The 288,358-nt window shown below is 41.7% G+C and overlaps 1 protein-coding gene across 1 annotated transcript; it reads left to right on the plus strand.

Moving 5' to 3' along the window:
• Nucleotides 1–36,769: 36,769 nt before the first annotated feature.
• Nucleotides 36,770–234,212, plus strand: Itga8 (integrin subunit alpha 8). Its single transcript, XM_052156913.1, has 30 exons — nt 36,770–37,203; nt 37,772–37,905; nt 84,803–84,903; nt 87,883–88,006; nt 93,490–93,551; nt 94,782–94,827; nt 97,086–97,211; nt 98,124–98,168; nt 100,824–100,867; nt 102,243–102,299; nt 105,078–105,130; nt 114,902–115,107; nt 117,307–117,498; nt 143,812–143,857; nt 146,366–146,473; nt 152,135–152,190; nt 152,934–153,088; nt 154,558–154,695; nt 155,157–155,224; nt 156,743–156,890; nt 160,189–160,281; nt 165,177–165,256; nt 169,745–169,825; nt 178,519–178,624; nt 183,644–183,802; nt 199,447–199,575; nt 203,263–203,376; nt 219,179–219,280; nt 229,659–229,781; nt 231,614–234,212. The coding sequence occupies exons 1-30, from the start codon at nt 36,998–37,000 to the stop codon at nt 231,698–231,700; spliced, it is 3,189 nt and encodes a 1,062-aa protein (XP_052012873.1). The 5' UTR covers nt 36,770–36,997; the 3' UTR covers nt 231,701–234,212.
• Nucleotides 234,213–288,358: the final 54,146 nt, after the last annotated feature.

Here is a 288,358-nt window from a genome sequence, read left to right on the forward strand (position 1 = left end):
CGCTTGTATAAAGACAGACACCATGTGTTGGAGAGCCTCTAACAACAAACTTGGTGACTTTATCTAAGCTAAGGTCCAAGAGAGTGTCTAAAAACCAAGAGAGTATCCCAAGGACCTCTGGGATAAGGATGGGGAAAATTAACTTCTAGGAATTCCTGGAAAGCACTGAAAATTGAACCAATTAACAAGGGGAGAATATTCTTCAGCACTCACTACCTGCAGACCCAAGTTCACCCTCTGCCTCTGTGCTCTATACCCTTCACACATGGAGTTATTTATTTTTTAAATGAGGTTCCACCAAACACCATTGGAATGGATAAACTACAAACCCCCGACACCAGCAACTGCCACCAGGGGGTGGGGCACAGAAACCCATAGTTAATGCTTGTAGAACCTTACAACCATTTTGGAGGACAAAATAACTGTTGCTTTTCAAGCTAAATCTAGAATGACCATATGATTCAGCAATCACAGCTCTTAGCATTATTATATATCTTCAGAAAACCCACAGAGGATGGTTTTAAGCAGGTTCACACATGATTATCAAAACCTAGATACAATCATGATCCCTTCAAGAGACAAGTACATGAACTGATAGCAACCAATTAGTGGAATATTCTACTTTTTAAAAATCAATTAAGGGTGGTTTAGACTCTGGGAGCTTTGGGGCTGGGGATCTGGTAAGTTGATATTGTTGTTCTTCCTATGGGGTTGCAAACCCCTTCAGCTCCTTCAGTCTGTGTCCTAAACCACCAAAGAGTACACACGGATGGACCCCTGGCTCTAGCTGGATAGGTAGCAGAGGGTTGTCTTATCTGGCATCACTGGGAGGGGAGCCCCTTGGTCCTGTGGAGGCTCAATGACCCAGGGTAGGGGAATGCTAGGGAGCTGAAACAGGAGTGGGTGGGCGGGTGGGGGAGCACCCTCATAGAGGCAGGGGGAGGAGGGAAGGGGATAGGCGGTTTGTGGAGGGGAAACTAGGAAGGGGAATAACATTTGGAATGTAAATAAATAAAATAACCAATAAAAAATGAAAAAAAAAATCAATTAAGGAACTGGAGAAATGGCTCTGCAGTCAAGAGCTCTGGAATCATGAGGACCAGATCCCAGTGGCCATTTCACAAGCCAGGCATACCTGAAAAGGCCGGTAGCCTCAGTTCTTAGGGGCGGACACAGATGTGTTGCTAAGATTCGCAGGCCTCCAGCTGAGTAAGAGTGAATCCTCCCATACAGGGAGAGATCCAGGCTCACAGTAACAAACAGTCACAGAGCAGGACTTCCAGTGCCTTTTTCTCCATGTATGCATAGGTACATAATAACACCCCCACGCACACCCCACATACATACTCTACACACATAGGCACACATATATACATGCACACCAAAAAGAGACAAATAAAATGAAACCGCAATCAAGGCATGAAAGGTGGTGGAAACCTAAATGAATATCATCAAGAGAAAGAAGCCAGCCAATGTGATTCCCACCACATGACATTCTCAAAAAGACAAAACCTATGGAGACAGAGAAAAAAATCAGCGGTTGTTAGGGTTGGGAGACGGGAGCGCTGGATGAGTTTACAGGAGATCACCGAGACACGGTGAAGATTATTCTATAGGAGAGTACCTTGATACACAGGTATACATGCTCAAATGAAGTGTGCACTGCCACGAATGTGGGTCCAAATGTAACGTGTGGCCTCCGGGTGGTAAGCAGGCATCACACAGCCATAACGTATGTGCCATACTGTCCAGGAGTGTCTCGAGCTGGAGAGCCTGCTCTAATCTCACACTCCCCAGCAAACATCACTGTCTCAGAAACAAGCCAGTGGCCCCATCGTCACTGTCCCACCCCCATCTCCCCACTGTAGCTGTGGAAACCACCTTAGCCCCCGCTGAGTCCCTGGGGTTCATGCTTAATATAGAGGTTAATGATTCTATTCAAACATCCGTCGTGTCTCACTCGTAATCCTTACAAAGTTCTCTCCATCCATCTCGTTCAGGGTAGAAGAACTCCCTCACTTGGTCAAAATGACCCCGCATCATCACTCCTTGGCCCCTCTTGTCAGTTTTAGTCCTTGACTCTCACGGAAAGTAAAAAACAAAAACAAACAAGCAAACAAACAAAATATTGATTACTCACAATGGTTAAGCTATCACCTACAAAGTCCTTCACGGTATCCACACTGATTTACTGCTTAATGGCTGCCTCTCTGTTCTAGAAGCTAGGCCTCCTGAGACGGCATGTTACTGTGCGTCCTTCATACCTGTTATCTGTCACTGAAACATTTGAAATTTAGCCAATAGGTTACAAATGCGCTCAGAGAAGAAATCTCCTAACTGTGAAGGTGAGCGTGGAAAAGAAGCTGCTGCCAGTTCTCCTAGTCCCCTTTGGCACAAACCTTGATAACAAACAGCCCATGCCACCATCTTACTCACTGAGGAAGTCCCTGCCCCTTCTGATTCCTGTGCACTGTGTGACCAACCTGATGTGGACTCTGTATCATCGATGTAGATTCGACTTTTAAAGCTCACTTGCTTAATGCATTCTTCATGAACCAAATTCAGTTGCTAGCATGCATGGAGTTGATTATGAAGGCCAGCTAAGCCTGCATCTTGCTAGGGCTTTGTCTTTCAGTGGGCTATTTTGGGTGCCTTTGCTCGTTCACTGAGACCCAGCATCTGAAAGGAAAAACATAAACCCTGTGCCCTCCAGGACTCGATGGCAAAACCGTAGCCGTGTCTATCAAAGCTCAATGAACTCCGCAGATGACTATCACCAGTGTGCAGCCAAAGCAAACTGCAAACAGGCTTTTAGTAATGCATCACATTGCTACCACCAAGATGTCATCAGCAAAATGAGAGCCCATTTGTCTTTCCTCGTGGTGCTTTAATAAAAATAGGAAATGACTTAAGCTTCATTTACTTAGCAGATTAACCCACCTAAAGGCTTTTCTTTCTTTCTTTTTTTTTTGAAGTGACACTAAACAAATATAAGTGCTCTCACAGTAAAGTGGTACCACTGATATATTTTCATCTTTAACTACCAAAGCGGTACCACTGATATATTTTCATCTTTAACTACCAGACATATTTTCAAAAAAAAATCATGGAATATTCCATTATGTGGTGACAGCAGAATTCCAGACTTTACGATACCTTTCAAATGGCAGTGATCTCATTTCTACAATCTCAGGTCTTCCTTGAAACTTCAGACAACAGAAAGAACTCCTGGGGTGGGGGTGGAGGGCGTGCTCAGACCCTTCAGCATAAAAGAACAATGAACATTTGGCTTCTGTGTTGAGCTGTGTAGCCACAGACAGAAGGGCGAAGGCTGGAACAGTCTGTTACTGCTATTAAAAACTTCACAAGGTTGAATCCCATTGTAGTTTCACACTTGTTTCTATGGGAGCAGGAAAACAATAACACAGACATCTCTCCCTCCACACTGAAGCTAACCAGCCACGTGGAGGAAGTCACTTCTGCCTACATCAGTATCTATAGGACCATCTGTTGTGTCTGTATAAAGATAAAGAGAGAAGGAATGTTTTTTGGTGGAGGTGTGGTGTGGTAAGGTGTGGGGAAGGAGGTACCTCGGCAGACAGGCCCACGCTGAGGCATCCCTTCCCCCTGAGGGACCAGCCACAGGAATAGAGTTTATTCCGGGCATGGGAATGGGAGTTGAGAGGGTAGTAGAGGCAGAGAGAGAGAAAGAGACAGAGACAGAGAGACAGAGACAGAGAGACAGAGAGACAAAGAGAGACAGAGAGACAAAGAGAGACAGAGAGACAGAGAGACAAAGAGAGACAGAGAGACAGAGAGAAATGAGAAGTAGAGGCCAACCATGAGTACATAGAACAGATGGGGGAAGGGAATGGAGAGGGGGGAAGGGAGGACATGGGGGGAAGGGAGGAGATGGGGGAAGGGAATGGAGAGGGGGGGAAGGGAGGAGATGGGGGAAGGGAATGGAGAGGGGGAAGGGAATGGAGAGGGGGAAGGGAGGAGATGGGGGGAAGGGAGGAGATGGGGGAAGGGAGGAGATGGGGAAGGGAATGGAGAGAGGGGGAAGGGAGGAGATGGGGGGAAGGGAGGAGATGGGGGAAGGGAATGGAGAGAGGGGAAAGGAGGACATGGGGGGAAGGGAGGAGATGGGGGAAGGGAGGAGATGGGGGAAGGGAATGGAGAGAGGGGGAAGGGAGGAGATGGGGGAAGGGAGGAGATGGGGGAAGGGAATGGAGAGGGGGGAAGGGAGGAGATGGGGTAAGGGAATGGAGAGAGGGGGAAGGGAGGACATGGGGGGGAAGAGGAAGCCAAGAGCACAAGAGCAAGACGGGAGGGGACTTTTATAAAGAGTCAGGCACACTTGGATCTTGCAGAGCTTAGACAAAATGCTAACACCATCTTTGCTCTTCTATTGCCTAAATCCGTAATAAAATTAATTAGCGCTCCATTTCTCCATCCTGTTCACATCCTAAACCCCAGTGATTAGTGTTGTGTGGAACAGTTCCAGAAACAGAGAGCACGAGTGCAGAATGGGGTCTAGGAATGGGACCACACACAAGTTTATGCATGTGTATCCAGTTGTGTCTATTCACATGGACTCCACACCCAAAGTAGAGAAGGAGTTGTTTTTCCATTGTATCCACAAGAGGAAAATAGATCAATAGATCCCTGCCTTATGCCCTGTCCCAAAATGCATGCCAAACATACTGGACACAGTAAGGGTACTGATACAAGTTCTAAGTATGGCCTTTGGGTTGGGTGAATTTTCAAACATTCCACAAGGAGGGAAAGGATGGGACTGTTGTATAAAAACTTTCATAATTGATTTATAAAGAACATCACAAAAAATTAAAAGGAAATGACAAACTAGGAAAAAGTACATAACAGTGTTGTCTTAGGGTTTCGTTGCAGTGAAGAGACACCATGACCAGGGAAACCCTCATAAAGGACAGCATTTAATTGGAGCTGGCTCACAGGTTCAGAGGTTCCATCCAGTGTCCTCATTTTCATCATGGCAGGAGCATGGCACAGGCCGACATGGTGCTGGAGGAGCCAGAGAGTTCTATATCTTGACCCTAAACCAGCCAGAAAGATACTGTCTTCCAGGCAGCTAGCAGGAGGGTCCCAATGCCCAACTCAACAGAGACACACTTCCTCCAACAAGGCCACACCTACTTCAACAAGATCACACCTAAGATTGCCACTCCCTGGGCCTAGCCTCATCCAGGTACAGTTGCCTGTGCCTGTAACTCCAGCGTTGATAAACAGGCAGGTAGATCCTGAGACCTTGCCGGCCACCTAGCCAAAAGACTGGGGTTTCAGGTTCAAGGAGAGACCGTGACTCAAGGCAACCCAGTGGAGGGTGACAGAAGAGACAGCTGTCTTGTTCTTGTCTCCTTCTGTGCATGCACAGGGATGCACCCAGAAGCGACACATACAAAAACATAAAAACATAGGAGAAAGGAATGATTGGGGGTATTCCTATGTCGGTATGCATGAATCCATTTATGCAAAACCAATATTCAGTTCGCTCAGGATTATACAATGTGCATCTGAAGCTCACTATCCCAGGAAATGCCCTGACATGGGCAAGCTGGAGCTTCTGCTCAGTTTAAGGCACACATCCATGCATGCATGGATTTGCAGGCTGTGTACTGACTCCTTCACAGTAATGAGTTCTGGGAAAGAAGGGTCTAGAGTCCTATGGTTTTTTTCTTTACACTTGGTTGTACATTCTAGATATTCCACAAATAGACATTTCTTTTATGAGAACACATGCATTTATTCCACTTTGAATCCCTTAAATACATGAAGGTCTAGGATATTATTCTATGTGGAAGATTTTCCAAAATACAGACTGGGTCAAATAGTAGAAATTTGCATATTACAAGGAAATCTTAGTGTCTCTCAGACATAGTAGTAAAAGTTGTCAAATGTTTCAAAAGGCTGCCTGGGCCTGCTCTCTGTGATTTGACTATCAGTCTGGAAAATCCAAGTGGTTTAATCAAAGGGGCATTATAGAGTTATATTTTTCGTGTGAAATTTTTAGTGCTATCAAGAAAACATGAAGGTCCTCTGTGTTTCTGATTCACTTAATAACTACATTTACCGTGCCATGGTATCAAGCTGTGACTTAGGCATTCAGACCTTGCCAGCTGGATGCCAAGGCTGTGTGCTGAAGCTGGCAACAAAATGATAACTCTTGTAAATTTAGTGAACTAAGACTTTCTTTTTGCATGTGTTAAGGAAACTTTCAAGTTCCTTAACATCTATCCAATCATTTCAGCAGTGTGGAATTACTCCTTGATCATTTTTTTTCCCTAATGAAAATTTTAAAGTTTTAATTTTTGACAGTTTCATATTTGTATATAATGAATTTTGGTCATGGTCACTGAAGGGGGCTTAAAAAGAGAGAAGGGGGTTTAGGGGTGTGGCACGGTGGTGTGGGGGAAAGGGGTACCCAGGTGGACCCATGCCCAGGCACCTCTTCCCCTGAGGGACCACACACACACCGACATGGTATAGAATAAAGTTTATCAGGGTAGAGGTTGGGAGTTAGTGGTATAGTGGAAGTAGAGAAAGGCAGAGAGAGAGAGAGAGAGAGAGAGAGAGAGAGAGAGAGAGAGAGAGCAGCAGTAACCACATGGAGAGAGGGGGGAGGGGAGGAGAGCCCAAGAGGGTCAAAGAGGTGAGAGTAGGATGAGAGAGAGGGGGGGGGGAGGGGCAAGTAGCCCCTTTTATAGTGGGCGAGGTCTATGGAGCGGGGCATACCTGACTGTTGCCAGGTAAGTGTGGGGTGGAGCTTAGACAGAATACTAACAGTCACTCTCCAACAAATTTTAACTTTACTTACTATTTGAGTCCTAACTTAAACATATACATAGAAGTGTGTGGGTATGAAAGAAAGAGACAGAAAAACAGTCAGAAAGACACACACACACACATACACACACACACACACACACAGAGAGAGAGAGAGAGAGAGAGAGAGAGAGAGAGAGAGAGAGAGAGAGAGAGAGAGAGAATGTGTGTGTATAAAACCCTTGGTGAGAATGAAATGAATTATTTTATGGTTCTTTCAATACCCAAGTCTCCCAGGGGCTGCCAGCTGCCTGGACCACAGATGTGACAGAAGAGGGCAAATGCGAGGGCGGGCGGGCTTGTGACTAGGAAAAGCTTTTCCATCCACACAAAGGTCCTCCAGTGCCAGCCGGATCCTCCTGCCTCTGTTTTCTGTACAGGGAAGCTGTTAGCGGCTTCACTAAGGTCTTTCCCGTTATTGTATTTCTGAATGCTTCCACATGGACTGAGCTGTATAGAGGAAAACATATTTTTTTTTCAAATACCCAAAGATGACTGTGGCAGCTTCTCAAATCCTGCTTCTTAGAGCGCGCACTCTCTCTCTCTCTCCCTCTCTCCCTCTCCCGCTCTCTCTCTGTCTCTCTTTCTCTCATAAACACACACATAGGTCACTCACCCACAGAGAGAGGAGAGACAAGGGAGGAAGAGAGAGGGGAGAAAGAGGGAGAGGGGAGAGAGAGAGGAGAGAGAGAGAGAGAGAGAGAGAGAGAGAGAGAGAGAGAGAGAGAGAGCGCAACTGGCCAGGGCCCCTTGAGAACTCAGATGTTCAGTGCTACCCACAAATCCAGCCGTCCTGATTTAAAATCTCACCTGTATTGGAAGAATAAGACAGCCACGCAGCCACAGTTACAAAGGCATCCATCTGAATGTAGGATCCTGTTCTGACCTTTACACATTTATCACTGTTAGGGTACCATTAGGGAGCCCAAATCACACACCAGGGATTGTGTTACCACTATATAAACTCCTCCCTGCCTTTGCCGGAGACAAAGGGTTCCTTCAGCAATTGAGGCTAATCAAAAGCAAATTGAGCTTTGGCTTTTGCTGCTTTCAAAAACAAAACAAAAGCCCGCCGCCGCACCCCGAGGGAATACCCTCTCCCTTTTCCTCTGGTGAGTCTCTCAGGTTGCCTGCCCCCCCCCCACTACTTATTCAATGTCCCCATTCTTCCCTCCCCCCCCCCACACATCTGCAAACTAAAAGAGAATGGCATAGGTAGGTACACGCTTCAAAGAATTCAAGATAAGCTTTCCATCTGTTTGTCTGATTCTGAAATCGGGATGAAATGTTTCTTGCCATACAGAAGTTAGCCTCACAGCCCCAGTGCTGTATGAGAAAGAGCAGAGAACAACTCAGAGACAACACGATGGGTTTGGAGGGTAGAGGGGTGGAAGTCGGGGATGGGGAGTGAGAGCTGGGGGTGGAGCAGTCGGAGAGGAAATCACCGGACCACCTGCACCACAGTTAAGCTAACTTAGAAACCCACGGCTAGGTCACTCTTAAACCACTGAACACGGGCGCCTGCTGTTAAAAGGACATCATCACCACAGTTCATTAACTCAGAATTAGCTTCGACACGCCTAGATCTATCTCCCTGAGGGTCGAAGGTGGCACGGAAGGATATTCTTTGAGAGTTTCCAGTCTCCTCATCTCTCCTCCCTCCCTCCTTCCGGTTGGTTATGTAAGCCTAGGAATTTACTTTCCAAGTCTTGCGACTGTCAGACCTCAGGGCCTCCTGGCAGGAGCTCTTTCTTACCGTCCTGCTCTGCCACCCCTATGTCACTTTACTCTGATGTTATTCACACGGCCACACTCGGCCCTCACAGGCAATCACGGGCTCTAAAGTAAAATGCCTGTGTTTTCGTCAGGGCATCTTGTTTATTTAAGATCGGGTCTCATACATCCTAAGGTAGTTTGGAAAGCACTGTGTAGCTGAGGATAATCCTCAATTTCTAATCCCCCTGCCTCTACTTCCCGACCGATGGGATCACGGGATGCATGCACCACTGAACCCTGTTGATCTGCGGCTGGGGACTGAATGTGGGCTTCATGTGTGCTAGGCAAGTGCTTAACAAACAGAACTGTATCCCCAGTTCCAAAAGGAGGGCTCTGTGCCCAGAAGGACCTTCATTTCCAGCAACAAAAGCAGCGGAAAACGCGCCCCCTTCTGCCTGGCCCTCCCACTAACCTCGCCCTCCCTCAGGTCTGTCACTCACCTAGAAGTGGTGAGTATTGTCTGCTTTCTCTCTGCACTGTGTAGAGGGTCATGGCTGCACAAGTGGAGAGCTGCTTTCAACTCAAACTACAACAGGAAGTGATGGCTTCCACCAAACAACTGTGCAGAATTAGCAAGCTAAGAGATCCTTACTGTCCTACAGAAAATAAAACCTGCAAAGAACACTGAAACACAGCTAAAATGAACACTGATTCACAGCAGCTAACCATATTTCTTTCTGAGAGAAAGTCTTTGCTAGAAATATCCTGAAAAAGATTAATCTCTTAAAGAAAGGACTGGGGACAACTACATAAGCAAAGACGGAAGTGGATTTCTCTGCTGAGCTATTCAATCTTTAAAGGAGGGAAAGCCATTCAAAGGGATAGGCAGCCCAGATGAAGCAAAACGAAACCCAAAGCCTGGAAAATGAAGATTCTAGACAAGTGTCCCATCCACTCTGATTAAAAAGATTCTAAGAAAATAAAGTACATGCATGACAATTAACTTCTAGGTGAAGATATCATAAATTAAATAATGATAAAACAATTAAGAAATAATTCAGAGCAAGTGCTAATAGCTTGGCAGAACCAAAGGGATAAACCCCAGCAACAGTAATTATCATTCTGTAGATTCTTTTCATACATGACAAAAAACAAAAACAAACAAGAAAAAAAAAGCACCAAGTTTTGAATCAGGTCTTCTAACAGAATTTTCCTGAATATTTGGACCTAACCCTTTACCTGCATATTTGATGGGGACTTGGGTGTTTAGACCTGAGTTATGAAGCTCTACAAATGAAGTTCGGAAGTTATTCTGGGATGTTACTTGCTCACTAGAGACCCACAAATCATCACCACTAAGAGAAATTTCACTCGGATCCCTATAGAATGGCCAGTTAGAAATCCACTCAATATTCATGGATAGGATTGGAGGAAGTGTGTGTGGGTGGGAATGGACAGAAGATAGAGATTTTGAAAGGTCACTGGTCAAAAGAACCTCAAGAAATGAAAGGCTTAATAGGGGTTAGGCATAACCCTGGAACAGTCCCCCAGTCAGAGTAATTGCAGCAGATTATATTAGAAGAAATTTTACTCTTGCATTATAGGGGCATGGATTATAAAAGGGGCTCCCTGAACTCAGACGCCACCTCCTGCCAGGTCAGACTGTTTTCCCCAGGAATGGAAGGTTGGTAATTCCTAGGCTTATTCAGGCCAGATCCTAATATTCCCTAGAACATTTTTCTAACCACATACTTCCTAGTGGCTAATGTTAATGCCAGGGGGTTCTCAGAACCTTTTCCAAAACATACTCAGGGTGGAAAAGGAGGAGAAGGACTCTTGAGTCTCAGAAGGAGCATTAGTAAGATATTGGGCTGTGAAGACTTGGAAGGTAGCATCTCTGGGACCCTTGAAAAGTCTGAAGCTGTAACCTCCTGGCAGTTGGCAAGAGTGAACAGCACATTGGGTCTGGAGGCAAGCCCAGACTCACAATTGTATTCTATCCCAGACCATGTCTACACCCTACTAGGGTCCAGCACTAGTTACTGAACTCCTTATATGTATATGGTGACAACCTCTTTAATCCGAGCCAGCTGTTATGGTAACAGCGGTGCCAGGGATGGCAGAGGACCAGCAGAAACAGAACACTGATTAATAACAAAGGGGGCGTTCTAGCCAGGAATTGACGGTGAGTTCTGTTGAGTACATAGAGCATTTGCCCTGTCTTTTAGAAAGAACTGTCACTCTGAAAGTTACCATCTGAGCATGAACGGATGCAGTCCACATGGCTAATAGTGCATTCAGTAGGCAGGGAACATATGGGAACAGACTTGGAAGGTCAAGAGCTCTGACATCGATCATCTGTGGAGTCGGAGCTACCAACCACTGCTGCCTCCGGAGTCTGAGGAGCTAGAATACTCAGGGGGGGAGGGTTACCACACAAGAATTTTCAACATGCTGGAAAGTGATCCAGAAGCGTTGCCAACGATGTGAACCTTTGTTTTAGAATAGTTTTCCAACACTGTGATGCAAAATAAAGGTTGAATTCTAATACTCTATAGTTAGTTTCAGAATAGAAGTGTTGGGTGACGAATATGGGTATTTGAGAGCTAGGGCATCTGGAGGTAGGGTGTGTTTAATATTTAGGAAATCTGTGGAAGCAGAAGGCAGGGAAGCAGTTCCTTACAAGGGGAATCGGTGGGAAATGAATATACTGTCCCCATGATGCAAATATGCAAAGGCCTCCAATTGTGTTTGAGGGTCTATTCTTTAGGACGTGCATGGGAGGGCCGAGGAGATATGCTTGTTCTGAGAACACAAAGACTTGAGTCTGAATCTCCAACGCCCATGTAAAAAGCCAGGCATGTCTATACAGGACTATAATCCTTGACTTAGAGGATGGACAGCCAGCTTAGCCAAGCCCAGGGGCATCTCATTCTGTGAGAGAGCCAGTCTCAAGGCAACCAGCCAGGAGAAATCAAAAAAGATACCAACCACCACCCTCTGGCCTCTAAAGTCACAAATGGGTCCAATATCTACACCCTCACACTTACATACCACACAGACATATGCCACACACCTACCACCACCCCCAATACAAATGCAAATGTGAAATAAATAGATACAGAGGAGAAAGGGGCCAATTTAGTTTACAATCAAATATTTCCTGCAGATGTGGACTATCTCTTTGGGATGAGAATTCACAGAGTGAAATGTTTGCAGATGCATATTGAGTGCCATGCAAGACTGAATCCCTGACTTCTATCCCCAGAGCTCAAACGTTGTCCTCTGCCCTCTGCAAGCAAGGCTGAGGCATGTGCGTACCCATATGTTCACATGCAGCATAGATGCACATACAATAATACTATTAAATAAAATGTAAAATGTGTGGTGCATCAGTGATACCCTGATGAGGTCAGATTGACCAGGGACACGCCCATTCTGCAGCATCCTCATCCAAGCTCACGTTTGGATGAGCAGTGCTGCTCCTTTGAAGGCTCTGGGGGCTTTAGAAGGTGGGGCTTCTAAAAGCCAAGGAACAAGGCAAGGGTTGGTAGGACAGGACACCCGACATCCTCCTCTGGCCTCTGCACACATGTGAAAAAGCACGCACCCATGTATACATGTGCACTCATATGCTACACGCACCCACACACATAAAAGTCTCGTTTTGAAAAACTCACTCTGAGGCTCTATTTAGTTTGAAGTGGAAAGGCTTTTGCAATGGAAAGATTGCTATTTGTTTTCCCCCCAAAATAAGATGAAACAGCTTCTGGAAAAACCCTTAGTAAGAACATGGATTTCATCCACCTTTATGACTTTCACAGAGGTGGGCATGGAGGAGAGACAGTCCGCCTCGTGGGAGGATTTGGCAAAAGAGCTCATTGTGACTTAATCTGGTGTAGCTCAGGTTACAATTGCTGTAGAAAACTGACTCCACACAGCTAATAAGCCTGTGTTGCTTGCAAGGCACCATCATTGCTGCTGCTACTGAGTGGGGCCCTTTAAGAGGCCCTACCACACCCTGAAGGCTCTGAAGTCAGGAATTCCAAATTTCTTTCACTGAGCAGACCATCTTTTTTTACAGCACTTGTAAGACTTGAGTCAATTAGACCAGATGTAGGAGTAACCTTTAGACACCACACATGCTCCTGTTGGGTACCTTACAAGTCCTGGAGAGCAGAGGAATCCATCTTGTCCTCTGCTGGGTCCTCAGCACATTTCACTTACCCACCTAAACTCAGTAAACACTTCATGACCAACTAAATAAAAGCCAATGTACTCTTCCCACAAATATTCATACATCCTTATAGTGATTGAAAAAAATAGGACTGGGGGGGGGCATTTGTAGAAAACAAGAATATTGGCTTTATATGTGTGTGATCCACTGAATGTAACTGTGCCTGATTGCAAAGGCATACAAAGAGACCTCCAAAGAGGGAGGTTACCGAAAAGAAAAAATAATTATGAGCTGTAGAAGCAAAGAATACTGGATTAATTTTTGGAGTGAGTGTATTTATAAAACGGTCACCATCTTTGTAAGTCCTATTGTCTGGAGAAGGGTATAAATACCAGGCAGTCACACAAGGCAGGCAAATGCAGCAGAACACTCATTCCACCAGACCCATTGCTTCTTAGGCAAGTGGGAGAGGGTCTGGGAGGGGCCAAGGCCACAGGGCTACATCTTTAACTATTTGAGGATAAACATTGTGTTGCCATTACTTGATATCCACAGAGCATGCTCAGAGAATGTATGCAAATGCTTATGTTCTTCATTTATTGTGACTTGAATGTGATTTGTCCCTTATAGGCTTGCATACTCGAGCACTTGATCTTCAGGGATTAGCACTATTTAGAAAGGCTATGGAGCCTTTAGAGGTGTCTTAGGGTTTTCATTGCTGTGCACAGACACCATGACCAAGAACTCTTCTTATAAAGACAACATTTAATTGGGGCTGGCTTACAGGTTCAGAAGTTCAGTCCATTATCATCAAAGCAGGATCATAGCAGTATCCAATCAGGAATGGTGCAGGAGGAGCTGAGAGTTCTATATCTTCATCTGAAGGCTGCTAGCAGAATACTGGCTTCCAGAAAGCTAGGATGAGGGTCTTAAAGCCTATACCCACAGTGACACACCTACTCCAACAAGGTCTACTAGTGTCACTCCCTGGGCCAAGCCTATATAAACCATAACAAGGGGATAGAGCTTCACTGGACGAAAGGACTGGACAGACAAGGGACCTGCAGTTTTATATCTCAGCCTGAGTTCCTTTCCGCTGTCTTCGTGCTGACTGCAATGTAGTGGGACCAGGCAGCCTCCTGATCCTGCTACCACGCCTTCCCAGTCGTGTGTTCCCACCATGATGGACTGGACCAACCCTGTGGAACTATGATATGAGCCCAAACCAACCCCCTCTTAAATTTCTTTTGCAGCACATTTCATCACAACAGCACAACGTCACTACAACGCCATTCTCACAGGCTGAGTAAAGACATGGGGATAGGGAAGAACTGAAGGAGTTTTCTATAATGAGAACACAGTAAGATGGCAAGGATTACAGTGGTGTAGCAGAGAAATTAAGGGGGAATTCAAAAGAGTGACAAGGATACTGATAGCAACTGAAAAGAACCTAGAACAGCATTCTCAACCTGAGTCCCAACCCTTTGGGCTTGAATGACCCTTTCACTGGGGTCACCTAAGACCATCGGAAAATACAGACCTTACAATTCATTAACAGCAGCAAACTTACAGTTGTGGAGTAGCAAAGAGACCAAGTTCATGGTTTGGGTCACCACAACATGTTAAATATGTTAAAGCGTCTCAGTGATAGGAAGCTGAGAACCACTGCTCTTGAAGATCAAGTGGATGAAAGAAATGCAAGCACTGTACATGACACTAGAGCTAGAGGCATACCTGCAGTCAGGAAGCCTAAAGCAGGATGGGCTTGCCGTTCAGAGCAGCATGCACCGCATAGTAAGAACTTGTCTCAAGAAACAGGAGACACAGAAGACAACTAGACTAACACCATGTGTTTATCTCATCTGCATGTAACAGATTATGATATATATTATATATATCAATATTATATATATTGCATGTAACATGATTTATATATGGAGAGAGAGAAGGCTGGGCATGAGATTGGGTCTAAGAATATTATATTGTATATTATGTTATATGCTGTATATTATATATTAATTATATATCATATATAGTATATATCATATATAGTATATATTACAATATATGTATATGTACATGTATGTGTACATGTGCCTATATGTGTACATATATCTATATGCATAAGCATATGTATATGTGTATGATGTATTGTGTATGTACATATGTATGTTTTTTATTGAATATAATCTTCATTTAGATTTCAAATGGAAAACCCTTCCCAGTTCCCCGTCCCCCAAAACCCTCAGCCCATCCTCCTACCCCCCTCCAGCCCTCCACCCAACCCACTCCCATCTCCCCTCCCCCCCCCCTTGGTTTCCATTTGTTGGGGCATCTATTGAGCCTTCAGCTGACCAAGGACCACTCCTGCTGTTGCCCAACAAGGCCTTCCTCTGTCACATTTTTGGCTGGAACCATGTGTACCCCTTGATTGATGGTTTAGTCCCTGGGAACTGTAGGGCATCTAGGTGGCCGACATCGTTGTTCTTCCCATGGGGCTGTAAACCCCTTCAGCTCCTCTGGACCACCCTCCAACTCCTCCATTGGGGACCCCACGCCCAGGCTAATGGTTGGTTACTAGCTGCTTCTGTTTGTGTAAGGCTCTGGCAGGACCCCTCCGGAGACAACCATGGCATGCTCGTTTTGGTATGCACTTTTTGGTATCCATAATAGTGTCTGGGTTTGATGACTGTTTGTAGGATAAATCCCCAGGTAGAGCAGTCTCTGGGTGGCCTTTATTTCAGTCTCTGCTCCATACTTTGTCTCCTTTATTGCTCCTGTGAGTATTTTGTTCTTTTTCATAGAGGAACCAAAGCACCCCCACTTAAATCCTCCTTCTTCTTGAGCTTCCTGTGCTGGGCGAATTGTAACTTGTTTATTTTGAGCTTTTGGGCTAACATCCACTTATCAGTGAGTACATACCATGTGTGTTCTTTTGTGATTGGGTTACCTCCATCAGGATGACACTTTCTAGTTCCATCCATTTGCCTAAGAATTTCATGAATTCATTGTTTTTAATAGCTGAATAGCACTCCATTGTGTATATATACCACAGTTTTATTATCCATTCCTCTGTTGAAGGACATCTGGGTTCTTTCCATCTTCTGGCTATTATAAATAAGGCAGCTATGAGCATAGTGGAGCATGTGTCCTTATTACATATAGGAGCATCTTCTGGGTTTATTCCCAGGAGTGGTATAGCTGGGTCCTCAGGTAGTAGTAAGTCTAATCTTCTGAGGAATTGCCAAACTTTCCAAAATCACCAAATTTCCAGAGTGGTTTTACCAGCTTGCAATCCCACTAACAATGGAGAAGTGTTCCTCTTTCCCCACATCCGCTCCAGCATCTGCTGTCCCCTGAGTTTTTCATCTTAACCATCCTGACTGGTGTGGGGTGGAATCTCAGTGTTGTTTTGATTTGCATTTTCCTGATAACTAAGGATGCTGAACATTTCTTTATGTGCTTTATAGCCATTTGGGTTTCCTCAGTTGAGAATTCCCTATTTAGCTCTGCGCCCCATTTTTAATAGGGTTATTTGACTCTCTGGAGACTAACTTCTTGAGTTCTTTGTATACATTGGATGTTAGCCCTTTATTGGATGTAGGATTGGTAAAGATCTTTTCCCAATTTGTTGGTTGCCATTTTGTCCTATTGACAGTATCCTCTGCCCAGAAGCTGTGCAGTTTTATGAGGTTCCATTTGTCGATTCTTGTTCTTAGAGCATAGGCCATTGGTGTTCTATTCAGGAACTTGTCCCCTGTGTCCATGTGTTCAAGATTCTTCCCTACTTTCTCCTCTATAAGCTTCAGTGTGTCTGGTTTTATGTGTAGGACCTTGATCCACTTGGATTTGAGCTTTGTACAAGGAGATAAGAATGGGCCAATTTGCATTTTTCTACATGCTGACCTCCAGTTGATCCAGCACCATTTGTTAAAAATGTTGTCTTTTTTCCACTGGATGTTTTTAGCTCCTTTGTCAAATATCAAGTGACCGTACGTGTGTGAGTTCTTTTCTGGGTTTTCAATTCTACTCCATTGATCTTCCTGCCTGTCTCCATACCAATACCAAACAGTTTTTATCACTATTGCTTTATAGTAGAGCTTGAGGTCAGAGATGGTGACTCCCCCAGGAGATCTTTTGTTGTGGAGAATGGTTTTTGCTATCCTGGGTTTTTCGTTATTCCAGATGAATTTGAGAATTGCTCTTTCTAGATCTATGAAGAATTGATTTGGTATTTTGATGGGGATTGCATTGAATCTGTAGATTGCTTTTGGCAAGATGACCATTATACTATATTAATCCTGCCAATCCATGAGCATGGGAGATCTTTCCATCTTCTGAGATCTTCGATTTTTTTCTTCAGAGGCTTGAAGTACTTATCATACAGATCTTTCATTTGATGTGTTAGGGTCATACCAAGGTATGAAATATTTGGTACTATTGTGAGGGTGTCATTTCCTTAATTTCTTTCTCAGCTTGTTTATCTTTTGAGTAGAGCAAGGCTACTGATTTGTTTGAGTTAATTTTATATCCAGCCACATTTCTGAAGTTGTTTTTCAGCTTTAGGAGTTCTTTGGTGGAAGTTTTTGGGTCGTTTAAGTATACAATCATATCATCTGCAAATAGTGATATTTTGATGTCTTCCTTCCCAATTTGTATACCTTTGACCTCCTTTTGTTTTCTGATTGCTCTGGTAAGGACTTCAAGTACTATATTGAACAGATAGGGAGAGAGTGGGCAGCCTTGTCTGGTCCCCAATTTTAGTGGGATTGCTTCAAGTTTCTCTCCATTTAATTTGATGTTGGCTACCAGTTTGCAGTATATTGCTTTCGCTATGTTTAGGTATGGGCCTTGGATTCCCAATCTCTCCAAGACTTTTATCATGAAGTGATGCTGGATTTTGTTAAAAGCCTTTTCAGCATCTAATGAAATGACCATGTGTTTTTTTTCCTTGAGTTTGTTTATGTAGTGGATTACATTGATGGGTTTCCACATATCAAACCAGCCCTGGATCCCTGGGATGAAGCCTACCTGATTGTGATGAATTATAGAATTCTTGGATTCAGTTGGCCAGAACTTTGTTAGGTATTTTTGCATAGATATTCATGAGGGAGATTGGTTTGAAGTTCTCCTTCCTTGTTTGGCCTTTGTGTGGTTTAGGTGTAAGTGTTATTGTTGCTTCATAGAATGAGTTGAGTAGGGTTTCCTGAGTTTCTATTTCATGGAATAGTTTGAAGAGTATTGGTATTAGCTCTTCTTTGAAGATCTGATAGAATTTCTCATCTGGTCCTGGGCTTTTTTTTTTTTTTTTGATGGGAGACTATTAATATAATATATATATATATATACTATATATAATATAATATATATAATGATATATAATATAATAGAACCACTGCTTCTATTTCCTCAGGAGTTATGGGACTATTTAGATGGTTTATCTGATCCTGTTTTAACATTGGCACCTGGCATGTATCTAGAAAGTTGTCCATTTCATCCAGGTTTTCAAACTTTGTTGAGGCTAAGCACTTGTGGTAGAATCTGATGATTTTTGAATTTGTAGATATATGTGATGTATTGTGTATGTACATATGTATGGATTTTAGTGAAGCTATGCCATTGGGATCATAGACCCCAAGAGCCATAGACCATCTAATAAAGCTCCAGTGCCAGGCCTGGGAAACCTCCATTAAGGTTGCTGGTCAAGGGTGCTGAGGAGACTCCTCAAACAATTTAGATTTGCAGTTTTCTTTGGCTGCCTACTAGAATTTGAAGATAAGAACTAATTACTAAAGACACCAGAGACTCAGACAGAAGATTTAGGAGGAACCAGAATGGAACTGACCTGGAAGTTTCCTCTCTAGCTCTCATAGCAGACAGAGACACCATGCAATCAACAGTGCTACCCAGTTGTAAAGTCAGCAAACCTCATAAATGACTGGCTGGACAAGCTAGTCTCATGAATGCAATAGTGGCACTTAAGTCTTGGGAGTAACCACCTGCTCACTCACTTTAGTCAGAAAATCCATAAGCTATCCAGAAAGCTTTTAGATTTTTTTACTAGTATAGAGGGCTGTCTCAACTAGAGAGAGCTGTCTGGAGCAGAAAGCTAGCTGTCTCACCCAGAGAGGTCTTTTTAGAGTAGCAAGATAAAGCTATCTAGAACAGAGCAAAACACACACACACACACACACACACACACACACACACACACACACACACAGAGAGAGAGAGAGAGAGAGAGAGAGAGAGAGAGAGAGAGAGAGAAGAGAGAGAGTCTGAAAAGCTGTCTCAGCCAGACTATAGCTGTCTAGAGAGCCATCTCGAGCCAAACATAGGCTGCCATCTTGGACCTATGATTTGACCTGGAGTCATTTGTTTTAGCTGCTCTTAAACACCCCTTTCTCAGAACCCCTCTCCAAGCCAAGGCTGGTCCTTGGCAAGATCCGGATATCATTTGTTCCTAAGAAGACACTGTATGGCTTGTGCCAACCCACATTTCAAATGTCACAGACAGTGGTTAACGTTAGAAGAAGAAGTGGGCAACGAAGGCTTATGAATCTTTTGTTTCAACCACTGCCAATTCAATCTTGATTTTTAATTTTTTTCTAATAGCAGAGCAGAAAGCTGGCCTCTGAACTATGTTCTCAGAACTATCTTGGGTCCACAAAGTTATAGGAAAGCTGAAAACACAATATTCTAGATTAGATTAGAAAGCTGCTCCTGGTAAGACCATATGTTTCCAACTTGGTCAAACTTACACTTAGCGCGTGACACCCCAAATACTTCTTGATTTGTTGGCCTTCTGACCTACAGAGAACATTAGACAGAACTTGGAAAGAATGTCCTGGCTATGCACACAGCTGCTGAGGGTGACTTCCCACACATTTTTCAGTCCTAAACATATCACCATCATCTTCCCTCTGAGCTACTGGCCATCAGAAGTGAAGCTGTACTTTTAAAACCACAGAGCAAAGACACAATAAATTGAATGCATTCAGCCCAGGGTCTTCCCTCTCACATTATGATAATCTAATAATCTCACTCGGTCCTGCTCAAAGCACAAATCTCCACCACGGCGAACTGTCCACATTTGCCATGGCAAGCCTCCAAGGCATGGTTATTTAGCAAAAACAGGAGTGTTTTTAGCAACAAAATCCAAGACAATAGTGAGCTATGGTCTGAAACCAGCATAACGCAGGCCAATTAAGTGCACATCTGTTGTATCTGGCTCCCAGCTCCTCACCCACTTCTCGGCCTTCACATGGAGGCAGAGCACCACCAGACGCTACACTCACTTTTTTCTCTATAAATTAGAGGCACAAATTTGTTTGTGAATAACCTCTGGATATCTGATTTAAACATCTAGATTTTTAAAAAATAAATGTTCAGAGGACCCAGCTATGTATCTTTGGTTAGCCACAAGCTCCCAATTGTCCTGATTTAGCCCCCTGAATGCTGGGACCAAATGTGCATGCCACAGCAACTCAGTCGAAAATGCTTTTTAAACTTTCTTGTGAAATTTATTTTTAAAACTCTATTTAAACGCTTAGTGTTTACATGCCTAAAAATAACAAATTATTTGAAATAGACTTAAATGGAACTCCGATTCAAAGGGACTTATACAAGGTAGTATAACTCATATGTCAGAAACGTCTAGAAGGGAGTGAGGCAGACACTGGGTGCTCTCTATCCAGTGAAAACCCTGATGCCACCTCGATGTGGTGCCATCTCTCTGTGGTTTGCTCGTTTCTCCTCTCTGGTGACTGCTGCCAGAAGTTGGCCCAATAGCCTTCCTCTTTCCCAGCCGGGAAGAGGCAAAACTTCCCTTTCCACCATGGTTGGCTGAGCCTGGACCAATCAGGTGACTGATTGATTGTCAGGCATTGACTGGTTATGTCTGAGACTCACACTGCATTCTTGTGGATTGCTCTTCACCAAAGGGCGGCACAAACAGTTTGGCTTATGCCAGTCAGAGCCTGTCCATGGATTGGCTGGTGAGTCTACCCACTTGATACTAATGGAGGAACGAATGCGTGACAGGAGATAAGCCACAACTAGGAAAAACTGGTGAATGCAGATAGGCAAACAACCAGTAAATATCAGTAAATATCAACTGCGGCATCTCCCTTTACAAAGAGCTATCCCTCTTAGAGCTGTAAGGACCCATTATAGATGTCTGTAAAGCACCACATGGTTTCTAGAGGCCAACGACAAAGATAGTAACAAGATAGTATTTCTCCAAAGGAGCAATTCTTCTCCTGTGACAGTAACTAGAAGCTGGTATTGTGAGAGTGCTCTCTCTCCACCACTGAACATTTGTGAGGCCCTGGGTGTCAGAACAGGAAAAACACAAGTCTACATCATAAGGACTGTGTTGAATCATACAAGGAAATCAATAAGTACCCATCATTGTTACCCCACTAGTAGGATGAGACCTCTCCATGATGGACAGAGCCATCACCTGCTTTTTCTGTTTCTGAGACCTCAGTACCTAGCTAGCCTGTCCTTGTAGACAGATAGTTAGCACTTGTGAGGAGTGAGTGTATCCCCTTCCCTCTATCACTGACTCTGACTACCCAAACCAGGTTTAAGGAAAGGAAAGAGTTAAGTAGCCAGGGGCCAGCACAGCTGGAGCAGGGCCTTGGTCCAGAGCCCATGCTGAAGGTCTGGAGGAAAGGGGTTTTGGGCAATTACTCTTGAGTGCTACTGGAACAGTACAGCTGACAAGGACTGAGGAAAGAGAGGTAGAAGTGTTGCTTAAAGACCACAGCCGGGCTCTTGGCTTCCTTTGTTTTGCTTTGCTTTTTGTTTTGTTTTTGAGCCTGACAGGCAAAGGGCCAAGAGGGCTCATCTGGTTTGGTCCCATCATCCTAAAATGAAAAATCTGGGGATTTCTCTGTGGGAAAAGAGAGTAGAGAACTCAAAGGACAAAAGACAATAGAGGATTTAATCCAAAACATCTACAAGCAAATGTTTTCATGGATTTTTCAGATTCCCTATGAAGGGAGAAACTGACTGCTGAGGGAGAAAGCAGGTATCCCTTCCTGTAGACGATTGTACATGTGGATTAGGGTAGACCATAGACCTTCCTACTCCGGACAGAGGAGCAGGCCCTCCCAAAGGCTTCTGTGACTTTTAGGCTTCTGCCAGTGTATGGCAGAATACTGGTTGCAAGAAAGCATCCTGCTAGACGTGGGGGGAGGAGCAAAGCAAACCAACAATTAAAACCCAACCAACCAAAAGCCCAAACCTTGTTTCAGTGTAAGGTTATCAAAATTCTTTTTGGACTATGTGGAAAATGATGTAAAAAGAAATGGTAAGAAAGATGTTTTACATTTTGTTGTAAACATTTCTCATGAGTACAGCTTGAGATTTATAGAAAATTTCCAAAACACACACACACACACACACACACACACACACACACCCTCTGTATCTATCATTTCACTAAACCAAGGACAAAAAATATTCTGTTAGTTGTGGTGGCACACACCTGCAATGTGTCTTAACACTTGGAGAATTGAGGCAGGAAGCTTGAGAGTCAGATCTTAATGAGAAAAATTATTGAATGAATCAATAAATAAAATAAAATCTGTACCAAATGTGTACAGATGTTTGCTTGCAATTATTCTGTGAATAATAGAGTATAAGGCTTATGAGAGACAGTCACATTGTTTTTAGTTAATCATCATACTTAATCTACAGAGTATTTGAGGCATACAGGAATAGGTCATATGCAAATACAATGCAAATTTATGTGAGGAACTTAGCATCCACAGATTTGGGCAGCAGCAGTGGGATATTCGGCTACCAATCTGCCACAGATAATGAGCAACAGCTCTCTACATAATATGAACACATACTTTGCAGCCAGTATGACCTGTTAAGACCTTATACTACCATGCCAGGTGTTGGTGGTACACGCCTTTAATCCCAGCATTCAGGAGCCAATGGCAGGTGGATCTCTGAGTTCAAGACCAACCTGGTCTACAAAGTAAGTTCCAGGACAGCCAAGGCTACACAGGAAAAAACCTGTCTCTAAAACCAAACAAAGAATAACAAAAACCTTGCAGCAGTATGATGTACTTTTCATTGTTAATATTGGCTGATGTGTTGTGATTCCCAAGATCAATGTCTTCCTAACATGTCTTCCGTTTTGTGTGAGGATCCCATCTAGGTACTGAGAAACAGAGATGGCGTTCTCTCTCCTCTGCCTCTATCCGCAGTGGCAGCTTTAAGACTTCACCTCTTTCTGATGGTCAGGGGACTTCTGGAAAAAGCACTTTTCAGGATGTCTCTTCATTTGTGTCTCTGATGTTCTTTTCTATTAGACTAGGGTTATATGTTTGTGGAGGAAAACTACAGAGAGATGAAGGGTCCACTTTCATTATGTCACACCAAGGGACAATAACCACATCACCAATCACCGATGGCTCTAAACTTCATTGTAAACAAGCCTCACCCAGAATCACTAAGGGGTTCAGCCATTAAGACTCCTACAGCTACCTACGCTTGTCCTCTGACCAACACACAATACAATGGCACATGTATATCTCCAGTACACACACACACACAAGCAGCAAATAAAGTAAAGATAAGCTTTTAAAAGTCACTGGGATATCCTTTATTTGAAAGGTGAAGAGTTATACTCCACCTCCTCTGTGGGAACTGTTTGATGGTAGCATACTTACTGCGAAAGAGTGCAACACAGTAGCTCCACAATTTTAAAGAACCTTTTCTGTGTGGAAGTTAGTTTCATCTCTCTATTTACCTGTGTGTTCAATCATTCATCTGTTGACCGGGTGGTACTGGAATTGAGTCCAGTATCTCATACTTGCTAAGTAAGCACTCTTCCACTGAGCTACATCTTATGACTCAGTGACTCTGAGTCAAAGAGACTTATTTTATAGTTTGAGTTATAGTTCATTATTGCTTATAGAGTCTATATGAAAACTATCTAGTGGATTAACAAAACTAGGAAAATGACAGCAATCTGACTACAAATAAAAGAACCCATGAGAAACCTGTGTCTTGGAGACACAATAGAAAAAATTTTAGAACTCAGTGGTCCAATTCCATAGCAGGTTACTCACGCTTAAAGGGGTAATCAGTTGGCACATCAGGCAGAAGAAAATGTTGATCGAAGTCACACCTATTAAAAAGAAGGAATGGGCTTGTGTCAGCTTTTCAATGCTGTGACAAAATATCTGAGAAGAGAGAAGAAGTCCTTTGTGCTCATGGCTTCAGTCCATGTTTTATTGGCTCCATTGTGATTAGACTGTGGTGCAGCAGAAGCAATCACAGCCAAAAGCGTGTGGTGGCAGGAAGCTGCTCCCCTCACAGCAGCTGGGAGGCAGAGTGCCAGAAGGATCCAGAGACAAGAAGTCTCCCTCAGAGGCATGCCCAAATGACCCACTTCCCCCAGGAACTAGACGATTGCTGGCTGAGTCAGCCATGAACTCGGTGGATGAAATCAGTGCTGTTGTGATCCAGTTCCCTCCACAGCATTAACAGTTGGGAATCTTCTTCTTCTTCTTCTTCTTCTTCTTCTTCTTCTTCTTCTTCTTCTTCTTCTTCTTCTTCTTCTTCTTCTTCTTCTTCAAATAATTAAAAGCTGTTCTGTATGTCAGTGTGACATAAGGGCAGAAGCCAATGAAAAAGCTAGAAGGTGCTAGAGTGATCTTCAAATGAAAACATAGGTTAGATCAGGATAGTCAACCCTAAATTCAATGAAACTTAACTTCAAGTCAATAATAAAAATATCTTCCAAAAATAACAGTAAAGTAAGGTTGTTTTCATACAAGCCAAGCGCCAAGAGTATTCATAGTGAAAATGGTCACGATCCCGTCCTGATGAGTATTCTTCAGATAGAGTGGCAATAACTATAAAGAGATAAGCAGACATCTTGTAAAACATGAAGGTCAACAGAAGGGTAAGTAGTCAGTGATAGTAAGTATTGTTTGCGCAAGGAATAATAACAATGTCTATGGCTAACTTTTTTAGAAGATATGGTGAAGACATAAAAGTCAGAAGAGGAAAAATTGTATGCTACAAATAGGCTTTATAGTATTCTAAGGGCTCTAAAGCTTCCCGGTAAGGGGCAAAGCTATTAACTAATAGTAGAGGTTAATATGAAAATGGAGCATATCTAAATGAATTGTAATAAAGTATGAAATTATAATGAATGAATTATAAATAATGAATGAACATTAAATAAAAATACTGTATAAGTTTTAAGAAAGACAAGATATCAGAGCAAAAGGAATATGGAATGAGTAGGGAAAATATAAGAGTATCTTTAAACTTCAATCTATAACATTAAATGTGAATTTATTAAACTTTATCATTAAAAGATTCAGACTAAAAGACACAAAGCATCACGGTTCACCTGTGTGCTTGTTAGTGTACTCACACCCAAGTACACTAAAGCCTGAAAAGTAAGAGCCAACCAATAATATCCTGTGTTCTAGGGATCCCATACCTAGGAATGTGACCAACCAAATGCTTGCAGAAGAGTGCGAAAAGACATGGACATAAGCGATTATAAAAATGCTACTTATAAAAATCCAAATGTATCAATAAGGGAATGAATAAATAAACCATATCCTACTTATGGTTCAATGGAGTACCACTCACCAATGCAAAATACTGAATATATTTATACAAATAACAACAGAGATGGGCTACAAACGTGCTAGGCAAAATAAGCAGGTACAAACAATATCATAGCATATGAAGGCATTGCTATGCACTTTAAAACAATACAGTAATAAGTTATGCTTTTTAAAGGATTCGTTTGTTTTGATTGTACATTCATAGATAGCTATATCTATGTATAGATATAGATATAGATATAGATATTTATATGTATGCACCACATGCATGCGTGATGCCTGCAGAGACCAGCAAAGGGCATCAGATGTCCTGGAACTGGAGTTACAGGTGGTTGTGAGCCACCCATGGGGTGATTGGAAACAGGATCTGGGCCCTCTGTGGGAGCAGCTAGTGCTTTTAACTGCTGACCCACTTCTGCAGACCGCTAAGATATTCCTTTTAAATTTGGATCACAGTTTTGAGGGCAGTGATTGGAAGTGGCCAGAGGAGCTTTTGGGGGAGTTGGTCATATTTTCTTCACTTGGATGATAGGGAATGTTTTGCTTTGTGACTATAACACATTTTAATTGCATTTTATGATTTTTTTGTTATATTTTACTTTTCAGCTTTGGTAATTTCTAAATCTTTAGGTCAGGCATGCTGGTAAGAGCCTATAATCACAGCACTTGCGGAAGTGATGGCAGTTGGATCATTATTTGCAATAATGAGATTCTGCCTCAAAGTCAACGTTGGTGGTGTTGCCCAGTGGCAGAGTACTTGCCTAACACATGCAGGACTCCGACGTTTGTCCCCAGCACTGGGGGTAAATCCTCCTGGTCATCCTTCTCCATCTTCCCTAGCAGTTAGGCACACAGTTCTGCTGGCCTTTGCTTCATGTCTATCACGTCTCCTTATTCCTGGTTCACTTATTATTCTAACTCTGATGTTTTATTTTTCCCACAGAGACGAAGCTAAATATATATTAACTATCCCCCCCCCCACGGTACTTTGTTCACCTGTTAGATTAATATTCCTGAAACATCTTTTTGCCGCGTCCTTATCCTTGCATGGATCTAGGAACAGACCTGACAGGGACAGCAAGGGGATGAAGAAAAGACAAACATGTAGACACACAGAAAGGCTGAGGACACACAGAAAGGCTGAGGACACACAGAAAGGCTGAGGACACACAGAAAGACTGAGGACACACAGAAAAGCTGAGGACACACAGAAAGGCTGAGGACACACAGAAAGGCTGAGGATACACAGAAAGGCTGAGATCTGATGGGGTTTGTTCATCCTAATGGTGAATCCTCAGCACCCTAGGGTCTTAGTATTTTATTATGTGTGTTTGAACAGAGAGTTGAGATTATTGCATGTAGATGAATAAAGAGACAGGATTACTGCAAACAAATAAACCAAGAGGCAAGGTTATCTAATCTTGATAGCAGTCTTCTATAGGGAAGCAGTCTTTAGACCACACATATCCAGGGGGAGAAAGCTATCATAGACATTTTTTGTACACATTATCATTATCTGCACATGGACCAGATGGAGACTTTGCCATTCACCTGTGTGTCACCTTGGAGCGGGCGAGAAACTTTGCCATTTCCTATAGGTCTGAGGCTATGGTCCTTGTCATGGCCTTGCCCATGTCAAAAAACATATTCATCCAGGATTTCACTCACGCAGGGCTTCCTTCACCTTCCATCAAAATCTGAACATAATTCAGTAAGGACTCTGCACCCTGACATTTATTGCCTTTGTTGGAGAGTTTAACCAACGGGGCTCAACCAAGACAGCAGAACATGGTTTTGCTCAAGAATGGAACAGTTTCCAGGATAACTCTCACTAACAGTGAGCACTCAGAATTCTCAGTGACATATACGAGAATGGAACACAAAGTTAGTGTTGTTACATACACAATCCACAAATAGCTGGAGGTGTAAGAGACTAAGGAACGACATTGTTTTCCATGGCATTCAGATATACGTTTAGACGTCTGATTCATACTGCCTTCCCTAGTCTACGAGATTTACTGTTAATGTGGCCGTTTTGCAAGTGAGGAAATCAGAGTAAGGAAAAGCAATTGCTCAGGCTCCTACACAGCTGAGATGCTGTGGGAACTAGCTGGGAGAGCACAGTTCCACAGCGGTGAGAAGGGTGTTGAGCAGGACCCCGCTGGAACATGGTGCTGAGGCCTGACGGGGCAGGAGAGTTGGTGGGATCTTTTGTAATAATTCCCGCAACACCTACAGGTAGGGACATTGGACTGTAGATTCCAAAGTCTAGATCCAGAACTGTAGAGAAAATCTTTTGTACTGAGTGGAACCATCACCTGTCAATAAAAAGCCTATGGCCAATGAGCTGGGGCAGGATTAGAAGGTGGGGCATCCGGCAGAGCGAGTGATTGGATTCTAGAAAAATTTCAGGAATGAAAGATTTACCCAGAATGCTGAGGGAGAGATGCATGAGCCTGGGGAGAAGTAACTCATCACGTGACATGACTTAGACTAGTTTAAATAGGATAATCGAGTTATGACCACGTGGAAATGAGCCAAAGCTATTGGCCTAGACATTTTTTTTCATATATAAAATGCCTCAGAGCTATTGTGTCAGGGGACAAACAGGCCAGGTGGAAAAGCTTATGGTTACACAGAACCCACTCGATGTCCTACATTGCCTCTCCATCTGTGAGCATCACTGGTTTTAAACAGGATCATACCATGACTAGACATTCATTACATGTATTTGTGTATTGCAGGTGGGTTCATACACATGCCACGGTGTTCCTGTTAGAGAGCAGTGTATGAGATTCATCTCGCTCCTTCCTTCCACCACATGGGTCCCAGGGTCCCACGGGTCTGTCAGCCCTTCAGGCTCAGTAGCCAGGATCCTTACCCACTCACTGAGACACCTTTGCTGGCCTTGATATTTTAGGAGTCTATCGTTTCCCAAGAGTGTGAGGACAATGAGGGAGGACACGCAGCGGCTGAGTGCTAACCACATGACTGACAAAAAGAGCTATCCTTTAGAACTCCCAGGATTCCCTGGTCCCCTGGTTTGGCCTGAGAACAAGCAGAGGCAGATCAGTTTTCAGAGATCTGAAGGGGAGTCACTCCAACATCTACCCTGACCAAATCCCTCTTGCAAACCAGTTAAAAAGCAGGCCAACTTTAATCCACCTGACACATTTCTTTTACCTTCCAGGAATACCACCTGGCATCTTGATTCCTTTACGTCGGGATTTTAACTTTCATCTGCTGGTTTTAATTTAACTCGTATTTCTAGTGTTCTGTCCATGTGCCCAGAGGCCTTGGGGGGACACATAATTTTAAGTAAGTTAGAACAATAAAAACCAGAGAGATCATTTTAAGTCAATTAGTCTTATATTAGGTAATCCAAGCAGAAGGCAAGAAACTCACTTCCCACACTCAAGGCGTTCTTTCAAAGATTGCTAATGCTGGAAGCCTTGCCTTCCCCACATAAAGAACTGTATTCGTCTCAAGCCATGGACCACAATAAGTTTGTTCTTCCTGAAGTTGCTTTGCCAGGCATTTTATCACAGCAGTGGGAAGAGTAACTGGAACTGGTTGCCGGCTTCCCTAATGAAAAGTATCTCAGGAACGCTCTCCTCGCTGGAGGACAGCAGGGTCCTCCAGCCTGGTCATTTTCAGATACCACCCATCAGTTTTTCTCCCGGCATCCATCCATTTAATTATATTCTCCCCTGTTTCCTTCCTTCTCCATCTACATCTTAAATAGATCCCAAGTTCTGTAAGAACTGTCATCATCTCTCGGTATCTGTGGGTTAGGTCTGGAGCCCCTGTGTACACAAGAATCCAGGGATGCTCAAACCTCTTCTAAAAATGGCATAAGACTTATACATAATCCACGCTCCCCCTCCTGTGTACTCAAATCACTTCTAGATTATTTAGAATAATAACACTTAACAAAAAAAATAATAACACTTAACACGATGTCCGGCTAGTAAACAGCTGTTATAATACACGGTGTGGAGTATTATGGCCAAAGAAAAAAAATTCTGTGAATGCTTAGTGAAGTCCAGATATTTTCCTCCATGGTAGTTAAAGCCTTGAGAGCAAGATCTGTAGGCATGGCGGGATGGCTGTGTTTCTCCTCAGCTAGCTTTATCTCCACACTGACACAGTGCCTGAGATGCTGCTCATGTTTGTTGAAAAGAACAAACAAACAATCAAGAAAACTAAGGAGCTTAAGAAGGGCGTAGACACTGAATGCTTGGCAGAAAAATCCGATTTAAATTCTGAATTATTTAAAAAATACTGATTATTATTTTTATATCCACTTCCTTCCCGGACTTTCTTCCTGACCTCTACCTTCCTCTTTAACCCTAATGATGAACAAAGCGTAACAAGGAAGCAAAACTCCTAATATGTATAGGAGGGATCATCGCAATTATTTTTGAACTTTTAAAATTATAAACATCTTACATCTATTTTCAAGGGTTATCTGAAATGTGAGATTTCACAAGAGACTTACTGTTCATGGAAAAACCCACAGGCTTGAATGGGCTCATAGACACTAGAGGGCAGTCCTGGATACCCATGAGATCAAAACTACAGCATCCTGGCCTGGGAGTTCCAGCACAGTCAGAGCAGTCATATATCATATATCATATAATGTCATATGTCACATGTCACATATCATATGTCATATGTCACATATCATATATCATGTCATATGTCATGTGTCATATATCACATTTCACATATCACATGTCATATGTCATATGCCACATGTCATATGCCAAATGCCATATGCCACATGCCACATGTCACATGTCACATATCACATATCATATACTTCAGGCTTCAATCCACCTTTTGATTGGAAGGCTTCCTTGTCTATATGTAAGAGGTTTTCAGTGTCCTACTGAGTCATGTAACCTCCATCAGGAGCTGAAAGAAACAGTGAGCATCCAACCGCCATCCCAAGGGTGGGGCAGCATCTTGGTTACATCTATGCTTGTTGCGGTTGGCTATTCTGCCCTCAGGCTCCGTAGGCAAGGCCTCTAGTATGGACATAAGGCACTAAGCCTCATCTCAGTTGTATAGGTTGAGTCTGGTGACTGGAGAGCTTGATTCCGCTCCCCAGGGATCATATTTATGTCTGGTGCAAAGGGAAATTGCAGGAATATATTCAAAGGTTTCTCTAAAAGTCTCTCAATGGCCTCAATGTTCTAGGGTTTGTAATGGCACTTAGAATGAAAGGTCTGTTGTTCTCCCAAACCCTGCACACCAGGACTAGAAAGCAGATGCCCTAGCTGGGCCTGGTGGTACAGGCCTTAGTCACAGTGTGAGCATGTGTGCGTAAGAGTGTGTGAGCATGTGTGAGCTATTATTTTCCAAAATAAACTAATAAACTACACACACACACACACACACACACATTTTCATTTAGTTCATTGAACAGATAGCAAAACGCATATCCCACCCACCTACCAAACCTGTGGAGTTTATTCAGAATTCTGGAGCAAAAGGGGTTTTCTTTGAAATCTGTCGGTCACCACTCAAGACCCTGGTTGGAATCCCCCCAGGGGCTAGAATTTCAGGAAGACTTGCCCCAAGCTCAAAGCTCAAGGAATTACATCTTTTCCTCAACTCCTGAGCCAGTGGGAGAAGAATTGCTGTGGAAGTCTTTGTCCCTGAAGCCCAGCTGTTTGGAAAGGCACACTCTGAAAAGACCAAGTTGACCAGTGGAAATTTTCCTTCAGATGAACCAGCTCTGGGCTGTGCCTGGACTTCTGCCAGCGTGAGGCCATTGCTCCAGCACTTGTTACTTAGAGGTGACTAATAAAATCATGAAGGAAAGTCATAAAAGGGAATGACAAGCAAGGTCATCGAAAGGGGGAAATGGTTTGGCTAAGATGAAGCTCACCCTACAGAGACCAGAATAGAACATTTACAGACATACGTAAGCTGATGTCAGCCAGAGACATTAGGATTTAACTTAAGTAACTAAGCAGTTCCTACTAGTAATTTCCTTTACTATTGTGGGCAAACTGAAAAAATAAGTTGAACAAAGGTAAAGTCTGTAATTTATGTAACTGCCCAGGTTACAAGAAAAGATCAGAAAACTAAATTTATTCGATTTACTTTTAAAGTTGATCAAGGGCCTGGAGAGACATTTTAGGAGGCAAGGCACTTGCTGACAAGCCTTAACTCCTGAGTTCAGTCTCCAGAACCCACTAGGGGAAAGGAGAGTGCTAAGTCCCACAGGTTGTCCTTCGATTTACACACACACACACACACACACACGCACACACACACACACACACACACTAAATAAATTCAACATTTAAAAGCTAGAGGGAGCTGGGCAGTTGTGGCGCATGCCTGTAATCCCAGCACTCTGGGAGGCAGAGACAGGCAGATTTCTGAGTTCAAGGCCAGCCTGGTCTACAGAGTGAGTTCCAGGACAGCCAGGGCTACACAGAGAAACCCTGTCTTGAAAAAACCAAATCCAGAAAACCAAAAAAAAAAAAAAAAAAAAAAAAAGCTAGAGGGTCACTTTAAGAGCACAGTGTTTTCACGCTGACGTGTTTCATAAATGGCTTAATTGAACATTCTAGTGTCTGACATCTTGATGTTAAGGCTTGGCTACATTCCATCATACAAAGAAACAGATTTAAACACAATAAGACATCATAATTGATCCTTAAGTTACATACATATTTATATATTTGGCTATAAAGTTGGCACTCACTGGATAAATGTTACAGCATCTCTATTTTTAAGCATTTTATACAAGGCTGCAAATCCAAGGTCATTTTCCCTTCTGGGACTCTTGTTTATTTTTGGAACATTTGAGCCAAATCTGTTCCATCTTTGACCTTTTGGTTCTTTCCTTTTTAGGGAAACAACTATGTATACCTTTCTTGATATTAAACGTACACATATACTTGAATGCATGGTAAACAGTTCCCAGACTTGCTTTTCTGACAAATAATTCAGTGCCCCGAGAGCTTTAAAATGTCAAACTTCTCACTGAGCACAAGACCTGTCACTGTCCATGCGTGCCTTTGACAGGACCCAAGACCTTCCTGACTGGCATGGTTCCCAAGAGCTAGAAGACTAAAATGTATAACCCACCTCTTCAGGCCCGTGGCTCCCCTACAATCTTCAAAGTCCCTCCCTTTCTGGTTTCTTGTAAGATGTACCACTGTGTCAGGCTGTGGACCTCTCAGAAAGGTCAGAGAGCCCTCATTCCCCTCTGCTCCCAGATAACAAGGAACCGTCAAATTATACCCCAGGCTTGCCTGGAAAAGTGCAGCACTGTCTCATGCCACCCCACAAGCAGCTCTCAAAGCCTTGCTCAAAAGGTCAGCCCCAAATAGCCTGTGCCCGGAGGAAGGTAATTTCTTGTGCTTATCATAGCTTTAAGAGCATGTCGTTTTATTTTTTCTTTTAGTTCTGAGACAATTAACTGAGATAATTTCTGCCTCCAAACCCTTCCCTGTATCCCTCACCTGCTCTTTTTCAAGTTCATGACCTTCCTCCAGTAGTTGTTGCTACATGTATATGTGTACATATGCACCTATACATTTAGATTGGCATATTTTACATTTACACATACACCTACACACATACACCCATATATGTATATATTCCTAAATTTAACCTTTTCAGTTAATATAATGTTGCTTATAGGTATGTTTTCAGGGCTGATCCTCTGGTATCAGCTAACCAATCTCTGTGCTCTTCCCTGGGAAAGATTAATCCACTCTCAGCAGTGCTCGGTTGCCTGGAGCTTTCTGTGTAGACTTGGAGCCTCGTGGTCTTTCTCTCATCCACTTCAGAGTGTCTGCCAATGTCCTTGTACAGATCATGTTTAGGCAATCGGGTTGGTGAGTCTGTAAGGGTGTATGCAGCCTCGACCATGGCTCACAAACACAGTCTCACAGCTGGATCCTCTGATCTTATGCTCTTTCAGTCACCTCTTCTGAAATAATCCTTGAACCCTAGGCGTAGATGTTGTTTTGTAGATGTATCCGTCAGGACTGAGCTTCACAACTCTGCATTTTGATTGGTTGTGGTTTTCTGTGATGGTCTCCATCCGTTGTAGAGAGAAGTTGACTTCATAAGGGGTGAGGACTACATTTCTCTGGGATATAAGGACAAATTTAGAGTGTAGTTATAGATTATTCTGGTTTAGTAAAGAGGTGGTTCTCCTCTAAGGTCCATGACTTTTGCTAGCCCTGTGTCATTAGCTGTGTTCCAGTACCAGGCATATTCCCCTCTTACTGAGTTGATATCAAGTCTAAGTAGACTGCCAAGGTCTGGGTGCCACTACAGCATTTTAGGGCTATTGAGTCTTTGTTGTGGTTCACAAGCATTTTAGCTGGGTAGCACTGTTGGTTGGTCTACTCTTTTGTAAACTTGCATGGCATCTTCTTGTTCATGAAAGCTGGTTGTTAGGGAGGAGGTCCTCAGATCAGTTTCAGATCAGGGTTCTGTGAGTCCTGTATCTGAAGGACACAGTGTCTTCAGCAACAGAAACTCACTGTCAACCTCTAGAAGTCAACCAAGGGATGAGGAAGACTCTTAGATAACACTGACCAACAACTTTTCTTATATTGGGTATTGGGTTTTTTATCAGATAATCTTTGGCTCTTGGAAGGAATATTGTCAGTTCAAACAAGATTCAAAATAAAGTATTCCTTAGAAACCAAATAGGGTAAGGAATTCTTTGGACATTTGATAGACCTGAGCTCAAATCACACTACTCTCTTGCTTTGTGAGCATACAAGTATTTTGCTTTTAGGAACTTTAATCTGGGTTCTCAGCTGTAAAGTGGGGAATGATAATATTATGAATATGACTTATATAAGCAAGAGCAAGTCTATTTTAAAAGAGAGGAGTAAAACTTTATCTATGTATATGGCAACAGGAAATGACTAGGGAGATGGCTCAGTGGGCACAGTGCCAGCCATGGACACATGAGGACATGAGTTCAATTTCTTAGCACCCATGTAAAAACCTTGATGTGGCAAGACAAGCCTGTGATCCCAGCACCATGGAAGTAGAGACATGAATATCCCTGGGGTTTGCTGGCCATGCAGCTCAGCAGTGCTGAATTCATGAGCTTTTGTGATATCCTATCTGAAAATATAGGAAGATACCAACAGCCACATCTGGACACACACACACACACACAGAGAGAGAGAGAGAGAGAGAGAGAGAGAGAGAGAGAGAGAGAGAGAGAGAGAGAGAATGTGTTTTCATTACCTAGGTATGCTGAATAAGAGGAATAAACAGCTGATGGATATTCTGAGGACATAAACAAGTGGGTACATTAGAGATGTTCTGGAAGCGATACTCTACTTCTTTGCAGAAAGTCTGTCCATACCCAAGTACACACTTAGGACCATAATCTCACTTTCGACCCTCTTAGACAGTCAACATAAAACCAAGAGTTTCCTGCAGTATGACAGCTTTCAAAATTGCAGTACACTAGTGTCAAGAAATACCCAGGTTGTGGTTAATCCCCAGCCTCAGTGACCATGGTAGCTCTGAGGAATTCCATGTGTGTGCTGTGTGTGAATTGCTCATTCAAGCTCATGTGGGAGTCTGACTTTTATTCTTGGCAATATCTTAACCGAAGTAGCAAACTCTGGGTCCAACACAAATTGACTTTAGGATAGAGAAGGAAAAACAGCCAACTGGTCTACCGTGTCCTCGTCATTCCTTATGTCTCAGATTGGGCAACACAATTCAGAAATGATGATGTGATGATTTGACGGGGAGCCATGTGACAGCTTGCTTATTTTGACTTTTTAAATAGGGACGCGTAGAAACAACACTAAAAGTATTCTACAGAGTGGGATATGAAGGAAAACAGATGAGACATTTTCTTCCCCAGTAGGCTGGGATTTTTGTCCAGTCTACTTAAATTGTATCAGCCTACTGATGGCTCCTCCAGTTGTAGGGAGTGGTACTGATGTATCTTAGATGAATAAGATCTTATTCATCCACTCTCTGCATTCTTTTCTCCTAAGTAGATAACTTAAGACTCAGCCTGGACCCTTCCTGTCTTTTGTCCTTTCCCAATCTTGACCTTTCCCTTAACTTTTGTGGCTTTTCTCTCCTTCTGCTCTGTTAACCAGGTTGGGACTTCCTCATCCACCCCTGCTTTCTTTTCACTCAAATAACTTGCCACTGAACATTTGAATCCCGATGCCTATCATATTTCTGCTCTGGTTCCTTTTGCCTGTATCCCTGGTCTCAGGATCCCTCCAGCCCTATTTCAGACCACTTCCTAGACACTCCTTTTCATGACAACCTTGTACATGACTATCTAATACTAGGTGATTAGTGTCTTCACTGCTTCCTTCATCTAAGTCTCTTATTCAAAATCTTGCCTACATCTGCATTTGTTTCCAAGTCTCCTGAAATTACCCAGAAACTTCGCTCTCACTCTCCTTCTCTCCGCCTCCTCTTTCATATAACTGTATATATGAGATTGGTTTGGATGATATTTTGTTTGGTTTGTTCTAACACAGTCTTCTCAGACTGGCCTTGAATTTGTTAGGTTATCTCAGGCTGTCCTTGAACACAAGATCCTCTTACTATAGCTCCCCTTGCCCCCCCATCCCCCAATCAGTGTTGGAATTTCAGGTAAGTGTCACCACATCCCACACTTTCTCCCTACACTTAAATTGTGTGACCTCAGCTGTCATGTTTTCTTTATCACCAATCTATGTCCTGAAACTTTGTATTTATAAAAAGCCATTTAAACACATTTCTCCTCTGCTCCCTTCACCTTCAGGTCCCTCGAAAGACCAACCATTAGTACTCGCGGAGGAGAGTTTCTGTTGTTTCAAACTTTCACCCCCAAGCCCTGCTGGTGAAAACTGTGAACTGCAGCATTTCTGACTTTGTCTTTCTTCATCGTTCTTCACCACAACCTCACAGGACAGAGGTTTACTACCAAATCACACAATGGGCCGGAGATATCTTAGAGAAGGTCTGGAGAAAACCTACAGAGTTTCTTTATTAGTATGTCAGCGAAATAGGAGAGGAAGAGGGTTGTTACATTTCAATATCAAACCCCATTCACAGAGGCAGGAACTCATTGGCCCTAAAAATCCCTCAAGGGTAGAGGTGACACCCAGATGTTCACTCTTTTTTGGAGGTGAGATACTCTTTTGTATGCTTGTATCCGAGCAGCGCAATTGTGGAAAACCCTTAAATGCTTATCTCATATGGAACACTGCTTCTCCAAAACAACAGCTTGAGATGACGTTCATGAAATTTAGATGGTTCTTAAACTTGAGACTGCTGTAGAAATCCAGCAGGCTCAACAGGCGTCAGGCGCCTGCTGGGTCCTGGACCACAAGCTCCGGCCCGCAGCCTGAGAACTAGCCGCTAGAGGGCGCAAGAAGCGCGCCGGCCCGGGGAACAGGGCTGGAGAGGGTCGAGCGCGGGATCCGCTCCTGCAAGCCCAGAGCAGCGGGGTCGGCGGGCCGCACAGGACGAGAGGACTGTCACTGTGGACGCGCCAAGCTCACTGACTCAGGACACCGGCCTCTGGGGAGCGTCAGGCCTTCTCCTCTGGGCTCCACGGCTCCCGATCCCGGGTGAGCAGCGTTCGGGGCGGAGGGCGATGTCTGCGGGAACCCACCGCGGTCCCCCGGGGAACCGGGCACCTCCGTTCGCGCGTCTCTGTTGCGTCTCGGCCGCGCTGGGGATGCTGTGGTCCCCTGCGTCTCTGGCGTTCAACTTGGACGTGGACAAGCTCACTGTGTACAGTGGCCCCGAGGGCAGCTACTTTGGCTACTCCCTGGACTTCTACATACCTGATGCGCGCACGTAAGTCGCTGGATTGGGTTGGTGGCGCGCTCCCGGGTCCTGTCTCTGTCCCTCAGCGGTCCCCGCAGCCAGGAGGAAAGGATGTCTGAGATTTCAGCCAAGTGCCCTCTCTGGGTCGGATTCTGCTCTCTGCCGGCCATCAGCATCTTTTCTCTTGGCTCATGCTGGGATTGGAGATGCTCCACTGGTATATAAATTCGGATTTGAAGATATAGTCACATTATACAAAGGAGAGAATAGGGTGGGACAGACTCGGGCCAATTTTAAAATAAGAACCACAATGCAGTCTGTTCCTACAGAATCTTATAGCGCCTTAGGTGGCAGACAGTTGGGATCTGTCTTCCCCATCACTGTCTCCACCTACCTCCACCTAGACAGGCAGAACCATTAGCAGCCTCTTCCAAAACCAGGTTTCTGGTGCTCATAGGCTTCCAAAGAGGAAATCAAGTTTGGCAGTCTTTCCATAGTAAATCTGTTTGTGCCTGCCGCTCCTGTAGTAGTCCGGTGGGCATGCTGGGCGCACAGGTTAACGATCCCTGAGGAGTGTCTTTCTCCGATTTCTTTGCAGAGCCAGTGTCTTGGTGGGGGCGCCCAAAGCCAACACTAGCCAGCCGGATATCTTAGAAGGGGGAGCTGTCTACTACTGTCCCTGGCCCGCAGAGGGGTCCTCACAGTGCAAGCAGATACCGTTTGACACCACCAGTAAGTGATGCTATTCTGTAGTGTGGCCCTTGGTTAAAAAGAACCAGAGCCATTCCCCGGGCAACTCTGGGCTCTTTTTCCTCTCCTAATGTAAATCTGAGTGTGTGAGTGCATCTGGTAACTTCTGTTTCCCTACTGTTCAGAGGTGACCACTAGGGGGAGTGGGTGTTTAGGATCAGTAGAAAATCCTGTGGGGTCTGGGGGGCACGCTCTTTTAAGCCTCACACTTGGTTGGCAGAGGCAGGCTGGTCTCTGAGTTCAATGCTGGCCAAGTTACAGCATTACCTTCACTGTAGAGAATTGGGCTGTTCCTCAAATACAGACCTGGAAAAAGACTTGCTTCGGAGTATTTGTAATTCTCTAGTTCCCAAGTGCGGAGGTGAGACTTGCCCTGCAGTAGACCCAGACTGCAACCTGCGGTGCTCGCCATTCTGATTCTTTACAGAAAGACATTTCTTTCAAAATATTGGACATTAGATGCAACATACTACAGGCAGAGTGTGGACGGATTACATTCATTTCCAAAATCCCCAGACAGATGTTTCTTATTTAATTAAAGGGAAAATACATTTTAAACAATTCAATCTGGTTATGTTTCGTCTGCTGTTTTTTCCTTGGGTCCTAAGCAAATAATTTAAAAGTAGTGTTTTGAAAACACCATCAATTAGTGTTTGAGTTTGCACCACCCAAATGTTAGCATTCAAATAATATATATTATCAGAGAATAAATACCCGTTTTTTTCCAAAGATGCAAATATGTCAGGTCAAATGTCAGTGTGAGGGGCAGGAAATTAAAATACCTCGTACATGGCATAGCTACTTTATGATGTCATTGTTGTTTATCCTGTGGTCCTGTGGTTATCTAAATATTCTGCAAACTTATATAAATGTACATTTTCACAGAATTTTGAAAAAATTGACTGGGTTGTATGTACTCATGACTTTAATCTGTGTCATTTATGTTGAGTGGGGAATAATTTCAGGACTACCAATGTGGAAATCATTTTAAAGAAAAGATGCAATCTTTACCTTGAATTATGACCCAATTAGAAAGCTGTTTCATGAAAACATTTTTAAATTATATTTCCATGCCAATCTATGATCACAATATCTTGTTATTTCATTAAATAGTTCAGTTATTTGAAAACAGATTTATAAGGCTTTATTTTATTTACATTCAAATTTAGCAACTGGAAATTTTAAATGTTTGTGAACAAAACAGTGCAGTTTTAGTTCCTTACTGATCTCTAGTTTCAGAATAAACTCCTGGGGCTGGGGAGGTGGCTCAGTGTGCAAAGGGCTTGCTGCATAAACATGAAGGTCTGAATTGCAACCCACAGCTCTGTGTCAAAGCCAGGTGCACGTGTGTGTGTGTGTGTGTGTGTGTGTGTGTGTGTGTGTGCCTGTGACCTCAGCACAGCGTGCCTGGTAGACAGAGCATTTAAGGCACTTTCTAGTCAGCGGACCTTCGCTAAACCATAGCGAGCTTCAGGCTCCAGGCAGCCCTCACTTGAAACAGTAAGGCAAGAACGACCGGGAGAATATAACCGCAAACTCTGGCTTCCACAGATGCTACCTGGGCAAGCACCTCTGCCCCCGTGTGCACACATCCATGCACCATACACACAAGCACACACACACAAAGACTTCATCTAAGGTTTGATCATGTAAGCACGAGATCATTACCATGATAATTATCTGAGCCAAATAACTCTTGTAAGATTTATTTGTATTTATCTCTGTGTGCACCCGCTTGTGTTTGTTACAAGCGTGGGTTCCCATGGAGGCAAGAAGAATGTGCTGGATCGTATGATGTTGGTAGGGGCTGGGAACTGAACTCCCATCCTCTAGAAGGATAGCATGCTCTTCTAAGTTCTTAGCCATCACTCCAGCCACTAATCTATATTTTTAAAAGGCAACCCAGACCTCGAAACAGAAAGATACAATGTACTATACTATTCGAATTTACATTCAATAAAGGTAGCACTTAAATGATGAAATGGTTGGGGCTTTTCACCAAGTAGCATTGACTAGTTATACAAATGAATTTAATAACTTTCTAGCACATTCTAGAGTGCATGAAATCAGGATGTAGTTAGCATTTTCTTTTCATTTGCTAAAAGAAGAATTGATATGTGTCCAGATATTCACTGTTCTTGCCCAGATGAATGTGTGTGTGTTTTTTTTTTAATTTCAGTCGATGTCATGATTCAATAGATAAAAGCCATAGAATCCGGGCATCAAACTGAGTTTTAAACTGGACTTCTCCACCCAAAACTTTCCATTTAAATTACAGTAGTTAAATTACAGTAGTTAATATTTCTCAACATTGGCTCTAAAGCAATTGTTTGGGGCTTTGAGTTCACTTTTCTTTAGCAAATTAATGCTGAAAGATTGTGTTCAGATTTCCGGAATGGTCCACAGGAACACACTTAGCTCATACTGTAATGGAACTCATACCTGCAACAGAAGCAAAAGGTACAAACTAGGACAATTTTGGCAGTTACCTAAGGAGAAAACTACTATCAAGAAAAGGCCTTTTTTACTCAGATGGTACAGGGAACTGGTGTCTTTGTAGAAGAACACAGCAGGGTGTCTCGGCACTCAGGAAGTGGAGTTATGTTTTATAAATGTGCACAGGATTTCTGTGTGTGTGTGTGTGTGTGTGTCTGTGTGTGTGTGTGTCTGTGTGTCTGTGTGTAAGGGGTAGTAATCAAACCCTGCACTTTGTACATGGCTAGGCAAATGCTGTGCTACTGGTCTCCATCCCCAGCCTCTGGATATCTAGAATTTTCTCTTGATAGAGGCGCATCCAACTGGTTATCAGCCATAGCCTTAGTACTCTGAGAATTCATAAGTGGAACATCGTGAAGGGATGGATAAGAAAATGTAATGGATATTCCTGAAATAATTAAACAAGATTCTCCCTCCCTCTCTCCATCCCTCCATCCATCTATCTCTCGTCTTCTCTCTCAGTGTGTGTGTGTCTCCCCCACCCCAACCTTGTCTGTCAGTCTTTCCCTCTCTCCCTCTCTCAGTGTGTGTCTGTCTGTCTCTCCCTCTCTCGGTGTGTGTGTGTGTGTGTGTGTGTCTCCCCCACCCTTGTCTGTCTGTCTCTCCTTCTCTCTCTTGGTGTGTGTGTATCTCCTGCTGCCCTCCGACATCTGTTTATCTGTCTCTTCCTCTCTCTTAGTGTGTGTGTGTGTGTGTGTGTAGGTGCTCATGTCTTTGTCTAAGTCTGGAGACCAGAAGCTGACGCTGGGTAATTTCTTCCATCTCTCCCCACCTCATATATTGGTGTTCACATCTCTCTCTCACTGACCCCTGAGCCCCAAGTTTTGACCCTGCTCCTTGGGCAGGGAGCCTCGGGGAGGGGAGCCTTCTATCAGGCCTTCATAATTATGCGCCAAACACTTTCTTGACCAAGCCATCTAGAGAGCTCCAAGAACACTGTGATTGTTGTTTCAAAGGCAATGAGGTAGGAACGGCTGCACAGAGCTTCAGAGAAATGAAGGTTCAGACTACAGTTAATGCTTAAGCGGCCTGTGAGAGAAGCCATCTCACTGAGAAAGAAGATGGGAATCTCTGGGCGAGAAAATAGCCCTGTCAGCCAAGAGGGGGTACCGTGAGTCCAGAAACAAGGAGGCAGAAGCCAGAAACCCGGAGCTCAGGTGTGCGCTGCTGAGTCGTTTCTGCTGCTCCGCGCTTCATCTGTCCAGTTATTCTGTTCACGTAGCCCAGGAGAGGAGAATAGACAGTAGCTATAACTTGATGCAAGATGGGACCGCAGGAGCCGGCGGAGCCGCTCTTTACTTAAGCATAGGCTCGCGAACAGAAGGCAACGCTAGAATACGGGCTGAGTGCAGGCCCTGCGCATCACCAGCCCTCGGTCTCAGGGTCAGCACTGTAGATGCAGAAACATGGCCAATGCATGGTCGCTCCTTTAAATATGGCCAATGCATAGTCGCTCCTTCAAACGTGGCCAATACATGGTCGCTCCTTTAAACATGGCCGATGATGCATGGTCGCTCCTTTAAACGTGGCCAATGCATGGTCGCTCCTTTAAACATGGCCGATGCATGGTTGCTCCGTTTTGCTCGTGTTCTTCACTCCTAATCTCTCATGCAAAACAACTATGTAAACCACATTCCGTGAGTCAAGAACCCGACCCGAGGGCATGGCCAAGACTGTAGGATGCAGACACGGGCGGCTTTCTGAATTCCTCCCAGGAACGGGAGAAAGCTGGTCTTCTTGGAGCGCCAGTTCAGGACTCAGGATCTCACCCGGTCTGTGGCGCCCGCCGGAGAGCCAATGAGCACCTTCCCTCCCTCTCCTCTGCCCCACGTCATCTGCCCACCACAGAAGGATCTCCACATCCCAATGTCCAGAGGCTAAACTAAGAAACAATTTTGGGAAAAGGCTTGGAGAAACCAAAGGGTTAGAAGAGGCTTGTTCTTGGTGGAACTTATGGCTTGTAACGGCTCTGGTTTCTTAAGTCCCCACTGACTCTTTGCTTAGGGTCCCCAATGAGTTACCACCTGTGTTTTCCTGGAAAAAAGGGAGACAGTGACTTTTCTTGAGAAAATAGGGGCTGTGACTTAGGGACAGAAGCAAGGTGGCATTCATGGAACTGTGTATAAAGTGTCAGGAATAGGTGTATACTATGTCGCTATATACTTTCTGGTATAAAGTGGCAGGAATACATGTATACTATGTCACCATATACTTTCTGATATTCCCCTATAACACTACCTTCTATCCAAGTCTTTTACTCTGTTTTTCTCATTATATCTCAAGGCAAGATACCGAGAAAATCTGATTTTTTTTTCAAGTAAGTTGTTTCAACATGTCCCAGCCCTGGGATGTCTACTGTTCAGCGTTTTGCTGGTGTTCCCCACTAACTGTCCTCGGTTAGATATGAAGAACCCATGTAACTTAGTTCGAGAACCCACCTTAATTTATTTAAGATTAACTGCTCCCCTTTAAAAGTTACCTACTAACCTAATTTTTTTAACTGATCATCATTTTATTTTTTACTTTATCAATCGACTTGGATTTCATTTCTCACTATATAGTGTGATAAATGCAAAACTAGAGGAAGTTTCCAATAGCCCAGGACTTCAAACGCATGAATACCGACAAATTCTGGTCCTTTCAAGTCCAGAAAGTTTTAAAAGAAGCATATGGTGATGGGGGAGGTGCAAAGAGTAGATAATTTCCCTGCTCTGTACAAAATCAAGTCGTCCCAAAGAAGCACTCCTCTCTTCCCCCTCTGTCCTACCGCCTACTTCAATGGGAAGGAATCCCTCCTGTTTGCTGGATCGATCTCTCTCCCTTTGGTCTCTGCACTGTGCCTCTGTCGTACAAAGCTCAAAAGCTCACATCTGCTTCGTGCGTGCGAAGCTCTGAGGCTCATTTCTTCTTGTTCCTCCACTTTCCCCTGCGATGCGCAGGTGCCATCGGGAGCAGTAGAATCGAATCCTTCTGGTGGAGGATGGGTAAAAGACGTCGATGTTTTCAGCTATGGGTTGTGAGGTGGTGAATGGCGGAGATTTGCAACAAAGCACCATCCAGGGAACAGTTGACAATTCTTTGATTCCCAAGGGACAGACTTTGGGAGGAAAACTGATAGCACGCGCTGGTATAGATGGTCACTACAGCAGTTAAGAACAGAGGAAGTCACTGGGGTTGGAAGGTTGTGGGGTTGGGAGATTGGGGGGTGGGGAGTGGCGCACGCCTTTAATCCCAGCACTTGGGAGGCAGAGGCAGGCAGATTTCTGAGTTCGAGGCCAGCCTGGTCTACAGCAAGAGTTCCAGGACAGCCTGAACTACACAGAGAAACCCTGTCTGGGGGGTGGGTGGGCAGAAACAGAGGAAGTCGAATGGGGTCCACTCATAGTCAGAAACCCGTGTGAACACAGAACAGGAAGAGGTGGGAAGCGCTGCCGGGAGAGGCCAACTGAGAATGACTGCTAGAATTTGCCTTAATGTAGTATCTTTGTGGGAGAGAGAGAGAGAGAGAGTAAAAACAGAAAATGTTAGGTAATCTGTTTAGAGCCTTTCAAAATCCCAGAATGGAGAGATTTTTTGCTGGATTTTTGCTGGGATTGACTTGGAAAATGGAATCCCTTGTTTCTTGGGAGCTGTCTCCTTTCCTGTTGCCTCAGTCCACTGCAAGAGAAGTTCTCAGCATCTGGCTGCCGTACACCGGGGCTGGCTTATTTTGCGGGATTGTGTGGGCTGTGCCTGTTTCCTTATTCGAGAGGTGGGAACTTGTTGGTGACAGAGCCTTGCTTTTCCAGCCCCCCCTCCTTTCCTTCCTCCCTCCCTCCCTTCCCCCGCCTTTGGTGGTGCTGGGTAGATCACGCTTGGTTCAGGAGCAAAGAGAAAGAAAGATACAAATGGTCAGAGCTACTCAAGCAAATGTTGGAAGGAAGACCTTGGATGTGGCAGGATTCAGGGAGAACAGAAGGCTGTGCTCCCAGGAGCTCTGTTAAAAGGGGGAAGATGGAAGGAGCCGGCAATGACCTTCTTCTCTGAAGGGTCCACAATGGAGCCAAGGGTGCTACTGCCCTTGCGATCCCCACTTCCCGGAGGCCCAAGGTCAGAAGGTGGATGATTCAGGGCCTCTATGGGCTAGAGAGCAAGTCCAGTTCCCACCTGGACCACTGAGTGAGACCCAGCTTCAAAATGAACAAGACAGGGGAGGGGGAGATAGGACTTAGTGGCAGAATGCTCGCCCAGTGTGCAGGAAACCCTGGGATCAATCGCCAGTCCCTAGCTCAGCAGATGGATGAGGATAAGGATAAAGAGGATGGGGATAATGGGACTAGGGATATACATGATTGGCAGAGAGATTTCTTAACATGGACAAGGCCCTGAGTTTGATTTCCACCATCAAATGAACAAATGCGTGAGTGAATGAATGAATGAATGAAAGAATCAAGTTTTACCACTCATAAATATATACAGATGAATACATATATATATAGAGAGAGAAATACACACACACACATATGGAAAGCAATATGTCTATAAATGCACACGCAGAAGTGGTAGTAGCCATATGCTAATATTGTCTGACCAAGACTCATTCAGCTAACCCTCTACTTTTCCTATGAACGTTCCCCAATGCCTGGCTTCATAGAGACACCAGCCCTGCATTCCTAAAGGAATCTCCATTGGCCCCGACCTCCCCACAACAAAAACAACTGGGCCCTGATAGGAGAAGGGAGGAGGCCTTGGACCCCACAGCGCTTAGCAACCGAGGGAGAGGGAGGAAGCAATTAGAAAGAGGAAGCCCTTGAAACTCCAACTAGAAATAGGAAACAGATCTGCTCCACGGCTAGTTCAGTCGTCGGAACACTAGGCGCCTGATGCTTAATCTGCAAAATTCTTTCAAGGAGCTGCAAGTCTGTGTGAGGGAACAGTCTTCCAGGTTCTTGGCAAGAATACTCCAGGCAACAGATGCAGTGTTCTGTGAGAAATATTGGAAAGAGTCTTGAAATTATTCTGAGAGAAGAAAAGTGCACTTTGACATTTAAGCGGACCGGCTGAGGTGTGCACTTGTGACAGCCCCGTGTATCCAGTCCAGCGTTCGTGATGAGGCCAGGAACATGGCCAGCACAACAAACATGTTTAGTACCTTTAAGGGAAATGTCTAATTTTTCAAAATTCAATTTCAGCACACGCCTACCAAAAACATGTGTAGTTGCATACAAGGTGTATCTGCCTAAAATAGATCGGAAGGAATGTTAGCTGGAGGTCATGTTACACGGAGATGTGAGATAGCCAAGCGCACTGTAATTCACTGATAAGTGGTTTATATTCAAAACATTCTACCTCTTGCGCCAGTTCTGCACTGTTCCGAAATGCAGACGGGCAGAGCTCGGGGATGAGTGTCACCAGACAGTCTGGAGGGCTGGGGTGGGGGTGGGGGTGGGGGGAGAGGGTGCAGTTCAGGCTCAGCCGAGCGGAAAGGCCAGAACTGGGATCTCGGATGTTAAGTAGCAGCACCCCAGAGGTCTGTCAAGATGAGAAACATTTCTCATTGCCCAAACATTTCCCAAAGTGATCCTTTGCCCTTTGGATTATTTTTGTAAAGATAAGGTATCCGTTGCAAAACTGGGTCTCTCTCTCTCTTGAACTGCTCTTTGAGCATTCTAAATGGGAAGCGCCAAGCTTCACGGGACAAGAGGGGGTGATTGGGGCAACCTGGTGAGACTTTCTGTCTCCCCGTTATTATGGTGCATATTTGATTAAATGTCATTGCCCAAATCCATAGAAATACATAAAAATAAACTTTCCTGTGAGTACTGTAACAGCAAAATTTTTAAATGAAAATAAACAAAGCCTGTTTGGAGAATACAAGAAAGTTATATATTTAATATGATTCAATTTGTGTCTATAACTGTTGCGTTGGCCACATAGGCCTTAAAGATCTTTAGGCTACAACAACTTCTGATCTAATGAAACTGAAATCTGTGCGCACACGCAGTTTGGATGATGAGTGCAAGACATTTCTCCTGCGTGAGACTGACGATGGAGAGTCATCTTTAATGGTTAATTTAAAGAACCATTCCCGAGTAAGGCTGAGTAAGAATACATCTGTTCAACAAGATGCCCAGCCTGCAGCTGCAGGGCTTGTGGAACCTGAGTGTGGGACCCCCTGTCAGTAGTCACCAAGCTGAGCGCTCACTTCAAGCACAATGTCTTACATGTCACAACGTGTGCAACTGCACTGTAAGGCATTTACTCAGTAGCGTCAGGCTGGTTTTCCCCCATCTCTGGTATCTGGCATATGGGCACCGATTCTTATATGGCACTGTAAAAGGCTCTATCAATCTATAATGATTTCCAGAACACACCGAGACTAGAGAAGAGGGAACACAGCACTGCTACAGCGTCCATTTACTGAAGGAGCCTACAGAACCCATGCTGTATTCTCTGTCTGATGCCTGATCTAAAAAGGGAGGCTCCTAATGCCCAGGCTGTGGCCATCACTACCTCCCAAAGCTCAGCCAGATGGCGCCATTACAAGCCAGCCTCTTGCCACACTGCTAAATTAATATCTTCCCACTGCTGTTTGGTGCTGCTTCCTTCTCTTCACCCCCCCCCCACACTCCTGCTCACTTTGGGCTGTTTGGTAGCCTCTTTCTTAACCACCTAGAATAACTTGTTTTTCAGAAATGATTGTCATTGTTGTTGTTGTTGTTGGGTTTTTGTTTGTTTGATTGTTTTTGTTATTGTTGTTTTATTCTTTAATCCTTTTTTAAAAGTTCAGTCGTTATCCCCCTCCTGGTCTACCCTCTGACTGTTCCTCATCCCATGCCTCCTCTCCTGTCTTCCAAGAAGATGTCCCCAGCTCCCACCCCCACCCCACCAGACCTCCCCACTCCCTCAATTATCTCCAGGATTAAGTACCTCTTCTCACTGAGGCCAGACCAGGCAGTCCTCTGCTGTATATATATCGGGGCCTTGTACCAACTAGTATATGATGCCTGGTTGGTGGCTCAGTCTCCTGAGAGATTGGGACAGGGAGGGGAAAGGGAAACATTATCAAGTATGGGGGGGAGGACTGAAGCCCTGAGGGCTAGTAGGAAGAATGGAAACAGGAAACCTTGGTGGGTAGGGGATGGGGGACCCTCTAGAATGCAGCAGAGACCTGGGAGGTGAGAGACTCTCAGGACTCAAAGGGAGAGACCTTAGATGAAATGCCCTACATTGGGGAGAGGGAACTTATAGAGTCTACCTCCAGTAGAAAGACAGGACATCAAGTGTGACAGGGTTGCCATCCCATAGTCAAAGATCTGAGCCAGAATTGTTCCTGTTTGAAAAAAACTGCAGGGATAAAAATGGAGAAGAGACTGAGGGAAAGGAGGTTCAGTGACCAGCCCAAGTTGGGATCCATCTCCAGGGGAGGCCTCAAGGCCTGGCAGTTTTACTGATGCCATGGTGTGCTTACAGACAGGAGCCTAGCAATGGCTGCCCTCGCAAAAATGATTTTCTGATCAGAAAATGACTTCCTTCGTCTCCTTCTTATACTTCCCAATAGGATTTGTTTCTTGAATTCCAAGATCACCACACATGCTTTAATGGAAGATAGTAACAATGGCAACTGTAACAACAATAATTTCAACAGCCTATCTATGACAGTCAACCAAGGCAATGACATAAATCCCATAAATATGATCTAATCATAAAACTGAAGTCTAAAAGGACCAACATGAGTATGAGAAATTACTTTTGTTTTAATGTTAATTTAAAACATTCAACACCGTGTATATAACTTTTGAAGACTACTGGAAAGAGAGTGCAGTGAACTGAATGGCTGCCTGGAAAACATGGGTTCGGGGTTGAAGAGAGATCTCAGTTGGTAAATGCTTGCCCTGCTGCCTTGTGGACCCAAGTTTGGGCCCTGCAACCCATGGACTATACCCAATTCAGTGATGTAATAGTGCTAGGGCTGAGGAAGCCGGAAGTCAACACCAGGTGTTATTTCTCAGCGCCCCCACCCCTTTTCTGACACAGGGATTCTCCCTGGACTGTGTCTCATCCAGCCTGCTAGGAAGGCTGGCCAGTAAGCCCCAAGAACCCTCCTGTCTCTGTTTCACCAGTGCTGAGATTACAAGCTTGCCTGGCTTTTAAAAACATGGATTACCCGGGGTTAGAACTCAGGTTCTTGTGTCTAGTTCTTGTTTTCTACCATCTCCCCAACCTTATCACAATATCTCTTGTCCTTAAAAATCACCTTTTATTTTCGACAGATATTTACTTATTACAACATCATCTAAGGAAACAGTAGAGTTTTAAATACAGCTTAGTGACATTACACAGGCAGACCTTCTCAACCCTGGCATATGGTCACAAGGAGAGCCTTGGTCTTACCACCATAGGGAGACCAAGGAGAAGCAGGGGCATGTTGGGAGGCAGAGAAAAGTGTGTGGCTATGTGCACGAGCATTTATTTCAGACCGAGTTGATTGTCAGCTCTCCATTACTACCACAGAAGAGCGGTACGTAAGGTAGGGGTTTTAGACAACACACACACACACACACACACACACGGATTGCTATAGAGTTCTGAAAGTCCAAGTCTAAAATTGGTCTCCCTGAGCTAAAATCAAGCTCTTGGCAGAGCCATGTTCTTTCTGGAAGTGCTTGGGGAAAGCAGGTTCCTTGGCTTTCCCAGGCGGTGGCCCGCCCTGTGCCCTGGCTGGTGGCCCTGTCCATTTTTAAAGCTTGCAGCATTGGCCACATGTTTCTGCGTGGCTCTCCTCTGGGCTTCCCTTTCTGCTTTGCAGAGCTCATGTTATTACACTGGACCACGTTAATAAGCAGGAGACCCTGCCTGTCTTAAGTTCAGGTGACTAGAATCTGGTTCCTTCAGACACTGCTCTCCTTTATTATTATTTACTTATAACACATTTATAAGTTTTTAGATACGTGATGGTTATTATTTTTGCTTAACCCAATTGGCCAATAGGACTCAGTGAAGGGGGTGATACTTCAGAAAGGGAGGAAGACATATTTTAGAGTGTCGTCTGGGTTAAGATCTGGAGGTGAATGACTGTGGGCTTTAAAGAAAGCATTGTACCTTGAGAGTAGGGTAAGAGTAGAAAGTTAGACAAGAGAGGCTTTAAAGGCAAGATTGAGTCATGATCCTGAAGGCCCACAGTCTCTGATTACATAGATTTATATACATACATATGCACACACACACACACACACACAATTTTAAAAAAAGAAAATTATCTTTTTTTAAAGAAATGTACAAATGTGCCTCACACAGTTTGGTAATTGGGTACAACCAGCTTTCTAACTATGGCCATTGGAGATACTGTGATGGAAACGCCGAGATGAAACATTTCATGAGATTCATCAAAACTTCATGGGAAACGTGTTTTCCCAGAGTCCTCCACAACCTCTGCTTCATACCCTCCCTACTTCCTCTTCTACAGTGACTCCTGAGCCAACTGGACTCAGTGGGTCAAATAAACAGGATGTGGAATTGGGAGGAAGATTTAGTGGGCAGTAGATCTGGGAGGAGGTGGGTGGGAGGAGATGTGATCAAAGAACATCGTATACCTGTCTGAAATTAAATCCTCAAACTTAAAAACAATACCTCTAAGGAAAAACCACTGAGTACGCAGTTACCCAAAGAGCTGTGATCTGGAGACATTTTAGGTTTCACAAATACAAACGTACAAAGGACAACCCATCATCTCCTGAGGAAATGTGGATATTTTTAAGATCATGCGCAATGCACCTAAACTAAGTCAACATTGCACTAATGCAATTTCATGGAGTCAAATGAGCGAAAATACATGGAGTGGACCAGAGCCTTCTAACATCTTTCTGAAAGCCTGGGGCCATTTGGATACAGTACTCTCCCCTGGAAACACACTCAAAACAACGCCTTAGTATGCCTCCAGGTTTTTGTTCTGTCGTACATGATGCAGTCACGCTGTATGCAGCCAAACATTCTAGTGCCTTTCCTAGAACTTGACTTTCCTTCCCGCCTCTCCCCCTTCAGAGGGAATTGTGGTTTGCAGAGTTTGGGGATTTCAGCATTTGGCACTGTAATCTTTCAGGATTATGATTTCAGAGATTTTACGGATTTTGATCTTTCAGAATCTAAACATTTAATAATGTGACATGGTATTGTGCCTTTCAAGGTTCTGACCAGCACTAAATTATATGGTACTTTAATAGCCAGTGTTGAGATTTGGGGTTTTATACTAAAAGAAATGCACAGCCAATGAGGGAGTTTTGAGTAGGAAGTAAGATTTTTTGAATTATGTTTTTTTTTAAAGGATAAGTTGAGCTATCGGATAAAGAACATGCTATCCAGAACAGAACTGAATACAAGCCAAAACAGAAGCCAAGGGATAAATCAAGGGCAGCTTACCACTGTCCAAGGATAGAAATATAGCTTGACATGGATAGGAGCGATAGGGGTTGGGGGGAGGGGGTGAGAGATGGGTGGAACCAGATTTCACGTCTCAGTTAAAAGGATCTAGTTCTGGATCAGATGATCAGTGGGAAAAAGGAGGGAGAGTTTGACCTTAGCTCCCAGAGTAAGTGGACTGAGAGTGAGCACTGGGAAAGGAACATGCCTTGGAGGAAATAGCAAGAGTTGAGTCCAGATATGTGAAATTTGAGATGCTTATTAGACCTCCAAATGGATGTCAAATGGGCTGCTGGATAAATAGACCCAGCCTTGTGCAAGATGCCTGGGATTTAAAATTTGGAAGCGGTGTGTAGATGATATTTAAGACAATGGCTCACTTATGGGGCATGCATGGACCAAGCCTAGAGCGGCAAAGTGAGCATGTAGAAAAGGGGTGATCTCCGGGTTGAAACTGAGACCCAGAGCACCCCAACCTCTAGAGAAGAATGGGGCACAAAGCGGAGGGTGTAAGGCACAGAGAACCCTGTTAGATGAAAACCAAGGTGTCAGCAAAATGTGATGAGTAATGAAAAGATTTGTGTTGGTAACTGGAAGTTGTGTGTTCGGTTTTAAAAAAGTAGTTTAAAAGGAATGTGCCAGAACAGACTGGGAGCAGATGATGAGAGACACCAAATGTGCAAAGCTATATGTGGAACCTGGAAATTTTAATAATCCAGTAGCTACCATAGTGTGGTTGCAATATGATGGAAATTAACCAGAGGGAATGAAAGGAAACAATGTTGACAGAAAGAGAGAGTGACGCACAAAGTGGGGATGGATGGGGTCTTAAAATAAACAGAAGGTCTAGCCTTGAAGGATCATGAGGGGAAGACTGCTCATCCTTAGTCCTGGATGGAATTGTTGAAGAAACAAACAGTTGTGAGTGGCTGATGCATTATGGGATGCAGGAAGAAAGTGACCTTTCATTTCATTTTGTCTTCAGATTTTATCAGTGAAGCAAAAAACAAAGCCATCAGATGAGAATGGGGAGACAGAGAAGACTAGGAGGAGAGGAAAACATAGACACCAGGAACACAGAACATACTGAGTATTGAAGTAACAGGGTACCCAGGAAATAGATAAACAACCATTTCTGTGTGCATTTATCAAGGAAATGTCCCTTTGTCTCCACTCACCCCATAGCATGCACCCAGATGGGGTAGAACTTACGGAAAATCTCCCAGAGGACAACTCCATCTTGAAGGCTAATCTTCCAAAGTATAAACTGCAGTCAAAGAAGTCCTGGATTCTGTGGTGCCCATTTGAACAACATCAGAAAGAGTTTTTTTTTTTTAATTTATATGAGGTGGAGGTAGGTGCCTTCTGCACTAGCCTGGCAACCTAAGGTGAACCCCTGGGGGCCACAAATATGTGGAAGGAGAGAATCAACTCCAGTAAACTGTCCTCTGACCTCTACATGTACTGTGGCTTACACACATACCTCTGCACATAGATGTGCACAAGCACACACAAACAAAATCTATGTAAAAATGTAATTGCATGAACTGTTTTCTTAGATGAATGATTGGGGTCATTTTTACTTCATCGTCTTCTAACAAAGAAGGTAGACTTCTAAGGAATATTCAACCAAGCAACAGGATGGTAGTTAAAATATCTTCTCTACTGCTACCAAGAGAAGTTAGTTTATGCAGCCCTTATTCTGAAACCAAATTGGATACTGTATTTAAGGCATTCCTCTGAGGTCATATTGAAGTTGTTTTCATCAACTAGTGACCTTCCTAAGATTGCTTTTCATTAATTTATGCAAATAAATGATTAGGTACTAAATAGAAACATGTTGTGCCTTTGAGAAATAATATTGATACATAAGCCATATTGGAAGCTCTTAGGGTTTTAAATCTGGTCCTACACCCAAGGCATGTGATCAAGAATTCCTTGAGAGGAAGAGAATTCTAAGAGAAAGAGAACATCCAGAAGAGGGTCTTGAGGGAGAATGAATATTTAAAGATCCAAGGAGCTACACTAAAGTCACAGTGGTTAGGAAAGACAAGGAGGATCCTGTCAAGATGGCAGGCTCTTTATGGCTGCCTTTTCAGTGGAGAACCATCTCTGCCACTGGGGTAGAGAATGGATTTGAAGGTGGTAAGCTTGTGCGAGAGCAACCCTGTTAGCAACTGAGGCTAAGAAGCACGGGAAAAGATCTTCACCAACCCTACATCCAATAGAGGGCTAATATCCAATATATACAAAGAACACAAGAAGTTAGATCCCAGGGAACCAAATAACCCTATTAAAAAATGGGGTACATTGATCCGCCTGCCTGTCACTGTACCAATACCATGCAGTTTTAAACACTATTGCTCTGTAGTATTGCTTGAGGTCAGGGATACTGATGCCCCCAGAATTTCTTTTATTGTTGAGAATAGTTTTAGCTATCCTGGGGTTTTTGTTATTCCAGATGAATTTGAGGATTGTTCTTTCTAACTCTGTGAAGAATTGAGTTGGGATTTTGATGGGTATTGCGTTGAATCTGTATATTGCTTTTGGCAAAATGGCCATTTTAACTATATTAATCCTGCCGATCCATGAGCATGGGAGGTTTTTCCATTTTTTGAAGTCTTCTTCCATTTCCTTCTTCATAGTCTTGAAGTTCTTGTCATACAGATCTTTCACATATTTGGTAAGCGTCACCCCAAGGTACTTTATACTGTTTGTGGCTATTGTGAAGGGGGTCATTTCCCTAATTTCTTTCTCAGCCTGCTTATCCTTTGAGTATAGGAAGGCTACTGATTTGCTTGAGTTGATTTTATAACCTTCCACTTTGCTGAAGTTGTTTATCAGCTGTAGGAGTTCTCTAGTGGAGTTTTTTGGGGTCACTTAGGTAGACTATCATATCATCTGCAAATAATGATAGTTTGACTTCTTCCTTTCCAATTCGTATCCCTTTGACCTCCTTATGTTGTCTAATTGCCCGAGCTAGTACCTCCAGTACAATATTGAAAAGATAAGGAGAAAGGGGGCAGCCCTGTCTAGTCCCTGATTTTAGTGGGATTGCTTCAAGTTTCTCTCCATTTAGTTTGATCCTGGCTACCGGTTTGCTGTATATTGCTTTTGCTATGTTTAGGTATGGGCCTTGAATTCCTGTTCTTTCCAAGACTTTAAGCATGAAAGGATGCTGAATTTTGTCAAATGCTTTTTCAGCATCCAATGAAATGACTATGTGGTTTTTTTCTTTGAGTTTGTTTATGTAGTGGATTGCATTGATGGATTTCTGTATATTGAACCAACCCTGCATCCCTGGGATAAAGCCTACTTGATCATGGTGGATGATCGTTTTGATGTGTTCTTGGATTCAGTTGGCAAGAATTTTATTGAGTATTTTTGCATCGATGTTCATAAGGGAAATTGGTCTGAAGTTCTTTTTCTTTGTTGGATCTTTGTATGGTTTTGGAATCAGCGTAATTGTGGCTTCGTAGAAGGAATTGGGTAGTGTTCCTTCTGTTTCTATTTTGTGGAATAGTTTGAAGAGTATTGGTTTTAGGTCTTCTTTGAAGGTCTGATAGAATTATGCACTGAAACCATCTGGTCCTGTGCTTTTTTTGGTTGGAAGACTTTCTATGACCCCTTCTATTTCTTTAGGTGTTATGGGACTGTTTAGATGATCTATTTGGTCCTGATTTAATTTTGGTATTAGGTATCTGTCAAGGAAATTGTCCATTTCCTCCAGATTCTCCAGTTGTGTTGAATATAGGCTTTTGTAGTAGGATCTGATGATTTTTGGATTTCCTCAGTTTCTGTTGTTATATCCCCCTTTTCATTTCGAATTTTGTTAATTTGGATACTTTCTCTGTGCCCTTTGGTTATGGGACATCATAAAATTACAAAGTTTCTGTAAGGCAAAGGACACCATCAAAAGGACAAATCAGCAACCAACAAATTGGGAAAAGATCTTCATCAACCCTACATCAGATAGAGGGCTAATATCCAATATATATAAAGAACTCAAGAAGTTAGACTCCAGAAAACCAAATAACCCTATTAAAAAATGGAGTACAGAGTTAAACAAAGAATTTTCACCTGAAGAACTTCGGATGGCAGAGAAGCATCTTAAAAAAATGCTCAACTTCATTAGTCATTAGGGAAATGCAAATCAAAACAACCTGAGATTTCACCTTATACCAGTCAGAATGGCTAAGATTAAAAATTCAGGAGACAGCAGATGTTGGCGAGGATGTGGAGAAAGGACACTCCTCCACTGCTGGTGGGGTTGCAAATTGGTACAACCACTCTAGAAATCAGTCTGGTGGTTCCTCAGAAAACTGGGCACCTCACTTCCAGAAGATCCTGCTATACCACTCCTGGGCATATACCCAGAAGATTCCCCAGCATGTAATAAGGATACATGTTCCACTATGTTCATAGCAGCCCTATTTATAATTACCAGAAGCTCGAAAGAACCCAGGTATCCCTCAATAGAAGAGTGGATGCAAAAAATGTGGTATATCTATACAATGGAGTACTATTCAGCCATTAGAAACAATGAATTCATGAAATTCTTAGGCAAATGGATGGAGCTGGAGAACATCATACTAAGTGAGGTAACCCAGTCTCAAAAGATCAATCATGGTATGCACTCACTAATAAGTGGATATTAACCTAGAAAACTGGAATACCCAAAACATAATCCACACATCAAATGAGGTACAAGAAGAATGGAGGAGTGGCCCCTTGTTCTGGAAAGACTCAGTGAAGCAGTTTAGGGCAAAACCAGAACAGGGAAGTGGAAAGGGTTGGGTGGGAAAACAGGGGGAGGGGAAGGGGCTTATGGGACTTTCAGGGAGTGGGGGTCTAGAAAAGGGGAAATCATTTGAAATGTAAATAAAAAATATATCGAGTAAAAAAAAAAAAAAAGAAAAAAATGGGGTACAGACCTAAACAAAGAATTTTTGTCTGAAGAAATTTGGATGGCTGAGAAACACCTTAAGAAATGCTCAACATCATTAGCCATTAGGGAAATGCAAATCAAAACAGCCCTGAGATTTCACTTCACACCAGTCAGAATGGCTAAGGTTAAAACCTCAGGAGACAGCAGGTGTTGGCGAGGATGTGGAGAAAGAGGAACACTCCTGCACTGCTGGTGGGATTGTAAGATGGTACAACCACTCTGGAAGTCAGTCTGGCTGTTCCTAAGAAAACTGGACATGACACTTCCGGAGGACCCTGCTATACCTCTCCTGCGCATATACCCAGAGGATTCCCCCGCATGCAATAAGGACACATGCTCCACTATGTTCATAGCAGCCTTATTTATAATAGCCAGAAGCTGGAAAGAACCCAGCTATCCCTCAGTGGAGGAATGGATACAGAAAATGTGGTATATATACACAATGGAGTACTATTCAGCAATTAAAAACAAAGAATTCATGAATTTTTTAGGCAAATGGATGGAACTGGAAAATATCATCCTAAGCGAGGCAACGCAATCACAAAAGAATACACATGGAATGCAATCATTGATAAGTGGATATTAATTAGCTCTGAAGCTCTGAATACTGAAGATACAATTAGCATATGAAATGATTCCTATGAAGAAGGAAGAAGAGGGCCCTAATCCTGGAAAGGCTTGATCCAGCATTGTAGGGGAGTACCAGGACAGAGAAAAGGGAGGGGGAAAGATAGGAGAATGGATGGAGAGAAGAGGACTTATGGGACATATGGGGGGGGGGACTGGGAAAGGGGAAAGCTTTTGGAATATAAACAAAGAATATAGAAAATAAAAAAAATAAATAAATAAAAAGAAGCACAGTAGCTGCCACAAGGGATGATGTCTAAGAGGCAGAAGGAGATGCAGGAGATTAGGAAAACCAACCAGCAGAAAGTGATGAGGAATGGAATTGGACCATGGAGTTGATGCATTTCAAGGATCTAGTCCAGGCTCCTGACTTGGTTAATGGGGTTGCCTCGTATTACAGAAAACTAATGGGTAAAAGAGACGTGACAGTCTGTCCATGCAACATTTAAGTCCTACGTAAAGCCAGTGCATTGAAGTTTTATTTCAAGCTGTCCTAGTATCAGAAAACGAAAAAGAATTTAGGGATGCAGAAAGATTTCATATTTGATTGGAATATTTGACTGGCATTTTCTAAGTAAAGGAAGGCTTACATCAGAAGAAAGCATGTAGAGAGACATCTAAAAGCTGGTGTGTGCGTGTGTGTGTGTGTGTGTGTGTGTGTGTGTTTGTGTGACATGTGCATTGGTAAGAGAGAAAACTAACCCAGCCAATGTGACTATAGCAGAGTGATTTGTAGAAGCTGAGGTTAAATTGATGGTTTTTATCATTGCATACTAACCGCAGTCAAGTCTGCCTCTCAGCCTGTGCACCACACTTGGGAGTTGCTTTTGTCCTTGTTTCTAAGATGATCTACAGGTGACTTATGATTTCTCCTGGGGAGATCATAGGTTTGTTTCTTTATTTTTAATTTCTCACTTTTCTATCGGTACCTTATAAATCAGCAGAATTCCCATCCTCCAAAATTGCTCACACTGGCTCAACAAAAGTCCATATGTATTTGCAGAACAAACTTTACATAAAACTTTAAGTTACATATGAAAAACATTTCAAATATTATTATATGGTGTAGAAAACACATTCATTTTTTATTGCTAAACAAAACTCTAAATAGCACTCGTTAGCTACTATGGTTATTCAAAACGAGAAGCTGGGAATGTGTTCTCTATTCTTTGGGAGATGATTTCGATATGGAAATAATTATGTTCTCATCCAGGGCAGGAAAATATATAATAGGAATTATTGTAATATAATCTTTACAATTGCTTTCTCATACTCATACATATGAAACTTATTATTTAAACTCTAAGAGAACAAATTTGTCTCATTTAAGCATCTTAATATTGGGTTATGTATGGAGAAAAACATTGAAATTGTGGTTTTGACAAATGAACTTAAAAGTTTCACAATTTTCAGAATGGCATAATTTATTTTTTTCTGTTGTTATATTGTGAGTGGCTGAATGAGTTTACCATGATGAGCAGAAAATTCATCCGGGATACTGGAGTGTAATGCCCTTTCTGCTGCCATGTTATAGAACTCAACATTAAGTTACCTTTTTTTCAGCTTTTTTTAAGTTAACATTTTATTGATTATTTGTTAATTTCACGACATGCTCCTATTCAGCTTGTCTCCCCATCCCTTCATATCTACTCTCTACCCTTGCAACCTCTCCCCCCAAAGGGGAAAAAATCTCATTGTGGAAGCTGTAGTGTGTGACACTGTGTCCCACAATGCACCCTCTTGTCCTCACACCTTTATTTGCAAATGTTCATTGGAATGAGTCGTTGGTCTGGTTCGAGGCCTCTGGCTCCTGCTACCCCATCAGTACTGGATCCTCACTGTGACTCCCCTCAGATGTTCTGTTGCTGCCCTGAGTCAAGGAGTTCCTACAGCTTGTGATCTGTAGAACAGGCCCCGTCATGAATTCCAGCAGTTCATAGATAGGGTAGACGTTGGGGTGGACCAACTTAAAGCCCTGGATCTGGGCTTGGGTCGTAGCTGAGCTGGTCATGCTGCCAGCTCTCCCGTACCCACATCACCAGGGTGAAGCTCTCCAGCACTGCCCAGGCTAGTTCACCCAGTGAGGTACCCAGCAGGGGGCAGGGGCAGCTTCCCTGCTCTCAAGCCCTCCGGTGGCTCACCCAAGCCCACTCCAGCTGCTCCCAAGCACAGTACAGGACCCACTCTGCTGAGTGCTGCGGCTGGTGAGGGGCAGGGCCAGCTCTCCTGCTCTTGTGACCTCAAGGCCAGCTGTCCTGCCTGCTGTAGGAGGCAAGGAATGGATATGAAGTTATGAAATTATGAAGAAAGGAAGGAAGGAAGGAAGGAAGGAAGGAAGGAAGGAAGGAAAGAAGGAAGGAAGGCAGAGAAAGCAAAGAAAGGAAGGGAGAAAACAAACACATGGCCTATTCTTATCACAAAAGAATCAAGAAAGTATCTCTCCTGTCATTAATATAACTCTAAGATGACAAATTATCTTTTAACCAGGTATAAAGCATTCTCCCAGGTCTTTCACTCTCCCCAGAAGATACAATGATCCCATTGGCAAATAGCAGAGAAAATACTTCAAGCCTTTGTTTATAACAATGCTTAGTTCCCATCACTGAGATGCACAGAGAAGGAAGCTTCTTGCAAAACATTTCATTGTTTGAATTTTTTCTTTTTTAATTGAATATCATCTTCATTTACATTGCTAATGGTAAAACCTTTCCTGATTTCCCCCCTCCCCAAAGGCCCCTAACCCCTCCTCCCTCCCCCTACCTCCACATATATGCCTCTCCACCCAACACATTCCCTCCTCCCCCATCCCTCAGCTTCCCTTTGTCGGGGCCTCTGTTGAGCCTTTACCTGACCAAGGACCATTCCTCCCACTGATGCCCAACAAGGCCTTCCTCTGCCACATTTTTGGCTGGAACCATGTGTGCTCCTTGGTTGATGGTTCAGTCCCTGGGAGTCTTGAAGCTTCTAGGTGGCTGAAATCATTGTTCTTCCCATGGGGCCACAAACCCCTTCAGCTCCTCCAGACCACTCTCCAGCTCCTCCACTGGGGACCCCATGCCCTCATGCTAGGTTGCTAGCATCTATATTTGTAAGGATCTGGCAGGGCCCCTTCAGAGACAACCATGGCATGCTCCTTTGGGTATGCACTTCTTGTCGTCCATAGTAGTGTCCGGGTTTGGTGACTGTTTATAGGATGAATCCCAAGGTAGGGCAGTCTCTGGGTGGCCATTACTTCAGTCTCTGCTCCACACATTGTCTTCCTTATTGCTCCTGTGAGTATATTTTTCCCTTTCTTAGAGGAACCAAAGCACCCTCACTTAAATTTTTAAAATAACCTATAAATTAATCATTTGCAATGTAAATAAAAATAAATAAATAAATTTAAGAAAAAAGAGAATTTATAACCTTGTATATTCATTTGGTCTTGGCGTAGAACTTAGAGGCTTGTTCATACTACGAAAATCCTCTAATGATGAAAGCCATAACCAGCTCTTTTGTTGTTGGTTGTTTGGGGACAGGGTCTCACTAATTAGCCCAGGCTAACCCCAAACCTGTAATGCTCCTGCCTTTGTCACCCATGTGGGAGGATTGCAGGCATGAGCTGTCCTATCCTCTACTTACAAACAGGTTTTAAGAAAATTAGAGACGTTGTAAATAAAGTGTGTGTGTGTGTGTGTGTGTGTGTGTGTGTGTGTGTGTGTGAGAGAGAGAGAGAGAGAGAGAGAGAGAGAGAGAGAGAGAGAGAGTGTGTACCTCCTCAGTGGGGAATAGGAGAGAGTTACCAGACTAGAAAGGAAGCCTCACACCTGGAGATCAGACCAAGCCTATGTCCTCTGATGTGAAGAGCAGGGTATGCAGACTTAATCTGTTAGGCAAAGGTAAGCATTTCATTCATACTACATGTGTCCTTGCACATTCATGTATGTATCTACTGACATAGGGTATACATATATGAGGTAAGTCGCCAATTTCAGTTAGCAGATCATCAGGTCAGAATAAAACATCTCTGGAACATCCGAGGCAGAAATGAGTCAGTGAAATTTATTTAAACACTGGGTCCCTCAACAGCCAATAGTGGAGCCCTAGAACTTTCTTTATCATCTTTCAATGGGGGAGTGGAGAGTAATCCGTTTAGAACTTAAATTTTCTCTGACATAAAACCCGACACACACTCTCTTCTCGGGTTTGTTTCTTTTAGATAAGGGATCATCCGACACCATCATTTTATCTTGACCTTTATGTCTGAATCTTCTTTCTTCTCACAAGCATAGCTTCAACTTAAAGGCAACTTTTACAGCACATTTGATGATGATCAAGATTTAAACATTTAAAGATGTCTTTCCCCCTTTTCTTGATCAAAACTGTCTGGACAGTTCCTACCGCAGCTTGAAGAAAGTCCCTGAGGCGGCAGGCTTGGGAGTGATGGCTGAAAGCTAGAGCCAAGCTTACTGTTTTCCAGAATGAGGTTGGGAGTTTTATAAATAGTTCCCCAAAATTGTTCCGTCTGCCCCAGTGTTTGGCCACACCTGCGTGGTCTCAGCCATTCCGCCCCCTCCGCTGGTGATCTAGCCCCACTCCTCATTTCACTAAACAGATCAGAGACCTCTGCTGTTGCTCATGTTTGCACCACTTCTACAGCACTGCACCTACTCCTGCTCCGACACATGCATTCCCCCAAATAAAAAGACCTAAAGCTGGTGGCAGGGTTGCCACCCAGACTGCCCAGATATACCAGGTTAAGGGAGATTATTCACAGCCTAGAAAGTAGAACAGGCTGTTTGCTGACAGAAATCTGTATTTTTCAGACATATTTCTATGTCTTTTCAGGGCATCTTTAGGTTTGTCTACAGCCCTCCCCCCAGATTACAGAAATTAATTAAAAGGAAAAGCAAAGGGCAAATCTCTCTCTCTCTCTCTCTCTCTCTCTCTCTCTCTCTCTCTCTCTCTCTCCCTGTCTCTCTTCTTATCTCCATCTCTCTCCTCTTCCCTCCTTCCTTTCTCTCCTTCCTCTCCATCATGCACACACTTACTTTTTCAACAACAATAAAATTGAACTGAATAATTTATCCTCAGAAACTTGTTAATAAATGCATGAAAACTGGACCATTCATTCAATAAATACTTATGGACAACTTACAGGGTGCTGTGAATTATTCAAGGAGTAGAGACTGCAGAGGAGAGACAGGATATCTCTGTGCATGGAATTAATATATTTTATCAAGGGAAAGCAGATGCATATGAAGACTAACAAACTGTTATCTCAGACAGTGCTCAGTGCTATTAAAAAAAGGATGTCAAGAGAGTCACAGAGTCGGGTGACCTAAGAACTGCGTGTCTTGGGGAGGTGAGTGTTTTAACTTGTACCTGAACAATGAAGAGGAGAGCTCTCTCAGGGCCGAATAGCACAGTGGGTAGAACATTCCAGACAACAGGAAAAGCAAAGACAGTAAGGAAGTCTTAAAGGCTGGGTGTGTTCACAAGACAGGGTATCCCTGTGTCTTCCTCTTAAAAAAAAAAAAAACCCATAAACTGAGGTTGTTTGAGGTCACAGGGAGGCTATGTTCTCCCCTAGGATATGTAAGGACTGTTTTGTTTCTTTTTCTCCTCCTTCTTCATCTCCTCCTCCTCCACCTCATCCTCCACCTCCTCCTTCTCCTCCTCCACCTCCTCTACCTCCTCTTCCTCGTCCTTGTGATAAAATAGCCATTATTGAGCAAATAGAGATTAAATGTTCAATATGTGGTTGTCATGGTTTGAATGTGAAATGTGCCCCACAGACTCACGTGTCTAACACTCTAACCAGTAGAACACAGTTAAGAGAGCTTGTAGACGTTTTAGGAGATGGAGGTGACAGGCAGAGGTTGGGTGCTGGGAGGCGGGGGACTTTGAAAGTTGAAAGTATAGCCCAGCCCTAGCTCCAGTCTCACGCAGTCCTCTTCTTCACTGGTGCGATGGGAATAGCCTAGTGACCTGGCCTGGACGAGGCTCCTCCTGCTGGCATGGCCTCTTCACCAGACATTGAATGGAAATCGGTGTCTCTTCCCTTCAGTGGCGTCTGTCAGTTATTTGGTCACAATGGAAAGAAAAGCAAGTTATCCAATGTGTTGAGACACATGGCTGTATGTGTCAAACTAAGCACAGCAGCTCTACCACAGTGTGCAAGGATAAGTTCTGCATGGATAGTAAGCTCTGTAAAGTTAAAAGAAAAGAGAGAGAGAGAGAGAGAGAGAGAGAGAGAGAGAGAGAGAGAGAGAGAGAGAGAGAGAGAGAGAGGAGATATTTACATATAAAATGAAAGAAGTCAGTACTCCAATCATACGATCGAGTAAACAGTCAGTAGAGTCAACATGCAAAGAAGAAGATAAGCAGAGGATATAAATGAGAAATTAATAGGGAGGGATGAATGGCCTGCAAACATAAAAAGGTGATCAAAGATACTCATATTGAAGGAGCATAAGAACAAACAACAAGTCTGAGGCGCTGTCTTTTTTTTTTTTTATTCGATATAATTTATTTACATTTCAAATGATTTCCCTTTTCTAGCCCCCCCACTCCCCGAAAGTCCCGTAAGTCCCCTTCTCTTCCCCTGTCCTCCCACCCACCCCTTCCCACTTCCCCGTTCTGGTTTTGCCGAATACTGTTTCACTGAGTCTTTCCAGAACCAGGGGCCACTCCTCCTTTCTTCTTGTACCTCATTTGATGTGTGGATTATGTTTTGGGTATTCCAGTTTTCTAGGTTAATATCCACTTATTAGTGAGTGCATACCATGATTCACCTTTTGAGTCTGGGTTACCTCACTTAGTATGATATTCTCTAGCTCCATCCATTTGCCTAAGAATTTCATGAATTCATTGTTTCTAATGGCTGAATAGTGCTCCATTGTGTAGATATACCACATTTTTTGCATCCACTCTTCTGTTGAGGGATACCTGGGTTCTTTCCAGCATCTGGCAATTATAAATAGGGCTGCGATGAACATAGTAGAACATGTATCCTTATTACATGGTGGGGAGTCTTCTGGGTATATGCCCAGGAGTGGTATAGCAGGATCTTCTGGAAGTGAGGTGCCCAGTTTTCAGAGGAACCGCCAGACTGCTTTCCAGAGTGGTTGTACCAATTTGCAACCCCACCAGCAGTGGAGGAGTGTTCCTCTCCAACACCTGCTGTCTCCTGAATTTTTAATCTTAGCCATTCTGACTGGTGTAAGATGAAATCTTAGGGTTGTTTTGATTTGCATTTCCCTAATGACTAATGAAGTTGAGCATTTTTTTAAGATGCTTCTCCGCCATCCGAAGTTCTTCAGGTGAGAATTCTTTGTTTAACTCTGTACCCCATTTTTTAATAGGGTTGTTTGGTTTTCTGGAGTCTAACTTCTTGAGTTCTTTATATATATTGGATATTAGCCCTCTATCTGATGTAGGATTGGTGAAGATCTTTTCCCAATTTGTTGGTTGCCGATTTGTCCTCTTGATGGTGTCCTTTGCCTTACAGAAACTTTGTAATTTTATGAGGTCCCATTTGTCAATTCTTGCTCTTAGAGCATACGCTATTGGTGTTCTGTTCAGAAACTTTCTCCCTGTACCGATGTCCTCAAGGGTCTTCCCCAGTTTCTTTTCTATTAGCTTCAGAGTGTCTGGCTTTATGTGGAGGTCCTTGATCCATTTGGATTTGAGCTTAGTACAAGGAGAAAAGGATGGATCAATTCGCATTCTTCTGCATGCTGACCTCCAGTTGAACCAGCACCATTTGTTGAAAAGGCTATCTTTTTTCCATTGGATGTTTTCAGCCTCTTTGTCGAGGATCAAGTGGCCATAGGTGTGTGGGTTCATTTCTGGATCTTCAATCCTGTTCCATTGATCCTCCTGCCTGTCACTGTACCAATACCATGCAGTTTTTAACACTATTGCTCTGTAGTATTGCTTGAGGTCAGGGATACTGATTCCCCCAGATTTTCTTTTGTTGCTGAGAATAGTTTTAGCTTTCCTGGGTTTTTTGTTGTTCCAGATGAATTTGATAATTGCTCTTTCTAACTCTGTGAAGAATTAAGTTGGGATTTTGATGGGTATTGCATTGAATCTGTATAGTGCTTTAGGCAAAATGGCCATTTTAACTATATTGATTCTACCGATCCATGATCATGGGAGGTTTTCCCATTTTTTGAGGTCTTCTTCCATTTCCTTCTTCAGAGTCTTGAAGTTCTTGTCATACAGATCTTTCACATGTTTGGTAAGAGTCACCCCAAGATACTTTATACTGTTTGTGGGTATTGTGAAGGGGGTCATTTCCCTAATTTCTTTCTCAGCCTGCTTATCCTTTGAGTATAGGAAGGCCACTGATTTGCTTGAGTTGATTTTATAACCTGCCACTTTGCTGAAGTTGTTTATCAGCTGTAGGAGCTCTCTAGTGGAGTTCTTTGGGTCACTTAGGTAGACGATCATGTCGTCTGCAAATAATGATAGTTTGACTTCTTCCTTTCCAATTTGTATCCCTTTGACCTCCTTATGTTGTCGAATTGCCCGAGCTAGTACCTCAAGTACAATATTGAAAAGATAAGGAGAAAGGGGGCAGCCTTGTCTGGTCCCTGATTTCAGTGGGATTGCTTCAAGTTTCTCTCCATTTAGTTTGATGCTGGCTACCGGTTTGCTGTATATTGCTTTTACTATGTTTAGGTATGGGCCTTGAATTCCTGTTCTCTCCAAGACTTTAAGCATGAAAGGATGCTGAATTTTGTCAAATGCTTTTTCAGCATCCAATGAAATGACCATGTGGTTTTGTTCTTTGAGTTTGTTTATGTAGTGGATTGTATTGATGGATTTCCGTATATTGAACCAACCCTGCATTCCCGGGATAAAGCCTACTTGATCATGGTGGATGATCGTTTTGATGTGTTCTTGGATTTGGTTGGCAAGAATTTTATTGAGTATTTTTGCATCGATGTTCATAAGGGAAATTGGTCTGAAGTTCTCTTTCTTTGTTGGATCTTTTTGTGGCTTTGGTATCAGCGTAATTGTGGCTTCGTAGAAGGAATTGCGTAGTGTTCCTTCTGTTTCTATTTTGTGGAATAGTTTGAAGAGTATTGGTGTTAACTCTTCTTTGAAGGTCTGGTAGAATTCTGCACTGAAGCCATCTGGTCCTGTGCTTTTTTTGGTTGGAAGACTTTCTATGACTCCTTCTATTTCTTTAGGCATTATGGGACTGTTTAGATGGTCTAGTTGGTCCTGATTTAATTTTGGTATTTGGTATCTGTCAAGGAAATTGTCCATTTCCTCCAGATTCTCCAGTTGTGTTGAGTATAGGCTCTTGTAGTAGGATCTGATGATTTTTTGGATTTCCTCAGTTTCCGTTGTTATTATCTCCCTTTTCATTTCTAAGTTTGTTAATTTGGATACTTTCTCTGTGCCCTTTGGTCAGTCTGGCTAAGGGTTTATCTATCTTGTCAATTTTCTCAAAGAACCAGCTCCTGGTTTTGTTGATTTTTTGTATGGTTCTCTTTGTTTCTACTTGATTGATTTCGGCCCTGAGTTTGATGATTTCCTGCCTTCTACTCCTCCCGGGCGAAACAGCTTCTTTTTCTTCTAGGGCTTTCAGGTGTGTCATTAAGTTGGTAATGTATGCTCTCTCCATTTTCTTTTTGGAGGCACTCAGGGCTATGAGTTTTCCTCTTAGCACTGCTTTCATTGTGTCCCATAGATTTGGGTATTTTGTGTTTTCATTTTCATTGTGTTCTAAAAAGTCTTTAATTTCTTTCTTTATTTCTTCCTTGACCAAGGTATCATTGAGTAGAGTATTGTTCAGTTTCCACGTGTATGTGGGTTTTCTGTTGTTTCTGTTGCTATTGAAGACCGCTTTTACTCCATAGTGATCAGATAGGAGGCATGGGATTAGTTCGATCTTCTTATATTTGTTGAGGTCTGTCTTGTGACCAATTATATGGTCGATTTTGGAGAAGGTACCATGAGGTGCTGAGAAAAAGGTTTATTCTTTTGTTTTAGGATAGAATGTTCTATATATGTCTGTTAAATCTAATTGGTCCAAAGCTTCAATTAGTTTCATTGTGTCCCTGTTTAGTTTTTGTTTTCCTGATCGGTCCATTGAGGAAAGTGCAGTGTTGAAGTCACCCACAATTATTGTGTTAGGTGCAATGTGTGCTTTTAGTTTGAATAAAGTTTCTTTTACGAAAGAGGGTGCCCTTGCATTTGGGGCATAGATGTTCAGGATTGACAGTTCTTCTTTTTGTATTTTTCCTTTGACCAGCAAGAAGTGTCCCTCAGGGTCTCTTTTGATGACTTTGGGTTGAAAGTCAATTTTATCTGGTATTAAAATGGCTACTCCAGCTTGTTTCCTGAGACCATTTGCTTGTAAAATTGTCTTCCAGCCTTTTACTCTAAGGTAGTGTTTGTCTTTGACCCTGAGGTGTGTTTCCTGTAAGCTGCAAAATGTAGGGTCCTGTTTACGTATCCATTCAGTTAGTCTGTGTCTTTTTATTGGGACATTAAGTCCATTGATGTTAAGAGACATTAAAGAATAGTGATTGTTACTTCCTATCATTTTTGACGTTATTTTTTAAATTTGATTGCTTAACTTCTTTTGGGTTTGATGAAAGGTTACTATCTTGCTTTTTCCAGGGTGAAGTTTCCCTCCTTGTATTGGTGTTGTCCTCCTATTATCCTTTTTAGGGCTGGGTTTGTGGATAGATATTGGGTAAACTTGGTTTTGTCATGAAATATCTTAGTTTCTCCATCTATGGTGATTGAGAGTTTTGCTGGATATAGTAGTTTTGGTTGGCATTTGTGTTCTCTTAGAGTCTGCATGAGATCTGCCCAGGACCTTCTAGCCTTCATAGTCTCAGGTGAAAAGTCTGCTGTGATTCTGATAGGTCTTCCTTTATATGTTACTTGGCCTTTTTCTCTTACTGCCTTTAGTATTCTTTCTTTGTTTAGAACATTTGGTGTTTTGATTATTATGTGACGGGAAGTATTTCTGTTCTGGTCCAGTCTGTTTGGAGTTCTGTAGGCTTCTTGTATATTCATGGGCATCTCTCTCTTTAGGTTAGGGAAGTTTTCTTCCATAATTTTATTGAAGATATTTGCTGGCCCTTTAAGTTGTAAATCTTCACTCTCATCTATGCCTATAATCCTTAGGTTTGGTCTTCTCATTGTGTCCTGGATTTCCTGGATATTTTGGGTTACAAGCTTTTTGCATTTTGCATTTTCTTTAACTGTTGAGTCCATGGTTTCTATGGAATCTTCAGCATCTGAGATTCTTTCTTCTATCTCTTGTATTCTGTTGTTATTTGCATCTCTGTCCCCTGATTTCTTCCCAAGGCTTTCTATCTCCAAAGTTGTCTCCCTTTGAGTTTTCTTAGTTGTTTCTACTTCTGATTTTAGATCCTGGATGGTTTTGCTTAGCTCCTCCACTTGCTTGTTTGTGCTTTCCTGTAATTCTTTAAGAGATTTTTGTGTTTCGTCTTTCATGACCTCAGCCTGTTGACCAAAGTTCTCCTGTATTTCTTTAAGAGATTTTTGTGTTTCGTCTTTCATGACCTCAGCATGTTGACCAAAGTTCTCCTGTATTTCTTTAAGTGTTTTTTGCATTTCCTCCTTGTTGGCTTTTGTATTCTCCTGGATTTCTTTCAATGATTTTTGTGTTTCCCTTGCAAGGGCTTCTAACTTTTGATCCATTTTCTTCTGAATTTCTTTAAGTGTGTCCTTCATGTGTTCCTGTACCAGCATCATGACCAGTGATTTTAAATTCAGATCTTGTTTTACTGGTGTGATGGGGTATCCAGGACATGTTGGTAGAGGAGAATTGGGTTCAGATGTTGCCATATTGCCTTGATTTCTGTTAGTGACGTTCCTGCATTTGCCTTTTGCCATCTAGTTCTCACTGGTGTTAGTTTGTTTTGTCAGTGCTGGACTCACCAGTGCAAGCTACCCCTTCTGAGTTGGCCTCTGGTGCACAGCTTACCTCCTGCACTGCTTGTAGACAGGGTGCTGCTGCCCAGGCTGTTCAGATCCCAAAGCAGGCACCCGAAGGCTCCCGCTGGGGCCCGCTGGATTCACTGGAGCACACTGACTTCTCCCAGCTGGCCGCCCGGAAGCCCAGCTAGCCTCTTGCAGGACTTGGAGATGTGGTGCTGCCGCCCAGGCTGATCTGGATCCGGAAGCGGAGAGAGTAGAGCTGAGGGCTTCCGCCTGAGGCCTTGCCCCAGATTGTGTCTGTGGACCAGATGGAGCCTGTGTGCACCCCCAGGGAGTGCCGACGGTTTATGCTGCTGTGACCTCCCCTGTGTTCCACTCACTCCGCTGGGCAGCCGATCTGCCAACTGGGCTGGCGCACACAAGGTTAGCCTGGCCGCCCAGTCCCTGAGTCCAGGCAAAAGCCTGGGAGGCCAAGGTCCGAGCAAAGTTCCCCTAGGGCTATGACTGTTAATTGGGTCCACCAGGTGAGTAGGATGGTGGGCGTGCGCGCCCGTGCTCCCTGAAAGCACCGGGAGAGTCTGCTGTGCTAACAACCTCCTGGGCGGGTTGACTCACAGATGGCCCACCAAGCCGCCCAGTTCTTGGGGTCAGTCCTGTGCCTTTTGGGGCCTAGACCCCCGCTTTGTTAGCCTCAGGCTATGCCTGTTACAGGTCTGCCCGCCAGAGCTCTCTGTCGTCCTGCAGGCAAAATGGCGGCGCGCGCGCAGGCCTGGGCAAAAAACCTCCTGGCTGGGTTGGCACCCCGATGCCCCCCCCCCCACCAGCCCAGGGCCTGGGTGCAGGCCAACGCCCGTCGGGCTCAGACCACCGCGGTGTTGGCCTCGGATTATGTTTGTGTACCTCAGTCTGTCCGATCCCTGGAGTCCGGAACCAAGATGAATGCACCTCTCCTGACCGGTGGGAGGCCGAGTTCTGAAGTGGTGAGGCGCTGTCTTAACTGTCCGGAATAACAGATGCTCCACCCCACCCCTGGCTTTGCTGGTGGACCTGGGAATTACAGCTAATTTTAGTACCTAATGAAATGGATTTTATAAGAAAGCTCAGCACCCACGTGTTTAGTAATATCAAAACAAAAAGAAATAAGGACTTCTATCTGAGTGAGATGGATGCCTAAAATATATATGGTTGTTTAATGGGATATAATACTGTAAGAATTAATAGGAATGAATTAGATTTATCTGTTGGCCAATCTATACACTTGTCCACCAATGTACACATCTATATTTCTATATACCTGTGTATCTGTCTATACAGCTAGCCCTTTACGGCTGTCACTTAGAGACTTGTTAAGTGTGAAACACAATCACATTCAGCTACCTAAAGATCACAGAATGCTGTTTATCAATTTAAAAATATTCTATCAAATGTTGGCAAACTACAACAAGATTTTGAACTGTCTTTTCTTTCTACATTAGTATTAGTGTTAAGTATTACACAACCTGTAAGCTATGTGTACTTTTAAAGTTTTAACTGACTAACAATTTAAAGAATATTTTGTTACACATAAAATATCATATGGAATTTCAGTTTCTGTGGCCACACATAAAAATTCTTTGAGACTCAGCCAAGCCCAGTTTCCTGTGTCCTGTCTGTAGTTTGATTTCACTATGAGTGTGGGGGGTTATAACAGACTGTGGAAGATAGCAGAACCTGAACCGTTTGCTGTCTGGCCCTTGACAGATGCAGAGCCCGGATACATACGTTCACGAGATTATTTGTGTGCGTATGGGCCTGTATGTGTGAGTGCACACAGAGGCAGAGCTTGATGTCAGCTGTCTTCTTTGTTTGTTCTCTACCTTATGTTTCTGAGACAGGATCTCAACCCGAAGCTCACCGATGTGGCTAAACTAACCAGCCCAAGGGTGTTGTTCTTTCTCCCTCCTCAGTGCTGGGATTACACAGGCATGCCACCTTGTATGGCTTTTGTGTGGGTAATGGGGATCAAATTCAGTTCCTATGGCTGCAGGCTAGCATTTTATTGACTGAGCTCTGTTTTTAGCTCCAGAATTATTTACACACACACACACACACACACACACACACACACACACACACACACACATGCACACATGCATACACACACATACACACACGCACACGCACACATGCATGCACACACACATCCTTCATGATGCTGACACATGTAAAGGAGGAGGAAGTTAGGATGGGTAGAAAAGGAACTGTAATGTTTATGAAAGTGAGAAATCTGGGACATTTTCAATTCTGTCCTATGTAAAGACGAGTGTGTGCTATACTGTCTTTGTCCTTTTCCATACTAACTTTGTTCTTCTTTATAACTGAAAAATCCCACAAGGTACATTTACATTTCTACATTTTATCTGAATTCTTCTGTTGGTGGGCAGTTAGTTAGGTTAGTACTGTAACTTAGCTGTTACGAATCACGCCACAAAAATGTACAAGTATCATTGCGATGTGTTGGCCTGTAGTTCTTTTTGGAGTGGTACAAACTTGGCCAATACCAATTTACTAATGTGTTCTGTATAATACTGATGTATTCTCACTTCTTGGAGGGCCCACCCCCATACTGTTTTCCATTGTAACTGAATTTAGTTTATATTCCCATTAGCAATGTATAAGAATTTCTATTTGCATAGGGTTTCCTATTGAATTTCTGTCTTTTGTGTACTGATGCTGGTGTTCTGTATATATTAATTGCATTGTTGCTTCTCTTGAGAAAAAGCAGCCACATGGAATTTTACTTATTTATTAACCTTGTAAGTGGTCTCCTGACACTTGGGAAATGTTAAATTGCATACAGTGGCTTGAAAAGTGTTTCCTAATTTTGGACGTTGTCTCACCTGTAATTAAGATGGAGTGGTCTTTTTCATGTCTGTGCAGTGGATAAAGCTCTGGGTACCTGGGGTAACCTGGTACCCACTTCTGCTCTGGAGGATATGAAGTCTGCTCAAAATACTCTGCCTTATCATTAGTGCCACAGTTAGGGTTTGGGTTTGAATCTGGGTAGGAAAATAGAGTGACTGTGGTAAAGAGGAAGGATTTACTACAGCATTTGAGAGCCCGTGAGCCCTGGGAAGAAAGCTTCCATGGATCAAGGCAGCTAGGAGTGTGGGGATCAGAGACATGGCTGCCAGGAGTACATTTGGAGCTGCGAGACTGGACAACATCACATCAGCCACCACTGAATCGCACAAGTCTGCCTCCAGCGGCCACCAGACAGTAACAGCTTCTTCTGCTTCCCCCTAGCCAAATCTCCACTGATCTGCTTTCTCATCCTGAATCTTACTCATAAGAAAGTCCTAGAAATGTGTCTTCTCACTTGGTGTGCCGGTCTCCAGCTCCATCCATTTCCCTGCAAAGGACATGACTTCACTCTCCAAGTCAGTAAAAAAATCTCATTGTGTAAAGGAGACACCTTTTGTCTGTCCACTCACCTGCTGGTGGACACCCAGCCTTCCCTTGTCTTGGCTATTGTGGATAACACAGTTATGAACAACAGTGTCCAGGTATCTCTGTGAAATGCTGACTTAGGGTCCTTTGGGTAAATACTCAGGAGTGGTACCGTATCGCTGGATCGTGGGGTGGCTCATTTCCAGAGTGGGTGTGTCTTTTTACACTTCCGCCAAGACTGTAAGTGGGTTTCACTTCGCCTGGGTTCCTCCCTGCATTTGCATTTGTTCTTTCCATGGCTGCTGTTCTGGCTTGTGTGAAAGAAAATGATGTACAGTTTCTTTCCCCTCCCAGTTGAAGATGTAGAATCATTTTTTTTTTAAATGCTCCTTGGCCACCTTGTCTGTTGAAAGCCATCCGTTTATTGATCAAATTCATTGTTTTTCTTGCGAAACAGAATTTTTATTTGTCTGTCTTTATTTTATTTGCTTAATTGCATTATTATTGTACATGTGCATAATGGGGGGGTACAGGAGGGGGGAAGGAAGAGGACAACTTGATGCAGTAAGTTCTCTCATTCTTCCTCTGTGTGGATCCCAGGGCTTGAGCTATTGGGTTTATGTGACCTTATGTGACCGGTCCCCTTCCCTGAGACACCCCACCAGCCCCAAACAGAACGTTTAAAAATAAAATATAAAGCCGGGCGGTGGTGGCGCACACCTGTAATCCCAGCACTCTGGGAGGCAGAGGCAGGCGAATTTCTGAGTTCAAGGCCAGCCTGGTCTACAGAGTGAGCTCCAGGACAGCCAGGGCTATACAGAGAAACCCTGTCTCATAAAAACCAAATCCAAAAAACCAAAAAAATAAAAATAAAAATAAAAAATAAAATAAAATATAAAATATAAGATCAAATGAAAATCATCATATCAAAGTTGGTCAGGCTAAGGCAACAGAACAATACAAGAGCTCTTAAAGAGAAGCCAGGAGAAACAGAGACACCACCCCCTTGTTTACATATAAGTAAACAAGATTCGAGAATCCCATAGTCTAAACTAAAAAGCTGTACTGCCTATGTAGAGGCCTTGGTGCTGACCTGTGTAGACGCTGCGGTTACTGCTTTTATCTTTGTGAGTTCAATGAGCTTTGCTAGGTTGTTTCTGAGGGCCTTGTTCTCCGGGTGCTCTCTATCTCTTCTGCCTCCCCCACGCCTTCTGCCTCCTCTGCTGCAGGTTTTCCTGAGCTTTGGGGGGAGGGATTTGATACAGAAATCTCCATTAGAGCTGCGTGTTCTAAGTCAAGACATCTCTGCGTAATGCCTGCCCGTTAGGTCTCTGTACATGTTCCCCTTCTGCTGTAGAAAGAAGGAAACCTCTCTAATGATGGCTCAGTAGAGCAGTGATCTATGAGTATAGCACAATGTCATTAGGAATCATTCCATTGCTACTTCTTTTTTTTAAAAAAGACCAATAGCATCTGGTTTTACTCTAGGTTTTGGGCTATCTAGACTCTGGTTCTCGGTCACCCAAGCAGTGTCAGGCGTGGCTTACATCTCACAGAGCCGGCTTTAAGTCAAATCTGACCTCCACTGATTACTCTCACAAGGTTCATGCTTCCATTGCCCTTGCATATTTTGCAGGCTGGACAGATTGGAGAGCAAAGGCTTTGTGGTTGGGATGGTGTTATTTTTCTCTTCTGGCAGCCTGCAGAGTACCCGTCATAGACATTAGAACACAGGGATGAAGGTTCTATGTAGGCACCGGCTCAACCTCTCCATGTACAATGAGTTGTGTGGGTGTTGTCTTCTGTATTGGGACCTTACTGTCAGTTTGTAGGACTTTATAAAGGTGACTTGTGTACATTCAGAATCAATGCAAGAATAACACACCAGCACCCTAACAGATAAGGGGAACTGGGACTGGTACAGGAGGAATCTTCTCTATTACGATACTTAGGTTGGAAATGGGATCAACAAAACTCATCCATTGGCATTTTTCTACTAGAAAAAGATTCCAAATAATCATAATTTCCTCTCTTGGTAAGTTATTGTCCAGCTTAACCTGTAGTAGCAAAAAACCAAAATGAAACAAAACAACAACAACAAAAAAATCCCCAAATCCAAAAGACAAACAAAACCTCCCAAACAAACAAGCAAACAACCCCAACAGACTCAGGTCGTTCAGTCCCTCAGAACTGGAGTTATTTTCCTCACAACTTCCTTCCTTCCTTCCTTACAGAAGCCCATGTTTCTTAAGCCCTTTGAGAGTCTCTTTTAACTATGAATGTTTGAGTTGCAGACTCCTTTCCCTGACTTTTTACTAGTGAGAAGTTTCAAAGCCACTCCGGGACTTTCTCCCTGTGCTTAATCAAAGCCACATTGACAGCCTTGTGAGGTGTCACACACTTTATTCCAGAGCCCCACAAATCACTAATAATAGCCCTGTGTGTGTGTGTGTGTGTGTGTGTGTGTGTGTGTGTGTATGTGTGTGAGGTCCTTTCCATTTCTCAGATGTAGGTTGACTTTCTGAGTTTCTAACTAGATGCTTTGTTTAAGGATTATGGACATTTGGTCAGATTGCTAGAAGAATCTGTTTAACATGACTTCCAATTTATAAATATCTTGCATGCCAACTCTTTGGTATGACTGTGGTGACTTTTGACCACCTGAAAAGCAGCAGATAAGCCTCACATAGAAGGACTGAGGACTCACAAGGGTTGGGTGATTCAGCTAACATCCCTTAGCTTTGAGTTTTCGGTCACCCATGCTGCCTAGACATAAATGGTGTGTTTATAAATTTCATTCCAGCCTTTAAGCTACAAGATGATCTAATTCTTTGCCAGTTGTATGCATTTGGGGTGAAAACTTCCAGAACTTGTCTATTAAAGAACACTCCAGAAACATCAAAGCTAAGATTTTCGTAAAGGAAATTGATGATTGTCTACTAATATGTCACCATGTAAATTTTAAGTTCAGATTGAATATATTATTGTTTTTAAAAATATCTGTAGTAACAAGTAAACCCAGCTGAAATCTTAATTAGGTGTTTATTTTGGCCTTACCTAATAGGACTTAAAACTTCATTTTGTAATGTATTTGTTTGAGAGACAAGGGAGAAAAATGAGATCTGTGTGAGAGGAAACACATGCAGATACCACGGCTCAGGTCAAATGTTCTTAAGAATTCCTTAGTGTTTACTACAGAGCGCCTTGTTGGGGCGGGGCAGATGGAATCATGTGACAAGTTAGTTGACTGTGAACCGAGCGAGAGAAGGAATGATCTCTGCATTTGATTGGGACCTGAAGCGTGTGGTACACGTCAGCTAAGTTTCTCCTGATCTAGCCTCTACCTGGTGGAGATCTGTACAAGGGAGTGGAAAGTTGTCCTGGCAGGTTCTCTTCAGTTGCACTGTGGACACAGTTCAAAGCTAAGCTCTGAGCACCCAATCATGCTAGTTTCTGACTCATGCTGAGAAACGTGGTGCTTATCTGGCCAGAAAGAAGGTAGTTCTTCTTGAACTTTCAAATTAGCTGTATGTGATGTTTTTATTATGTGTGTTTGTTTCTCTGTGTGTATACATGCCTCCTGTGTGCATAAGGAGTCCTACAGACAACCTTGGATTCCCTGAAACTGAAGTTATAGGCAGTTGGTTATGAGCGGCCCAAGTGTGTGCTGGGAACCAGTGTCTTGTCCTCTGGATGGGCAACATTCTTCATGGCTGGGCAATCACTGTGGTCTTCAGGGACAATTGAGCATGTTTTACAATGGCAAATGACTAAATTTTCTTCAAAGCGGTGACAGTGATCTGATGATCAGGAATTGCTGATTTATTCAGGTTCTCAGAGGCCACAGTATATAGAAGGAGTTATCTCTGCAATACAAAATGTAAGGAAACATTTTCTTTAAGTTGTGAGATATCTTCTACTTATTTCCATATGTATAATGAAGGACACTCTCATGAAAAGCTAATTTTTTTTTGGAGCTGGAGATTATGCATGCTAGGCAAGTACTCTACAACTGAGCCATATTCCCTGCCTGAAATCTATCTTGTAGCTTAGACTTACAGAGATGTTCCCATAGTGTATTAAAATTAGCTTTCAAATATATTTAAATTGACAAGTAAAACCATATATATATATACATATATATGATACTTTGATATCATATATATATAATACAGCATATATATATTTACTTATATATATCAAAGCTATATATATGTATATGTATATATATATACATATATATATATATATATATATATGCTGTAGAGTATCTAAATCAAACTATTTAATGTACCTATTCCTGTATTAGTTTTTTGTTTGTTGCTGTGATAAAACACTATGCCCAGAAACAACTTTGAGGAGAAAATGTATTTTGGCTCATGCTTCCAGAAGAGCAGAGCCCATCATGATGGGGCCTGAATGACAGCAGAAGCTGTAGGTTGACAGGCTGGGTTTCCTCTACACATAGGGAGCAGCCCAGAAGAACTGGAAATAGGATGAAGCTAAACATCTTCAAAGCCTTCTCTCAGTGACTTTCCTTCTCTAGCAAGGCTATGCCTCCCACAGATCCTATAGCCTCCCTAAACAGCGCCACCAACTGAACTGAGCGCTCAAATACATGCACCTATGAGAGACATTTCCCATTCAAACCACAACAATCAACTACCATCATTAACATTTTCCTGTTGGAATAACATTCAAAGTCTATTCTCTTAGAATTTTCTGTATATAATAAATCATACATTTCTGTATGCAATAAATCATTCTGTATGTAATAAATCATTAAAAACCATTGGCAACATACTGTACGACAGATCTTCAGAATTCATCCATATTGTTGCAAATGATAAGATGTCCTTCTTTTATCAGGTCAAATAATCTATCATGTGTTTTGAGCCACATTTTTTTTAATTCGTTCCTCTGATGGATCACACCAAGGAAGACCCCATGTCTCAGCTATTGTGAGCAATGCTATATTGATAGGGTATGAAAATGGTCAACAGACTGACCCCATTTCCTTCTGTATAGACCCTGGAGAAGCACAGTTGGATCAGAGGGTAGTTCTATTTCCAACTTAAGAAAGAACTTCTATATTGTTTCCCATGGCATATGGAACAGTGTGTATCCATATCCAGCTTCTAGAAAGGTCCCTTTCTCACATTCCCACCAGAATTTGCTTTATTCATTTTAGTAATGTTTCCCTTCCCTGAGCTGGGTTGACATCTCACTGTGGTTTGAGTTTTCATTTCCCTGGTGATTAGTGTCTTGAACACATTTTCATTTACCGGTTTGTCACCTTTATGTATTTATTCATCTGAGGAATCCTTGTTCAAGTCTTTTGTTCAGTTTTTAGTTGGTGTTATTGCCGCCTTGGTGTTGGGTTGCTTGAGACATTACCTCATGAGATGTGTGGTTTGCAAACACTTTCTTTGACACCATAGATTGTCTCTTCACTCCATGTTGATACAAACCCACTGTCTATTTTTGCTGTTACTTGTGCTTTCAGGGATCATATCTAAAATATCCTTGCTGAGACCAATGGCATAAAGTTTTTCCTGAATACTCTTTAAGTAGTTTACAGTTATAATCCACTTTAAGTGGATTTTGTATGTGAGTTTGTGTGAGATAAGGGCCCAGTGCTGTTCTTCTGCATGTGGGGATCTAATTGTTCCAACCATTCATTGAAACACCATCTATTCTCTGTTGTATGGTCGTGACATTTCTGTTGAAGATCAGCTAGATAAACTGAAAATGTGTGAGTTTATCTCTGTGCTTTCAACCCTGGCCCATTGACCCACATTCCCATTTTTTTTAAATATTTTTATTCTCTATATTCTCTGTTTACATTCCAAATGAATTCCCCTTTCCCAGATCCTCCCTCCCCATATGTCCCATAAACCTCCTTCTCTCTACCCATTCTCCAATCACTTCCCCCATTTTCTCTGTCCTTATATTTCCCTCCAACACTAGATCAATCCTTTCCAGGATCAGGACCCTCTCCATACTTCTTCATGGGAGTCATTTCTTATGCGATTTGTGCCTTCGGTAATCAGAGCTTCTGGGCTAATTAATATCCACTTATCAGAGATTGCATTCCATGTGTATTCTTTTGTGATTGGGTTACCTCATTTAGGATGATATTTTTCACATCAAACCATTTGCCTAAAAATTTTATGAACTTATTGTTTCTAATTGCTGAGTAGTATTCCATTGTGTAAATATACCACATTTTCTGTATCCATTTCTCCTTTGAGGGACATCTGTGTTCTTCCAGCTTCTGGCTATTATGAATAAGGCTGCTATGAACATAATGGAGCATGTGTCTTTATTGCATGCCTGGGAATCCTTTGGGTATATGCCCAGGAGAGGTATAGCAGGGTCCTCCAGAAGTGTCATGTCCAGTTTTCTGAGGAACTACCAGATTGATTTCCACAGTGGTTGTACCATCTTACAGCCCCACCAGCAGTGGTGGAATGTTCCTCTTTCTCCACATCCTCGCCAACACCTGCTGTCTCCTGAGTTTTTGACCTTAGCCATTCTGAATGGTGTAAGGTGAAATCTCAGGGTTGTTTTGATTTGCATTCCCTAATGACTAATGATATTGAGCACTTCTTAAGGTGCCTCTCGGCCATCCGAATTTCTTCAGGTGAAAATTCTTTGTTTAGATCTGTACCCCATTTTTAATAGGGTTATTTGGTTCCCTGGGGTCTAACTTCTTGAGTTCTTTGTATATATTGGATATTAGCCCTCTATCAGATGTAGGGTTGGTGAATATACTTTCCCAATTCGTTGGTTGCAATTTTGTCCTTTTAACAGTGTCCTTTGCCTTAGACAAACTTTGTTAATTTTATGAGGTCCCATTTGTCAATTCTAGATCTTAGAGCATAAGCGATTGGTGTTCTGTTCAGGAACTTTTCACCTGTGCCCATGTCCTCAAGGGTTTTCCCCAGTTTCTTCTCTATTAGTTTCAGTGTGTCTGGTTTTACATGGAGGTCCTTGATCCACTTGGAGTGGAGTTTAGTACATGGAGATAAGAATGGATCAATTTGCATTCTTCTGGATGCTGACCTCCAATTGAACCAGCACCATTTGTTGAAAAGGCTATCTTTTTTCCACTGGATGTTTTCGGCTCCTTTGTCGAAGATCAAGTGACCATAGGTGTGTGGATTCATTTCTGGATCTTCAATTCTATTCCATTGGTCCACTTGTCTGTCACTGTGCCAATGCCATGCAGTTTTTAATACTATTGCTCTGTAGTATTGCTTGAAGTCAGGGATACTGATTCCCCCAGAATTTCTTTTGTTGTTGAGAATAGTTTTAGCTATCCTGGGTTTTTTGTTATTCCAGATGAATTTGAGAATTGCTTTTTCTAACTCTGTGAAGAACTGAGTTGGGATTTTGATCGGGATTGCGTTGAATCTGTAGATTGCTTTTGGCAAGATGGCCATTTTAACTATATTAATCCTGCCAATCCATGAGCATGGCAGATTTTTCCCTTTTCTGAGGTCTTCTTCGATTTCCTTCTTCAGAGACCTGAAGTTCTTGTCATATAGATCGTTCAGTTGTTTGATTACTTTATATTGTTTGTGGCTATTGTAAAGGGTGTCATTTCCCTAATTTCTTTCTCAGCCTGCTTATCCTTTGAGTATAGTATAGGAAGGCAACTGATTTGCTTGAGTTGATTTTATAACCAGCCACTTTGCTGAAGTTGTTTATCAACTGTAGGAGTTCTTTGGTGGAGGTTTTCAGGTCACTTAAGTAGACTATCGTGTCATCTGCAAATAGTGATAATTTGATTTCTTCCTTTCCAATTTGTATCCCCTTGACCTCCTTATGTTGTCTAATTGCTCTAGCTAGAACTTCAAGTACTATATTGAAAACATATGGAGAAGGAGGACAGCCTTGTCTAGTCCCTGATTTTAGTGGGATTGCTTCAAGTTTCTCTCCGTTTAGTTTGATGTTGGCTACCAGGTTGCTGTATATTGCTTTAACGATGTTTAGGTATGGGCCTTGAATTCCTGTTCTTTCCAAGACTTTTAGCATGAAAGGATGCTGAATTTTGTCAAATGCTTTTTCTGCATCTAATGAGATGGTCATATGGTTTTTTTCTTTGCGTTTGTTTATGTAGTGGATTGCATTGATGGATTTCCTTATATTGAACCATCCCTGCATCCCTGGGATGAAGCCTACTTGATCATGGTTGATGATCGTTTTGATGTGTTCTTGGATTTGGTTGGCAAGAATTTTATTAAGTATTTTTGCATCAATATTCATAAGGGAAATTGGCCTGAAGTTCTCTTTCTTTATTGGATCTTTGTGTGGTTTTGTTATCAGCGTAATTGTGGCTTCATAGAACAAGTTGGGTAGAGTTCCTTCTGTTTCTATTTTGTGGAATAGTTTGAAGAGTATTGGTGTTAGGTCTTCTATGAAGGTCGGATAGAATTCTGCACTGAAGCCGAGCTTTTTTTGGCTGGGAAACTTTCTATGACCCTTTTTATTTCTTCAGGTGTTATGGAACTGTTTAGATGATCTATTTGATCCTGATTTAGTTTTGGTGTCTGATATCTGTCTAGGAAACTGTCCATTTCCTCCAGATTCTCCAGTTGTGTTGAGTATAGACTTTTGTAGTAGGATCTAATGATCTTTTGAATTTCCTCAGTTTCTGTTGTTATATCTCCCTTTTTATTTCTAAGTTTGTTAATCTGTATACTGTCTCTTTGCCCTTTGGTTAGTCTGGCTAAGGGTTTATCTATCTTGTTGATTTTCTCAAAGAACCAGCTCCGGGTTTTGTTGATTCTTTGTATGGTTCTCTTTGTTTCTACTTGATTGATTTCGGCTCTGAGTTTGATGATTTCCTGCCTTCTACTCTTCCTGGGTGAAATAGCTTCTTTTTCTTCCAGGGCTTTCAGGTGTGTCATTAAGCTGTTAGTGTATACTCTCTCCATATTCTTTTTGGAGGCACTCAGGGCTATGAGTTTTCCTCTTAGCACTGCTTTCATTTTGCCCCATAGATTTGGGTATGATGTGTCTTCATTTTCATTAAATTCTAAAAAGTCTTTAATTTCTTTATTTCTTCCTTGACCAAGTTATCATTGAGTAGAATATTGTTCAGTTTCCACGTGTATGTGGGCTTTCTGTTGTTTTTGATGCTATTGAAGACCACTTTTACTCTATAGTGATCTAATAGGATGCATGGGATTATTTCCATCTTCTTATATTTGTTGAGGTCTGTCTTGTGACCAATTATATGAACAATTTGGGAGAAGGTACCATGAGGTGCTGAGAAAAAAGGTATATTCTTTTGCTTTAGGATAGAATGTTCTATATATATCTGTTAAATCTAATTGGCCCAAAGCTTCAATTAGTTTCACTGTGTCCCTGTTCAGTTTCTGTTTTCCTGATCAGTCCATTGATGAGAATGGAGCGTTGAAGTCACCCACAATTATTGTGTTAGGTGCAATGTGTGCTTTGAGCTTTAGTAAAGTATCTTTTGTGAATGAGGTTGACCTTGCGTTTGGAGCGTAGATGTTCAGGATTGAGAGTTCTTCTTGTTGTATTTTTTCTTTGACCAGCAAGAAGTGTCCCTCAGAGATTTTTTTGATGACTTTGGGTTGAAAGTCAATTTTATCTGATATTAGAATGGCTACTCCAGCTTGTTTCCTGAGACCATTTGCTTATAAAATTGTCTTCCAGCCTTTTACTCTAAGGTAGTGTTTGTCTTTGACACTGAGGTGGGTTTCCTGTATGCAACAAAATGTAGGGTCCTGCTTACGTATCCAGTAGGTTAGTCTATGTCTTTTTATTGGGGCATTGAGCCAATTGATGTTAAGAGATATTAAGGAATAGTGATTATTACTTCCTGTCATTTTTGATGTTATTTTTTGAATTTGATTGGTTATCTTCTTTTGGGTTTGATGAAAGAAGGCTACTATCTTGCTTTTTCCAAGGTGAAGTTTCCCTCCTTGTATTGGTGTTTTCCTCCTATTATCCTTTGTAGGGCTGGGTTTGTGGATAGATATTGGGTAAACTTGGTTTTGTCATGGAATATCTTAGTTTCTCCATCTATGGTGATTGGGAGTTTTGCTGGGTATAGTAGTTTTGGCTGGCATTTGTGTTCTCTTAGAGTCTGCATGAGATCTGCCCAGGATCTTCTAGCTTTCATAGTCTCAGGTGAGAAGTCTAGTGTGATTCTGATAGGTCTTCCTTTATATGTTACTTGGCCTTTTTCTCTTACTGCCTTTAATATTCTTTCTTTGTTTAGTACATTTTGGGTTTTGATTATGATGTGACAGGAGGTATTTCTGTTCTGATCCAGTCTGTTTGGAGTTCTGTAGGCTTCTTGTATATTCACAGGCATCTCTCTCTTTAGGTTAGGAAAGTTTTCTTCTATAATTTTATTGAAGATATTTGCTGGTCCTTTAAGTTGTAAATCTTCACTCTCATCTATGCCTATAATCCTTAGGTTTGGTCTTCTCATTGTGTCCTGGATTTCCTGGATGTTTTGGGTTACAAGCTTTTTGCATTTTGCATTTTCTTTAACTGTTGAGTCCATGGTTTCTATGGTATCTTCAGCATCTGAGATTCTTTCTTCTATCTCTTGTATTCTGTTGTTGATATTTGCATCTATGTCCCCTGATTTCTTCCCAAGGTTTTCTATCTCCAAAGTTTTCTCCCTTTGAGTTTTCTTAGCTGTTTCTACTTCTGATTTTAGATCCTAGATGGTTTTGCTTAGCTCCTTCACTTGCTTGTTTGTGCTTTCCTGTAATTCTTTAAGAGCTTTTTGTGTTTCCTCTTTCATAACCTCAGCCTGTTGACCAAATTTCTCCTGTATTTCTTTAAGTGATTTTTGTGTTTCCTCATTATTGGCTTTTGTATTCTCCTGAATTTCTTTCAATAATTTTTGTGTTTCTCTTGTAAGGGCTTCTAACTTTTGATGCATTTTCGCCTGAATTTCTTTAAGTATGTCCTTCATGTGTTCCTGTACCAGCATCATGACCAGTGATTTTAAATCCAAATCTTGTTTTTCTGGTGTGATGGGGTATCCAGGACATGCTGTTAAAGGAGAATTGGGTTCAGATGCTGCCACATTGCCTTGATTTCTGTTAGTGACGTTCCTGTGTTTGCCTTTTGCCATCTAGTTCTCACTGGTGTTAGTTGGTCTTGTTGTCAATGCTAGACTTACCAGTGCAAGCTGCCTCTTCACAGCTGGCCTCTGGTGCACAGCTGACCTCCTGCACTGCCTGGAGACAGGGTGCTGTGGCCCAGGCTGTTCAGATCCCGAAGAAGACACCTGAAGGCTCCTGCTCGTGGCCTGGTAGACTCACCAGAGCATACTGACTCCTCCCAGCCGGCCTCCTGGGTGCTCCTCTGGCCTCTTGCAGGGCCTGGAGATGTGGTGTTGTAGCCCAAGCTGTTCTGGATCCTGAAGCAGAGATCTGAAGGCTCCCACCAGAGGCCTCAGGACTGGAATCTAAGCTCTGTGGGGCCGGACCCACCGGAGTACCCACATTCCCATTTTTAAAGCCAGTGTAATGGTATTTTGACTTTTATACTTATCCCAGTGCATTGTTCTTTAAAGTCAAGTAGAACAATGTTTCCAGGTTTGTTCATTTTGTTTGTGGTTGTTTTGGTTATGTGGAGTCTTTGCAATTCAGATGATTTTTTCTTTCTGTGAAGATCATCATTTGGGTTTTTAAAGTTATTGTAATACATCTATAATCACATTAAGTATCATGGACACTTTAATGACAGGAATTCTTCCAACCCAGGAACATGGGCTATTTTCCCTCCTGATTTGTGTCTTTGTCAGTTTCTTTTATCAGTACTTTATGGTTTGATATATTAATGTACAAACAATTTGCTACAAATTTATTATAAAAGTTTTGATATTATGTTTAACTGTGTTCTTTAATTCATCTACAGATAGTTCATTGTTAGTATATAATAATAATACTGATATTTTTGTGAATACCAAAAGATTATCCCTATATAGTCTAAGCTATTTTTGAAAGTTATATGTAGCATAAGCTGCCTCAAATTCACAATCCTACTGCTTCAGCTGCTTCGAGGACTGGATGTGCCACTAAGTTAGTTCTGATTTCCCTCCTTCCTTCCTTCCTTTCTTCCTTCCTTCCTTCCTTCCTTTCTTCCTTTCTTCCTTTCTTCCTTCCTTCCTTCGTTCCTCCCTTCTCCCTTCCTTTCCTTTTTTCATGTGTGCATGTGTGTGTGTGTGTATGTGTATACATGTGTATGTTTTTAGTAATGTGTGTGTGTGAGTGTGTGTGTGTGTTTCTAGTATTATAGCCCAGGCCTTTACATATTTAGAACAAGCACTTTATTATTAAGCTATATCCCTAGCTCTCTGGTTTTTGTTTGCTAATTTTGTATCCCAAAATTTTATCAAAATTTTTATTTCTAATGTTTTGGGCTTGAGAATGTGTGTTTTGTTCTGGAACATTTAAGGTTTTTCACATATAGAAGCACATTATCTGTTTTCCTTTCTGATTTCAACGCCTATTCTTTCTTTTTCTTGTCTTATAACTCTACTCATTTCTAATTTTTGCTGCAAATATGTGGACAGGGTGGAGACTTTGGGGATGAACCAGCAGCTAAAAGCACTTGCTACTTTTGCAGAGGACCCAGGTTCAGTTTCCAGCACCCACATGGGAAGCTCACAACTGCCTGTAACTTCAGTTCCAGGGTCTTTGATACCCTTCCAGCCTCTGTGAACACTGTTCACATGTGTGCATACAGACAATCAGGCAGACACACACACACATAAATAAATGAAAGAAGAGGGTATCCTTTATCATTTCTGATCCTAGATATAAGGTTGTAACTTTTCACCAGGGAGTATGATATTGACTATAGGATTGTGATATATGGGCTCTGTATGTTCTTCCTGTCATCCTAACAGGGATTTTGCTCTATATTTTATTACTCTATATTTATTATACTTATTAATATATCTAGTCTATATATTTACTAATATGTATTTATTACTCTATATTTTAATTAGCTGCCATAATTCATAAGCCATTCTTAATTCATCATTCTTGTCAGACAACAGGAAAATCAGAGTTAATGGAACCAAAGAACCTATAGAATTTAAATCAAACCAATGGTTTGGAGCCACCGTGAGAGCTCACAAAGGAAAAGTCGTGGTGAGTATGAACGGGCCAGGGGACTGCTGGCCCTGTGCGTCACACAGTTTAATGCTTTCTTTACACAAATGCCTTTTGTATTTGTGTACATTGATCCACTTACAGGCAGCTCAAGGAAACACAGTATGTAAAACCAGACACTCAATGATGGAAATTAAAGACTATTTTTAAAAGGTGCTCAAAGCTATAGGAAATGAAGCCTTTCCCCTCCTACAATTTCATATATTTTCAAACACTTTAAAATCTCTAGGAAAGATATGAAATGAAAAGCTACCTCTTACAGGGGTAGATACTTTATTGCTTAAGACCAGTTTAAAAGGCTATTTAACATTGAGCCAGGGGAGAGTAAGTTGAGAGGAAACACTCTAGGGCTGTTTAAATGTTTGTGTATTGTGGTATCTTTTTTAGAACGGTAGAAAAGTTTCCCTTAATAATGCTTTAAAAACTACCAGCTGACCACTATTTCTGAGTTCATTCATGATTTTTAAAGTAAGTAATCTCACTGTTTTATTTGTTTTTGAGATAAGCTTTCTTTGTGAAGTCTCATCTGTCCTGGTACTAGCTCTGTACATGAGGCTATCCTTGAACTCACAAAGATCAGCCATTCTCTGTCTCTGCCTCAGTCTCTCAGCCTCACAGCCTCTCAGCCGCTCAGCCTCTCTGCCTCTCTGTCTTTCTGCCTGGCTCTCTGCCTCTGTCTCACTGTTGCTGCCTCTGCCTCTGCCTCTGCCTCTGCCTCTGCCTCTGCCTCTGCCTCTGCCTCTGCCTCTGCCTCTGCCTCTGCCTCTGCCTCTGCCTCTGCCTCTGCCTCTGCCTCTGCCTCTGCCTCTGCCTCTGCCTCACTGTTGCTGCCTCTGCCTCTGTCTCTGCCTCTGCCTCTGCCTCTGCCTCTGCCTCTGCCTCTGCCTCTGCCTCTGCCTCTGCTTCTGCCTCTGCCTCTGCCTCACTGTTGCTGCCTCCGCCTCCGCCTCCGCCTCCACCTCCGCCTCCGCCTCCGCCTCCGCCTGTGCCAGGAATAAAAGGCATGAACCACCACTGCTCAGCAAGCAATCCAACTTTCAAATTTGGATCACTCAGCTTGCAAATGCTCTAACTTTGCTTTCATTCACTTATTGTTGTAAATAATTATATGTGCCTAATCTATTGAGACATGGATGGTTTTAATAGAGCTGGAGGGTTTTGTTTGTTTTGTTTTGTTTGTTTTTGTTTTGTTTTGTTTTTAGTTGGTAGAAGGACTCAATGCAAGTATTACACATGACTCATGAAAGAGGATATGAATCTAATTCTTTTTCTAGTTCTAATTCTGCACAGGTTCTTCATGGTAGATAAGTATCTAAAAACACACTTAGTACTCAAAGTGTAAAACCCAATGTGAAGCTCCACAGATTCAGAATGGCTAACTGTTCACTGAGATGTAGATAGACTTTGGGTCTGATATATTTGTGTGTGTAGTGTTCATTTTATTTACAAAAATTTTTATAACCAAGTATATAAAACAGATCAATTAAAAGAAGAAGAAATCAGAGTGTGCTGTGAATGAAGCATACTTTTCTTATTATTGTTGAAATTAAACTTTGCTGGTAAAACTCCTGATATTCAGGAAGCTAATCTGAAGGAAGTTCTCTCATTTCACCCTAATTTATTTCTTGAAGTGGCATCATGAGGCATAATTGAACAAGTATGTTTTTGATTTCACCAGAGTCCTAAAATTAGAACATGTTTGCAAGTCATCAAGTAAGTGTCCGATATGACAAATTATGTTACATAAAATCCAAGATGCAAGAGGTCATTCATGATAACCTGACACACAGTTTTGTTTTAAGGTCTCTAGAGGCCATGCATTTATTTAGCATCCACTTATGTAGTAGTGAGATTTCTTAAGGAAAGCTTCATGTTTAGTGTGGCCAGCACTTGGATGGACTCTAAGCAAAGCCTTAAGGCAACCAAATGTTTGTGTAGTCTGCCCAGTTCTCAGAGTTACTGCTCTACAGTTTACCTGGAAATAATCACAGAATGTGTTTCACTTATGACCTTCAGGGTATTTTTTGGCAATTTAAAACTAAGCATGTATCTATGGAATGATTAGAATAGTAGTTCTCCATCTCCATCGTGAGGGTTATCTGTGGTCACTAGAGTTTTTCAGAATGAATTTCTCTAAAGCAAACAGAGTCAGAGGATTGGGCTGCTTCCCCATTGGGTCACAGTACCTTAGAAATGTATGTCCACCATTAGCCACTGCCCTTTGAATGCTTGCTGGTCTTCAACGCTTTTGGATTTCCAGGTTTGTTTGTTTATTTGTTTTTTAATGAACAAAAACTATTACATTCAAACTAGTAAAAATTATTATAATAATGAGGGAGCCTATCTACAAGCAGTCATTAGTTAAAAGTTCATCAGATATAACTTCAGTAATAAACTAAGGTAGTTCACAAAACAGATTTATAAGCCTGCATGAATCCATTGATTCAACAGCTATTTTTAAACATTAACAACCAGACAAAGGAAGAGGTGAGTTATTTTAAGACATAGCATTAATTCATCCACTGTTTGAATGCTATTTGCTATTATATAGTCCCCTGTTTAAAAAAAAAAAAGATTGAATAGAAAATGTGAGTTCTTAGCTTTTAAAAATAATTTTCTCTTGCCGGTTTACTCTTTATTTAATTAAAATTGCACCACGAGATTGAATAGTCTCTTATGTATAGTTTTTACAATGTTTTAAATGAATTAATATTAAAAGTCAGCTTTGGAAGTTTGTCTCTGTCTACCGTGATACTCACGAGCATGCTGACAGTCAAACTAGTTCACGTAGCAATTCAGCATAATTACCTATAGCTTTACGTGTACATGCTAACAATTCAGACGAGATTGGGAATATTCAGGGTGGTACAGCTAAAGACTGCCAGTCAACACTTCAAATCAAGTTCTTGTCTGAGAAACCCGAGTCAAAACTTTACTTCTTTCCTTTGGTATCCACAGGCTTGCGCCCCTTTATATCACTGGAGAACTCTGAAACCTAACCCAGCAAAGGACCCGGTTGGAACATGCTATGTAGCAATTCAGAATTTCAGTACTTATGCTGAGCACTCGCCTTGTCGGAACAGTAAGTTGTTTCTTTTCCTTGAAAGTTAAATTTAGCTTGAAAGCCTTCAAGCTTCAGAGCTGTGGTAGAAGATATCCAAGTTTCAGAATTCTTTTGATTATTTATTTATTTGTTACTTTTACAAGCAACTAAGATGCTATGACCAAAGCAACTTACAGAAGAAAAGAGTTTATTGGGGCTGATAGTTTCAGAGGATGAGTCCATGACCATCATGGTGGGGAGCATGGCAGCAGGCAGGAAGGCACGGTGCTGGCACAGTAGCTGAGAGCTTACAACTGATCCTCAAGTAGGAAGTAGAGAGAATGAGAGCTCTAACCGAGAATGCTTTAGTTTTGAAACCTCAAAGCCCAGCCCTATGACACACCTTTTCCAATAAGGCCACACCTCCTAATCCTTCCCAAACAGTTCCACCAACTGGGGACCAAGCACTCAATTATACAAGTCTGTGGAAGCCATTCGCATTCATACCACCACAATTTTTTTTTATTTAAAAGTTTTTATTTTGCATGTCGATGGACACATACATGCTGCAGCATATGTGCAGAAGTCAGACAATAAAGAGTCGGTTCTCTCTTTCCACCATATGAGTCATAGGGATGAAGCTTGGGCCATCAGCTGTGGCAACAAGTACCCAGATGTGAGCTAGGTTGTTGGCTCTTTGGTATATGAAAGTCAGTTTTTAGACAGCCTTGGGTAGAATTAATTGGATCCTTGAGTTTGGCTCTTGACTGATAGTTTCTATTGAAAATCTCACAATATGCTGTCTGGCCACCCTCTTTATTTATGGAAGCAGTAATATCAGTTAGGATGACTGGACTGAGCTCGCCTCTGACACCAACATCGCAGAGCCTTTAGTCTCTATTGCTGTTGCTTTGTTTGGCAGTGGTGTACTTGTTATCTGCAGGCTGCACTTTCTGATCAAAACGTTGACTCCCCTTTATTCTCAAATATCATCTAGCAGTCCTGCGTTCTCCCAGAACAGCCTCCTTTCTATGTCTCTTATGCCAGCTTTGAACTAGCTGTGGAGAACAAGCTGACTTTAAATTATTGGTCTTCCTACACCAGCCTCCAAATTGCTGACTGCAAGCATATTCCAGCACACCAGTACAAAGCAGCCTTTAAAGAAAATGAGTGCAGTCATATGAGCCCTGGTGTCCAATTTGGGAAGTTCAATTACTAATTAATTTTCTACTTGAAATTCTTTTATAAACATATCTATTGTTCTAAGTTTTTGGTAGATCTCTGGGGGTTGTGGTTAAGCAGAAAAAGAATTTGCCGTTCTTCTTCTTCTTCTAACTAATGTGAGTACATTGTAGAGAGATGTCACTACAGAGAAAATTCAAGTTTCTTATTTTAGATATTAACTTTAAAAAAAGACTCAGCCTAAAGCTATTATGCTCTAAAAACTGCAAATAAAATTTCCCTCTCCTGCATACTTATTTCTTTTTAGATTCTAGATCAATTTGGGGATGACACTAAGCAAATATCAGAATAAAACGGTGACAATAAAGAATGATCAGGGACATTAAATGGTTAATAAAGAAGCCACTGGGATGTATAGCTCTAAAGCAAACCTGAACTTTTTAAACCCAGGAGTTTTTCATGAGAATTTTGGCAGAAAACAGTGTGATTTCCTAGGTGTGTGCTGCACTAGAGAAAAAGTCTGAAGTTAAGGACTTCATTTTAAACAGCTTTAAAAATTAAGGATTTATGCTGAGAATGAGACTCATAAAGGGAAACATTTAATTGGTGTTGACTTACAATTTAGAGCTTCAGTCCATTATCATAAAGGGGGAAGCATGGCAGCATCCAGGCAGACATGGTGCAGGCAGAGCTGAGAGTCCTACATGTTCATCTGAAGGCTGCTAGTGGAAGACCGGCTTCCAGGCAGCTGTGACTAGGGTATTAAAGCCCACGCCCACAGTGACACACCTACTCCAGCAAGGCCACACCTACTCCAGATAGCACCACTTCCTGGGCCAAGCAAATACAAACCATCACAGAGGCCACTGAGAGAAACTCACCCAAGAACTGCTCTTGAGGTTCCTGTGGCAGCTTGCTGCTTCTGCAGCCTAGCCTCAGGCCGGTTGGTGAGCCTGGCAGTTTCTTCAGGATTGAATGCAGCTGTCTGGTTTCTGTTTGATGAAAGGACTGGACTGTAGCTGCCGGTTCGTGCGTGGTGTCTGCCTGCTGAGAGCTGCTCTGCAGCTGCTGAATCCTGTTTGGTGTTTGCTAGGGAACTGAACTGCTGCCCAAGAAGACTGGGCTCATTGAGCTCACCCCCGAGAACTATTGCTGAACTGGGCAACTCCCCCCGTATCCTGGCAACTTTTCCCTTCCGCTACCTCTGCTGGAGGGTGGGCAAGAGAGGTTTAAAAGTAGGATGCAAAAAAAAAATGTATGCCTACAACCACCTATTCTATAGGGAGTGAGTGTGTCAAGGAACTACAGAAAGCAAACTGTGTCTAAAGAATGGACATTCTAATGGGAGGAGGGAGCAAACCAAAACAAACTCACACTACAACATCAAGTAGTAAAATGTTCCATAAATAAATAATTGTGTATATATTTAATGGAGTGTCCCAGGTCTGGAGGCACAGAAAGAACAGAAACTCTTCAGAAAGGGTGAGAGAAAGGATTTTCTAGCAGATGACATTTGCAGTGGGGAAAGAAGTAATTTCCAACAGTAATGGCTGGGAAGAGTCCGTGATCCACACATACCCATTAACTCTGATACCTTAGACTCTTCTGGCTGTTGTGAAGTTCATTCATGAAACCTGTCACCACACCTTATTCTGCCCTTGTGCTTTATATCCTCGTGACCTGAGAGCCTCGGTAAGACACTGCTCACACAATCTCAACCTATGAGGTGCCTGTTTCGGCATGAGCGAGCTCAAACCATTTTTTTAAACATTATAAATTAAAGTGCCCAAGACTTTTGAGTTCTGTGGGCGCATTATCATGCCTGTTTCCTTTCTCATTTCCCAGACAGAAATAAGTGGAGCTTATGTGGAGCAGTGGAATAGCTCTGTAGGAGCTCTTTGGCTGTGGAACATACCCACACTTTTTATAAAATCAATCACACTTCCTCCTCTTCAAAACACCCAAAGAGCTGGCTTCCTGTCACCACTGAGAAGCTCACAGTCCACTAACACAAAGCCTGCTTGTTCACGAGCACCTGGTCAATACCACAGAGCAGGAATATCAGCAATATCTTTTTCAAAAGAGATCTGAAAGAAGTGTCTTGTATTACTTCTGCAGCACAGTCCTGGAAGCACCATGAACAATGTGGGCAGTACCCTGCTCATTCTTCTGAATGGCACACCTTCTGTTTTGGGGACCATTCATAATTCAGGTGAGGGCGATTCTCACAGCCCTACCATTTCCCATTAGCAGTTAACCATTGGCAATGAATGGAAATGGATGGTATACATCCCTAGGTCCCTGAGTTTATACTGGGATATAACGTTTAGAGAGACTGTGAAATTCCAGGAAGAAAAAACTCCTTGGGGACTCATAAATTATATTTCAACGAGAAAGGGGTAGTGGACTTGCAGAGCAAAGAACCCATATTCTTCTCTAATTGCCACTCAAAACAAACATTGGAAGTTGATTATTTTCAGTTAGAGGACTTTTTTTTTTTTAGTGTCCTGTTTTAAAGAGTGGTCAGGTTTCTTCTCTTCTGCATAATGTACGATATTAAAAATAAATAACCAATTTCCAAAGTGGATTTTTGAGAAGATTTGTGTGTTTATAAATCATTTCTTAAATATGATCAAATGCAATCCATATAGGTTCAAATAGACTGCATCATACATTCATGCATATATCTGAATGTGCATACATTTTACACCACTGGATTTCTAGAAAATTAGAACCCCATGAATTGAGGTTATATAGATGAGACTGGAAAAGATGAGCTTTTAGGCAACTTTTGTTGTAATCACAAGCCCTAACATACAGTTGTAAATGAAGGAACAAATTTGGTGGAAGACATTGTATGGGGTCAGTAAAGCATCTTAAACCTAAAAGGAGTAAGAGCAGGTGTAGTGATGTACACCTGTAATCCCAAGACTGGGGGGTGGAGGCAGGAGGATTGGGAGTTCATGGCCAACGTTTGCTACATGGTGGGCTCCAGGATGGCCTGGGCTGCACAGGATCCTCTCTCAGCAAACAAACAATCAAACACGAAACAAGCAAAAGGACAAAGGAATGCCTGCACAGAATTGATAAGGAGAAGCTAAAGCTATGAAGAAAGGGCGTGGAGAGTGTTTTGGAAAGCTAGAAGGACCAGATCCATTTTAGAGATATTCTGAAACAGAGACATGCCCAGCCTATCAGAATTTCCCGAGGCAATGTTTGCTTCTTTCCTGCCATTTCACTGTAGTTGCTTGAATGATATCCTCGGTGAGAAAAATGTAGTTGTCAACATGTTCTTATCTAACTACATAACGACTGAGATCCACCCCCCCCCCCAGCTTAACTACATTTTGACCATAATTCAAGTATGTTGGAAGTTGTAGGGCCTCTTCGAAAGTACAGGTTATAGTGAGTAAATGTGTGATCTTTGTGTCCTACAGATATCAATAACAATATCCTTGGAGCCTCTATGCTCACTATAAGCCTGCAGTTTATAAAAATGTGATACAAGACCTCACTGGGCTCTTCAGTTAGTAGCACAAACAGAATAAAAAATAAATCATTACTGGAGGGTTTCTCTTCTGCCAACATTAGCATTGCACTGCCCCTGTGAGATCACGAGAGTCAGAAATATAATTTTCAAATTAACCTAATTTAAAATTATGTTCCTATGAAAGAGCTGGAGATGTAGCTTAGTAGAGTACTTGCCTAGCAGTTATAAAACCCTGGGTTTGGTCCCAGAACTACAGCAACTGACTGGAGTAGTTGACATTTGTAATTCCAGCGCTCTGGAGGTAGAAGTAGGAAGTTCAGACCTGCAAGCTCATCTTCAGCTACATAGAGAGTTGGAGGGCAGCCTGGGCTACGTGAAAACTGAAAAGGAGATCGTTACCAGTATTCTCTGCAAAAAGCATACACCAAGTTGTTACTGTAGAAATGGCAGAGACATCAGGAATAGGCAAAGTAGACATTGCTGTCATGTGGGCATCTTGGGACACAGTCAGAAAATGGAGGTGTTATCTTGGGGGTGAATATGAGTGTACACCCCAATATAGACCCATCGTTTGATGTGTTCCCCTACTAGAGAATAGCTTGGGTGTCCTGTGTCAATAGACCTAGTATCATAACTCCCCCAAGCTCATCTCCCTGCAGGGTGACTGCGACATTCAGGATGTGAAAATACGTGAAACTGTACTCAATATTGCCTGGAATGCATTTTAAAAATAAAACATAGATTGTTCTCTTTAACTCAGTGGTATGTGGGGAAACAATGGAATAATCTGTATTGCTTAATAAATATTTCTCAGAAATGACGTAACAGGTATATGTATTGATCTTTCCAGGCAATGCTGACCCCGAAGGCCAGGGTTACTGCCAAGCAGGCTTTAGTCTAGACTTCTACAAGGTGAGTTTTTTGTCTCAGCATCTGCCTAACCTCTGTCCTTCATCCCGATCCCCAACCCCAACAATGATAACCAGAAAAGCTTTGGGATTGAACATGTCTGGTGACTTCTCCTTGAGATTTATTTTGTTTTGGTTTTCCTGTTCACTCTTTTTATTTAAATTTATGCACAGGATAATAACATGTAGAAACATGGGAGATTAAGAAATTTCCTACGCACCTAGCATTAACCATTCTTTAATACAAATCGCAAAAGCTCATTTATAAAGCTCACAAGAATCTATAACTGTCTCTCACTTTATCACTCAGCTGTAATTAGCTGCTTTGATGTAATATTGTAAATTTAATATGCATATTAAATTTTACATAGCCCCTCAGAAAACAAAGAACATTGATACGCACATGAAGGCAAAGGATTCTATGCCTTTGAAATTAGTGTGGGGAAATTTTATAAACACGTGCTCTGTTTTACTGTTGGTTTGCTGCGTTTCACTGTGATTGCTTTGGTATTTTTCCTGCAAGTTACAGACTGAAGCTGGAGAATGGGGCTTCTTGCATTTGCTACTCGAGAATTTTTGCTTTCTTTTTTGAAAGGGGGTAGTATTACAGTTTAAAAAATTACACTTTTTTATTTACTCATTGGAGAGAACTGCCTTTTATATTGTGGGGGAGCTCAGAATAGTTTTGGGAGCTCAGTTCTCTCCTACCTTGTGAATTGCAATATTCAAATTCACCTTGCCAGCCTTGATGGCAAACACCTTTAGCTACTGAGCCATTTTGCTGGCATAGATATATTTTTATAGGCAACATTACTGTTGCCTTGAAAAGAATTGAAGTAAATTTATTTTTTGTTGCCAAGATTTTTCAAAAGACCATGCCTGTTAAGCTGCAAACTTGGTGCCTTGCTCAGTTCCAGCATTCTGCCTACCCAGAATTTATGTGTTCTCAAGGGAGCCAGGTCACCCCCTACCCTGAATTGATATGGTCTCAAGGGAGCCAGGTCAAAGTGCTTGAGTCAAATTAAAATTATTTAACATAACACACTAAGTAACTAGAAGGAGAAAAAAAAATGGAAGAAAATGACGTTCAGGCCTCAGCTATAAGGACCTCTTTAAGGAAGTGTAGATTTACGAGAAACCAATTGTTGGAGCAAGGCTTGTTAGCAGTGACTCAGCAGCCTTTAAAACAACTGACTTCTTGTCCACATGTTCCCTTGATACTTCTGTTTTGCAGAATGGAGACCTTATAGTGGGAGGACCTGGAAGCTTTTACTGGCAAGGTATGTTCCGTATCCGAGGAAAAGCATGTTCGTTGTTACCAACACAGGCAAGCAGATGCAACATCAAATGCTGGCTTTTCCTAAGGCTACTAATCCCCAGCTCACACTTTCTTGACTGTAGAATTGTTGCGATTTGCACTTCGCTGTATAGACGGTGTTTCTAAAGCATTCTTTAGTCTTGTACTCATTCCTCTACCAAGAACTTATTGAGGTTACACCAGTTACTTCAATTTGTGTTAGATCCTGGAGACACTGTACTGAGAAAACAGACTTGTTGGGTCTGAGAACAGAGGCCTATTGAGGCTGTGCTAATACTCACTGACTTAGTCCCTTGAGTCGCCATCTTTCACTGAACTAGATCTAGCAGGTCACCTGAAATCCTGTCCCAGTCTCCATGCATGGGAAGAACATGCACACATGGATGTGTAGTATTCCCACCAAACACATACGTTTACATATTTTTAAAAGTTAAGCCATTGAGAAAAATCCAGAAAGATGGATATATGACTGATTTGTACATGAAATTACTATTAAACTTTATTGGCATATGTAACTAAAGACATTAAATAGTATTTCCTTCTCTTAAAATTATTTTGCAAACTGACAAAAATATGTCAATGCCAGAGATAAATGTAAACTGAACATTATTTTTAATGTGTATAAATATTTGCTTCTAATCTTGTAATTAATTCCTTCATTTAAAGCAGAGAATTAACTTTTGAATAAGTGGCTACTTAATTAGTCATGTAATTAATATATCATGTAATTAAAATATCCATTTAATTAATCATGTAATTAATTCCTTCCTTTAGAGTAGAAAAATATCTTAAGAAAATTAATAGTCATTTAAGCACAATGAAAAACTTACCTGAGATACAGAATTTAAAATCTTACAGAGGTTTAACATCTTCATAGACCTAGCTAATGAGAATGAGCGACAGTCAGGACAGGGGAAGGGCATGGGGACACTTAGCTAAAAGTCAGAGAAAACTGGAAAATTCTACAGACATTCTTCATGAATTCATGTGGAAACTCTCATTGTCTTGATATCAGAGCAGTCATTGGTACCCATCAGATAGAAATATTTTCAACCCAGTTTGACTAGGTTATATTCTTTTCTTGACGTCAACCCCAAAGGCTTGGAATTCCCAAAGAATAAGGTAGCTTTAACTTTGATATTAAGTAGCATGCTTTGTCTCAAAAAGCATGAGTTGACATTTTTGCCTAGTTTCTCTCTCTCTCTCTCTCTCTCTCTCTCTCTCTCTCTCTCTCTCTCTCTCTCTCTCTGTGTGTGTGTGTGTGTGTGTGTGTGTGTGTGTGTGTGTGTGTGAAATTTTAAATCTCATTGGACATAACTGCCTCCTACTCTCATAATTACATGGTTTCTCTATATAGTTTTTAAATAAATGTAAAAGGCTCAAGATTTACTAGATCTTTCCTTCAGCTGGGCTGAGAACTTTATAATCTGTCAAGTAAGCAAGTTGCACACATATCTGCAAAAAAACCAAAACCCCTTATTAGAATGCAAAGGAAACTTAGGCTGTCCAGCCACTAGTAAAACTATGTGACCTTTGAGAACACCATCAACTTCTTTAAGCATGAAAACAATTATATATTACTGTTTGATGTTACATTTCCTTCTGTCCAGAACATTACAGTTTTGTTTTGTTGTTGTCCTTCATCTGTTTGTCTGTTTGCCTGTTTGTTTGTTTGTTTGTTTGTTTGTTTTGGAGTCAGGGTCTCATGTAGCCCTGCCTGAGCTCACACTTACCGTGTAGCCCAGGATGATGAAGTTCTGATGCTGGCATCTCTACCTCTGAAGTGCTGGGATTAGAAGCCTGGGTTTCCTTACTCTCTGCTCACTTTTATGTTGAGCTGGGGATTGAACCCAGGGCTTCATGCTACGTAGGCAGCCTATGAAATGAAGTCCATCCCCAATATAGACTACAAATTTAAACATAAATTTCACTTGCAATTGTCTTTATTTCATCGTCATTTTATCACTTGAAGGCAGAGAGGGGATGTACATAAAAAGTACAGGAAAATGGATAAAGCATTGTCATTCTTCTCTGGGCTTCTACTAGAATGGACTGTTCTAGCCAGTTGTAACTAACCTCTGTCTGTCAGTTGGCGGGGGCAGGTAGGGACCAAGTCCTTGAGAGCATTCAAGAGTGTATGGTGGTGCGGTTCCAGGTTTTCTGAGCAAGAGCCTGACCCTTGCATCCACTCAGTTGATGTATTAATTTGTTCCATCGCAGGTCAGGTGATCACTGTCAGTATAGCAGACATCATTGCAAATTATTCATTCAAGGATATTCTACGAAAACTGGCTGCAGAGAAGCAGACAGACGTGGCTCCAGCTTCCTATGATGACAGCTACCTTGGTAAGAATCATTGCTCAGTTACTGCTAGTTTCTCAGAAGACACGAAAATTAATGTACACATGATTTTTTTTGTCCTGACTTATCTGGTATTATCTGACATCTTTTGAAAGCTGTCTTTCTTATTATTTTGAGGAGACCCTTACATTGTCTTTCTCACTTGGACTTGCTTTTTCATGCATAACATACATGATTCTAGCTCCTATTTTGTAGGCTCTTTGGCATTCTCCTATGGTGTATCACTGGTAGAAGACATATCAGGAGGGCTGCTGTTCATGCTACAGGGAACATGAGAGCAGACCTGTCTGGCTTCAACAGTAAAGAAGAATCTTTCTATATGCAAGATTGTTCTCAAATTTTATTGTATGCAAACCACACAATGCCATTTTAATATTAATGTTACCCATGTTTGGGTGTCCAAGTGATATTTGGATTGCTTTATGCATTGAAAAATTAAATTATGGTTATGTTTTGTCAATGTAGATGGAATTTTGCCTTTGAGCTCAGTGATGTTCCTGGGCCACTGTCATGAAAGGAATTAAGAGTAGCTCATCATGATGATCAGTAGCAAACACCGAACACAAAGAACATCTTGCTTTCAAAAAGCAACGGCTGCCACCTGCACCTACAGGGGCTATGAATTCATGTTCTGAAGGCTGATCTGAAAACATGACTGTTTTGGGCCATGTGTCTATTGAAGATCAGTCTGGAAGATCTTCTTTATAGCCGGGAATTTGTCTGAAAGTGTTTATATTGGTGTGATTTACTTTTCCTCTCAGAGAACCTTTAACTTTTAAAAATGCTAGTAGAGGTTTCTGAGCAACATAGTATCATGATAGCGCTTTTACATTTTCTAGATACAATTTACTCCTTATCAAATGCAATTCATTCTTTTTTTTTTTCTCTTTAATATAGGATATTCGGTCACTGCTGGAGAATTCACTGGGGACTCTCAGCAAGGTTAGAGACATCAATGAACTTAAGTCATTTTAAAAGTTTGGGGAATGCTAAGTCACATATAAGTCATATTGTAGATATTATTGATTCTTTCTACACAAAGATTTATGTAGATGAAATGTATATATCTATGTGATAATATTTTATAGAAAATATATACACATTCTCACAGCATTTTATTTCCAAAAATTCCATTAGAATAATTTTCACAGCCTGGTCTACAGAGTGAGTTCCTGGGTAGCCAAGGCTACACAGAAAAACCCTGCCTCAAAAAACACAAACAAACAAATAAACAGAATCAATTCCTATTCCTATAAAATCTAATTAAGTGATTGAAAATGAGGAAAGTTGCCTGGGATTATAAATGAAAACTATACAGATGATTAAATGACTTGGACAGTAGCCATACTTGCATAATAGGTCAAAGTGAAAAAAAGTAAAGATTTTTCATTCTAATTTATAGCATTGCACTTCCCAGGTGTCCTCCTCCACCTGATGTCACCCCAACATGCCAACACTGTTCCCCTTTCTCCATTAGACATGCCCAACCCCAAATAACATAATAAACTACTCCCTCTTCTCATAGACAGACTTCATTGTTTATCCTGTTTTCAAACTTCTAGTTCTGTGTCTGTCTGTCTTCCCACAGTATTTAACTTTTTTTTTTAAGATTTATTTATTTATTATATGTAAGTACATTGTGGCTGTCTTCAGACACCTTAGAAGAGGGCATCAAATCACATTATGGATGGTTGTGAGCCACCATGTGGTTGCTGGGATTTGAACTCAGGACCTCCGGAAGAGCAGTCAGTGCTCTTAACCACTGAGCCATCTCTCCAGCCCAGTATTTAACTTTTTAGGTCAGATGTCAAACACCATGTTCTCAATTCCTTATTTAGCATTGCCCTTCTGTAAGTTCCTGTGTCATCTCATTTTCCAGCTCTTCTAATGTGTTGGCCACCTATTCTTTTGTTACAGACTTTTCGTGTACCTACTATGTGCCAGGATCTGTTAAGTACTGAGAATGCAGAAGTAAACAGATTCTCCTTAATTTCAAATCGTGGATGGCCATAGATTCTCAATGGTCTAATGAACTGTTTGAGATACCTTTGACAGTGCCTTTATTTTACAAATCCTCAACACACAAAGTCTAAATGCATTTTCTAGATATTTCTGCAATCCAGTGAAAATTACTGATGTTTCTGCCTGCTGTCATGTTACCGATGGTGGTAATGTCACTGTCAAAATCATCTCAAACAGTTCATAGATCATTGAGAATCTATGGCCATCCACGCTCATTATCGATAGGAAAGTTGGGGAGCTGGATAAAAAAGAATTTGAGGGCCTAGAGAGATGACTCAATGAACAAAATATTGCTGCACAAGAGTAAAGACCTGAGTTCTGGTCCTTGGCAACCATGTAAAAAGCCTGGGGCAGCAGCAAGGACCTGAAGGCAGAGATAGGACTCCTTGAGGCTCAGTGACCAAAGTCTAAATTGAATAGTAAGCTCTAAGTTCAGTAAGAAATCCTGTCTCCACAAACTAAAGTGGAAAATGATAGAAGACTATATCAATCTTTGTCCTCCACAAATATACTCATGGGCACACACAAACCTCCTATACCCACATGCAAACACACACACACACACACAAACACATACACGCAAATGCATACACACATATAAATAAATAAATAAATAAATAAATAAATAAATAAATGATAACATGACAAAAAGAATGAGAAGAAAAATAAGTTTATGAACTCTAGATGTGGATTCTTAATATGGAATCCTTGGTCTGTGCTGATTGGTCCACAGATGGCCTTCATGATAATTGAAACTCCAACGAGACCTTTGTGGTGGTATAAAAGATGTCCTCAGAGCAGATGTCACCAAAGCCTCAGGGAAAGGCTTAACTTTAAATCACATGCATACCTGCAAAGACAGGAGGATGTTCTGAAGGGCAGAGATGCATGCTGTCTAGTATGCACATTGAAACAGCTCGAAGTGTGACTTTTGCTTGTTTGTTTTCTATCATCTGTAAAGAAACATCAGGCAGAATGCAACTGCAAACCCTGACTTCCAGCTTGTAACACTCTGCATTACCATTTACAAGGGCCATCTATACCCAGAGCATCAGCATTTACAAGGCACCATCTTTACCCTCTGCATTACCATTTATAAGGTGGCATCTTTACCCTCTACTTTATTTACTTACAAGGTACCACCATATTTAGCACCTGACTGCTAAGTAGCTTTAAATATACTGGAAGCTGAAGAGATGGCTCAGTTGGTAAGGTACAACTCATAGAAGCATAAGGACCTGAGTTCTAGCCTCAGGACCCATCTAAAATAGACACTGTGGTGGCTTATGCTTATAATTCTTGGGCTGGGAAGGCAGAAACAGGCAGATCTTTGTGGCTCACTGGCCAGCCAGAAGAGCTGAGATAATTTTATAAGCACTAAATCCCAGGAGAGACCCTGTCTCAAAAAATCCAAGGTGTATGTCTCCTGAGGAAAAAACACCCAAGGTTCTGCTCCAGCCTTTTTGACACCTGCATCCATGTGTACCCCATACACATGAACACACACACACACACACACACACACACACACACACACACATTTCCCCTCTAAGTGACTCTTCTTCTTATCTCTAGAATTGGTTGCTGGGATTCCAAGAGGAGCACAGAACTTTGGATATGTGAGTATCAAGATGTATTCCAGACACATTCTAGGTGCACTGAAGTGTTTTCCCCCATGTGACTTTAGGTCATTTTAAATGTCCTTACTAAATATTTCCTGCTACAGTAGTGGGCTGTTTTTCTACTCAACCCAAAGGGTAACAAATACAAGCATATTAATGGCATGGTTTCTAGGATCCCAGTGAAACCAAAATGTGCAAAGTCTTAATTATCAAAAACACACACAAAATTCCATCTATATGTGTATTTTCTCCTTTGCAAAGGCACATGCCACTGAATTTAGAGGATACCTAAAAAATGAGGTTATCTCTAGGCCCCTAACTCATTTCTCTAACAAAGGTACTTTAAAACAAGTTGTCATTCCAAAATGTCAGGTTTGAGGTGGATAATATTTAATCTTATCATAACTGGTTACTACAAAGTTAGAAAAAAGCCATTCACAAAGAGACGACACAAAAGGGCTATGGAGTGAGGGAGAACAGTCAGTCAGTTAAGAGTTTATTATGCAAGCACAAGAACGTATATTTGATTCTCAGACTTGGTGTGGAAAAAGTCAGACATGGGATTCCCAGCATTAGGAAGGGAGAGACAGGCTGACCCCTGGAACTTGCTGCCTAGCCTGCTTAGCTCAACTGGCAAGCCTCCAGCCAAAGAGACCCTGTCTTAAAGATACCAGTAGAGGCCTCCTGAGGAAGGCACTTGATGTTGAGCTCTGTTCCACATACACATGGACACATGTCCAACTGCGCCCACATGAGCATAGCCATGTGGCCACATGAGTATTGAACATGAGCATGATGCTAATACTCCCCTACCACTCAAGACGCTGATGAGCTCAGAAGAATCCAGCGTATGAAGGCAACCTAGGCTACACAGGAAGTACCAGGTCAGCTTCAGATGTATGAATCCCTATCTGAAAAAGTAAATTAAAATAAAATACAATCTAGACAATATACACATTTTTCCGGTTTGTATTTGACTAAAGAGAATTAAAGAAGACTTTTTTCTATGTGGATAGGACTTAAAAAGCTTATTTTCCAAAGAGCCATTTATCAGCTTCCTAATAGTTATAAACAAATCTGATCAGACAAAATAACAGGCCATATGCCAATTTTTGTCCATATCTTGGCATTCAATTATTTCTTCTTCTAGAATCATCAGCATGCTCTTTGTTTAAAAAGTTCAGTTGCCTTTTGCTAAGATCATGCTTGGAAGCTATTATACTATAACCAACTATTACACTTCATGCTAAGATCCTGCTTGGAGGCTAACCAACTATTATACTTCATAAGAATTTTAAATAATTTAAATTGCCATGATTGAACATTACCCGATTCTGTTGAATGATACGCTGTCTCACTTGTGTAATTTCAGGTCTCCATCATTAATTCCACAGATATGACCTTCATTCAAAATTTTACTGGTGAGCAGGTAAAGACTTTTTGGTTGTTGTTGTCTTGACGCATTTGTCTCAGTCAAACTCTCCTGGAACTCACTGTATAGTTTAGGTTAGCCTTGAACTCGTGATAGTCTTCCTGCTTCACCCTCCCTAGTTCTGAGATTACAGAATCACACCATTATACACAGCCTAAGGGCCAGACATTTAAATACAAAACAACCAGTGTTCATATCATGTATTCATTTATTCAGGAAGTAATGAACACTGGGTACAATGGCGTACCTAAGCAATCCCAGCCCTCAAACTGCTGTGTGTAGAAGAAGCAGAATGACACAGTTGATTCCACTTCAAGTGGAAATCAGTGATTTGAAGAAAATAAAACAGAATCATATTATGTGGTGGAGGTAGTGCAAAAGCTGACATCCTCCCAGCAGAAGTGCGTAACACAAAGCCAGCGGTAGAGAGTGTGCAGGAACCACAGGAGCCAGCTGGACAAATCAGAGGCTCCTGAGGACTGCCATGGCTATAAGCAAGCAAGAAATAAGTCAGAATTGAGGGTAAATCCGTGGTACCACCCATGAGTGTTAGTCTAGAACTCTCTGGTTTTAAGGGCTTTCTTTTTGCCACACACATGTGTAAAGTCAAGTGCACACCGTGAAGCTGACCCTAGCAAGCTGCATTAAGCTCCTTTATTTTCCATTTGTGGCACTAAGGATGAAGCACAGGCCCTTGCACACATTAGGTATGTGCTGTACCCTAAATTAACCCCTAGTCCTTATTTGTCTCACTATGGTAATTGTGACCTGGTGAAACATTTCACTTTTTGTTTCCAGCACTGAAGGTAACCCTGATCTCCAGGAAAACAATGTCCTGAGAATCAGTTAGCAAGGTTTTTGAATGATCAGAAAGAGCCTTTCATATCTTGTGCAAAAATTTGAGTTTGGGCCCAAGTACCTGTTGCTGTGAAATTTTTAACAATTTTTAAATTTTCATACCTCTTCTGGTACTTTGCTGGGTGGTAGGGATAAATGATAGTGAAGTGATAGTGAAGGCAGGTAGTTGGTTAGGTTTGAATCGCCCATCTGGAGGGATTTTGTGTCATAATGGAGTCTACCCTGATCCATACATTGCTCAGGAATTGTAGAAAGGAGAGTATAGCTTGCCTTAGCTATTTTGTGGGCTCTCCTTTTTCCCACCCTTTACACAACCCCTATATATATATTTATCACCCCCTATTACTAGATAGGTGAGAGAAAGAGAGAGAGAAATCTGGATCTATTTTGTTGTTGTTCTTTAATCGTAACTACTAACGAACTGTAACCAGCCTCCCCCCCACCCCCAGTAACCAGCAACCACTCAACCCACCTATGGGACTCTAGCGAGTACACACCCTCTGAAAAGTTCAAGAATTCCAAACATCAAGCAGTCACAGAAACTATCTGCAGCTGGTGAAACCACACCTCTGTTGGAGCACCAGGCAAATCATAATCAGCTGCTATGAGGCAGCTCCGTACCTCCACACATGGGGTTAAAATGAAAGCGTATTCTTACAATACATCTGTGTTTTCTAAAGAAACCAAAATTCCAAAAGTGTCACTACAGGAAAGAGCTCAAGGCAGGCTGAAGTCTGCCTTCCCAGAAACATAGTTTCTAGCGGACTATACTTTGATTGAATTAGTGGATGGATGATTAGAGGTTAAGTCAGCTGAAGGATCAGATTGCAGACTAAAGAAACAGAGGTGGGGGCTAGAGCCTTTGAGCAGGGGCTTGTGAAGCAAACTTGAGCACCTGATTTGCAGTACCTGTTGGGGGAGGGGCAGGTACAAAGGTAAATACCTGTAACCCCAATGCTTTGGAGCCAGAGCCAGAGAAAAGAAAATGTTGCAAAGAAATACTTCCGAATATATCCAGATTAGTAAACTCCAGATTCAGTAAGAGTCTCTGTCGCAAAAATTTATAGTAAGGAAAATCTGAGGAAGATGCTGATCTTTGGCCTCACACAGTTGTATTCACACATACACCTGTACATACCTGTGAAGATGGAGACACACACACACACACACACACACACAGAGAGAGAGAGAGAGAGAGAGAGAGAGAGAGAGAGAACAACATTAGTAAGGTGAAATGATGATCCAAACTGAAACAAATTATAAAACTATTTTGAAACAACTCTGAGGGAAAACTGTGGGAGATTACTGTATAGTATTTACACTCACTGAAAAGACTTGGAAGTCTTATTAAATATGATCTCACTGAAACTTGATGAGTTGTGGATTTCCCTAAAATTAAAATCATATTGTGATTTAATAACATAGAAACCAAACTAGATAGCGCAATTCCCACTTTACTTTTTTGTCACTGTGCTTATGAGTACCGTCTGTTCTTGGAGGATGCCATGTGGAATCTCAGAGCTCGACAGCGTAGCATCTGCAAGTGGCCTGGAAGTCCTCCACATGTGGTGAATCTGACTTGATTCTGTAGGGTTCAAAATGGCTGAATTAAGTATGCTAAAGACTAGATGTCATAGAAAGACTACAAGTAGCAGAGCGCCCCCTAATAGTCTTGTCCACCAACTGAATGGGCCTAATGTATCCAGAGAAGGTACCAGCAGATGTCAGGATTATTATGAAGGGAATTATTCATTAGGTCAGAGGTTAGACTAAATGACTTGAACATTTGGAACAAGGTCTGGGGGTCTATGAATTCAAATGCAAAAATGTACCACAGTGAGAGTCATTTCTCATGAATAATTAAGATGTGACTATAAACTTGGCTTCCTGAGCACAAAATCTATTATTGTATTGCAGATGGCATCTTATTTCGGATATACTGTTGTGGTATCAGATGTTAACAATGATGGGTAAGTTTATAAGTACTTCCTCCCTTGCTGTATATTATGTCCATCCATAAAAGATGTTATATATTTCCTTCATAGACCACATCCTTTTGTACTTCCTGAACAAGATAGAGGCTCTCTTGTTTTAACTTTTGGTTCAGGACAAGAGGATGCATGTAATAAAGAATTCTGTCATCTTATTTTATGTCTTGCTGAGAGTTTCCACATCTGCCACTTCTAAAAAGAGGACAGTTTTTATTTGGTTTTACTCTGATGTTATTCAAGAAATAGCCATTTGCCATTCAAACACCAAAGCCAGGGAGGAGCTTGCTTGTCTATTTCTCTTTGTGCCTAGAGGCTCTCCCTCTGTGTGATACAATTACAAAATGTTTTACACAACTATGAATTTTTTCCTTCTTATATTGCTTTGCCAACCCATCAGTACAATTCCAAAAGAACATGAAAAATTAAATTATTTCAAATCTTGGCAGGGAATTACAGTTGAGCTTGAACTAAACTCCACTACAGGATTGTGGTTGTATGGAAGTAATTGTATCCAAAGTAAATGATTATACACATCCTTTGTTTTATTCAGGCACTGGAGGGAGAGTTTGACAAAGTATTAAGAAAATGTTAGTCAAGTGCAGCAGTGAGAGCGTGTCTGGAACAAGCCTTTCTGAGATTAAAATGGGGCATCATGAGTTCAAGTCTACAGTAGAGTATATAGGGCAGAGCAGAGTGTATAGCAAGGGACGGAAAGGCCAAGGAAGGAAGAAGAGGGAGGAAAAAGAGGAGGAGTGGGAAGAGGAGGGAAAGAGGAGGGAGAGGAGGAGGAAGAAAAGTCTTTAAGTTGAGATGTACTGATCATCCATCTAACAAATGCCATTGGCGAATCTCCTATGGAAGGCATTATTCTCATGCACCCACATCACTGTATGAGGTGAATGAGGCAGTTAGACCTCTGCTCTCACGGAGATGACATCTTTTTGTGTATCTGAAGTATCCTTACTATATTGTATGATCAGAGCCAATCATCATACTATATTGATGACCAGATGGAACATCAATAGGTTATTTCTCTCTCATACTTAGAAAACTGAAGGTATATTTATTATCATGGTATGGCATATAAATGGAAAGATATGAGTACTTTCTTACATCCTGGAAAATGCTTTTACAATTCTCATTTTGTTGGAGAGGGAAAAAAAAGGATGTTCAACAAAAGGAGAATTGTAAAAGAGGAGAAAGAGGAAGAGAGCAAGAGGGAGGGGAAGGAGAGGGAGGAAGGGAGGAAGGGAATCTGGGAAATTCTGAAAAAGATATGTGCTATATATTCCAATGCCTATTTGGGAAAACAGAAAACTATGTGAATAGGGAAAACATCAGTGTTTACCCAAGATCCTGGGAGGGAGGGAGGAAGGACTAGGGCTCAGAGGATTTATCAGCCAACCGAACCATTGTGAGATACAGTCTTTGCGTATTTGCTGAATCTCATAAAACAGCAGGAGTGAGAGCCAGGTAAATGAGACACTTGGATAATTATTGCCGAATATTGGTTTACTGTTTAATAGATGCTCATCTATGACAGGAGACACGGTGGTAGGAAAAACTACCTGCCGGAGGGCAAAACAGACCTCTGTACCTTCTGTCCAAAGTTACTTTGAATCTAAGACTGATCTATAAAATGAACTCTGTTGACTAATTTGTAGAGAGACAGAGATGACATATTGGGAGGGATGCTATCTTGAAATGTGAAAGATAACAGCACGAGAAAAATAACAGCAAAATACGGCCAAAGCTGTAGGTAGAAGGGGGTCCCCACTCAGTGAGAGAACAAATTCCCAGAGGTGAGAGTTTCTCAAATATTCTAGAAACAGCAAAGGGGTTTGAAGAGGGATGATGGGCAGACCCCACTGCATTTAATAGACGTGGCCATACAACATTGCAGGGAGGATGGAAGGAATCTGCACCCCAGGCAGGCATGGACCTGTGCACTGCAGGAGATTCAAAAGGAGGCCATTCTCCCCGGTGCACTGTCTGTCAGGTTATTCCCCAGAGAAAGCAGGACAGTGGTCTGGAAGCTGAAGCACTTGTACACACTGGATAATAGTTTGAAAGACTTGCTGAGCGCTGATTTTATCCTGCAAGCTGTTAATTTTAAATTTTAAATGGAATAATAGCATTCATCTCCAATGCTCTTAGTTGCAAAGAGAAAGATAACATTAGGATCACCGGTGAAGATTCCCAACTTGATGGACTGTAATTATTACAAAACCCTCTTAGAACTTCAGGAAAAAACTAACTAAGCTAAAGAAAAACATGAAGCCCAAACATGGCATGGAATCCAGATTCAGGGACCCCACTCTGCAGTGAAATCAATTCCACAGAAAGTGGTCGGGTGTGTCTAGCCATATTTCTTTCTTGTACAGGCATCTGACCACATATGCTTTAGTACGGAGGAGCGGCACTCCATCAGGCCCACCCTATCCCCAAGAGCCTTCCTTCAGGCCACTCCCATTTATAGTCCTGTGACTTTTCCCAGAGTTCACAGCTTGCTCCGGAAGACTCCCTTTCCTGAAAACATCCTCATTTACATGACAGCAATATTTACAGTACACATTTTTACCATGCAAAAGAGAGATTGCTTCTTTGGTTTTTTGCTGATCCAAACAACTTGGTAACAACAAACTCAGGAACTGTTCAAGTGGAAGATCTGTCCTTCGCAGTGTTTTTCAAAATTGCTGTGCACACTACTTCTTTTTTAATTTAATGATTTTTTGAAATTAATAATCTTTTCTATTAAAGAATGGATTCATGAACCCCATACTTTCTTCCAGATAAAGGGCCCACAGATTTTCAGTGTGCTAATAACTTGCTGTTTTAAATCACTTAGGTATAGTGAGATTCAAGGGCCTATAATAAATAAAACATATTCTGGAAGCAAATGGAATTGACCAAAGACAGATCCATGATAGAGCTGGACAGCTCGAGCAAAATCAAGATCATGGTGGTAGTTTATAAGGTTTACTCGGATAGCTAAGAAATCACTTAGGTGATGGCTAATGTTTAGAAGGGCCACACCCATCTAAGACCGCACCCCCACATTGACAGTCTTTGTCTCTCTATATGTGTCTTTGTGTGTCTCTCTCTTTGTCTCTGTCTGTCTCTGTCTTCTCTCTGTCTCTCTCTCTCTGTGTTTCTCTGTCTCTGACTCTCTCTCTCTCTCTCTTTCTCTGTCTCTCTATCTCTGTCTCTGTCTCTCTCTCTCTCTCTTTTGTCAGAAACAGACTTCTTCCACACCAAAAGATTATTAAGTACCACGTGTGAGACTGCAAATGAAGATTGTTTGACAGCGTGCATGTTTATCTGCTGTGCAACAGAATCAAAGTCCTTACCCAAATTTAAACACCAGGAAAGAAAACATGGTGGTATTAAGCCAAATGATAAAGTAAGGCGATGGTTGGTGTTGATTTTACCATAAGCATATGTGTGTGTATTTATTTATATATGTATGAATGTATGTATGTATGTATGTATGTATGTAGGTATGTGTGTGTGTGTGTATTTTGAGACGGATTTTTGCCATGTAACCCCAGCTAGCCTTGAAATCATGGTCTTCCTGTCTCAGGCTTCCTATTCTGGGCTTACAAACATTCATCACTACATCTTAATACTTTTATTTAGAAAAAATTCTACTGGTATTATAAATGGATTCCAAACATTTAGACTATGCAGTTATGCACACACTAGCTGGTATGGAATATTATCAAGTCTGTCATGGTTTTGAAATCATGGTTTATACAGACTAAGAATAAAATAGAATTAACTTTAGTTTTGGTTTCTTCATGCAGTTTATATTATGAACTTATTTATCTATGTAAACTTTTTAGGGGTTTTGAAACAGCAAATAGAAATAGTAGTTTTTGTTATATTTCTATACAAAAGACTCTGTTTCAATTTTTCAGTATAGTCATTGATTATGCAGTTATTATTTATTCTATTTCAGAAACTGACAGAATTAAAATTGAAACCATGGACGTTTCCACACCCGTTGTTCATAACCTTGCATAGGACAAAAGAAAACACATTTCATCAGTCTTTAGCCATCAACAAAATCAAGAACACTTTGGGGAGAAGTTTTTTGAAAAAAGTAGCTTTTAGCACCTAAAATTTAAGTGAGATTCAGTCCAATTTTTTATTCACATAGGAGATGTTGTTATGAATAAATTAGAAAAATCACGAAAAATAAAACATAACATGGTTGTAAGTTAGATTCAGTTCACTAATGTGAAAGTGTAATTTAAGTGTGTAAGCTAAGTTACCTTTGGTACCTATCATAAACCAGTTAGGTTGCCTAGATATCAGCTCTGCAGTCCACTGTTCGGGATTCCTGTAGTAGTAAAACCATTAGCATGCACATTTTACTCCTGGAGAAAACGATATAGAGTTCCTATATTGAATTAACTTATTAATATCATTCATCTCCAGGAATCACGTTCTGGTTCTTCCTGTCTGATGTGATCATTGGTGGGTTCTCTCACTGTCACAAATAGTAACTGTTGTCCTGTTCCACATGTCCTGTGAAGGGTGAGGCACTGACCATTATATTAGGTCATCAGAGTGGATTTAGGCACAAATTGGAGAGAAAAGAAGCCTATATGTGTCAGAGAGATGCTTAGATCGCACTCAAACGTACGGCCTTCCAGATAAAATGAAGCTGATGCGTGTGTCCTACTCCACAAAATGCCTTTCCAGGGAAAGTTAAATCTCACCCATATCACCGACAAGGGAAATAGGTTTAGTGAAAATGCATCTTGAACATACTTTCTTCATAATTGCTGTATAAATAAAACCATTTGAACATATGTAAAAATATTAATATACATACATATATATGTGTGTATAAATTCTTCAGCCTATCATATGCCATTACTGATCAAGCAGTCAACAAAAGTTACCTATGCTAGTCACTATTTTAAAAATTTTCAACTTGAATTGGACACTCATACAAAAAAGGGATTTATGCAGCTATGGTGGCATACTCTTATAATTACAATTTTCTGGAGTCTGGGGCAGGAGGACCCTGAATCCAAGGTCAGTGCTGGCTATCTGGCAGACCTGATCTTTAAAAGCACACATAGTTTATTACCAATAGTCCTTAACACCAAAGGCTTTTGCCAGTTTGAGATGTATCCCAGGTCATAGAGGAAGATAGTGGGATGTTTTTAAAAATCATTTTTGACATGTATTTTCGAACATTTTAAGTTAGATGTGAGCCTGTAGTCCCAGCACTTGGGAGACTAAGCCAGAAGATTGCTGAATTTCAGGTCAACTTGGGCTACATAATTAGACCCTGCCTGAAAAGGAAGAATGAAAGAGATAAAGGAGAGAGATGGGAAGATGGAAGGAAGTTGAGAGGGAGAGAGAAAAAATGCATTTAGAAATCCTTCTTAGGTTTTGGAATTTTAAACAAAAGTAAAAGTCACAACCCTAAACTCCATCCCTTGGCCTCTGCCCCTCCCACACTGCGAGCAGCTGCAAGCATCTTCAGATGTTGTATCTACTACCGGGGTAGCCTGCTCTAAAAGTATTTCTAGGCTCTAACCATTCCTGAGTTACTTTCTACTTGTTTGTGGCTCTTGCGGAGCGAGAAAGAAGGAAACATAAACTTTGCTCTTTGGACACTAATTTTTTTCTATATTTACATCGGTATAATGTTAACATATTGGGTAGTCTCCTCCCCAGCCAGCCCAAGCAAGCGCTCTTTAACACTTCTACCATTTGTTAATTGCTGCTTACTGTACAGGGAGTGTCAACGCAGGCAAGAGGGGGCAGGGAGAGATGTTTCCAATGGCATTCAATGAAGTAGTCAATTACCGTCCGCGTGTTAAGAAATACAGCTCTTCCCCAGGCTATACCTGCTTATGGCAGTGATAGGTCTACATCGCTATTATTCCAAAATTACCATTTTCCTCATTCCATCTGGATTCGACTTACTTCTTCAAGGAAGTTTGTTTGTCAAAATAGTTTTAATCTATTTCCTGTTTAGGTTTACAGATGGATCAGGAAGTGCAACATTGCCAGTCTTCTTCCTCACTCCTCCTCCTCTTCCTCCTCCTCCTTCTCCTCCTCCTCATTCTCCTCCTCCTCATTCTCCTCTTCTTCCTCCTCCCCCTCCTCTTCCTCCTCCTCTTCCTCCTCCTCTTCCTCCTCCTCATTCTCCTCCTCCTCTTCCTCCTCCTCTTCCTCCTCCTCCTCTTCCTCCTCCTCATTCTCCTCCTCCTCTTCCTCCTCCTCCTTCTCCTCCTCCTCATTCTCCTCCTCCTCATTCTCCTCTTCTTCCTCCTCCCCCTCCTCTTCCTCCTCCTCTTCCTCCTCCTCTTCCTCCTCCTCCTCCTCTTTCTCTTCCTCCTCCTTCTTCTCCTCCTGCCCTTAACATCTTGCATCAGTGTAACATAGTTTTAACATAGGAGGAAGCTATTGACAGCAAGAATTCACTCTGTCCTATAAGGTTCTATATCTCTTGCCATGTGATGTCTACGTGTATCCATCGGCACAGTGTTACCCACAGATTTCATTATAGCACCTTACAAATCTCAGCTATCTTCCTCCTTCCGCCTTCCCCGTTCCCTATCCCTGAAATCACGGTTCTACCTGGTTTCCATGGGTTTGCCTTTTCCTGCATGTCACATAGTTGGAATTATGCAGCATATGCCTTTCCAGGTTGGCTTCTTTCAGTCAGTAATATGTGCCATTTCCTCCGTAGTATCTTCCTGTGCCTTTGTGCTAATTTCTATTCATGGCTGAGGAACATTCCACTAGAGGACACAACACAGTCTTTGAAGGCATCTTGGTGGCCTCCAAGTTTAGGCAGTTATGCTTCAAATGTCTGCACGCAGCTTTTCCTGTGGGCTGAAGTTCCAAGCTCACTCAGGACACTGAAGGGTGTGCATGTGTGAGTTCATGTGTGATGAGTGTTCAGGTGTGGTGAGCGTAGGTGCAGTTCTCTAAGGACCTGCCAGGCTGCTTCAGTGTCTGTGTTGATGTGCATGTCGCTTTACCCACACTAACGTAATGCCATTTGGTGTTTAGCTGTTCTAAGTGATTTACAGTAGGACCTCATTATTTAAATTTTCAGTTCCTAAAGACGTGTGATGTTGGATGTCTTCCAATATGCTTGCATCGTCTTTGAGAAGGTATCTAATTCAGATCTTGTACCCGATTTTAATAGGTTTTGGCTTAGCGTTCTTACTATATGTTATATAAATATAACAAGTATAAAATAACTTATAGTATTCTAAATATTACATATAATAACACTACAGTATATGACATTGATATATATGGTTACTGTTCAATTTTTGAATTACTAATACATTTTATCTTTCTAATTAACTGTGCTACAATGCTCAGATGCTGGAGCTCACTGGGCCATTCAGTGCTCTCTGAGTCTTCTCTTAGGTACCTGCCTTAGCTCACAACACGGTGAGCTTCCTTCTAGGTCCACCAGCACAGTCCCACATGTGATCAGTGCTGTCCCTGCATTCCTCCCAAGCTCCAGCCTTCCTCTGTCTCTAGTCTCAGCACTGATTTGGATCCTGATTTTATTTTTTTATGCTGCCTTGTTTCCAGCCACATGAGTGATAAGTTGAAAGTATATCATTTCCAAGTTTTGGCTTGACCTAGTATCCAAAACTGTATTCTTTAGATGACTGGCACAAGTCTTAAACCTAGCAGGTATATACAATATATTTTTCTTTTTATTATATCTTTATTATTTAAAACAATTTTAAATTTTAAATACATTTTGATCATATCTCTCCCCTCTGCCAAGTCCTTCCAGATCCTCTGCACTTCCCTACCTATTCAATTTTAAGTTCTTTCTTAGAGAAAACAAACCCCAATACAACAAAACTCTCCAAAACCAAAACAAAATAAAACCACACCAAAAATAAAGGAAAAAAACACACCAAACTTAACCAAAAAAAACCACACGCACGCACGCACGCACGCATGCACACGCACGCGCACACACACACACACACACACATACACACACACACACACACACACACACACAAAGAGAGAGAGCCATGGAGTTCATTATATGTTACTCAGCTATCTGAGGCCTGTTTTGGAGTGTTTATACCCAGGCTCACTCTGTTGGAGAAAACTGGTTTTTCCTCTTCCAGCAAGTATAAACAACAATTCTGTTGTTAACCTTTATCCTAATAACTAGCTTTTCATTTATTCAGTTGTTCATTCAAAAAATATAGCAAAAAATAAAATATAATAAGGTGCAACAAAAACTATCACATCGAAGTTGGACAAGACAAACCATCAGAAGAAAAGGAGCCTGGGTAGACTGTAGGTTAAGCTCTGAGTTCAGGGACAGGCCCGGCAATGGAATCAGTGTAGTGAATCATTCATACCACGTAGAGCTCCTGGAAACATCTTGGCTCTACAGCCGAGCATGGTGGCACACATCTGTGACTCCAACATTTGGGAGGCTGAGATCATGAGCTCAAGACCAGCTTGGGCTACGTAGGAGATCTTGTCCAAAAAGAAAAGAGAAAGAGAAAGAAGGAGAGGGAATGAGGTGGGGTGAGGAAGAGAGGGAAGAGAGGGAAATGGAATGGAGAAAAGAGCATGGAACAGTAAAGAAAAGGGAGGCGAGAGAAAGAATAAAGGGTCTGGTTCTCAGTAGCTTTCTACGCCATCCTTACTTTTAAAATTACATTATAAATATGTTGTATATGAATATATTTTCTCTATTAATAATAACATATCAAAGCTTTGATTTTATCACACAATTAATATACAGTATTAATATTCCTGCTGTATTGATAGTCTAGTGTTAATAGTAACCTCATAGCAATGTATCATTAAATTACATGAATGAAAGCATTCAGGGAATTAGATCACTTGGCAAGCCTCAGTATTAATGTGCGTAGAGTAAGGTCAAAGGTGAACTCAACTTTCCCACTACTGCATTTGCCAGGACGCTTATCTTCAGACATACTTGAGCACTGGTCTTTAGTAGAGGTCAAAGTATCTATTTTTGTTAGTAGGAATTTTCTTAAAACTTTTGAAAATAAAAACTAAATACTTTAGAAGTCTCCTGACAAAACAGAAAATTCTCCCATCCTGTCTGTCTACTCTGTGATATCTACCTCTGTGACAAAGATACTTCCAATGACTTTGGGGTTTTATCCTTATGGTAATAACGGCTCATCTCTAAATCTAAGTCTTAAAAATGTTATTAGATTCTTACTATGATGTACACAGAACGACTGCATACTTCATCAGGAATAAAAATTTGTTTTCCAGCCAGCATTAATTATTTCTCTGGTCTCTTTTATTTAACTGGAGGACAGACAGGACAAAAATTATTTGAAATCTTAGTATTATAATAAGTCAGGGTCAGCTCAATAAATTACACACAAACTCTTGTGTCCTCAAAGTACCAAAACATGCTCAGGTTTGATGTGTTTTCCACGTGTGACTCAAGTTTCTGGAAATGCATTAAAAAGCCAGAAAGGACAAAATGTCTGCGGCTTCTTGGACATTTCTAGCGTAGTTGGAAAGTTCAACGTGATAATTTAACAAGTTTTATTTTCTTCAGCATTCTGCTTTGTAGACATAACAAAGCTATGAAAGAAATCAGATGATTGTAAAATGACCCTCAGAAAAGGAAACATAGCAACAGAAACGTCCTCATCTGGTTGGTTACAGATACTCCAGAGAACCTTGTCTACCAGGGTGTTGACTGTTCCCTCTCTCCGTTCCCTACAGCATGGATGACATATTGGTCGGGGCACCTCTCTTTATGGAGCGAGAATTTGAAAGTAACCCTAGAGAAGTGGGACAGGTCTACCTGTACCTACAAGCGAGCGCCCTCCTCTTCCACGACCCACAGGTCCTCACAGGCACGGAGATGTTTGGGAGATTCGGTAGCTCTGTGGCCCACTTGGGGGACCTGAACCAAGATGGATACAATGGTAATTTAGAGCAATGGGTGGGACTGGCTTGTACCTCAGGCATGCTGCTGTTGCAAGAAGGAAGCTATGGCCATCTAAGAGATTCTTAATGGTGGCAGCCCAGTTATTATTGTTGACTCCATAAATTCTGAAAAAAATCTCCAAGCAAATTTAGGTTTGTATGTTTTGATTAATTTAGATATTGATTGGAGATTTTCTTGTGTGATTTCTCACTGGTGATTTGAGAGCTGTATTCGTTGTGATATGAATATAGTGGAGATAAATACATGTTGGTAGGTTATCAAGCATGTAGTTTTGCATGCTTATGCTGACCCATTCTTGGTCAGTAAATGTCATTTTAAAGTTCCTTCCCATGCTTGCTGTATTATGGTGTTAAATCCTTATTTGGGGCATGCAGTCCTTTAAGCAAGGAATCCATAGATGCTTCCTAGACACTGTCTCAGAGAATGCTGATGCTCACATCAAAATTTGCATATTTTCGGGACACGTGAGTGAAGAACTAAAGCACATTATGTTTGTCATTCAAAGAGGAAGCTATAAGAGGAATTTTCTAGATTAAACTAGCACAGGACAGATTCCCATCAGATGGATATTCACATGCACTAATACCAAGTGTTTCAGACTCAAAATATCTTTGAAAAAAGTCTCAGCAACTAGTCATTGTTAGAGTCCTGTAAACCATGCTTGGGTCAGGAATATAGGTCAGCAGTAGGCCATCTGCTTAGCATGAGGAAGGTTCTTGACTCAGGCCCTAGAATGGAAGAAGAAAACCAAGTTCCTATTAGAGGCCATGTTCTGGGAGGATGAAAAAGACATGATCCCCATTAAGTAACTTGACTTGTTGCTTTCTAAAATGATCGTCCTGGGGAATCCATGCTGCTGAGTTCTGCCAGCTACCTTTCTCATCCTAGTTTCTACTTGTCTTTCCCCTTGAACCGGTTCTGATGTTCTTTAAAGCTAAGAGAAGAATCTCTTAGACTCTGGACATTAGTGTTCTGGAATACAAAACAAGCAAAATAATGTCAAGCTATCTGGGCTTAAAGTTGGGACAGCTGGAAAGTTAAGGACTCGGAGTGGAGAAAGTGTTCCTTGCTACCAAACATATGACCGTGTTTCTATTTTCTACTAAGTTTATTGTCTTCAGAACTGCTAGACCATTTATCTTGGGCAGGCCAGTAGAAGTGAATCTATGATTTCCTCACTATAATATAATTCTCAAAGAGAATTGAGTCCTGATTCACTCAGTGTTATCCACATAGGAACATGCAGTGAGTCATTTCACCAACAAAAGAGACTCCCCCTTCATTTGGTTAAACTCATGTTACCATGTGGTAACTTCAAACTGCAAAAGTTTCTATTTAGTACTCAAGGAAATCCTGATAATCCACATGGCTGATGATAAATGTTATATTTGAGCAATAGTTGGCTGTCTCTGGGTTTCCTAGTACTCCTAATTATAAAATATGATTCTTCTAGTTGATTAGATCAGGGAATAATTAAATAAAGCAATCCATGGGAATTGAGCTTTTGATTTTATTTTTTGAAAGAAGGAACTCCCACAACAGTATCTTACCTGGCCCACCAGCCTCCTAATATATGGTAGGGCCTAGCTATGCCTCTCATCGTTGAGGTCCCACGTGTACAGTCCTCTGCTTTCTCTGGCTCTCAAATTGGCTATGCTCCTTCCACCTCTGGATCTTCCTAAGTTAGCTACTTCTCCTGAAAGGGTAGAAGAGCTCTTCCTTTAAAATGGCACAGGATTAATTCCTTTGTGACCTCAGATTTTAGTTTCAAGTGACAACTTGTCTGACTACATAGTATAAAATGATGCTCCATTTATACTAAAATGCCAGTGTTTAAAAAAAAAAATTTACGGCACCATTTTTCCTTTCAACATTTCCTTAATTGTGTCTCTATTCAAAGTCTCCCCAACAACAAACTTTCTAAACACCAGGGCCTCTGAGTGTCTCCCTGTCCTTGCCAGTGAGTACCTAGTACACGCTCAGTACACACTCACTGTGCAAGGGTAAGGCATGACATTCTTCCGTGTTGCTACAGTGCTCCAGAAACTCTGGGGAATAGAACGAGCCATTTGGTCTTTGTGGCATTGCTTTTGGAATGTACTTAATTTTTTTCTAAAATCTTCTTTCTTTCTTTTTTTCTTTCTTTCTTTTCAAATCTGATTTTGTGTCTCTGTAGACATCGCTATCGGTGTGCCCTTTGGAGGCAAGGATCAACAAGGTAAAGTCCTCATTTACAATGGAAACCCAAAAGGCTTACACAGCAAGCCTTCCCAAGTTCTGCAAGGAATATGGGGGTCCCAGACCATCCCTTCTGGATTTGGCTTTTCTCTAAGAGGAGACGCAGACATAGACAAGAATGATTACCCAGGTAAGGTTCTCTGTCTTTTCCCACATGAGTACTTGCTTCCTGGCAAGAACCCCGTCTCTGGAAAACACATTATGCGAAAGCGTTTCTCTCATTAAAAAAATGAAGGTCAAGTTTAACATGGCACAGGCTTTTCTGGTATGATTCCAGAGTGACTTTCATAAGCATTTAAGACAAAACAAACAGTTCCTTTATAGTCAAGAGACACTGTTAGAAAGGCAAGATGACTTTCAAAGCTGCCTTGGGCATAAAGCTTGTCAACTCTGCAACCCAAGTTTGCGTTGAAAACCCAAAGTCATGTGGTCTCCACTGACATTCCACTGGCTTCGGCCACCTCTCTAAAGTAATTCAGTTTAACCTGTTATTCCCTTTTAAGCTCAGGGTCACTCTTAATCAGAATATAACCTCCATATTTTTGTTGCAAGTTGCATGTTTTCAGAGTGTATTTTCCAACCATATTCCTGACCATTTCAAAGATGGTGTGACTATTTTAAAGTAGAAAAAGAAAGAAATGGTTCATGATAGGAAACATGAGCTCTTCTTGGTTGCCTTTTTCATAGTGAGGGTGTGTCGTGGTGACCTACACTTGCAGATGCCACGTAAACATATGGGTTTGTCCTAAAGGATTAGCTTGGTAATAAGAACATTTAGCAGAGAGCATTGGACTTCTTGGTTTTGTGGTTCATTGGTGACTTTTATGCTGGTTTTTAAAAGATTGTTTTAATAAATCTTAGAAACCATTTATAGTTGATGGACAGCTGTACTTATTAAAACCTGTCTCTTCTCACCATTCTTTTCTTAATTGGGAATTTTCCATCTGTACATGGGGCTTGGTTTGGGAAATGGTTCGGTAGGCTGATAGTACAAGAATACATTCTTAATTCCCATTGTCTGGCTTTCATTTTCTTCTCTGTAATTAGGCAAAACAAGGTAACACAATGTATTATAAATTTTCCAGAAACTTTCCACAGTAGGATTATGCTATGTGCTAATGCTACCTGTGGCAATACCAAAAAGCCTTAGTTAAATCTGTTCTCTTAAGCTATACAATGCTAATCAATAATGATCAATATTTTGATGGGGGAGAAGGGTCTACTACATAATATATTCTAGTTTTGATTAATTAGATTTTTTAGTTGTTACTATTCTAAGTGTGTCAAGGTGATTAATGAAATCCAACTCACATGCTGGGATTTCAGTTTATTTAGAGAATTATGGCTATTCATTATGTGTGTCATAAACATCCTTTCCCCACAGGTAGTAATAGGGAACTCAACGGGCAGAACGCCTGAGCTTTCTACAGGGCAAAGAAGAAGAGGATGCATCAATCAAACAGCCAGTGCACCACTTCCTGTGAAGGCTGAGCTAGGGCCAAATGAGGGTAACATGAGAAACAACTTTGCTATCAGATTGTGTTCCTTCCAATTGAGCAGAGCACGGAAGGAGGAGTAGAATGAGCCAGGGTCTTCCCTGTGTCTCTTCGCACATTCTCAAAGTGCAGTATGGTTGGTCTTCATGTCATACCTGGGAAGACTTGTAGGGTAATAGGATTTAGATTCAGGTTTTAAAACTTAACCAGGTATTCCAGGTCCTTACTGAGCCTGCCTGTAAAAGCTGAAGGGATGGCATCCCTTGGATACTTAGATTTGTCAATGCTGGAAGATGCTGAGGGATTTGGGTTTTGAGCCCAGAACTCTACTTTCCAAACCATGCTTCAGAGCCTTTGTTGGCAAGAACGTTTTTGTCTAAGCTCCCCTACTCCTTTCTCCTGACAAGGATATCAAGCTAAGCAGTGGCTCTTTTATTCCAGATCATTCTTGTGTTGTTGCTACCAATGTAAGGTATGAATGTACCACAGGCTACAGTCTCATCTGGAAGAACTGAGTGAGGAGGGCTCACTGGAAAATATTTCAGTTTTCAGTTGGTCTACAATTATTGGAAATTACCTGTGTAGTCAAAATGATATTCTACCAAGTTTCATTTCATTTAAAATATACTGTCACAGTATAAAGTTAAAGTGTATTTTAAAAATTTTAAATATTTAAAAGAGGTTAAAGGATTATCTCAAGTTGCCCTCTGACCCCTACATGTGTGCTATCCCTCTCACACATGCATGTGCAAACACATACACAAATACATACATACATAATTAATTTTAAAATGAAAGCTATCTCAAGACAATACAAAGGCAGGCGGAGCTCACCAGGCCCTGTCAGCCTCCTCCCTTTACTCTCCTCTGCTTCCTCCTCAGTCCCGCCCTCATTTCTCCTCCCCTCCCTTCTGTTCTCTCCTCTCCACTTTCTTCCTCTATCCCATGTCTTTCATCTCCCCTCCCCCAATGGCCTCTCTCCCTCCTCTCACTCTCCTAACTTCCCTCTTCTCTCATCCCCTTTCTTCACCTCCCTCCCCCTGCATTTTCTCCTCCCCTCTCTTCTCCACTCTCCACCCTTTTTTTGCATCTCACCCTCCTCTCTCTCTCCTCTTACTCTCTCTCCCTTCCCTTCTTCTTCCCTGTCTTCTCATCACCTCCCCTCTCCCACCCCATCCTCTCTCCCCTTTTCCTTGTTGCCCTGTCTCTCCAGACCAGAGCTCTCTGTACACAGGATGCACTGTTTCTCTCCCAGCTCCAGAGATGATGACATTCTTCACGTGAATGCACTTGAGGTCTGCAACTCATGTCAGTCTAGAGTCCTCTGGGAAGAACTTGGATAGACTGAAACAAAGGGTGACATTGTCCAAAACAGACAAGAGTCGACTTCTAGACTATGCAGGCATCCCCAGAAGCATCCAGTATGGCAAGCCTATCAAGCCAATAAAACAAAAATGACCACAGAGAACAATAATGACAGTAAGACACGAGAAACACAATCTAAGGGGAAAATATTGCTCGAGATGAAATACTGTTTGTCTCAGCCTTCTTTTCATGTTGGCTGTTTTAGTTTAGAGGCTTAGCAGAAAGATAAGTAAGATGCTTCATTCTGTCAAATAGTAATGTTCTGCTGTGCTATGGACTCCACACTGCAGACAAGTCACTGCCCTCCCAATCTTAGAATTATAGTCAAAGCTTACAGCAAAGGCCAGGGATGATGTAAGGGGTAAAGCAAAGCTCATTGCCACGTGGTGGCTGCTCCTCTCTATCCAAGCTGACCTCATATGAAGGCTGAGTACCAGACGACCATGCAGGGGAGGCAAGGAGGGAAACTATGTCGACAACACATGACTGCTTTGAACAGCTCAGAGGCATCCAGAGTCAGTGACCAACCACAGGGCAAGAGGCAGAGAGAAAAGATGGAGGCACACTGAGAAGCCATTTTGCATATCCTCCCCAGTGATGGGAAAAGGACACTCTATGTTTTACCCTAGCTTCGGCGTGGGGACTGGATAGGTGGGGAGCTGTATGCTGGGGTTCAGTGATGAGAGTGATCTTGATCTTGGTTGGGATGGGATGGTCATGAGGATGCAGGGAGATGAAGAGCATCTTTGTAGGTGAGTAACTGTTGTGTATGCACAGGGTAAGGAGAGGGTGGATTTTTTTTTTTAAATGGCTTCCACTTTGCAGACTTTGGCATCCAGCTACATGGTGGGACCATTTCAAATTCATTCAAAACAGCAAACAGTGCAGAGTTCCAGATCTGTGGCAGAGGTGATGATTTGGAAACATTGTAAACTTGGCCTTCCAGGGATCATATGGAGTAGGGGTGGGGTGTAGTGTATTTGGAGTGTGGGGCTTATCCAGGGTGCAGAGCCAGAGGACATGGGTACTGTGTGAGAGGCTGTGTGAGGTGCCAATCTGAGGACAAGGCAGACACAGTAAGATTCCACAACCCATGAATTACCATCCAGAGGCCCTGCTGAAGACAGTGAGACTCTTCTTAGCTAAGCAGCTATTGCTAAGGTCCACCAAAGAAATGACAGACAGCCTTCACGCTGGACAGATAATCCATTTTGTGTTTTGATTCTCTCTCTCTCTCTCTCTCTCTCTCTCTCTCTCTCTCTCTGTGTGTGTGTGTGTGTGTGTGTGTGTGTGTGTGTGTGTGTGTGTGTGTGTGTATGTCTCACTGTCGATCTCTCTTTCTCGCCTTTATATTGTGGCAATGGTAGTGGTAGATGTGTGTGTGTGTGTGTATGTGTGTGTGTGTTCCTGTGGAAGCCAGATAAGATATCAGAGACCTTCTTTATCACTCTCTGCCTTACTGCCTTGAGATAGGAACTTTCAGTGAACCAGAAGCTTCCTGCTTTCCCTAGGCTGGGAGCCCTCAGGATCCATCTGATCCACCCCACACTGCTGAAGTGCATACACAGACATGCCCAGGTTTTTTTTCTTCTGTTTCACATGGGTGTTGAGAATTTGAACTTGTAGCTTCATGCTGGCAAAGCAAGTGTTTCTACCCACTGAGCTGTCTCCCCAGATCCCTTATCTTGACTTTCTTTAGGAAAACCATCAAATGTAAAAGTTCCAAAATTCATGAAATACTTGTATCTTGAAAATTCTGGGGGGTTTTTTTGGTTTTTTTTATTGGCTATTTTATTTATTTACATTTCAAATGTTATCCCCTTTCCTGGTTTCCCCTCTGGAAACCTTCTATCCTATCTCCCCATCCCCTGCTTCTATGAGAGTGCTCACCAACCCACCCACTCATGCTTCTCTGCCATGGCATTTCCCTACACTGGGGCATCAAGACTTCACAGGACCAAGGGCCTCTCCCTCCCACTGCTGCCCTACAAGGCCATCCTCTGCTACATATATGGCTGAAGGACATGGATCCCTCCATGTGTATTCTTTGGTTGGTGGTTTAGTCCCTGGGAGCTCTGGAGGGTCTGTTTGGTTGATATTGTTATTCTTCCTATGGTTTGCAAACCCCTTCAGATTCTTCAGTCCTTTCTCCAACTCCTCCATTGAGGACCCCATGCTCAGCCCAATGGTTGGCTGTGAGCATCCGCCTCTGTATTTGTCAGGCTCTGGCAGAGCCTCTTAGGAGAAAAATACAGCTTTTTAAAATAGAATAGAATAGAATACACTCACAAAAAATTTTAAATGTTGTTGAATAATGCACTTATGAACTTGAAAAGTATATATTTTATGAGAGAAATAGCATTAGTCTTTAGACATTTTATAATCATTTGGTCTTAATTATGTCCTTTGCCAGAAGAAAATGCCCAGACTTTTCTGTAGTTTCATAAACAGGCACCTCCAGTTCCCTGATTACTTCCAGAGCATGAGCTGGTTCCAAAATCAAAACTGACCGACATGATACACATATAGGTTTCACCCCCATCAAGGAGGAAGTGAGGGCAGATTCATCTAACAGGGAATTCCTCCACTCGGGAAGCCCAGAGGCACACATGAGCATTCACACAGACACATTCTTCACGGTTCCACTCTAAGCCAGTCAAAAACAAGACCTAAAACCTTTACTTCCTCAACCTACTCATCTGCAGAATTTATGAAGAAAAATAATACAAAGACAGATTTAAAATTCCAGGTTTGGACCAGACCTACTTCTAGAAGTTGTTACCAGTTGAAAAACAAATAAAACTGGTGCTTACCAACAGTGGTGGCAAGTGAAATTACTGACCAGGTTACAATGAGTTTAATTTTCTAGGTATTGAAATGAACACTGCCTCTCATTGCAACACCAGTGGGCTTAGCACTCTAACACTGTTGTTTTCAATTGTCCTTACTGCCTGCTGCACAGCCTTTCTGAGCAGCCTATTATTACCCAGCCCCACCCCACCCCCGGGACATGTTGTATCAATTCATAAATAGCAGCAAGAATTCTAGTTTTCTTAATACAACCTGGCTTCTGTTGACAGAGAGAAATGGTAGGGCCAATTGTCCCAATAATTCAAGTTCAATATGTTATGTATTTGAGTAGGGACACTCTGTCTCTCTATCTTTGGGGGGAGAGATGCCAGCACTGAGCAAACATTGGGCCAATTGCAATAGTAACATTTTGCAAATATAAGCATAAGGGTGCACATATGCATGTGTCATGGGCAAGGGTGTGTGTAGGTGTGCATGTGTGTGCCAGTGCAAGTGACCATATATTCACGGAAGTCAGAGGAGGGCATTGAGGGACCTTCTCTATTACTCTCTGCCCTATTCCCTTGAGGCAGGGTCTTTCACTGAACCTAGAGTTAGACTGACAGCCAGCAAGAATCAGTAATCCTCCTGTCTCTCTACCCTTCCCACCTAGTGCTGAGATTACAAGGCCACATAGCCATTCCCATTTTGCAACCATAACTATTGATCATTAAGAGTCCCAAGCATGCTAGACATGCAAAGATAAATATAGACTATATCCATTTGAATATTATTCTTTAATTCTTCTAACAGAGCTACCTATGAAGGTCTATTTTTATATGCTTATGACTATGTAGAGCAGATGTTTGGTAAGACTAGATGACACTCCATTATTTTTTGAAAAAATGTCAACCAAATATTATCTTAGTAAAGTTGGATAAGCACATGTCAACAGTGATGATATTCAGGCCATCCTGTTCAGATGACCTTTGACAGCCTCACACTTTGACATTTGACTTCTTTGACAAGTGAGATTCTACTTCCTACGGGCGTTTGCAGTGTTGTGTGTATTTGGACTTCGAAGCTGGAAAAAGATTCTTACAAAATACTGTGGGTATCTTAAGATAGGAATGGAATCTTCTTGTTGTGGTGAGAGTCAAAACCTCCTTATCACAGTTATGCTTGGTGATAGAAGATTCTAAGAATTGGCGTTCTCCTAGGCTGAAGATGGAGTGGCCAGCTGTAAATGTGACTTCCCTAATTTATAGCTATGTAAGAGTGAGAAAAAAAGTCTTAACCTTAGTTTCCTCACCTGTAAAATTGGACAAGAATGTGTAGATGTAAAAATTAAATGTGGTGGGATGAGGAAGATGGTTTGGGGGCCAAGAGAACTCACTGTACAAGTGTGAGGATCTGAGTTCAAATCTTTCACATCAGAACTGGGAGGGTCCCCTCATACACGTGCACCCCTAGGGCTAGAGGGTAAAGAGAGAATGGGAGTCTTGCTAGCTGCCAGCCTTGCTAGGCTCAGTGAGCGACTGTGTCTCAAGGGTTTCAGTGACAGAATGATAAAGACACCCACTGCCCTTGTCTGGTCTGTCAGTGTTTGTTTCTTTGCATGTGCATCTAATATGCAAACAGCCAAGGCTGTGTGTAACAAACTCAGATCACATGAAATCAAACAGATCATATATACCACTTCAGGGATGGCGACTCCGAACTTTACTTTTCAAAGTATATATTTTTGAGGTCTACTTTTTCCTTTGCATGCTAAGGTATTGTTGCTGTTGTTGTTGTTGTTGTTGTTGTTGCTTGAATAAACAAACCTCCCTAATTTAACCTATGGGGATATGTTTGCCTCCTTCATCCCAAACAGGAGTATGAGTCAGGTTGTAGCTCCTGTGAGCTCTCCAGCTAGTAAGCCCTCAGCAGAAAGTTTCCCAATATCCTGTGGATTGCTATCCCCTGTGAATCCACTCCTTATGCCACCTCACTGCCACCCTTAGGTGGGAGATGAGGAGTCAGGGCCTTCCCTCAGGGCCTTCCCTCAGGGCTGTCTGTGCTTTGCTGGCCGGCAGTGAAGGGCAGTGCAGGTATTTCCCAGTCCCTCAGTCATTTGAATATGTAATTACAATCCAACTAGACCTCATCTTCAATGGGAGGACAATGCAAATTGAGAGAAATAAACTTCTAAATTGTGTAAATGAAAAGCAGACTGGTCGTGGGGGGTTTAAAGATAACTCAGATATCGGTACGGCATAGTGGAGAAAAGCCCAGACCACATGAGGGGAGAGTCAATTACAAAACTATAGATACTAATTGATAAAAATAACGTGAGATTTTTTTCACCGTCACTTATATGATATGCAAGTCACATTTCTTAGATATTGTGTGCTGTCATTGGCACATATAAATAGAAACCACAGATATTTTCATCTAACCAATGGAGATGTGTTGAACTTTCTCCATGGGTCCTCACTAGAAGCCAAAGGCTGCCCAGAGGATCCTGTGTACATTTATTGAGTGAAAACACGCCGGAGAAGAAACAGCTGTGAGAGTTGGGAATCCTAAAATCCAATGATCTCGTCTAATCCTGCTATCCAGGATTGCATAGCAACACAGCCTGCCAAACACATAGCCAGCCCAGGCATCGGAGGAGGGAGGCGGGATGGACAGGCTCTGCTGAGGAACACAAATCTCACAGGCACTAAAAACCAGAGAAAACATGGGCCGAGGGCCAAGACTATCATTGTCTTGTTCAGGCTTCTAATATATGGTGATTATATCATGAAGCCATTTCAGACAATTACACTCAATGAAATAAAATGACCCATCTGTTTTAGTGAGTGCTGGGGGAGGGAGGGAGGAAAAGAGAGGAAAGAGAGAGAGACAGAGACAGAGACAGAGGGAGGGGCGTAAGCTAGGCCAACCTCTACACGAGGGGAAATAAAGGGGAGATTTGAGCTAAAGGGAATAATGTATTTTCTTTATTTAACTTTAAGGACCTTGAAGCCATTGATGTGAAGTTTAATTGAACTGCATTCAAATCTTGTAGTGAAAGTTTATGTTCACGTCTCATAGTGCTTGTAAAGCATATAAGCCAAGCAAATCTGGCATTGTTACTGAGGCATACTGCTCATAAATTGATTGTAACACATTAGAAATTACAATATCGCTGTTCTTGTACGCATAGCCTATGAGTTTAACTGGAAGTGAATGAATTAAACTGGACAAGATCTTGAGTTTGAGTCAAGCCAAAACGAATGGAGAGGTAATGGGCTTCTGTTTCTAAGACATGTCACCCAGTGGGACTTAGTAGCTGGGCATCTCTGGGCCATGCTTTCACTGTCTGGAAGTAAAATGGGTGTGTGAGTTGCTACTCCAAAGGTCTGGCCAACAGCATCTGTGCTTATAACTCGGAGCTAGACACACTGCCTCCCAGGTGTTTCTATAATATATGCAGATCACTAAGGATCTGTCTTAATAATAAAAAATATATATTTGGTGAAATTATATATATAGATACAGAAACAGAGACAGATGCAGAATCAGATACAGAATCAGATACAGATACAGATAAAAACCTTTGTCTTAGTTAGTTTTGGGATACATTTATATTCCCAGAAAAGTTATAAAGATATTCACACCTCGCGATCCTTTTCCATGGGGTCCCCTACAGTCAGCATCCTGTATAACTGTAGTTCAACAGCCATCGGCTAATAGATCTGTTAGTGATTTAATGGCACTTAACTATTTTTGGTTCTTACATCCCTTTGTCCCACTCCACACCCAATCACGGATCCAGCCCTGACTTTTGTCAGGTTCTCTTACTTCAACTGCTGACACTCTCTGGGCCTTTTGTCTACTGTCACAACCTGGACACCCTGAAGACTGTTGACCAGGCATTTTGAAACTTAGTTTTGTCTCAGTGTTTAACTAGAATTAGACTGAGCTCCTGTATTTGACAAGAACAGCACCCAGTGGTCCTACACCCATCCCGGTGCCTCCTGTCCAGGGAGTGTGATGTCTGCTCTCTACTCAAACTGCTGTTCTTGCATCAGGGGCTGTCTTCCAAGTTTCCCAGCTAGAAAGTTGTTTGTTTTCTATTAGAGTGAGTCTTTATAAAAATACTGTTAGACTAGGGAAATTTCTGTCTATGCTTTTCACTAATCTTAGCATCCATAAATGAGCCTTGCCTGCAGATTATTACTGACAAACTGTGATGTATCTAAATTCAGTCTATATCTAAATTTGTTCGCTGTAACTCTAATATAGGAAATATACAACCATTTCTTTTTGTGTGTGTGTATATATATTATACTAATATGGAATCATAGTTATTTAATTTTTGTGTCATATTCCATTTCTATGTCTATTTATGTTGCTGAGTATGATTCACATTGAGTGACTGGGAAGACATTCTTATAGGTTTCACTGATGTTTTAATATTACCAATCTTTCTATAAGTATTTCTATACCCTAAAACATCTCACAATACTTCAGGATTCTGTGGGGTTTGGGTTTGCTTATTTGCTGGTTTTTGTTGTTGTAGTTGTTGTTTGTTTTATTTTTGCAGACCCCACAGTCAATCTTTCTTTAAGAAGCATGGTTTTTCCTCTCACCTTTCTCTAGGAGTGATATTTGGAAATCAAGATCTAAACACCAAGATAAACCTTGTAATGTACTGAGTTAATAGGCTGCCTTACCCCGTACCATCTGTCTGCTATGACCCCCTTCCCACATAATCTGTCTACTCCGAACCATCCATAGTAGTTCAAATCAGCAAATTTCATATTTTATCACATAGCTAAACTTGGTGAGTCAGAACTTCTTGACTTTATTCATTATTCACAGATACTCAGGCAATATAAACCCTGCCCAGCTAATTTATTGAACAGTCACTAATTTTCTTTATTCTTTAAAAACATGACAGAAGAATATTAATCATGTGACACTGAAGTGATCACATTTTAAGGAGCACAATTATTCACTTATTCGTCAAACATGTACAAAGTATACAAAGTACCTTCCACATGCCTAGTGCTATTCTGGATGATAAGGATACAGTACTGAATTAAGTGATGATTCAGGTCTTTGGGCCTCAGTTCCAATCCTGAGGGTGACAATAGTTGCAATGGGAAATTGACAAGTCACAGTACTCAGGAGCCTCAGTTTCTTCATTAGTAAAACTGACATAATACCTGATCTGGAGTTAAGTTAGATAATGTGCATTAAGTAGCTAGCATCTTTACTAATATTAGCCATAAATGAAATAGTGACAGTATATAAACATAATCTATGTCTCTAAGGAATACTGTAATCACAGAGACAAATCATCTAATAGTTGGCTTTGCTACAAGGTAGAATAGGAGACAACTTTTAAGAAGGTTGAAAATGGGAAGATTTCAGGGAGGTCATCTGGGGAGAAAGCTTAGTCACAAGAACTTGTTCTATAAGCCTAAGAACCTAAATTTGATTTTCTAAAACATTCAACAAAAGGGCCTGCATGGTGGCATTTGTCTGCAATCTCAGCCGTGGGGATGTGGAGAAACGTAGAAAAGTAGATGTCTGGGACGCCATGGCAACCAGCTTAGTCCAATTGGCAAGTCCCAAGCCAATGAGAGACAAACCAAGGTGGACAACTGCTAAAAGAAGACCTCTGAGGTTGCATACTCACCTGTGCACACATGTGTAAGTGCACACACACACACACACACACACACACACACACACCACAGTGCTACCAAGATAACCAAAGACTCTCTATGGGAGAATTAAGTTAAACATGGTTCCAAGAAGTAGGTGATCATAACAGTTAAATGAAAAAGCAACCCAAAGGAACCCCGCAGTGCATGTCAAGGGTGCTTACCACAAAAACAACAAAGATGACCCTCTGGTGTGGACAGATTGAAAGAGTGAATGGAAGGAGAAGGCCGAGGGTCATATGTCTTCAATATGTTATAACCATCGTGTGCAAAAATAATTTCCTACTTTTGAGAAGCCTTCATTATATCAAGGTTAGAGTGTGTGAACTAATTCTCTGACTGAGTAATACTTCAGTGAAGATGAAGAACTCACACATTTCTAGGTCTGAAACGCACAGACTTTTTTTTTTTTTTTGGAAAAAGGATCTTGGCATACATAGTGAATGTTAACTGTTTCATTTAACATAATAAAAATATTACTTAATTTATCATGTTAGCATACATAGAAAAAAATAAAGACACACCATTTTGTGTTGTTGAATCATGCTAGGAAAGAAACATGATGAAAAGAAAATGAAGTTCTCTCTCTCTCTCTCTCTCTCTCTCTCTCTCTCTCTCTCTCTTTCTCTCTCTCTCACTCACTCACTCACTTTTCGAGCAGTTTGACCCAAATTTCTAGGAGCATGAATGGAGGGAAGGAAAATTAAAAGAGTTGAGGATATATGCTTAAAGGCCTTGAGTAATATGTTAAATAACTGATAATGTCTTAGGACGGTAATAAGAAATATAAAGGGCTAAAAACTTGAAAATAGACCCAGTCTTAATAGTAAGCAGAATAAGATGTTTATGTATCTACTTTCCATAACTTCAAACTTCAAATATGCTCTTATATTTTTTGGTGTGTTTGCAAGTGTTTTACAACTATTTCCCAGAAGATAGATAGATAGATAGATAGATAGATAGATAGATAGATAGATAGATAGATAGGCCCATATTTGTAACACATACCAATTTCCACCCTGTAAATTTTTTCTACCATGATTGATTTTGAACTTTTGTGACTCTCAGGCGACAAGAATTATACAATTGTCCTAGATACAGATGAAATGAACCCAACATAACTTCCTTCTCCAGTCCAGCCACTTACAAATATTCTAATTTCCCATTTTAGTGACATCTTGTCAAGACTATCCCACCTTCCATTCTTCAGGAGATGGTGTAGAAGGCATTGTGCATAATTCTCAATAGATGTGACAGTTATGTTCTTGATGAGATATGCATATATCAGGTGAGCCTGGACTAGTGACTCGTCCAAAGAGTGTTTGCTCTGCAAGCAGGACGACCTGAGTTTGATTTCCCAGAACTCATGTAACACAAAAACAATCAAAAACCAGGCACAGTGGGACACAGCTGTAATCCCAGCACTGGGCAGGCAGACACAGGAGGACTCCTGGGACTTGTTGGTGAGTTCCAGGTTCTAGTGAGAAGCCTGTTCTCAACAAGCAAGAAGGATGGGTCCTGAGGAACAGGAACTGTGGCTGCATTTGTCTGCATGACCTCTTGTTTGCCCCTGAACCACGCTGACTGACGCAGGGTGCCTTCCATCCAAAGCTATCATCGCTAATCTTAGAACTAGCCCTAACGTCCTCACACCTGAGTCTGACGCTGAACTAAAAATACCACAGAGACTTGGTAAACAATTGACTCCAAATTACATTTTACAGCCTATTTAAATAACATCCAACTTGGTAGTAGTAAGACTGTGGCATTTCCCATGTCCAGTGAAAGAAATTAAATAGAATGGCTATTACATTACATAGCATGTATAAGGTGCTATCTAGTCATTTAAATTTTACCTAATTTCTTTCTAAGTATCATAGTGCATACTGGCTTTTTTTTCCCTGAAAGCCATGGAAACATTAGGTAAAATGGGATGTAATTTACACTTGATCTTGCTTGCAAAGACACAAGTTCCTGATGCCATGCAGAGGCTTTCTTGAAGCAGGTTAAGGGTAAGAGTGGCGTGTGGAAGAACTAGAAAACACCTAAGCATCGCCATGCTTGGGACTGCATGCTATTCCTTTCTCTTATCCTCTAAATCTTTCTATAAGTAATTTATAGTTATGGATATGCAAATGAACACTGCTTCATTGTCCTTATTTTTATTTGTCTCAAAGCCTTTGCATACCCTAGTTATTTTCCCATACTTTCAGTCTCCACTTAGAACTCCACTTAGAAACTCGGGTCAAAGGTCACTTCCTCAGGAAGCCATCCCTGACCGTCGAAATGCCCTGGAAGCACACATCTCAGATGAAAGCCTTACCAGCATGTTATTATTACATAAATGCCCTTCTTAAAACCAAGGGAGGAATATTGTTTTGGTTACTTTGGAGTCTTGGTGCTCTCAAACCATTGGCAGGCAGATACAAAAGAAAGCAGGCAGAGATTAGGTGAACATGTGACTCATTGTCTGGATGAAGTCTATGAATGCATGAATCGAGGCACCAACTACCTCACAGGCACAGGTCTCTGCCTATGAACCCTGGGCCCCATCGCTCTTTAACTCACCATTAGTTTCTGTCTCTACCGGAACTTAGTAAGTTTTATCTCTGCGTAGAATGAGCATGGAAGCCATTTTATCTTTGTGTGGAATGAGCATGGAAGGATACGTAGAGATGATGACGATGAACTCTGGGGGCTCTTCCCTGGGGGTTCCACTCCAAGCGGAAGCTCATTCTCACAGCTTCGTCCTTTCCTCTTAGCTTTAGCTCAGCCGGACACATGGGTGTCTGTTAGTTGTTCAAACTTCTGTAGCAGCTGCCTTAAGTTTTTAGCATCCATGATGAAATACAAAATAACGTCAGATATAATTGTTTGGCTCTCTCTCTTGGTACTGTTGGACCATCACAGTGGGCAAGATGGAAGAGTAGCTCACATCACACCAGAGCAGGCAGGAGGCAGAGCAGGAGAGCGAAAGGTAGGGTCATGGGAAGATGCAGCCCCCCCAAGGACGCTACTTGGGGTCCTTGGGATTTAAAGCCACCAGGGAACTACTACTCCAACCAGGCCCCGCCCTCCACAGGCAGAGCCCCGCCCTCCACAGGCAGAGCCCCGCCCTCCACAGGTGGAGCCCTGCCCTCCACAGAGCCATTTCCTCTCAATCTCTGTTGCAAGTTTGAATCCATTAGTGGATCAAGTATTGATAACATCAGAATCTAGTCATCTCTGGGGATGACCTCACAGACATACACGGAAGTGTGCTTTATAGGAAGCCAGCCACTTCTCATCCCATTCAAGGTCAAGGCTGAGCCATCACACCAGCGACGTGAAGAGTAGTAGCACACCTGAAGCCAGGAGCCCAAGTACCTCCTACTTCATCCAAGATACCCTCTTGGCGTATGCTAACCTCAGCTTCGCTAACCATAAAAAAAAAGGTTATCTAGACCAACCCTCACCATTCAAGATTGTTCTGGAGGTTGTTAGAAAACTCTAATAAGATTCTTGTGACCGGTCGTGTCTCAACTCTTCCAGTCAGGTGAAAGTGGCAAGACGGTGCTCAGCTTCCAGGCTGAGGTCTGAGCTCTCCACTTCAGATTCGGTCCTGTGTTCTAAAATGATGACTCAGATAATCACTGTATTATCACCAGAGGGTGTGTGTGTGTGTGTGTGTGTGTTCCTATGAGAATGTGTCTGAGTATATGTATATTTATGAGAATATGTGTGTATGTTTGTGTGAGAATATGTGTGTTTGTAAGTGTAAGTGTGTATGTATGGGACTGTGTGTGTGTGTAATGTATGTGAGTGTGTGAGTGTGTATGTGTTTGTATGAGAATGTGTGTGTGTTTATATGAGAATTATGTGTGTATATGTGTGTGTGAGTGTTTATGTGAGTGTGTATGTTTGTGAATGTGTGTGCTTATATGTAAGTGTGAGTGTGTGTGTATGAGTATGTATGTGTTTGTATGTAAGTATGTCTAAATGTGTGTTGGTAAGTGTGTGTGTGTTTATATGTAAGTGTATGTGAATGTGTGAGTGGTGTGTGTATGAATGTATGTGAGTGTGTATGTAAATGTGTGTGTATGAGTGTGTATGTGCTTGCATGTGAGTGTCTGCATGTGTGTGTGAGTATGAGTGTGTGGTGTGTTGTATAAATATGTAGAGACTAGAGTTTGACACTGGTGTCTTGTTTCATCATTCTCATTTGTTTCTGAGACCTGGCACTGCTCTGGGCTGCCCACTGCGCATTCCCACCTTGGGTTTTCACACTGCTGCTGGGGATGTGAACTCAGGCACTCAACATTGTGCGGCAAGCTCTCTGCCAAGCGCACCTACACTCTAAAATGGCCCATTTGAAAAAAAAATAGCTAGTAAAGTCTTCTTAAGCCCTTTCTATTTGCATTGCTAATGGAATATTTTTTTCCATGTGATATTTATTTTTTAGTGACATTTTCCTATGATGTTCGGGATCATTATCTGAATCTATTCATTAGCCCTAAGAGGGTTTTTACCAGACAGTGAATGAACAGAGGGGCTGGGACCTGGCCAGGCCTTAGATGGGATCGGGAAGTAGGTGGAGCTCTTTCGTGGATGCCTGGAGCCTCTGATCTCTGCGTGTTCTTCTTTCTATTCCCGAAAGCTGCAGAGTGCAGAGCTGCAGTTTGCCTTCCCTTAAACATGTGCTAAAGACGCCCTAATATCAGCGTCAACTTAGGAGTCATTCGGAGAGCCAAGATCCGTCTAGAAATTTCATCGCTACGGGCCCTGGTCTATGGGGTCCACTGTCTGTTTTGCGGGGATGGACGCTGTATATATGCTGAGTCAGCACTCCATCTCTTAGTACCTTGTCATCTCTCGACCTCAGTGTTTAACAAGCCCCTCGGCGAGCTGGACACCGGCCTTCTCCTGCCTGACTAGCAGACGCACCTGTGTTCTGTGAAGCAAGGCTTGCGCTCCATGCTCAGTAAGATGCTGAGGAACCAGATGCCTGGAACATGGAGCCTCTGGTATAAATGCCCGTCTCCCCGCTCCTCTCCAATCTGTAATTTGTATCTTTACAATGGCTGCCCCCAAATCCCAGAAAACAAACCAACAACAAAACAGAAACAAAAACCATGTATGTACTCCTACTCTTGTGAACAAGAATTCCCAAACCAAGATGGCTGTGGAGTTGGCTCCTTCCACAGGTCTAGCCTCGGCTTGTGCTGACCGTCAAGTGTTCTCAGGGTTGAGGGTGCATGTCCTGTGTCCTCTTAGAATACTAGGCCTATGGGATTAGAACCCTACATATAGACATGTAGACATACCCTATGGTGCTTCCTAAGGAAGATTTTTAACATCGTGAAATCTATTGAGTTTATATTTTTAATAAAAGATGTAGGTATATATAAAATATATTGCCATTATGTCCTCCCCCATTTCCCTTTCCTGCCACCCTCCTACTCCTTCTGAGCCCCTTCTTCTCCACCCAAAGCACCCCTCTTACTCTCATGTCTTTTAAAAAGTACACACTTCAGTGCACAATACTTAGAAGGCATATAAAACCCCATAATGTTTTAATCATAGGAATTTTCCCTCAGGCAGGATATGGGAGTATTGGGAGCTTGTGGCTTTTCTGGGGACTGTGAACTCATTTCCTATAAATTGACAAAGGACCCTGGTCCTGAAGAAGAAAACTTTTCTCCAGAATGTTTGGCCACTGCTGGACAGCGTGCACGTTCAGACACACACACACACACACTGTGCATTAGCATGGCCCCTGACCAGGATCAAGTGAGATGATTTGTACAGTGACACCACAGTGGAAGGTGGGGGAGGAGTGTCTTTGCAACCACAGGATGCTAATAATGTGTAGAAAACTATTTTCATAAGGCACACTCATTGTTTGATATTCTGCTCATTTTTTGTGGGATTTTTATAAAAAGGGAAAATAAACCCTTTGTAAATCACAATGTTGAAACCTAATACTGTGCTCAAGCTCATAAATGTTTTTCTTGGGAGTTCATTTGGAAGCATTTCAGACAGACTGTTAGCATTATTGCATTCTGGGATAAAACCGTGCTTTTTTTTTTTTTTCTCTCGAACATTTCTTCCTCAACCCATAACCTTCCTCTGTAATATTTTGCATGTTGTGATAAAATAGCAAGAGAGTCAGCCTCTGTCTATTTTTAGATTAACATAGTTGCCAAACTTTAGGAGACTCCTCTGATGCCGGCTTCCCACAACCATGAGCTGTTTTCTGCTCTCCCCCAAATGCCAATTTCTCTATTGCCAGACTTACATGCGGCCATTTTTAATACCAAAATTCTGTAACAGGTGTCAAGTCTTATAATGTCTCTTAGTATCCTCACTATGTAGAGGGAAAGATCATGTTGGGTCTTCAGGAATTAACTTTATTTGACTGCCTTTTTTTGGTCTTTACATACTTAGGAAAGAGACCTAGCAGATTTGGGACAGTAACGGGCAGTGCCCAGAAGAATGTCTATGTTTTATGAGGAAAAGCAATCTCAAAACAGGGATCAAGACTTGGTAGGTTGAGTCACAACATTCACATGTACAGGCTGGGAAAGCCATGCTGAAGCAAAAATACTTAGACACACACATAGACACACACACACATACATGCACATACATATACACACAGGCACACACATACATACATACACACACATACACACACTAGCATACACACATACACACATACACACATACACACATACATGCACACACACATACACACACATGCACACACACATACACACATACATGCACATACATATACACACAAGCACACACAGGCATACACACAGGCATACTCACATACACACATACACACATACATGCACACACACATGCACACACGCATACACACAGGCACACACACATACATACACACATATACACATACATGCACACACATACACAGACATGCACACACACATACCCCTCTGCAGGAGAAAGGCTACAGCTCAAGGTTAGGAGGCTTGGGTTAGATATGAGAACACATAAAATCACATCCATCCAACCCCACCAAATTCCACTCTTCAGGTTCCCTTCTTATTTCAGGACCTTCAAGCGTGCCACCAGCTATGAGTGAGTGGAGGTTTGCCCAGGGGTGTGGAGAAGTCACTGGCAAAGCAAAACAGGATTTGGAAGCCCTCGTTCTTCACCTTCCAAATCCAGCAATGTCCACCTGACAGACAACACTGCGTTTAAAACAGTGCTTCAGAGGTTTCAGAGGGAACTCAAGGAGTACAAATCAAAATTGCCCTGAATATAAATGATCAATCCTACACATATGTAACCACCTATATCTACCTGTTTACTGTGACTTTCCAGACAATCTAACTGTGGGCTGGGTGCTGTTAACTGGACATATATAAGGTGGTGCATACATATAATCCCAGCACGTGGGAGCTGGAGGCGGAAGGATCTGGAATTCAAGGTCATCCTTGGCTACATAGCATGTTCAAGGTTAGCCTGGGCTATATGAGAACCCATCTGGAAAACAAACAACAATAACCTTCCAAGAAAAAATAATATCAGTTTATGCTCTCATAAACCAGGCCCACAAACTCATGGCTCCCCACTAGTCCTGCTCCACGCCCCTCCCCACCCCTCCCATCCTTCTAAAATAAAAGGCAAAAAACCTGTCTCATCCTTTCCCTCATTTGCAGTCCTTTGATGACTAGTGAAGCTAAATATCTTCCCATGTATTTGCTGGCCATAAATATTTTATGTGAATTTTCCTCTTAAAGTTTTTTATGAGTATGTTCATGGTTTTATCAACCTGTATGGGGTTCTTTTTTTTTTTTTTTTTTTTTTTTTTTTTTACAGGTCAGGCATAAACAACCACTAGCAGTTCTTTTGTACTTGGTGTCAAACAGTCTGGTGGCCATTGAAATATGTTAACCTTTGATCAGGCCAGCACAGCAGCAATAGCTCCCTGCTCCTTCTGTTCTTCCAAGCATGTTCTGGTGTATTTGCTAAAATAATAATTGGAGGATTCCTGCATGGCCTCTTTATTTTCTCTAATTTTAAGGTGCCCCCTATTGAGCAGAGTTAATCTTTTCCAACAACAACTACCTTTGCATATATGTTATCTTAGGGCATTTATCTACTTTTTACATTTAATGACGTATGTGCCTATTCAGAGGCCAGCCTGGGACATTGGGATCCTCAGTTACTGCTCTCTGCCTTGTTGTCTTCAGACAGTGTTTCTCACTGACTCAGAAGCTCACTGCTTCTGCTTGCCTGGATGCCTATTTTTGCCCCCCAATGCTGGCTCTGAAGACACAAGCAGTCATAACTGGCTTCTTAGGTGGGTGCTGGGATTTGAACAGAAGTCCCCATGCTCTTATCCGCTGGTCTCCCTCTCTCCAGGTTTCTTTGGATGTTCTGATAACAACCCTCATTGTCCAGAACAATTCAAAATTAGTAAATCCTGTGCAGGTGTGTGTGTGTGTGTGTGTGTGTGTGTGTGTGTGTGTGTGTGCTGGACACATGCATGCACACATATGTTCACCTGTGTGTGCACATTGGCAGCCTGGGATGGACAGTGTGTATTTTCCTGTGTCACTATCCATCATAGTTTTAAGACAGTCTGTCACTGAACCTAGAGCACAGGCATGCAGCTAGGCCACCTGACCACCCACCCCCAGGAATGTTCTCTCCAGCCCTGACACAATACACACATCCCATGTGGACTCTCATGCTTACACAACAAGCAAGCCTACTGAGCCAGTCCCAGCCCAGAAAATCTTTTTGAGTTCCAAATTAAAAGGAGTTGTCAAAAGGCCTTTGCTGTAGTGCTCTTCAGATTAGTGGGCTTCTCAGGATGATGGGACAAGGAGAAGCTTCAAGAAGGGAGGTTGTTTACAGGTGAGAAAGACTGCCTGAGCATAGAGGGTATAGGTGTATGGGTGACAGAGGCTTCTCAAGGAAAAGGCCCTGAATGGAATGGGGGTTTTGTTGTTTTGTTTTGTTTGCCAATACCATGCAGTTTTTATTCTGATAGTTGCACAGTACAGCTTGAAATCAGAGATGATGCTACCTCTGTAAATGCTTAGTTTATTCATTCACTTTACATCCCAATCTATCATAGCCTCCCCTCCCTCCTCTCCTCCCAATCCCGCCCTTACAAATCCCTCCCCCTGTGATCCCCTCCTCTTCTCCTCAGAGAAGGGGAAGCCCCTTTTTGGTACCACTGCACCCTGGGACATCCCAGTGCAGCAGGACAGAGCACCGTGGTTGAAGGTTTAATGGAGCACTGTCACCCTCTGTCACTCATGAGTAGCTCTTCTTGGAAGTCCTCCCTCCTCCCTGCTCCTCCCCACCTGACCAAACCATGAGCACACCCTCCAAAGGAAGTCAGCCTTTGGAACAAACTTTCATCTCTAAGATTTCCTGTCTTAGGAAGTCCGACTCTGTAGTTCAAGCACTCCCTTGACAACTTGGGTGGTTCCCTTTCTCCTTATTTAAAAATAAACCAAAATATTATTTAAATTATTATAAAAATCATTTTAAAATTAAAAATAAAGGGAGCCAGATGGCTAATCTGTGAGGTTGAGATCGGTCTGGTCTACAGAGTGAGTTACAGGAGAGCTGGGCCTGCACAGAGAAACCCTGTCTTGAAAAATCACAAACAGTGATTAATGTCCATGATTCAGTTTAGTGAATTCAGATTTAGTACATACATTAAAACTGACAGTTTAGGAGACTACAGGGAAGAACATGGGCATGGCTCATCCCCAGTGACATCACCTTTTATTAGGGTTCCTTTTTTTGGACAACTGACCCTGCCTTTATGCTAATGTCTCCTTTCTGTTTCCTTAAGAAGATCCATCCTCCCTCCAAAGGAAAACAAATTCCATGTTTCAGGCCAGCGAGTCCTTGACAAAGACCTGAAGCATGTAGAGAGCATTCTCTGATTGAGTGGAAAGAACTGATTTTAGTTACCAGTTATTTCTTCCAGAAAAAACAAAACAAAACAAAAACAGCTAACGTGTGTGTATATGGAGAAGGGCAACATTTTTCATTTGTTTGTTTTTGGATTTGCCTTTAAAGCATTTCCTCTGAAATCATGAGGTGTAAGAGCCATTACCTATAAGGGAGTGGGGAGAAGGTTTATGTCGTCATGGAGCCACAGAGCAGCAGCTAAATTACTTTGTCTCCAGATTAGCATTCCAATGCCCACACAGAGTGGCTGGCAAGATGGTTCAGAGGGCAAAGGGGGGTTACAATCAAACTGGGGGGGAGGGAAATGAGTTAGACTCCTGAGGACAACATGGTGTTCTTCATTAACTCCCTCCTAATCCGAATAGTTTAACAAGATCTAAATCTAGATCTAGATCTAGGTCTAGGTCTAGGTAGAGGTAGAGGTAGAGGTAGAGGTAGAGGTAGAGGTAGAGGTAGAGGTAGAGGTAGAGGTAGAGATAGAGATAGAGATAGAGATAGAGATAGAGATAGAGATAGAGATAAAGATATCCAAGCATATATTTATGTGTATATAGGGGATATATAGATATGTAAGTGGTTACACACACACACACAAACATGCATCCTATATCTATACAACATGCTGTGAGAGGCAGAGGGAAAAAGAGAGAAGCTGTGTGGTATCCATCAAAACCAGTCCCATCTTTTAGAAAGACAGATTACGTAGAACTGAAACCAGGAAGCCAATTCTCTTCCCTCAGAAGGATCTAGTCAACTTGAGATCTTTTCCAGCAGGCATAATACCAAGGTGGGGTCTCAAAAGACAAGCATGCTTCTGTGGTATATAACTGTTGGCCTCTGAATAACTGGCCACATTCTTACAAAGAGAAAAAAATAGGCATGGCCTATTTCGCCTGTCAATTTTATTTTTCCAGAATTGGGAAATTCCCTCTCTGAAAAACAAGAATTACAGAGTTGAAAGGGAAGGCTCTCATCTTGCCATCAGTAGGCGTTTGTCTCTGGGATTATTAGCTCCAATGGCAATCCGATTGTGATGGGGCTTCTACATCCCTACCTAGACTATGGAGGGTGTGTGCACATGTGTGCACTTCTTCTGGTACCTCTAAGTCACAGGCAAATAAATGGCAGAACTCCACTCCGTTTGAACAAGCATGGCAGTTCTTCATGCTGATCACCCTTAGAATACAGTCACAGCCGTTTTTTACTCTTATTTAGCAGGAAGTTGTGGGCCTCAATTTTGTATCTGTCTCTGTGCCTGATACCACAGAAGCAAAGATTTATTTTCTTTTCCATTTATTTTAACCCATACGATCGCATGAAGTCAGTGTCTATGCAAACACAAAGATTTCTGGCCTGTGAAGGCTTATAATCTCATGTTTTTTCATTTTTTAAGAAAATAACACCTCCCCTTCTCTTTAGTGCGTGTGTGTGTGTGTGTGTGTGTGTGTGTGTGTGTGTGTGTTGCAATTCATACTCATACATGCTCATGCAAAGGTTAGAAAAGGACATTAGGTGACTTTTTCTGCTTGTCATAGAGTTTCTATTCCTGCACAAAACATCATGACCAAGAAGCAAGTTGGGGAGGAAAAGGTTTATCCAGCTTGTACTTCCACATTGCTCTTCATCACCAAAGGAAGTCAGGAGAGGAACTCACACAAGGTAGGAACCTGGAGGCAGGAGTTGATGCAGAGGCCATGGAGGGATGCTGCTTATTAGATTGCTTTCCCTGCCTTGCTCAGCTTGCTTTCTTTTGAACCCAGGACTACCAGCCCAGGGTTGACACCACCCACAATGGGCCCGCCCCACCCTTGATCACTAATTGAGAAAATGATTTATAGCTGGTTCTCATGAAGGCATTCCCTTAAAGGAGGCTCCTTTCTCTGTGATAACTCCAGCTTGTGTCAAGTTGACACACGAAACCAGCCAGCACACTGCTGCTCTCCACCTTATGGCCTTAGGAGAAGGTCCCACACCAAGCTTAAAGCTCATAGTTTGTGCTAGAGTAGCAGGCCACTGAGCTCTGGGTATCTATCTGTCTCGGTTCTCCAGGGCTGGGTTTACAGGTATGCACAGCAATGTGTGGCTTTTTACCTGGGTGTTGGGGGTTCAACCTCGGGTCTCCATATTTGCAAAGCAAGTGTGCTCTTACCCATTAAAACCCTTCAAGTGAACTTTAAAATCTAATCTCTTTTTAGCTAAAGGTACAATATTTGGATGCAAATGTTTTACTCAGTGCCATGAAAAAAGCCCGTGATCCTCCTGAGTCTGCTTGTGTAATAGAACTGTCCATCTCCCATCATGTCAACAGATACAGATTCAAGTGAGGCTGCCCTCATTACGCTCATCTCAGGTTTGGGGCCTGTGAGGACACCGAAGAGTTCATAATCTGGCGACAGTAAGAAATGAATGACTATTCCCAAGGACACATATATAACTAAGAATATACGTGAAAATAGAGAGACTAAAATTCTGAACAGAGTTTTTTTTTTTTATTCGATATATTCTTTATTTACATTTCAAGTGATTTTCCCTTTCCTGGATCCCCCCTCCCAGAAAGTCCCATAAGCCCTCTTCCCTCCTCCTGTTCTCCCATCCACCCTTTCCCACTTCCCTGTCCCGGTATTCCCCTACACTGCTGCACTGAGTCGTTCCAGGACCAGGGGCCACTCCTTCCTTTTTCTTGGGCATCATTTGATATGTGCATTGTGTCTTGGGTATTCCAAGCTTCTAGGCTAATATCCATTTATCAGTGAGTCCATACCATGAGTGTTCTTTTGAGACTGGGTTACCTCACTTAGGATGATATTCTCCAGTTCCATCCATTTGTCTAAGTTTTTCATGAATTCATTGTTTCTAATGACTGAATAGTACTCCATTGTGCATATATACCACATTTTCTGTATCCATTCCTCCGTTGAAGGACATCAGGGTTCTTTCCAGCTTCTGGCTATTATAAATAGAGCTGCTATGAACATAGTGGAGCATGTGTCCTTATTACATGCTGGGGAATCCTCTGGGTATATGCCTAGGAGTGGTATAGCAGGGTTCTCCAGAAGTATCATTCCCAGTTTTCTAAGGAACCACCAGACTGATTTCCAGAGTAGTAATACCAGCTTGCTACCCCACCAACAGTGGAGGAGTCTGAACAGAGTTTTTAAATTGCAAGATTTAGTAACTTAGGCATCTGGCTTCAAGGATTTAAGGCAGGACCTGGCTAAACTACAGTCCCCTTCTCTGTGGTTTCTTTAATTCCATAAGCACAGCTCTCTTTAGATGACTTGTGTTTGACTCAAACAATAGCATGCACAGTGCTTCCTCTGAGTAAAGCCCTGAGTTTCCTATTCCAGACTCCATATTTACAAAACAGAAGGGGTTTGCCTGAGGTTTTGATCTAAGAGATATTTAATCCCTTACATAAGAAAAAATATTTAATATTATTTTATCTTAGGTTGAGTGGTCCCCAAGCAGACATAAAGTCTGGGATTAGGAAATATCGTGTATTGGAAAAATTAGCCTGTGAAATATTGATGACTTAAAAATGAAGGGAGATGAAGAAAGAAGGGATGTGATGAGAATCACCACAAATCTGGACGCTACCATGGGCAGATGTGGCTTCTCCTGTGGGGACATCCAACGGGCTGGGAGGGACACCTCTCCAAGTGACCCAGCCTGGATGCAGAAATCGTATTCCTGTTGTCCTGTTCCAGCTCCCAGCCCTCTGTGGTTAAACCAGGGTAGAAAGATCCGACCAGACACCATGGTGCTGACTCATTTCGCTGTGACTCAGCAAATGGCTGAGCTCCCCCTTCTTCCTGTTTAAAAATGCTTCTCCTTCTCTTCCACTGGACTTAACCAGATATAGTTCAAAATGTATGCTTCATGCTAAAGCCTTTGCTCCTCCCAAGTCTGTGCCCTGCACATTGAAGATTTATCCTGTGTCATTTCTGATGTCCTGCATTTCCACCAAAAGTTACCACTGTAAATTAGAGACAAAAAGGCACGGGGGAAAATCACTAAGACAGTTGCTGCCCCTCAGAGTCCAGGGTTTCCCCGTGGCTGTCACTCAGACCCACCTCTGATTATGTGCAGTCTGTGAGTTTATAATCTAGTCGCCTTAATGTTCAGTTTCTCTGAATGTTGTATGGCTGATAAACTTTCAAATTTCCTCTTTGAAAGAAATCACTGGAAAGACCTTTTTGATAGGATACTGGGTTTGTTTGTGTGCTATCTATTATTCCTATTGTTACTGAAGAACACCAGGATAGTATTTCCATTATTTAAAAGGTTATGGACTACTTTACCAAATGGGAACACATTAAGCATACTCTCTGGAAAGAGGGAGGTTGCTGTCTAATTGATACTCAGAATGTCACACTTGCAGACAAAGATCCTTGCTTCTTGGGGTTGTCCTCAGTAAGAGAGGGATAAGACAGTGTATGCAATGGGCCAGACTCCGTCAGTCTTCAGCTTCTAATTTTTTCCCCTTTGCCTTTTCTTGGGTCATCTGTCTTGAATCTGGAGTCTGGGAAAACAGTGCCATGGTGAATTCTCCAGCATGTCTGACACACTGTCCTTTGGGCAGAAGGCATTTGGAAGCCACTCTTTCAGATGTCATACTGTCATTACACCGACATGCCACCGTCTTCCCAAGTATCCACAAGCAGTGTGAATCCCTCCTCTGTTTATATGGCTGTCGGGCTGCAGTTGGCTCTCCCGAACATTCCTTGTACTGCTTCAGGGTTTTTTTTAGCTATGTGCAGATAAAGCTGAGCCACGTCTATCAGAAATGCTCGGGACCAGAAGTGTTTGGGATTCTGCGTATATTCTCTTCTGGTTGTGGTCCATTTGCATACATAGTCAGAGATCTTAGAGATGGGGAACTGAGCATAAACGCAACATTCATTTACATTTTATACGTACCTTATGCACGAAGCCTGAAGGTAGTTTTATACAAATTTTTTTAATAATTCTGTGCATGAAACAAGGTTTTCTGGTATGGAATTTTCCACTTGTAGCCTAATGTCCTTGCTTAAAAGTTTCATATTGGGAGGGTATTTCTGATCTGGGCTTTCAGGTTGATTGATTACTCTATAAAACCATGGATTGATTTTGATTTGGTTTTTTTTTCCCCAGATTTACTTGTTGGGGCATTTGGAAAAGGGAAGGTGGCTGTTTACAGGTACGTGGTTGCTGGTATGTAAATGTTCCACTTTAGCTGCACTTCCCTTACATTACAAGTTTTGCCCTAAAGACATTAAAGACCCATTCCATGTGTTTATTCTGGAGACAGGGCCTGTGTCCCTTTGAAAGTCTGCGTGTATTTTCTCTTCTATTTTTAACATTTCTATATACTTCTATTCTCATACTTCATGAGTGAATCTCTAGCTCCTACCATTATAACTAACATTAAATAAGGCATTAAAATCACCGAACAGAAAGTGACTCATTTTTTAGGTGGCTCTAAAGTCGGACTCTCTATGGTCTGGGAATCGTGGATGGCCATACTTGTAGGACAGAGTGGTGGCAGCAGAATGTGACTCTTCACACTCACTTCTACCCCTGAGTGGACAAGAAGTCGAGGAATAGAGCATTCCAGGAGTCAGTCATCACCTCCCAAGCAAGACCTGCTGCAGCACCAATGCAACCACACCCATGCAGCCACCACAATAATGCAGCACCAATGCAGCAGACCTGGATCCAGAACCTGACATTTCCACACACTAACTGTTGTATGATTTTGGGGAAAACTCCTATAGCCTTCAGAGCCTCTGGTTCTCGGCTGTAAACTGAACTATCAAATCAGTGCTTACCTCATGAGATTACCTCTAAGGATTCAGTGAGACTTTGGATGCAAATCATACAAAGTAATAACTGGTTAGATAGCCAGGCTTTCTTAAAAAGTTTATTATGAATGCAAAAGACTAGGTTAGGATTTCATGGCAAGGTCATGCTTGAATGCATGGATGCAGACCTGCATGTGCAGGTGTCCTAGGCATGCGGTACTAATGTAGTTAATTTGCAGAGAGATCTTAAGGTTAAGCAAATCGGTAAGCATTTGCTCCTCAGTCCCTGTTTAAGAACGCATCATGAACAGATCTGGGCCAGCCATTCTCACTTGGGTTCTAGAGACTCGAGAGAGCAGAAACCCCTAGCAGCTGTCAAATATGAGGCTTAGGCTTCTAATAGCCATAAACTAACACCACCCAGAACCCTGGCTCTGCCTGCCAACCTTCCAATCCTGCACAGATCTGGGCCAGTCCCACACTTTCCATGATCTGCTCCAGCCTATTGCTGGCACAAGGACCTACGTGCCTGCCGATCCTTACAGAAATAGAAATCCTGTCACAGGCAGCTCTGCTCACGAACCCCAGAATGTATCCTCTACCTCTCTCTCTGCTTGAGAGGAGTATCACTCCCACTTCCCCCCACTCTCTCCCCTGTTTTCTCAAAGGTGATTGCCACAGCAAACCTCTAGCACGCCTAAAACCACTTAATCATCTTATGTTTACAGATAATAAAAATGTGAAAATGAAAAAATATAATACAGCACAGATAACATCAGGAGGCTTGTAAGAAATCCCAGTGGGCCCCGTGTTGTCACGAAACTGTGTGAAGTAGTGACTTGCACAGCATTTTGTCCCTAGACATACATGGCCCGCCCTTCTGTCTGTCAGAGGAAGCCTATTCACCATACCACCAATACATCCTAAACTCTGGAGACTTTGGCTCCTAGCAAGTATCTCTTCTACTTATGCTTCAAAAGCTGCTTCACTCTCCTGCTCTCGGATTTACTCTCTCGTCTTGTTACCCTCTCTTGGGTAGCTCCAATGGCATCCACAACCATTCCTCTGCTAGGATGTAATTTTTAGAATCATCTGGAGAGTGTTTAAGATTCCAGCACTGGCCCTTACCCCTGGAGGTTCGAGTTCCACTGACCCATGATATTGTCTGGGCATAGAGTTTGCTCGAAAGTTCCCTGGTAATTACACTGTGCATACAGGATTGAGAACCACTGCTCTGGGTGAAGGGTCTATAAACCTACTTTCAAGTGCTCAGCTAAATCAGCAAAGCTTAGCTATAAAACTACTGATCGATTTGAAAAATTATCAATGAGCCAACAATGGTCAAAGTCCTAAAGTACTTATTATGAGTCGATGTGTCTTGGGGCTGGAGAGAGGGCTCAGCAGTTAAGAGAGCTAACTGTCCTGGCAGAAGACCCAAGGTCGGGTTTCCATCTCCAACAGGTAAATCCTGCTCCAGAACATCTGAGGCTCTCTCTGGCTTCCCAAGTCTCCAGCATGTGTACACACGATACATATAAATAAAAGTAAAATAGATCTTTGAAGAAAATATATGTCTCTTCAAACGTGAACATAGGGCTCCAAGAAAACCATGGAACTGTAATATAGTCACACTATATTATCACAATGCAGTGAGTCCTCTTGATAGGAAACCAAGCCAATGGACATGATGTGTTTGACAGGCCCCCAGCATCCTTGGTTCAGACATCTGTCCCCTCCCGTTGTTTAGAGATCATTTAAGTGTGCTGCCCATTTATCCAAAACATGCGCAGAATTCGTTGTTCGAGGCTGGGCGTGTTGACAATGGCTTCTAGAAGAAGAGTTCCTGTCATCAGGAAAGGATCCCTCCGTGACTTGTGAGTTCTATTCATGCTCTCTCCCTACAGAGCAAGGCCCGTTGTAACTGTGGATGCCCAGCTTCTGCTGCACCCAATGATTATCAACCTTGAAAATAAAACTTGCCAGATTCCAGAATTCCCGACTCCTGTGGCCTGGTAAGTTAGCTCATTCCTACACTCATTCTAACATGGATTTAAGTTGCCTAGGATCTTATTTTTTTTAAAAAAAAAATACAGATTTGGGTGCAGAAAGTCTGAGGTAGGGCCCAAGGTCAGGTACAGGGTGAATCTAGAAAAATTCTTCAAGAGGATGTTGAGATTTCTGAACTATAGAACCAAGATTTCTCAACCAAGACTGAGTGGTAGAGAGTCAGTGTTACCAAAGGAACACTGTGTGGTGCTAAGCCCTGATTTACACAGGGCCAGCACTCTAACCTACAGGCTCGGAGATAAAAAGACCAAAACATTTGGGAAAAAAAAATCTTAAACAAACTTTTTCATGGCACACTGGATGTTATCTAAACCCAAAACACATCAAAATACCTTGACTCTTACTTTTGCATAGTCTAAATCTATTGAGTCTCTCTTTTTAAAAAATAAATAAACTAGTCAAGACTACTTAGTTTCATATGCTGAAAGTAGAAAGCAGTTTTGTAACTTGAAATGTACAACTAGATAGAAGTCCAATGGTCTAAAAGAGGGGATTTTTGTACCTGAGTTGTTCTTGTGGCCATGCCATCCAGCTTTTGATCCAGCTTGTCACTTGAAAAGACAGAACAGAACTTGGTTCCCCAGTCATCAGAAGGTGACTATGGATGGGACCAGGGCATTTCCACTGGAAAATCAACAAAGATTTTGAGATTTTTTTTTTCTTTTTCTTTTTGAGATTGACCGTCATTTGCCAGGGTGAATGTTGAGACAGTATCTTCAGTTATTGAAAATATTAGAATAAAAAAAAAAAACCAAAAGTGTCGACCCTGAAAGGCTATTTTCAGCCCATCCTAGAATGTTGCTAATGGCCTCTTGACAGGAGTTCCCACGGGAGTCCGAGCTGTGGGAGATGGAGGGTAGCGAGATCCAGGATCCTGAGGAATTCTTTGGAAACCATCCTGCTGTGGGAGCTCCTGGTGTGGGAAGGCTGGGCCTCTCCTTTAACTGCCTCTGAGAGTGGTTGGGAAATGCCCTGAGCATGTTTTTAAAGCAGTTTTAAACCATAAAGCAGTATAATGAAACCCGAACTGAGAAAATACAGGCGAAGGCCAAGGTTTCCCCAATGCCTGGCAGGATTCAGCAAACGCTAAGCGGTCTGTGAGGGCAACTTGGCTGGAGACCTCAGGACTCCAGCATTCTCATTCTCCAAGGAGCTTTGTTCACACCTTCAAAATCCAGTGCAATGCCTTCCACACTGAGGAATTGAGTGTTGCCACTTTTAAGACCAATGGCAACACTCCAAGATAGAATGTGTTTATTTTCAAGTAAATGACTTTTTCCCCTAAGAGTTTTAGTTTTATTGATTAAAAGAGAGATTGGAGTCTTTTTCAAAAGAGGTAGGACTATTTCCTTCTGTTCAGGGAAAAAAATACATTTAATTTCTTTTCAGTCATTGAAATTCACTGCATGTCTATAGACTGTATCTTGATCATCCCAACCCTCACTCCATCCCTAACCCCTTCCTCCCCACAGGACCCTCAGCACATCTCCCACACAATTCTCATACTTCTCTTAGCGTTATTTTTATTTCTTTAGCCCACCTAGTCCAGTTAGTGCTGTTGATATATACATGAACATGGATGGGGTCACCCAGTAGGGCACTGGGAATCCAGTGGTGTTCTGAGGAACAGCAGCCCTCATCTCCAGCTGTGGTCGACTGCCAACAGCCCCCGGGTAACGCCCCTTTTGGCAGCCATTTTCTTGTTCCCTAGAGTCACAAAATGTAACCTGTTCTGGGGACAAATTAAACTGCTGTTATTTAATTCTGTCGCATTACTTGTATTTAATTCAATTGTATCCTTTTCTGAAAGACAATTTCCAAGTGCAAGCCTTTCCCTGTGTTTCAGAGCAGTCAGATACAAAGTTAGGGGTGGAGGTTGTATCTCAGTGGTAGACTGACCTCAGAACCCCAAACCCACCAACCAACCAGACAGAAGCTAGGAAGCAAACAGCTGACTTGTGTAGAATGTTTTGAGGATGTAAAATGCTCTGTGGATAGTTTACCCAAAGTGTTTGAAAGGCATCTTTGCTGTGATTCTGGCCTGAGTGAACATCAGCTTGTACTGTAGATGAACTCTTTGGCAAACTCCAGTCACAAATCATTCCTCACTTCCTTCCTTGTGGATTTCTGTGTCATTCAGTCAGCTGTCTGGGTGTGGGGTTTTTTGTTGTTGTTGTTGTCATTGGGTGTTTTATCTTGTTTTGTTTTAATATCTGCTGTTGACATTACTCAGGAAAAAGGAAATGAAATTCAGCATAATAAATATTAAGCTAATTGGTTACTAATGAGAAAAACTATTTTTTCCATTTTGTAAACATAAAACAAACTAGCTATTTCTCCGATCTGAAAAAAAGGAGTTTTTTCAGATATGATTCACATCATGTAAAAATCGGATTTTTTCATCATTAAAGTAGATTTGGATTGATAATAATTGGTCCAGTGAGATGGTTCAACTTGTCACACGTGCCTTGAGACCTGTGTTCAGTCCCTAGAACCCTAGTAAAGGTGGAAGGGAAACCAGCTCTACAAAACTGTCCTCTGAACTCCACGTGATCTCCATGGCATGTGTGCTCAATCCCCAACACACATGTCAAGGACATATATGCAAGATAAGAAATAAATTAGAATTAGTGATATTTGCTTTGTGTTTCCATTGTTTTTGTTATATTAGATATATATGTGGCGTTTGTGTGGTGTCTGTATTGATATATGTGTGCACATGGGCATGTGGGTGTGTACACGCAGGTGTGTGGGGGCCACAAGTTGGGACCACCTTTCTTCTTTAATTTGTCTCCATCTTAGTTTTGGGACAGGGTTTCTTACTGAACCTCAGTCTCATGGACCAGGCTACCCTGGCTGGCCATAGACTCTAGAGCAGTGAGTGGTTCTCAACCTTCCTAATGTTGTGACCCTGTAATACTTCATATTATGACCCTAACCATAAAATTATTTTCATTGCCACTTTGTAACTTTAATTTTACTATTGTCTATAATCATAACGTAAATATCTAATATGAGGAACATCTGATGTGACCCCTGAGAAAGGGTCAGTCAACACCCAAGGTGTCTCCATTTACATGTTGAAATCCACTGCTCTAGAGTCTCCTGCCTATGCACCTCTCCCCCCTCTCCAACCCAGCACTGGGATGGCTACTGTTGGGCCTAGGGGTTCATTTGGATGCTGGTGATATAAATATGGACCCTTCTGCTTCTGATGCAAGCACTGGTCCAACGGGGGGGGGGGGAGTATCTCCCCCATCTGGCTTTGTATTTTGAAACCACATTTTACATTTATCTCATTTTTCTCGTGGTATATAACCACAGACTTCCACAACAATCTCATTATTCACTGGATCATGGCAGGCAAATAGTGTGGGGATCGTGTTGTGGACTTCCTTTCTTCCGTGTACAGCAGCCTGCCTGCCGATAGCTTTATCTAGATAAACTCAATAAGAATACTCAGTTGATTTCATGTAGTTTTTGTTGGGCTTCATGTTACTTTTTTTCAATTGAAAATAATTGAATTTAAACATAAGTCATAGCTTAAAATTACATTTTATGGTAAGTCATATGTCACAGCTTTGCCTGACACAATTCACAATTATATATGGACCTGATTCTTTGGGATGAAACTCATGACAAGTCTTTAGCTATAGATAAGAAATGTTTTTCTATGTTTAAAATGAATATGCTCATCCACTAATGTAGAACTTTGAAATTTTAGTGTAGAAAAGAATTATGGAAAAGCCGACACTAGGAAAAGATATTTCAGCTAAAACCGTCTTTGACCTTCTGTGTTCCGGTCTGAATGCTACTGTTAGTAATTCAGCAGCTACCCCAGTCACAGTAAATTTGAATAAAAAAAAGTTAAGGTCATCCAACTGTTAATGATGTTGACAGACAGGGAGGATGAAGAAAGAAATATAGATGTGCTCTGACATAATTCATGAACTGGGAATAAAACCTCCAGCTGACAGCATTTACCAAGCTCCTCCTTTCCAAGGCAACACCCATTTCCGTAGCTGTAACGTACTCCTTTCTGAAAGCGATATTGCTTCACATTGTATAAAGCAATTAGTGTCTCTAAACCCATTTTAATTTTATATATTGATAAGTTCATCATAAATGTGACTTTACCTTGGCAAAGCTTTGTCTATTTTAAGGAATAGTGAGTCAGATATTGGTCAGTGGACCAAGGTAACACACACCAAGTGCTTATGGAAAAGCTGAACATGGAAAAAAACTAATTTGAGAGGCCAGAACTGGCAGAAAATTTAAAGATGTGTTTACCTACGGACTTTGCTTGAATAATTCTAATCGAAGGAGAAGTTGGTTAAAGTTTGTGATTTCTCTGGGTAAGTGGTATAAACAGTTGTAATAGCACAAACATCTCAGGAAACTTTTGGCTAAATGGTGTGTGGCAAATTACTTACCCTGAAGGGAGACATTGACTGAGGTCACAGAGATAGATGAATCCCAGATGTGACACATTTCTGTTACGTTTGACACAGGAAGCTGACATCCAATTAAAGCATGATTGCTTTACTTTTTTTGAATTCCATAGAAATACCCGAATCATACTAGAATTTTTAGTTAAACTTTTAGGACTGCCATTAAATCATACTTCTCTTATGTGTTCACTTTCTTGAGGATGTGTAGGGGCCCTGTCTGCAGCCATGACTGTTAGACTAGGAGGAGGTGAGAATAATTGATAAATCCAGGCAGAGACAAAGGGATATTTCTCATTCAGTCTGTGGCCAGAGACCAGGGCAAGTCGGAGTCAAAGCACCACAAACATTTCTTGGGTGGCAGTTAGTGCATGCTCAAGGAGAAATTAAAAAGTGTCTTCCAGCCAGTAGTCACCATCTTGTCAACCATATCACTGTGCACAACTAGCTGGAGTCAGTTACTTTGACTTCCTCTCCCTTTCTCCTTTCCTCCCACCTCTATTACTACCTCACTTCTTGCAAGGTCCTGAGTGCTAGTCTCCTCCCATCAGAGGGATGGACTGACATTAAGACAACCATGCTGCTCCATGCTTATGATTAAATGCACACGTCCCACCATGACTTCAAAGTCCTGTTGTGTGTCATCAACCAAACCAGCTGACTTCCCACCTTTCTGGGAGCCCTGATGACATTGAAAATCTTCCAGGGCTCAAGTGGAGCCATGTTTCTGCTGTTCCCCAGGCTTTCCCATAGCATCTCCCGCACCACATGGCCCATTTCTTTACTCCATGGCACAAGGAATATGTTCATATGTAGTTTTTACATAAAGACAGTTGGGCTATTGATTAATCGATCGGTTAAATCTCTAGTAATATTTTCAAGTATTTGCCTTCCTAAGCAAAGATACCTGTGTTAATTGTATTAGTAATTGCATTGAGCTGGAGTGTGTGTGTGTGTGTGTGTGTGTGTGTGTGTGTGTGTGTGTGTTTGTGTGTGCATGCATATGTATGTACATGCATGCACATGTGTATGAATCTATAATTAAGAGTATAGAGGGAAGCCATCTGTTCATTTTATCTGAAAGGTGGAAGAGAAGATTCCTACTTCAAATTCAAAACATTACTAACCAATAAATTACTGACTACTGTTTTCCCACAGCTTTTCTGTAAGAGTCTGTGCATCTATAGCAGGCCAGAGCATTTCAAATACAATAGGTGAGAATATTTTCATTTTTATGCTATCCTATGGAAAGTAAACATGACGTACTTCTCTGCACAGACAATAGAAAACTAAAAAGCCCTTTATTGTATACTTAAAAACTGTCTAATTAATACTGCTTTAATCAATCATGGGCATCAGTGATCAAAAACCATAATTGTTGGGAAAGTGGTGTGCCCTATTTTTTGCATAAGTTAAAGAACACGGCCCGTGGAGACAGCTCAGTTGTGAATTCCTGCTGAGCACCTGAATTGAGGTCTTCAGTACTGTATAAAAGCTAAATGTGACAGATGCCTCTGTGATCCCAGTACTGAAGAGGTAGAGACAGGCTCTTCCCAGATCTCCCTGCCAGTTACCCTAGCCAAACTGGTAAGCTCCAGGCTCAATGAGAGACCCTGTCTCAAAAACTAAGTGGGTGGGGGAAATCAAGTAAGACACCCAGTGTCATCCTCTCTGGCTTCCACATACAAACATACTCTTAAACAATACACACACACATACACACACACATGAACAAGTACTCAAACATATGCCACACATGCATGCAAAGCTACAAACTAGTTAGATCCTGGGCATGATTTTTATTAATACATCAGAGTTTATGTGTGATCCGACTATAGGAAGACAAGGTTTTCCTCAATGGGCATCTTGAAATGAGTCCCTTGCCCTGACAGTGCAGCACCCGCCCCGTGATTTCCCCAGCATGATTTTGTTTACTGTCTGTCTGTCCGTCCTTTAGCCCTGGTGGCCGAGGTGCAGTTAGATTTCCTGAAGCAAAAAGGAGCCGTCAAGCGGACACTCTTCCTCCACAACCACCAGTCCCATGTCACCTTCCCCTTTGTGCTGGAGCAGCAGAAGTCCCTCCGCTGCCAGGATTTCATGGTTTACCTTCGAGTAAGTTTTCTGGAAATCCCCTCTGAGACTTATCACATTCAAATCCAAATTCTAACCGTTTCTATCTGGTTAACCATCACGCGTGCCTGGGACATGCACATCCGGCTATTCTCGCTTTCGTGGGAGGACGCTCTGGCTTAAGGTAGGAAACTTTCTTGCTGACCCTGGCTTCAAACAGCCCCGTGATTTGTTCCTCTTAATCTCTAAGGCCTCTTGTTTGTCTTGGACAAAATGTTGATAATAGCGTCTGACTCAGGTGGTCTTCATCCTTAACTGCCTTCCCTCCCTCATACATAAAAGTTCAACACAATTTATTTGATTTTTTTTAATCCTATGTGGGTATGTCCTGTTAGATTTTATCAGGATACATTTAGAGCTGGCTTGGGAAAACATTTAAACAACCAAACTTTTATTAAAAAAAAAAATTACGGGTAGTTGTGCTTGTAAAGCTGATATGGTTTTACAAATCCTCGTGAAATTTGAAATTCAAATTATCTAGAACCTGATTATCCACTGTTCTGCTGCCAGCTGTTAAACAGTGATCAATCGATCAACCATCCCATTTTTTCTCTTCCCATCAAGGCTTAGTTCACAGGGAGAATCCTAGTGAGGACTAAAGGTTCACAACTATACTTCAGAAGGAGAACCTAGGCACATGGTTGCCCTCACCCAACTTAGTAGGACTTTGGTTAGCATAACTGAAAGGCAGGGTACTCACCGCATGCTTAGTGCTTGGTGCTAAGTGCTTGGTGCTTGGTGCTAAGCACTTGCTTCTCTCTTCTCACCCTGGGAAGGCTCCTGTTTCTTCATCCAAAGCACATTCAAATGTGCTAAGGTATCTTGTTCATGAAATGACTTAAAGAAATAGCAAAGTGGGAAAGAGAAGTAAGCTATTTTCTTCCTTCTGAGCCAAAGAGAACCTTCTAGCAGCTTCATCAAAGCAAAAAATCCAGGGTTATGATGTTTCTCTGGCATGCATGGTATATAAGTGTAATGTTTTACTCGGTGACTTGACCGATTCTGTGTCAGGTGTTACAGGTCTGAACATCTCCTCCAGACCAGTGGTTCTCAACCTTTGATACAACAGTTCCTCAAGTAACCCAAATCATAAAATTACTTTGTTGCTACTTCATAACTATAATTTTACTATTGTTACGAACCATAATGTACATGTCTGATACGCAGGAGATATGCGACCCTCATGAAATGGTCATTCAACCCCCTAAAGGTGTTGTGACCCACACGTTAAGAACCGCTGCTCTGAAGTATCCCAGGGTAGCCATGGTTTAGGTGATTTCATCACTGGGCTTACGTATGATGGCTACTGCAGCCCACATCCTCCAGGGCTCAGTTCATCCTGTTGCAGTGAGCCTTGTCATTCACAGACAGGAGTCCAGGGTTGCCTGCTTGTCATAGACTCACATCTTGAAGTCATTTCACGGGCCTGAGCTGCGGATTATTTTTCCTAGGACGAAACTGAATTCCGAGATAAATTATCTCCAATCAACATCAGCCTGAACTACAGTTTGGATGACTCCACCTTTAAAGACGGCCTAGAAGTCAAACCAATCTTGAACTTCTACAGGGACAATGTAGTTACTGAGCAGGTTAGTCTTTGAGGCAAGAGTCTGACATGTCACTGACATTCTCTGGAGAGAGTTGTTCCTATGATCTGAAGAGGAAAGTCAGACCCTTCTATTTCCATCTGTATACAGAGGTCTATAGCATTCGGGACACGATCCTAACATGTTTCCTCATGGTACTCTTAGAAACCTTCTCCCCTTGTTCAATAAAGATTTAATTTGTTCAAATGTAGTAGTAATGGAAGCAATATAGCCAGTAATCCTCACAATAGTGATGGTTAGCATCATCTACAAACATTACAGAACAATCTGCAAATGGGCTAGAAAATAAGCTCTATCAACACGTCACTTTATGCCACAGCATGTATAGTTGTGTAGACTTCTATTAAGTGGTTTAGTTGACAGAATCCTTTCTGATCATCATGAGGAAGGATGTTAGTTGAGCATTCTCGGATTCTTTCTGATGCTTCCCTCCCTTACCACAGGCTCACATCCTGGTGGACTGTGGAGAAGACAATCTATGTGTTCCTGACTTGAAGCTGTCAGCTAGACCGTAAGTTTAAATAAATAAATGCGTGCACCACACCTGGTGGTCTCTGGGTGTTTACTTAAAGCTTCTTCTGAGAACGTATATGCTTCCAAGAAAAGGAGGCGGCAAAGTGATTCATGGAATTCCTTAGCGTGGCCACACTTCGGATTTGCCTCTGATCTGGTCAGTTCTCTGTCACTGGTGTCAAGTGACAGCCGAGATCTTGCCTGGGCCAGTTCATCTTTCAGCAAGCATCAGAGGGCTAAAAGTGTTTTTGTTGAAAGTAAACTCCTGTGTGCTGTTAGCTCCGGTTCTATTTACTTACCTCAGTCAAGTGAGAAAAGGTTCAGTCCACACCTTAACCAAACTTGTTTTTGTAGCACTCCATGACTCAAAGGCCTCCTTAAAACTGTCAAAACAAAATTAATTTTAATTTACTGGGAAGGGGTGGGGGAGAAACTTAAAAGACACACCAGGGGGTCAAGCAGAAGGTGTCAGAAAGTCAAATGAGAATAAAGGGCTGCAGCAGACACCAGTAAAGTCACAGCCTGGACTCTGGAGCAGTAATGGCACTACCGTGTGTAGAAAGAAGAACTAGTGGTTGGGACTGAGACATCACTGGGTGGAAAAGCAGGGCTGTGCTCCTCTCACCCAGGATCGCCTCTACTACCAGTGTTTGGAATCCGCTTGCTAATCTCTCAAGGGGAATTGCCCCAAAGTTCATAATTTAATAAGTGTCAAAAGCAATAGCTCTCAGGCGGGGTCAAAAGTGGAAGAGGCATTTCTGAACGTTGGTTTCACTCAGAGTTCAAAGTGAGCTAGAATTCCTAAAAATACTCCAAAAACCCTCCCTCCCTTCACCTCTTGAGACCCTGCTTCTCTCCTGTCTTTCCCTCTTCGCATCCTGGTTGCTGGGTAACCTCCCTCTGTCACTGCTAAAGGAGCTCTCTGTCTCTCCCTACAGCTCACTCTCCCACTAGTGTGTGTTCTCGGCGATATAGAGGAGCTGGGCACCCTTCCTTCTGGTTCCGAAGTCAAATGTTAAGTTTGCAGGAATTTCGACAGCAGCACACTCTGCATTGATGGCTTCAGATTGGTCACGGTGGGGAGGGGGCAGGGCACAACACTGGAATCCACAGAAGAGATGTATCAGTTTTGTTTTTCAAAACAAAATGTTAAATTAGTTGCTTGCACACCATGAAACATCATCCCAGCTTCCCCATTCAGAAATTGTTCTCTCAAAATCTCCCTACAGGCTTTTCAGAACATTTACCACTTTCTCTCTCTCTTCTTTTTTTCTGCTACATCATTGTTTTTCTTGGTTTGTTCCTGTCTTCGTTAGCGTGTTTGTTTTAAGACAGACTCCTGCTGTGTAGCTCAATAGTCCAGGATGGTCTCAAACTTCCAAGTCTCCCACCCCAATCTCCTGAGACCTTAGATTTCCAGGCACACATTATTTAAATTTCTTAAATAGAATATTCATGAAGCCGGCGGTGTAGAGTTTGCATAATCATTCTTTTTTAAACTGTATTTTTTTTAAAGAGATAAGCATCAGATCATTATTGGCGATGAGAATCACCTAATGCTCGTAATAAATGCAAGAAATGAAGGAGAAGGAGCCTACGAGGCTGAACTCTTCGCCATCATCCCGGAAGAAGCAGATTACGTCGGGATCGAGCGCAACAACAAGGTAAGGCTAGAATCCAAGCAAATATTAAGTCCGACAAACAAGGCTGAGTCTTTCCTCCCAAAAGAGATCAGAACGGTGCCTTCCTTTTGTCAGTTTATAATAGCCACATGGCAGGGAGAGGTGGCCCCTATGAGATATTAAATCTCTCTCTGCCACAGTCCAAAGATGAATTGGCCAAAGACCAGGAGCTGAAGAGAGGCAGAGAAAAGGCCAGCCGGAAAAGGCAGATGACTCTTTCTCTGGCTAGCCTGTCTCCTCATTGCCTTTGCAAACCCTGATTTGAGCCCCTCTGAGTTCCAAGCAGATCGAGGGAGGTCTGGCTTTTATTACCGGTGACAGAAGAAGAGCCAACCAGCCCTGCTGAGCACTGATAACAGCGGACAGGAACTGCGAAGGAAACAATTTCATTTGTCTTTCTTCTTAGTCTGCATTTTTGGGACTGAGACCAGAGAAGGTCCTGTTTCTTCCTGGTGTACCAATCTTCACTGTTGCTGTTTATTGAAAAGGGACCAGGGCTATTTGTGGCCTTCTGGATCATCACCAGAACGTGATTCTTCCCGCTTGGTGTGTCCTGGGAACTTGTGGTATTCTTAATCGGTTTGTCTGAAAAAAAAACATTCTAAATAGGTCAATAAACCTAGCAGCCAGGAGGCTCGGGCAAATGAATCCATGAGCTGAAGACCTGCCCAAGCTACAAATCAAACTCAGTAAAAAGTGAAGAAAAAAAAAAGCAACCAAGTAAAAACATCGTTGTAAATGCTTGACCGACTGACAGTCCCTCCATTTCAGAGTATTCAAGACATTCAATTAAGGGTAGAAACTAACATTCACATTCTTTCACAGGCATAAAAATAACATAGGCACTCAATGAACACTTGCTGGTGGATTTACTCAGCTAAAATTTATTATGTGTCTACGACTTTCTCAAGACCATATGCTATAAGGGACTTTCACAGTCTAATGACTGAACGACATCATGGAAAGTGGACTGTCTAATGTGACACAGTCACTGTAAGAGCCTTTAAAAATGTGTAGACAGAGCCTGGTGTGGAGATGTATCCCTACAATCCTAGCACTTAAGAGGGAGAGACAGAATGATCACGAGTTCAAGACCAGCCTGTACATAGAGGACCCTAGAGATGGGTGAGGAAGAAAGAGAGAGAAAAAAGACACGGAATGGATAAACAAAAGAAGGAAAGGAAAAAGAAAAAAGGAAAAAAGTTAAGGGTCAAAAATTCTCTATTTCCATATCTAGTCTCATGGATTCTTGTATTTGTTGAATTATTTTCTCACCAAAAAATACAAAAAAAAAAAAAAAAAAAAGATCCAAACAGCAATCAAGTGTCTCTGCCACTTAAAATCATTAAGCATTTCTATTGTAGAAAGTGATGTAAAGATATATATCCTCATCAGGCTGTATCCCAAACCTCTTCCTGCCAATAAGCGATTTAAAATGATCATGCAGAGAAACAATTAAACCCAGGATGACAATTAGAAGAAAAGTCTCTGCTCTTCCTCAGTTGCCCTGGCATTTCCGCTCCTCCACAGAAAGCCCTAATTAGCTTCTGTGGGTATTCTGATTTCTCCAAGGAATGACCTAAAATCCTCCATCTTCTCCTTCCTCCAGTTACAGTACTTCATACTTGTTCCTTTGTCAAAGTTATTTCACTATGTAGAAACCAGAGCATAATACAACACATCCATGGTAGACTTTTCAATTGAAAATGCCATCTCATAATAAAACTTCTGCAAGCAAGAGGAGTAAAAGAGAAGAAGGGCTGAAGAAATGGCTCAGATGCTAAGAGCACTAACTGCTCTTAAAGAAGACCCCATCAGATCCTACCAGCCCCACAAGCAGCTCACAGGAATGGTAACTCCAGCTCCTTGTGATCTGACAGCTCCTTCTGGCCTCCACACACATGTCTATCAACACACTAGAGCATAAGCTCACCTCCAAACACACACACACATGCTCACACACACTCACACACACACACACACACACACACACACACATGCTCACACACATGCTCACACACCTGCTTATACACACACACTCAGGTCTCAGCTGTTGGGAATCACCCATAAGCCCTGTCCGCATCAGCTCAGATGCTACCTTCTCCAGGATGTCCTCTCTGATTCCATAAATATGCATGCATAGCTTCCTTAAATCCTACTTTCTAATTTAAAAAAAGCCATCAAACTTCTGTAATTATGTTTCCATTGCTTGCTACAACTCACCTGTTAGAATTGTTACAATGATTGGAAATTCAGTAAGGACATGAGAGTTTTGTTTACCTGGTAAGTAGCAGGCCCAAGATAAATATTTTCAGGGAATGAATAAAGGAGTGAATAATATTCTAAAAGCTATAAATGGATTAGTACAAAAATGTCCCTGGAATCCCTGAGAAAAATAATCTAGAAATGTCTAGAAAAACACATGGTCTCTTTTTTTCATCAGAGAGAGGAAATAAAGACTAAACAAAGAAAAGAGGGTGGAGGTGATGTGGGAGGGAAAATGCTTCCATTGATATCAACTGCTTGTTGAAAGCATGCGTGTGGGGGCTGGCAGGATGGCTCAGCAGTTGAGAACATAGATTCCTCTTGCTGAGGACCTGGGTTCGGTTCAGATCACCGACATATTAGCTCAAAACTCTCCATAACCCCAGCGTGAGCACACACTCACACACACACACACACACACACACACACACACACTGCTCCAGACATTGAGATGGGACAGCTCCCAGGAGCCCTGCCAGCCTGAAGCTTACACACTCAAATGCATAGATCACAGAATTCTTCATGTAGAGACTAGAGGGTTTTGTTTTGTTCTGTTTTCCTTTGTTTGGGGGATGGTTTGTTGTGGGGGGACTGTGTCCCAAAGTAAAAAGAAACAGAGAAACATTTCTAAAGCTTTTACTTGAAAGCCTGATATTGTTTCCTTTTATGTAAAATCTCAGAAACAGTAGCAGATGAACAAAGTATCATTGCAGTAAAAGCTTAATCTACTTAGTCCCCAGAAATCCCCTAAAGTGTGTTCCATTATGAAAGCCATCCACGTGACCTTCGACCTTCGGATCTTAGGGGGCGAAGGTGGCAGCCCACACAACTTTTCCTAAAGTTTAACTTGTACTGGTGTTTGCTCTTGAGTCAATGGCGGCGGATGCACTTTGTGCGAGGTGACCCACACAGGTGTTTGACATCAAGGGGCGCTCTCCGGCCTCCCACTCCGCAGGCCACAGGCTGGAACTCATTCCGCCCTGAATGCCACAATGGTGTTCTTTTCTTTTTGCAGGCACTGAAGCCCCTGAGCTGTGAGTACAAGATGGAAAACGTGACCAGGATGGTGGTGTGTGACCTTGGGAACCCGATGGTGACAGGAACAAATGTAAGAGTGCCGACAGTCCTTACTGATCTCGGACTAATTGGATTTTACAGAGGAGTAGTGGAAAACTCACCAATTAGCACTCAGCAGACAGCAGCTACAGCAGATTGGGCAGGAAATTGCCGGCATGGAGGGATTTAGCATTTTAACCTACATGGGGTGATTATGGCGGGTCAGATACACAAACTGATCTTGGCTTTCACACACTTTCTCTGTAGCCTACACAATTACATCTAATGTTCACAGTAAGGCAACAGCAACATTTGCACCTGGGGATTTTTGACTTATATTCTTTTCTTTTAATTCTAGTAGATTTTTAAACTACAATGCTGTTTTAAGAGCTTTGAAATAAGCTACATAGGAGGGCTAAGGATGGAGCTCCCTTGGTAGAATGCCAACCTAGCACACACAAAGTCCTTGACCCCAGGACCGAGTAAGCCAACCCCAGGAGTGAGGCCTGGAAGGCCAGAACTCAAGAGCAGGCAGAAAGAGGAGAATTGATTCGAGATCTTCCTCCAAGCTACAGTGAGTTCAGGGCCAGCCTGTGCTGTATGACACTCGTCCAAAGTTGGGGAGGGGTAATTTTAAAATATATTAGCAAAGAAAACTCTTCCAGTATGCCTTCCATATGAACATGACAGTATTTTCATGTTTAAAATAGTCCTAGTCTGGTTTGTGAATGATCTTTACTAGGCAAGGTTTGAAAAGGAGCTAGAGAGAGGCCCCGGAAATAAGAGTGTTCAATGCTTTCTTCCCGGGGATTAGAGTTCAGTTTCCAGCACCCGTGTGGGGTAGCCCACAACCTACTGATAATTCTAGCTCCAGAGGGCCCAACCCCCCTCTTCTCGTCTCCATGGCCTTCTTTGTCATCTGCACACCTGGGACACACACACACACACACACACACACACACAAATCAACCAATCAATCACATTTTAAATAAATATATTTGAAAATTAATAAAAAGGATCGTAACAATGAAAGAAAAATCAGCCAGTTAATGATCTCAGAATAATTTGCAGGCAGAGAAGTTACTTTCTCCACCTACAGTTTGAGTATCAAAGAGCAACACCTCATAATAAATACAGCAGTAGCAGCAATTTCGAGGTCAGGGAACAGATTCTGAAATCTGAAAAAAAAAATCACACAATTAAACCACAATACAGAGAACTTAACACGATCCTCCACTTAAAATTAGGTGTTTCTGTCATCAGTGAAATTGCCTGTTTGCAAAGAATTTTGTGAGAATTTATGATGTGTGAGAACTCTTCCCTGGCCGTCTCTAAACAGTGATGCCCCCTGGCTATCCTTCAAAGGGAGCTCTGGGGTCACTGTAACTTATCCTGGGCTTCCCTGAGGGGGTCCAGAGTCTTACATTTCAAAGATGCTGATAAGTCTTCTGGCAAATAAATCTTTTATCCCAGTGTTTCACAAACGTAACTGAGTATTTGCAACATTTTCTTCAATACGTCTCCCCAACTTATACTTCAGGACAGTGAGTACATCAAATAATAGTGTTTCCTCTTTGCATTATTGCATTGCTGTGATCTTGAGTATTTAAAAAATGTAATTAGCTGCAATACTATAAACTTACTTCTTCTATAAAAAAATTAATTAATTAAAAAAATTTAATACAAGTCAAATTCCCGTAACAGATTCCCGGTTGTTCCCATGGATTGAATGTCTTCTGTGTTCCAAGCTCAGCACCAGAGAATAACTACTTTAATGTTATCTTACTGCATTTCACCTATTTTTCTAGACAAGGACACTTTGGCCTGGAAAAGTCAAACACATTGCCCGAAGTCACACAGATGATGAAAGGCAGAAACAGGATTCCAACCAGGCCTGACCACAAAGGCCGTGTTCTATCTGGTCTGCAATGCTGTGAGAAGAACTTGAGTAAAGCTAATGAGAAGCAGATGGGATGTTTACAAAGGAGATATGAAAGATAGGCTGAGCACCGCCCCCATTAGCATCCTCTTAGTTAGAAACTAGCAACCCCCCATTAGCATCCTCTTAGTTAGAAACTAGCAACCCCTCTTGCTGGTTTTCAACGAAATAAACCCAACCAGTTAATGAGAGATAAAAATATTTACCTAAAAGACAAGAAGAAACCAGTTTGGCATGAGGGTATCGACATCAGGATCCACAATCCACAGACGTGGTCACTGCTCAGTATTGAGAGTATTAAATCTAGACTGCAGATGGTCTAAAATCACCAATAACTACGACTAAAGGTGGACTAAAAGCTGCCGGCCAGTGCAGTGCTGAGAAAAGGGGTGTAAATAGCAGAACAGTCTGACCCATGGAAGTGTTTATGTGAGAGGCCATCAATCCGTTTCACCAGCAAATAATCTCGAGAAGGCAGGGAAGTAAACTGTTTAGGTTCATTTATCTCTGGGTCCCTAGTAGAAGAAACCTAAGAGGTTTCTTATCTTGCCCTTCAGTGCCCTCAAACACATCTAATTTTATTGCTTTCTGTTTTGTTATTAAACATGTTGATTCACTTGTGTCTTCCTTTTGTACTTTGAAAACATGCTCTGGCTATGGAGTGGAGCGAATCACAGATGGAAATGCAGGCCTGGTATTTAAAACAAAAGTACACATAAGTAAATCACCAGGAATATTTATCCCAGGCCTAATATTTTGAAAACATTTTCCAAAGGCAAAAAAAAAGTGTCTTTGACCTTAATTTAATCTTGTCAACTCAGTAATCAGAAGTCTGACTTAAAATTTTTAAAGGGAAAAGCTGGTCACATGTAGCTGTCATGGTGATACAAAATAGTTACTATATACTAATAAGGTTCATAACTTGTAAATTTCTCTAAAAAAAATAGCAAGACAGATGGGTTCAAAGCTTTTCAGTTAATATATGTGATTTCTAAAAATATTCTATTTTATTTGCGCACGTGTGTGTGTGTGTGTGTGTGTGTGTGTATAAGATTATATGCCCACATCTGTGGAACTGCCCACGGAGGCCAGAGGGGAAGGAGCAGCAAGGGTCCTGAAACATTGAGCTATGGTGGCTCAGCCCTGCTGTGACAATTACACACAGGGACTTGCCATGCCTTACTTTGTCATCACCTTATAAGGATTGTTCTGTCACCAGGACCAACTTCAGGTAGCCTTCATCAGGATATTGGGGACTTCCATGACTGCACGTGTAAACAAGGACTCTCATTCCTGCAACAATTTTTATCACACCGTTCTTGGTTACTTAGAGAATGTGCCTGGAGAGATAATATGAAAATACATCTATTCCTGTGCAGCAAGACGTTCGATATTAGCAACATTGTAAGGCTGTAGGAAAAGAAAATAGTTATGGAGACCGAGGATGAGGAAGGGAAATATACCTGTCTCAGGTCATTCATAACATCAGCTAATTTGTTACTCTTCTTACCCTGGGGAGTTTCTAGAAACTCTTCAAGTAGAAAAAGCAAGACAAAATAAAAACAAAAATTTTCCAAAGAAGAGAGAAGAACACATTCAGACGTGTTACAGAAAATCATTTGAAAAAGTAATTCTTGATGAGGCATAAACTATTAACATATGCCTTATAATCAAGACTCACTCAGCGAGGCACTTTGGGACAAGCCTGAAACCAAGTGCTAAGGAGACAGACAGGATGGTCCCTGGGGCTCTGGTTCTGTGAGAGTTCCTGTCACAGTAAAACAGAAAGATGCAGTGGAGAACAACAGAAAGACATCCAATATCAATCTCTGGGTTCCACATATACATGCACATCCATCTACACACACACACACACACACACACACACACACACACATACAAGATGCTAGTGCACATCAGGTAGAGACCCTGGGGAGGAGGATTTATAACAGATTGTTGTAGGTCATTGCTGCTGCTTCTCAGTAACTTTGCTTTGTTGCTGGCTTGACGCTCACCGTGCAGTTGCTGTGAGGACTGTTCCTGGAATCTGCCTCACAGGGACTGAAATCCCAGCTCTGTCATTTATGTGTTCTGTAGCAGGAGCAGAGTCTTCAGTCACTCTGATCCTCAGTTAGCTATTGGATTGGAGGATGTCAACATGACCATCCCTGCCTAACAGAGACTGTGATTTCCTGAGATAAGGCAAACAGGACTCAGAACAATCCTTGGGTGAGCAGGTAGCAGGTAGCGTCATCATATATACACACAGTATCCACTGTATATATGTTAGTTTCCTCAACCAGATTCCCCATGGGCTTTCTTCTCTCCATTTAAATGAGGAAGGAATTTAAATGAATCTATTTTCAGAATACAAATATACTAAGAGCAGTTTTTACAATTTGGACAATAAAGGAGAACAAAGAACCTCACACAACCATTACCCCAACCTGACTATAGAATATTCTCCTAGAATATTTTCTTATACTTGACTCCCACTGCTTTCAAACATGCAGTAATTTTGCTTATGTGGACTTCCCAAACTATAGCTAACATGCATGACACGCAGAACACTGTACACTTAATTCTTCCTAGAGCATCATTAGAAGCATCGCCCACTTTATTGCCTTGATGCCACAGGTGTGATCTCTACAACTACACCAGCAGCTATCAAGCATAAGCATTACAACTCGCTAAATCTTATATTTTGTATTGTTAGAATTTTTCATCAGGAAGGAAACAGAAGAGAGGTTAGGAGGGAGGAAGGGAGGGAAGGAGGGAGAGAGGGAGAGAGGGAGAGAGGGGGGTCTCAGGGCATACTTCTTCGTATCTCCCAGATATCCAGAATAGGAGATAAAGGCTATGGTGGTGGTGGTGGTGGTGGTGGTGGTGGTGGTGGTGGTGGTGGTGGTGATGGGAACAGGGGTTACTAAGGAGAAACTGCCACACTGTGTGTGGGGTCCTCCTGTGAATACCTTTGTGTCCTATGTGTGTTGTTTTTTTGTTTCTAGTTTTCTCTGGGCCTCCGATTTGCCGTTCCTCGTCTTGAGAGAACAAACACAAGCATTGGCTTCGATCTCCAAATCAGAAGGTTAGACTTCTACACTTGCTCTCTGTTGACATCACTCGCTCTCGGATGAAGAGATGCATGGTGGCCAAGGGCCTGCACATTAAAACTCCTCCTAAAATGAGAATCTACACTTTCCCAGACCCATTCTTATTCGCAATTCTCAATTATTTCAGCCTTTTATTTTTGGTATTGTGAATTTTTGAAAGAGATGAAATAATATCATAGGTCAGGGTGTCAAATCGCCCGCTTTTTGTCTTGATCAGCTCCCCAGTCCTGCTGACTCCCCTCCACTTCTCCTCCCTCCAGATACAGGGCCATTGTGCTGTGCTGTGCAGGGCTGTACTATCCTGTACTATATACAAGAAAGTACTGAACCCACTCTTACCATATGCAGTCAGCAGCCAGTCAACGGCTAATCCCTGGGGCAAAATCTGAACAACAACAAAAAGATACATCTTGCAAGTGAAATCTATAATTTCCTAAACGTCCAAAAGGGGCAGAGTCTAAGGATGGACTGAGTGGTTGTTCTGTGGTAGGCCAAGGTGACATAGCCCTGTTTGAGGACTGGGTCATTCTCTAGCAACCTTGAACCATGCAGACAGATGCTCATGGGTGGCCTATACAGATATCTGGCCACGACTCTGCCTTTCCTTGTCTAGTCTGTTATTTCATGGCTAGCGGTATTTGATGAACAGAAGGACCTAGAGAGAAATCAAGCAGCCAGGCTGGGATTTCCCAGATATGACTTTAGTGCAGTGCATGTAATGGTCCTAGACTCATTAAAAGAAAAGGAAATAGATACAATGTGACATAATTAATACATAAAATATATAATGTGGTATAATTGTCTTTTATGTGAGCCATTCGTGATTGAAAAATATAAATCTGACTAACAAGATGTTCTGTCAAAGGGACCTTTCTACTTTTTTTAGTCAAACATTTACAAAGCTTTAAAGACATTGCTATAGATGTCACATGGTACTTTCCATAATATTGTCCATCTTGCCTAGTATATGGAGCCCTTGTTGTAACCATAGGAATAGCTGTAAACTTGGTGTCTATTACTTGGTTCTCAAATACTCTGTAATTTACCTTAACATTTTACAAGACGAAGGGATATTAGAGAGTGATAGATTTTGTGATAATTACTCTGCATGGCAAATTACTTTCTTACAACAATGAAAGCTACATCCATGTAAGGCTTGAGAGGAACCTTAGGATAAGAATGTAACCAATTAGATCTAAATGTGTTAGCACTTCCCTTCCCTGTCCCCATTCAAAGCCTGATGCAGCTTTCTAGGAAAAGAAGTCTTCTAGCTGGTTCAGATGTTCATTTCTCACATAATTGGCTCTTTCTTGGGTGTACGTGGTTTTCTGGTGACTTCTAGACCTTTACATTTTTTACCTATATTAATGATGGAGTCTGATTCTCTTGTCATAATTCTTTATTCTATTCAAAGATTATTAAACCAATTCTTCACATCCACCAAAATAAGTATTTCCCCAAATGTTCACATGGTCCCCAATTTTTCAATTTTTAAAATCCTGTGAGTGTGTATTACTAAGCTTTAAGAGAGGAAATCTTAAAGTAAAGACACTGATATCACCTTAGACAGAGCCTGAAGCTTCTATTTCTTCCCATCAATGTTGACGTCATTGATCCTTCATGGGCATAAAGCCTGTGTCACTTGGGGAAAGATGTTTCTCTTATAAAAACACATAGGCCTCATCTAGGAAGACTATCCAGGACTAAGATACAGCATAAACTCATTGCTTCCCTCTCAGATTTTAGATAATAGAACTGATGCAAACTGTTGTTTACCAAAGAGACAAGAGGTCCTATATAATGTCCTAAGTGGGCATCCCCAGAATCCTTCATGCAGACCATAGTTTAAAAAATGAATCCATCAATGAAGGATTGAATCTGGTGGAATCAGAAATGACCAAATAATCAACCTTCACATTTTTCTAAGAAAAAAAAAAAAAAAAAAGTCATAATGATATCCCATTTCTGCTTAGGACAATGGCAACTATTTTAAAAATTATAAAAACGAATGAAAATACCCTTGGATATTCATCAGGGATCAAATTCCCAAAAGTATCTGAGAAGAATTTGAGGACAGCTGCATACAAAAGTACTAAAGCATCTGAAAGGTGTTTATCTCTATGCTTTGCTGGCTAACTCCAAAGATGTAAGAACTCACTGAAGTCACTTTGTATTCAAGTTAAATGTGTTCAAACAAAAAAAAAATAAATCAAATGCCCCACAGCCTATACTCTACCATGACTGGTAACCACAATCCACAATAAAATGCCTGTTTCTATATATTAAAGTCAGGAGATAAGTTGGCTTCATATATTAATATACTTAAAATATTTCCTGTTGCCAAATAAGGACGTTAAATGGTCTCTCAAAGCCCTGGATCTGTATGGGGAGATCCCTCTCCACTCTGAACAGCAGGACACAGTTATAAATGCATGCGTGCCTGCGCACGCACGCGCAGGCACACGCACGCGCACACACACACACACACACACACACACACATATCCGTGTGTGCCAGCGTGCCTTTGTAAACATTGTCAAGGTTGCGTTCTCAGCAAAGGCTAAATGAGATGTTTGCATGTAGCTATGGTATTAGTGAAGGAAGTTTCCTTCCTGGGAAGAGGTCCAGGAAGCACCTGAGTTATATATGAAGTCAGATCCTTCCTTACCAGGAGACTTCATCAACACTGAGAAGATACAAAGCACTAGCATCCTGTGAAGGAGCAGCCTCATCGAGCAACCAAGGACCGCCCTGTGTCAGCCATTGCTCTTACTGAATTTCAAAGGAGATGGCTCAACAGATGAAGTTACCTGTTGCCAAGTCTAATGGTCCAGCTCAATTCCCCAGGACCTACATAGGTGTACAGGAGAGAACCAGCTCCTACAGGGATGCTCTGAGCTCCACCTGTGTGCTGTAGCACCTGTACTCTCAGATACACCTACGCTAAGGAAGAATGAATAGATGTAATTAAAAATCCCAGGTCTCTCACAGTCTCATGCAGTTCAAAGACAATTTTCAGCAGCTGAATTTTTTTTTTTACACACTTTCTTTTAAAAGGGAAAATTAAGCAGCCCCATCCCCCCAGATGCAGTGATAATGAAATAAGATGATCAGAACTGGGCTTTAATCTTTGGTGTGGAAGTCCCTGTAGACTCCATTACAATCTTAGTAGCGGTGAATCTCCTGCAGGAAACAGGCTGGACATCTGCCTGTTTACACCTCTCACTAATGTTTTCAGACTTTAAGTGGCCTTAGCAGTAAATACAAGCAATCAGGACTTTGCAAAGACACTCCTGATTGAAAAGCAGGATCTTATCCAACGTACCCTGACCTGGGAAAGCATCAGAAGACTGATGGGAATCTACCGTGTCTCCATTTTGACAGTGAGAACTTGCCCAGTGGATCCCAGCGCTGCTCATGAGGGCCACAGAGGAGACTTTCTGTTCTTACAAACCAGACTACAAACACCACGGACAGTGGTTGTTGCATCGCTGAGTGGCTTTGATGAAGGCGCAAACGTTTGGGCATGCCGTTGGGTGGTGACTGTATCCAAGGCCCAAGCACTGCTTGAGACTCTTGGTAGTTCTATTTAATTTTCTTTCCAGCCACAACTACTTAATCTGTATACTTTTTACAAAGTCCAATTTCATAATTGATGAATTAATGATATTTGCTTGAGAAAAAGCAGCAAATTTAAAATTTTCTGCCACATACAAAGAAGAATTATGAAACTCACATCCTCTGTCTTAAGAGTCTTGATGCATTGCACAAGCACCCACGTCCTCTGAACTGCCTGGTTATGCAATACCCAGATTTCCTGTGCCTTTCTGTGCCATAGCTGAGTTTCTCATCCACTCCCTGTTCCTTGTCATGGACAGCCTATAAGTATGTGATGACTTCAAACACATTTCATATATTAATATTAACTTATATATAATAAAACACATTTTAAATTAATATTAACTTAAGGAGGAAACCATAAGGAAGATAAAATTCTGATAAAACAACATATGGTGTGATGCGTTTTAGAGCCAGCCCCAAAAGCTTTCTGGATTCTATGCTGCCCTGGATCACGCATGCCAGGTCTCCATTTTATTAGCATGAAAAATCTAGAGTTGACTGTGCTGTTGTTTCCTATCTGAAGAGCACTGAGCATTATATGACAAGAGGCAAAAGAATTTGTCTTAGGTAGAAGCTGGAAACACAAACTCAACTCAGTGCCCTTTGGTTTATTCTAACGTGTTGGCTGCTTTCCATCTCTGTTGTGCTTCCAAATGAGAGTTTCTATAGATCCTAAAAGCTCTTCATCTCCCTGGACAAATGGTTATGATTCTGTAGGATAAATCCCATCGTTTTTTTCCCCAAGTGATACATTTAGAAATGTGGTTTGCTCTTGTGATATACAGTGTGACCCTCACGATTGTGAGAATGTATAGTGAAATTATGTCATCTCTTTGTTTCAGCTCCAACAAGGACAATCCCGACAGCAATTTCGTGAGTGTGCAAATCAACATCACTGCTGTTGCTCAGGTCGAAATCAGGGGGTAAGTGGTAAATCGTTAAGTTTAGTGTTGTATGTTAGGCATAGGATGAAGTACGATGCAGAACTACACGCAAGATTCATGTTAGGGGAATTGACTGCCTTTACCGTTTTCTAATGAGCATTAGCCCATCAGCAAGCAGATTAAACCTTGTATTAAGTCTAAGGACTTCAAGAGGTCATTTAATTACCCAGACCAAGACTTCAGTAACTGAACTAGAAATACGCTAATGAGAAGCTAGATAGATCGATGATAGATAGATACATACATACATACATACATACATACATACATACATACATGTATGATGGTCTGGAAAAAAACCCTCACTTTCCCTATAATTATTTTAACATGATGGCCATTTAAATCCACCCTGTGTCACTTACTAAACTTCTAACATGGATGTGAGGGCCAATGGCTCTGCATTCTGTACCCTGCTCTTTCCATCCATCCTACTCCTTGAAGAAGGGGCCAAGAAGCGGGGGGAGGAGGAAGAAGGTGAAGGGAAGTCTTTGAATTACTTCCAGCTGGGAAACCTTGCCTGATGAAGGAAGTTGGACTCTATAAGTTGTTACCTTACACAAATGCATGTTTTATTGTTTTTGTAATTCTGCTTTCTGCAGATCAATCACTTAGCTAAACATGTCAAGTAGTCTTTTAAACCAAATTATCCTTGGACTCCAGAGTCCTGCCTGCCTTGCTCACAGGTCTGGACCGGTACTCACTCCTCCAGGATGATAATTGTAGATCTCGGCCTGCAGAGCCATTTCACAGTGCTGACACCCTCAACAAGTCAGGGGATTGTAACCTAGGGGTTAAAGGCCACACACCTAGAAAACACTGAATGCTAAAATGGAAATACAGGCAATCAGTCTCCAGAGCTCATCCCTGGGGATGGTGGTCATAGCCCTCCTGTGGATGATCTTTTGAACCTTATTCTGTGACCTTATTAGTGTATATTTCTGCGGCTATTGATCCACATGAATGCTTTTGAGATTTGCCAGTGTTAAGCACCTGTGCTTATAGTTTACCGACTTTATCGACACAAGAGGGGTATGTTGTAAAATTCTGCCATGGCCCATCCAATTCTATGAACATGTGGAGCTTGCCCCAGATCCAATTTTAAGAACTTTTTCATGTGCCTCTTCTGGTACAATGTGGAAGCATTTTAATAAGACGTATGTGAAGGACTGCTATTTCAAGATCAGACTGTGTGTGTGTGTGTGTGTGTGTGTGTGTGTGTGTGTGTGTGTGTGTGTACTTACTTTAGTGACTGATATCAAATTATTTTTTAAAAAAATCAACTGTAGAAGTTCTCTGGTAGAATTTTTGGGGTTGCTTATGTATATATTATTATTATTATTATTATTATTATTATTATTATTATTATTTTACGAAATCCCATTCCAGAACTGGGTGGAAATTTCCACTGTACTGTCTTCCCAACTAGTTCTCAGGCTGGTCCAGTTTTAAATGCTAAGCCTGTTGCCTAGGAGGAGTGGTAGTGTGTCTGTCTGAAGACTTAACTTACTGACTCCTAGTTGCTAAGTGAAATTGAGGTTTTTTTTTTTTTACATTTTTAATTTTATTCTCCCTATCAAGGGAAATTTTGCATTCATTTTTATACATATTACTATGCAAACAATTGACTTTTCTTACTAAGATGGGAATTTTTAAACACTTATCTTATGTGGAGTACTGCAGAGCTCTACACTTTTAAAACTCAGTTCTCCCCAGCATGTGGGACAAAAGTCAGATCGTCAGGTACCTTGACCTGCTAGCTGCCTCCTAGAGATGTGTTTATGACTACGAATGTAGACATTAGACTATCAGTCAGACACGTACAGATCTTCTCATAGTTTATTGGGTGTCCGTTTTGTTTTGAAAGTCAGGTTTGAGAGGTAAATTATACGTCGTAAAATTGACACTTTGGGGAGACCAGTTTGTAAATTTACAATACCATGAGAAAATTGAAAATAATCATTTATTTGGGCTCCTTTGTAGTCAGCCCTTACTCTGTACTCTGGCGTCTTGGTCTAGTTTCTGTCGTGATACTTTTGCCTTTCCCAGAATATCACAGAGGGAACTCATTCAGAATGAGGATTGCTTCTTCTAATTAGCATAAAGGATCTGAGAAAGAGCCATGATATATATATATATATCAGTAGTCTGTTTCCTGTTACAGCTGAGAAGTATTTCCTTGTATGAACACCCAGTGAATGATTCATCCACCATTTGGTGACTGTATAGGTTGTCTCCATGTGTCCCATTCCTGACAGCATTGAGATATACACACACAAACACACACACACACACACAGACACACACACAAATATATATATATATATATATATATATATATATATATTCTAGCATAATAAATGTGGTTTTTAGAGTCCATTTGCTTAATGATTGTTTGGCTTGCATCTCTTCCCTGGCATGGCATCCCTTGCCACTAGTCCCATCTTTTTCATGAAGTATCTATTTCAGTCTTTCATCCACTCATTATGGGATTGTTTGTCTTGATAGTGAATTATAAAATTCCCCCCATGTCCTGGTAGGAAATTATAAAATTTCTGACCTGGCCTTGAAATAACTTCTCTCAGTGTGAGGCACAGAGCTCTATGGCTTTCTTAACAATGTTGTTGAAAGAATGAAACTCTAGTAACAGATTTTCTTTAATGGTTTGTATTCTTTGTCTGGGTAATAGTTGTCTCACTATTGCTCTAAGGCAGAACAAGTTTCTCCTTTTCCTTCTCCAGTGTTAGGTTGCAGAGTAGGACCTATCACTTCTCAGTATTGATAGGTAACAGTGTGCAGAGCAGCACTAGCTATGCCCCAAGCCTCAGGGATAAAGTTTTATTGGTCCTTTGTAGAGGGGCATTTGTTGATTGCCTGGCCACCTAGGTGATTTTCATCTCCAAGTTAACTAAAATGATATGACTAACACTTCCATCTAAATGTCACTGTTGGTCTTTCTGGTTTGGACAACCTCACAGTAAGCCTTTTTATTGGAATTTCTACTGTGTCACAAAGGCTCACACAACCCTTGTCACTTTGGGCATCAATAAAATTATATCTTCCAAAGTATCCTGCAGAAAATGAGGACAAAGGCCACACCTCTTCTTGGACAAAGTTAAATGTCCTTATTTTGTTTTTTCCTCTCTTATAACAAGGACCAGGCTCACTAGTCAAAGACTGGATAGACATGGTACAAAGAGACATCATGCAGTCTTTCACGTTTAGTCTGACGTTGACTTTACAGTTTTCATAGCCATTTTCTCTCAAGTTCTGTCTGTTCCCTTTGACATTCTGTTCATCTTCTTTTTGCTTGAGAACTGCTAGAATGAATGACTCTGCATTGAGTTCTGTCAGATGCTTCTTCTATGCCTATGAAGATGATTAAATGGTTATGTCTTCGTCTCCATAGGTCCATGAACACTGGAAACTGATTCATTTTTGTTTTGAAAGTTTAAATTAAATTTGTTTTCTGGAGATACTCTATGATTGAACTTTCTGGAATTGAGCTGGGGACCTTCACGTTTATGCTCATGAGAAGTATTGGTCTATGGTCTTCTTACAGTATCCTTTTTCTTTCTTACATATTCGGGTAGACTAGACTCATTCAATATATTAGGAGCATTCCTCCAACCAAGTGTTGGTAACTACTGAGCATCTCTCCAGCCTCAGTCCCTGCACATGAGCGTTCTTCTTCCCAACAGGATTTATCCAGACTCTTGCTCTACTTCTCCAACCCTGACCTTCAGAAGGCGCCATATGCCTGCTGAAATGTGTGCCTAACCATCATCCCCTATCTTCTCTTGCCTCCCTCCTGCTGAGAGCTTGGGTTTCTTGTTCTTGGCTCCCACTTGGACTCCTCTCCTCCACGGGAGCAGGAGGTCCTGATTTCAGGGGAGCCTGGGTAGCTCTCCTGCCCCTCTCTTGGCTCAGACATATGTTCAGCCTCTGACGTCTTGCTGAACAAGAGGCTGAGCCATCCTCTTCCATTACTGCCTTGTTGTGGGGAGCGAAGAGGGGGGTGGCTGCTCTAGCAGTACTTGGCCCACTTCCCCACTTCCCTCCCTGTTCCTTTTTCTTTTCATTCTTGTTTGTTTTGTGCTTTTTTGTATTCTTTTTCCTAGGTTCTCTCTCTCTCTCTCTCTCATTATATCTAGAAATTCTATCTTTGGTGATTTTTTTCCTTGCATAAATATTAGCACCATATATTTTTCTGTATTAATGACTTTATTAAGGGCTTGGGTTGAGATGGTTCAGTCACTAAAGTGTTTGCAGTGTCAACATGACAACCTAAGTTCCAGTCCCTAGTTCCTACTCTAGAAAGCAACTATGATGTCCATCATTGTAATCTTAGAACTGTGGAGGTAGGAGCAGGAGGATCACTGGGGCTTGTGGGACAGTCTTTTCCAATAGGTGAGTTCCAGTGTCACTCAGAGACATGTCTCAGAAACTACACTAGAGAAGAACCACTGGGATACACACACACACACACACACACACACATACACAAGAACACATATCAAGCATGTACCACACATATGCACACACAGGAACAAATATACAAGTAAGCACCACACATATACACACACAGAAGCACATATACAAGTATAGAACAGATATGCACACACAGGAAACACACACAGGAACACATACAGAAGCATACAGCACACACACAGGAACACATACACAAGCATGCACCACACACATGCACACACAGGAACACATACTCAAGCACACACCATACACACACATACATATGCATTCTTTCTCTCTCTCTCTCTCTCTCTCTCTCTCTCTCTCTCTCTCTCTCTCTCTCCTGTGCTATATTGGGTTTCTAACTTTGTGATTTCTTCTCTGATTCATCTGACTCAAGGGAAATGACTCATTTGGAGCCCGGGGATGTAAGGGGTTGGAGTAGCTTTATTTTTGTTGAGTTTTAATTTCATCCCCTTGCCTGTTTCTCAGAGAGAAGAGCTACTGCCTTAAGATCTCAGGGAAGAAGAGACAGCGCTAATGTTGCCGTCTCCTCTGTATTCTCGGCCATGCCACTCGCATTCATGAGCCCATCTCACTCTCTGCTTCTCTCACAGCTTTGTCCTTATTTGCTTATCTGAGTTCGGTTTGATGTGTTTGTTGTATTGGTTTTCCTCGGTGCTGGGGATTGAACCTAGGACCTCAGTCATGCTAAGTAATTCTGCCATACAGCCATCCCCTTAATTTCTTTTTCTTTCCAGGCAGAATTCACTAGGTTTCCAAGGTGGGCCTTAAACTCACTCTGTAACCTTTGAACTTCTAATCCTGCTGCCTCACTCTCTTGATTAGTTAGTTATAGGCCTGTGAATGGCTGGGATTACAGACCTGTGCCACCAAGTGCCCTGCAGTTTATTTTAGTTTTGCTAACCGGAAGTTATAGGAACCAAACCGAGCATGGTAATATATGCTTTAATTCCAGCACTCAGAAGGCAGAGGCAGATGGATCTCTGAGTTCATGACCAGTCTGATCCGCAGAGCTTGTTCCAGGACAGCCAAAACCATGCAGAGAAACCTTGTCTCCTAAAACCAATAATAATAAATAGTAATATAATAATAATAGTAATAATAATAGTAAATAACAACAATATATGTGAGCTGGGTTATAATTCTAAACTTAAATTGTTATGTAAATGAATATAAATTGGGGAAAAGGTTTTCGTACTCAATAATGTATAAACGAGTCAAGGCAGCTGAAGGGCTGATGGTGACTGTCTTCATCCTCACACGGTCACTTTGTGGGATTAATGTTTTCACATGTATTTCTGCCATCAGTTGCAGTAAACAGGGAAATTTCTATTCATTGTTGCTAGCAATCCAAACAACCAGTTAGCACTGGGTTTCTCATGTGGATGTTTTAGTTGCTACATGAATGTCCAATACTTGACTATAGTTTATTCTCCAACAGTGTAAAAGTTCTTTCTGGCCATATCACATAGCAAAATTCTTTCCTCTGGTTATTCTTTTAAAACGTTGGTTCCAATATTTAATTCTTCAAGGAACAAATGGTCACTGTGTTGAAGAGCTTCTGTGTTCAGCCTTTAGGAAAATCTAACTTTCTTTTGGCCAATGGTGTTTATTCTTAGCTACTTTATCATGCACTATGTTAAGCCCAGTTTTATTCCTTGTTGCTTTTATAGTTTTAAAAATAATCTTAAGGAGAGTTTCTTGAGTGGTAAAAGTACTTACAACTGTTCTGTTTGATTCGGTCCTATGTGCATCAACATTGAGTCAATTGGTATTTACCAGGATAAAGGATCAGGATCAAGATAAAGGATTGATTTAGCATGGATCTGCATTAGGTAAACATGGCCATCAGTATAAAAAAACACATATATTGAGTTCATGAAGAATTACTGAAATATGCAGCCTTTTAAAAATAATCCAGTGCAATAGGCTGTATTAAGAGCCGAAGCAGAGCTCACAAGATAGCTCGCCAAGTAATACTTTCTGCCAAATCTGAGAACCCAAGGATTATACTCAGAACCAAAACCAAAATAGTAGAAGTGCTGACTCACACAAGATGCCCTGGCAAACACACACACACACACACACACACACACACAAAATCTTAAGGTTTCTATTGCTGTGAAGAAACACCATGACCACAGAAACTCTTATAAAGGAAAACATTTGAGGCTGGCTTACAGTTCAGAGATTTAGTCCATTGTTGTCATACTGGGAATCATGGCAGTATGCAGGCAGACATGATTCTGGAGAAGGAGCTGAGAGTTCTACATCTTGATCCAAAGGGAACAGGAAGAGAGCGTGACACTGGGCCTGGCTTGAGCATCTGAAACCTCAAAGGCCACCCTAGTGACACACTTCTTCCAACAGGACCACACCTACTTCAATAAATCCACACCTTCTAATAGTCCTCTCCTATGAGGCTGTGGGAGCCATTTTCATTCACAACACACACACACATACACACACACACACACACACATACACACACACATACACACACACACACACACACACACACACACACACCAAATGATAAAAGAAAAAATTTAAAAGAGGAAAAAATCATTAATAACATAGGCCTCTATAGAATGCTGTCCACTGCTGGTAGGGTCAACATTACTTAAGACAACAATTTTTTTTTATTTTTGCTATTTGGGATTAATAGAAATTCAAAACAGGGTCTCTTATTTTTTTTCAAATATCATATAGCCAAATCTTTAGTTTTGAAGTTCCTAACAGCAAACACACTTCAATTTATCAAAACTCTTTTACTTTATCTCAGAAAAAAAAATTCCCCAGAAAATGAAAACTTAAGTTTACACAGAAACTTGTATATAAATGCTTATAGAAATTCATTTAAACTTTAACAACCTGAATGGTTTTCAATGAGTCCATGGTAAACAAACCATACCATAGATTATTCAACAACAAAGAGAAATGGGCACTTAATAGATGGAACAGTCTAGAAGGGGGGGGGGGAAACAGAGTTGCTACAGGCTGCAGTAATTACTGAACATTCTTAAAGCAGCATTTTAAACCCACATAAGGATACATTCTGTGGAAATTAATTTTAGCGAGATGTTGAGGGATTCTTTTACAATAATAAATTTCTAGAAAGTCGTAAGGAAAGTTTTCACATTCTAGTGTGGGGGCTGGGGAGTGGCTTGGGGTAAGGGCTGTGTAAGAACGAGGAGCTAGCTTCGCTTGGGTCCTCACAGCGCATGGGAAAAGCTGTGTGTGCCTGTGCCAGCCACTGGAGCCCCAGCACAGAATACCAGAAACTGGGACTCCAGAGGCTTGCAGCGTGGCCAGCCCAGCATAACCAAAGCAGAGACTGCAAAGTTCCGCGGGCTGTGCTGTCTCAAACATCAGGCGCAGAAGGGACTGAAGAGTGCATCTCAGCACCAAGATCTGTCCTCCACTTCCTCCAGGAGACAGGACTACATATGGAAACATGTGTATGCATGAACATGCCACACATATGTCTATGTGTTCTCTGCAAATGTCAAGTAAATTTCATACTTAGATGATGGCAACACTTAGCTACACCTCTCTTGCCCCTTGAGCTTTCTAGAGAACAATTCTATGCCTTGGTCATACTTGACCCTTTCCGGGTTCGATTCTGGCTCTGATCCCTGCAGTAACAAGAAGCGAAGGAAGCTAAAAAGAAGGAACACAGACAGCGTAGCTACTGTTCTATGCAGACAGCTTTACACAGAAACTACTTCTTCCCAACTGGATGTTGAATAGAACTCACGAGATCCTAGGTGTATTTTTACACCAACACACAACACAGAGGTACATACATATATTTACAAAGAATAAAAAAAAGCAGGCTTTATGAATGCACCTAGAGTGTATGTGCATTGAATTGTTCGTGTCCACTCAAGAATGCGCTCTGCTCTGCCCCCTAGTGTCTAAGATGTGCAAGGCCATAAAACAGTGCCTGTAGAGCAAACCAGTTATTAAAAACACTCAGTGCTTCTGAGACTCCACTCTGTCATTTCACCCAGCCTTACTGTCAATGTCTTACCCTGTATTGTATATATCTTCAGATAACTACAGTTTGCTTCCACTCAAACCTGTGTAATATATGAAACCAGTTGCAAATATTAATATGCAACAAAGACATCCTCAGTGGCTCTCATCAGTAATTAACCTCATATTCCATATTGCAGAGTGTCCCACCCTCCGCAGATTGTTCTGCCCGTCCACAACTGGGAACCAAAAGAGGAGCCACGCAAAGAGGAGGAAGTTGGTCCTTTGGTCGAGCATATTTATGAGGTATCCACTTCTTTTTTAAATTGTTATATGATTCATTTATCATTGAGAGTTTCACCTGCATATAGGTCTGTGCACCTTATGTGTACCTAGTGCCTGTGGAGGCTGCCAGGGGGCATCTGATCCTCTGGAACTGGAGTTACAGATGATTATAAACTGCCTCATGGGTGCCGCGAACTGAACTCAGAGCCTCTGGAAGGGTAACCAATACTCTTAACTCATGAATCATCTATTCAGCTCAAGGTAGTACATCATATTAATTTTTTTGAGATTCTATTCAAATACTCTTAATTTTTTGAGATTTATTCAAATATTCTTTACTAATAAGAACTTCATAGAACATCAGGTCCAACTTTGTAACTTGTGCTATTATAGTACCATTTTGCCATGGCTGCCATGGGTGCCCAGCTAAAAAACCATAGTCACAGATACTTAGTCCTCAGGGGTAAGAGTGACAGTCTTCTTTTATTAAATTATATTTTAAAAATAGTTTGTCTGTTCCCTACATAGTATTTGGACAACCTATGCATTTAAAAAAAAAAGCTAGCTACTTTGGTTGTATTTATTCCTTTTCTTTTCTTATCACATTTTAGATACATTAAACTTAAGTATTTACAAACTAAAATAGTGTGCATAAGGTGCTATTCAAATACTTTTTGGATGAATGATTCGTTACTGTATCAAAATATAGAAATAATTTATGAGGAAGAACATGTTAGCATAATTATACCTTTTACTTGGGTAAGTGAAATAGGAAATGAATAATTTATCCTGAGCTCTGAGATGGTCCACAGATTGGTAAACTGTCTTCAGAGGCAAACAGCAAACCACAGAAAGAGTCCAATGTCCAATGCAGAGTGTTAGCCTGTTAACAGTGGAATGATTTATTGACATGTTACCTAAAATATTTAAACTTTTAATGGAAAAAATAAGCATATAATCAAGGCTTAATTTAGTGGTTATTTAGGTTTATCTTTAAAGTCAATGCCATCTGCCCTGAAGCAATTCATTTTCAGGGAACCCAGCATGGATTTTTAAAAAAATGAAGTTCCAAGAGACTTTCTGATTAGGATCCTTCTCCATTCGTTATCTATTAACACATGGTTTGGAGTGGGACTTACTCTTTCTTGCTTCTTTTCTTTCTTCTTTCTTTCTATCTCTTTTTAACTGAAAATCGATTTTATATATGTATATATATATATAATATACGTATATATATATATATATAAAATATTGTGATTATGGTCCCCCCACCTCCTCCCAGTTCCTTCCAGTTTCCCACACACCAATATCCACACCCTTTATTTCTCTCTCATTAAGATACTATGAACAGGCATTTAAAAATAATAAATTAGGTTAAGAAACCAAACAAGAAAACAGAAGAAAAGGAGCCAAAGGAAATCTCATGAAAACATACAGCGGCAGAGACATGTATACATTTGTACAAGCAGAAAACCCATAAAAACACAAACCCAGAAACCATAATATACACACAATGGACCTTTAATGGAAACAAACAGAAGCCCTGACAAATTATAAGACAAACTTCAAAATCCCGTTGAGTTATTGTGTGTTACCCATCTACTGCCAGGCATGGGATCCGACCTTAAGAGTGTTTCCTACACCCAGTGAGATGCCATTGGAGAAAGCTGCGGTTTATTTGCAAGTGGTTATCTATTGGAGATAGCTTCTGGGTTGGGGATGGGGGCTTGTGTCCAGTTCTTCTCTCAGCACTGGGGTCTCACCTGGCAAAGACCCAGGCAGGGCAGTGCACGCTGCCACAGTCTCTGTGGGCTCATATGTGTGTTGACTCTGCTGTGTCAGAAGCTCTCGTTCCCTTAGTGCCCTCCATTACCCCCTGGCTCTTTTAACTCAGCCTCCTCTTTCCCAGAGTTCCCTGAGCCTTGAAGGAGGTGGAACTGATGGAGATGAGCATCCCATTTAGAATCGAGTGTTCCAAGGTGTCTTGCTCTGCATGTTGTCTGCCTGTGGTCTCTGTTTGTTCCTGTCTAGTGCAGGAGGGAGCTTCTCTGACAAAGGCTGAGCAAGGCACTGATCTGTGAGTGTAGCAGAGTGTCATTCAAAGTCATTCTGTTTCTGGATATGACTTTCATCTCATGTGACAAGGATGCCTTAGTTACCTTTTTGCTGTAATAAAGTACACTATCATCAGTGACTAAAGGGATGCTTTATTTTAGCTTATAGTTCCATAGGAATACAGTTCATCATAGCAGGAAAGACATTGCAGCAGGAGGGGAGGAGACTGTGGTGGAAACAGAAGGCTAGCTAGTCAGTCACATTGCATCTCTACTCAGGGGTCAGACGGAAATGCACGTATGCCTGCATGGCCAGCCCACCTTCTCCATTTTTGACAGTACAAGTGACTAGTGCCACCTACAATTGAAAAAGAGCATTCTAAATCAATACAAGCCCAAGATAATCCCCTAGAGGCCTGTGTCTCAGGTCAATTTAGGTACTGTAACATTTACAGTTAACCCCAGCCATCACCAAGGGTCACAAAGAGCTCCTCCTGGGTTAGTAATAAAGACATCCCCAAATGAGCTGTCCATCTACAGGGAAGAAGTGATAACTCCTGAGCTGTGTTGGCATGAAGATTCCCTTCATCTGTATGTTCAGAAGCCCCAGCCTGAGCTTATGCTCTTGCAACAACAAAGAGACAGCCTAGTCCCAGCACAACTCAGGTCAAGACCTTCACAGGGAAGACAGTGAGTGGTCAGAGCATGTACTAAGCCCCGTGAGCCAAGTTCTTCTCAAGAATGGTAAAACTTCTGAGTTTGGAAAAAATTGTTCAGATTCAATCATCCATGCACAACTTTGCTTCTAGGATTAGTATAAAGTAGTCACTAGGATGCTAAAACAAAACAAAACAAAACGCTCTTCCTAAGGATGTCAGTGTTTCTCACCACCTGCTGTCAAAAATTCTATGTAATATTTTCTTGCTTTAGTATTTTAAAAAGAGGACTAGTTTAATTACCTCTTCTTTTAAAGTGAAAACAGTTTCAAACATTCAAGAGAAAGACGTGTGTATGCTCTCTGACCTAGAAATTGCAATTCTAAGATGTTGTATGAAATAAAGAATTAGACAAGTGTATGAAATGGAAAATGTATCCACAGAGGTGTTGCCTGCTCTACTGCTTGTGGCAGAAGGAAAGTCATGTAAAATCTATCAATAATTTTGATGTATTAAATGTCTCATGCTTTGCAAGCTGAAAAAAAAACTAATACACCAAATTCTCTTACATACCAATCTCATCAACCTCAAGTCTCATAGTACACTGTCATTGGGTACCATACTCCTTTAATGATGTGAATTAAACAGGCCATTGAGTAGCAAAAACAGAAAATTTGTTGCTTTATAGATTATAATCATTGTCAGAACTGAGGGGGGACAAAGATCTCTACCACTCTTGAAAATAATCTGTAGACTCGCAATACTTTCCTCTGTGCTTACTGTTTGGGGGATGTGGTCTGTGTCCTCTGAATGGAAGTCACATGTTTAAAATGCTCATCTTCATGAGGTGTGGACTTCCTTTCCTTGGGACCTGCTAATGTAACTGGTCAGCTTGCTCCAGGAGTCCCAGCTTTGAAACACACACTCGAAGAGAACTGTAGGGTACACAGGCTGTCTTTGGTGCTTGATGGACGGCCATTTTCCCAGAGGGTGAAAGAGAGTGCCTTACAGATGGTTGCAATTGACAAGCCAGTAGTCAGGCGGGAGGCAAATTCCAATGTAAAGAGAGGATCGCTACATTTTGGAAGTGTATAATTAAAATAACATTTCTAGTGCTACCATTAAATTTGTGTAAGTTCAGGGAAAGCATAGCTATGATTGTACATAGTAAGTGCAGACTGATCCTCTCCAATCTGCAAACAACAGTACGAACTACAACGTCTAGTTGTTTTGAGCATTCACATGATGCTTACTGCAAACAGAAAATACCACACCTGACCTCAAGGAAATACCACACCTGACCTCAAGGGATAGACCATAGTCAAAACACCAGCAAGTTTATATATATATATATATATATATATATATATATATATATATATATATATATATGAGGCTGCACAGTCTTGCCATGTAGGTGTGGCGACCTGTGGGTCATCTGATTAGAGAGCAGAGACAAGGGATCCCTGGAGGAGGCTGACTAGCTACATAAGTCCCAGACCAGTGAGCTCTGGGTTCAAGGAAGATATACATTATCTCAATGTATAAGGTGCAGAGAAGGCCAGGAAGAGAGTTGATGTCAACATCTGGCCTCTATAGGTACACACATGGACAGGCACCTACACATGTACATGCACACACATACTTTAGATAGATAGATAGATAGATAGATAGATAGATAGATAGATAGATAGATAGATTGATAGATAGATGATACATACATATATCGATACATAGATACATACATACATAGAAACATAGATACATACATAGATAGATAAATACATGCATACATACATATATATGTACATACATACATAGAAACATAGATACATACATAGAAACAGATACATACATACATAGAAACATAGATACATACATATATAGAAACAGATAAGTACATGCATACATACATATATGTACATACATAGAAACATCAATAGATAGATAGATGATAGATAGATACATAGATACATAGATAATAAAGTATGAAGAAAACATCAGTACATTATGATTACAGGAGATTCTCATCCCTAAGATTTGCATTCTGTATTGCAGTATTATGAAGTTTAAAGTGCTTCTGGTCCCAAGCATTTCCAATGTGAATTACCCCACCTGCACAGTATTTGAGTGACCCATGCTGGGAGCTTCGCAGCCTGAGTCTTTCCTGAATGTGTCCATACTGTGATTTCAGAGCTCCCCCTGCCTGGCTAGATTCTGTGTTCTATTTCCTGCACCATAGTTAAAGCTAATAATATGTGCTTTTCAAAACAGACACATGATAGACAGAGCTGGACTGTGTCATTTCCTAATATGCCACCTTCTTGCAGCTGCACAACATTGGACCCAGCACCATCAGTGACAGCATTCTGGAAGTGGGCTGGCCGTTCTCTGCTCGGGATGAGTTTCTCCTCTATATTTTTCATCTTCAAACTCTGGGACCTCTACGGTGTCAAACAAATCCAGAGATCAACCCGCAGGATATAAAGGTAGGACTGTGGTCTAACTTTTTGTGGCTTGACCTAAGTTGCTTCAGTAATCACTGAGCAGAACGTTTCTGTTCTGAAAAGACATAAGCTAGTGTAGTCTTGGCCTGAGCAAATGCTGACTGTTCATAGCAACCTGGCAGTTATAGCGCCTCGATGGGCACCTTCTATAGGTTATTTAAAGAATAGCCCTAATCAAACCAAAATCATAACTAGGTATGCCATATTTGGGAGAGTTAGTATAAAATACTATTTTTAAAAGTCCGTTTGGTATATTGCTCAAAAACGTGAGGATCTTCGCCAAAATGGGTTCTCACAGCTGTTGTCAATAGCAAGTGGTAAAATGTGAGGATTTGCCAAAGGCTGTCTCCACATCCTGAGAACCCCCAGATTGGAATGCACGGTAGTGAAAGTTTGCAATGAAGCTCAAAGCAGTGCACTGCAGACTTTAAGAGCTTCTGGGGGTCTAGTAACAAGTATGGTCAGGGCGGAGCCTCGAGTCAGGGCGGAGCCTCGAGTCAGGGCGGAGCCTCGAGTCAGGGCGGAGCCTCGGGTCTATTAGAACACAGAGTCAGAGCAGGACCCGAGAAGCCTATTAGAAGCAGAGTCAGAAGGGTGGAGAGGTATTAGAAGGTAGGGTCATAGAAGAGCCTCGGGGACAAGGGGAAGTATAACAGGCCCTGACATAAGGATCTGTAACCAGGCAGGGTAGGGGCAGAGCCTAGGGCTTTCTTGGCAGAAGCCTGGGAGTGAATTGAGAGCAGGTCCTGGACTGGCTCTGAGCTCCCTCCTGTCTCGGCAGCTTATCTGCTGGCTACTTGTTCATCACCAAAGAACCCAAGTGTCCAAAGGGCAGATCCCATCAGGGTAAGGACCAAACTGAGCTCAGGCTTCTGGAAAGTAAAGAAAGGAAGTAGCATAAGCCCTCGGAAATGTCACATTTGCATGAAAACAGACACAAAACTTTGTGAACTGGATGTTGTCCTCAGAAGACAACTTCGCTCAAGAACATTCTCCTAGTAGCTACAAGGGCCCAGTGTCTCTGGTGTAAGGACAGACTTCCTGAACCACAGACTGAGCCACCCGGGACCCAGGCACAGGGTCACGGCCAGCATGAATGGGTTCCCCAAGTGCTCTGTATATAGAGGCAAGAGGACTCTTCTAACGGGAGGCTCAACAGTAAAGGGCACGAGAGGTGGTAAGCCTCCCTCCTTATGCAGAAATAATAAATAAAGCCATTGTGTGTCATGAAATGATTTCCAATACTTCCTGAAATATTTTTCTCATTTCCTCTTTCCTTACCCTTCACTGAGATAATTTTTGACTTCAGGGACAGCAGCTTATTGAAGAATAACGTCTTTGAATGTTAGCGTGTACTACAAGTATCCCAGATCTTCACGCGTATTTAATGTCTCTCTCTCTCACACACAAGAGTCTTGAATCCTGTGCTCTAGCAGAAGACCCCGAACTCTCTTAGAGTGTAATGTTTGCCTTATGTCTGACACTGTTTATATATGTTTGTATATATTATGTAACTTGTTTAATGTGCACTATGCTGGCTGTACGGGGCTTCCCCCCATCTCCCTGTGGCAATTTAACAATCATTTTCAGCGACAGGGACAGTAGATAACTTGCATTAAACATTGACAGATCTCTGCAAACTGAGTGGTAGTGTGTACTAAGCACCTGGCTCCCTTGTTTCTTCCTTATTCTTTGGGAAAGGCTCATAGACTTAAATAAAAAAAAAATCTGCCCAAGGCTAGGAAATTCTTTTAATGAAAGTTAATTATGCTTCTTTTAAAAAAACAAAAAACAACTTTCAGTCTGTGAAAACTGAATGTAGGATTTAATAACAAATATGAAGTAATAGCTCCATAAAACAGCTTAGTTAGAATAAGGTATGAATTCTTTAAGTATGGGAAAGCTCAACTTCATTACTTTCCAGTTCTTAACATAGTTTATAAGGATTTACAGTATTCTCTATATATGAGTGTTTTGTCTGCATCTATGTATATATTCCACAAATTTGCTGGATTCCAGAAAGGACATTAGGTCCACTGGAACTGGAGTTGGAGATGGTTATGAGCTGTCAGATGGTTCCTGGGAATAGAACCTAATTTATCTGGAAGAGCAGCCAGTGCTTTTAACTCCTGAGCCATTTTTCAAACTTCCATAATATATTTTACCAACATTTACAATGTTCCCCAGGGAAATTTCTAAAAAACTTGTTATTAATAAATACCCATTACAGGCTGGAGAGATGGCTCAGTGGTTAAGAACACTGGCTGCTCTTCTAGAGGTCCTGCGTGTCACCAGTGTGAGTGTGGAGGGCGGTGGGACCTGTAAGAGGTGCTCCAGGCATGGGGGTTCTGCCCTGAGGGTGGGTGAGCGCCATTCTCACAAGGGCAGATTATCAGGAGTCAATAACTGGGTGCAGGCAGTGAAGGCACTGAGATGGCTTCCCCGCTTTTCTTTGCTTTTGCTTCCTCCCTTTCCGTGGGACCCCTTTGCTAACCAGAAGCCAAGAAGGTGAGCGAGTAGCAGCCCTCTGCTCCTGGGCAAGCACAGTGTCCATGCTGTCCGACTCCTCCTCCCTAGACACTTGAGCTTTCCCGAGTACACTACACATTCTCAAGGACTCTGGCCTAACAGCTGGAGAAGGTCAGGCTACCTATGCACAAATGTTCCTTGTCTTCTCTTTGTAACTTTACAGTTTTAAAGAATATATTTTATTGTTCGTTGACAATGTCATACTTTGATCATGTCCACTTCCAACTTCCCTGGCCCCAATTTCACCTGGAAATATCGGAACACATCTCCCTCCCATCTCTCTCTCTCTCTCTCTCTCTCTCTCTCTCTCTCTCTCTCTCTCTCTCTCTCTCTCCCTCTCTCTCTCTCTCTCTCTCTCTCATTTTTTACTTACATGCTTTTTGCTGTTTTAAGAGAATATATATTTTACATTTATTTTATGATATATTTTGATCACATTCTTCCCCCACCCCACCCCCACCCCCAGCTTCTCCTAGACCCTCCTAACCTCCCTGCTTACCCAACTTCCTGTTATTTCTCTCCCTCAAAATATAAATCAAAACAAACCAGAAAGACCGAAAAATCAAATCAAAACAAACAGCACACACACACATACACACACACACACACACATACACACACACACACAAACATGGAGTCTATTTTATGTTGGCCAACTACTCCTGAGCATGGGTCCTGCGCTGGAGTGTGGATTATATACCCCATATTCTCCCAGCAGATATTAGTTGCAAGACAGCTTCTTAGTGAGGAATAGGACTTAGTGTCCATTTCCCTTCAACATGCTGAGAGGTGGGTTTTTTTTTTTCCTGGCTTAAATCTGTACAGGCTATCACAGTCTCTGTGAGTTTATATATTGTGTCTAGAAGGTTCTGTTTCCTCGGAGCCATCTACCACCTCTTCCTTTTACAATCTTCCAGCCAGCTCTCCTACAGCCTCCTACAGAGGGAAGGGATTTGATAAAGATATCCCATTTGGGACGGAGTGCTCCAAAAATGTCTCCCTCTGCACGACCCTCCAGTCATATGGTCTCTGTGTTAATTACCTAAGTAAAGGCCAGAAGAAGCAGCTCCTCAGTCACATGACCTTCCACACACCCTTTTAAAAAGGAACCCTGCTGAATCTAATTGGTGCTGTCCTTTTTGCACATGTGTTCAGGGTCACCCAACAGGGCATGGTCCAGTTACCAGTGGCCACTCTTCCAAAGAAAAGAATGATACCCCAGCCAAAAATCCTCAACTTTCATCACCTCAAGATGGAGCCTTGTGACCACCTCCTCTGTCCACACTGGAGTTTTCAGTGGCTGTGCAGGCGACCATAGCTACCTTAAGTCCATGACAGCCGCTGTCTTGTCCTATCAAGGGGACAGCTTTTCACAACACCTCTCCTTGTCCAGCAACTCCAACCCCTCTTCTGCAATGGTCCCTGAGCCCCAGGACCTGGAGGTGCTGGAAATGGGTCGGGCTGAGCACCCAGTAGTCATTCTTTTCTTGTCGACACTTTGACCAGCTCTGAGTCTCTGCATTAACTATGGCCTACTCTGCTGTGCCTTGGTGATGCGGGGCGGTGAGCGCCTCTTGAAACATCTGTTGTCATGAGCTGCCCATCTTCTGCCACCATTCCTGAGATTTCCTCTTAGGCACCTTCCCCAATGGCTACGCCTAGACATTCTAGTCAACTTGTTCTCCCTTGGGTGAATTCTTGACCGTGCTCACTTAGGATGAAAAGATGTCTTGGCAAAACCTGTAACCAGCTTTTCTACTCCCTTTTATGATTTTCTTTTGTTCTGCTATGGTTTTTTTTAATTATTGTTTTATTTATTTACATTCCAGACATGGCCCTCACTTCAGGTCCCACAGGTCCTCATCCCATTCCCCTCCCACTTGCTTCCCATAGGGTACTCACTCTCCCCCCTTCCCTGAGGCCTCAAGTCTCTACAGGATTGGGAACATCCACTCCCACTGAGGACAGACAAGGCAGCCCTCAGCTACGTATGTGCCCCAGGGCCATGGACCGGCCCGGGTATACTCTTTGGTGGTTCAGTCTCTGGGAGCTCCCAAGGGTCTGACTTAGTTGAGACTGCTGGTCTTCCTGTCAGTTACAATCTCCTTCATCTCCTTCAATCCCTCCCCTAATTACTCCACAGGGGTCCCTGACTTCAGTCCAATGGTTGGCTGTAAGTATCTGCCTCTGTTTCAGTCAGCTGCTGGTAGAGCCTCTCAGAGGACAGCCATGCTAGGCTCCTGTCTGTAAGCACATCATAGCATCGGTAATAGTGTCAAGGCTTTGTACACACACACACACACACACACACACACACACACACACGAGAAGGATCCCAAGTTAGGCCCCTTACTGGACAACCTTTCCTTCAGTCTCTTCTCTGTTTTTGTCCCTGCATTTCTTTTAGACAGGAATAATTCTCGGTTGGCTAACCCATCCCTCCACTGGGGGCCCTGTCTATCTACTGGATATGGTCTCTTTATGTTCCCTCTCCCCACTGTCAGGCATTTCAGCTAAAATCATCCCCATAGAGTCGGGGGAGTCTCTCACATCCCAGATCTCTGGGACTTTCTAGAAGATCCCCCCACCCCCAGAAGCTGTATATTTCCACGCATTCTCTTGGTACTCTAGCCTTAGCTATTGTTTCCCCCCCACCATACCTGATCCTGCTACCACCACCACCACCCCGTTCCTCCTCCCCCTCCCCTCTCCCACCCTGTTCCCTCCCTCCCTCTGCCTTGATTATTTTCTTTCCCCTTCTAAGTGGGATTGAAGCATCCTCACTTGGGCCTTCCTTCTTGTTAAACATCTTAAAGTCTGTAGGTTGTTTCCTGACTATGCTGAACTTTTTGGCTAATATCCACCTATCAGTGAGTACATACCGTGCATGTCCTTTTGGGTCTGGGTTACCTCATGCAGGATGATATTTTCTTGTTCCATCCATTTACAAAACGCATGATGTTCTCATTTTTTTAATAGTTCTGTTCTGTTTGATATACATTCTCACTATGCAGACCAAGCTGGCCTCTAACTCTCCATTCCCCAGCCTCAGGCTCCTGGCTTCTTGGATTGTGGGGTACACCCCCCCCCGTGCCTATTTCTATCACATACTAATGAAAAATAAAGCATTCAGATTTCCTGAGAAGCATTTTCTAGGCCGCCCACTACAGGAAACCAGAGCCACCAGATATGAAGCCTGTGAGATGATGAAGAGATTCTCCTGGAGTTTACCAAATGTTGACACACTTTCCAGATTCCCTCTATAAAAAAACCTGTCCCTGCCTCACTCAACATCACAGAGCAAACAAATAATTTTTCTACTTTTTATAATCATTTATGTGGCCATTGTACTAGATATTATTATTTTTTTTATTACAAATACACAGTTTTATGGCATCAAAACCATATTGAAGCTTAAATAGGGTTTCCCCCTAAGGATGTGTGTGTGTGTGTGTGTGTGTGTGTGTGTGTGTGTGTGTGTGTGTGTGTGTAGTGGTTTGAGTACTGAGTTACCATTTAAAACATAATTTTTAAAAAGAAATGCTTCCTTAATGCCAAATAGCTCCACAAACCCTCTGAAATTTGACCTGTGCTCAAACAAAGGCGTGTTCCAATCAACATAAGCCTTAACATCTTCTGACATGCACATCAGGGCCCAGTGAGCCTGACCTCAGCAGGGCTCAGTTTGCACAATAGAAACTGGCTATTCTATAAAGTTACTCTAATGTCTCCCAAGTGTTAGGAAGGGATGCTGAGTGCCTTTATAAGGCACCAGAATAATAATTCTAACCCATAGTCACGTTAGGCAACAACCAGCAAGCAATCTGACCCACATTCACCTCACTTGTTGCCCAAATACAGAACATCGGCATCCAAGGCAGGATGAAGCAGGGGTGACCACGCAGAGACCCTGCTAGGCAATGGTATATTCTTTAATTTTAACTTAGGTGCCCACATCACCAAGCTAGATTCACTCAGCTTGGTCTGTCAAGGCAAGAGAAGAAACAGAGTCACACAGGCCCTGGTTTTCTCACTCAAGGAAAGCCAATGCTGAGGCCAACACAGCGATGGACGGATCGACTCGCACATTGACAGCCCAATCTGAAGGTTGGGGTTCTTTTATACAGTGGTTCTTTCTACCTCCTTGGTTTGGCTACCAGCTTTCTCTAACCTCATGAGAAGGAACAGACACCATGAAGGTTCTGCCTACATGGATCATGGTCTAGGTCAGAAAGAGAAGATTTTAATGTGGCAGTTTCTCTCCATTCCACCATCTAAAACATTTTGAAGCATTCAACTGTCTGCAGCATTCAGACCAATCCATTAAATCTAATTTGTTCCAGATCCTTCTTGGAATAAGATTTTTAGAGTTGAGAAAAGTATTTCTCAACTATACTAAAGACGGTAAAATAATTTTTTTTTCAAACTACCAATTTTGTTACTTTGGTGGACTTTATTCTGGGGGTTGGATAGCCTTTCAAACATGCTATGATCTGTAGATAAGATGAGGTTGAAAAAGGAAACCCAACCAAGGAACCACAAGTTTCATGAAGAATAAAGCGTTTTAAGTTTTTTTGATGGGCAAGACTTTGCAATAAACAGTCCAAGTATGAACTGACCAGGGTCAGCAGCACAACTGAAGACCGTGGTTCTGTGATTGGGGAGGCAGGCAAGGGTGCTGAGAGCCAACCTGCATTAGAACCCCAGAATACCTCCCAGGAATAAGTGCATGAAAAGGGGAACCCTCGGGGATAAAGGGACTTGAGGAGACTAGAGCAGGAAGCCGGCATCCTAAGCTAAGCGCTGTCCTCGAAGGTATGGAAGAAGGTCGCCTCTGAGTCTCTCCTTGCTTCAGCAAGACTGATCCCACAGGAAGTCCAAATTACAACCAGATCATACAGATCATACAAACAGGGATGGCAAAAACCCAGAACCCGTGCATTTGTCAAGGATTAAAGCCCTGCAAATCGTTTTTTTAGACTCAAGTGGCCAGCAGACAGTGGTTTGGCAAATTTGCATAGTTTGTCTTATCCTTAAGAGTACTTTCTTTTCTGTTAACTGCCTCTGTGTACTGGTTCCCATCAATTCAAAACTGGGAGACATTTGTTAGTTCCAAAAAAAATTTTCTGGCTCAGTCTCCCTCCCTCCAGACTCCTCCTAACCTTTAAAATGAAGAACTAGAGGAAAAAGAACTTTAGCCTGGCCTTTGTCATCACCTAACAATTTCTTTTTGTGCCTTTTGGAACCATTGTAAAGGGCTTGAGTATTTGCAGCTATGGTTTATTTCACAGCAGAAGCCCTTGTGGGTGGCTGTGACTTACCCATGTCGTGGTCAGGTGTGAGCTGTAAGCTCCGCCTTCTCCTGTGAAGCCAGTCATGTGACACAGCCCGCCTGGCTCCGGTTTTCCCATCCAGTTAAGATGCCGAAGTTGCCTTCCATGCTTACTCCTGAACTCGCCCCTTCCCTCCTAGTGTAACGCTAGCACCCTTCAGTAAATGCTCCCTCAGGCTCTTCACAGTGCCGGAGGATCCAATTCTTAACCATCAAATAGAGCTTATTCTCTAGACAATGTTTTCTGCTTTGCTCATTGAGAAAGTCTTCAGCCTTGTCTGCATGCATATTCATGCTCATGCATGTGAACCTGTGAGTGCATACCCATGTGGGTGGATGGATGCATGCATGTGTGTGTGTGTATACTTGTACATGTGTGTATGTGTGTACTTGTACATGTGTGTATGTGTATACTTGTGCATGGGTGTGTATGTGTGTGTGCTTGTGCATGTGTGTGTATGTCTGTGCATTGACACAGAATTTCATTATATAGACCAGGCTGATTTCAACATTTTAAAATCCTCCTTCTTCATTCTTAAAAAAAATGCTAGTATATTATAGGCATAGACCACCAAACCTGGCCATAGACACACATTTGATAAAAGCTTATTAATAAATATTAACTGCAGAAAGGACAAGCACCTGTGTACAGAGCCATGGAAGATCTGCATGCAGTTGCTGGTGGGGTAAAAGGAAGAAACAGTCAGAACCCTGGAGCTTCCCGGCCAGCAAGCTGCACCTACTGGCAAAGTTCCAGCCCAGTGCGTGACCTCTCTCAACCAAAATGTGGAAGGGGCCTGAAGAATGACACCTGAGGTTGTCCATTGTCTGCCACTCATGTGCACACACAGGTGCATGTGAGCACCCACATGCATGCACATATAGCATATGTGTGAACACATATCATATGCAAGTACATCCCATAGAAATTATACAATAGGAAAAAGCATATCCAAAGACTAAGGAAACATCAGCTCCATCAATAGAGTGCAATGATTCTTCTAAGTAGCCTATGAATAACTCTTTCAGGAAGAAAAAGGTGGGGTTTTCCCTCTGCCCACAAATTCTTAACATGCACAACTTAATTGCAGGGTGCCTTGGCCCTCTAAGCTCTTTTTGCAGATTTAATTACAGTCCATGAGTACAGTCTATTCTTTCATGCATGCTAGGAATACCTGAAGTCCAAAGACACATTGCAAACAAGAGAACAATGAGATATAGTGCTTGAGTCTGGATTCACAGGGCTATCAGTCTCATTTCACACCAACCTCCTTTTCCAAATTCCATTTTTCCAACTGCACCGCACATTCTGACTACATATTGTTCCTTTAATCTTCAAAGTGAAGCCTAAACAAGAATGAGGAGTTTGGGGGAATATTGTGAAAATACAGAGGTCTTTTTTTTTTTTAAAGCAGATTTTTTTTAAATTTATTTTCTATATTCTTTGTTCACATTCCAAATGCTTTCTCCTTTCCCGGTTCTCCGCCCCCCCATATGTCCCATAGGCCCTCTTCTCTCCACCCATTCCCCAATCACCCCCTCCCATTTCTCTGTCCTGGGCCTCCCCTACAATGCTGGATCAAGGCTTTCCAGGAAAGGGCCCTCTCCTTCCTTCTTCTTGGGAATCATTTGGTATGTGAATTGTGCCTTGAGTATTCAGAGCTTCTGGGCTAATTAACTTCCACTTATCAGTGACTGCATGTGTATTCTTTTGTGACTGGGTTACCTCACTTAGGATGATATTTTCCAGTTCCAACCATTTGCCTAAAAATTTCATGAATTCATTGTTTTTAATTGCTGAGTAGTATTCCATTGTGTAAATATACCACATTTTCTGTATTCATTCCTCCATTGAGGGGCATCTGGGTTCTTTCCAGCTTCTGGCTATTATATATAGGGCTGCTATGAACATAGCGGAGCATGTGTCCTTATTGCATGCCGGGGAATCCTCTGGGTATATGCCCAGGAGTTGTATAGCAGGGTCCTCCAGAAGTGTCATGCCCAGTTTTCTGAGGAACTGCCAGACTGATTTCCAGAGTGGTTGTACCATCTTGCAATCCCACCAGCAGTGCAGGAGTGTTCCTCTTTCTCCGCATCCTTGCCAACGCCTGCTTTCTCCTGAGTTTTTAACCTTAGCCATTCTGACTGGTATGAGGTGAAATCTCAGGGTTGTTTTGATTTGCATTTCCCTAATGACTAATGAAGTTGAACATTTCTTAAGGTGCTTCTCAGTAAAAGAACTTCTGGGGGAATCAGTATTCCAGACCTCAAGCAATACTAGAGAGCAATAGTGTTAAAAACTGCATGGTATTGGTACAGTGACAGGCAAGTGGATCAATGGAATAGGATTGAAGACCCTGAAATGAACCCACACAACTCTGGTCACTTGATCTTCAACAAAGGAGTGGGAAACATCCAGTGGAAAAAAAGATAACCTTTTCAACAAATGGTGCTGGTTCAATTGGAGGTCAGCATGCAGAAGAATGCGAATCGATCCATTCTTATCTCCTTGTACTAAGCTCAACTCCAAGTGGATCAAGGACCTCCACATAAAACTAGACACACTGAAACTAATAGAAAAGAAACTGGGGAAGACCCTTGAGGACATGGGCACAGGGGAAAAGTTCTTGAACAGAACACCAATAGCTTATGCTCTAAGATCAAGAATTGACAAATGGGACCTCATAAAATTACAAAGTTTCTGTAAGGCAAAGGAAACCATCAAAAGGACAAAACAGCAACCAACAAATTGGGAAAGGATCTTCACCAACCCTACATCTGACAGAGGGCTAATATCCAATATATACAAAGAACTCAAGAAGTTAGACCACAGAGAACCAAATAACCCTATTTAAAAAATGGGGTACAGAGCTAAACAAAGAATTTTCACATACAAAGATCTTGTTGGGGTCAAATTCTGAGGAGCAGCTGGAAAAGGAAGCTTATTTACTAACAATTATTTCCTTGTTGCAGAGAGCTGTCTGCATTTTCTTAGGCAGCCGCTGTGGTGTTTATTCGGAGACTCTCGCAGCATTGAACTGATTTACTCTCTGCCTCAGCCCGGTGCTCAGAGACCAGCCTCCCTCACCTCTAACAATCTCGGGCCAAGGAAAAGCTTGGTCTGTGGGAGCATGGCCAGCTCGGAAAGAGACTCCACTATCCATCCAGAAATGAATTTTAATTGTTGTTTGCATTTCTTAGATAATGTCTTCCCTCTTAAGTTTTGTTTTGTGAAATAATTTCTGGAATGCTATTTCAGAAAACTTGCTTTGTAAGCTACTTGAAGTCCCCCTGTCTTTGTTGTTCAACAGTGGTGTTTTTCTATCTGCAAAACAAGAATGAAACAAAGGGAAAAGTTCCACCAACCCGTCTTACAGGAGCCCTGTTTGCTAGCTCACTGGAAGACCTGTGCTTTATCTGGAGACCATGTATCAATATTGCCAAATTATAATGTACTCCATTGCATATGATTTTTTTTAACTTCCACATAAATCACATCAGATGAAACCACACAAAGTGTTTGTGGTTTGGGGCTACTGTTTTATAAATGCTGATAAAAATCACAGGTTACAACTTGGGAATAGAGTCACAACTAGAAACTAGGAAGATGGCACAGTCAGTATAATGCCTGCATGCAAACACAAGGCTGGGAGCTTCATCCCAAGAACCTGTGTAAAGAAAAGAGCCAGATATGGAGATGTGTGCTTGTCATCTCCAGCACTAAAGAGGCAAAGACGAGCAGATCCCTGGAACCTGCTGGGCTGCCTGCCTAGCCTGCTGGAAATGTTCTGAGTCAGTGAGACTAGGTCTACAAACAAACAAACAAACAATAGAAAACTCCACGGTGGATGCTATCTGAGAAACAACAACCAAAAGTGTGCTGTGGCATCTATGTGTGTGTAGGCTCACTTGAACACACATATGGACCTTCACAGGCCTGCTCGTGTGTGTGTGTGTGTGTGTGTGTGTGTGTGTATACACAAGATAATCATGACCCAGTTTTCCAGTACCTCCACTCTGACCTTTAGCTAGCTTCTAGAGGCTGGAGTAAGAGATTGCAAGTTTAAAGTTTGCCTGAGCTGACTGAGAGTGGTGGCGCACGCCTGTAATCCCAGCACTCTGCCACGGGAGGCAGAGGCAGGCAGATTTCTGAGTTCGAGGCCAGCCTAGTCTACAAGAGTGAGTTCCAGGACAGCCAGAACTATACAGAGAAACCCTGTCTCAAAAAAAAAAAAAAAAACAACAAAAAACAACAACAAAAAACAAACAAAAATAAAAACAAAAAAAAAACAAATCCAAAAAAAAGTTTGCCTGAGCTACCTAGTGAGACCCTCTGTCTCAAATAAAAAAGAAAAGAGAGAGAAGTTACACCTAATAAATCTGAAAGCCATGACAGCAGACACATACAGAAAACATAATAGGAAACATATGAGGAATTAAGGATTTACATGATTCTTAATTGTCCGTTAAGCTCAGCTTTTTTAAATCTCAGGCTGTAAACACTTTTCTATCAGATCCTCTGTTTCTGCGCATCTGTGACCAAGCTCCTGGTTCGTCCTCCTGGCAGGACCAGGTTCTGCAATTGTCTTGGGAGACTCCAACATCCCTGAAGCCGACACTTCTGGGGTTTTGCCTCACTCTGTCCCAGGGCCTTGCAAAGCCATTGGTCTGAAACATGTCTTCTGGATTGCCAAACTCAACTTTCCACTTGTTATCCACTCGCCTGCGCTGTGATGGTCTCACCTCCTCTCTCCAGTGAACCTTTTCCATCTTAATTTGCATGCTTTCTTTCAAGCAGTTAGCCCAGGCCATCCCACCTTTGAGGCTACCATTGGCTAAACTCTCTTTCTGGCCATGCGGAAAATGCAAACTGACTTACCTGGACATTTTTTCAAAGTTGCTGTGATCTCTCTTCTGCAATCTCCAAATCCCTACCCTGAAATCCTTTGCCACCTTCTTCACCCTTTAGCTGGTGGGCCCATTTTATTCCACTGGCTGAAGCATCTGTGGGGCCATGCTTGTCATAAGGAAGCTATGTCTTTGTTAATCTTCATGTTGGCATCTCCAATTCATTGCACTTTTTGTCCTTCCTTTCATTTTGCTTCACGTTGTTATTAATAGTATGCTGAAGATAAGTATGTCTTCAAAAGTGCAATTTCCACATCACAAGATCCAGCCCACATTCTACATCTTCTGATATCCTCTCTCGTCTTCAACATCTTTCTGCAGTACTTTTACAGAAAAAAAAAAACCTTTCCTCTAGGAACCCCAGCACTAAATTTTTCTACATCAAACATCACTGTTTCCTTTTCTTTTGTCTTCAACCTCTCTTCCTTGGATCTTACAAACTTGGGACATTTCTTCAATCATCAAAATAAAAAGTAAGCCAAATAATTTGACCTGTATCCTTTTCAAGAATGGACTTCTTGCCCTCCCTCTTAAGGTTTAGTCCAACTCTAACCCATTGAAAATTAGTTTTTATTTGCTTGGTTGCTTGGTTGTTTCTTCTTCTTCTTCTTCTTCTTTTCTCCTCCTCCTTCTTCGTCTTCTTCTTCTTCTTCTTCTTCTTCTTCTTCTTCTTCTTCTTCTTCTTCTTCTTCTTCTTCTTCTTCTTCCCCTTCTCCTTCTCCTCCTCCTTCTCTTCCTCCTCCTCCTTCTTCTTCCTTCCTTCTTCCTCCTTCCTCTCTTCTTCTTCCTTTTTCTTTCCTTCCTTCCTCCTCCTCTTCCTTCTTCCTCTTCTTTCTTCTTTTTCTTCTTTCTGCCGCACAATGCAGCCCTGCTTACCTGAAATTATCTTTGTAGACTCTAGGATGGAAAGAAACTTCTTTAACATGACCAAGGGACTTCATCTGATCCCTCTCTAAACAAATGTTCACTTATCCAAATCCTCTTGAGTGATTATAACTCAATTTTCACCTGAAGAATCTCCCATTCATGAAAGGACATGCACAGATTCTTAGCTGACACATCCATTCAATATGTCCCTAACTAGGTTTTTCACCTCCTCAGGATCTATGTGACCTAGAGGCCCTTGGTTGTTTTTTTTTTTTTTTTCCAAATTTTCTTTACTTTCCTGCTGGACTTTCTAATCCAATCTCTCCATCTGAATTTTCCTTGTTAGATATCCTTTCTCTGCCTATTTCCCCCATTTCCTAGGAGCATGCCTGCGACTCCATGCTTCTCACTTCATCTTTTCTCATGGAAACCGCTAGTGGCAATTGGGCTGGTCCTGATGGTTACTTATAGGCCAGGGAAATTATGTGTGACATGAGATGGAGGCCCAGGGCTTCATGGTAGTGCAGCTCAGGAGTGGGAACCAGCTATGACTCCGTAGATCAGAAATTAGGGTGATCTTGGTGAGATGAATCTAGAGAAGCCAATGGATGCAAAATCCAGCATGTCATGACCCTTGTCATCCTGAAGAGATTGGATTCCATTGCTCTGTCTGGTAGAGTCTTCTAGACCAGTGGTTCCCAAGCTGTGGGTCACATACCTTTGGGATCGCATATCAGATATTTACCATTACAAATACCAGATAAATACCAGATATTTACATTACAATTTATAACTAGCAAAATTATAGTTATGGAGTAGCAATGAAATAACTTTATGGTTGGGAGTCACCACAACATGAGGAACTGTATTAAAGGACCATAGCGTTAGGAAGGCTGAGAGCCACTGCTCTAGACCCTTAAGTAGACTGAGCATCGATCACTTTGTCCTTTGTGATACACTGCATACCTGTAATGCCAGGATTTATTTATTTTTTATTCTGGACATGACTATATTAGTGTTATTCCCATCACATACAGGCAAACTAAGAAAAGAAAGGCTTAGTATTCAGTGTGGAAGAGGGAGCAGATTTCTATATCCAGTTGGTCATAGGTGTTTCCAAACTTTTGCTGTTGTGACACAACACTGTGATCTGCAAAGTTTATACTTGAGAACTGCACAAATTATAAAAGAAAAATAATCATATAATGTTTTAAGCACATTCACTGCTTCGTGTCAGACTTCATTCATAGTTTTTCATGCAGTTTATATCCTGTGAGCTGTAGGTCGGGCACACTTACAAGCAAATACTGTCACTAGGATATTGTCTGTGGCTTACTGGAATCTCAAAACCTGTTGTCAGGCAGCAACTGTGCTCAGCAGGGACATTGAGATAAAAAGTCACCAGTTCTAGGATACAAACTAACTAAGGGTGGAAAGCAAGCTGTCTGGCAGTGGTATGTGCATCAGAAATCTTTTGCCCTTAGGACACAGCTACCCTTGTAGGAACACTTCACATGAGCATGGAATCAGGGTCAAAATCATGAAGACAATGGCCGGAAGACCACATCAAGCTATTCCCCACCCTTTCCAGACACCTCAGGGTTTATCTTTCCTCATAGAAGCTGCCTCCATTTAGCCAGGCCCTCTTCATCAGGAAGGGAACGCAGTGAGTGCAACTCATATCGACAGATTCAGAGTCTTGGTTTCTACCCTCATGGAGAAATTATCTTTCCTGAAAATCTCATTCTCACAAGATACAATTTCCGAGAATGTGCTCTGCCGCGCTTCCTGGATTCCTGTAACTGCAAAGTGGACAGGTTTGTGCTTTCTCAGCCTGAGTCATTTTGGTGTTGGATGCACCAACGGCAAAGCCCAACCTTTGTGAGCTCTCATTTGAATTCATTTCAGTCACCCAGGGTTTGATCAGGAATTAAGGTGAAGAGAAAGGTGAACATAGTTCTGTGTGATGACTCCTGCTTTCTCTCTACAGCCTGCTGCCTCCCCAGAAGATACCCCTGAGCTCAGCGCCTTCTTAAGAAATTCTACAATTCCCCATCTTGTCAGGAAGAGGGATGTGCCAGTGGTCCAGCTCCACAGACAGAGCCCTGCAAAAATATTGGTAAGGTGTTGTCACATACGCAGGACTGAAGGAAAACTTTGGATTAGATAGAATTTCCGGATACACAGGGTTTTGGCTTCAAGCTTGCTTTCAGCCTCCTTCAGTGCTTATATACACCTGACAGTTTGGAGCAGCGGGTATTGTGGCAAGTAAAAGTGACTCTTTTGTAAAAGATTTAAGGAGTGTTGGTAATAAAACCTTTATATTATATAGGTAAACCTACCATGAAGGCCACTTCAGAGAAGTAGAGATGAAAACAAAGTGTGTCTTGGAAACCATTCAAGAACATGAAAGAACAAGACAGGAGGATGGGCAGGAGTAATAATACTCATATATGGTATCATAATGATGTGTTTATAAAAAATGAAGAGCTATTAAGATATGTTCTAGGGGGGTGTGGTGAGGTATGGGGAAAAGGGGTATAGTATGGGAAAATGGTATGGTATGGGGGAAAGGGGTGCCTCAGCAGGCCCATGCCAAGGCATCCCTTCCCCCTGAGGGACCAGCCACATGACAGTATAGTATAGAATAGAGTTTATTCAGGGCATGGAGAAGGGAGTTAACAGGGTCGTAGAGGCAGAGAAAGGCAGAGAGAGGCACCCTAATAGTAACCAGGAGCATCCACAGAGGATGGTAGGATAATATAGACACAATGGCCAGCTACATATCAATGAGACAAAGACTTCAGTTGGTAAAATTTCAATTTGAGATAGTAAGCACTGTGGATAGGTGGTAGCCATGACTGCAAACCTGTCCTGGTTTCCTAAAGTGATGAGGGAGGCCTTTGCAATTATGACTTATTGCTAGGAATATGGGTCACCGTGAAAAGTAGTTTCTTGGCACGTGTGAAGCCCTGAGTTTTATCCTCAGAACCCAAGTAAAATAATCAAGGATGGTGGTGTGTATGGATACCAGTACTGAGGAGACACACAAGTTAGATGCCCAAGGCTCACTGCCCAGCCTAACTACTTGGCAAGTTTCAGGTCAGAGAAAGACATTGTCTCAACCTAGAAGGTGGACAGTGCCTGAGGAATAACATCTGAGGTGACATCGAGCCTACACATGCATATACACACACGTATGTGTGCTTGTACACACACACATACACACACATACACATACACACACACATACACACACACACATACACACACACACACATACACACACACACACACATACACACACATACAAAATGTGATAGCCATCCATTTCTTCTTAAGGAAAAAGCACCTGAGATACAGGACAAAAGCTTACAATACTCAACAGATTATTATTTAAGGGCTGCACATTTGTAAGACTATAATGGCTTTAAAATGTTAGGTAGACAATCCATACATTGTCTTTTTTAGACTAATTTAATAAAGCTGTGTGCTGTCATTACAGAAAGCACACAACTCTAGAATCCTAATACGTACTGTACAGCTGAGAAGAGCCCGTTGGAAACCCAGCATCCAGACTTCTGCAGAAGTAAACATTTGTAAAGACAAGATTCAAATCTCTTTCTATATAAATATCTACTTTGTGCATGAATCTTGAGTACAGGAGCCACAGAGATATATAAATGGAATTCTCTTAAAAATTGTGTGCATTTGTGTTGCAGGTCCAATTTCTTCCCTTCTGCTATTTCTCATTAAATATTTTACCATAAATTTCAACTTCTCAATATCATAGGCACATCTTACTTGCAAATGGTTGCCAAGGCGGTCATTAGTACCTGGATCTGATTTCAAACTCATGTTACATCTTCCTTTCCTTTAATTGGTTCAAAAACTACAAACCATGCAGCACCCGCCCAGATCCTTGAATCAAGACAACTCTGGGGAGAAGATGATTATGCAAAGTTTATTCTAGAATCAAAAGCTAGAGAAGACCTCCTACAGTTTTTGTTTGGTTAAAACAAAGTACTTAATCCCATTCCTGATTAGGAATTTGTAAGTGCAAAATGCCAACATCCTAGGTTGGGATCATAATTTCCAGTTTGCATTAAAAAAAAAATTCTATATCTCTGACACGGTAACTTAATTATTCTCCCAACTACAGCCATCTTTGCCTCCCTGGCCTTCAGGCTCCTGCTGCTTCTGTCATGGTTGCCTCCCTGTCCTCCTCTCCAAACTTTTCTCTGTTTTCCTTAGATATTCAACTTGCAACAACCATGGATTTCTTTTCTGCATTTGATGCTTTTGAGCACCTCCAGAAACTATCAGAGTCCCCACTTGCTCCCCAGCCACAGGTCCTTCCTCCATTCCCATCCCCCACTGTTCCCACCCCACCCCCAACCCCACCTCCAACCCCCATCCCTGCTGTCTTCCTACCTTTGGTTAACTCACCTAAGGGCTTTTTGGACCTCTTCGCACTCTGTACCTGGAAATTCCATCTCCAACCTCCTGCTTGCCTCTGTAATAGACTCCAGTCTTCCAGAGGTCCTTCTTTGATTCTTCCATAGTATCTCCAGTGCAATCAGAGAGGCATCTTTCTGTACGTGACCCATGAAAATACGACTGTGCATACCCATGCATTCCCACACGTGGTACAGCAGTCATCTTTGCCAACGCTGTGACCAAAACACCTTTCAAAGCAATTTAAAGGGGGACAGGTTTATTTGTGTGCAGTTTCAGAGGGGTTTCAGCGTGTCATGGTGGAGAAGACAGAGCACCAGAAGAAACTCTTTCTGGGTTGTCTGAAGAGTGCATAAAAGTAAGTCCGTATTTATAACCAGTCATAAAGTAAACAATGCAGGTTGAAACCAGGGGCATAACCTTGAAAATACTCCACTAGTGATCTCCCAACCAAGTCCTACAGGCTAAAGGGTTTCCACCCTCCCCAGACAGCGCCACCTGCTGGAAAGGAAGTGTTCAAATACATGAGCCTGTAGAAACCAGAATCCAATGAGAAGAGAGATTTCATTATTAGATGGCTCAGCGGTTAAGAGTACTGACTGCTTTTCCGAAGGTCCTGAGTTCAAATCCCAGCAACCACATGGTGGCTCACAACCATCTGTAAATGGGATCTGCTGCCCTCTTCTGGGTGTCCAAAGACAGCTTCAGTGTACTTACATATAATAAATAAATAAATCTTAAAAAAAAAAAAGTCCTCATTGTGACATTGTGAAAACTTTCCACATCATGTGTCTTGTATTTAAAAGGAGATCCCTTGTAAGATGGGTAAATGACTGGTTTAACAACAGCTTAATAAACGGAACTTGTAAGAATCAGCTCAATGATCAGGAAATGCATTGGACAGAAGAGAGAGTGTTGAATAATTACTTGTCAATGAGGCAGTAACTAAGTCTGGCGAGACATGGACTCCATGGCTTCCTCTGCCAGGTCTTCCAGGGTTTCCTGGTGCCTCTGTCATCTCTGAGAAATGTCTTCCCAAGGCCTGAGAGAGAGCATTCCCTGGCTGCTACAGAAAAATGGAACCCTTAGAGAGGAGCATGTCTTTAACTGTATTTTATGATCCACTTTTACCTTTCTCTTACCCGGAAATCAAATACCGCACCATTTCTAACCGTTCTTTGTCTCAGTCATCTCAAGGAATTTGTCCTTTCCCTAGATTTCATGGAGCAAATTGGAGCTGCAGACAAGGCGATGTCTTCTGAGGAAAGAAAGAAATGTCAGCATTGACTCTTCACTGCCATTCAAAGCACTAATGATCTGCCTCTGCCTCTGCCTTTGCATTTTGCAGAACTGTACCAACATTGACTGCTTGCAAATCTCTTGTGCAGTGGGTCGTCTGGGAGGAGGAGAAAGCGCAGTCCTGAAGGTCAGATCGAGACTGTGGGCCCACACGTTCCTCCAGGTAACAACGTCACTGACCCACTGACCCACTGACCCATACCTCACAGACCACTCACCCAGAACCTCCCCAAAGAGCTCAGCACCGCTAAACCCTGTGTGAGACATTTTCATTTGCACATACATGTGTGTGTGCATATATGTTCTTGTTGTTGCTGTCCATGTGTATGCACAGACTATTGGGAGGGCAGAGGTCAATGTAGGCAGAGGTGTCTTCTTCTGTCACCCTCCACCATACTTTGTGAAACAATCTGTCGCTGGAACCGGAACTCACGAACACGGATACGATGGCTGGCCACCCCTTTCCACAGCCCTTTACCACTGCCACCAGTACTGGCATGGCAGACATGCACCACTATATACAACGTTTTACATGCGTGGTGGGGATCCAGACTCAGGTCCTCATGCTTGTTCAGCAAGAAGGTTACTGACAGAGACATCTCCCTAGCCCTGATTTTTTATTTTTCATTTTGGAATTTTGTTCAAGTTTTAAATTTAAAGATTTTAATTTTTAAGATTTAAGAACTCAAAGGAAATTTCTGTAGAAGAGATGAGCCAAGAGCAATTAGTGAAGACATCAAGCTACAGACACACACGCACACACACATACACACACACACACACACACATACACACACACACACACACACGCACACATACACACACACACACACACACGCACACATACACACACACACACACACGCACGCACATGTGCACACACACATACACACACACACGCACGTGCACACATACACACACATGCACACATGCACGTGTGTGGGCACACACGTACACGCACGCATGCACGCACATGCATGTGCACACACGCATGCACACACGCACACGCACACATGCGTGCACGCATGCACGCACACACACACGCGCACTCACGCACACACATACACACGCACGCACACACACACACACACGCGCGCGCGCGCGCACGCACGCACGCACGCACGCACGCACGCACATCACTCTTCCCACACATCAAAGCTCAATGGACTTCCCTGATACAGATAGGCAAAGCAGCAAGCGATCTTAAAATTCAAAAGATCCCAACTCTGCTGAGATGTTGACCTGACTAAAGCCTGTGTTGTACTGCTGCCTTCTAAGAGAAAATTTCTAGAACACTCTCCGATTTCACTTCCTGGTCACCTCTTCCAGCAAGAGGGGGGAAAGTTTAACTCTCCTGAGTCCCTGAGAGTAAGCAGAAAGACTTGGTTCACAGCTGGATGGTCAGGCAGGAGAGTGAAGATACAATCCCACATCTTGAAAACAGAACCAAATAGAAAGAGCAAGATCATTCTAAGCATTCCTCTTGGCGGCCATACCGCACAGGTCTAACCAGGCAACCGTAGCAGTGGAGTTTGAACTTGAAGATGGTTCACTGCTTTGCCTATCTGAGCAGCAGGAAAATTCATTGAGCTTTGAGGCAGGGAGACACTACTGTGTGCACGTGTGTGTGTGTGTGTGTGTGTGTGTGTGTGTGTGTGCACATACAAATTAGGGTGGAATGTCCTCCCCACATGAGCTTCTCTTTTATTTGTTGAGACCTTGGATTCAGAGCTCTCAAATCCCCACTAAGCTTGGGTACTCAGTGGGCTCCGGATCCCATCTCTGGCTCTCAGGTCGCGGGTTACAGATAAACACCACGCCTGCCTGGCTTTATGTGTAGAGTGAGTGAGGGTTTTTCTGCTTGCTCGGAAAGCGCTGTGTCCTCTCCGCTGGCTCCCCAGCCTCACTTTCCATCAAAGATTTAAGTGTCCGTACAGTAAGAAAATGAAATTCAGTTAATCGATGCTGCTGTGTGTATGGCCTGACTGTTGGGGGAAGTTGTAAATCAGTCTAATCTTGCTCATATTTTACCCCCTAAACTAGGCAGATTTCTCTGCCTCATGTGACTAGGAAAATCCTTTTGTTTACCTATTAATACAGAATTTGGGGTCTCTGAATTTTTACCTTTTTTATTATTGAAAATGCTTTGATAATCCCATTAATCCCTATTTTTATTATAAAACAAACAAGAAGGAGGAATTCTTTTCCACTTTCAATGTACCTTATTTAACCCCCAAAAGTTTGTAAGGTCTCTACCATTATAAGTAACATATTAAAGATGAAGCAATTGTAGTTCAGAGAGACTGAATCACTCAGGTGCTTTGGCCTCACAAGCCTAAGCCAGTGTTCCTCCACACTGCCCAGCACTCCAGAGGCTAAGGCAGGAAGATGGTATCTTGAGGCCAACACTGAGTTGAAGAATGGTCTGAGCCAAATCACGAAGACCCTGGGTCAAAAAAAATTTTTAAATCCTATCTGAAAAATACCAATGCCTAAAGGTATGTATAACTCAGTGAGAGAGCACTTGTGTAGTATAAATGAGGATGTGAGTTCAATCCCCAGCAATTCATACACACACCCTACCTCACACTCCTACATCCCCCCTTAACACACACACACACACACATATATACACACACTAACACAGACACAATACAACACACACATATACACACATACACACTGACACAGATACAACACATACAACATATACCACAACACATACAACATATACCACTCACTCACATACCCCACCATACCACATACTGTGCACACACCATACATATGCATACACACCATATATATAGACAGACATACCATACCACACACTACATACATATATCATACCACACCACATACACACAATATATATATACATATGTATATACCACCACATACCATACACACACACATACAAACACACACATATACCATATACTATATATACCATACACACAAACACATACACTAATACATCCATATATCACATACACATACCACACTACATACCATACATTACATACCATCAACAGCACCACATACCATAAACACACCATACCCCTCTCTCCCCTCCACACACAAACCATTAGAAGTCCTAAGCCAATGTAGTGAAGATGTAGGTCTTTCTAGGGGCACTGAAGGAGAAGTTATCCTTTATCTTCTCCTTATTCTTGGCCTCTGTTGGTTTGTGAACCTCACTCCAACCTCAGTTGCTATATTACCTCATCCATGCCTTGTGTCTTCTTTCTCTGTCTTTTGTGAATGGTACAGTAGTGTGTATAAGGATCAGTCTGTGTGTACATGCATGTGCATTTGCATGTGTATGTACATGCATGTGCAGGCCAGAGGTAAAAGTCAGATGTCTTCCATTGTGCCTCTTGTCCTTACCGTTTGAGATAGGGTCTCCTGCCGAACCCAGTACTCATGATGGGCTAGCCTGCAAGACCATGAACCCAGAACTAGCTGATGGACTAGCCTATGGACCAATAAGCTCAGAGAATCTACCTGCCTCTCTCCCTACCCACCCCACTGGGCTAGGATTATAGACATGCACAACCACAGCTGCCTTTTTTAACATAGATTCTGGGGATCTGAACTCAGGTCCTCACGCTAACAAGGCTGCCATTGGACCATCTCAGGCCTCTTCCCTGTCTCTTTAAGGACACTATCCTTTAATTAATAGCCTACCTGAGACAATATAACTAGCATCTCAAACTTGACCTAGAGTCCACAGAAATCTTTATTCTAACTAAAGTCATGTCATAAGAGTCCATGTGGTCATGAACTTGGAGGGAGGATGCTTGGTTCACAACAGTCTGCAGTGATACCTCTCTCCTAGCAACCTCTGCTAGTCCATCTTGAGGATGCTTGGGTCACCACAGTCTGCAGTGATACCTTCCTCCTAGCAACCTCCGCTAGTCCATTTTGCTACAGTGTAATGATCTGGGTAATATGCTTCTTAAAACACTTTTTCTAACCTTAGTGTTTGGGAGAATTCATTAATTAGGGTTAAGACTTTTTTCTGATTTTTCCTTTTTTTCCTGCTCAGTTGACCCTTTCCCACCAACTCTTAAATAATTACTAATCTTGGGCGAAAGTTATAACCAGAGGCAAGCCCATGGAGAATTCTTTTTTTCATTCTTGGTGACCATCTGACTAAGTATCTATGAGAACATGTGGGGAAGAATGTTTATAGATTTCATAGACAGATTCATGTCTGAAAAGTACCTATGAGCCAAATGCTCCGTAAGAATCCAAATCTACACATTGGGAACAATTCTAGGATTGATGCTCTTCATTTAAACGAGTATCTGCATTCAGTCTCCTAGGCTATGAGGTCAGGAGGCCCTCTCCCAATTCTATGCTGAACCAGCTGTGTTCAAATGAGCTTTCATGGTTCTGAATTCCCTCCTGCATGAGATGAAAGGATTGGACAAAAGTCTCCTCTCTTTCCTGAAAATTCAGTGATATATGGGCAGCTCATATGGAACCTCTCCTAATAAGTTATTTATGATGTTTATTCTACTTAGCTGAAGTCAGCAATAACTCTGTGTGCTTTATTAATGGCCTCCTTTTGTATTGTGTTGATACTTTGGTTGACTCAGAGCAGACTATGTCAGAACTGCTCTCTCTAAACATTAAGGAACAGCCAGCCTTTCCAGAGAGGTCTGCCTGTCCACCAAGAGCTGTGTTCCTGTTGAATGATGACCAGGCATGAAGATAAATGCTCATGTGTGAATTACTTAATCCTCAGAGAAAACCTGTGGGATATATTTGGTTATTATCAACCGTGGTTTACAGGGGAGCAAACAGAGACACAGGGGTTAAGTAGTCTTCCCAGGTTCACATAACTGGTAAGAGGAGGAGTCTGGAAGCTTTAGCCCAGCGTGCATCACTAGGTTAGAGGGCTAAGCCAAGATCAGCACATGATCCTCACCCACTAGAGATTTCAGGTCATAATCACATGGCATAGACAGCTAACCTGCAACCCTAGGTAGTATAGGTGATTCTATGGTAACCACAATATAGAAAATTTTCCCCTAAGACATATAGAGCCTTTCTACTGTGTTAATGGATCTAGATACTGCATATTATTTCAGATCCAGGAAGGAAGACACTGGCTATCTTGAGACAAGAGCTCACAGGCCGGTATGGCCTTCAACTCATAATCCTCCTGCCTATGCCCCCTGAAACTAGGATTACAGGCATTCAACTCCCATACCTATGATAAATAAAAGATAATTCTTGGGTTGTACTGCTTAACAGAACAGTAGTAGTAATAAACTTTGGACTCAGAACCACTAAGCATCATGTTCCTTTTCATTCCGCTGCCAGAAGAGACTCTGAGTGTACCATGTGGCATTGGTCAGACCTCGTTTGAGGCGGGTGACTCTGGTCAGAGACAGTCAGTTACATGTATTATATTGCCTTAAGGACATTAGGCAAATTTCTTTCTACTTTATAGTTGAAATACACAAGCAAGAATGTACATCAAAGGACTTTGCGAAACCTTTTACACATGTACAACTTAGCTCAGAGAATGCCACACACAAATCCTTGCATAACTCAGCCTATTCGTTCCCTTGCCTTGAGAGGAAATTTTCAAAAATAAAATTTTACATTAAAATGTCAGATGCTTTCTTGAAGTCTTTCAAAAATTTAGAACTTTAGATAAGAGAGAAACATGACAAAAATCTCAAAAAGGCAATTTCAATAAAAATTTTATTTTCCCTGCATAATTTAGAAAATGTGATTATTAGTCTTTATGATAAATTGCCACTCTAGACTTTTATCATTTAATTACTTTTCTGACATGCATATGTGAATATTAATTTCTTTAAAGGCTGAGCCACAACACAAACTGGGCCTTTTTTTTTAAATGGCACAGTTTGAAAATAATAATTGGCCTTTTCAAGTCAGACTGCACTTTTAATAGATAATACTGGTGTTCCTAGAGCCAGAACTTTCCCAAGTGACTACAACATTTCAAGTGAAGAACCCAGAAGATGACACTGCTACTTGCATCTTGCATAGCCTAGGACAGCCAGAGTTACTCTGAAGAAATTCACTAGGGACAGAGGAGCTGCTTAAACAACAGTTAACAGAAGAGGAGTCAGACTAGAACCTATACCAACATTCCAAATCCCCTCCAATAGAAGGAGGTCACTGTAAGGCTAACGATTTAGAGCAGGTCACTGCGTGCATACCCGCACATGCAATCACCCCTGTAGCCATAATGGCTGTGCTCCCTACAGTCTCTGCCCATTAACCTTTTGGAAGCCTGATGCACTATCAGAAACTTCCTGTCACTTATATAAACACGTAGTTGGAGATATGTGATGTAGATATGCATTTATATAATTATATTTAAGTATATACATATACCTCTGTGTGTGTATGTTTATATATTCATTTTTTAAAGTAGCTTCATCATACAATCTGGGAAGAACTAATGTTTTCTGCTTCCCCTACACAGGTTAGTAATCTGAATTTGACAGATAGTCAGGACTTACCACACTATCCTTTTATTTTCTCTCCCTGTGGTAGACATGCAAACTGGTCAGGAAAAGATTCTACTTAGTTTAATACTAAATGACAACTTATTTCGTGAGCATTGCTTAGAGTGAAACCTTCTTTAGTGTTGAAAGTTTCACCAAGAGTTGCTCAGAAACTCCAGAAGCTTGGTTTCTGGAAACTAGTGAGTATTTTGATGTAAAACTAGTGTGTGCTTAAAAATAGTAATTGAGCTAAACATGGAAGCATACATCTGGAATTCCAACACTTTGGCAATAGGAAGACAGTAACTCCAATACCAGCTCGAGCTACATGGAGAGTTTAAGCCCAGCTCAAGCTGCATGAAGAGGCCTTTATCAAATAAAACCATTATCAGTCTTGAGAAGGAAGTAAGCTGTTCAAAGACCAGACAGAGAAATCTCTTGATATCGGCAAATGCTTAGGCATTTATCAAGCTCAGAAGCCTCCACTCCCCATGTATTGCCAACACTGGAGCTGTCATTAGTCCCACAAGGAAACCATAATGAGGAAGTTCCCACTAGCTGGTTAGGAAGACAGCTTAGAACTAGGACCTAATTTTGATCTCCCAGAACCCAATTCAAAAGCAGGGCATGGTGGTGTGCTCAGATAATTCTACCACTGAGATTCGGGTATCTCCCCAAGTCACACTGGCCAGCCATCCTATGCTCTGGATGAGCACCAGGTCCCAGGAGACCTTGCCTCAAAAAACAAGGCACATAGACCCGGAGGGATAAAACACCAAGGTGGCCCTTTGTCACACGCACACACACATAAACACACACACACAGAGAGGCATGCACACACACAAATATGAAAACATGCATGCATACACACAGACATGCACACAAACACACTAGAGATAGCCAGTGAACTAACTGCAAGCCATAGTTTAAATGCTGAGGTAATGACAGAAGAAACGTGCATTTCTTTTTTTTTAATATTTGTATTTTCTATATTCTTTGTTTACATTCCAAATGATTTTCCCTTTCCCAGATCCCCCCCTCCCCATATGTCCCATAAACCTTCTTCTCTCCATCCCTTCTCCAATCACCTCCCTCCTTTTTCTCTGTCCTTATATTCCCTTCCCATGCTAGATCAATCCGTTCCAGGATCAGGACCCTCTCCATACTTCTTCATGGGAGTCATTTGTTATGCAATTTGTGCCTTGGGTATTCAGGGCTTCTGGGATAATTAATATTCACTAATCAGAGATTGCATTCCATGTGTATTCTTTTGTGACTGGGTTACCTCACTTAGGATGATATTTTCCAGATCAAACCATTTGCCTAAAAATTTTGTGAATTCATTGTTTCTAATTGCTGAGTAATATTCCATTGTGTAAATATACCACATTTTCTGTATCCATTCCTCCTTTGAGGGGCATCTGGGTTCTTTCCAGCTTCTGGCTATTATAAATAAGGCTGCTATGAACATAATGGAGCATGTGTCTTTATTGCATGCCGGGGAATCCTTTGGGTATATGCCCAGGAGAGGTATAGCAGGGTCCTCTGGAAGTCTCATGTCCAGTTTTCTGAGGAACCTCCAGACTGATTTCCACAGTGGTTGTACCATCTTACAGCCCCACCAGCAGTGGAGGAGTGTTCCTCTTTCTCCACATCCTCGCCAACACCTGCTGTCTCCTGAGTTTTTGACCTTAGCCATTCTGACTGGTGTAAGGTAAATCTCAGGGTTGTTTTGATCTGCATTTCCCTAATGACTAATGATGTTGAGCACTTCTTTTTTTTTTAATTTTTTTTAATTCGATATAATTTATTTACATTTCAAATGATTTCCCCTTTTCTAGCCCCCCACTCCCCGAAAGTCCCGTAAGCCCCCTTCTCTTCCCCTGTCCTCCCACCCACCCCTTCCCACTTCCCCGTTCTGGTTTTGCTGAATACTGTTTCACTGAGTCTTTCCAGAACCAGGGGCCACTCCTCCTTTCTTCTTGTACCTCATTTGATGTGTGGATTATGTTTTGGGTATTCCAGTTTTCTAGGTTAATATCCACTTATTAGTGAGTGCATACCATGATTCACCTTTTGAGTCTGGGTTACCTCACTGAGTATGATATTCTCTAGCTCCATCCATTTGCCTAAGAATTTCATGAATTCGTTGTTTCTAATGGCTGAATAGTACTCCATTGTGTAGATATACCACATTTTTTGCATCCACTCTTCTGTTGAGGGATACCTGGGTTCTTTCCAACATCTGGCAATTATAAATAGGGCTGGTATGAACATAGTAGAACATGTATCCTTATTACATGGTGGGGAGTCTTCTGGGTATATGCCCAGGAGTGGTATAGCAGGATCTTCTGGAAGTGAGGTGCCCAGTTTTCGGAGGAACCGCCAGACTGATTTCCAGAGTGGTTGTACCAATTTGCAACCCCACCAGCAGTGGAGGAGTGTTCCTCTTTCTCCACACCCTCTCCAACACCTGCTGTCTCCTGAATTTTTAATCTTAGCCATTCTGACTGGCGTAAGGTCAAACCTCAGGGTTGTTTTGATTTGCATTTCCCTAATGACTAATGAAGTTGAGCATTTTTTAAGATGCTTCTCCGCCATCCGAAGTTCTTCAGGTGAGAATTCTTTGTTTAACTCTGTACCCCATTTTTAATAGGGTTGTTTGGTTTTCTGGAGTCTAACTTCTTGAGTTCTTTATATATATTGGATATTAGCCCTCTATCTGATGTAGGATTGGTGAAGATCTTTTCCCAATTTGTTGGTTGCCGATCTGTCCTCTTGATGGTGTCCTTTGCCTTACAGAAACTCTGTAACCTTATGAGGTCCCATTTGTCAATTCTTGCTCTTAGAGCATACGCTATTGGTGTTCTGTTCAGAAACTTTCTCCCTGTACCGATGTCCTCAAGGGTCTTCCCCAGTTTCTTTTCTATTAGCTTCAGAGTGTCTGGCTTTATGTGGAGGTCCTTGATCCATTTGGAGTTGAGCTTAGTACAAGGAGACAAGGATGGATCAATTCGCATTCTTCTGCATGCTGACCTCCAGTTGAACCAGCACCATTTGTTGAAAAGGCTATCTTTTTTCCATAGGATGTTTTCAGCCTCTTTGTCGAGGATCAAGTGGCCATAGGTGTGTGGGTTCATTTCTGGATCTTCAATCCTGTTCCATTGATCCTCCTGTCTGTCACTGTACCAATACCATGCAGTTTTTAACACAATTGCTCTGTAGTATTGCTTGAGGTCAGGGATACTGATTCCCCCAGATTTTCTTTTGTTGCTGAGAATAGTTTTAGCTATCCTGGGTTTTTTGTTGTTCCAGATGAATTTGATAATTGCTCTTTCTAACTCTGTGAAGAATTGAGTTGGGATTTTGATGGGTATTGCATTGAATCTGTATAGTGCTTTAGGCAAAATGGCCATTTTAACTATATTGATTCTACCGATCCATGAGCATGGGAGGTTTTCCCATTTTTTGAGGTCTTCTTCCATTTCCTTCTTCAGAGTCTTGAAGTTCTTGTCATACAGATCTTTCACATGTTTGGTAAGAGTCACCCCAAGATACTTTATACTGTTTGAGGCTATTGTGAAGGGGGTCAAACTATCATTATTTGCAGACGACATGATCGTCTACCTAAGTGACCCAAAGAACTCCACTAGAGAGCTCCTACAGCTGATAAACAACTTCAGCAAAGTGGCAGGTTATAAAATCAACTCAAGCAAATCAGTGGCCTTCCTATACTCAAAGGATAAGCAGGCTGAGAAACAAATTAGGGAAATGAGCACTTCTTAAGGTGCCTCTCGGCCATCCGAATTTCTTCAGGTGAAAATTCTTTGTTAAGATCTGTACCCCATTTATTAATAGGGTTATTTTGGTTCCCTGGGTTCTAACTTCTTGAGTTCTTTGTATATATTGGATATTAGCCCTCTATCAGATGTGGGGTTGGTGAATATCCTTTCCCAATTTGATGGTTGCCGTTTTGTCCTTTTAACAGTGTCCTTTGCCTTACAGAAACTTTGTAATTTTATGAGGTCCCATTTGTTAATTCTTGATCTTAAAGCATAAGCTATTTGTGATCTGTTCAGGAACTTTTCCCTTGTGCCCATGTCCTCAAGGGTCTTCCCCAGTTTCTTTTCTATTAGTTTCAGTGTGTCTGGTTTTACATGGAGGTCCTTGATCCACTTGGAGTGAAGTTTAGTACATGGAGATAAGAATGGATCAATTCGCATTCTTCTGCATGCTGACCTCCATTTGATCCAGCACCATTTGTTGAAAAGGTTATCTTTTTTCCACTGGATGTTTTTGGCTCCTTTGTCGAAGATCAAGTGACCATAGGTGTGTGGATTCATTTCTGGATCTTCAATTCTATTCCATTGGTCCATTTGTCTGCCACTGTGCCAATACCATGCAGTTTTTAACACTATTGCTCTGTAGTATTGCTTGAAGTCAGGGATACTGATTCCCCCAGAATTTCTTTTGTTGTTGAGAATAGTTTTAGCTATCCTGGGTTTCTTGTTGTTCCAGATGAATTTGAGAATTGCTTTTTCTAACTCTGTGAAGAACTGAGTTGGGATTTTGATGCTGTCCTCTCTCTCCATATCTTTTCAATATAGTACTTGAAGTTCTAGCTAGAGCAATTAGACAACATAAGGAGGTCAAGGGGATACAAATTGGAAAGGAAGAAGTCAAATTATCACTATTTGCAGATGACATGATAGTCTACTTAAGTGACCCGAAAACCTCCACCAGAGAACTCCCACAGCTGATAAACAACTTCAGCAAAGTGGCTGGTTATAAAATCAACTCAAGCAAATCAGTTGCCTTCCTATACTCAAAGGATAAGCAGGCTGAGAAAGAAGTTAGGGAAACAACACCCTTCAAAATAGCCACAAACAATATAAAGTATCTTGGTGTGACTCTAACCAAACAAGTGAAAGATCTATATGACAAGAACTTCAGGTCTCTGAAGAAGGAAATTGAAGAAGACCTCAGAAAATGGAAAAATCTGCCATGCTCGTGGATTGGCAGGATTAATATAGTTAAAATGGCCATCTTGCCAAAAGCGATCTACAGATTCAAGGAAACGTGCATTTCTGAGGACAAATAGCAATCTGAGACAAGATGAAGTTTGTCCATCCTCAACTGCTAATGTGTGCAGAAGTTTGTTTTATTTTGTTTTGTTTCATTTTGAGACAATGCCTCTCATGTAGCAAGGCAGAGTGAAAACTCCCTATAGAATAGATAATAACTGTGAACCTCCATCTGCACGTCTCAGACTCCCTAGTGTTGGAACTGTGGTCATGAGGTAACAGCTCCTGCTTGAGGTCTTGAAGCAACTTCCTTCAGTGATGGACTGTCACCCAGAAGTGTGAGCCAACTTAACCCTTTCCTTCTTGAAGTCACTTTCAGTCAGTGTTTTCTCAGTGCTACAGAGAGGGTACTAGCACAGTTCCCAGTATACACATTAGAAAACGTCACCCTCTGAAGACCCTGAAGGTCATCTATCAGATAACTCAAGCATCATTGCGCAAAGTGAATCCAAAGATACTGCATAGTTTGTGGTTCATTACATTTCCATGAAATAGGCCTTCCATTTTGTCTCATCGGGTCAGGGAAAAGAAGAGCAGTCACTTATCACTGAACATCAGCGAAGGACTGGTACCTTGAAGAGACAGGTTTGCAAGAGGCATTGTTGCTGTGTAAACAACATAAAGCAGATTCACTCAGGCAGCTGTGGTGCCATTAGGCAATATAACCTGGTGAGTTCCCATTGTGTTTGTGGTCTGTTGTCCAGACATCATTTTGTGCATCGTGAGTGTAAAATAGGAAAACAAAAGCATTATGGGCCACAACCTAAAACTTAAAAAATTAAATATAAATGCTGTGGTATAATGATATAATACCACACTCCAAATATAGTTTCACTGCAGACTCAGAACTTCTGACAAGGATCTCAGGGATTCTTAAGAATCCAAAGAATGGAAATTGTGGTAAAGATTGGAATAGATAAAGGTCAGATAGTTTCTCGGTCAGGGGCCAGACGCTGAGTCCACTACTCCCTGTCAATGCTGGCATCCCATCTAGCTTGAACCTGTGCAGGCCTTGTGCCCAAGTCTCTGAGAGCACATACGTGCATCAGTCCCGTTGTGTCAGGAAGACACTGCCACACCCTATCATCAGTGCATTGAGCAACTCTTGTTGCTAAATGCAGAGGCAGTAAGAGAGAGGGGGAAAAAAGCTTTCCAGCAAGAACTAATACAGAGATGCAGTTCTTGCTCAATTTTTTTTACTGAAGATATGGCTTCCAGCATAGGAATTCAATTTTCCGCCATTTTTTTTTTATTAAACCAGGAGATTAGTAACATTTGAGGGGGTTGGGGTTTTTTTGTTTGTTTTTTTGTTTTGTTTTGTTTTTTGGGGATTTTCTTTGGTTGTGTTTTTTCTTTTAGATTTATTTGTATTCTTTCATGTGTGTGAGTGCTCTTCTTTCCAGTGTGTCTATGGAGATGGTGAGCCTCCATATGGGTGCTGGGAGTCGAACCAGGGTCCCTTGTAACAAAGTGCTCTTAACAACTGAGCCTCATCCGCACTCACTGTGTAATCCAGGATCATTTCTAATTCACAGTCATCTTTGTGTCTCATCCCCTCATGTCCTGAGATTCTAGATAGGAGCCAACATACCCAACTGAAACTATTCCCTGTGGGGTTCTGTGTGTTTTGTTGTTTTTGTGGTAGTGGTGGTTGTTATTGGTGGTGGTTTGTTTTGTTGTTTTGTTTTGTTTTCTGTTTGTTTGTTTTTTGATTTGGTTGTTTTTTCCAGTACCAGGGATTGAACCCAGAACTTCGCTTTGTTGTTTTGAACACAGTCCTATGCAGCCTAGGTTGGTACACTAGGTTCAGACTCTGAAGTAGCTGAGACTGGCCTAGAATTCTGTATCCTCCTGCCTCCCAAGTGCTAGGATCACAGGCATGTACTTCCATCCCACCCCACCCCCAGCTCTGAAGTCTTCTCCATTGCTGTGTCAGTTGGATCTTTGCCAACATGTAAACTCCTAGAATTATCTAAGAGGAGGAACCTCCATTGAGAAATTGCCTGTAGGTGAATCCGTGGAGACATTTTTTTTATTTGATATATTTTTTATTTACATTTCAAATGATTTCCCCTTTTCTGGTCCCCCAAAGTCCCATAAGCCCCCTTCCCTCCCCCTGTTCTCCCACCCACCCCTTCCCACTTCCCTGTTCTGGTTTTGCCCTATACTGCTTCACTGAGTCTTTCCAGAACAAGGGGCTACTCCTCCATTCTTCTTGTACCTCATTTGATGTGTGGTTTATGTTTTGGGTATTCCAGTTTTCTAGGTTAATATCCACTTATTAGTGAGTGCATACCATGATTGATCTTTTGAGTCTGGGTTACCTCACTTAGTATGATGTCCTCTAGCTCCATCCATTTGTCTAAGAATTTCATGAATTCATTGTTTCTAATGGCTGAATAGTACTCCATTGTGTATATATACCACATTTTTTGCATCCATTCTTCTGTTAAGGGATACCTGGGTTCTTTCCAGATTCTGTCTATTATAAATAGGGCTGCTATGAAAAATTTTCTTAATTAGTGATTACTGTGGGTGGCGCCTGCCTGATCAGGTATAAGAAAGCAGGCTGAATAAGAGATGAAGTGTAAGCCAGTATGCAGTGTTCTTCTAAGGCTTTTGCTTCGGTTCTGATTACCAGGTTCCTGCCTTGAGTTTCTGTCCTGACCTCACTCCATGATGGAGTGTGACTTTCAAGTTATAAGATGAAGTAAACCCTTTCTTTCCTGAGCTGCTTTTGGATATGATGTGTTATCCTGGCAAAAGAAACCCTGAGTGTAGCAAAAAAGTCTTAGTGGCAAGGATTCCTGTGCCTATGGGGTAATGATTCTTCCCCATAGAATCTTATTACTAGCCTGTGTGGTGGCTCATGCCTGAGGCTGAGTTAATGAGATTATCAATTTGAGGCTAACCTAGGCTACAGCAAAAGCTTTGGCTACAGAGTGAGATTCAGCCTCAAGCCAAAACGAAGTCATAGAATCTCATTCCTAGAGCACTTCTTTTGTGAGTAAATGAGATTGAAGTCATCAAGTACTAGCAAACATTTCCACATTTTATAGACGGTATCAACACAATCATAAAAATCCAGCTTTCAGTTAAAATGGAAATGATAGACAAGGATAGGTCATTAAAGAATGGCACCCTGAACAAATTTTATTTCAGATGGATAGAGTTATTTACCCTTGAGCAATAAAAGAAAAAGGCAAAGATAGAGTTACTTAAATACATAAGAGGTACATTTTATGGTCTGTGTTTATCATGTACAAAAAAAGTACGGTTTACTAGGGACAGAAAAATTCAGTCATATGGAAAACTTAACTCATAAAAATGTTTGAACAAAATTTTTGTAATCCAAATATTAGACTGGTTCCAAAAGGCCTAAACACCAGATTTTTGGAAAGGATGTGCTGCTAACTGTGTGAGGCATTGGAACACTGCTGTCTGGGAGGAATCAAAGGGCCCTGGGGTTCTGCCATTTTCTACAGTATAAATGTCCCTACCACAGTTAGTTTTAGTGTGTCAGCACCATGTTAGGAAATATGAACTCTGGGAAGAGATGCCCAAGTGCACGTGACTGTGTTCTCCTCTCTAGATTAAGTAGAAATAAGTAGTGGAGCATTGGTAATAGGAAAATATAAAGATGAACTAAATGTAAGTAATATTAGGAACATTGGTAATAATAAAATATAATTATACAGAATTCAGTTTTGACTGTTACATTTTATAAATATAAATTATTTTGTATAATTGAATTTTAATAACATTTTATTTAATTTGAATTTTTGTGCATGTATACAATATATAGAGTATATTGATTCCCTACTTTCCCTCTAGGGTCTTTTCCTACTTGTCACCAGGGTCTGCTCTAAAACACTTTCCTCTTTTGGATAACATGCATTTGTAATCGCTGAGGATCCTTCTCCCCTTCACTAGTAATAACTCAAGAGAATCCTTGAATTTACTTCTTTTTTGGAGCCTAAATTTCCTGGAAAGCAGGATTCCTCTTAAACTTAGGCACAAATGTTTTACTAAAAAAATATATCCTAACTGGACTTGGGTGTGTGTGTGTATGTCTGTGTGTCTGTGTGTGTATGTATGTGTTTGTGTGCATGTCTGTGTGTCTGTGTATGAGCTTGTGTATATGTATATATATATACATATATGTAATATGTTACATAAAAAGTATATATTATATTTATTATATATAGATGGATAGACATATAGAGGGAAGGATAGATGGATGGGTAACATAAAAGGAAAACATAATAAAATGAGGAAATGTTGCACTGGACCTAGAAAATACTATAAATCACTGAGTGTATAGCCATAGAAAATTTGATTTTCAAGTACATACATACATTTAAGTAAACAATTTTACTTTCAGAGAAAGAATGATCCTTATGCTCTCGCGTCCCTGGTGTCCTTTGAAGTCAAGAAGATGCCTTATAAAGAGCAGCCAGCAAAACTGCCAGCCGGGAGCACAGCGGTGAGCACCTCCTTAGGAGTTACTGATACAAAGAATAGAATTAACACTATATCTAAGCACTGCCCAGCTTGGGCTTGGTTTAACCTTTACATGTATTAGAGAACATTGCTCTTCTTTCTTTCTATTACTTTCATTTTTTTACAGTCCAATTGTTATCCCTCTCCCAGTCGGCCCTCCCACAGTTCCTCATCCATACCTCCTCCCCTAGTCTCCAGAGGATGTCCCCACCCCACCCCACCCCACCCTACCCCACCCTGCCAGGCCTCCCCACTCCCTGGGGTCTCAAATCTCTCAGGGTTAGGTGCATCTTCTCTCACTGAGACCAGACCGGACAGTCCTCTGCTGTATGTGTCAGGGACCTCAGACCAGCTAGTGTATGCTGCCTGGTTCTTAACTCAATGTCTCAAAATTCTCAGGGGTCCCAATTAGTTGACACTGCTAGTCTTCCTATGGGGTCACCCTTCTCTTCAGTTTCTTCCAGCCTTTCCCTCATGCAACCACAGGGGTCCCTGACTTCAGTCCATTGGTTGGGTGTGAGTATCTATATCTGTCTTAGTCAGCTGCTTGCTGGACCTCTCGGAGGGCAGCCATACTAGGCTCCTGTCTGTAAGCACACCATAGCATCAGTAATAGTGTCAGACCTTAGAGCCTCTCCTTGAGCTGGATCCCAATTTGGGCATGATCCCTCCTTTCCCTCAGTCTTTTCTCCATATGTTTCCCTGCAGTTCCTTTAGACAGGAACTATTCTGGGCCAGAGTTTTTGACCCCATCCCTCCACTTGATGCCCTGTCTTTCTACTAGAGGTAAATTCTATAAGTTCCCTCTCCCCAGTGTTGGGCATTTCATCTAAGGTCCCTCCCTTTGGGTACTGAGAGTCTCTCACTTTTCAGATCTCTGGTACATTCCCCCACCTCCCACCTCCCAGGGTTGCTTTTGTCCATTCATTCTGCTGGCCAGCAGGGCTTCACTCCCCTTCTCCCCGCCCCCCAATACCTGATCATATTCCTCTTTTCCTCTCCCCTTTCCCACCCATGTCACTCCCTCCCTCTGCCAGGCACCCCATGATTGCTTTCTTCTCCCTCCCAAGAAGACTGAGGTATCCTCATTTGGTCCCTTCTGCTCGTTAACCTTCTTGAGTTCTGTGGCTAGTATTCTGGGTATTCTGTATGGTTTTGGCTAACATCCACTTATTAGTGAGTACATACCATGCATGTCCTTTTGGGTCTGAGTTACCTCACTCAGGATGATATTTTCTAGTTCCATCCATTTGCCTGCAAAACTCATGATGTCCTCGTTCTTAATAGCTGAATAGTTAATTCCATTTTGTAAATGAACCACATTTTCTGTATCCATTCTTCCTTCTGACTATCACAAATAAGGCCACTATGAATATAATGGAGCACATGTCCCTGTGATATGGTGGGGCATCTTTTAGGTATATGCCCAAGAGTAGTATAGATGGGTCTTGAGGTAGATCTATTTCCAATTTTCTAAGGACCCTCCAGGCTGATTTCCAGAGTGGTTTTACTAGTTTGCCATCCCTCCAGCAATGGAAGAGTGTTCTTCTTTTTCTATATCCTTGACAACATGTCCTATCATCTGAGTTTTTTATTTCAGCCAGTCTGATTGCTGTACGGTGGAATCTCAGGCTCATTTTGATTTGCATTTCCCTGATCACTAAGCTCAAGTCCAAGTGGACCAAGGACCGCAACATAAAACCAGATACACTGAATCTAATAGAAGAGAAAGTGAGAAAGAGCCTCAAACTCATTGGCATGGGGGGGGGGGGTAAATTTCCTAAACAGAAGTCTAATGGCTCAGGCTCTAAGATCAAGAATTGATAAATGGGACCTCATGAAACTGGAATGCATCTGTAAGGCAAAAGACAAACTGGCAACCTATAGATTGGGAAAATAATCTTCACTAACCCCATATCTGATAGAGAGCTAATATCCAAAATATATTTTAAAAAACTCAAGAAGGTAACCTCCAAAAAAGCCAAACAACCCAATCAAAAAATGAGGTACAGAACTAAGCAGAGAATTCACAACAGAGGAATCTTGAATGGCCAAGAAGCACCTAAAGAAATATTCAAAGTCCTTAGTGATCAGTGATCTTTAACCCACCATTTCTTCTTTCATCCTAGACATTTCCCTAGACATCCTGCAAACTTGGAATCATCTGTCCTGTACATGTCAAGAACAATTCTGAGCTGAGGGGTGGAGGAAACATGAGCTTTTAAAAATCAAGGCTGATTAAATATCAGTGAACGTCATAGCTGCCACAGAACTGCTTTTGACATCTTCAGGAGTATGGTAAACTGAGGCAGAGAGAAGGGCATAGGTGAGAGAAGCTAGCTAAGAGAACTCCACCTCTCTGGTACTTACAAAGATGATCTGAACCTGAAAGACTCACCTCTCTCCAAGAAATATTAAAACCAGGCACTGTGGCACACACCTTTAATCCCAGCACTTGGGAGACAGGCAGACAGATCTCTGTGAGTTAGAACCCAGCCTAGTCTACATGGGAATTTCCAGGACAGAAAGACATATATAGTGAGACCCTTTCTCAGGAAAGCATACAAAAACAAAGCAGTATTAAAGTTTCAGGCCCATCACTTAGTTATCAGTGGATAGTTTCAACTACCAGCTTGGGTTCCTAGACCTTTGTTATTCAAAATGTGGTTTGTAAACAACCAGGATCCTGGCCATCTCCTGGAAGCTGATTAGAAATACAGTTGCAAGCTTCACTTCAAAGCTGTCACATTATCAGGACATCCACACAGTCACATTTGTGAAGTGCTCCTTTAGAATGTAAGAAGTTGATCCCTTTGCTTTCTGTTTCCAGCCCAAGTTTTCCGTTTCATTGTAATAGGTCATCGTTGTCACAAAATTGGTCTTTGGTAATTGAAAGTGTGGGTTGAAAAAAGAGTTTAGTCAGTAAATTGCTTCCTTTGCAATCATGTGAAACCCATAATATTTTTTGTTTGTTAGTTTTAAAGAAGGAAACTGGAGAGATTGCTCAGTGGTTAAGAGAGCTAGCTGCTTTTCCAGACCTGAGTTTGATTCTCAGCACCCACATGATTACAGATACACATGTATCTATCTGTAACTCCCAATCCAGGGAATCTGATGCCCTCTTGTGGTTTCTGTGGGCACCAGGCATGCATGCAGTGCACAGCCATACATGCAGGTAGAACATCCATACACATGAAGTACAAAACAAAATAAAATAAAATAAAATAGAGCTCGGGGCTTGATGATGCCAACCTGTACTCTTAGAACTGGAGAGACAGAGACGAGCTCACGAGGCCTCGGGCTCCCTCTCCAGCTGCCTCGCCTACTTTACCGGTTCTTTACCAGTTCTCAAAAAAAAAAGATAAAAGCAAAACATGGACTGTGTCCAAAGACCAATACCTGAAGTTGCTCTTTGTCTACACACACACAAGCATATGCATATGTACACAGATAGACACACATATGTATCTATGCACATAGACATGCCAAAAATTAAATACATTATTTATTGGTTATTCAATTTATTTATTGTTCAGCATAATCAATAAATACATTTTTATTGATTATTCAGTGTCACTTAGGAAAGGAAATTCCTTCAAGTCTCGTAATTATATGCTTATTCATACAACATTAAATAGATGAAAAACTGCATATATCCTGAGACTTCACTTCATGTGACTGGACTAAACATGTCTAGGGTAGAACCCTGGAATTTGCTTTAAAATTCATACAAGAAGAGATTCCTCAGGGAGGAGACAAGCTTGAGGAATTTAACACCGAACATCATTTGGAAGAAAAACTAAGGTTTGGGGGCCCTTCCTCAATCTAATTAAAAACTGTCTATCATACAGAACTGTTAAAATAATTAGTAAAATTATATAACCAACGTTTTAGTAGTTTATCAGGGATAATTAAGTCTCGAGTCTCAGTAAACATTAATAAACATCCCCAAAGGTTTTCTCTCCTCTGGCTAAGTCTAGTAAGCTTACGCTGGAACTAACCATAAAGATTTGAGCACTGTATTTTAAAACCAGCATGGCCACATCTTTCTTCATTTAGATTGCCTCTCTTTCTCTCACAAGTTGTCTGCTGTAGCATAGATTTATGTTCAACCCAGAAAACAGAGGCTTAGGATTTTAATACAGAGTGTTCATCCAAAGAGGTTCAAAGACTCGCAGCTCTCGAGGAGATAAATCCAGACCCCTTTTGTTTTCTTGGGGCACGTGTTTCATAACAGAAACACATGTTCCAGTGGATTCCATCACCAGGATTGCATCTCTCAGGGACAGCTGCAGGTGACAGCCTGCTGTTCTCAGCTCATGTCAAAAGATCCAGGAAATGATCAAATGCATGCTTCCTCCCGTTACCATCCTAAAAATGAAAGACTCGTTATCTGATGTCCATGATTTACTGCATCATTTAGATAGAGGTTATTGGAAAAACACTTAGGAAAGGAAATGCCTTCAAGTCTCCTAATATCTGATTTACAGGAGAAGATCACAGTGGTACAAAGTTAGCTGTTCAATATAGGGAACCTGTCTTTCTTGGGGATAACTCTGGCTGGTGGGGGCAGACATCTTGTTGAGAAAGTTCTCAAAGGTTTCGTTCTTTCTCTCAAAAAGAGCCCAGCCAAAGGGAAAGGCTGTTAAGGTAGTAGAGTCAGTTGAAGGAATCACTTGAGAATCAGCCAAGGTCCATCTGGACACTGAAGAAAACTTTGAAGGGGAGTAGCTAGTATATGGTTGATTTCCTAGACTCTTGCATGGGGTGACTGGTTCATTTGTACTTCCTTTACAATGTGGTCACAACTCAACTATATCTTGAGGCACAAGTAAGCTTTGCTCTTATGTGGGAAATAATCCCACCTGCATAGTATCTGGGTCAGTACCACACTTTTCCAAGTGGATCTTAAGTCATCACAAAATGAGGGGGGGAGGGGGCATCAATGCGTGAATGCTTCTTCCTTCCTTCCTTCCTTCCTTCCTTCCTTCCTTCCTTCCTTCCTTCCTTCCTTCCTTCCTTTCTTCTTCATGACCAGTGAGATCTAGCCATTTGCATGTCATTCAACAAACAAGCAATTCCACCATTTACAAATGCACAAGTGATTATAATTGTAAAATCCTTGTGTAAAATCTCATCTGTAAATTGCAAATGCATTAAAATATGAATTCTTGAATGAAATGGCCTTTTGGACTACAGACTTCTGATGGTGTGATGCATGCCACAGAAGGCTGGTTAGATGTGTGTGCAGAGCAGCCCCTTTGCATCTTCTAGATGGCAAAGCATCTTGGTACATTTATTAAAACATTCGCCTGACTCCACTGCAGTATGCTTATCTAAGACTTTGTGATATGTAAACACATATGTCAATGTTAATTACAATCGCAAACACAAGGGAGCTGTTTCCTCCTACCTTGGCAATTTTCTAATGAAAATACTCAAAAAATATCATAAATACCAATGATAGAGTATACACATATTGGAGTTTATTTATAGGCTTTCCACTTTAATAAAGAACAGCAAGATTTATGGCATGATGAAGGTAAGATTAAATGTACTCTGCTTAGGATCATTTTGAGAAAACCCAACTGCTTATAATTTATAGATTCCACTTCCTAAAGCCACAGATAATAAGTGAGTTGCTAAGTTTTTATACTATTTCTTTAAATAGCTTCAAGTCCCTGATAAGCAAAAATGCATGAAAGCAGATAGTTGATTTGTTGGCAAGCAACTGGACTCTCCAACAACATTTTAAGTGCTCCAGTTACTCAATATTAACCTTCATTAGGAAGTTGAAGTACCCAGTCACAAGCCTGTGTTCTGAAAATAGAACTTTCAGGCTTCCTTCTTTGTGTGTGTGTGTGTGTGTGTGTGTGTGTGTGTGTGTGTGTGTGTGTGTTGTCCTTTTAAAGTGTATGCACACATGCACCTAGTGATGTCAGAGGACAGTGCAGGAGTTGGTTTTCCCTGGCCATCTTGTAAAATCGACTCAGATTATTAAGCCTGGCACAAGGGCTTCCATCCACTTCAGACCCTAATGCAAACTCTGACCTTGAAGTATGCCCTGGACGCACCACACTGCAGACAAAGCTCACAATGAGGAGTCTGGATATGTCAGCCAATCTCTAGTGTGTCACATGGACACAATACCAGGCATGCATGTAGCACCCAAGTTCCTGAAATGTACAACTACAGAACACACTCATAGCTTGATTTCATTTTGATTCTGTATAATGTAAACTAGAAGACCTGACAATGTACAAATATTTCTTCCATTAAGCAGGGTTTGTTAGTTTTGTAGGGTGCATTTCACTTTAGCAATGGAAAACTTTGCAGCTGTTATGTGCCGCCAGTTAGGACTTCGGAGATAATAATAATTTAAAAAAAGAATGTAAGGGATATTTACTTTTAAAATATTAATTACATGTTTAAATGACAATAGGTTTATATTAACAGATAATAGCTGATATTTTGGTTTTAATATCACAATTAACAGTTAAAGTTAATGTCTCCTACTCTCATTGTTTTTTAAACATGGCTGCTACAAAATTTGAATTCACAGATGGCTTACATTTCTGTTGGAAATCACTGAGCAAGACCAGGGTTGTAGCTGATGATTCCTACAGAGATTCTGAGAACATGGAAGGTTTCATATTATTTGACATGAGCACAAAGTTGGTCATAAGAACCCTCACATGTTATGGTTCATTTTTTTCTTTAGTTATAAACCTTTGGATGCTTCAAACTAAGCTTCTTGTGGGCTCATCAAGATGAATATTACAACGTTTTAGTCTTTGTCAGCATTTTATTTTCATTCAAAATCTCCAAAATTAGCCTGCAATTCTCCACCACCATGTATTTAAATAAACTTAGGTCCAAACAAAATGATCAGTTAAATCATTTCCTTTTAAGCCACATGCAGTTCAAGTCTCTCATTTATCTATTCAAAGCAGCAAGTCTTCAGAAAAGCAGTGTTTTGCTAGTGGCCCACCATTATGGAAGATTCACAGATCTGAATGTTGCCTGACTCCTTAATTGCTTGTAGAAAAACCTCTCTTTCCAAGATGTATAGTCTCTTTCAATGGTTTACAGTGTCCAACTCTTTGCAGTCTCTATCAGCTCTGCACCAGGCGGTAATCTGAATCACTGGTGCCTTTTGTGGTGTTGAGACTCCTAACTGTGCAATGTAAGTCCTGGATCATATTAGGGAGACATCAAGATGAAGGAAGGTCTGCAGTCAAACCCATCATAGTCTGCATCCTATGTGGATCCAAAAGGCAAGAGGGAAGCATTCAGAGTCCTTCATGACCTTCTATTCCTCCTCCTTAGTGAACTTCATGGGATGACATACAAGAAATATATACAATATGGATATTCCTAACACTTCAGGGGACTCAGAGGGACAGAAATAAGAGGTAGCTTTAAAATAAACCTCATGTTACAGGAAGCAGGCTGGCCACAGTTTAAATAATGAGAGATTCAGAACTCGGGAACTAAAGGGGGATTTCAGAGATTTTGGATCACCACAGGTTGCCCTGAGGCAGAGCCTCCAGAATCTCTGGAGACAAATGCAGACCAAGAGCCAGGAATGAGCTGCTCCCTGCTTTAGAGGCACCTGTCAAGTACAAGGGTTGATCACATGCTTGAATTGTGAGTTTCCATTACTAATGTGAGAAGAAAAGTCCTTCAAGTATCTTTCCTTTGTGTTTGTAGGGGACTTTCATGCCTATTTCAACAGAGAGTTTGCAGGGGCCAGGTAGGGAGGACACCTGGTGATGGACCTGTAATCCATGAGTATGTCTGCTAAATAGGGGCATGGATTAAAATGGGGTAGCAATAAGATGCTCAGGACTAGCTGAGCAGAGCATTGGCATGGTGTGTACAAATCTAGTTAAGAAGTTGGAATAGATAGACAAACAGATAGATAGATAGATAGATAGATAGATAGATAGATAGATAGATGATAGATAGATAAATAGATACATGATAGACAGACAGATAGATGATACATACATACATGCATACATACATACATACATACATGCATACATACATACATATATAACTGATAGATACATAGAGAGGTGGATGACAGATGTGGTTAGAGCCCAATATTAGCTTCTAGTAAAGAAAATGTCCAGTCATTTCCTTCCAAACCAGTTCTCAGTAACGAAGTAGTTGTGATTCCATCTCCTCATGGTCTAGAGTTCTTGTGTAGTTTCAAGGAACATATTTTAAATGAACAACATATAGGCCTGTTTAAAGGAAGCACTGCCAGCCATACCATTGACAATACTGTTAAAGCCAGACATAGCAAATGTGGTAGATAATATTCAGATCTGAGAATATTTTTATTTTCTGTAAGCAAAGGTTTCAGCAGCATGGGTCCCTTACTTTATGTAGGGTCTGTAGCCTCCTTGCATAGACTCACAGCTCTTGTGCAAGAGAAATCCTTTTTCTGCCCATAGAGGAAGGTGGTGTTCATAGGTTCTGAATCTACAGATCTTACACTGGAGGCATCATTTTTTTTCCAGGATTCTTTTCAACAGTGGGGAATGGCTTGGGCTCCTATTATCTCCACGTGCTAAACTCTAGCTCTATCCACAAAAATTGGACTTAAGCTGGAAGGTAATCCAAACATGTGTGTCACACATCACTCTGCACGGTACATTAACTTAAACAGAAATCAGTGTCTATTATTAATGATGCTTATTAGGGAGTAGAACATCATTGCAATGAGAATGCATTTGTTATAGTAAACTCAATGTACTTGGAGAAGTTGAGGAAAGGGAAATTGTGTGTGTGTGTGTGTGTGTGTGTGTGTGTGTGCGTACCCATGCATGCAAACACAAGAAAAATATACCAATACTAGGTCCTTGTCTCCCCTGTATTTGACACAGGTCTCTTTTTTGTCATTCATTTGCTCATTCATTAGGCTAGTTGTCCCAAGAGTTTCAGGGATTCTCATCTCCAGCTCCCATCATTGGTAACTGCACAGAAATTGCAGATGTTCATACAACATGGATTCTAATGGGGGTTCTAATTCAGGCCCTCTTGCTTGCACAGCAAGTAATTTACCCACTGTTGCATCTTCTCGGATACAATGCAAAAAAAATGAGGATGATGAGATAAGACATTTTAAAAGAATAGTCATTAGTCTGGGGATTATTAGTGAGAGTAATTAATGTTATTCTAAGTTAATCAGATAGTTGCTGGGCAGATAACTTTACAGAACTGGAGTGTCTATGTGTTAAAGAAACCATTTTGATCTTGGCAGATTTTTCTTTTTCTGATTTTCTTTATATTTATGTGTATAGGTGTGTGTGAACATTTGTGTGCAGTTGCTTGGAGTCAAATGCTGGTCCTATGCAAGAGCAACAAGTGCTCCCGACCACTGAACCATCAATCTAGCCCCTCCTGGCAGAATCTTTGTTACTGATTACTACCAAGCAATCATCATGAGAACCCTCCTTTGTTTGTTTATTCCTGCCTTTATTTATTCCTGCTTGTTAGGGTTGATACACACACATGGCTTCACTCTCATTCTGACAATTTTTACATCAAGTAATTTGCAGGATAGGTGCTGGCAAGATTGCTTAGTAGGTAAGGGCACGTGCTTCCATTTCTGACAACCAGAGTTCTCCTTGTGGAATTCACACAGCGCAAGGAAAGAACTGACTCTAGCAAGTTGTTCTCTGACCTCTACACACATACTGAGGCACACACACACACACACACACCCACAAGAAAGAGAGGCAGAGAAACCGAGAGACAAAGAGAGAATAAATATATAAGTAAATTAGTAAATAGGTAAATAAATTCAGGAGGGATAGCTTCAAGTTCTCAGTTGTCATCTATTACTCCATCACAAGGTCTACAGATCAAGGGACATAATACTGACATGAACTCATTAACTCTTACATGTCTAATATTTCATGGTTGCACACACATTTACCTTTCAGTGAGATTATCTGGGCTTCATGAAGAGATATGTAGAGACTTGACACTCACAGGAGTCTGTTGACCTGTTGTTTGTATAGTGGGCCAATTCAACTCAAAGTTCTTCCTTTCCATCCTATTGGTTTCACGTTTACCTCACTTTTAGCCTAGGGTTCTATGACTAAAGTTCACCCACTCAACAAGTATCTGTTATTAGATTTTCACTCAACCTCCTATACATGGGTGTGTGCTTGCTTTAGAGAGGTCAAGTTCAAATGCTATGACCTCCTCATCTCCCCTGGAATCCCATCAGCTCACATGAGAATCATTTGAGAATGATCCTCAATGGTAAATTGGAAGGTCCTGCTCTATCTTGACAGATGGTTTCAAGTTAGCACTCATCTGCTTCATTTTCTTTTTAGATTAAGACGTCTGTTATTTGGGCCACTCCAAATGTCTCCTTCTCAATTCCACTGTGGGTCATAATACTAGCGATCCTTCTTGGTTTGCTGGTTCTGGCCATCTTAACTTTAGCTTTATGGAAGGTAAGTAAATTTCCTTTATTTTTCCTTTGGGGTTTCAGAGACCATTGAAAGGGTGAAAAGATATTGTTGGGAATTATTAAATATAATGATAAAATCATAAGTTGCTAATCTTTGATAAATCCTCAAGGATATGAGAATATTGTGCCTATTTTTGCTTTGGACTTTAAAGTTTGTGAAGCTAATATTGTAGAAGATGGGGAATAAACTGTTTCCAGGTTGAAGGGTTTTTTAGTTTTGTTTGGTTGGTTGTTTGGTTGTTTGGTTGTTTGTTTAGTTGGTTGGTTGGATGGTTAGATGGTTGGTTGGTTGGATCAGGGTGTTGATTTCTGAGTGCTAAGAATTGAACTTAGCATTATGAACAGGCTAGGCAAGCCCTTTTCTCCTGAGCAATATTCACAGAGCCCTTGTCTTAAATTTTCTTTTATAAATAAATATATTGATTAATTGTCTTGGGACCTGTGATCTCCTTTTCAATGTGCCTAGAGTAATAGCACCACTATCAGGACTTCTTTTACTTTTCCGTTAACCAGGAAGTTGTGTGTTTTATTGGCAAGTTCCTATCATAAGCCCTTTTAATTTCTCTTTAAAAGCAATACACCCATGCATCTAATGTAGGTCAATTCTAATTTTTTTCATGTCAAATATTAGGTCAAATAGGCCATGCATAATGTGTGTGGACTTTGTCTTCAATCTTGCCAACTAGTCTGTCTCTAATAGGCAACCTTAACAAACTGTTAGATGTGTCCTACTGAGACTTGTTTGAAAAGTCTATAAGAGCAGAAGATTTATAGCCCAGTGACTTGTCCATCTGCCAAGTTAGACAGAGCCTTCCACCAGAGCCTTTCACTCAGAATGAAAACAGTGTCACAATGACATAACTAGAAGAATAATTATCCCCATCACAGCTTGGTCAATCACTATTGTGTAGATCTCCAAGAACATGGCATTTATAAATGTTGAAACAATAGCAGCTGTATGCTTTACAAGACTGTAAACTTAGAAAACTTTGTTTGAATTAAAGAATAGCTTTCTAATCATTATCAGCTGCCTATGCTGTCCTGAGCCCATATCGCCTCGGGCCCATGTGTAGAGATAACTTTAGCATTAGTCTGCTATTTATGGTTACTAGATAGAATTCTGCATTCTAAATGACAGAATGCCCAGCTACTCTTGTAAAGAACTCATGTTGTGTTTCCCACATGAGAAACAATAAATAATAATTCCAAGTTCTAGGAAAATATGCATCCTCTAAGGTTAAACATTAATTTGAAGCGCAATAGAGAGAAGATTCTGGAATCATCTATCAGAGTACTGGTAAACCTGTAGAAAGTTACAAGCTTGTCCCCTCCTGCCTGGTGCTATCATTGATATAAATGGCAAATTAGATTTTTTCCTCTACACACTGTGTGTCCTACCAAGAACAGAAGGACAGACAACAATGTTACTTCTTCCTAAACTGTGTCACAAGGACACTGTAGAACACCACAGGAAACAACACTTGTCATACCAGCATGTGCCATGAGAAGGCACGCAGAAAAGCAGAGGTGGATCCTTAGAACACTAGCTTTAATACAAGAAAACGCCCAAGGTCTGTGAGAGGTTTACATAAAATGGAGACATTCCATCACCCCTGCTTGTGTGGCAGGAGAAAAGCCATAGCTGCTCTGCCTTCTGCGAACCTTGTCTGAGCCATGAACTCAGAGAGCCAGAGAGATAGCATTCACATGTCCTGAGGCTTCTTTAAAGCATGTACAAGATGCAAATCCCCTGAATAAGGTATTTTCCAACTTCCCCGGAAGACTTGATTTTTAGCTTGTTTTTCTCTCTTCTAGTGTGGATTCTTTGATAGAGCAAGACCTCCTCAGGATGAAATGACAGACAGGGAACAACTAACCAACGACAAGACCCCAGAGGCATGACTTGGAAACATGAAGACCTAAAATTCAAGCACTGGTCCTGTTCAAAGAAAGAAAGGAAGGACAACAAGGGCTAAATGATCATAGCCTTCCATACCTGCCAACGACCCAGGGAATGGAAGAGTCCCTTAGTGATCACCCCCTCTATGTCATGCATTGGCATGGAGTGCAGAGAACCCCGTGCGAAAACAGACACAGCCACCAACACTATAGAAACAATCTGCAGCCACGGAGATTTCCTTTGCTCTCACCATTTCACATCTGGCCAGCATTCTGGGACAGCTGTAGGAACTCGGGCGGCTGTCCAGGTCAGCCCGAGATGACTCGCAAAAAAAACATTCCTACAGAGATGGGCTGAACTAAGATTGAACACTACTGTAATCCGATGGAATCTCGGACACCTCCCTAAGGAAGAGAACCCTTTCTAAGGATGCGGAGGCTCAGGGAGAAAAGCGATGTGATGTTGGGACTATGAGAGTGCTTGTGGGACTACAAAGAGGATTTCATTACGGGAGGACCCAAAAAATGTATTTATTTATGTTTCCTTTCTCTAGGTAGAGAATTGGGCCATCTAGAGGATTCAGAAATTAAGATTTGGTTAGCTAGATTTCATCACTACTCAGCTTACTTCCTTTTAAGATAGCTACTCTGCAGATAGCGTGTTTGATTGGGCTTCTTTGGGAATTAGATGGTGTCACACATGGTTTGACATTAGGGATCCATTGTGCTTAATTGCCTGCTGCCTGGAGTGACTTTTCTTCATGTTCTCTGGGAACTCATGTCTACATAATTCAATCTTATATTTATAGTTCCTTTTATATGTGTAAAAAATCCTATTTCCACTGACTTCTTTAAAGCATTCATTTCAAGGTACTTTACCCTGATGGTGTTGAAAAGTACTTGCACAATTTGTAGAGTCCATGTAAAAAGCAATTTAACTATATGGGTGAATATTATCTTAATAGCTATAGTAAACACCAATATTTACCTTGAAATTTACACACTCATTTTCATTGTAATACCTCACATTTATATAAAAGAGAGATCTGTGTTGAACACAAATAAGATGGAGATATATAAAGTTATACAAGTGTGAGCCAAACAGAAACTCACTCTTAAGGACCTAAAAATGCTTATTACAGCTTTACAAGGCACTCTTTACAGTTAATCCTTCTTAGCAAGTAATCTTGGAGAATAATCTTTTATATTTAAGCTATTTTACCATCATCTTTAAACATTGCTTAAAGCTCTTGTAAATAATCCATAATAATTTGTAATGTTATCATTTTGAAGTAATATTGACCAACCAAATTCATTAAGATTGTCTGCACAATTTTATATCCTTTTTATAATAATGAAAAATTGCTATGGAGAAATGCTGAGCAAAAAATGTTATGTGCAATATTTTATAGACCTATGTATCTAAAGCATGTTTACACTGGCATTAGTTTCTTTTTTTAATTAATATCCTGAATACTAAGTCTGATATAACAAGCTGACCAAAATCTTAACATTTACAAAACAGTTGGAAAACTCTGTGTCTCAATTTCAACAGTGACACTTTATTTGAAAGATGACCCAAACTCACAGACAGTAAATTTTATGTGGTGCCTTAACCTGGAAAGAAGCCATTTGGCTTCAGTTCCCACTGCTCCTTGGAAAGCAAATGAAATGCACAGAGTCAAACATCATTGCTGTTCATTTGCCATGCTTGTCCGTTCAATCTGTCCTGGTCACTGGCTTATGTCTATCAGAAACTCACATCTAGTTCCCCGTCTATATGGCTAGTGCCTAGGAGGTACTACACTTGCCTCAAAGAGTCACATACCAGCCTCTGGGATTGTCTTCCCTGGTAATCTTTTTGGTGGGGCAACTCACTCTACACTTTTAATTTTTGTGATCCCTGATGTGGGACCAATACAAACTCTTCAGAAGTTTGGAATGCATCTCTGGTCTTGCAAGAACTCAGAGAACTCTTAGGGTGAAACATAGGAACTGTGGGAGACAGCCATATAGGAAAACCTAAAGATGTCAGGGGGACGACAGGACCAACACAAAAGAAGGTATGAGGATCTCAAAGGCACACCATGGCTTCCCGTGGTCTCAACTGTAGAAGTGCAAGGGGGCTGTCATACCTGTGCACACAGAAAACTGAGGTCAGGTGACCATCTGAGGACATGTTCTTAGGCATCCCATCCTCACAGAGAACAATGTGCATACAACAATGCTCATGGCGTTACTGATGCTTTTATAATCCGTCATGTATTGGTATTCACGAGGAGTCTAGCTGTATCTCTCTTCAACAAGTTCTTTCCTAGTTCTTGCAGCGGTTTGTATAAGACACAGGGAAATGAGCAGATTTTATAATCTTGGAGATTTTTTATACAGTGGAGTGTTCTAGTCGTCATTGAAATCCAAATCTTAGAATTCTTGTCTTATTTAAATACATGTGTAGAGACAGAATGGATTTTCATGTACCTATTTACATTGTCACCAATAAAATTCAAAATTAAAGACAGAAAATCTTGTTTATAGCTCATTTAATGTGCAATATGAAGCTCTTCCATTCATAGCAGGTTAACATTATAAGAATTCCATCTTTATACCTTAATTCCTTTATTATAAGAATATTTGATACTGGAATAAGTTACCTTTGTGAAGTAAAACTTCTCTATACTTGGTCTATGGTGATAGCTGTTCAACTCTGAATAACTGTGCCCACTACATGGGTACATTTATAGGTAGGGTGATGTTTGAAAAGGGGTCAAACGTTGCATGATTCCTAATAGTTCCACACTCATGGAATTGATTGATAGGATGAGTTTTAATTTGTATCTCTGTTCTTCTCTTCCTTGTATCTTCAGCTAATTTCAAGGTTCTTCTGTCCACCTTCCCTCCATTTGATTCACCTTCTACTTGTGCTTGTGAGTATCTCCCCACCTGATTGTCTCTCACTGAAAACAGACACCACATTTTTTCAACTCTGTGTTTCCTACACTTAGTCACAAAGTGACTATACATCGGTATATAGCCGATGCTCAAAAAACCGAGGAATAAATGGATATATATTTGCACATGAATTACTCATGATGAACACATATTTTCATGAACCACTTTAAATACTAAATACCAGAGCACACACAAATGTGTATCCATACTCCTATTCATAATACAGTATCATTAGAAGTTGACTATTCTGATCTAAACATCTGAAATTCAGGCTCCAAATTTTAAATGGTCAACATGAGACCTTAAGCCAAAATTTCCATATATGGGTTATCAAACCCAACTAAAACACAGGCACTGGGGCTGGAGGTATGACTCCATGGTCAACAGTGCTGTGCTGCCTAGTCTGGGTCAACTTGACATAGCTAGAGCTATTGGAAAGGAGGGGACCGCAGTCGAGAAAACGCCTCCATAAGATCCAACTATAAGACATTTCCTAATTAGGGAGTGATGGGGAAAGGCCAGCTCACACTGGGCTGGTGGTTCTGGGTTCTATAAGAAATCAGGCTGAGCAAGCCAAGAGAAGCAAGCCAGTAAGAAGCACCCCTCCGTGGCCGAGGTATCAGCTCTTCCCTCCAGGATCCTGCCCTATTTGTGCTCTTGTCCTTACTTCTTAGATGTTGAACAGTGATATGGAAGTGTAAGCTGAATAAGCCCTTTCCTTTCCAACTTGACTTTAGGTCACAGTGTTTGATCACAGCAATAGAAACCATAACTAAAACAAGGAACTATTGCTTGTGCAGAGGACTGAAGTCTAGTTCCCAGCACCCACATCAGAGGGCCTGTAACCACCTGTAATTCCAGTGTCAAGATATAATCCCCCTTCTGACCTCCTGGAGTACCCATACACACATGTACAGAGCCCCCCCCATCGACACACACACACACACACAGACATACATATAACTAAGATAACAAGATAAATAGACACATGGACAATATTTTGTTAAAAGAATCCCCAGGTTATATGTACAAGGTATATGTGAAACTGAAAATCATTTTGTGTCTAGACGTGGATCTAATCTCCAATTAGCTCATTATGGAATGAACATTAAAAAGTCCTCAATAGGCTCATGTACTTAGACACTTGGGGTCCGACTGGAGACATTGTCTGTAGAGAAAACAGTCCACAGCCTTACTGGAAGAAACGATCACCAACATAGGAGACTAGGCAGTGGTGATTCATAACCAGGTCCCATTTCCTGGCTACTCTCTGTTTCTTTGTTCTTCACAATATGGAGATTCTTAGCCACACAACAAGAGTTACCCACCTGACCTAATGGGCAGAACCCTCACTAACCATGAACCAAAACAAATGCTTCCTCCTTCTTCTGACATAGCTTCTTGTCAGGTACTTGGTCACCACAGGTAGAAAACAACTAAAACTCTCACCATGCATCTTTGAAAAGGATAATGACTTAATCACCCTGTAACAGGGACCCAACATTCTACTCAGTCAGAGAATGTCACTCACAACTGACTCCCTCTTGCTGGAATCAGCTGTCCACACAGTTGCTGATATTCAGAATAGCATTAAATTCAACATATTTTTCCGAGCTTATCTCTTCTTTTTTTTTTTCACTAAATGAACTGTGTAAGACGGGAGACTGCTCGCTCAAAGGAAATGAAGGTATTTCTAGCTCTCCATAAACATGTTACACTTACGAAAACTAAATGACTTTACAACCTAAACATACCATTTACTTCACAATTCAGTCATCAATTTAAACAGTTCCATAATAAAAACCAAAGCTAATTTGATTTTAATTTGTAATTCATTTTTAAATTAAATTTAATGGATACATTTAGTTTTGAGTTCTAATGCTTAACCATACACTCGACACACACCACTATTTTTGCTCATGCCCCATAAGATATTTAAATTCTCACTACTTTTCTCAACGGTGAATTTCATGAATCCCAATGAGAAGAACCTACATCTGTTTACTTTCCCTGTAACTTAGAGCAGAGGATGAACCCTCTACTTTAGATTACAAACCTAACCCTATCTAATGGAATATGAGCATTCAGGGAAACTCAAGAAAAACCATTGCAAGGATTCAATATTCTTGGTGTTAGAGGTAAGACAGAATCCACACCCCAACAGAAACCCATGTATGTGGGGCTGGATTTGTCTGATGCATAAAGATAGCTATCCCCTGGGCTGGCACCATTGGAGAAAACCTGTAGTGAGGAAGAAGAAAGATTCTTACTGCTCTTTGCTTGTAGAAAGTTCTTTATAGTTACATGTAGGAGTTTGGGACTGGCCTACTAACCAGTCCTGTGCTATCTGGAATACCTCCAGCCATTCGGTTTGTGGGTAACCCAACTGCACCAATACTCTCCAAACACTGATCTGACTTCTGGCTTGCTACATTGGTAAAATGAATTAAGGAGCAATTTTGGCATAGTTTTCTGATGAAGTAGAAGATTTTTTTGTGGATGTTTCACTTATTCTATAAAATTTTTAACATTCCCTACAGAAGAACTCCATAGAGCCAAGACTTGAAAATCTTTACCTTGTAGGCACGAATGCAAATACTTTGACTCCAGGGGATCTAGTGATTATTTTTCCCATCAAATACAAAAGACTTTTCTTTCACAGAACTCTATTATAAAATGTTGATTTCTTATACATGAGAATTTTAAAGCATCAACACATCAGACTTTAGACTCATTTGGAATCTGACTGCAGTCATATTTCATTCAGTGATGAGCTTAGCATGATCTGTGTGCAGAAGGTAGGACTCACTTGCCATTTTAGATTCTTCCCACCCACCTCCCACCTAGCATCTGTCTGACGCTCTGCCTTCAGATTCTTTATGAGCAAGTTCTCTGTTATTTAGGAGTGTTGGTCAAAATCCATATGGAAGTGTAGCCTTATACCAGGACCTGAGGCCAGTAAAAGGTCTCAGATACTACACCCACTGGTGCCATGATATGACACAGTAAAAATGCTTGTGGTATCTGTGGTGTTGCTTATTTTGACAGTTCACTGTGCTGCAGAGTCACACATGTCGTCAGCACACTGTGTTACTATCCAACTATAAGGCAGGCTTTTTATAAAAGGTAGTCACAGTGGACGTCCCCAGGGTTGATCTATTAGCTTTCAACTTGCATTCACTTTGTGGACGGTAAGGTTCACATGGATCTAAAATTTTTATTCCTCTAATGAACTCTTTTTTTTTATTTTTGAAAACATGATATCTGGCCTATGCTTTAATCTTCCAGAGCTATCATGAGTCAGACCACTTAAAACAACACTAGTGTATTGTCTTAAAGTCTAAAAGTTTAGGAGTCTGAGACCAGATGATAGGTTCCCTCGTGCTCCATCATTCAGGGAAGCGCGTTTCCATGGCATTCTCCCAGCCTCTGTTGATCTCGGGTGCTCCCCACCTTGCAGGTGCACTGTACCAACTTTACATCTTCATCTGCTACACTCACTGCAGTTCCTCATAGCATCTTCCTTCTGTGCATCCTGACAGTGTTCCTCATGTATATGGACATCAGTTATATTGAATCTACATCACTCTAACTGCTGTTGTTTAGATTTGCTCACCTCTATAAAAAGCTCTTTCTAAATGAGATCACATTCTGAGGTTCTAGGGACTAAAACTCCAACACACCCCTCGGTTCTTGTGCGGAACAATTCAACTCACAAACTCCTCCTTCCGTAGTGTCTACTGCACAACATCTTGACAAAGTAAATATAAATTAAGTATAAGCTAGAATCTAAAGACTCTTCTGGCTTCTACTAATTTAAACAATATACCAGTGAGTAAGTACAGTGGATTTATAAATATTTCATCCATTTGATAGTTCCATGTGCACAATAGATTAAAACCGTGTTTGGAGATAATTTACCTGCTGCTCTACTGGACATTTCAGTTTCTCACCACAAAAACCCACATTCTTAGTCTCCATTTTAATTACCCTGGAAATGATATTTTTCTCATGGCCAATATGGATAATTGTAAATATGTCAATTGTTAGAGTTTTTATGTTGAATGATTTCTGTGTTATAGGTGTAGACTCCAAAACACTACTGAGAGGTGGTAACCCCATCATAAGATGAAGCCAAGAAGGAGGATGACTTTGGGTTGTGGAGCACGCCCTAGAAAGGGTTGTAGAGCCCTGCTCACTTCCTTTCTGTCTGCTGCTGCCTGGCTTGTGTTGGAAGTGGTTCTGTTCCACCACAATCCATCGCTTTTGCCATCCAAGATCGTCAGCAGAGGCTTGCAGCAATGGGACCTCAGCCATGGACTTGAACTTCCCAAACAGTGGGCTAAACGCAACTTTCCTTGCCAAGTTTATTAATCTAAACACCGTGATACAATATGGAACGCTTTCACTTGCAGTGGGATAAGTACGTAGACTCCTCACTGGAATACTCTGCTCCCTGCTTTAACAAGAAGTCACTGTGGAGCTGGAGGCTTGGTGCCTTTACCCTCCTCTCACTGTTCAAGGATCCTAAGAAGGTCTTGTTCAAACTCGGAGTGATGCAAAGCTGAGAAAATAGATACCAAAATATCTACCAAAATGGATGATGGATGTAAGACTATAAATCAAAAATAACTAGAATTTTCTGGGCACACATGGTGCATGACACTGAGCCACATAGATGTTGTAGAAAAAAAGGCTAGCCAGTCAACAACAAAAGGCAGTCGGAGCAGTGCCACAGATAGGGGAGATACCTGTCAGTGGAGATCATTCTGATCTTACAGACTGGCTACGTAGAGTCTTGCAATCTCTTGCTTCCCCTCTATCTGCCTTCTTCCCTCTTCCCGTCTTTCCATTCCATTGGTTGTATGAAGTAGGCAGTCCCAGCTCAGGCTGGAAGCAAGCAACACCTCCTTCTGGCCAGGAGGCTCCCAGCACACACCCAAGTGCAAGCGTTTGTATGAGAACATGAGCCCCAGTATCAGCTGCTGCTGATCCCTCCCTGAGGGGAGGCAACAAAAAAGACAAGATGCTTAGATACACTATATGAGAAAGAGTTAAGGGATACAATACCTTGAGGAAAATATTGACCATGATTGTCTAAAGGAAGAGGAAGGCAAAGTACCAAGGAAATGAGAATAGAATCATAACAGGAACATGCTCACAATAAAAGTGGGGGAAATCATCCCATGCTCTCCCTGTACCAAACTCTCCCCTAAGTGCTTTTCCTACATTTCAACTCAATCCTCACCACAACCATCTAAGGCAGATACTCTTTTTAAAAGGCAAAACAGAGTATTCAAGACCGTTGTACTGGGTGTAGGAAGCACTGTGGTGGATTTAGCTATAGAGAAGAGAGATATTGGCCTCAAGTTCAAACAAGACATGGGAAGAGGAGAGTTTGTCACCAGAGAGTGGAATAGACAGAAGTAATGGACATTATTCACAGTAAATATAGGGATAAGGGGGATGGTGAGACATGAGGAGGCCAATCAGATATGGATAACAGGGAATCTCCATGTAATGGTTTTCTTACTAATCTGGACTCCTCATGGTCAGAGACTGAAGTACAAGCTCTGCTGTTATGAATTACAGGTCTCAGAGAACCTGGTCCCAGTCTGCTAAGCAGAGCATCTTTGTCCATACTACATTTGTCCTTATTTGCAGGACAACAGTTTGCCAATTTCTACTGTAATACATGACAGAAAGGGCATTCAAGTCCACATCTGCCCAGTTCCAGAGTCTGGAGTTGTACAATGTTATCGACAATAAATACTGAGCATTGGCACTGCATTCTGTGTTGAAAGAAAAGAAGCACCAAAACAATGGATCTAGAAAGTTCTCAATAATCTTTTAAGTTCTCCCACTGTGATGGCTAGCTTTTATCTCAACTTGATATAAGTTAGAGTCATTTTGTAAGCAGGAACCTCAATTGGAAAATTTCCCCCAACAGGTTGGCCTGTGGAGAAACCCATATTCTTTTGAATTGAGGATTGATGTGAGAGCCCCAGGTCACTGTGGGTGGGGCCACCTTAGGCTGCTCGTCCTGGGTTCTATAAGAAAGCAGGATGAGTAAGCCATGAGGAGCAATCAAGAAAGCAGCATTCCTCCACATCCTCTCTATCAGCTCCTGTCTCCAAGCTTCTGCCCTGTGTGAATTCCTGCCCTTGACCTCTATTATCAAGTGTGATGATAAAAGTGTGGGCCCAAGAGCATGACCTGAGAGTAGTGAACTGAAATAAAGCCTTTCCTTCTGAAGTTGTTTGTAGTCATATTTTACCACAGCAATAGAAGGTCTAACTAAAATAACTACTAAGAGAGTGATATAATGGTCATAGTATGTGAGGGTCACTAGGTACAAAGTATAAAGCTAAATCCTTCTTCTTAGATTCATGCACATCATTAAACATTTGCAACACCTTTTGATACCTAAAAGGTTTGGCAGATGGCACTCTGATTTTTAAAATACCTGGTAAAAGAAATTCTCATGCTCCCACCATTGATCAAAATTGGAATTGACCACCAACTCAGCAGGGATTCTGGGGTTTAAGAACCATATATTTATCACTATTCCTGTTAGCAAAAAAATCTACTTGTTAGAAGCCTAAATCACATGATTAATTTAGCAAGTAAAACTTATACAAACATTTTTTATTTCTTCTTGAAAAATAATGTGCTGTCATGTCCTCAAACTGCTGTCTAATGAACAATACTATTGCCTGAGAGAAGATTATAACATTTCATTTTCATCTTTTGCAAATACAAAATAGAGAAGGAGTCACCCTGAGAAATAGTATTCTAATTTAGCTCTCAACCTTGGAGGTTCTGATTGTGCTAATATCAATCTTTGTTCAAAAGTAGTTTAGGCAATATGGTGTTTGGATGTCATACACTAGACTATTATATGAATAACTGAAAGAACCAACTTCTAACTCACCGTGTATAACTGAGAAATAGAGAAAACATCCTCTCTGTCAAGGTCATGATGTTTTGTTCCTGAGTAAAATACTGTAGAAAAAAAGGAAGAGGAGGAGCAGGGGGAGAAGTAGGAGGAGGAGGAGGAGGAGGAAGAGGAGGAGGAGGACGTGGTAGAGGAGGAGGAGGAGGAAAAGGAGGAGGAGGAGAAGGAGAAGGAAAAGGAGAAGGAGAAGGAGAAGGAGAAGGAGGAGAAGGAGAAGGAGAAGGAGAAGGAGAAGGAGAAGGAGAAGGAGAAGGAGAAGGAGAAGGAGAAGGAGAAGAAGAAGAAGAAGAAGAAGAAGAAGAAGAAGAAGAAGAAGAAGAAGAAGAAGAAGAAGAAGAAGAAGAAGAAGAAGAAGAGAGGAAGGAGGACAGGAAGAAGGAGGACTAGGAGGAGAACGAGGAGAAAAAGATCATAAGATCATATTGGGAATAATAGCACTTCTCAGTAAAAACTGTATATATTCTCTTTGTGTGTTTGTACTACATTGTCTTTATAAATTCATGCTTATCTTTAGGAGTAGGAAGGGTTGTAAAATGAGTATGGCTATGTATGGACATACATGTAGGAAAAAGAGAGACAGAAAATAAATATCTAGGAGAGCGTCTATAGCACTCACTATTGTGCACACAGGCCTACGTGTTTGAACCCTTGGTCCCCAGCTGACAGCATTCTTTTAAGAAGGTTCTAGACCCTTTAGGAGGTAGAGCCTTAGGGGAAACAGTGGGTCACTAGAGGCAGTTTCTGAGTTCCTATAGTTCATTACCACTCCCTGTTCACTCATTCTCTGCTCCTGACTGTGTGTCTTACAACCAGCTGCCTCCTGCTTCTGCAACCATGTGTTCTCTGTCATGCAGACAGGATCCTCTCAAACATGAGCCAGAATGTAGCCTTTCTCCTTTAAGCTGCTTCCTGTCAGGTGTACATCACAATGAGAAAGTGAGAAGCAGACACACTGGTGAAGAAACCTCAGCGGGACTGCACAAAGTGAATTAAACATGCCATAAAGCTTCCTAATAGGATCCTCCTTACCATTAGGCAACGAGAAATGGAACATTCCAGAAACAAGTATACAGTATAGCTTAGTGGGTAAGGCACCTTCCCTCACAGCAACTGAGACTTTTGATAAGGAATTTCACAAAATTAAGTTTTCTACAGGGAAGAAAGTAATTAAAGGGGGAAATATAAGGCATATCTAAAAGGCATTCCTTCATGGACAATGGGAAAGCCATACTAATGTAACATTTGTAACTATTTCTCTTCTGCAGTGAGTCTATGTGGGCAAATTTGATGTACCTCTCAGTGGTAATGGCAGTGTTAACCTCAGACTGTCAACGGTAGCACTTACTTGTTCTCTGTAATGGTGACTTGTACTGTTCCTCTCATCAAAAGGCCAACTGCCTTTCTTTGTTGTTTTTGTGTGTGCCATGCTCTGGTAGTGGCATATGAGCAATGGAGACACAACAGATTGAAAATGCACAAGCATAAGAAAGCTAGATCGTCTTTACCTCTGATATCCCCATACGGTGGACATAGCAAGGTGAGTTTCCTCATACCAGAAAAGTGAGAAACCCCAGGAACAGGCTGCCGCTCACCAAAACCAGAGTAGAGCAGATGAGCGCTGCCAACCCACAGACTCCAAAAATTTTATATACACACACATGCATATACATACATATACATATATATGCATGTGTATATATATGTATATATGTATATACATACATATCATCTTGAACAAGAATTCTATCTCTGAGCCCATTCTTAACCATTATTATCCATCATCTCTCTGCAGGATAAATGTCCAGCACAGATAAAGAGAAGCATGGCATACTTGAAATCTTAGTTTCTCTGTGGGTCACAACCCCTTTGGGGGGGGTTCACATACCAGATGTCCCAAATATCAGATATTTACATCACAATTCATAACAGTAAAAATTATAGTTCTGAAGTAGCAAAAAATAATTTTGTGGTTGTGGGTCACCACAGCAGGAGGAACTGTAGTCAAGGGTCACAGCATTAGGAAGGTTAAGAAGCACTGATTTAGAGTGGCAGGCATCTCATTGAGGATGTCATGAGAACTCCTCAGCGGTAGAGTTTATGATAATCTAGAAGCATGAAAGCCACCTCCCCTCAGCCCCGCCTACTCATTCATACACACAGTTTTAAGATAATCACACAAAATTCTCACTATGCTAGAGGGGGATTCCTTTAGAGAAAATGAAAAAAATCCCCCATTTTACATGTCATGATTCAAATACAATAAAACTTCCACACATATCTGTGTATATACCATACATATGTATGTACATGTATTTAAAATATGTTTACTGAACATTTCTTTGTGTGAGTTACTACACAGGGATGTAAGGATTTTCACACTTAATAATATATGTACTGTTTGGCTTCTGTTTTGAAAGCCAGTCAATTATTCGCACAGGAATGAAGCCCTTACGTAGTATGGTCTTATTCTGTCTTCTGACTAGGCTGTCTACTTGTTTGTCTCCCTTTCATTCTTACCATGAGCAGCCAGTGAGTCATTACAAGAGCATTGTCCTTTTAAGGTTAGAATTTAGGAGATTTTTTTAAATTATAACAATCTTAATTTTTAAAAGTCTACTCTTTTGACCTATCTCTGTTAAGAAGTCAGCTTTCTCATCCCATTGGGCTTCAACGTAGAGCCACTGAAGCTGGAGACAAAAACGCTCTCAGGCAAGCATTACCACTGAAGTTGCAAATCTGTGTCTCTCACTCTTAAGTTCACATGAGAAAAACAGTCTTCCCTGGTAGTTTCATTCCAGACAAAAGTTACGATGAGGGAGGAGGAGCGAAGGCTTACATCTGGAGAGCGTTAAGCTCTCTGGCTGCTTCTCTCCTGCAGCCATCTTGCTTTGGCTTACAAATGTCTGTGTTTCTTAATGTTTTAAGTTTTATTAGGAAAGGAAAAAATATAGTGTATTTTTATAGAGAAAAATCTAGTGGTTTATGTATGTTGTTAACCTGCTTTTGCCCTGGATATATTGACGAGGAAGAAGCCATTAAGTAAAATTGAGAGGGCTTGGGAAAACTTTACATTTTGTTTAGCAATTAATTATTGAGTACAATTAGAGCTCTTGATAAGATTCATATACACACACAGAGTATCCTGTGTGCATGTACATGTGCCTGTGTGTATACATATGCATGCGTGCATGTGTGCACGTGTGCATGTACACACATAGTCCTGTGTGTGAATACAGAAACACACATGAATGACATACTTGTGAAGGCTAGAGGACAATTTAGGTGCAGTTCTCTTCTTTCACCTTATTTGACAAAGGATTTTGTCAAATGTTATGTTGAGCGCTACATACTCCAGGCTAACCCGACATGAGCTTCTGGAAAGTCTACTGTAGCTACTCCGTCTCACTGTAAGAACACTGGAATTACTGTCATGTTCACCACCACACACAACCTTTACATGCGTTCTTGGGATTCAGACTCAGGTCTTCACGCTTATGCAGCAAGCACTTTACCCACCAAAGCATCTCCCATGCTCCCTAGAGTACTTCTCTTAAACAGTTTGGAAACTCTGAAGTCTTCACATATCTGTTCCTGCTTTGCTCCTGCATTGACGTCACTGTGGATGGGACACAAAATAGGCTTAAGAATCCTGCTAATGATGCCCACACACGCGCTAGAGTCATCAGAGAGTGACCCATCCTTGCTCTAACCTCTCTTGTCTGCCAACCTGCACCATTAGGTTAGGGGAAGGGTGATTCAGGCATATAAGATCATTATGACATGGAAAATAATGGCTCACTCACGTTCAGATGTGAGCTGCTTTGTATATCACTGCCCTAAGTTGCTTAAAGAAGAAAAAAAAATTACCCAAATATTCAAACCCCTTCATTAAGTTTGATGAGAAAGAAAACTTTTGAAAAGTTCTTTTGCTTACAAATAAGTTAAGTTCCAAGAAGCAGTTCACAAGTGGGTTCCTGAGTCAACTCAGAGGCACCCTTGCCTGAGGCATTTCCTCTAAGTGTGGCATGAGCAAGCCCTTTGAATTCTGAAAACCGGGCAGGAAGTCCTCCCACTTGGTGAGAGCTGCCCTTTTCCCACGAAGTCCTTGGGGAGCTGGCTCCTTAATACTGAAATCTATCGATGGATGCACAGCTTCCTTATATAAAGGAGCATAGTATTTGCATATAACTTGTACCCAGGCTGCACTAAACTTTAAGTCATCTCTAGAAGACTTATAATACTCAAAATAATCAAGGGTGATGTAAATAGTTATTATGTTATATTACATTGAGAATTATGGAAAGGTTGTTGGAACAAACACATTCTTTTCAAATACTTTTGACCCATGTTTTATGGGATATACCTGCATACAACCCTCAGAGAGAGTTAAAAGTACTCCCTTCAAGGGTCCCCTTCCATAGTGTTCTACATGTAAAAGGGCAAACCAGAATCCCTCCTTGAAAAAATGTATAATTCCTCAGCTACTGAGCCCAAAGACACTGAACAGGTAAAGTGCCTGATAAAGACTTCAAAGGTTTCCTAGCAAAGACAAGCAAAGCCTGAAAGAGACTAAAACACACAGATTAATTCAACCCCCGGACCTAGAGGGGAAAGACAGCAACAGAGAGGGAAACGTCTGCAGAATGGATGAGAAAATCAGAGCTCTGAAGAGAATAATCAGCAGCATAGGGGACAAAGCTCGGGCAAAGTAATTCGGATTTTTCTCTTTTAGAAAAATAGAAAGGTTGGAAATGACTCAAAGAGAACACACAATGGAAAGTACCATCAATAAACCATCCAGTCAGAGGACAGAGTCAGTGAACTATTACAATCAAACAATGTTAGGGAATAAAATAAACAAATACAACCACAGAACGCAGGAATTCTGAGACCCAATCAACAGGCCAAACCTAAAATTCCATAGGCAGGAAGAGGAGCTGAGATAAACACAAAGGAATAGGCAATCTGTTCATTGAAGTTACAACACAACGTTTTCCAAATCTCCAGAAATGAGCATCCACACATAAAGAGATTTTTTTACAGTTCCAAACAGGGATGACGAAAACAGAACATATCCGTGACATATTGTACTTGAGAGGCCAAATTAATCAAATTAAAAAACAAAACCAAAAACTACTTGAAGGTAGAAGGAGGAAATGTGCCAACTCAGAAAGGTAGACATACCTAATCTCTCATCCATAACCTAAAATCCAAAAACAATAGGAATGGGAATAAAAACAGTGTCCTGGGCAGCACAGTAGAGCTGGCACAGTAGAGTGGCATGGGTGATGGGCACAGGTGAGCTGCCTGAAGGTATGAAAGCAGGTCTGGCCCCACCCTTGTCAGCTGTGGCACTGGGTGAGCTAGCCAAGGGCATTGTTGGAGAGCTCGCCCTAGAGGCGTGGGCACAGGAGAGCCAGCTGGATGACCAACTCAGCTACCACACAGACTCAGATCCAGGGCTCTGAGTCAGCCCACCCCAACATCTACCCCATTGAGGATCTGCTGGAACTCATGAAGCAGCACGTCCTGATGATCTAAAGCTGCAGGACCTCCATGACACAGGGACAGCAACAGAATATCTGAGGAGAGTCCAGTGAGGATCCTGTACTGATGGTGTAGCAGGAGCCAGAGGCCTTGAACCAGAGGAACGACTCATTGCAATGAACATTTGTGAGCAAAGACGTATAAACAAAAGAATATTCTGTGACACATTACAGCTTCCACGACAAGGTATTTCATCTTGTTTTATTTATTTGCTTATTTTTTATTTTCCTTTGGAGGGAGATTGCAAAAGAGGATATGGAGGAATGGAGAGGTGAGTGGGATTGGGGTGCACAATGGTAAATTTACAAAACATGAATAAAACGTTTAAAAAAAAGAATAGCAACAACATGTTTCAGCCCTAAAACTAAATAATGTGTGCTAACAAGATCACTGTATTCATCAACGCTATCTTTTAAAATAACGAAGAGTGACGGCTCCAGACAAGAACAAATTAAGGTAATTCATAACCACCAAGCAACATCTCAGAAGATGCTTAAAGGAATTTATACATAGAAGAGAAAGAATGTCTCAAAGATGAGAACGCAGCCAAGAATGAAATTCATGATGTAGGCAGGTAAGCAAGAGAGGGCTAGTTCAAATCCAAATGGATCAAGGACCTCCACATAAAGCCAGACACTCTGAAGCTAATAGAAAAGAAACTGGGGAAGACCCTTGAGGACATCGGTACAGGGAGAAAGTTTCTGAACAGAACACCAATAGCGTATGCTCTAAGAGCAAGAATTGACAAATGGGACCTCATAAAATTACAAAGTTTCTGTAAGGCAAAGGACACCATCAAGAGGACAAATCGGCAACCAACAAATTGGGAAAAGATCTTCACCAATCCTACATCAGATAGAGGGCTAATATCCAATATATATAAAGAACTCAAGAAGTTAGACTCCAGAAAACCAAACAACCCTATTAAAAAATGGGGTACAGAGTTAAACAAAGAATTCTCACCTGAAGAACTTCGGATGGCGGAGAAGCATCTTAAAAAATGCTCAACTTCATTAGTCATTAGGGAAATGCAAATCAAAACAACCCTGAGATTTCACCTTACACCAGTCAGAATGGCTAAGATTAAAAATTCAGGAGACAGCAGCTGTTGGAGAGGGTGTGGAGAAAGAGGAACACTCCTCCACTGCTGGTGGGGTTGCAAATTGGTACAACCACTCTGGAAATCAGTCTGGCGGTTCCTCCGAAAACTGGGCACCTCACTTCCAGAAGATCCTGCTATACCACTCCTGGGCATATACCCAGAGGATTCCCCACCATGTAAGAAGGATACATGTTCTACTATGTTCATAGCAGCCCTATTTATAATTGCCAGATGCTGGAAAGAACCCAGGTATCCCTCAACAGAAGAGTAGATGCAAAAAATGTGGTATATCTACACAATGGAGTACTATTCAGCCATTAGAAGCAATGAATTCATGAAATTCTTAGGCAAATGGATGGAGCTAGAGAACATCATACTAAGTGAGGTAACCCTGACTCAAAAGGTGAATCATGGTATGCACTCATTAATAAGTGGATATTAACCTAGAAAACTGGAATACCCAAAACATAATCCACACATCAAATGAGGTACAAAAAGAAAGGAAGAGTGGTCCCTTGTTCTGGATAGACTCAGTGAAGCAGTATTCGGCAAAACCAGAACAGGGAAATGGGAAGGGGAGGGTGGGAGGACAGGGGGAGAGAAGGGGGCTTGCGGGACTTTCGGGGAGTGGGGGGCTAGAAAAGGGGAAATCATTTGAAATGTAAATAAAAAATATATCGAATAAAAAAAAAGAGAGAGGGCTAGTAAGGAATCTATCATGGCCAACAGTCAACCAGTAAACCTCTAATACTAATAAGGGAGGGACGATAGATGATAATGCAACCAGAAAAAAACAGAAAAAAAGAAAAGTACGGGCATTAGTAACTATCTTCCAATGGTGACTTTAAATGCAAGTGGACTCTATCCACTAATAAAGAATCCCAGACTGACTACATTTATTATATATCTTTTGTCTCCAAGAAACATACCTCACTGCTAAAGACACAGTCTGAAGAGCCAATGGATGGAAGACAATCTATTAAGCAAATCAAAGCCCCAAACAAACTGGCTTAGCTATTCTGGAATCTGATAATGCTAATTTCAAACCAAAATTGTTCAAAAGAAACATAAAAGGCCACTACCTAGTAATAAAGGATACAATTCAACATGAATATATAATAATTATAAAAATATATGCACCAAATAATTGGGGCTCCCCATCTCATAAAACAGCAATGCACATTAAAGGTCAGATAGGTCTCTCTCTACAATGATAAATGATTTCAATAGGCCACCCAAGTGAAAAATTAACAAAGAAACCACATAACAAAGCTGGAGCATAGATCAAATAGACATAAAAGTATCAGGTTATTCCACCCAAGAGATACCAAGTATACATTCTTCTTAACAGAGTATGGGGCCTTTCATAAGACAGATAACCTTCTAAGGCACAAGTCAAGTCTTGGCAAATGGTAAAAAATCAAAATAATACCAGTTTTTTATACCTTATCAGTTCACAGTATAATAAATTCAATAACAAGAGAAACTGTATTAATTGTACAACCACACAAACACTGAACAATGCAGTCTTGAATGAAAAGTGAATCCTTGAAGAAATCAGGGAGGAATTTATTTTAATTCCTAGAGTCAGATAAAAATTAAAATACAACTTACCAGGAACTTAAGACTATAGCTGTCTTGCTAGAGGGTGGTGGTACATGCCTTTAATCCCAACACTCAGGAGACAGAGGTTGCTGGATCTCTGTGAGTTCAAGGCCAGCCTGGTCTATAGAACGAGCTCCAGGAAAATCACGGTTACACAGAGAAACCCTGTCTCAGATAGATAGATAGATAGATAGATAGATAGATAGATAGATAGACAGACAGACAGACAGACGGATAGATAAAAAAGCAACAACAACAAAAATATAGCTACAGTATTTCTAAAATGGAAATTTAAGGCTACAAATGCTTACATTTTAAAAATAGGACTAAAAGATCTCAGACAAATAGCCTAATAGTGCACTTCATGGTCTTAGGATAACAAGAACTGCCCATCCTAAACTAACAAATAGAAAGAATCAGTGAAATCAGAAACTAAAAGCTCAATACAAAGGGAAAAATCAAAGAGTTAATTCTCTGAAACCATAAACAAAACAGACAAATCCATAGCTGAACAAAACAAAAGAGAAAGAAAAGCCAAAGTAATAAAATTAGACATGGAAAAGAGAGGTTATTCCATATTCTTACAAAATGTAGAGTATCATTAGGGAATACTTTGAAAATATATGCCAAAAAGGCTGGAAAACTACAAGAAATAGATAAATTCTTACACTTGTACAACCTGCCAAGATTAAATCAAGAGTATAAACAACTTAAACATTTCCATAACAATCCACAACATTGAAGAAGTAATAAAGTTTCCCAACAAAGACAAGCCCGAGATTTTAAGGATTCACTGCCAAATTCTAGTAAGCTTTTAAAGTAGAATTAGCTCTTCTTTAACACCCATGTTCCACAAACAGCTCTAAAAAGATAGTAGGCAGATGAAAAATACCAAACTCATCTCTTGAAGCAAGAATCACCATGATACCAAAAGTACATATGAACACAACCCCCCTCCCACACACACACACACCCCACACAAAAATAAACTGGGCCAAGTTCTTTGGTGAGCATAAAATCGTCAATAAAATTTTTACAAACCTGATACAAAAGCACACTGGGTGAGTGCACAGAAAGAACAAACCAGTTTCCTCCCAGCCATGCAAGTTCGTCCTGTGTGTAAAACCAATGGCTATAGGACACTACACGAACAGACTTCAAGACAAATCAGGTCATCATGTAAACACACCTGACAGGGTGATGTCAATATTCCTGTATGGTAAGTGAGTGAGTGAGTTCAATATTCCTGTATGGTAAAACCTTAAATAAATTAATCGAAGGAATATATTTCAGCATAATAAAGGCTATTTTTGAAATTATATGTTATATTAAAGGGAGGAAAAACTGAGAACATTTCTTCTAAAATCTGGAATGAAACAAGTGTACCCACGCTACTCTTTTTTTTTTCAATAATTAATTTTTTTATTCACTTTACATCTGGGTCACAGCATCCTCCCTCCACTCCTCCCAGTCCCACCCTTACAAATCCCTTCCCCCTGTTGTCCCCTTCTCTTCTCCTTAGATGAGGGAAAGTCCCACCTTGGGAACCACCCATCCTGGGATATCTAGTCCCAGCAGGACTAGGCCCATCTTCTTCCACTGAGACCCCACCAAGTAGGGAAAGGGGTCCGATGACAGGGAACAGAGATAGAGACAGCTTCTGCTCTGCTTGTGAGGGAACCCACATGAACACCAAGCTGCACATTTACTACGAATATATAGAGTGCCTAGATCCAGCCCATGCATTCTCCTTGGTTGGTGGTCTAGCTTATTCAACATAATTTAGCTATAGCAACAAAACAAGAAAAATAAAATCATATAGGAAAGGAAGAAATAAAAAATTAATCCATTTGCCAGTGATATATTGCTATATTGAATACTTATAAGAGCCTAAAGACTCCTCAAGAAAATTTTCAGAATGATAAGTACTTTGAGCAAGGTATCAGGGCACAAAATCAAGATATAAAAATCAGTTGCTCTCCTACACACCAATAGCAAATTCACCAAAGAAACAAACAGGTTTTATTTTTTTAAATCTATTTATTCTATTTATATGAGTACACTGTAGCTGCCTTCACACATACCAGATGAGGGCATCAGATCCCATTACAGATGGTTGTGAGCCACCATGTGGTTGCTGGGAATTGAACTCAGGACAGGACATCTGGAAGAGCAGTCAGTGCTATTAACTGCTGAGCCATCTCTCTAGGCCCAAAAAGAACCAGTTTGATTTTTTTTAAAAAAAAGAAAAAAGAAAAGAAAAGAAAACAATAGAATAGAAAAGAAAAGAAAAGAAAAGAAAAAAGAGAAAAATCCCAATTTAAAAAATCCCATTCACAATAACTTCAAAAATAATAAAATGTCTGGAAATAACCTGAAATATGACGACAATAAAACCTTTAAGATGCTGAAAAGGACACTAGAAGATGGAAAGGCATTCATGCTTAATTATTAATTGGCAGAATTAATATTGTAAAAATGGCCATATTTCAAAAGCAACCTACAAATTTGACACTTTCTATCAAAATTCCAATGACATTTTCACAGAACTAAATAAAATAATTCTAAATTCTACATTAAAGCATTCAAAAACAAGTCAAAGCAATCTTTAGCAGAAGGAGCAATGTGTAAGGTACCACATCTGTTTTAAAATTATATTACAAAACCAAAGCAACAGAAAGAGCATGGAGCAAGCTATCAAGCAGGAGAGCAGACATCGAAAGCCACAGACTAGGACAGAGGACTGGGAAGTAACCCCACACACACACTGTTGGGAAAAGACAGCCTCTTTAACAAACTGCATTTCCAAGAATAGAATGAAAACTAGATCTATATTTCTCACCCTGAATAAAAATTAATTCGGGAATGGATCAAAGGCTACAACTCTAAGATCTGAAACTGCTAGAGAAAAATGGATAAATCATTTCTAGACATAAGCACGGCCAAAGGCTTTCTGCAAAGAACTACTATAACACAGGAAAGATTCCCAAGAACTGATAGATGAGATTACGTGAATTCTAAGTTTCTCCGCGGTAAAGGAAGTAATCACTGAAGAGAAGCGACGCCACCATCCCCATCACTGCCAACACTTCAGAAAAACGCCGTGCCAACTGCACATCAGACAAGCAACTAACATGTAGAGTCTATGAAGAACTGGAAAAAAGAAAAGCAAACAACGACAAAAATCATCAAATAAGGAAACAGACCAATTAACTGAATAAATAATCCTCCAAAAAGAAGTGCAAGTGACCAACAGATGTTTGAAAAATGTTCCTGTATCCTTGCACATTGAAGCCACTTTTGGATTCCATCTCCATCCAGTCGGAATGACTAGCATCAAGGAAACAATGTGTCAACAAATACTGATGAGGAAGCAGAGAAAAGAGCAACAAAGATCTCTTACCCGATGCTGGTGGGGAAGAAAATGTGTGCCACCACTACAGAAGCCAGAATAGGGTTTTATCCAAAAAACTAAAAGCCAGAACAACCCCGTGGTCTAGCTGTACTGCTTGGGTGTATGTCTGAAAGTTGACGGCACAGATTTATCTTCAAACCCTTGTGGATACTGCACTGTTCACAACGGCCAGGAAACAGAACCAACCTAGATGTCCACCAACGCATGCGTGAATAAAGAAAATATGGTGCCCATACACGCAGAATTTTATTCAACTATAAGGAAAAATGATATCATGACATGTGTGTAAAAATACATACAACTGTAAATCATTATGTTAAGTGAAATAACCCAGACTCAGACAAAAACTTTACCTGCTTTCTTTCATATGTGGAATGTGCATTATAAGTGCAGGGGCAGTTCATGGGACTAGAAAGGGGATCTTAAGTGACAGGCAGAAAGAGAGTCATAGAATCAATTTGGTATAAAAGCAAAAGGGAAAAGTACTTGGGCCAAGGAAGGAACCAGCCAGGGGTTTCGGGGGGGGGGGGGGGGTTGTGAAGAGAGTGGGGGAGACAGACACCTAGGACAAAGCATAATGATACACATGAATTAAAATGTTGTACCAGTGGGATGGGAGGCCCTTGGTCCTGTGGAGGCTCAGACTACCGAACATAGGGGATGCTAGGACGCTGAGGTAGGAGTTGGGGGAGGGTGGGGGGGTGGAGAGCACCCTAATAGAAGCAGTGGGGAATGGGATAGGGGGTTCGTGGAGGAGAAACTGCCAAGAGGGGTAATATTTGAAATGTAAATAAATAAAATAACCAATAAAAAACAAAAAATTGTAATGAAACAGTGTTTCATGTACTGAATTAAAAATTAATGAAGACAGGAATGTGGATCAGTCCAAAAGAGACATTGTATACGGCAGGAATTATGTTGGAATCTAATAACATCGTTAGAATTCTTCAAAGCAAGAGAAGCCACTGCATCTATCCAGACAGTCGGTTGATCTCTTCATTTATGACATCTACAACTGTCATAGCAAATTCCTTAATAGCCAACTTTCTAATCTTCTCCTTCCTCATCCACACTGGGAGGCACTAGACATCACCGTAGCTTGTCACCGGCATTGCCTGAGCAGTGCAGACAGGGTGCTTCATCTTCAAATACTTTGTGCAAATGTCATTGCACCAATAGGCACCCGCTTCATGCTGGACTCTTCAGCAGACATTTCACGACATTCGTTGTACCAGCCTCCTGCCTCTTCTCGCTCACCTTGTAGATGTCCTGACCTGATCATCTCACATTCACCTCGATCACCTCTCTCTTTCAGAACCACGTTAGCCCCAGAGAGTTCACCTAGGATCTCTCGCCTCCTCTCACTCTTTCGAGTGGTTTGGAGACGTTGCGTCTGCTCGTTTGTGTGGGGATCGTTGGCTTCCTGCATGCTTCCACTATAAAATGTGAGTCTTTCTTCACTAGTGCTTTCAAGGGCTCATCACTTTGACACACACGGAGCATCCCTGCAGCAATAACATCGCAAAACATCCCAAAATGAAGAATATGCACCACTAAACGCAACCAAACTCATGACCGAAGATGGTTTCTGTGTCCAGGTGTTCTAGTGCAATGCTGGATGACTTATTTAGCATGCACAGGGCCTTGAGTTCAGTACCTAATATTTCATACAGAAAGACAAGACGTTTATGTGTCTTGATTCAGAAGTAAGTTGATATATATTTAAACTCCACATGTGTGATGGTTTGTATGTGCTCAGCCTAGGGAGTGGCACTATTAGAAGGTGTGGCCCTGTTGGAGTAGGCGTGGCCTTATTGGAGTAGGTGTGTCACTGGGGGTGGTAGATTTTAAGACCCTCATCCTAGCTGCCTGGAAGTCAATATCCTGCTATTAGATGAAGATATAGAACTCTCAGCTCCTCCTGCACCATGCCTGCCCAGATGCTGCCATGTTCCAGCCTTGATGATAATGAATTGAACCTCTGAACCTGTAAGCCAGTCCCAATTAAATGTTGTCCTTCATAAGACTTGCCTTGGTCATGGTGTCTCTTCACAGCAGTAAAACCCTAACTAAGACAGCATGCGAGACTTTGGATCTGTTCATCAATATCCAGATTTCCGGCCTCTCTGAACCACTAGATTAGTATCACACTCACGTTGTCTTATAGCAACTGCCTCCTGTCCTGAGTGGTAGGGCTTTCTGGTCAACCACAGTTGTTAACACCTAGCCCTCCTCACTGACTAAGGAAGACATCCGGAGTTGGTAGGCTCTGACCTTGAGAAGAAAGTATTGCATGAAAGAAATGCATATAATAGACCCTTAAACACAAAAATAAAGCCTGGTTTTGTTTCTTTTTAAGTTTACATGAGCTTATTTCTTTTCTATTATTCTTTTATGATTTCATAACATTATTAGATTTCAATTTCATACAAGTATGTGTATGTATGTGTATTCAACTCCCAAAAGAAGCTCCCTCCCACACCTATGTCTTTTATTTTGCTTGTTTTCAGTTTTGTTTTGTGAACCACTGAGATTATCCATGAGAGAGAGATAGAGACAGAGACAGAGAGACAGAGAGAGAATTAATTTACTCTTCGATACTCAGAGACCCAGTGACAACATATGCTTCTCTGACATTAAAAAAAAAACAAAAACAAAAACAAAACCCAAAACCACTGAGGGCTTTTTAAGAAACAAATTGATAAAATATGGGGAAAACCAAATGAAATTATTTAATGATGAAAAATCATTTTTTTAAATTATTACAATTGAGAAAACAACCTCCTGGTAATGATTAACACTTTGGTTGAGCACAATAGCACATACTTACAAACCAGCTAAAACACAAACGCCCTAAACCCAGCTGTCCCAGGCTTGCCTGAAGTGGAAACTTAAGGGTTCTTTGGAGAGTCAGTTGGATGGTGTTTTGCTGGCGCAAACACGTGAAGGAATGTTTAGCTGAAGCAGACACAGATGGAAGGATGTTCTGCAAGCATGTGAAAAGACACCTGATGAAGGATTCTTTGCTGATGACACGCATGAATTGGTAGGCTTTATACTGCATAGTTGGGCTGCATATTGTTGGGACTCCATAGAGAGAAATGCGCCAATATCTTCTGGTGGTGTGCTGCAGTTTCTTGCTGCTTCCAAGGACTTGGGTTGATTGGCAGAGTGATATCAGCTGAGACAGACACGTGCTAAGGCAGGTCCTGTGGAGGACACGTGACATTTAGAAGGTATTAATAGGCCCAATAATAGACAGTGACAGAGGGTGTGCTTGGCTTGCTTATAAAGCTAGCTGTGCAAAGCTTGTGGGTCTTGAATCTTTGGAGATCTTCGCTTCCCTGAGAGAGGCACAGTGGAGAACTTCTCCTGGTGCCCCTCTGGGTCCATCCTGCTGACTTGTGCTGAAGCCTGGCTGTCTCTGCTAGGTAGGGCTACCACTGCTGATTACTGTTTCCTACCTCCACTCTAGAACTGGACTGCTGGTGTATCCATGCTGTGTGTGTGAGTGCATGGAGCCGCTGCGGCTGCTGACCTGTGAACTGAACTGCCGATTCCCAGACAACACAGATGGGAGTTGCTCCAAAGAACCTTTCTGTCTTTGGGGAAACAGATCCACTGCCCACCCCATACCCTCACTCCCCACATCCTCTCTTTCCCACTACCTCTGCTGGGTGGTGGGCTAAAAGGGAGGTTAAGTCATTTAAGAACCATCATTAAAAACAAGGTTTGGAAAAATTGAAGTTACACCTGCCTGAACATATAACAAGAGTCTATGAAAGAAAGGTAGATTTAAGATTGAATGCTTTATTTTGGCTAGCAGTTTCGGCAGGTTTAATCTGTGATGCCGTATTCTCACCAATTTGGGAAGAATGTCATGGGAGCGGGAGCCTGTGGCAGAAGCTGTTTATTTCTTGGTGGACAGGGAAAGGGGGGGGGTACAAAAAGAGGCCGGGGCAAGACATAGTCCTAAGTTAACTACTTCTTCCAATGGGAATTCCTCATCTAAATTTACCATCTCTAATAATATCATCATATTGTGAATCCACCAAGGGATTAATCTGTTAGCTAGATCAGAGTGCTGACGTGCTAATGGACTCTGGAAAGTTCTTTACCTAACTCAAAGAGATGCCTAACTAATCTTCCAGGGATTTCTTAATCCTCTCCAATCAACAACTAAAAATTAACCATCACATTCAGCAGAGATAGGCGAAAATCAACACACGGGGCTGAGATGTTCTGTGCATCACAGCACTTGCTGGGAAGGCATGAAGACCTGAGTTTGAATCGCCAGCATGCATGTAAAAGCCAACACGTAACCAGAGTAACAGGGTTACTCCAGCTCTGGGGTAGAGGAGAGGATTGTGAGAGTTTGATAACTGGCCATCCTAGCCAAGGAAACTGAGACTCGGGTTTAATAAGACCCTGTCTCCAGCATCCTCGCTTGGGCCTTGTTTAGCTTCTTTGTGTCTGTGGAGTGTCTCATACATGTCCTGTACTCTATGGCTAATAGCCACTTAACATTGGGTACATACCATGCATATCCTTTTGGATCTGGCTTACTGAGGATGACATTCTCCAGTTCCATCCATTTGCCTGCAAAATTCATGGTGCCCTTGTTTTTAATAGCTGAATAGTATTCCATTGTGTAAATGAACCATATTTTCTGAACCCATTCTTCAGTTGAGGGATACCTGGGTTGTTTCCAGTTTCTGGCTAGTATGAATAAAGCTCCTGAGAACCTAGTGGAGCAGCACATGTCCCTGCGGCATGGTGGAGCATCTTTTGGGTATGTGCCCAGGAGGGGTATAGCCGGGTCTTCAGGTAGAACTATTTTTCCATTTTCTGAAAACCCTCCAGATTGATTTCCAGAGTGGCTGTACTAGTTGGCAATCCCTCCAGCAATAAAGGAGTGTTCCCTTTTCTCTACAACCTTGCCAGCATCTGCTGTCACTTGAGGTTTTGATCTTAGCCATTCTGATTGGTAAAAAGTGGAATCTCGGGGTTGTTTTTATTTGCATTTTCCTTGATGACTAAGGACTTTGAACATTTTTTTGAGTGTGTTTCAGGCATTCAAGATTCATTTGTTGAGAAATATTTGTTTAGCTCTGTACCCCATTTTTTAAAATTAGGCTATTTGGTTTGTTGTAGTCTAACTTTTTGAATTCTTTATATATTTTGAATATTAGCCCTTTGTCATGTTAATGAAGATCTTTTCCCAATCTGTAGGCTGCCATTTTATTCTATTCACAGTGTCCTTTACCTTTGCCTTACAGAAGGTTTATGAGGTCCCATTTATCAATTATTGTTCTTAGAACCAGAGCCATTGGTGTTCTGTTCAGGAAATTGACTCCGGTACCTACGTGTTCAAGGTTCTTTCCCACTCTCTCTGAATTAGATTCAGTGTATCTAGTTTTATGTTGAGGTCTTTGATCCACTTGGACTTAAGTTTTGTAAAGGGTAATAAATACAGACCTATTTTCATTCTACTACATTTTGGAAACCCCTGGGAGAATCTTCCCCCTTGTGTTTCTGGTACACAGAGGCTGCCTGTGTCCCTTAGCTCACAGCCCTTTCCTCCACCTTCAAAGCCAACACAGTAGACTCTTCGAACTTCTTGCTCCCTTCTGTCTCTACTTCAAAGGGCTTCCATGATTACACTGGGTCCATCAGGTGGCCCTCCTTACTTTATTTAACTAAGATCAGCAATTCACAGGTTTGGTTCCATCCAGAATCACAATTCCCCTTCTGCATGCAGTATGACACAGTCACAGGTTCCCTGAATTCCATCATGAGTAACTCTGAGAGACAACTACCTAACCTACCAAAATGCAAATGTAATTTTCATCTGTAATTTTGACTTCATGAAGGCCTGATATTTGTGTGTGTGTGTGTGTGTGTGTGTGTGTGTGTGTGTGTGTAGAATTTCCTTATTTCTTAGAGCAGTAGTTCTCAACTCCCTTTGGGAGTTGAATGACCCTTTCAGAGGGGTTACATATCAGATATTTGTCATATCAGACATTCACATTATGACTCATAATAGCAAAATTACAGTTAGGAAGAAGCAATGGAAATAATTTTATGGTTGTGGGTCATAACAACATGAGAAACTGTATTAAAGGGTCGCAGCATTAGGAAGGCTGAAAACCACTGACTAAGGGGATTGTTTGTTTTGTTTTTTTATTTTGTTGCCAAGTTCTATTCCATTGATCCATTCACTCAACCATTCAGTGGACATTGAGGAGGACACATCGAACACGGTCTAGACACCAAATGAGTAGCAAAGTGTTCCTCTCTCTTATAGTACTTACATTCTCGGTGGTGAACCAATAACAAATATGAATCAATCTATTTCTATGGTAGTTTTATTGTTCTCCAATTGATGTGAAAAAATATTGATTGTGGGGCTGGAAGATGGCTCAGAAAGTTAGAGGTATGGGTGTCTAGGCCTGATCATATGAGTTCCGTCCCTAGAGCCTATCAGGTGGCATGAGAGTACCCTGACCTCTAGACATGTAATGTAAAATGTATGTACCTATACATACACACATACATACACATATATGCATGCATGCACTCATGATGTACACACTAAGTAAAATTAATCAATAAGTACAATTTTTTAAAATATCGATTGTGCATAGTCATTTTCTCGTCCTTTTCTTTAGTACTATATCTTCACTGCATGTGTGGTTGGGACACTGTGAAAAAGTGTTCCATGTCACTAAAGCACAGCAGACATAAAGCATGTCATAGCAGGCATCCATGTGGAAAGGCATGGCAGCATTTCCTATGTAGAGTTTCAGTTGAAACACGTAACCATGGTATAAATGCAGGTGTCCTGAACTCTTCACATATAAGTTCTGCTCCTTCCTGTGCTCCCCTCCCCTGCTGGAAAAGCAATGGCATCATTTACAGTGAAGTCACTTTCGCTTCAGCATCATGACGAAAAATTAGTGGGACATGCAAAACTTCTCAGAATAAATTAGAGGGGAAAGGGGGATGTTGCAGTAAGTCACCTGAATGAGAGATGAGATCACAATTATGTGAGAATTCCCACCATAATTAGGACCTGTCTGTCATGAATATATCATTGCAGAAGAGTTTCCATTTGCAATTTAATCTCTCAGTCATTGACACCATCTGTGCACTCGTCCTGACTGCATCTATGCCATGGTGTCTCTGTTTAGAGGAGGTGGGTAGACAAGAATCCATCTTTCATCCAGCCATAATGAAGTGATTTCTAAAGGCAATCGAGGCTTGGGACATGTCTTAGGGCACGGGTCAAAGGGTTTTGTATACAATCACTAAAATTCTTTCAATGCCTCTGGAGCTCAAACCACATGTTGTCCTTGCTATCTTACAAGACTCACATGCCCCTGAAATATGTGACCTCGGAAAAATCCTTTTAATGAGGTGCTGACAGGAGCACTGTCTACCCCTCCTCTCCAGCACAGTCCTCCCTCTTCAGAAATAACATTTGTATTTATTCTGGAAGATAATGTGCTACAACATATAACCATAAGATTTAAATTCCAACTAAGCCCTTCACCCTAATTTCGAAAATAACTAATTTTCTCCTCCAAAGAAAGCACAAGTACCAGTATCTATAGCCTTCATACAGTATATTTCCTCATACTACGTGAGTTTGGGACTGCGCTGCTGACAAGGTCTTCCATGAGTTATCAAAGCATGCTTTCCTGATGTCTAAAACTCCATATACTTTTTCCAGTCATATCATTTCTGTTACTTTAGTCGCCACAGTCCCCAGGATGGACAAGGATAGTTAAAGAATATGCAAAGGAATTCTGCTCTTAGCTATATACCCCCACGATGGAAAACTGAAGGAATCACACGGGTCCTTGAAGGCTGGGAGGAGACAGAAATGCCCATTAACAGAACTCTGAACAAGCAGAAGATGTCTATAGAAAATATATAATAGAATGTAGTTCAGTCTTAAAAAGGAAAGATGCTCTAGTCTATGCAGCAACATAGATGAAGCCTGCGATAGATGATAACTGAGGAGATGGCCCAGCTTGCAGACATAAGGAAACTTGTTTGATCCCTAGAATCCATGTAAACAAGGCAGCCATGGTAGCGCTTGTCTGTGACTGCAGCACTGGGGAGGCTCACTGGCAGGCAGCCAGATTAGCCTACCTGAGGAGCTCCAGTCCAGTGAGAAACCAATGCTCAAAGACACAGTGGTCAGCTCCCGTGGAACAACAGCTGAGCTACACCAAAGGATATATGTGTGTGCATATATATATATATGCACACACTCACCATATACTCATGTACACATACACATTCATTTTCACACACATACAAATACCCAGACACATCAGTGATGCATATCCATGTATATGTTCACTCACACATGGACACACAGACACACGTGTAAAATCTCATACATATACATACATACACATGTGCACACACATCACACACACACACTCATGTATACATACACATTCATTTTCACACACAAATACAAACACAGAGACACATCAGTGGCACACACACATACATGTTTATGTTCACTCACACATGGACACACAAACACACACTTGTAAACTTTTTCACACGCACATTTACATTTATTCACACATGAACACACAGACACACATATGTTAACTCTGTCTCTTTCTCTCTTTTTCTGTCTCTGTCCTGTCTCTGTCTCTATCTCTGTCTCTGTCTCTCTCTCTCACACACACACACACACACACACACACACACACACACACGCACATTCTCAGACTCCACAATTCAACTTGGGTACATCCTCACCTCTCTCATCACACCCATGTGACTCTGCCTCTCTCTCTTCTCCATTTCAGTCAACCATTCTGCCTTTGGAGACCCAGACACCCAAGTCTCTCTAGACTCTTCTCTGTACCTTCACTACTAAAATATCTATTCCTCCAGGGCCATCTTCTCCTTACCTGGGTTTCTGTACTTCTTAAGGTCTGCTGTAGTTCTTGTTTCAACACAATTTTGGCAACTGCTACCACTAATATCCATGTCCTTATGTTCTTTTTCAATGTTTTGACAACATTATCATTAAAGTACAAATCCAATCATGTGCCATTTGCTCTCCACTCTACTTCCTGTTCCCACATCTCAGAGGCTACATGTTGCCCTCAGGATAATGCTGTTAGGTTTTTTTTATAACACCAGCAGTGTCCAACCAATATCGTTCACATCCTCCCTTCCCACAAGCACCTTCTGTCTTCCCACCTTGGGATTCTTACTGCCTTTCTGTGACTTTGCCAATAACTTATTCCCTGCTAGAGTACCTTTCTAATACTCCTACTTCTTCTCTCTACTTCTTCTCTTCCCTAAGTCGTTGTGAGCATCCCTATCTCCTGAAGGTGTCTAGTGTCTGCTCCCATCCCAACCCCTCTCCCTGCACTAGGTTCCTGGACCATTCTCCATATTCTCACAGTTTCCCAGTTGCTCATTCTGGGTTATTTCTCCACCTTTCCCATTACCCACCAGTAAGGCAGGGACTCTGTGTTTGCTCATGTGTCCCGGGCTCAACACTTATCCTAACATGTCCAAGTAGTTCACCATTAGGAGAGTGTCCTCCTTCCCTGGGATTCATACCAAGAGCAAGCTTCCAGTATAAAGAGTAGACTGAAAGAGAGGAAGTGATGTTTGCTCCCTTCCTTGCAGGCTCAGCCATTCTGCTACGGGAGGACTGGCCTGTTTCAGAGTATCCATGGTCACGGTGTCTGTGCGCCCACACAAGAAGACTTAACCTGTGAGAGTCATGTTTTCTCTTCCCTGAGGACTGATTGATTTCAAGAATGCAAGCCCCCCAAAAATAACACAACACAATTGGGAGCTAATGAAGTACTCCTTGTGACTTGCCCTGGCTATGCCTCTATGTGCAAGTAATTCTGTTTACATCTCTACAAGAAAAATCTGGGATTCATTTTTGTAAACTCAGAGCAGAAATCAGCTGCCTGGAGACATCCTGACACTGTCACAGCATTTTAGGGAACTTCCATGTAGTACACAGTTTCTGGTGAACACCTCCCCCACTTACACACTCAAAAATGTGTCTTGTCCCACAAAGGAGAATCTGAGACGTCACCTATGAAGGCCAATCTAGGGTTGATTTGTTCCTAGTTCCCAGAAGAACACTGTAATGTGAATTCTATTTATAGGTTAAATTTGGTCACCACAAAAATGTTCAATAACAGAAAGATGGCTGTGTCCCAAGGGAATAACCTGCTCAAAGGAAATCCATTGATCACCAAGGACACGCAGGCCTTGGAAGATTTAGCCCACGTCTTCCCTGGCTGGAATTTGACCTGTGTAACCATACACCACCCTCGCTGCACAGATCAGTTGTGTAGCAGGGCTTCCTTAGAGCCTTAATCCAAACCTCATTTGTTGCTTTTCCCTCATCTGGCCCGGCAGATGGTATTTCGGGAAGCTGGCTTGAGTTAAGATAACTAGCCAGCCTCGGTGGGTAGAAACGTGAATGGCTGAGTGAGGCCAGGGTGAACTCAAGTGGCCTCACTTCCAGAAAGGGGGGAATGGAACCCATATAAGGTCCTGGGGTAAAATTCTTCTCCTCCTGTCCCCCAAACTATTAGAAGAATGTTAAAGTCCGAATAAACAGCAGCTCATTCTGCACATGCATAGTTCACACAGTGTTCTCATCACTAGAGTTTCTGTTTGCAATCTGACATTCCCCACACTCTCCTTTGAAAGACTGAAACAGCTTAGGTATCGAAGTTCTATGAGTGTGAAAACTTTCCCCCTCCAGGGAACATGACACCAATCACATGAAAACAAAGATAAGATTTTCTTGATCTTTTTATCATTTGTTTTCTGCTTTGCTATCTTCTCTATCCTTGGGCAGTCTTTAGAAATGCATGACTAATCTCTAGAACTTTTATCATTCCAAACTAGTGCACGTACACATAGATACTCCCAAGACTGCATGCAGGCTAGCACCAAGGCCCAGGAGCTCCGAAGTATTGTCAGATCTTACACCAATCCCCATATTGAGGGGTTGTTTTTGTTCTTGTTTTTTAATTAAAACACATAGGCTTGAGCGGTGGCCTGTTGCACAGAGTGATAGAAACAGGTATGAATGTGCCCCCCCACCCCTGATTTCTAATTGGCAGCGTGAGGAAGAGCATGGTAATACTGACCACAATTGCCTGTTGCCTGGTTCCTAGGGATCATTCTTTTAGCCCTCATCTTCGATTTTATTTTACCTTCCTCATGAAACTTTACAGCCAACGTCTTCAGGATAAAGTGCCACTCACTCTCCAAGGGCCATCAAATGTGAGAAGCCATGAAGTCTTCATCGGAAACTGGTACACATTGCTGTTACCTGGAATTTGCCCTTCTCTGTCTTATAGCTTATCAATTATGCAGATACTTCCTTTTTCTCCCTTGCCAGTCTCCAGCAGCAAAGGCCACAGGCACGTACACATTCTGTACTTCCCAATAGTATTGCTTGGGTGTGGCCGACATCTAAACAGTGGCAATAAAGAAAATGTGTGTTTCTCCTCTCTCTTTCTCTTAGAGTTTGGTCTTTTCAGCTTTAAGAATAGAAACATCATATGTTTCTTGCCCCAGAAGAATCTAAGAGAATTAGGACAATCTTTTTGGATGCCCATAGGAGATCCTCTTAGTCCGTAACTAGCCAATAACAGCTCAGGAAACTATCTTAAGGAAAACAGGGTGAGGAGGCAGCAGAGTCTTATTCCCACCTCCTTTTATACCGCACACAACACTGTGAGAGTCATTTCCAGAGGAATGTTTTCCAAGTATATGTAAATACTCAGGTCAGCCTGGTGAAAGTGTGTTTCCAAGATGGACTGATAAACTAAGCAAGATAAAACGGGTCAAATGGACAGGATGATTTGCCCGGCACTTTTATAGACATAGTTTGCATGTATTGTTGGAAGCAACTGCTTGAGAACTCAGGCATTCTGTGGGTCTATTTCATTTTAAAGACTCTAATGGATTACTTGAATCTATAGTGAAAATCAGAAAGGTGGACTAGGTTCGCTGCATGCACCCAATGATCTAAACTCAATCCCCCTAGACCCATGTAGGTGTGGAAGGAGAAAACCAGCTTCACAAAGATATCCTATAACCTTCACATGCACATTGTGATGAGTGCACACACATGCATATGTGTGCATGTGCACACACACATATATAATGATAGTAATTTTCAATTACTATTATTTTTTATACTTGGGTGTTTTGTCTACATGTGGACTGTGTGTGTGTCTGTGTGTGTGTGTGTGTGTGTGTGTGTGTGTGTATGTGCACGTGCATTTGTGTGTGAATTATATTTCTGTGTATCTATGCTATAAAACCTATGGAGCTATTAACCTTATTTCAAGAACAAGAGGAACAGCATAAAAATAGGCTAGTTGGTGCAAGCCCAGTGACATCATTTACGCATTCATATCAACTGGGCATCATTATACATGGCATTCTGTAAGAAGCTATAGGAAAACAAGACATATAAGATGTAATTTCTGTCTTCAGTTGACCTTCTACTGACCTCAAATATGATGACCAGTTTGGAGATCCGAGTTTATCCTAAAGACTGGGTGAGCTGGCCAATTCCTGTTCAACCTTTTAACTGAGTGCCCCAAAGTTTATTCAATGAAAAGTTTGCCTCTGTCCCCAGTGACAGTGGCTTAGAAGAGGCTAGTTTTCCATTGCAAGGAGGGTTGCCTGGAGGATATGGAATAAGTGTGCTCCAGTCCCTCCTCCCTGTGCAGGCACTAACCCGCAGCCCAAGGTCAAGAGCTCAGGCATGAACAGGCTGAGGAAGTTGGGGGTGGGAGCTGTACTGAGCTGCTGGTGTGTGTGCTATCAGCCGAATGAAGACCATCTGGGTCCTGTCAGTGCTTCCCAGAGCTCTCCTTTGTCTAACTGCAGTACGAGCAAATTAAGATTGATAAATTGTCTAGCTGTTTCTGGCTTTAAAGATCCCAGATGCGCTGTTAAATTAATGGTTGCTCTATCTCCCCCTCAATCTGACACCAAAACAGAGCCTTGAAAACATCCCAGACCCCAACTCCCCATCATCCGAGTACACGGGGCAGTATGGCTTCTTTTGGATGGATTCCAGTGCGTAGGCTTGTCCATTCAGTAAGTATTTCTGTGTGTATGTGCTTGTGTGTGCACATGTACAAGCATAATCATAGACATATGTGTTCAGACTAGAAGTCATCTTAGCCATAGGAAGTATGTTCGCTCAGTCTGAACGAACATTTTGCTATACATCTGGAAACACAAATTGTTGAACTGAACTTACCCAATGTTCTTAAACACCCAACTGTCCACTACAGAATAATTCCAAGGGAAAGTGAGATCATTTGTGTCATTTGGAAACTATGGCTTTACAAAAATATAACACATTACTAATAATACCTAAGATTGTTCTGTTCTTGCTCTTTGGCATTCAGTTCAATAGCCTGCTCTCTCCATGGTGGGCAGACTGTTATGTTTATATCAGTAGGAAACATCAACCATAGCTTGAGGGAAAGAATCCTAGGCAGTTTGCTAACATTTCTCTGAGTTTCTAGAAATTAAACACAACAGCAAATGGCATACTGGTGCTCACTCTGATACCTCAGTCTCCAGGTCTAAGAGGAATATCTCTCGCAATGGTGTTTACTTCAAATGCAACTACCAAGAAGGAAGTATTTTAACTGAATACTGAGTACAGCAAGAAAGAAGACAGCAAGACCAAAAAAATGAAATATCTACAGCAGAGTATGAGAGCATATGTCTGGGAAGATGAGGCAGCAGGATTATAAGTTTGAGGCTAGACTGACCATATAGAGCCTGTCTTTAACAACCCCCATTGAAGATTTCAACACTGTTACAAAATTAGAGAATCAAGCACCAATAATCCCAGCTACTCGGGAGGCTGAGACAGGAGGATCCCTTGAGCTCTGGATGCTCTATTAAAGGAACAGACATTCTGCTCCACACTGTGTGACACCAGAACAAGAGTTCAAAACCAGCCTTGGCAACATATCAAAATCCCCTGACGAAATAAAATTGGAAAACTGGGAATTATGCCCTCCGACACCCTCCCTACTCCTAGAGAGAAGATTCTAAGGGAAGAGATGGGTAATTAATCTATAAGAAATGTGCAGTATGTCAGGCAATGAGTGATGCTTTTTTTGGAAGATAAAAAAGAAAACCAACAAAATCAAGGAAACAGGGAGAGAATGATGTGGTGTTACTTCAGATAAGGCCATCAGAAAAGGGAAACCCTCACTTAGAAGACACCATCCCAGAGTCATGAATAAAGTCATGTTGGGGTGGGGTGGGGTGCCGCTGTCATGGCCCTGACTTCTGTTTCCCTTCAAAGTCTCTAGAGAACTATCAGACCGCATTGGAGAGAAATCTACCAGCCATTTCAGAATGCCAATCTGAATTTCAACTTTGAAAACAAAAAGTAGTGGGGGGGAATGTACTAACATCTCCAAACTACCACTCAAGTTTAGGAATCAGAAGAGGCCGAAGCATCCTAGAGCCTGAGGTATTCCAGTTATCCTTGCAACCGACAGAATGAAGAATATCCTAAGAGCAGAGATGGAGACAGCACAGAGCGGGCCGCCAGCAGGATGGGAGCGTGTTCTCTTTAAGCAAACATTGTCAGATGTTCCTGGCCCACTTGCGATTCGGTGGGAGGCAAGCCTGTCCAAGCTGACCAAGCTAATCCCTAGGGTCAGACTTGTCCCCAAGATAGAAAACATATGCTCTGTCACTCTTTTCAAGGTTTTACGAAAAGTCTCAAGTACACAGCATAAAGCAACGATCACATACTGACCCACTATCAGGACCCCAAAACTGACATTTTTTTCATGGTTTTTTTTTTTTAACCTAGATAATAGGTACATAAAATTTTAACTAGATGAAACACACACATCTGCTTGTGTTTTGTGCTCAACACTTAATTTCCATTTCAGTTGCTTGACTTCAAGACAAAGCAGTCTTTAGTCTAGAAAGAAGCTGAGTTACTTAAATGCCTGCCCTACAAGCGTAGGAACCTGAGTTCAGATTCCTAGCACCCATGCAAAAAGAGGACCATGGTAGTAACTGTTAGCATTCTGTCTCAACTCCACCCCACAGTCACCTGGCAACAGCCAGGTGTGACCCTCCCACAGTTACCTGGCAACAGCCAGGTAGGCCTGGGGCCACTTTAAAAGGGGCTGCTTGCCCCCTCCTCTCTCCTCTCTTGATTTCTTGCTTCTCTCTTGCTCTTGCCCTCCCTTTCCCATTCCTTCTCCCCTCCCACCTTCCTCCACATGGTCATGGCCGTCCTCTACTTCTCTACTCTCTCCCTCTCTCTGCCTTTCTCTGCCTCTACTACCATCTTAACTCCCCTCCCCAGGCCCTGAATAAACTCTATTCTACACTATACCATCCTGTGGCTGATCCCTCGTGAAGGGGGAGGGATGCCTTGGCATGGCCTTGCTGAGACGTCCCCTTCCCTCATACTTCACTACGCCCCCATAGAACATATCTCCTCTCCCTTTATCTTTTTATAAACATATCAGTAATGCTTGTAACCCTGGAGTTGGAGAACAGAGACTAGAGGATTCCTGGAGCTCACCAGTTGCCAGCCAACCTTGCCAAACTGAACAGCCCCCAGGGTTCAGTAAAATAGCCTGTCTCAAAAAATAAATAAATAAATAAATAAATAAATAAATAAATAAATAAATAAATAAAGGAAAGCAGTCAGTTACCTCTCAACATCAGGCCTCTGCACACATGAACATGCACACACAAGCACATCACACACACACACTCGCCCACACCAAAATTGTAAAAATTGAGCAAAGTGACATAATTGATATAAATAGCTAAGAATATCTTGGTTTTCTCAGATTGGATCTTTCTTTCAGGAAGTCACTTTATTCTAATTTTAGCCTCAAGCAATACTTGAAGCAATGTGCACTGAAACTATTTGACCCACTTAGGTTAAAAAAAAATCTTTATCATTGGAATGTCCATGACTCCCACACTCTCTTATTGACCTTAGCCCTCTAGAGGAAACAGTGAGTGCCTCTTTGTAGAGTTCCTATGGCTGGAAAAGAAGCCGGTGAGGTGTGGATAATTTAAGTAGCCCGTGTGTCATGCGAATAGCCAGCCTAATTGGCATCAAATCCAAGTAGTTTCTCAATAGTAAGTACAATTTAAAGACAGGACTCCAGGCTGAAAGTTCTGGGCAACATCTCTAACTGTTCTTCAACAAAGTGTAGGCTTCATCTTCAACTGCGGGGGCTTTTCAGTCTTCTCCCAGAAATACACCAGCATTTAAGATAAAGGGTTAGTGATCATCAATTTTTGGGAATTCCTGGCAGTCTGTAATATTAATTTTGGAGAAAAAAATCTAACCTTGTAGACAGCGCCTCTCTTGTATCTCCCAGTAATTGGAAATATTCTCCAAAAGTCTATCATTTGCTTCTGTTTTAGATTCTATTTGCAATGACTTAAATTATTGCTACAGAGAGGTTTTGACACCTCCATGTAGCCATGGAATATGCCAACAATGGCCAGAGTTTTATGTCTGGTTCTTTACAGATCAAGCAAAAGACCCCAGCTGAGCTCTGGCCCCTGGCTCCATTCAGCATAGCTACCTCCTACAGTGCCACTTAATTAACTCCCTCCAGCAAATAAGGAGACACACAAGGATACTTTGTTTCTCTGTGTCCTCAAATAAGCTATGGTGTGACAGAAGTGATTCAGTGGCTTGCTTCCTTGTCGCCAGTGACATTTCTATTTATCTTTCCAAAGAACTGACAAAAGCCAAAAAGGTTGGTGAGGATCTAGACTTTCAGTAGCTAGACAAGGTTTGCAAAGGCCTGGTTCTCTTTGCACTTTTGACTCCTGATCTGCCAGTAGAAGTCACTAGCTTTTCTGTTTGTACTTCCAATGTCCCAAAGATCAGTTACCCCTTAGGGGTCACAGAGCAAAAAAAGGAACAAGATTTAGAAAACACACACACACACTATTTGAAATCTACACAATTGTCTCACTTTCCATTCTTTGCCCAGTTGCCTCTTGCTTCGCTCTAACTTCTAGTGATATGACCAGCATCCCACCAGCAAACCTGTGAGGTCCATTAACCACTTCTATTCATTCCTTGGAGATGACTCCAAGTTGGTCACTCTCAAGCTTGAGTCAGACTGGAGAGCCAGGGAAAATTAGCCAGCCCCTTTTCCCATTTCTCAAACGGGCCTTGTGTTGCCCCAGCCACCAGCAAGAGCAGCCAGAGGCCTGCATTTCCTGGACATGCGCAGATGGGACACAGCACCTGTGCAGTTGCGCAGGAAGTTAGAAGAGTCCCTGTTCCCAAGACTTCTCACAGACCATATAACAAAAGCCCCAGTAGCCAGTCTTTCTCTCCCTCTCCCTTCTCCCCCTTCCCCTCTCCCTCCCCCTTCCCCTCCCTCTTCCTCTGGCTTCTCTATTTTTATTTGTAGTTCATAATCAAACATCTGCACGTGAATTTTGTTTATCTTTGTGCGTTACTTCCTTTGATAACCAACTCAGTCTTTGATCCCCATTTACATTATTAAAAGTTTTTATATTCTTTTTTAGAGAAAATGGGGAATGAGAGAGGGGGAGAGAGAGAGAGAGAGAGAGAGAGAGAGAGAGAGAGAGAGAGAGAGAGAGAGTAGTTGTGAGCCACCCAATGTGGCTGCTGAGATTTGAACTCAGGCCCACTGCAAGGGTGCTCTGTCCTCTTAACCACTGAGTTGTCTCTTCACCATACCCTACCCACATCAAGTTAAACTTTTTAGACTGAACTGCTGATAGTTCGGATTCAGACAGTTTTCCAACCATGACCATTAAACATATCCAAAGAGCAATACCCTGTTGTCCTTAGAGCACTCCTACATGGGCTCCTGGTAGAGCAATTATCTATGACAGCATAGAGTGGGAAAAGGCACAGGATATTAAAATAAATACATTAAGCACCCATGAGGTTGCGTCACAGGATCCTTCGGTTCACTGATCAAGGTACGCTAACATTAAGGCTGTTGTGTGAATATTTATATAAGGGGACAGACACTTCAGTTCAAGAAGTAGAAGTCAGGAAAGCCATGTGTCCCGAAGCCAATCAGTAATCACACTGACATCAAACCTGCCCTATATGAGCTGGCCTTGAGGCAGGGTGAAAACTATGACAACAGTATGAACTGCAGGAAGAAGAGAAAAAATCCCTCATACTCAGGAATGGGGTTAAAGCCTGTCTCTGTCACCACTGACAGTCCCATCCGTCGACAAGACATACAGGGCACATGGAGGAGACCTGATGCCTCTCTGAGATATGAGCCCCCATCTTTACCAGGGGCTTCCCCAGTAACCTTGCTGAAACGTCCCTGAATATATGACAGTTGCATCCAACCTTGCTTCCCATGGTCCTCCCCGGGTTAGAGTCTGTGGTAGTGTGATGGCTCTCAGATCATCTTCTTCCTCCGAGATATCCCTCTAGTTGGATAAACTCACTGAAGGGGGCTCAAAAAGAGAGAATGGAGGGTTTAGAGAATGTGGCATGGCAGTGTGGGGGAAGAGGATGCCCAAGTGGGCCCGTGCCCAGGCACCTCTTCCCCCTGAGGGACCACACACACACAGAGACATGGTATAGAATAGAGTTTATTCAGGGCAGAGAATGGGAGTCAGGCAGAGAGAGAGAGAGAGAGAGAGAGAGAGAGAGAGAGAGAGAGAGAGAGAGAGAAGTGGAGGCCAACCATTACCACGTGGAGAGAGAGGGGGAGGAGAGCCCAAATGGCAGAGAGGTGAGAGTGAGATGAGAGAGAGAGGGGAGGGGCAAGTAGCCGCTTTTATAGTGGGTCAGGTCTATGGGGCGGGGCATTGCTGGCTGTTACCAGGTAAGTGTGGAGCGGAGCTTAGATAGAATACCATCACTCACATCATCAGCCTCGTCCTCACCTATCAAACTCATCTTAGCATCTACTTTTTCTAGGACTCAGACTATCCTGGCCTGGTGACAGTTCTGTGAAACACAACTGTGACTGGAGAGATAGCGAGGACTCCCTGGTGGCAGGCCCTCAGCTGGCCTGAGCACCTGGAATATACTTTCTCTCTTGTTACTATTGTTTTATGGTCCAAAAGGGGCAATGCTTTGATGCTTTTAGACACGCGCATATTTAGAGAGAGACAGAGACAGACAGACAGACAGACAGACACACACACACACACACACACACAGGTGGGGGAGAGAGACAGAGAACAAGAGAGAGGCATATAGAGACAAGAGAAAAGGAGAGAGAGATGAAGATGAGGTTGGAGGAGTCCTTGCCTCGATTTGTGTTAAATTTGTCCCAGTTTCTCTCCTGCCTTCAGCCTTGTGTGCATCTTTAGCACCCGCACCCTGGGTACACTTGGGTACAGATTATAAGCTTCATGCTTCATTTTTGTCCTCTATAAAAAAAAAAAAAAAGAGTTTCCTGTGAGGTTTAAAGTATAATCAGTCCCTTTCATCTCAATGTGACCCTCCTCCCCAAGGGCTAGGGAACCTTTCAAGCTGAAGTCCTCTGTTTTTAAGTCTCTCACCAGTGTCTGTCCCTCTTCCATGGCGATTTGTCTGTCTTTGTCCACCTCAGTAATTCCTTTGAAAGTAGCAGTGGGTCAGCCTGGTTGCTGACTCTTCTGCCTTCTTCATCCTTGTTAAAGATGTTTGAAATCCAAATGACCCCCTGCTGGGCTGAGGAGGGTCTATCTGCTGCCAGCTAAATGAAGGTGACCCTGCAAATACAGATTCAGAATTTCTTTTTTTTTTTTGACTATTTCATGGAAAATTTTACATATAAAATGGTAGATATAAAAACTTTTTCTAAATTAACTGAAGGTGGAATTAGAAACATTTTTGATAAAATCAAAGATTTACATTGAAAACATTTCTGATAAAATAGAGGAAGTATATATAGAAAGACATATTAAAATTGAAGATTATCATGAAAAATAATGCAGATAAAATGGTAGACATAAAAAAATTACTAAATTAACTAAAATTTCTAAGTGAAAATTTCAAAAAAGATATACCCTTATGCTTTGGTAGTAACCAGGAAGAAAAATAAACAACTCTCCCTGGGAAGAGGGCCCTCTCTTTGATAACCTTTGCTAATCCAGGAACTCCTTGGGGGTCCTTTCCTCCTCTGGACAAAGGGCAGAATCCTGGGGAGGGTCACTGCCCCAGATGTGGCTGGCGCCTTCTTTTGTCCCCTTAGCTATACATGGGACTTGTTTTATCTTCCTGGTGATGTAAGCTCTGGCTCTGATTCATGGTTCTTGTGGAGGTTTGTGTGACTGAGCCAAAACCCTTACAGAGAGATACTCAGTGATTAGGAGAGCCCCTGGATATGTGCAAACAGTACCTGCCATTGTTTTTTGCCATTTGATTTTTTTTTTCAGCTCTTCCTCCTGTTCCCTTGCCTAAGGCAGCAAAGCTGTCCCCAAACTCTATACCAGGAATTCTCAGGTTGTAGCCAACGGGAAGAATCAGATGCCCAATAGCACAAAGCATTGGCCCAGTCCTGATGGGACTGATGGGAGCAGACCTCACTCCTCCTGCTGTAACCGGCTGATTCCCGGTAGATCTGACCAACAACTATCAGGGTACCACATCAGCTCAGGGTTTAGGCGAAATGACTAAAATAGAAGGCTTTCCTAGGCAAACAAATAACAGCCTTTTTTTTTCTACTGCTTGTTCCTGTTTCTATTTTACTGTCCTTGGGGAATGTAGAAAAAGCAAATATTATCTATAGCGATTTCCTCTTATTAGTGACCACATGCAGGAGGCTTTATGTCCCCAAAGAGTTTGTGGCCTTTCCCAAGAAGACTTTCTCTAATATCCTCTCTCCAGTTATTTATTGTGACATTTCCAAAATAAACAACCATACAACCAGACCCAGGCCTGGCTGGGGGTGTCTGGAGTGCAGAGGGATTGCTTTCCAGAAGTCTGCACAGAGAGACGGGGTGATCCCCTTCGCCTGCCGAACTCGGCTGAGCTTCTCCAGTCACCCTTGAAAGCTGCAACACCCCCAGCTTCCTGTTCCAACTAAGAGACAGCCACTTTGAGAGACAGATATCGCCCATCCCTAAATGTAAATCTCTTGAGGCTATCCACGGGTCTCATACAGCATTCAGGCAAGGTCTGGGGTTTACTTGGTATGTTGAAACTAAGACTTCAACACTTGTTCATCAAATTTAATCTTGGTTTACAAATAGCCTTGCTAAGAGGTAAGGAATTCTGTTCTCCTTGCTATAGATACAAACCCTCCCATCTAAAAGCATGTTTTCTAAATCTAAACTCCACTGTGGATGTCCTAAAATGGAAGAAATCAAGCAATGAGATGTAATGGAAGACGTAATTGTCCTAGAGCTGGTGATCAAAATCATAAAGAAGCAGGCCAGGCTTTGAAGACTTCAATAATCTCCAAGTGACAGAAGAGAAACAAGATGCACCCCCTGCCATCCCACCGCACTGGAGAGTTTAGACACATCTCTAACTGTGCACCCTGGATATGTCTCCCAAAAGCAACGTCTTCAACCCTTTCAGCTTATCCTTTGATACCACCACAGATAACTTTGGAAAGCAATGATGACTTTGCAGGTGATGCTTGTACAAAGCTACCTGCAGCTCCAAGAAAGCACTGAAGCTACATTCTCTAACCTGAATTCTGCAATGAGCCCGGTGGCATATGGGAGAGGAGTGGAATTATTGAACCAAACACTTCAGCACTTATCCTTCAAGTCACATGAGCCTGGAGTGATGTGTGAGTACCACAACAGGTTTTAGACGCTGCTTTTACACAAAGCATCCTCACTTGGGCTCAGGAAGTAACTGCATGCAGGATGTGAGCAGGCATCTCTGTCTTCATTCTCTTTCCACCTCCTTTGAGTTTAACTTCTGCCTAATTCTGCATAAGTATGGCAATCACTGAAGGAGTGTCTGCCTAGTTAACTTACCTCATTCCCTCTTCAGGCTACAGGCATGAAGATACGTCATTGTCCTAAATCATGAGCCAGCTTCTATTTTAGAAACAGCAAGGCCTTGTGGGAAAATCATCCATGGTGATGAGGCTATTCCCTAAGGCAGGAGTGGTTATTCCTTGGCAAACAGCTTGTTCTCTTAAACAGTCAGGACTTGGACTACATTCAAGGCTGGAGCAGAGACAATGACCAAAGAATGCACCCCTTGACCATGAACATAGCTATCCACACACCTTCTTGTTTCAAGTTCTTCTCTATTTAAACCTAAATCTCATGTCAGTACCCCAGAGATGAACTTGGGATCAATGGACCCCCTTATGCATTCCTCCTCTCAGAATGTCACTTTTAGCAATATAATCTTTATTGTCTTGAGGTAAGTGGCCCAGCCTTGTCTTTGACGCTTTTATTTACACTGAACAGTTGTTAAAAGAATGCATGTTATTTTCTTGAGAACCCAGGCTGGCGATAAACTAATAACAAACAGCTTTGAGGAAGACTTTGGAGTTGTCTGCTTTGTCATCTTTGCTAATGGACAAAGCATGTTATTGGAAAACCTGGTGGAAACAAACAGAATTTAAGGAAAACCAAAGAGAGATAAAAATGGAATCCAAGGTGTGACTGTGAAGCTTTTAACCCAGGAATAGTATTCACTGTATGGATGGTTACCCACAAGGAAAGTATGCTGGAACACAAAGAGAAGATCCTACAGTAGGCATGAGAAGTTTCTTAGCGAGCCCTTGCTACCTAAATTAAAAGCGGGTATTCTTTGATTACTAAAGAAGTTCCTTCTTCTAACAAACGACAGCTATAACTCCCAGCTGACTGTTTTCATTTACAAGTCTGTAGATAGACTTGTGACAGACATATGATCCACCTCCACCTCCACTGTGGCTATTTATGAGAAAACTAGCCTTAGTTATGGGTCAGGATCCCCCTTCCCTACATTCAGACTTACAGGGACATGTGCAGAGACACGGTGTGCCCGATTCTGCATTAAGACAATGATCTCAGCATGGTTTTAAAATTCTATGAAGACTCTAAGAAAGTCGTGTTTTTTTTTAAAAAAAAAAAAAGTGAAGTGAACACAATAGTTGGTGGGAATTCTTGCACTCCAAAGAAAGAGGTAGACTGAAGGGACCATTGGTGACAGAAGTAATGAAAAGATGTGGTTACAGGAGTGACTGTATTATAAGAAATTTCAGACTGCCCACCATAACCTACCACATTTCACATCTGTAACACACACACACACACACACACACACACACAAGTTTCCTAAAGATGGTGAAATTTCTTCAGAATGGGAACGAGGAGATGTCTCAGTCAATACAGCGCCTGCTGCATAGCACGAGGACCTGAGTTTGATCCCTGGCAGCCATGTTTTTAAAAATGTCAGGTATGAGCAAGGATGCATGAGTGTAGTCCCAGAACTACAGGGGCAAAGACTGGGTAGCCACTGGAGCTTGGTGGTGACGAGTTTTACCAAATCAGTGACATGAGGTGTCATGAGAGATCCTGCCTATAGATAGGTAGATAGATAGATAGATAGATAGATAGATAGATTGATAGATAGATAGATAGATTGATAGATAGATAGATAGATAGATTGATTGATAGATAGATAGATTGATTGATTGATTGATTGATTGATTGATAGATAGATAGATAGATAGATAGATAGATAGATAGATAGATAGATGGGTGGGTGGGTGGGTAGATAGATAGATAGATAGATAGAATAAGGTGAAACACAATTGAGGAAGGCACAGGATGTAAAATCCATATGTATTCATGCGTGTGTGTGTGTGTGTGTGTGTGTGTGTGTGTGTGTGTGTGTATGTGTGTGTACATGCACACAAACACACACTTTTTCTGGATTAACTTAGAGTAACCAAGATATATTTTCAGAAACTGACTTTAATCACACTTTCAAGTGCTAAAATATTCAAAATTAATCAAGCATGTCTTTATCCAGAATCATGTCTTTACTATGATTGTTGAAAACATTTTTTTTGTTGTCCTTGGTTTTTCAAGACCTTGGTTTTTCTCTGCATAGCCCTGGCTGTCCTACAACTTACCTTGTAGACCAGGCTGGCCTTGAACTCAGAAATCTGCCTGCCTCTGCCTCCTGAGTGCTGGAATTAAATGCATGTACCACCACTATTGAAGACATTTTAAATGCATCAAAGAAGTATATACTAGATTATCATTATTAAAAGTATTATTTATTTATTTATACATTTTGTGTGCACGTGTGATTGTGTGTGTCTGTGTGTATGTGCATATATTATACATGTGCATGTGCTTGTATGTGTGTGTGCATTTACGTGTGCATGCATGTGTGTAAGCATGTGTGTGCATGTGTGTCTGCATGTACATGTGTGCATGTGTATCTGTATGTGCATGTGTTCATGTGTGTCTCTGTGTGCATGTGTATGTACAAATAGATGTGTGTGTGTACATGTGTATCTATGTGTATGTGTGTGTGTGCCTGTGTGTATTCGTGTATGTATGCCTGTATGCTTGTGTGTGTGTGTGTGTGTGTGTGTGTGTGTGTGTGTGTGTATGAGTATGTGAGTATGTGTACTCACTGGGCAACTCTTAGACGTTGACTCTCTTCTGCCACCTTGTGGAATCCAGGGATTGAAGTCAATTTGCCAAACCTGCTGAGCCATTTCATCAGCTCTAAAATTTAAAAAAAAATGATACTGGAAAATGGTATTCTGTGCCAATCCTGAGTTTCTTCTAGTTTATCAGAAAGCCCTAGAGACATTTATAGAAGAATGAAAACAGGACATTGGCCCTGGAGAGTGTAGGACTAGGCAGGGATATCCTCTCCCTCATAAAAAAGTAAATTAGACAGCAGAGAAGGCTTTGGGAGGCAGGCTTGGATATCAGTGGCAACTCTGGCCCCATGGGAACAGAGAATCTGTGTCACGGAGAAAAGTCCAATCATTCTTGGATGGGTTGTTTGGGAACAGATGAGAGAAGGCTTTAATGGTAGGCAGGGATGTGTCCATTCCGTAATAGGAAAATAGAAGCTACTTCAGGTTTCTAAGCAAGAAGTCTAACCTGACCAGCTACAAAGTGCTGAAAGCCAGGCCGCGGGAACCAGAACAGAGATTAAAAAGTTTTGGGTAGAGAGCCATGGAGCAGGAAAGAGAACAGAAACATTCCAAAGGCAAGATGAGAGAGACATTTCAAAGGCACAGTCCATAGGACATGGTGACTAACTATCTAACCCAAATCTCCCTGGAGACCTGCCATCAGAGCCTGCCGGCGTCATCTGAGCAGAAGACCATGTGTGATTCATTTTCCCAAAATACTCTTTGCAGGGGACAGATGTAGGGAAGAATCTTTGCCCTGGCAATTCAAAAGGCAACGCTGGAATAGTTCGTCAGAAGACCACATTACAGCTTTCAAAGAAGGAAATAATTGTGGGTTGAACCTGAGGACCACATATTGAAGAGAAGATGAAATGTGGTGAAATGCGGCTTGCTCTGTAAGACTGAAGCCACCGAGGTCTCCCTTGCTGTCAACAGTATCGTTGACTCTTGAAACAAATGGGAGACTACACTCCCTCCCTTCCTAAAAGGCAGTGAGTGTTTTACAGAAGATACATGCCGGGCACCATCATATGCCTGCCCTTCCCCAAACCACTCCCCATGCCCAAAATGCCTCCAGCATGAGGACTTTGGCAGCACCCGATAGTCTCTAACCATTGTGCCCCTGAGCTGTCTTCTAGAGAAGACCTTTGAGAACACCAGTTTCCCATTTTACACATTAGCTAGAGGCCTATACTTCAAGGATGAAGCGGCGTAATGCTGTCTCTTCTGCCTTTAACCAATTACAGCAAGCTGAGAAGGACAGCTAATTCAGACTACCCCACTGATGTTAATACTGTCCACTGTGTCTGCTTGAGCAACTTTCTGATCACTTACTCTAGGACACCAAGTGGAAAACAGTGAATGTTAGTTTACACCACAGTGAATAAAGTCATACCACTGAAGGTGTTGAGGTTTGGTCTGTTGCTATGTATTTTAATACTGGCCTTGGTTGTCTCAAGGATGAGGAGAGCCTCACGTATACCAAGTGATGCTATGTAACCTTGCCAACCCCCCCAAAATTTATCCCTGACTGGTTAATAAAGATGCCTACAGTCTATAGCTGGGTGGAAGAGAGATAGGTGGGGTTTTGATTCCTGGGCTTGAGGTGTGAGGCGGGACATGAAAGGGAGAAAAGTAGGTGGAGAGAGGGGGAAATGCCATTAAAACTGATGATCATTAAAATTGGCCCTGAGGGCTGGCCAATCAGAGTAAGAGAGGCCCAGGTGCGGTTCCTTAGAAAATTGGACATGACACTTTCGGAGGACCCTGCAATACCTCTCCTGGGCATATACCCAAAGGATTCCCCGGCATGCAATAAAGACACACCCTCCATTATGTTCATAGCAGCCTTATTTATAATAGCCAGAAGCTGAAAAGAACCCAGATGTCCCTAAATGGAGGAATGCATACAGAAAATGTGGTGTATTTACACAATGAAATACTACTCAGCAATTAAAAACAATGAATGCGTGAAATTTTTAGGCAAATGGTTGGATCTGGAAAATATCATCCTAAGTGAAGTAACCCAATCACAAAAGAATACACATGGAATGCAATCTCTGATAAGTGGATATTAATTAGCCCAGAAGCTCTGAATACCCAAGGCACAATTAGCATAACAAATGACTCCCATGAAGAAGTAAGGAGAGGGTCCTGATCCTGGAAAGGCTTGATCTAGCATTGGAGGGGAATATAAGGACAGAGAAAAAGGAGGGAGGTGATTGGAGAATGGATGGAGAAAAGAAGGTTTATGGGACATAGGGGGAGGGGGGAACTGGGAAAGGGGAAATCATTTGGAATGTAAACAAAGAATATAGAAAAATATATATATAATTTTAAAAAAAAAGAGAGGCCCAGGTGGAACACAGCAAGTTATATCTCAGGGTTATGGGCAGATAAATAGAAATGATAGCTTAGTGGGATGATTCTGCCCAGCTCTAGTGCTTTAAAGGCTTATTGTAAATATGTTGTGTGTCTTTTATCTGGGAACTGAATGATTCAAGATGGGGTAGAAACCCCCAATTAATATTAAATATTTACCGCAACAGAAGGAGATGGGAAGATCCCACATCTAGAAGGCAATAGCAAAAGCTCTCCCCTGATTCCCGATCCTCACCTGTGCACGGCCTTCAGCCCTCTTGAAAGGTAACTCCCCATTTAAATAAGATTCACCAAAACACTCAGAGCACATGTCCCTATACTCTCTATTTTTATTCCCTATTTTAGTGCTCAACTGTATCAGTGAAGTCTCATCAAAAACAGACTACACTGGAAGCAGCATAGTCTGCGTATGTGTGCATGTGTAAGAATGTCATGGGGAGGCCGTCAGAGAGACTCAGCTTTCGATCCTCAAACACCATTCATCTTGGGTTTTCCAGGGGTGCAGAGGATTCTCTCAGTGTTCGGAAATATATCAAGTAGGGTAAGCTTGCCGGACATAGAGCCCCAAGGATCTAGATGTTTCTACTTCCGCAACACTGGTAATACACATGTGTGACATCATGCCTTGCTTTTTAGTTTCCTTAGTTTTTGACACGGTTTTTAGGGAATTGAAATGAGGTAACAAGGCAGCACTTTACTGAGTTATCTCTACAGGCCCAGACAATGATTATTATATTATTTTAGCAAAATAAACCACTTTACCTGGCAAGCATATAGAAATAAAGATACAATCACTGCAAGTGTGTACTTACTAGGAATGTCACAGAAAAATGTTTACATATTGCAGTGAATTGTACTTAGAATATGACCCACAGATATTTTTTTTCTGATTTTTTTTTTTCAAGACAGGGTTTCTCTGTGTGTTGTAGTAAATATTTAATCTCAATCAGGGGTTTCTACCCTGCCTTTGATGATTCAGTTCCCAAGTAAATGACACATAAACTTTCATATTTGTACAGCCTTAATCAGCACTAGAGGTGGTCAGATTTCTACCCTCTATTCTATTCATCTACTTCCCCGCCAATAACTCCACAATATGACTTGCTATGCTCCATCTGGGCTGCTCTTATTCCCACTGTCCAGCCCTCATGGCCGTGTTTTCGGGATTCCTCCCTCATGTCGTCCTTCCTCCTCTTCGCCTTTCTCTCTTCTTCTTTCTGGTCTCCTGCCTCAGACCACAAGCCTGGGAACTGAAACTCCACCTCTCTTCTGCTGTTACCTGAGGCATCTTAATTCACCAATCAGGGATGACTTGGGGAGCAAGGTTGCAATAGCATTGTTTGGTGTACTTGAGGTTCTGAACCTTGATGCAAGTATTTAGCATTACAATACATAGCAACAGACCAAACCTCAACATCCACATATTTCTGGCTATCCTGGCACTTACTCTGTAGACCAGGCTTGCCTCAAACTCAGAGATCTCTCTCCCAAGTGCTGGGATTGAAGGCATGTACCACTACTGCCTAGCTGATCCACAGATATTTTAATCCTAAAGTGACTCATTCCACTTAGAGTTTATCTAGGACTTCATGCCTTACAGATGGTGGCTACATGCTCAGTGCTAATGTGATGATCTCATTGAACCAAATGAGACTAATTCCATAAACTAAGGTTGAAAGCAGCTGTGAAGTGGGTTATCTGCCCATTCTGCCGTCAGCTCGTTCTGTCTGGGATGTCCTAACCTGTTCTCCATGTTGAGTCTAGGAAACACCTGTTGAATCTCGGGGTGTCATACTTTCTTCCCTTCAAAACCTCTCTCTTGCTCCAATCCTTTCCATGAAAAAGAAGACAAGACACTGGTCCTCTGCCCTGTGGACCAGCCTAGAACTATCTGCTCACTCTCATGACATAGCTCTTCCTGGGTCCTTTTCTGTCCTTGTCTCCTCCATTCACATAACATGTTTTTGCCCTTCATCTAAGTGCTCGTCCTTTTTCCTGTGGCATTTTAACTTATCTTTTCTCCCTATGACTGTTCTACTAACCTATTAATGTCTTCACATCATCTAGTTTGTCTTTATGCTAAACTTCCACTACAACTCAGAATGGTAAAATGCACTCCTATTTACACACAGGCGCTGGGGGACGGGAAAAGGAAGGTAGAAAGAATCAGTAAGCCCAGAGAGGGATGTTTCTATAAAATATATTATATGTGGAGATGCTCAGTGGATGAATGGTCTCCTGTGTCATATTACCAAATGATTAATGCCCTATGTATTATCTGTCTTGCAATGTAAGATATACACTGTTGCTTCCTCCTTAAGGACAAGGCTCCCACTGAATACAAAAGCGTTTGTATCTCCCAGGAATAGTTTAAGTTTTAGGGCTGGACACTCAAACATCTTTATAGCAAGAAAAAGGAAAATGAGTTTCAAGCATGCATAGAGAAGAGACAACATTCAATTTCATTCTCAACTCGTTCCCTCAGCAGATGCTTGTTGCCACGTGATACACACCGAATTATTCTGAGAACGTGCTGGAACACGTGGCAAAGCCCATACCCTTTGAAGTTAAGTAAAGCGTAATTAAACATAATTTATAATGTGATATTGATTTCTATGAGGAAAATAAAGCAAGATGAAAGACAATCTGGGTAGAGAAGTTTGAATGATGAGAAGGAAATAAAATAAGACATAGAGCATTTCTCAGAGATTAAAACACGGAGATTATAGGGCTAGAGCGATGGCTGCCAGGGATCTGAGCCTCTCTTCCAGGCTTTACATGCACAGTTCATGTGGAGCACATACATACATGTAGGCAAAAATGCCTACGTACTTAAGATCAAACACTCTATCTAATTGTTTAAAAATTATATTACTCAGGGTTCTTCAGAGACGAAGGAAGAGCGGCCACTCAAGGCCTCATGCTCTGAAGCTGTGGTCTGCTCTGGGCCAATGCCTCCTGAACGTATTGATGTTTGTCATCTCTTCTGAAAGAGAAACTATATTCATATGATTTTATTGTACTTGTATGGTCAGATCTATCCTATTCGATTAGTTATTACCAGTTTCTTTCTGTGTTAAAATTACAAATTAAACATTAACATGGTGAGAATAGATAGTATTATAAAATTCAGTATTGATTTTAGGTGGTAGCTCAGGTTCTCAGAATGTGTCACCATGTTATTCAGAGTTTTCTAGAGTAACAACTTATAGGATGAATCTCTCTCCCATGTGTATGTGTGTGTATCTCCGTGACATATATGTCTCATATATGCATGTATACACACACACACGAATACATGTATGGAAGGATTTATGAGAATGACTTATAGGCTGTGGTTCGGCTAATCCAACAATGGCTGCCTGTGAACATAAGATATCTCAAACAGTCTTCAATTTACACTAGAATCCCAAAGGAGTAAGATCTAAAGTCATGGAGGAATGGGCTTTCTAGTGAGAGCTAGAGAAAGCAGGCAAAGAGAGAGAGCTTCTTCCTTCCATGTCACTTACATTGACAGCAAAAGGTGTGGTACAGAAAAGTGATCTTCCCATGTCAAGAGATCTCGATTCAATACTTATCTCCTCACTTCAAAGATCACACTAGAAATGGGTCTTCCAACTTCAAATAATTAAGAAAAATCTCTCACAGATGTGCCCAGTGACTTAGGATTTAGTTCCTTTCAGATATAGTCAAGTTCTCAATGAAGAATGGCCATTCCATCCCCCAATAATAAGGCAGAGATAACGGTAAATAAGAGGAATTTTATTGTGGAGGTTGACTCATGAAAATAAGAAATCTCAGCATCTTACCCACAAGCTAGAGACCAGAATTGAACAATTTAGTCCATGTCTGAAGACCTGAGGACTAGAATTACACTAACATAACCCTAGTCTGAAACTGTAAGCAGGGTGTGCTCGTGCTAAGTCCTAGGGTCTAAAGACTCAAAACCTGATGCCCAGTGCCAAAAAAAGATGAATGGCCTCATTTACAGGAGAGAAGGAGAAGGGGAGGCAGAGGGAGGGGAAGATGTACATATATGTGTATATAATGTGTATATATTTTCATGGAACATTGGGCAATGACAGCCAAAAGTAAGAATAGCATAAATAGAATTACCCACCGAAAGTCCTCTTACCATAGTAAAAATCATTATATACACAAAACTATATATGAAAGAGAGAGCATCTGAGAATAGACCTGTGCTCTACCTTTCTCTTCTCTTGGGCCCCTCAGTGAATCAGGTGAATGATGCCCATGCAAGCCGGTAAAGGAGGATCTTTTGTTCTATCTATTGACTCAAATGCTAATCTTTCCCAGAAATATCCTCCCAGACATCCCCACAAGTCATGTTTTAGCAACTTAAGGGCATCTGTTAGTTAAGTCAAGTGTTACACAAAGTTAACCACCACAAAAGCCATATGGGAGAAACTGAAGTAATTTACCTAATGAATAATAAGATTACTGGGGTAGAGCCCAATGAATGTTCAAAGTAATGCTAGAGAGAGGCTTCTACCTTCCATCATTAAAGAATATGCAGGGCAACAAATCTTGACCCAAAAGCAAGGATAAAACTGTTCTCTAACAACCATTTATGGAGTTCCTAATAACCAATGACATAAAACTCATTGAAAATAATGTAATTAAAATTCTTGGCTGGAGAGATGGCTCAGCGGATAAGAGCACTGGCTGCTCTTCCTGAAGTCCTGAGTTCAATTTCCAGCAACCACATCATGGTTCACAATCATTCGTAATGGGATCTGATGCCCTCTTCTGGTGTGTCTGAAGACAGTGACAGTGTACGATACCCACATACATGAAATAAATAAATATTAAAATTCTTATACTAATGATGGAGTTCTTTATGTGTTTGATCCCTTATCTCCTCATCCTGCCCCCAATTCTCTGTGCCTTACTTATAAGTAAATATATATTTGCCTATATACATACACGCTTATACAGCAGGGTGGCCTGAAACCTATATTTTACCTGAAAAGCAAGATCATTTAACCTACAGCATCACCATTGGAGTGATCATCTTACCAGCAAGGGAAAAGAAGATCAGGCACTGCATTAGACTAGGGAACCACAACAGATTGGCAGTCTGGGGATGTAGCAGGAGTTTCAAGAGACAAGGCCCAGGATGTTTGGTAAATATCCTTATAATCCAGGTTGATCATGCAGCACCAAGAAAAGATCTATGAATTGTTACCCACTGATATCCAGAAGAAAGAATATAATCTTCAAATTTCTAAACCAGAATTATATATCAAAAATTCTATTTCCAGAGTATCATTCCAAAATGAACATGAAGACTCCAGATCAACATATTGAGAATCTGTTCTTACCAGTAATACTCTGAAAAAATACTGTAGGAAAAATGAAATAATGTTAGAAAGTGTGTGTGTGTGTGTGTGTGTGTGTGTGTGTGTGTGCTTGTGAACGTATGTAAATTTAAAACTAAAAAAAAATCTTGCCTCATTACAGCTCTTCTTTCACATACATAAGTTTGATGGAAATGATACTTGTGATACTTCTATTAACTAGATTACTCACTGGGCAGTGGTAGTGCAAGCACTTGGAAGACAGAGGCAGGCGGATTTCTGCGATAGAGGCCAGCCTGGTCTACAGAGGGAGTTCCAGGACAGCAAGGGCTACACAGAGAAACCCTGTTTAAAAAAAACAAAAAACAAACCAAAAAACAAAAACAAAAACAAAAAACTAGATTAACTAAATCCATGGTACCTCTTATGAATAATATATGTATATAGTTTTATCCATCCATTAAAACTTTTTATTTTTGATTTCTTAAAGGAAAGCCAGTAATTTTTAAAAGCAAACAAGGAGAGACAAGCATATATCATCTCAGCTACTTGGGAAACTGAAGATAAAGAATCATTTAAACCCAGGAGTTTTAGGCCAGCCTAGAAACATACCTCGACTCTGTCTCAAGGGGAAAGAGAAGAAGTGCACAAACAAATTCACAAGAACAGCAGCATTTTAATAAATCTTTATTTATAAAAGCATGTAAACCAGTAAACACGGCAACATAGAAAATTACAAATAATCAAAATGCACAGAACAACAGTCCTGGGGTTGTCCAGCCCCATTTGATATATATACAACACAAGTCATGTGCCCAAGACTTGGGGGACAGTATCAAAGAAGAGGAGAAAAGATTCTAACAACCAAAGAACCAGGGAATCTGCAGTGGAATTGCAGATATATTCCTTAGAAATGATAGGGAAGCTACAACCTTGATACCTCAACAATATGGCCGCCTATACAAGACCTGAGCAGAACAGCACCAACACACATATTAATGTGGAAGGGAGAAATCTCGCTGGGTCCCACCCAGGTCAAAGAACTACAGGAACCTAATGCCACCGATAGAAGAAGAATTAGTCTTTCCCAAGGATAAGGCCCTAATTGTTTATCTAGTATCAAGTGATCAGCCCCAAAATCACATATATAAAAGCAACATTGAATGGACCCCACAGGTTCTATTTATATGTTTATACATATTTGTGGTAATAACAAAGAAGCCATTTGAAATTGAGTGGGGGAAGACATGGAGGGATTAAAAAGATGAAAGGGAAGGGGAAAATGATGGAAATACATTTCAATTCTTAAATGATGTTTTAAAAATTTTTTAATATATAAAATGACATAAAGCTATGCTTATAGTATATTGTTGTTGAGATTTTTAACAAATATACTTTATAATAATAACACAGAGAGTGGGACTAGAATTGTATTGAAGCAAGCTTTATTCATTTTACCAGACTTCATTTGCCAGACTAAATGGGTTTAAATAATTTTTTTCATACCAATCAATCTGATTATGGTTCCCTTCCCATAATTCCTCCCAGATCAGCCCCACCTTCCTACCCACCTAACTTCATCTCTTTCTTTCTTGCTCTCATTAAGAAACAGGCATGTATCCAAAATAGTGATGATGGTGGTGGTGGTGAGATGATGATGATGATGATGATGATGATGATGATGATGATGGTGATGATGATGATGATGATGATGATGGTGATGATGATGATGATGATGATGATGATGATGATGATGATACAATAAATATAAAACAAAGAGCCAGGCGGTGGTGATGCACGCCTGTAATCCCAGCACTCTGGGAGGCAGAGGCAGGCGGATTTCTGAGTTCAAGGCCAGCCTGGTCTACAGAGTGAGTACCAGGACAGCCAGGGCTACACAGAGAAACCCTGTCTCGGAAAAAAGAACAAATCCCCCCCCCAAAAAAAAACAAAAACAAAAACAAAAACAAAAACAAAGAGGGAAAGGAGACAAAGAAATGGCACAAAAAAACATACTCAGATACAGAAACATACATACCTTTGCAACACAAAAATCCTATAAAAACACAAAACCAGAAAATATACTTATATTTTACATACATAAGCAAAGACCTGTAGGATCAAAAAAAATAAAAAGTTAAACAAAGCATGAGACACAAAACTTCCTCCAAAAATACCACTGAATTTGTTCTGTGTTGCCCATCTACTATTGGGCACGGGGCCTGCCCTTGAGTGTGGTTTGTGTATCCAGTGAGACTATTGGAAAAAAACTAATTTTTCCTTTTCAAATGATTGCTAATTGGAGCTAGCTTCTAGGTTCAGGTTAGGGGTCTGTGTTACCTCTCCTCTCAGCACTCTGAAGGTCCTGTGCATGCTGCCGTCGGCTGTGAGTTCAGACTTGCATGGGCCCTGTTGCGTCTGGGCCTTGGTGTCTTCACTCCTTCTGGCTCTTACAGTCTTTCTGCCTCCTCGTCTACAGAGTTCTCTGAGCCCTCAGAGCAAAGAGAGACATCCCGTTTAAGACCAAGTGTTCCAAGGTCTGACTCCCACTCTCTGCACTTTGTCCAGTTGTAAGTCTCTGTATTTATTCCCAATTACCATGGGAGGAAGCTTCTCTGTCAATGGCTGAGCAAGACAGAGATTTATAAGTTTAACAGAACCCTGTTAGGAGTCATTTTATTCCTATATTCCTTTAGCATAACAATAGTATTTGGTTATCCCTTGGATCCATGCCAGAT

The sequence above is a fragment of the Apodemus sylvaticus genome, chromosome 14 (genome assembly GCF_947179515.1).
Source record: "Apodemus sylvaticus chromosome 14, mApoSyl1.1, whole genome shotgun sequence".
Classification (NCBI taxonomy): Eukaryota; Metazoa; Chordata; class Mammalia; order Rodentia; family Muridae; genus Apodemus; species Apodemus sylvaticus.

Bases quoted from the DNA above. Each gene is read 5' to 3' on its own strand.
- Itga8 (XM_052156913.1), top strand. From the start codon at position 36,998: ATGTCTGCGGGAACCCACCGCGGTCCCCCGGGGAACCGGGCACCTCCG. The intron at 105,131-114,901 runs GTAAGTTTATAA...CGTTCCCTACAG, and splicing joins TCAGATGTTAACAATGATGG to CATGGATGACATATTGGTCG. The intron at 219,281-229,658 runs GTGAGCACCTCC...TTTTCTTTTTAG, and splicing joins TGCCAGCCGGGAGCACAGCG to ATTAAGACGTCTGTTATTTG.